Genomic DNA, 288,358 nt, shown 5'->3' on the forward strand with positions numbered 1-288,358 from the left:
TTTCCTTCTTTGGCTTTGCTTTTCTTTTCACCACTTTGTTTCTTTTTCTTTAGCTCAGCTCCAAATATGAAAGCAAACAAGAAATACCAAAACGCGTAAAAAATAACAAAAATAATAAAAAAAATCAAAAAAAAAAATCTATAAACAAGTCGGCGACGCCAAAAATTGATGAAATTTTAGATAGTAGTAAAAAGGTTGTCGTTCACTCGAACTTTGTATTGATTCTAGGCTTAAATATAAAAAATACTAAAAATAAGAAAATACATATACAAAAAAAATGGTCACAGGATGAAGAGATACTGGGACGTAGGATTTCACTACTTTTCATGTTCTTTTGGTTCAGTCATTAACTCTAGATAATATAGCTCAAACAAAAGAAGTTGTGACTCTAATTCTTTGCCAAAAATAAATTTCATAAAACATTAGTTGTAACTTTTAAGCATGACGCATCAAAAGTAATTGAAACTAAGCATGCGACATCAGACAAAATAACAAGTAATTAATATAAATCATAAATCAATTAAATCTATGTAAAAAGTCAAATAAAGAATTAATTAATTTACCACAATCATGAAAAAGTCGCTTCTTCCGTTGTCCTAGTGTTTGGGTTTAGCTCATCATATTGGAAACACACTCAAAATTCATTTTTATTGCTCAAAGGTGGTTTACAAATGATGAAATGGGATAAAAATTGATTAAAACCGGGTTTGTAACAATTATATTTGTTACAAACACAACTGTTACAGAGAAAGATGAATGGAAACTGTCGCTGACACTGCAGCAAAACGACCATCTTTAAGGGTCTTATGTTCTTCGTTCTCTCCTTCAATGACAGCAACAGAGACAAGCTCTGCAACTCTGATTTCTCACCCTATTTCGTCCCCTAACTCTCCATACCTTTCTTTGACTCTAGTAAACTCATTATATAGTCTCAGCAGCACCCAATCTCTCTTGTTTAATGCGCAAATATCCTCTATTTACGCCATTATTCTCCACGAGAATATTTTCCATTATTACCTCTTTCTCGCCTCTGCTCGTGGTTTGCACACTTCAAACTTGCTAGCAACACGTTATGGACAGAGTTAACCATGTTGTTACCTCATGCAACTCCCAGAAATAGTGCAATCAACTTGTGGAAGAATAACAGGAAACCCGATATATCTTTACCTCTGTTTCTTATCTCAGATTATTCATCCCAAATTAGATGAATGAAACGACTATACCAACCCTGTCTAAGCGTAACAGGCCCATACCAATCCATTGGAGTGATTGAATTACTCCAGAAATCTTCACAATCAAAAACAGGAACTCTCGGGTTTTCTCAAGAAAAACCTGTAACTCCCTGTTTCACTAAATCTTGATGATCAGCCAATTCTAATCAAAATAAATAACCATACCACGACTGTTAAGCTTAAACAAGTCTTCCCAATAAATTTCAGCCATTAAGTCTCCTTAAATTGCCTCCAAAATACGAACTCTAATTATTTTTTTTGAAGAACACCTTTTCCCGCCAAAAACCAGTTTCAAACGAAGGGGATGAAGGTGCCCTTATCCAGCTGCTTGAGTGCCAATATCAATTGAGGTGCCCCTTATCCAAACTGGGGGTCCGATTAGCAAATGTCCTTCGAAGGTGCTCCGAGTAATTTTTCGAGCCGATTTTTCCCAAATTTCCTATTTCCCAAAAATACCTACAAACACACAAAAAACCGTAATAAGTACAAAATCGAGTACCAACAATACAAAAAATGGAGGACAACTTATACACAAAAATGTGTCTATTACTAGGTCCCGGGGTTTTTCGGCATTTGCGGTTTCCTCGTTAAGAAATCTTGTTGTGTCTTTTGCTTTTCTATTTCCGCAATTATAATTGTTTTTATTATAATTAGAAGTAAAATACACAAACGTTAATTCCTAATTACTTGATAGCAATCCTATTGTGTTTGGTTAAGTTCGAACTTATTATCAAGTAATCATACTTTGTTGTTGTATTGTCTCGATCTTGTATCCATAGTCAATCACACAAGTTATCTTGTTGTCATATTGTCTCGATCTCGTATCCATAGACGATCACACGAAGTGTGAACCGATTAGTTGTATCGTCTCGACTCAGTCTTTAGACAATCACTTTCGAAGAAAGGACTTATATGAGGAAAAGTTTTAGATTGAGGTATATTTGGGTACCCTCATCTTTTCAATTGGTATCAGAGCAGGAAAACACAAAAAGATCTAACAATCTGTGTTTGGTGCGGTCCAACCTATAAGAAATGAACTCGAGTTCTCATGAATCGACCTCAATTAACGTACTGCCAAGATTTGATGGAACAAACTATCTATGGTGGAAATATGCTATGAGATCTTTTTTTCAATCACGAGACTTTAATACATGGCTATTAGTCTTCGATGGTTATAATCGCCCGAAAGTAGAAAATTCGGAAACTGAGTTTAAACGCTTAGTGGATTTTCAAACGAATAAAAGGCTTTTGCTAAGCAGAATTCAGATGCTTTGAATGCTATTATACATGTTGTAGGTCGTGATCTGCAACATCATGTATCAACATGTCAAACTTCGAAAGAAGCTTGGGATAATCTTCAGATCGTATTCGAAGGAAACACATCAGAGAAAGAAGCTAGACTTCAAACTCTTACGTCTGATTGGGAAACCCTTCGAATGGATGACAACGACACTTTTGAATAGTTTTATATCAAACTCTTTGAGATGGTAAATGCTTCTTTCTCTCTTGGAAAGATTATTTCTGAAAAAGATATAGTGTGCAAAATTCTCAGATCGTTGCCATCTAGATACGATTCTAAGAAGCATGCAATCATAGAAGAAAATGATCTTTCAATACTCTCACGAAGCACACTCGTTGGAAAGTTAAAGATCTTTGATCATGAATCACAGTCTATTCAAACTAAAGGAATCACTTTTAAAGCTGCAAAAATTCTGAAAGCTCCAATAGAGAGGAATAGACAGACAAATGATTCAGATGAACAGATTGCAGAAAATTCTGATGATGAAATTTAACAATCATTATCATTGATTACTAGACAACTTCGAGATCTCTTAAAGAAAAGAAATAAGAGATTCATAAAGGATACTCATCGATCTTCTCGTCCACATGATCGAGTTCCTGTCAAAAAGGATCAGGAAGAAGATGATGAATATCAGCCTCAGTGCTTTAAGTGTAAAGGGTTTGGTCATATAGTTAAAGATTGTCCTAATCTTGAGAAATACACTTGAAGCAAGGCTATGGCTGTAACTCTAAATGAGACCTCTGATTCATATGATTCTGAAGAAGAGGAAACAACTAATATTGCATTAGTTGTCAATCTTATTCCTTCCTCCTCCATTATTAGTGATTTAACCATTTTAAGAATGGACATGTCTTCCGATGTTACTAAATCATCTAATGGTAAAGGGAAAAATAAGACAAGATGCAAAGACTATCTCAAAAACAGAATTGCTAAAAGTTTCATATGCAACCGCAGTCAATCTTAAGATACTTCGTTAGTTCGAGGTAACAAAAAGAGACTTTCTCATACGATACTAGATCAAGGACACTATGGTTGTTCAAAACTCCATAATGAGATAAAATCTCATATTAATACCACCTGATCGGTATTAGAATTCTTTCCTCACTACGTGTGCCAAATTTTTGGGAGGAAGAAGAAAGATCAAGGCACTTATGTGTAGATTATGGAAATAAAATCTAGTACTTGAAAATATTTGAGATATTCGTATCTTTAGGAATATTATATTTTCGGAAGTATGAAAATTGTAAAAACATCCTTCTCTTTTCTTGGTCATTCCTTGTCCGAACTATGAGTCTGGATCCAATGTCGTCTCTTGATAAGATGCTAGATCAGAAAGATCACTTTAAGAATAAGTCTGCATCTTCTCTTGATATAGAGAAATCAAAGAGCAAAATCAAAAAGAGAGATTGGCTTAGCAAGAAGGAAAGAGAGAATATGCTGAAGAAAGATCAGTGTATTGAAGCATTGACACACTTTTGTTTTTAATCAAAGACAGAATTACATGTTCTTGCAGAATCCTTCACAAAAATTTCTCAACTGCAAGAAATTCTGGTCAAACAACAAGGTTATCTACTTGAAGAATTTCACAACCTGAAGACTGAAAGTAATAATCTACCTTTCTCTAGCATTGAGATGAAGGATTAATTCAGGAGAGTAGACATCATTTTTTTGATTTTTTTCAATAATTGTATAAGGTCTATTTTGAATAAAACTATCTATTATTTATGAATAAAATTATTAGTTTATAATTTTTCTTGTGATAGTTTTTCAATTACATAGCCTGTGCTTGAAAGCTTTATATTATTGCTATGTATGTTTATGGGATGTTTGATTTTGGTTTTCATAACCTTGATATTCGATCTCATATGGTGTGAACTCTTATGGTTTGGGTGACTTTTTGGTTTAGCGGGATTAAGTTCTAGCCCATGTTGGTAGGCTTTATCAAAGGATCATAAGGGGTTCCGATTGAAACTAATATGTGAAAAAGTCACAATATGTTGAATCATTTGGTTTAGCATAAAAGCATATGTGTTTCGGGTTATCAACTTTTGCATCGCATTAGTTAAAACCGGTTTTCAACCTTTCTCTGGTAAAGGTTGGTCCTTGTTGTTGGTTTTTTTTTTTTTGGCGAGAGGATGACAACACAACGGGGGAGAGTTCAAATGTGAACTTGCGCTTAATGATATATCTTTTGGGGGTGAAGAGGATGCGTAACTTGAGGTAACGAATTTGTTAGTTAATCGTTTTCCTGTTTAAGAAAAGCCTTATTTTATTCCATATATTTATTGCTTTTGCTTAACAAAATTTCGGTACAATTGATGTTTATTCCATTATTTGTATATGGATGTGTGTGTGATTCAATTGTTTCCGGTTAAGAAAAACTATTGTTATCTTTCTTCATGGTTTGGTATCAATTGTTTAGGTTTACAAAATTACGGTGCAATTGCGATACTTTAATGTTTATGTTTGTTTCAATTGCTTCCGGATGAGGTAAATAATTATGAAAGTTGATTTATTTGGTTTGTATGAATTGTTTATGGCTTAACAAAAAGGTTTTCGGGATGAATTTTTTAGTCCAATTCGATTCCGGATAAGAGAGACTAAGTTATTTCTGATCTTAGTTAGACTTATCAAAGTGGAGGTTTCGGTTATTCAAGTCTAATCGAATGCCTTAACAAGAAATGCTAGTTAACTAACCTAGTACTTGTCTTTTTTAAAAGTGAAAGGTCTAAGTTATTATTTGAATAATTAGAACCTGATGAGAAAAATAAAGTTAATTCTGATCTTTATTTTGGTCTTATCGAACAAGCGATTGTATTTGTACAATCGGTTTAGCAAAATAACTAAGGATCTTAGTCAATTTTTTTATTTGCTAAACTATTAGGGAAATTTGCTTCGGGCAATTGTTTCCTTGGTAACATATCAAAACAAAATTACTTTGTAGTTTCGGTTTTGATATTGGTTATCTAAAATGGTGTGTGGAACCCTCGTGCTTAACTCTTATAGGTTGCAAGTCTTTTGATATTTGTAAGATCCTTTCGGTTTGTCTTTTATTTGCTCGTACCTTTGTAATTTTGTGACAAAAAGGGGGATAAATATATGGAGTAAACAAGTGATTTGGTATCACTAAGGAAAGGACAATGGTGCTTAAACGTTATATCTAACGAAAGAGTAAAGCATAGACTAAGGGGGAGTAACATATCATATTGATACTTGTAGTTATCTTAACTACAAAGGGAATAACAAAGATGTGCGGATTGAAAATCTACCTATCTTACCTTTAGGGGGAGTATTAGCTTTGTTATTATAATGTCAACAACGACATTGATGGATTAAATGTATACAGGTTATTGTGCTATTGAAACTTGGAATCAAGCGTAGGTGTAATGAATTCTTGTAATTTATTTATCCATATGATGTAAGAGTATTGTCACTAAAATTGACAAAGGGGGAGATTGTTAGAGCATAGCTCTGTTGAACCCACCAAGTGTTGGTATGTCAAGTTTGGTTGTCATATTTTAGTGAACCAAAACTCATTTAAAGAGTCGCTTGATTATTTACTAGAGTCAACTTCGTATAGGTTAGCTAAAAAGTTACTAGGATATGAGACTTACAAGTATTACATGAAGACTTGAAGAATGTGAATAAGTAAAGAGCTACAATGACGACATCATCCTTCCTCTTGAGGTTAGTAATATTTGACTTGAACTGTTTCATTCCTAACGTATCTTTCAAGTCGTGCATACAAAACATAACTGCGAAGCTGTGAATGATTATACTCTACTTAGACATAGTATTAAGGAATTGCAATACGAAGTATAACGTCTATCTGCTGAACTTCGTATATAAGACATCGACATAATCGTATGAATGCTATTGTGATTATGTGTATGGGTATGGGTGAAGATTTCGTCCTAGGAAACAATGTTTTACATTTGTTTAAAGGAAGTACAATTCATAAACTTGTTTTATGAATCAAAAGGGAAATCCCTAGGCTTATTGGTATTGTTATTCATTGCAAATCTTGGGATTACCAATATGTGTGTTTAGTATAACCACTCATAACTTGTTTATGTATCTTGGTAAAACTATTCACAATTCCTGACTTTTGTATTGGTATGACTTTTATTAGTGAAACCGATCCTAAGTAATCAAAAGGGAAATCCCTAGGATTATTGGTATTGTTATTCATTGCAAATCTTGGGATTACCAATATGTGTGTTTAGTATAGCCGCTCATAACTTGTTTATGTATCTTGGTAAAACTATTCACAATTCTTGACTTTTGTATTGGTATGACTTTTATTAGTGAAACCGATCCTAAGTAATCACCTGAGATGGTATGATCGATATTTGTAATTGGTGTGACCATTCCTAGTCATTGGATAACCGATCCTAGAACTTGGTTGGGACTAATCACAAGATGTGTGACCGATCCTATAACTTGTGCAACCGATCACAAGTAAGTACCATAAATAAGTGGTAGCCGATCCTGGTACTTAGTTAACGATGTCTTGGAAACTAATGTGACCGATCTTAGTAGCCACTTGGAGGTAGAACCGAAACTTGTTTTGGAAGAACCGTTAAACCCATGAATGGTGATTGAATGTTTTTGATCAATCACATAGTTCTTGGAAATCAGATGAACCAATTCAAAACTCGTTTGGAAGTGTGGTAAATCGGTTCCAAGATTGTAAATATGAAAAAGGATTTACAAAGTAAAGATGTTGACATACTTCGAACACGTGCAGTAATTCTTACCTTTTATTGTTCAAAGATATTCCTTAATAACTAAAGGAGAATCCCGGATCGAAATAAATTGAGAATCTTTTAATTAAGGTTTTTAGTTATATATGCTTTTAATTTCCAGCAATTAAAATGCACATCCTTAGAAAATAAAAATTGGTAATGTGCATTTACTAATTGGAGATTTTCTACTGAGATTTCGGTCAATATTTGGACAGAGCATTTCCAGGAATTATGAAAACCAAATTTGGAAATATATTGCATATCTTGAGAATATTTTCGGTTTTGGAAATTCCTTGGTGTCCAAACTTCCTTGGTCTATAAATATTGAAGTTTGCATTTCGAGCAAACTAATCCTCAGAGCCAGCAAACCTACCTAGTTGTGTTGTTACTGGTGGAGCCGTCTAGTGGAGAGGAAAGTACCATAATTAGGCGAAATCTCATACGACCACTCGTTTTAAAGACGTCTTTGGGATTGGGAAGCTCTACGAGTACCGTTGGTGGAAACTAGATAATTGCAGTTTATTATTAGTTTTCGATTGATTTGATTGACTAACGGTTGTTGAACTTTGATTGCACCTAGTTTGTTTATGCTTGAGAATCTTCTCTTCTGAAATAAGATTCACTCAAACTAGATCGAAGTTTCGACGGGGATCTTTAGACTGTTTGTAGATCTAAAGACATCTTGTGATAATCCATTGTTAACAGACTCCGTTCTGTGTGTGATTGATCACAAGAGATTCAAGTTGATTGTGTGCAGGTGTTTACTGAAGATCTAAGAAGATTTGAAGACAAAGAAGATTTCTTGTTTGAGTTCATAATCTTTGGTGTGCACAAAACTTGATCGGCTGGGGATCCAACTATAATCGGTTTATCTTTGTGATAATCTTGATTGATTAGTTGAGTAGATCGTCATCAATACATTGTCTTTGTGACTAATAGTATTAATTGCAAAATCTAGACAATTACTTTGGTAGTTGTATTTTAGATAGATCAAAGAACCTGACAAAGGAGTTTATTGGGATAAACAGAAGAGCCTTTTGTCAAACTCATATCACTTGTTTGAAAAGAGTTGTTACCAAACAGATTTATTGTTCCTTTACTGTTTGGAATACGAACCAAAGGAATTGTTCCAAGTGTGTGACTTATTGCAAGTTGGAGGCGCAGGGATACAAACGGAACTAGGTGAACTGTAGGTTTAGTTGCTTGGTCTCAAATATACGAAGTTGGTTTAGATTTTATACAACGGCTTAATCCTGAGAGTATTCAATTCTGGACAAGGTCCCGGGGTTTTTCTGCATTTGCGGTTTCCTCGTTAACAAAATCTTGTTGTGTCTTTTACTTTTCTATTTCCGTAATTACAATTGTTTTTATTATAATTAAAAGTGAAATACACAAACGTTAATTCCTAATTACTTGATAGCAATCCTATTGTGTTTGGTTAAGTCCGAACCTATAATCAAGTAATCATACTTCGTTGTTATATTGTCTCGATCTTGTATCCATAGTCAATCACATAAGTTATCTTGTTGTCATATTGTCTCGATCTCGTATCCATAGACGATCACATGAAGTGTGAACTGATTAGTTGTATTGTCGGTTTATAAACAATCACTTTCAGAGAAAGGACTTATAGGTGGAAAAGTTTTAGATCGAGGTATATTTGGGTACCCTCGTCTTTTCAGTGTTCATATGGCTAACTTTGGTTAACTGTAATTGAACCAACTCAATATACACGTTTATGTACGGTTACCCATATCTAAGTGAAAGTATATTTCATTTGTGTGTAACAAGCTAAGGCCATCTAACGGTGGAAACATATTAGCTTGAATCAGGTTTCATATAATGGTGAATATTGATTGCTTTGTTCCAAAGTTATCAAACCCTGATTTGAAGACTATATAAGGGATAACTCTAGCAACTGGGAAACCTAATCCCCACACCTCCTCTATGATACTAGTTGCGACTAGAGTCGATTCTCCTTTAACCTAGGTTTTCCCTAAAACCATTATAAGTTAACGACTTAAAGACTTCATTGGGATTTCGAAGCTAGACACAACTATTTTCTCTGTAGTTGCATGTTCTAATCTTACTTGTTCTATCATATTGAGTACTATCTTCTCTAAGATTTGCTCGAGATTTATCTGATAGGTAAGACATAAAAGGTAATCACAAAGCTCTTTGTCTCATTCTTTGTGATTTCACAATAATTTGTTCTACTACCATATAGTTAAGTTATTATGAGGTGATTGATATTTCTAGGTTGTTCTTTGGGAATATAAGACCGGATTATCAATTGGTTCATATTCACCTTGATTTATTAAAAGACGGAACAAGCTTCGTAGGTATTTCTGTGGGAAACAGATTTATCTATTAAAATGGACTTTTCTGTGGGAAACATATGTGTTTATCAAGTCTTCGACTTTGGGTCGTAGCAACTCTTAGTTGTGGGTGAGATCATCTAAGGGAATCAAGTGTGTAGAGTCCTGCTGGGATTCAGAGGCATAAGGAATGCTACTGTACCTTAATCAGTGTGAGATTGGTTATGGCTCAACTACATTACAGTTCGAGTTAACTTGTATTAGGCTAGAGTTTGTAGCGGCTTAATACAGTGTGGTGTTCAAAATTTAGACTAGGTCCCAGGGTTTTTCTGCATTTGCGTTTCCTCGTTAACAAAACTTTTGGTGCCTATGTTTTTTTCCGCATTATATTTGTTTATATAATTGAAATATCACAGGTTGTGCGTAGTTCAATCAATTGGTAAATCCAACCTTTGGTTGTTGATTGAAATTGATTGACACTTGAACATTGGTCTTTGGTACCGTTCAAGTTGTTTCTCATAATAATCAGGCTCGCGGATTTCTATCTGTTTAATTTGTTGATTACATTGAGAAACAGAGATATAACTCTTGGATATATTTTCCTTGATTGAGTCTGACTATCTAGTTGATTCTCTTGGAATTATATTGGAGTTAGTCCATACAGATTGCCTAAACGAAATATTGGGTGTGGTTGTTAGACCCCCGCTTTTTCAAGTTGTCTTACAACAACTTGTGTAAATCATGGGTTTTTTAGGTACATGATTTTGAAGATTGATTCTTTTCAAAAAGATCTCCAAGATTTGGAAACACATAAGATGAGAAATTATTTTCGAATCTGGTCAGAATTATTTATTTAAGGACGATACTATGTTTGGTATGTGTTGAAATCCTCCGGTATATTTTCTCATCTTTTGAGAAATTATACTAAGAAATGTATATTTGCTGAGATTCTAAAAGTCTTGAGTGAAATGGTTTCCAGTGAAACTGTTAATCTTGTTGATTCCTTCAAGAAATTTGGTGGTGAGGATAAAGGAAAAAGAGAATGAAGATGGGACATCTCATGCAGGAGTTACTAATCTTCTTGTCCAAAGCTGTTTGGATGCTAAGATTGATATTATCAATCTTCTCCAAGTCCTCCTCAGTACTGTTGAAAATCATCATAAATATGCAGCATTACTAAAAATTGTTATCCATAACCAAAGACAGTTGATTAAACTTGGAATCGGTAATAGGGAGTATGATCGGAATATTAATCGAAAGGTTAATGTTTTAGCCTGTGAACATAATCAAGGTACTGTGTGTAGAATCCGAGAAATAAGTCGTGATGTTGTAGATGAAGATCCCGAGAAATTTGAGGATATTGAAAATGATCTTTGAGAGAAACTGTTCATAGATCTGATCCAGAAAATAAACATCGATGTATTGATTTATTTCGATATTTTTCTACAAGGTCTATTTTGAATAAAACTATCAATATTTATTATAAATAAAATTATTATTTTATAATTTTTATTCCATGTGATGGTTTCCAATTGCATAGCATGTGTATGAATGTTTATATTTTTGCTATGTGATTTCGGTTTTTATGAGATATCTGATTTCGGCTTTTATTAACCTTAATATTCGATTTCATATGGTGTAGCCCTTATGATTTGTGTGGATTTTTGATTTAGCGGGATTAAGTTTTATCCCATGTTGGTAGGCTTTATCAAAGGATCATAAGGTGTTCCGATTGAAAATCGTATGTGAAAAGTCACAATATGTTGATATCAATTTATGTTTACATAAGTTGGGTTTAGCAGAACATATGTGTTTCGGGTTTTCAACTTTTGCTATTGGCACGCATTAGTTAAAGCCGATTCAACTTTTCTCTGGTAAAGGTTGCTTTTGTTGTTGTTCTTTTGTTCTTGCGAGAGGATGACAACACACAGGGGGAGAGTTGTTATTTAAACTTGCGCTTAATGATATATCTTTCTGGGGAGAAGTGGCTGCGAAAATTGAGGCAACGATTTTATTGTTAATTAATCGTTTTTCCTGTTTAAGAAAAGCATGTTTATATTGCATATATTTTCTTTTGCTTAACAAAATTTCGGTACAATTGATATGTTCCATTATTGTGTATGGATTGCTTTATATGATTCAATTGTTTCCAGTTAAGAAAAACTGTGTCAATTTATTTGGCTTATGGTTTGGTATCTTCTTTATTGTTGGGTATCAAGTGTTTTTGCTTAATGAAATTCGGTGCAATTGCGGTGCTGTAATGTATATATTTGTTTCAATTTCTTCCGGTTAAGAAAAATAATTGCAAGTCAATTTATTTTGGTTTGTATCTATTGTTTTTGGCTTAACAAAATTACAAGGTCATTTGTTTAGTCCGTTTGATTCCGGATAAGAGAAACTAAGTTAATTAGGATCTTAGTTAGACTTATCAATTGGAATATTCGGTTATTCGAGGCTAATCGAATGCCTTGACAAGAAAATCTAGTTAACTAAACTAGTGTTTGTCTTGTCCAAAGGGAAAGCTCTAAGTCATTGTATGAAAAATTAGAGCCTGATGAGAAAAAAAAGTTAATTCTTATCTTTATTTTGGTGTTATCGAAACAAGCGATTGTACATACGCAATCGGTACAACAATAGAATTAAGTTTCTTAGTCATTTTTTTGGACTATATGGAAAATTGCTTCGGGGAATTGTTTACTTGATAACATATTGAAACTAAATTACTTTTATAGTTTCGGTTTTAATATTGGTTACCTAAAATGGTATGTGAAACCTTCGAGCTTAATCTTATAGGTTGTACAAGTCTTATAGATTTGTAAGATCCTTTCGGTTTGTCCTTTATTTGCTTGAACATTTGTCATTTTGTGACAAAAAGGGGGAGTATATGGAGTAAACAAGTGATTTTAATCACTAGGAAAGAACAATTGTGCTTAAACGTTATATCTAACGAAAGAGTAATGCATTGACTAAGGGGGAGAAACATATCATATTGTTGTGTAGTATTTTATACTACAAAAAGGGAATAACAAAGATGTTCGGATTGAATTTTTACCTAGCTTATCTTTAATGGGAGTAAAATCTTTTGTTATTCAAATGTCAACAACGACATTTATTAATTGAATATATGCAGGTTATTGTGTTGTTGAAACTTGGAATTAAGCGTATGAAGAATGAGTTATTTTGTAATTCGTTTAACTCCATATGTAAATAGAGTTTTGTCACTAAAATTGAAAGGGGGGGGGGGGGGGGGGGATTGTTAGAGCATAGCTAGGTTGAACTCACCAAGCGTTAGTATGTCAAGTTTGGTTGTCATATTTTAGTATCAAAACTCATCTAAAGTTGCTTGATTAAATACTAGAGTCAACTTTGTTTAAGTTAGAATAGAAAGTCTAGGAATGTTGAGACATACAAGTATTACTCTGAAGAATGAAAAGAAGTAACGACTACAAAGACGACGACATCATCCTTCCACTTGAGGTTAGTAATATTGACTTGAACTGGTTTCAATTCCTAACGTATCTTTCAAGTCGCGCTATATTTAAAACATAACATGCGAAGTTGTATATACTATATATATTATATACTATACTCTAGTGATAGACATGATCATAATAATATGGTCATAGTATTAAGGAATTAGATTACGAAGTATAACGCTTATCTTTTGAACTTCGTAGATACGACATCAACATAATCTTGTATATAGTTTTATGATTATGTGTATGAGTTTATGGTGAAGATTTCATCCTTGGAAACAATATTTTACACTTTTTTAAAGGAAGTAAGTTCGTGAACTTGTTTCATGAATTGGAAGGGAATGGGTATATTGGTCCGTTTATTCATCGCATGTTCTTTGGATGGCCAATATGTGTGAATGGTAGAACCGATCTTAACTCAGGTTATGTATCTTGGTATAACCGATCATAAATACCTAGACTTCTGATTTCGTATGATCGGTTCTGGTAATTCTTGTAACCAATCCTAAGTAATCACCATAAGATGGTATAATCGATCATTGTAATTGGTGTGACCGATCATAAGAGGTTATGTGACCAATCCTTGTAATTGGTATGACCGATCCTAGTGACTGGCATGACCGATCACAAGTAGATACCATGATTAGGTAGAACCGATCCATGTGATTGGTTTAACCGATCTGAACCCATGTATGTGACTTGGTAGGACCGATCACAACTAACCATTGTGACTTGGTATGACCAATCACATAGTAGTCTTGGAATTTTGGTAGAACCAATTCTAAACTTGTTTGTAAGTCTGGCAGTTACGATCCAAGATGCAAATCCGATTTTCCATGAATTACATATTTTCTTCATGAACTTGTGTGGTTTCGGGATTAGGGGTTGTTGTATAAATATGTCAACATATTTTGAACATGAGCATTAACTCTTATCATTTATTGTTCAAAGATATTCCTTGTTACTCAAGGTGATCCTGTAACCGAAATAAATTATGAATCTTTTAATTAAGGTTTTTGGTTTTATATGCTTTAATTACCATCAATTAATGCATAGCTCTAGAGAATAAAAATTAATAATGTGCATTTACTAATTGGAGATTCTCTATGAGAGATTCCGGAAAATATTGGACTGCATTTATTGGAATTAGGAAAACCGAATCTGGGCATTCATTGCATATCCTAAGAATATTTTCATCTTTGGAAATTCCTTGGTGCCCAAACAACCTTGGTCTATAAATACCTAAGTTTGCATTTCTAGCAAACCATCCAAAGAGCCAGACAAACTTCATTTCTTGTTGTTTCTGGTGGAGCCGTCTATTCGGAGAGGAAAGTATCCTAATTAGGTGAAATCTATTACGACCGCTTGTTTAAAGACTTTTGTGGCATCAACAAGCTCTACGAGTATCGTTGTTGGGAAACTAGATAATTGCAGAGTTATTAGTTTTCAATTATTTATTTGATTTACTAACTGTTGTTGAAACTTTGATTGCACCTAGTTTGTTTATTCTTCAGAATCTTCTCTTCTGATATAAGATTTACTCAGACTAGATCAAAGTATCGACGAGATCTTTAGAACTGTTGTTAGATTTAAAGACATCTTGTGATAATCCATTGCTAACAGACTTCGTTCTGTGTGTGATTGATAACAAGAGGATTCAAGTGGTGGTGTGCAGGTATTTGAAGGCAATGGAAGATTTGGAGGCGAAGAAGAATTCTTATTAGTTTTCGTATCTTGTGGATTTAGTACACAAACCTTGATTGGTTGGGATCCAACTAGAATCAGTTTATCTTTGATAGATCTGATTGATTAGTTGCTTGAGATCGGAATTCTCTATAGTTTCTCTTTGAGATCTATATCAATTGAGTGTGAATCTAAACTTGACTATTTCGGTAGTTATTAGATAGATTGATCTAACCAGACAAAGGAGTTTATTAGATTAAACATAAGAGCCTTTGTCAACAACTCACATATCTTCTAGCAAGATTGATTAAAGTGGTTAACAAACAGATTCTTCCTTTGCTATTTGGAATACGATCCAAAGGACTTGCTATTCACGTGCGTGACTCTAGAAGTCGAAGGCGCAGGGATACTGCGGGAACTAAGTAGCTAGGGGTAGTCTGCTTAGTCTCAACTTTACGAAGTTGGTATTTGATTTTTTATAGCGGCTTAATTCTGAGAGTATTCAAAACTGGACTAGGTCCCGGGGTTTTTCTGCATTTGCGGTTTCCTCATTAACAAAATATTGATGTGTCTTTTACTTTGTTTCCGCATTATAATTAAGTAAAATACACAAGTACGTTAACTCTGTAATACTTGATATTGATCCCATAGAGTTTCGGTTATTTTCGAACCTATTATCAAGTACACACTTTGTTGTCGTATCGTCTCGATCCTGTATCCGTAGTCAATCACACAAGTGATCTTGTTGTTGTATTGTCTAGATATTGTATCCATAGACGATCACACGAAGTGTGAATCGAGTTGTCGTATTGTCTCGACTCTGTCCATAAACGATCACATTCGGTAGAGGACTTATAGGTGGATAAATAAAAGATTATGGTGTATTTGAGTACTCTCGTCTTTTCAGTTTAATTTTTTAGGGTTCCGGGTTTATGATAAGGGTTTAATTTTTCTTAATTTTTAATCTTTTTTCTTTATGGGTAATTCGGGGCAATTTTTCTTTTAATAAAAGGCGACAAAAGTAATAATAATAAGGAAAAATAAATAAATATATATATAAAAAAACCTAATCAATAAATAAATAATAATAGAATAATCAAAAATAAAATTAAAAAAATTAAAACCTTGAACCTAAAGTTTAGACTAAATTTGTTTTTTAAGTCACATGTGTTATCCCACACATGTGACTTAACTTAGTTGGATGAAAAAGGTAACGAAATGGGCATTTTCCAACCTGTCCACGATGGGGCATTTCTCCAAGGTTACCTTTGATTTTGGGGCATTTTCCCAATTGCCCCAAATACAACTTAGATAGTCATTAAAATCAACGTAACCCATGAAGGTTGGTAAAGTATGTTAGTCTCATCATGATAATCAATACAATTCTATGTTTGACCTTTTGAATATCAAATCAATCTAAGCCTATGCACCACCGAACATATTCATATGACTATATACAGATGGTCGGTTGTCAGTCGACGCAAAAATAATTTAAGTTCTTTCACTTCACAATTATAAATAATAGTATAGTAATAATAGCAAAGAATGAATAAAGAGAATCAATAAGTTGAGAATACTCGTTAAGGGTTCATCAGCAATCATAATACATGCACTTCGACTAATAACTAGTGTTGTCACTCAATCATTCATTATCAAGAGTCCTAAAGTACCCCATCGAGAGCATACTCCTATAAATTCCTTATATCATCACATTTCATAATGATGAATATGTGAATACTACTCAGCGAACAACCTAATGCAACGTGCTAATAGGTTTAATCCTCCAAGAGCCTTAAGTTCTATGAATTAGACTAATCCATGCAATAGAAATACTACGAGTAAAATATTTAACATAGGTCAAGCTTCTACTTGCAATCACACAAAGGTTTTGAATACAATTGGTAATCACAAGATGCTACTTATGACAAGGTTTATCAACAATTACGTATCTCAAAACTCTAGTCTAGCTATAGATATGCATTCATGGTCATTTAGTAGCGCTACTAAACAAACAAGCATACAATCATACGCAATAATAAATCGTAGAACAAGACAATAATAATTTGATTGAGATAACAAAACCAATATATTAATTTAGTATCATGATTATGATATCCGACTATATCCTTAACCAATATGAGGTGTTTAGCTATTCATGGATTTCTCAAAACCCATGAAAAATATAAAAGAGAATAGGTAAAGCAAACCCTAGAATCGTTATAGTCAATCGCAACTCCAAGCCCTCATTCCAGTTCTTCCCTTGCAAAGTATGATAAAAGATATAAGATAATCTCCTCTGTGGCTCTGTTCGAAAAAGGAATATGCTTGTTGAGTAGTTTTTTCTTATAAGATTGTAGGCTTGTATTGATAATCCTTGCATGATTGATGTTCCTTTTAAACCATTGATGCTTCATATAGTTTTCTGTTTAATTGTAATGAGTTCTTCACCTTTGCTTCTCTTATTTCCCTTTTTCTCCATGTAAGTTTCTTTAATTTAGATAGGTTTAAATTTCTTCATGGGAATTATGTGTTTGTTGCCGGTTCTGTTATTTATCTGCTGTGTTATCCTAATTTGTTCAATATTGTTTTAACTGTTGTGAATTCTAGTGGTAGTCTAGTGCCTGTTTGGTTTAGTTGTCTTAATAGTTAGAACCTCTTTTTTCTTGTGGTATGTTTTTTGAGTGATTTTCTTCCTACCGAATTTCTGTGTCCAAATGAAGATTTCATCCTCAGTTCCACCCCTAAGATCTTCTGATCAATCTAAATCCCCAGGTAAGTCAACTTAAACTACTATTTTTTATCATCCTTTCCAAGCTGTTTTGTTTGCTTCATCACTCAGCTAACGACCCTACTATTTTAGTTTGTAGTTTTATTTCTGTGCACAATAGCTTTTCAATTGTGTAATAGGTCTGTCGAATCTGTAATAGTCAGACCATCTTCTGTTTCTTGTATAATCTTACTTGTATGTGCTGCATTATAAATCACACCTTTTCGATTTTAGTTGTTTTGTAATTTTATAAGTGTTGTCTCTCTCGGAGCGGCTAAGACTACGGCTTCTATAACCTCAAAGCAACTACAATTTTATCTCATCTCATTCACAACTCAATTACCCAAAACCTTTATTGGACCTATCTTGAACCATTCTAATAACTAAAAGTCACTAAGCCAATATAAGTTATATTCAATCGACATTTCCAAATTATCACTAAGACTATTTTCTTCTCATAAAAGCCCATTTAAACCTAGGTCTCTCATCTTCTCAAAAAAGCCCATTTAAACCTTATTATTTCAACCCAATTTAAACTTCTCCTATCCATCCGAATGCAAAGCCCATTCAAACTAGTTCCTTCTTTTTCATAATAACTATTCTATCTTGGAATTGTCAAGGCATAAACCTCCCACCCTCAATCCAGCATTTGAAAGGACTAGTTACTCTATACAAGCCTAGCATCTTATTTCTCTCTGAAACTAGCTAAGGATCAACACATAAGAAGATTATCACAATCCCTTCAATTTAATAATTATTTCAACATCCCAAAAATTGGAAGGTGAGGCGGACTATGCTTAATGTGGGAAGATAACCTACATATCCAAATATTATTTCACTCTCAAAATTACATCCACACAAAAGTTACGCCACCACTTCCAGAACAACCATGGTTCTTCACGGGTATCTATGGCCCTCCGCATCCAGATACAAGGAAAAATCTTTGGCAAGAATTTCCAACAATCTTCAACAATATCAATCCATCTACACCATGGCTATTGACAGGAGATTTCAACGATGTCCTAAATCAATCGGAGAAAAAAGGAGGAAGGCAAGTAACATATGCTCAATCTCAACCTCTCCTCACTCTGATGGACCATATGGGTTTTATATATTTAGGATTCCGAGGAGACCCATACACTTGGACAAAAAACCAAATGGGGCAAGATAATATCCTAAAAAGATTAGATAGATCTTTGGAAAACCAACTATGGCGAACGACAAATCCACATGCGGCAGTTACTCATCTTCCAAGAATAACACCTGATCATGCCCCAATACTACTTCAGAAGAAGCAATAGATTGGCAGGGAACAAAAAACTACAAATTCGAACACCTATGGCTCTCTCATCCCCAACTCAAGCAAGTAGTCGAATCAGCTTGGGAACAACAAAAAGATAATGAACCTACACTCGACCTCCAGCTAAAGATCATTACAACAAGACAAACTCTCTTAGAATGGAACAAAGAAACTTTTGGCCACCTACCAACTAAGATCAAGAAATTGACATCCAAGATAAGGCACGCTCAACACCAATGTACATCCCAAACAGGCTCAGATCTGGAACTTTGGCTGATTCAAGAAAAACAACTGAGAATAAAACATGAAGAACTATTACAATGTCAACGACGTACTGGCAACAAAGATCTAGAATTCAATGGCTTCAATCAGGCGACCTCAACACAACATTTTTACATACCAAAGCTACCATTCACAGAGCCTGTAACAATATACAACACCTACAAGACCCACAAAACAACTAGATTAGCAAAAAAGAAGACGTTGTTCAGCTCATTCTCGATCACTATTATAAACAGTATACGACCCCGCCTACAGAAATACATGATGATCTTTTTACAAATATCAGACCTAGGTTGAATCCTAGACAATTGGACCTACTTACGAAGGAAGTAACTACAACAGAAATCAAACAAGCACTGTTCTCCATAAATTCCGAAAGTGCTCCGGGTCCGGATGGCTATACAAGTAAGTTTTTTAAAGTTTTCTGGGAAACAACCCACCCTCAATTGATAGCAATGGTTAAGACTTTCTTTAATAATCTTAATATGCACCCTCTCATGAATCACACAAACATAACACTAATACCTAAAGTCGACCACCCTTCAAAACCTTCACAATTCATACCAAGAGGACTTTGTAACGTCACATATAAAATCATCTCAAAAATATTAGTCAACCGAATTAGACATATTCTCCCCTTTTTAATAAGCCCTTTCCAAAGTGCTTTTGTGCCGCAAAGATCAATACACGACAATATAGCAATTGTTGGGGAACTCTTCCATCATATCAGAACCTCAAAACCCACTAAAGATCCAAAAATAGCTCTCAAACTAGACATCCAAAAAGCCTATGACATCCTAGACTGGGGATTCATCAAAACATCATTTACAAAACTTGGATTCCCATCAGCCTTTATAGACTACATTATGCTATGCGTCACAACAGTTACTTACTCAATCAAAATAAATGGTACACCCCATGGATACAACACCCCAAGTAGAGGTATCCGACAAGGAGACCCACTATCGTCCTATATTTTTTTCATATGTGCTGAAATCCTATCTACAAACCTAGGAAACCTTCAAAACCAAAAATTAGTTCCAGGACTTAACATATCACAAAAATCTCCTCCCATAATTCATCTAATGTATGCAGATGATCTTCTGATCACCTATAAAGCGTCAGATCAGAGTAACCAACACCTTAAAACCCTCCTCCACGCCTATAGCTCCTCTGCAGGACAAGTAATTAATACTACCAAATCAATAATCATCCATCACCCTAATTTAGACCCGGTCAAAATAAATGATCTTCAACAATTATTTAATATGACGGCCACATCAAAACCTCCAACCTATCTAGGCATCCAATTTAAACAAGGAAGAGCATCAAATCGAACTTTCACTCCCCTCCTACAAAGATTAGCCAGAAAAGCAAAAGGATGGATGACAAAATGCCTAACTCCAGCCGGAATACTCGTTCTCATCAAAACTTCCCTAACCCCCACCTCAAATCACATAATGCAAACTCAAAACGTACCCAAAAATATCCACAAACAAATAGATCGTGTCACCAGAAATTTTTTCTGGGGACATGACTCAACAATTAAAAAAACTCCACCCTATAGGATGGGATAAAGCAACAAAACCATTAGCCAAAGGAGGATTAGGAATACGGAAAAGCAGTGATCATAATAAGGCACTTGTCATGAAAAGAATCTGGAATTTGCATGAACAACCTAACTCTATATGCGGAAGTCTCTTCAGTGCAAAATACCTTAACAAACAACCAATTCTACAAGGAAGCATTTTCATTCCCTCTTCTTCCAGTCCTCAATGGAGACAACTTGCGTCAATTATCCCTACCATGCAAAATTTAATTTTCCATCGTATTGGAAATGGGTTATCAACTCCGATAGAGGATAATTTGATTCCACACTCTCCCAATCTAGACCCAACACAATGCTACCCAATCCAAATGGTAGCAGGTATCATCGACCCAATCTCCAACTCCTGGAATCATGAAAAATTGAACACCATTCTCAATCCAATAATTCAAAAGATCATCAACATCCACCTTCCCCAAAATAATACCCCGGATAAAATTATCTGGCCACACTCAAAATCTGGAAACTACAATACATCTTCGGGATACAAATGTCTAACCCATGGTCAACCAACTCACACCCCTCTACTACCTACCAAATTCCTGTGGACTTTATCATGTCCACCAAAAATTCGGCTTTTCTTGTGGAAAGCCATCAATGAAGGATTACCAACCTTCTCTCTCTTACATCGAATCCATTTGACCAACTCAGACATATGCCCAAGATGTACTACTGATACGGAATTAGCAAGCCACCTTTTAATTCATTGTCCGACGGCAGCTACTTCCTGGAACATCTTATTCAATCAACTTACAAATGCACCAAACTCCAACCCCACCCCGACTTTCACCTTAACTCCTCAAACATCCATATCCCAAATCCTACAACAACCAACATCAACATCTGTAATATCCTCGTTCTGTTTTCTATTCTGGACCTTATGGCTATCCAGAAATGATCTATTTTACCAACAAAAACAAACAACTTCGGAAGAAATCCTAGCATGGGCACAAAAACTACAACAAGAATATTCCAGGGCACTGCACGCTTCACCACCAATGATACCAGGAGATACACCAACATTCAACCACCAACAACAGATAAAAGGATAGCAACAATATCGGTAGGTTGGTCCATTCCGAACATCAACTAGATTAAGATTAACACAGATGGAGCAGCCAGAGGCCACACGGGATTTGCAGGGGATGGATTCCTCTGTAGGGACTCTGATGCGCGAACTTTAATAGCAATGGCCCAACCACTGGGAATTACGACTGCACTAACTGCAGAAACCTGGGCTCTGCTATTGGCTTCAAGAACAGCAACAGAGAGACAATGGCCTAGAATTCTCTTTAAAACAGACTCAGAGAACCTCTTGCGTTTCATCACATCAACTACCACTCCACCTTGGCACATAGCAGGAATGATTGAAGAAATAAAAAGTAGGCTTAGGCAGATCTCGCAAGTCGCTATACAACACAACTACAGAGAAGGAAATCAAGCAGCGGGCGGACTAGCAAATCATGCAGCAGATGAAAGCCAAGCAGGAAACTATTCAACCAAAATATGGGACAAGGCAATCCCATTTTTTATCAGTCATATTTTATTTCAAGACTCTGTGGGTACCACATACCCACGACAAGTTGTAATCTAGCCTTTTTTAATAAAATTCATGCTTCAAAAAAAAATCCCCAAGATAATATATACGATCCTCTTTAATAGGTACCCGAGCGTATAGTTGCATGTGCGTAATTCCTGGTCAAGAATAGTTGCCCACTTACCAAAAACGCACCAAAATAAGTCACGACCCTGTCCGCTAAGGTATCGAGAGAGTACTAAGTGGGCTTATGCAATAATCCAGCTCATATTGTTTATTGGCTTGTCAGTTCCGTGGAGCTGACAGCCTTATTCTTCTCGCTCCAATGTCAGGTGTGACAATACATCCATCAGACTTTCCTCTCGGATAGACTCCACTCCGTGAGAAATAAAAAAAAAAATCTGATTTTCACTTTTTTCCCTTGTGACTTCTCGGTGACTCACCCCTCCGTGAGAAATAAAAACATCTGAGTTTGGTTTTAAACGCCATATTTCTCTTTGAAACACAACTGTTCGTGAAAAAACTATCTGCCTGACTTCATCCCCTTTTCAGGTCAGTTCCACGTATACCACGCCCTCCGTGAGAATTCCTTTTCCCTGAGTTTCTTTTATCTCTCACTGCTAGCTCGAATTCAGCCATTCCTCTCTGTTTTCATCTCGAGCAGCAGCCATACGGCTCCAGCACCTTCCCTGTTCTTCTCCAATCACCGATACAACAGTAGCCACGGCGTCCCTGGTGTTCTCCCATCTCCTGGTCTTCTCCCATTATTTCGGCTAAACCCATTCTTTCATCAACAGAATCATCTTCGTATCCATCGCAGATGCAAACACCAACAGACCACCATCAATCATCGATGGCACACATATTCATTCTCATTACCGGAGAGTTCACTTCCAACAGTAAACAGCGACCATCATCCTTCATTAATACTGCGATGACATGCAGACTCGAGTACTTCTCAGTTTCTTCCATTCCAATACTGCCATCAATTATCAGCCTCATAACTTCATCCCGATCAACAATATCATAGCTCTGACCACACAGCAAAATACTCGAGCTCAAACTCAGGTTCTCTCCTCCATCTCCGTTGTCGTTTGGCATCAATACTATCAGGCTTCTCTAATGCTATCCACGAAAACAACACATCCATGTTTGATTCCATCCTCATTCACCATCATATCCATCACCAACGACTTGTCGAACACATCACCACTGCCTTCATATTCTCCAGACATCTGTGTCTCTTTACTATGCATTCTCCGTTCACAGTAACACTCAGTTACTCTCGTCATCACTGCCAACTTCCAGCATGCATTACAACATCATTCTCTCTATCTCGATACCTCCATCTCAGTCACCCTGACTTCCTTGAAGTTACAGCAGCAACATCAACTCGGCTCTCGGAAATGGCAGCAGCTAACTAAGAAAATCAACATCGGGATGTAATCACGATCATCAACAATATAACAGCACACCCAAACTCCAAATCGAGTTCCATATTTTCCTGACTTCCTAAATCTTCACCATCATTCTCTGTAGACAGCAGCGAGAATTCAGTTCCATCCATTGCCGAGCCTCCAGCTCCTTTCCCATCGATCACCAGCATCAACGGACTCATCACCAAACCACCGTAGCAATTCACGTCTATGTTTACAGCTCCACAGCGTCAAACCCTGAACTGGTCATATGGGTTGCATGGGGAAGATGATGACGCCCTGAATAATTCTTGCCTTTATAAAACAATGCCATTGTCAGTCTTGGAGAACTGACAGTCTAACTTTAAATCTTGGTTGCCCCGAGTAAAAACAAGAGTGCCTTTATAAATTATGTACTTCAACACTTTCTGCCAACTTTGACTTGCTTCAACCGCTTCTAGCTTCTTCGTACGAGGTCGGAATGACCTCATTCTTTAGCCGTTGCCTTCGTCTTTTCGTCCACTTCAAGGGGATGCAAAGAAATCTCGGATTTGAGCTAGTTCCACTTCCTTTTGGTCAAGATAGCCTCAAACACCTAAGAAACTCAAAACAAACAAAATCAAAGCATAATGATACAAAAACTATCAAGAAAGCAAAGCATTTGAGTACCTAACTAGTGCAAATATTGCACCTATACTTACTTTTGCTAGTCCTCGAGCAACCTACGAAAATAAAATAAGGTACAACAACTCATTGTCGTCGAAGTCACGGTTGCACTTAGCATGTGCAACAGGCCTTTAAACCCCTAGGTGTCCCTAGTGGACGAGTTATAGTCTCGTGAGGCCTTTAACCCACAAAACCTACTCCAACTTCAAAGCGTTCCAGCTTCCCAAGCATCCAAAGAGCTATGAGGACATAGAGTTTCTGCATGCTAGTAATAAGAAGTTAGAAACACCAAAGAACATATTCTCATTCTTAATGTTGAGCGAGAAATAACCACACCATAATGAGAGAACTCATGTTTGAGAGCGATCAATAAGCATTTTTCCTCGACTTCTACCTCACTTAAAAGGATTTTATGATAATTGCACTCAATAAGATGGCTTTTTTATGGGTCTCACTTGTGTGCAGGTAGGAATGAAGAGAGAATCCTACACACGTTCAATGGTGGGAAGGAAACCTTCCGAATTATTTCTGGAGACCCCACAAGATCGTGGGAAATAAAAGACTTTTTTTCTGATGATCTCTAAGAAAGGAAATCAACCACTATAGCAAGGATGGGAGTACTTACCACCTTCACATCCGATCGGCAGTGACGAAAGCACCACTCTCACAGCATCCAATAGAAACGTAGTCTTCAGCTTGTCTTCTCCATATTCTTAGTCTTCGTCTTCGGTCTTCAACTGTTAATGATAAACTCTTGAACTTCGAAGAAATTCGACAATTTGTAACTCTTTCTCTTCAATTCCTTGTTGCTTGAAACTTCATCATAGATTTTTCTTCTTCCCATGGCTTTATCAAATGAATACAAAAAGAAATACAAACCAAAATAATACAAAGAATTTCTCTTGTTTTTTTTTAATGACAAGAGAAATAACTACAAACTGGATATAAAATAAACAATGAAATTGTTATAGCCATGGGAATAGTACTTTACCGCTTGATTCTTCACAACTTGTTTGTCTTCGTATCATAAACTTCAATATAATTCTCATATTTTGATTTTCTTCGCTCTTGTAAATAAGTCTTCAACTTGTATATAATAATCTGCCCATTGTATGTTGCTTTACTTGGATATGAAATTTGCTCTTCCTTGTACTGTTGCTTGTAAACCTCAAACTTCTTCAACTTTCCTTGTAAATTTTGATGTCGCTCCCTTGTTGATGATAGTTGTGTTTCTATGGACCTGTTTTTGGCGAGAGAGAGAATGGTGCTAACTGCAAATCAAACTACAAGAAGGTGGTTTTGATCTATAGACGTCACCCTCATGATTGATAAAGTTAGTACTCAAGAGATCAAAAATAGTGCTTCTATTGGTGGGAGGTTGGGTAGCTCGCCATTCTACCCGGAATTAACGTACGGTGACGCACACTCAAAAGAAAGCTCTTTAGTCAACTACAAAAAAAAATTGGTTTGGTGCCTCTGTTGATTTGAAAATAGGTAGTCTCCACTAATGATTGATCAGCAGCTCTGATAATGCATTTCTCCCTGCTCCTAATTTGCATGACTGGCATGATTAAATCCATTATTTAACACTCTAACAAGCAAGAAATATGAACGTAGTTCCCTAGCACTTCCAAGTTCAGTTATGTCGGTCAGAATCTCTATGTAAACATACCTAAAAGTATGCTAGTGACTCTAAAATCTCTACAAGTTGGAGGTATTTTTTATTATTATTATTTTTTTATGCAAATATATACAAAAGTTTGAAAAATCAAGGAAAAAAGCTAAAAATTCTATATGCAAAATACTCCCCTCAATGTGCAAAACTGAAAATTCTGAATTCTGACATAGCAGCAGATAAATCACGAAAACTGTATAAATTGGTAAGGAATTTGGAAAAACACCATTTCACAAAAGTTGTTCACCTACGTCTTTTCTACAAAGGGCACAGTGTTTCAACAAATAGTCTGACAGTTATGGTTTCTGGACTGAACTACGTGCAGTGTAACACCCAGTTTTTTTGGTTTTGAATTTCGGGACGAAATGCTTTTAAACGGTTAATAGTGTAAAACCCCGTAATTTTATTAATATGATTTTCGCGCCTAAAACCATCCATATTATTTTATTCTAGTTTTTAATCTAAAAATTAATTTGTGAATATAAATATTTAGTTTTGAGTATATTCATGGTTTCCAAAATAAAATAAAATAATAAAGATGATTTTTAATTGTGGTGAATGTGTGCATTGTGTGGTGTATATATATATCTTTGTTAAATTTTGTGTCACTATTATTTACTAGGATATGACCCGTGTCGTAACGGCACGGGGTTATGAGTTGTTTTTGTGTTGGTTAAGTATTTGTGTTCTTGTGAGACTACCAAGATCTGAGCGTGGGAACCCTGGGGAAACTGTAATCTTTCTCAAACTGAATTCGAAGTGTTGATCGATACTATTAACATTAACCGGATCAGTTTCTTTTTAAACGGCGATTAAGATGTCCACATGGATCTACACTGACATATATACAACAGAAAGTATTTTTTTGGTGATTAAGATATCTAATGTATGTGTGTACACTGGGATCTGCACCCGTTTTCATTTATGGTAATTGAGATAACCATCCATTCATAGTTGTTGCAAATAATACCGACAAACTTGAAAACCTAATGTCCCAGGAGGGAACACGTAGAAATTCCAGGTTTGAATAAAAGTAACTTGTCGATTGCATTCCAAATTACAAATGCAGTTCAGTCATCATTTAAATAGATTGTCATTTTGTGCTAAAAAAAAAGTTTAGTAACTTTTTTTTCGAAATTCAAAAAGTTAAATCTGAGTTGGGAATCCTTCTTTCATATCCTTAAAAAGTGTTATATCTACATTAATTTTTGGAACCGCTAACAGTTTTAAAATACGAATATTGACTTTGTGCTTGAATCAATGTATAATTGGCATGGTTACACATTAGTAATACTTGAACTCAAGGTAAAAAATAAATAATCGGTTGGGATAATATAATTTACGGCCAGTCATTTTACGACCATTAAACGTCATTATTCCCTTGAATATTCTAGCTAGGTTTGAGAGACGTTATAGTGTAATATGAAACCTCTTGATAAAGAATATAACTATACGTTTATGGTTTAAACTAACATATGAAAAACGCCCATCTTACATCGGCACAAAAAAATAAAAAAAATAAAGAAATAAAATGTAAAACATTAAATCCTACAACATTTCCTTGGATATTAGTGATACGAAGCGTCCTTGACTCTTTCTTAGCGGTGAAAAATGACACGCGTGATGATATTGCATATATCATATGCCAAATATGATTTTCCTTGCAAATTAATAATACAATCTTATTGTCTTAACTAAGTAGTGAAAGACTCGCGTTAAATAAAATTGCATATCCAAATTCAAGAAATTTCCCCTTCTTATATGATACATGTATAAGAGAGTTTCTATTTATCAGCATATGCGTTTGAGACCTAGATGTAAATAAGAGACCCAGTCTAAATATGAATGGTATGAAATCTTGCAAATGGAACTGATATTACACCTTAACCTAAGAGATAAGAGACCTAAAACATCCATAATTTTATAATTTGCTAGCATAAAATGAACATGACAATACAATTGAATATTAAGATATATTTAAATCAACTTCTATAAAGTGTAAGATATTTGTACCGACTTTGGTTACTTGGTATCTTCAATAAAATAAAAGAAGCTCAAGTATTAGATGATATCCACATGGTAAAAGATTGGTAATGGATCAATTATTAGTCATGGTATCTTTAGATGAAAAATGTAGATGAGTTCCTATGAACTAAGCTCTCTTAAACCAAGATAATCTTTAAAAAACTCGACAATTTAGTCATCGCAATCACATATGTGCATATGAACCACATCTTCTAGCAAAAATTGGACTTGTACCTTTCTGGAGCACCAAAACTTCTTCATTTTCATCAATGATAAAATTCATACAATCAAAATTTATGTAGTCCCGACACATATAGATATAGTGACGCATTCCACAGAAAAAAATGTACTATTGTATTGCTCCCGAAACCGCTTTCTTCATTGCTTAAAAATAATCTCTTGAAATTAGAAAATGAAAGATTATAGGTGAGTTTCAATAAGCCAGTTCCGCGTTGCTTGTTTTGAGGCTTCTTAAATTTCAGTATTGGCAAGATGGTCGACTATGTATAAACAATTTAAGATGATATAAGAGAATACCTATTTTTAGATGTCAACTGGATATAACCATTATTTGACTATGCATGAAGAATTTAAGATAAAAAAAAAAGATTCACTTTGTAAACCATCAAAAGGTTATAAATACGAAGAAATGTAATTTCAAGTTTCACATGATACAAAAAATTTGAAGAACAACATACACACATAATCAAGAAACTTTAATCCATTTGATTCGAACATGTACACAACTCTAATCCAACAAAGAGTATGAACTCTCTAACAACAGTAGCAATAGAGTTAAAAAATGTTATTTACCGACCCAAGTTAAGTGCATAACAATATAATGATCGTTTTCTTCGTCATTTATTTTCACTCCATGTAAATCCTCTGATTTTGGCCCCAAGAAGTCAAAGTCTAATTAGACAATTTTCTGTCCAGAGAACAATAAAAAATTTAATGTAAAAAAAATAAAAGTAATTGGTATGATATTAAAAATAATCTAACATAAGAATAAAAATGAATAGATAGCAATCATATCTGATCAGTATCTTTTGACTGCAGATGAAAAAAATCAAGATAACAAAATACAATATTAATGAAAAGTAACAAAGAGAAATTAAATTGCATAAATGACACAAATATTAGGCGCGAGACACCCTTAATCCATTGATGTTAAACAAAAAATTAAAGAGAAAAGCTATCAAAAATTATCTCAATCAAACAAAACAACAGAGAATCATACTCTGAAAATAGAGTTGTTGAAAGGATGAAAAGCTAACAAAAATTAACAAAAATTAAAAAGAAAAACTAACAAAAATTATCTAGAGAAATTAAACTACATAAGTGACACAAATATTAGGCGCGAGGCACCATGAATCCATTGATGTTAAACAAAAAATTAAAGAGAAAAGCTAACAAAAATTATCTCAATCAAGAAAAATAACAGAGAATCATACCTTGGAAATATAGTTTTGCAAAGGATGAAAAGCTAACAAAAATTAAAGAGAAAACCTAACAAAAATTATCTCAATCAACCAAAACAAAAGAGAATCATACCTTGAATGGGAGTAATATAGTTGTTGATTTAGAATAAAAGAAATGGTTTGACATTAAATGGGAGGAATAACTCCCAAATAAATGACATTAAAAATCTAAATTCATTGTCTCTTTAATATGTGAATAAATATGCCTAAAATGTGAATTAATCTGGATCCTTCTTTATATGCCTAAAATGTGGATTGGAAATCTTAATATTTAGCTCAATCTGGACCATTCTTTATATGCTAGGAATGTAATTGAATAACTTAAATATGTATCTCAATTTGGGCCATCCTTTATGTGTCCAAACTGTAGATCTCCGTCCATAGGGAAAAACACCATTGTCCCTTATAATATAGATGTGTTTGATTGCATGTACTTTGATAACGGGGTGTGTTTAATAGTGGGGTGCGTTTAAAATAGTGTGACCCTTGAGTGGTAAATAATAATTGACTAGGGTTTTATTTACCAAAACCGTGTATAACAAAAGAAAAAAAAACAAAAGAGGCGTCACTTTCATCTTCTCCAACTTTTCTTCTCTTTTGTCTCCTAACACAAAAACTCAAAACACTTTTACCCATCACTTTCTTCTCTCTTTCCTTCTACTTTATTTCTCTTTACCTCTTTTGGAATAATAAAAAGAAAACAAAAAGAAAGAAAAGAAACCCTAAGCTATTAATCCTTCTTGTTCTTGGAAATTGTGTATGCTTTGTTTGGATTTGGATTGATTTAAGAGTTTGGGGTTTTCCTAAAGATAGGGGGTTTCTACCTAATATCAATCCTATTTTAGCATTAACTTTATATTGATTTGTTTTGATTACAATAATCATCATGTTTGTTTTTAAATTCATTATGCTATTTTTGTGTTATTTAATTTATTTATGAAATTTTATATATTTATAAATCGTTATTGTTAAAGCATTCAAGATTTTTATTTTAAAATTTAACATATTTAGTATTATTTTACTTTATTATTGTAGAAATTATACTAATGCATAGATATTTAGTTTTGATTTTGTGAAAATGAACTTGATGCATTATAGCATTTGTTTTGGTTTGTGATAGTGAATCTAATGTGTTAGATTATTAGTGAGATTGAGTTTAGATTTTCCAAAGTGAGTTTAATTTATTAGTGGATGGCACTGATATGAATTGAGTTATAGGAAAATATGTATATGTCTGCTGCTGAAATGTCAGGCCTTTATGGCATCCCACCACTGGTGGCTACCCTGGGAAGACTGTTCGGGGAACAGTAGTGGTTTGTTTACCGGAATAACTCTGACAATTAGATTAAGAATCCAGAATTTTAGATTTAAGATTTTGAATAAGAAAATATGTCAGGCATTTATAGCATCCCACCACTGGTGGTTACCCTGGGAAGACTATTCGGGGAACAATTGTTAGAGCATAGCTCGGTCAACCTCGCATGCGTTGCTATCTCAAGCATGTTTGTCAATGTTAGTGATCAAAACTATAAGTCTTGATTTCTAGCCTACATAGCTAAGTCTAGGACTAGGATAGAAAACAATATTTGAGCTCAAGGATTTCATGGTGATTCACCATACAACGACGAAGATCTATACAAGGAACCGTGGAACTTCATCAAAAAAAAAATGTATGTGGATACTTGAACTTATCTATCACTCAAAAGTCTATCTCTTCTATCTCCTACTTCTTATGAGACAAAAGTCGTATGCTATATAGACTAATACACATTTGATATTTCGAGCTGAGCATTCATTGCTTATCTTTTATCTCGAAATCGTGTGTTGGTAAAGCATTTCACTTTGATCAAGTTTATCTTTACCTAGTGACGGAAGTCATGAAAAGTTTCAATCACTTTGAGAATTGCTTTGACGTGAATCGGTCTGTGAATAACGGCTACATAGCGTCCTCTGAGAATGTCTCAATGATTGAAATGAGAGTTTAGATTACATAACCATGTATTCCTTGAACCGAAGTTTTCGAACTTTGTTGATTAAGAGAAATCGGAAGGATTGTGGAATTGGCTTGCCAAGTCCGCGAACCCAGTCCGCAGACTCAGTCCGCGAACTGTCGGAAGTTCTCGATCGAGAATTTCTGCTGGATTTTCCAAAACTTGTTTGTGTGCTAAGTCCGCGAACTCAGTCCACGAACCCAGTCCGCGAACTGGCAGAAGTTCTCTTCCCAAGAATTTCTGCTGAGTTTGGAAAACTCAACCGATTAACTTAAGCCCGCGAACTTGTTTGTGAACTTAAGAGGTTATGATCTAAATATGTGTTCTAAACATGAAACATGAAATTACTAAGGAATGCTTTATGCAAACCGTAGATACAATGTTTATGAGACGATTCAATCGAATCGACTCATCTTTATTTCAATTGTGTCTTGTGTAGTTACATAAGATCTCATAGCAATTGAACAACTCTTTAACTAGTTCATTTGATTCAATTGAACTAGTTATGGTGAAGAAGAACAAGGTTAATATGAAATGCTCATATGGTTAACCTTTTGGGTTACTATGTTGAACCAACATACATGTACACATTTGGGCATGGTTTTCACGAACCCAGTAAACGTCTACCCAAGTGTGTGTGACAAGCTAAGTTTTAGATCTCACGGTTGAGAAATATTAGCTTGAATCTAAATCAGGTTTTCATCTAACGGTGAATAAGGATTGCTTTGTACCTAAGGCAAAACCCTGATTTGAAGGATATATAAAGGAGACATCTAGCATTGTGCAAAACTAATCCCCACACGTCTGTGTGCTACTAGTGCGCCCGCTAGAGTCGATCTCCATTAACCTTTGATTTTCTTCTCTAAAATCAGGTTAACTACTTAAAGACTTCATTGAGATTGTGAAGCCAGACCGATACTACTTTATCATAGTTGTGTGATCTGATCTTGCATCTTCTATCGTACGAGTACAATCGATTGATTGGCTTGAGATCGTGATAGTTCTCCGATAGGCAAGATAAAGAAGTCACAAACATCTTCGTCTCACTGTTTGTGATTCCTCGACACTCCGCTTGTGTAGTCAGGAAGGATTTTAGAGAGGTGATTGATTAATCTAGGCTGTTCTTCGGGAATATAAGACCGGATTATCAATTGGTTCCTGTTCATCTTGATTTTATATCAAAAGACGGAACAAAACCTAGGGTTTATCTGTGGGAGACAGATTTATCCTTTGATAGACTTTTCTGTGTGAGACAGATCTATTTACTATCAAGTCTGTGATTTTGGGTTGCAGCAACTTTTGGTTGTGGGTAAGATCAGCTAAGGGAATCAAGTGCGCAGTATCCTGCTGGGATCAGAGGCGTAGGAGTACAACTGCACCTTGGATCGATGGGAGACTGATTGGGGTTCAACTATAGTCCAGTCTGAAGTTAGTTTTCAGTAGGCTAGTGTCTGTAGCGGCTTAATACAATGTGTATTCAATCTGGACTAGGTCCCGGGGTTTTTCTTCATTTGTGGTTTCCTCGTTAACAAAATTTCTGGTGTCTGTGTTATTTCTTTTCCGCATTATATTTATATAATTGAAATAATACAGGTTGTGCGTTCGTGATCATCAATTGGAATTCCAACCCTTGGTTGTTGATTGATATTGATTGATCCTTGGACATTGGTCTTTGTTACCGTCCAAGTATTCCTTTTATTTGATAAAGACTCGATATTGTTTTTAGCTTGAGTAAATATCAAATCAAGAGAGATATTAACTCCTTGAAATACTTTTATCTAGATTGAGTCTGACTGTCTAGTTGATTCTCTAGCAAAGTATTTCGGAGTTAGTCCACACAGATTACTAAGCGAAATATTGGGTGGTGTTGTTAGACCCCCGCTTTTTCAATTGGTATCAGAGAAGGAAAACACGTTCAAGACCTAACAAGTCTGTGTTTGTAGCGATCTGACTCTATGGACAGAGGTGTTATCTCTATTAACGTACCACCTGTCTTCGATGGCTCCAATTATTATGATGGAAAATTGCTATGCGAGCTTTTCTTCAATCGCGTGATTTTCAATCATGGTATATGTGGTGAATGGTTATGATGCGCCCGTTGTTGCAGCTGGAAACGGAACTGTTCCCAAGAATATTGGTGAATATAATGCTGCCGAGATTCTTGCTGCAAAGCAGAATTCTGAAGGGTTAAATGCTATCATACATGCCATTGCCCCAAGTCTTCAACACCATGTGTCTAATTGCACTAGGTCTAAAGATGCTTGGGATATCTTAGAAACCGTATTTGAAGGAAACTCCAGCGAAAAGGAGGCTAGGCTTCAAAACCTTAATTCCGATTGGGAGAACCTTCGTATGGCAGATGAAGAAACATTTGATGAGTTTAATCACAAAGTGTCTGAAATTGTTAATGCATCTTTTGCATTGGATAAGACTATTCCTGTAAAGGACATTGTGATGAAAATTCTCAGATCGTTGCCATCTAGATACGAGTCTAAGAAGCATGCCATCGTTGAGGAGAATAACCTCAATAATCTTTCCAGAAACACCTTGGTTGGGAAGCTAAAGATCTTTGACCATGAGCATACATCCAAAGTCGGTAAGGATGTTGCCTTTAAAGCACATAAGAGCACTAAATTACTTGTTAAAGGTAAAAGTGTTCATGTCTCTGAGGATGCTCAATCTGAGAATGATTTTTCAGATGAAGACCTTGACAAGTCGGTCTCCTTGATCACAAGACAGTTTAGGGATCTTTTGTTGAATAAAAGTAAACGGTTTTCAAGAGACAAACCTAGGTCATCAGACAAACCTCACGGTCGTGTACCTCCTAAAAACAGGGATGCTGACGAGGCTGATGACGAGGACATGCCTCAGTGCTTTAAGTGTAAGGGTTTTGGCCATTTTGCTAAGGAATGCCCAAATCGTAGAAAATATACTGGAAACAAAGGTCTAGCTGTAACACTTGATGAAATGTATGAAACCTATGATTCCGATGAAGATAGGAAATCAAGTGTAGGGCTCCTTGGTGAAAACATCGATTTTGATACTTGTAGCAATACATATATCAACCTCAATGGATTCGGAGAATAAGGAAACCCAATCAAGCTGGAAGATTCTCTAATTGGAAACCCTGTCAGTAATATTTCAGGATCTACTGTATGTCTAGCTGCTTGCACATCTCAGATGCCTGAATACTATCCAAGTTTGACGTGCTCGTTTTGTTCGATGAAGGGACACGAACTATCAAGGTGTTACAAGTACAAGCACCAAGTAAGTCACGCCAGCAAACTTCAACGAAGAGCAGATCGATTATCAAGGAAGCTGAAACTTGCTCAGAAGACCGCCGAGGTATGTAGGATCTTATCTTCGTCTAAGAAGTTGGTTTCCAGGGATAGAGTAAGACCATTTGAAAAGAAAGTATGGTTGAATCGTTTTGATAGACAGAAGTCTGAAGATTCCTCCCTTGAGGAAAAATATGGAAAAATCGTTGTTCATCGCAACACAACTTGATTGTGTTGTTGGGAAAATATTGTCTCATGTGCCTGATAAAAAAGAGACAAGATTGAGTGTTGATTCAGGCTTCAGTAAAGTTTTTCCTTCTTTTCTTAGATTTGTTATATTCTGTCTATCAAATAAAATAAAGGGTTATTATCGACAATTCTACTCTTTATAGGGTTTTAGAGTTGGGCGTACGAACCTGCCAATAGGTTTCGAACCCTACATTCCTTTTTCCTTTTTGACATCCTATATAAGATTGCTTGTTGGGTTAGGTGATTCAATCACACAAATCCAGTTGTTTATAAATGTTCTCAAAGCACCATGTCAGATGGAAAGGATGTCAACATGATTGTTAAATCTTCAATCAAGGAAAAATAAAAATCTCCTGTTTCTAAGTCCCTGAAAAGAAAAATAAGGAATACAAGAAATCCCAGGGCTGTGCCTTCTAACTCTCAGAAGTTTTCCGATGTTCTTGATGAGTTGAAAGAATTAAGAAAGGAGATTCGTGAAATAAAGGCTTTTGTGTCAAAGTCCTTAGAAATTCAGAGAGCCTTAGTACGACATAATCAGCCAAGACAGTTCGTTGATATAAACTCATATCTTCGTGAATCGTATGTTCCAATGGTTGTTGACAACAAGGAGTTCGGGAATGATGCTGAATTTCTCAAAGGGATTGTCGCCTAGGATGTCTTCTTTTTGGATTAGTTGGAAGAATAACTAGTGCTTTGAATAGCGATGATTGTGACTACAAATAGCTATTTTCGTTTTCATCTTCTTATGTTATTTTTTAGGTTTATTGGTATTAGATTCTAAAAATATTTGGAGTATGATGTTTATTGCAGTATTTTAATGGTTTGTGATATTGCAATATTTTTATGGGATCTGTATTGTTTACGTCCGTGAACTTGAAGATCCCATATTGCAGTCAAAAGTAAAGTCGTTCATGAATCGGTATTTGTATTGATGAAAGGACGAATGGACTTTTGACATATACAAAAGTTATGCCTATGCAATCATGTATTTGATGGAAAAAAGGATAAAATATTTTGTTCAACAAGGATAAAGTCTATTATGTCGTTATGATGGAAAATAGAATGGATCCTTGAATTTTATCCACGGTATTGATCTTCATTGATCCATTTTATTATGTTTTACCGTGAAGGCTCCATTATGTGTCTTATGTTGAGCACCTTACAACTAAGTCGATTTACCTTGGCTTTGTTGGTTGTTCCATAAGATGCTATATGTCGAGCAGTAGGAACTAAATTAATCAACTAGTTTGGTTATTTAGTTTGTACTCCATAAGTTTTCTTTCTTATGTTGAGTACATGTACGGTTAAGGCTGTCATATTCTATGATGAACTTAGTGGGGTTCCATAAGTTCTTTTATGTTGAGCCCAAAAATAATTAAATTGATTACTTCGGTGATTAGTTTGGTTATTTGTATTCCAATTAGATTAACTATAGGTTCTCTTGTAATTAATGTAGTTGAGTTTTCATATATTCCACAAGTTCTTGTGTTGAGTATATGAAAGGCTACACTATCATGTTCTTTGGTTAATGTAGTCATATATTCCGTAAGGTTTTCCTTATGTTGAGTATTTGAACGGTTAAGTTAGTCATCTCCGTGTGATTGACTTAGTCGTAGCTCCGTGAGTTTACTTATGTTGAGCACTTTCAATTAAATCACTTTTGTGGTTTAATTTAGTTGCGTATTCCAATTGAATTAATCATGGGTTTACTTGTGGTTAATTTGGTTGAGCTTTGGATATAGAAAATCATTCCTATGGTTTTTGGTGTCCAATAAAAAATCCTTATTTTCTTTCGAAATTAAGGTCGCTCTTGTTGTTCTCTCGGGAATGACATCAAATGGGGGAGAGTTCTTTTGAACTTGTGCTTAATGGTAATATCTTGCGGGGAGTGCGGCTGTGGAATTTTATAGGGGTTATCTTGTATCTTAAAACTCCTTGATGAATGTTGTTAGCTTCGGCTATTAGATTGCATCTAAATTAAGTTGGTATGTATTTTTCTTTTGGTCATGAAATGTCTCTTGTGGAAATTTCATTATGATCCCATTCTTGTACCTTTGCCAATTTTATTGACAAAAAGGGGGAGAAATATTGTAGTTCACACTACAAATACATATGGTTTTCGGATCATTGTGTAAGGGGGAGTGGTTTCCATGATCGAGATGGAGTATTGACTAAGGGGGAGTGATACATATCACCGTAGTATTATTGTTAAAGTCGTGATACAATTGGACTTTGATGTTATATAATAATACTATGACACTGTATAATAATGATCGAGAATCTCGATTTCTCTCATTGTTATAGCTACGGATCTTCAACAACGATGGTGCTAAACTTACAACCTTTGGGATCATTGGAGTACTTGGAAGGACGAAGATTTCAAGGAACGTTGAAGATTAGACTATGGAATAGGAGCCACTAAAGTTTATTTTTTGTATTCCATATGTATTAATAGTTTTGTCACTAAAATTGACAAAGGGGGAGATTGTTAGAGCATAGCTCGGTCAACCTCGCATGCGTTGCTATCTCAAGCATGTTTGTCAATGTTAGTGATCAAAACTATAAGTCTTGATTTCTAGCCTACATAGCTAAGTCTCGGACTAGGATAGAAAAGTGTAGTTGAGCTCAAGGACTTCATGGCGATTCATCATACAACGACGAAGATCTATACAAGGAACCGTGGAACTTCATCAACAAAAAGGTATGTGGAGACTTGAACTTATCTATCACTCAAAAGTCTATCTCTTCTATCTCCTACTTCTTATGAGACAAAAGTCGTATGCTATATAGACTAGATCATACACATTTGACATTTCGAGCTGAGCATTCATTGCTTATCTTTTATCTCGAAATCGTGTGTTGGTAAAGCGTTTCGCTTTGATCAAGTTTATCTTCACCTAGTGACGAAAGTCATGAAAAGTTTAAATCACTTTGAGAATTGCTCTGACGTGAATCGGTCTGTGAATAACGGCTACATAGCGTCCTCTGAGAATTCTCAATGACTGAAATGAGAGTTTAGATTACATAACCATGTATTCCTTGAACCGAAGTTTTCGAACTTTTTTGATCAAGAGAAATCGGGAGGATTGTGGAATTGGCTTTCCAAGTCCGCGAACTGTCGGAAGTTCTCGACCGAGAATTTCTGCTGGATTTTCCAAAACTCGTTTGTGTGCTAAGTCCGCGAACTCAGTCCGCGAACTGGAGGAAGTTCTCTTTCCGAGAATTCCTGCTGAGTTTAGAAAACTCAACCGATTAACTTAAGTCCGCGAACTTGTTTGTGCATTTAAGAGGTTATGATCTAAAGATGTGCTCTAAACATGAAACATTAAATTACTAAGGAATGCTTTATGCAAACCGTGGCTATAATTTTCATGAGCCGATTCAATCGAATCGAATCATCTTTGTTTCAATTGTGTCTTGTGTAGTTACATAAGATCTCATAGCAATTGAACAACTCTTTAACTAGTTCATTTGAGCCAATTGAACTAGTTATGGTGAAGAAGAACAAGGTTAATATAAAATGCTCATATGGTTAACCTTTTGGGTTACTATGTTGAACCAACATACACGTACACGTTTGGGCATGGTTTTCACGACCCCAGTAAACGTCTACCCAAGTGTGTGTGACAAGCTATGTTTTCGATCTAACGGTTGAGAAATATTAGCTTGAATCTAAATCAGGTTTTCATCTAAAGGTGAATAAGGATTGCTTTGTACCTAAGGCAAAACCCTGATTTGAAGGCTATATAAAGGAGACATCTAGCATTGTGCAAAACTAATCCCCACACGTCTGTGTGCTACTAGTGCGCCCGCAAGATCCGATCTCCATTAACCTTTGATTTTCTTCTCTAAAATCAGGTTAACGACTTAAAGACTTCATTGGGATTGTGAAGCCAGACCGATACTTTTTTATCGTAGTTGTGTGATCTGATCTTGCATCTTCTATCGTACGAGTACAATCGATTGATTGGCTTGATATCGTGAGAGTTCTCCGATAGGCAAGATAAAGAAGTCACAAACATCTTCGTCTCACTGTTTGTGATTCCTCGACAATCCGCTTGTGTAGTCAGGAAGGATTTTAGAGAGGTGATTGATTAATCTAGGCTGTTCTTCGGGAATATAAGACCGGATTATCAATTGGTTCCTGTTCATCTTGATTTTATATCAAAAGACGGAACAAAACCTAGGGTTTATCTGTGGGAGACAGATTTATCCTTTGATAGACTTTTCTGTGTGAGACAGATCTATTTACTATCAAGTCTGTGATTTTGGGTTGCAGCAACTCTTGGTTGTGGGTGAGATCAGCTAAGGGAATCAAGTGCGCAGTATCCTGCTGGGATCAGAGGCGTAGGAGTTACAACTGCACCTTGGATCGGTGGGAGACTGATTGGGGTTCAACTATAGTCCAGTCCGAAGTTAGTTTTCAGTAGGCTAGTGTCTGTAGCGGCTTAATACAATGTGTATTCAATCTGGACTAGGTCCCGGGGTTTTTCTGCATTTGCGGTTTCCTCGTTAACAAAATTTCTGGTGTCTGTGTTATTTCTTTTCCGCAATATATTTATATAATTGAAATAATACAGGTTGTGCGTTCGTGATCATCAATTGAAAATCCAACCCTTGGTTGTTGATTGATATTGATTGATCCTTGACATTGGTCTTTGGTACCGTCCAAGTATTCCTTGTATTTGATAAAGACTTGCTATTGTTTTTAGCTTGAGTAAAGATCAAATCAAGAGAGAGATATTAATTCCTTGAGATACTTTTATCTAGAATTAGTCTGACTGTCTAGTTGATTCTCTAGCAAAGTATTTCGGAGTTAGTCCATACAGATTGCTAAGAGAAATATTGGGTGGTGTTGTTAGACCCCCGCTTTTTCAACAGTAGTGGTTTGTTTACCGGAATAACTCTGACAACTAGATTAAGGAGATAGAATTTGAGATTGAAGATTTCGAGTAAAAAAATATTAAGTATTTGTAGTTGAGAATGTCGTAATTATTGTTGTGAATTTTTGAGCACGGTCTTAATTAGTATATATGTTGCATTTGTTTGTTTTTCGATGCACTCTATTATTTTTGGAGACTTCCTACTGGGTTGTGGTTTGCTCACCAATTTTTCCTCCCTTTCCACAGAGAATAAAGAAAGACTAGCCGTAAAAGAAAGTATTTGTACAATGGGGATTGGGTATCGCATTTTTGGTTTCATCGAGGTGTTGGTTTTTCTTAATTTTGTATTTTTGATTTTGTAATTAGTATTTTACTTTTTTGTAATTTAAAATGTTTCATTCTATAAAATTCGGTTGAGTTAAGTTTTGTATTTTATTAAAATCTGTTGGAACGAAGAATCTGGTCCTACACGAGTGGCGGTCCGGAAATTTGGACTTGCTAGCTGGATCGGACCCGACCCACAAGGTCGAATCAGTGTCCGCTGGAAGTCCAAAAATCCGGGCTGTCACATGCAGTTTGAATTTTTCTGACGAAAAGGTATTCGTCAAAATTTTCTTCTAAAATAGATTCCGGACTCAATGAAATTAAACATGGGGATGCAAATTTGATATGAAAACAATAAAAACAAAAAGTAAAATGGTTTTAGATACAAAACCTATGGGTTGCCTCCCATTAGCGCTTGGTTTAACGTCGTCAGCCCGACTGTAGACTCTTTGGACACTCCTTAGCCTACGTCTACGACATTAGCATGAACATCCGAATGAACATCGTTAGGATACCGCATTGCTCCAAAAATATTGAAGCGAATCTTTTCATCATCAAATTCCATAGTGAGAGTTCCTTTGTCAACATTAAAAACGGTTTTGGTCGTTTTCATGAAAGGCCTCCCAATAACAGCGGTATAGATGCATCCGACCCGCTATCCATTTCCAATACAATGAAATCAGCTGGAAATACGAGTTGATTCACCTGCACAAGCACATATTCAATAATACCTCTAGGGTAAATATTAGAACGATCAGTTAGTTCAAGAACAATACGGGTTTCTTTCAAAGGACCTAAAATTCAAAGACTCATAAATAGATGCGGGCATAACATTAACCGATGCTCCGAAATCAAGCATAGCTTTTCCAAACCTTTTATTACCAATCACAATAGGTATATCAAAACTACCGGGATCCTTGCATTTAGGTGGGAGTTTCTTTTGGAGGATAGCAGAAACGTTTTCCTCCACACTCATCGCCTCGTTACCGGTTAATCGTTTCTTCTTGGTGCATAGGTCTTTCAAAACTCTTGCGTACTTAGGAACCTGCCTAATTGCATCTACTAGTGGGATATTCACATGAATCTTTTTGAGTACATCTAAAATCTCTTTGTCTTGTTCCACATTTTTGTTAGCAAACCTGCCAGGAAATGGTAAAGGAGGAACATAAGTTGAAACAAGAGGTTTAGAGTTTGTTTTAGGTACCTCATCGGTTTGGGAAGAGACAGTAATCTCTTTCTCCAAAACCGGCCCCTTTGCTTTTCTCAGCATCTTCTGGTTGCACAGTTCATGTACCACTTCTCAATGTCACAACATTAACAGTTTCTCTAGGATCAATAGGTTGAGAAGGGAGTTTCCCACTATTCTGCGTTTCCAAAAGGTTCAATCTACCTGCCATAGTGCTCATTTGTGTCTGCAACTCCTTGATTGCACCATCAGTCGTTTGCTGATTCTTTTGCACCATTGTGGTTAGATTCTTCATCATAGCAAGCATCTCTGATGATTCTGAGTTATGTGCTGGTTGTGGTTGTTGTTGGAAACCACTAGGGCGATTAAAAACCGGCCCTGGAGATGCTGCTTGCGTATTCGCATAGCTGAAATTGGGGTGATCTCTCCATCCTGGATTGTAAGTGTTGGAATAGGGATCATACCTTTGTCTCTGCTGATTCGGGAATACTGCATTGACTTGTTCAGCTTCTATCTCATAAGAGGGAATGATTACCACGGCCATTTGTTGAATCATCTTCTCCATGTTACCAATCCTATGTTCTAAGTGCGGTGAAGAAGCAACCTCATTAACCCTTCGACTCATTGACACACCTCTTGTGTTGAATTGTTGCGTGTTTGCAGCCATATTCTCGATCAATTCTGTCGCTTCGTGAATGGTTTGGTTTGTCAAAGCACCACCACTAGCTGCATCAATAAAATTTCTCTCGGATTGGAGCAAACCATCGTAAAAATACTGCACTATGAGTTGCTCATAGATTTGAAGATGTGGGCAGCTCGCTAACAACTACTTGTACCGTTCCCAGTAATCGTAAAGAGTCTCACCGGTAATTTGTTCAATCCCGCTAATTGCTTTACGAATAGTTGCTGCTTTAGAAGCGGGAAAGTACTTTTCTAAAAATGCTCTCTGCATCTCATTTCATGTTGTGATACTTCCAGGTGGAAGACCATAAAACCATTCTTCTGCGGAATCAATCAAAGAGAATGGGAAAGTTGTCAGTAAAGCTCTTCCTTGATCGGTTCTAGTTGGCTTCAAACTTGTCAACCTATGTTGAAACAGTAGTAAATGACGATTTGGATCGTCTCCTGGAAGCCCTTTGAACTTCGGTAACCAATGAATCAACTGAGATTTGAGCTCAATTGAATCTTCCAAGTTGACACACAACTTTTGTTGATCAAACGATGGGGATGTCAGATCTTTGAGTGTCCTCTTGGGAGGTGGAGGTGGTGGAGCGCCGCCATTTCCCTGGTTCCCGTGGTTTCCCTGGTTGCTAGTGTTTTGGTTGTTCGTTCCGCCAATCATCTCTTCTTGTTGTGATTTCGAGGTTCTTGTAGTACTGTTCCTCTGCGAGTTGAAATTCCGCACCTTTGGTAGTCCCAACGTTTGGATGCCAGAGGTCAAGTACCTGAAACAAGATTCTCAAAAACAAGATTAAAAACTAAAAATAAGAAATCAATAACAAAGTAACAATCCGCTATGCCTTCCCGGCAACGACGCCAAAATTTGGTCGATTGTCAGCCGACGCAAAAACGATTTAAGTTTTTTCACTTCACAATTATAAATAAATAATAGTATAATAATAAGAACATATTCGTTCCAGAAGGAGATATGGATTGTTATTCGTAATTGAAAACTTAAGTAACCTGAGGGGATTTTTTATTTTGGTCTAAAATAATTAAACTAATAATAATAACAAAGAATAAATAAAGAGAATCAATAAGTTAGGAATACTGGTTAAGGGTTCATCATCAATCATAATACATGCACTTCGACTAATAACTAGTGTTGTCACTCAATCATTCATTATCAAGAGTCCTACAGTACCCCATCGAGAGCATACTGCGGTAAATTCCTTATATCATCACATACCATACGATGAATATGTGAATACTACTCAGCGAACAACCTAATGCAACGTGCTAATAGGTTTAATCCTCCAAGAGCCTTAAGTTCTATGAATTAGACTAATCCATGCAATAGAAATACTACGAGTAAACTATTTAACATAGGTCAAGCTTCTACTTGCAATCACACAAAGGTTTTGAATACAATTGGTAATCACAATATGTTACTTATGACAAGGTTTATCAACAATTACGTATCTCAAAACCCTAGTCTAGCTATAGATATGCACTCATGGTCATTTAGTAGCGCTCCTAAACAAACAATCATACAATCATACGCAATAATAAATCGTAGAACAAGACAATAATAATTTGATTGAGATAATAAAACCAATATATTAGTAACATGATTATGATATCCGACTACATACTTAACCAATATGAGGTGTTTAGTTACCCATGGATTTCTCAAAACCCATGAAAAATATAAAAAAGAATAGGTAAAGCAAACCCTAGAATCGTGATAGTCAATCGCAACTCCAAGCCCTCATTCCAGTTCTTCCCTTCCGAAGTATGATAAAAGATATAAGATAATCCCCAAGATAATATTTGCGATCCTCTTTAATAGGTACCCGAGCGTATAGTTTTGCCTGTGCGTAATTCCTGGTCAAGAATAGTTGCCCACTTACCAAAAACGCTCCAAAATAAGTCACGTCCAATCTGTCCGCTAAGGTATCGAGAGAGCACTAAGTGGGCTTACGCAATAATCCAGCTCATACTGTATATTGGCTTGTCAGCTCCATGGAACTGACAGCCTTATTCTTCTCGCTCAAATGTCAGGTGTGACAATACATCCATCAGACTTTCCTCTCGGATAGACTCCACTCCGTGAGAAATAAAAACATCTGAGTTTGGTATTAAACGCCATATTCTGAAACACAACTGGTCGTGAAAAAACTATCTCCCTGACTTCATCTCCTTTTCCGTTCAGTTCCACCTATACCAGGCCCTCCGTGAGAATTCCTTTTCCCTGAGTTTCTTTTAACTCTCACTGCTAGCTCGAATTCAGCCATTCCTCTCTTTTTTCATCTTGAGCAACAGCCATACGGCTCCAGCACCTTCCCTGTTCTTCTCCAATCACCGATACAACAGTAGCCACGGTGTCCCTGGTGTTCTCCCATCTCCTGGTCTTTTTTCCATTCTTTCGGCTAAACCCATTCTTTCATCAACAAAATCATCTTCGTATCCATCGCAGATGCAAACACCAACAGATCACCATCAATCATCGATGGCACGCATATTCATTCTCATTACCAGAGAGTTCACTTCCAACAGTTAACATCGACCATCATCCATCATTAATACTGCCATGACATGCAGACTCGAGTTCTTCACAGTTTCTTCCATTCCAATACTGCCACTAATCTCGGCCTCATAACTTCATCCCGATCAACAGTATCATAGCTCTGATCACACAGCAAAATGCTCGAGCTCAAATTCAGGTTCTCTCCTCCATCTCCGTGGTCGTTTGGCATCAATACTATCAGGCTTCTCTAATGCTATCCATGGAAACAACACATCCATGTTTGCTTTCATCCTCATTCACCATCATATCCATCACCGGCGACTTGTCGAACACATCACCACTGCCTTCATATTCTCCAGACATATGTGTCTCTTTACTATGCATTCTCCGTTCGCAGTAACACTCAGTTACTCTCGTCATCACTGCCAACTGCCAGCATGCATTACAACATCATTCTCTCTATCTCGATACCTCCATCTCAGTCACCCTGACTTCCTTGAAGTTACAGCAGCAACATCAACTCGGCTCTCGGAAATGGCAGCAGCTAACTAAGAAAATCAACATCGGGATGTAATCACGATCATCAGCAATATAACAACACACCCAAACTCTAACTCGAGTTCCATGTTTTCCTGACTTCCTAAATCTTCACCATCATTCTCTGAAGACAGCAGCGAGAATTCAATTCCATCCATTGTCGAGCCTCCAGCTCCTTTCCCATCGATCACCAGCATCAACGGACTCATCGCCAAACCACGTAGCAATTCCCGTCTCTGTTTACAGCTCCACAGCGTCAAACCCTGAACTGGTCGTATGGGTTGCATGGGGAAGATGATGACGCCCTGAATAATTCTTGCCTTTATAAAACAATGCCATTGTCAGTCTTGGAGAACTGACAGTCTAACTTTGAATCTTGGCTTCCCCGAGTAAAAACAAGAGTGCCTTTATAAATTCTGTTGTTCAACACTTGGCAGGCTTCAACCGCTTCTAACTTCTTCATACGAGGTCGGAATGACCTCATTCTTTAGTTATTGCCTTCGTCTTTTCGTCCTCTTCAAGGTGATGCAAAGAAATCTCGGATTTGAGCTAGTTCCACTTCCTTTTGGTTAAGATAGCCTCAAACACCTAAGAAACTCTAAGCAAACAAAATCAAAGCATAATGATACAAAAACTATCAAGAAAGCAAACCATTTGAGTACCTAAGTAGTGCAAATATTGCACCTATCAATAGACTACTCCTTTTGGCATTGTTTAATAGCCCACCTTTAAAAAGAAAATATATTAAGCATTGTTACTAGGGCTGCACAAGACCCGCCCATCATATCCAAACCGCCCGTACCCGCTAAACCCGTAGGTTGTTTAATCCGAACCCGCCCGTTGTGGGTGCGGGGTTGGTTATGAAAATAAAAACCCGTTGTCTATGGGTGCGAGGTTGGTTTTAGCTAATACCCGCCCAAACCCGCCCGAAAAACCCGCTAAATATACACCATTGATAAAACTAATCCTAGTCGTCCGCTATCAAAACCCTAGTGGTACTAGTAGATTGTAGATAAGATAGATAACCCTCTTTCCCTAGTGGTACTAGTAGATTCAACTGTACACTAGTAGTTACGTTTATGGTTTGTTTTTTTAAGTTATCAAGAACTTAAATAAGTAGTTTATTTAAACTTTAAAACATGTGTGTGCATGATTATTGAATAAAAAGCGGGTTTATGCGGGTTTAAACCCAAATCCGCCCAACTCGTAGCGGGTGGGAAACGAAACGCGCCCGCTATTTGTGGGTATGGGGTTGGTTATGAAAATAAAAACCCGTAGTCTGTGGGTGCGAGGTTGGTTTTAGCTAATATCCCATCAAACCCGCCAATGTGCAGCCCTAATTGTTAGTTTTAGTACTAGATGTGCGCCGTGCGCTGCACTGGATCAATTTAGTTGTCCCAAATTATTCAACTTAGTTGTCCCAGATTATTCGACTTAATAAACCTATGTTGTTGCCGCTTTCTTAAAACATCTATGTGATTCATGCCAGCATTATTGAACTGTTAACAAAAATTAAACTTGGAGAACGCTGAAAACATATATTCAAGATTTAGCTGTTTCAATTGGAGATCATAGTCTCTATCTTAATAGAAAAAGAGTACTTATGACGTCCACCTAAGATATTCAGGAAACCAATAATATTGTACCTGTGGGATAAATTGATACTCCACACCAAATCTATGACAAAAATAAGTACAGATATATTAGTTCTCTAGCAAATCTAACCAAAAAAAAAGCACAATTAGTTCCAAATAAATACATGGGTATTTTTTACTTCAAAAGAATTTTTATTTAGGGTTTAAGTTACAAAAGTAAGAAGAAACGAAAGTGTTTAATTTTGATTTCAGCAAGCCAGCGGCCAACGGCATCAAAAGAGGTTGTATTGTAATCGTTTTTACCTGTTAGGGTTTTCTGTTTGAGTTTTAGTTAGGTTGTTTATCCACACCTTCTTCAATAAAAATTGTAAAATTGTACCTGCGGGATAAATCAAAACAAATCAGTGACAGTATAAAGTTAGTAATCATCATAACTAATATTGTGAGAAAGAAACAAAGAGAATAAGAATAAGGAGAAGAAAAGGGAGAGGAAAAGCTCACGAGAGAAAAAAAAAATATATATATATATATAGCAGGCGGAAGAGATTGAGATTATGGTTGTGAAAAGTACAGTAGGGTTTTGTAAATCAACCGCACCAAAAAATAAAAATTAAGTTATAATATTTTTTTAGGTCTGATATTCGTGGTGCTCATGTAAGAAATATTAGTGGTGTGAAAAATTCTTAGGTTTCTATTGTTCAATATTTTTTTGGTGGGGCCAGAAACTCTAAGAAGAGAGCTTGATTTAGCTTTTAACCACAACAGAGGAAAATCATCTAAAATCATATTATTAATCGAGTGATTATGAAAAATTAAAATTGTATATCATCAGTGTTACCGGAGCTCGGTAACTTCCTAGATCGAGCCAACTTTCTTTTTTTGTTCGTTCGAATTCGACACGAGGGTCACACGGCTGTTGAGTGGATGCATAGAATAAAACTGTTTATTTTCTGTTTTGTTTGTCAGCAATCCACTTTGGGTAGAATGGCTTGGTTTTCAATATGGCCATTCCATAGACTCTTTTCTCACGGGCTTTTATAAATCTACGGTGTTGTTCCCATTGTTGTAGTAGTTGTTGTTGCTGCCGTTGCAATTGACTTTATTGTTGTGTCTTTGCAAACAAATTTTGTTCACTTGTTGGTTGTCAGAGCCTATCCCCGGCCATCCTCCTTTCTTGTCCAAATGTTTTTTATTGCATATTTCTTAACATGTACCAACACCTATGAATCCTATAACCAAAAAATAAGATAACATTCACTTATTCAATTTCTATTATGGAAGCCGATAATAAAGGGTATAATGTATATTTAAGATTAGGAAATCTATTTGAGTTAGGAAATCGATCATGGTTATAAGTAACTCGGTAATCAAGGCAGGCTAATATTTAATTTTATTTAGGTTGGGCCAGGGCATAATCTTTATCGTCCTTGTATTTTGAGGGACATAATGAACGCTCTGATCTGTCCCAAAGACAAACTCACAGAACGATTGATCAGAACTATCTACGACCTATTTCAAGGGTCAGATCGAGACAGACACCACTTCTTTTTATATTAGAGATATATATACCTCTTGCCATCCTTATGGATCCATCCTAAATGCTCTGGGACTCGGCCATTGGGGTTTGACGCCTATTATGAAATCTAATTAGTAATCCGCAGATACTAGAAATGCATGGTGAATGATACAAGACCGACTCAAAGTCACATTATTTATTTCCTAGACACTAAACTACTTAACTTTCCGAATTATCCTAAAATTACAAATTATTGACTACATAGTACACCCCTTTGTAAGCTTTCCTCCCGTATGCCCGCTAACTAAGCTTTGAATTTGGAGAAGAAGATGGGGCGTTGGATTGGTACCACGAGGAAAGACAGAATTTGTTGGTGACATCAAGTACAAACATCAACAGATATAAACTCTGGCATGCCTTCATTTCCTCCATCATTTGAGACCTGCAGAAATTTTTTTGGGGTCTATCATTTTCTTCACCCATCTACATTAAAGGGATAAGCGGTGTCTAAACTAGGTAAAAGTACTAAGTTGCCCTCACTATTAAAATTCAGTCCTAAGCATTATCCTTCTAGGTTTTAAACTTATCCAATCTTTTCAAAATCAAAACTCATTAAATCATTTCTCTCACAAATTAAAATTACAACCTAACTTCATCCATCTATTTTAATTACATCGATCGTTTTAAAGATAATTTCTCCTTCCATTTAAAAAAAAAAAAAACTAAACATCGTGAATTGCAACATATTACTCTTAATTATACTTGCGGTACATGACCACGTCAACCGATTATTCTGTATGTATTTTCTGGTTGAAGAACATTTAACCAGAATCAGATGATGTTCATGCCCATATCGCCTGATTCTGGTATGGAATAAATACCAAGTTTTTTGTATGTTTTTTTGTTGCTAAAATCGGATTATGTGAATGTTCATTTTTTTATTAAACCCATCTTTTCCAGTTAATACTCGATTACATAATGAGTATAAATCATACTCATTCTAAAGCTGAGTGATATACACTCGATTTTAGTTCGAGTATACATTTTGTGACCCAAAATGAACACAATTTCATACCCGATTTGAGAATGAATATGCGTATTACATCCAATTTTAAAACGGGTATGACTTTATATTCTCAAATAGAATATGATTTCATATTCGATATAATGAGTATGTAATCATACTCTTTGAAAATGAGTATGAATTTAAATTATGTTTGATCACCAACAAATAATAGGTCGATGTGAAGGTTCATATCGATTGATTCTGGGTAAAAGAAAATTTTATTTTATTTCCGTTTGTTTTTGAAGCTAATCGGTTTATGTAGTAATTAATATTAACCAGAATCATCCTACAAGAGCATGAACATCGACCAATTCTTGGTTTGTGATTTTACAAAAAAAAAACAAAAACAAAATCATGTTTGGTAATCATTAACATAAATTGATTTCTGAATTAAAAAAATTAAACGTTTGTTAATCAATCGAATTAACACTAATTAATCAGAAGCGAATTATCCATTAACTAAAATAGTTGGATAAAGGATTTTTTATTTTACTTCAATATATCCCCTTTTATATCTTATAGTGATAGGTCTCAAATAAACCAATAAACCTCAAACTACGGACATCACATCAGTTTTTGCTTGCTTCTCAACGTCTCAATCACTTTTATGCTAGTTCTTCTTTTCACTATGTAAATCGCAAATGTAGTGGTCTTGCTGATGGGTTAGCTAAGTTACTTCTTAAGAGTCCCCCTGTGTCTCTTAGCTCTATAGATATGGGTCTTGCTTACAAACAAGACTGGTTAGCTAAGATTTGTGATATAAATAACAGTCGTTGTGTAAACTTCTGCGAGTGTAAATACAAGTTTGTTTATCCAAAAAGAATTTACCTATGATTTATTTCTCTTTAAAAGTGCATTAATTAATTAGGACAAAAAGATTAGAAAAAAAAAAAGAATAAGGGTCATCAATTCATGTGGCACCTGATGGAACCAAATATCAAAGATCGTGGTCCCTTTCTCATCTATCTATCTATCTAATTTAATCTATCTATCTAACTAGATGATAATTGAAACTCAATACTCAATTCTTATTCATTCTACCCTACCGAAATCTGATTTGGACAATTCTGGTGAGTTTATTCACAAATAGAGCTCTCTCCTTGATTCCGGTCCCATCTTAGAGTTACAGTATTCACCGTTCCTCCACCTTCTGTATCCAAACAACTACCCCACTTCTTACCTTCCAAACTTCTATTAAGAAAACTACCCACTTCTGTTATCACTGGAGAACTATCCCACTTCGTTCATGACCAGATATATGCTTACTTTTCTTTCTCACATTCTACCCGAATTAAGTATCCTGTATTACGATTTACATATCATAATTACTCTCTCCCGCTCCAAAATCTAAGAAAATTGAAGACGAAATCTAACTGATTTGGAACAATTTTTAGGTTTAGGTAATGTTCCTTCTTTGTGATTTATGATTTTAGTTTCTTATATGTGATTTATGTTTTTATGCATGTTTATCTCTACCTGTTCATTTCTTTTTTTCGATTTCTTCTCTCAGCTGATTTATGATATTCGAGAAATGGGTATTTGCAGTTACATGTCGCTTTAGTAATAGGGTTCATATATAAATATGTTACTAATTGTTCCTCAGTATTAATCTCTCAATTTTTGCTTTCTACAATTTTGATGTGTTCAATTGAGTTTTTCTCTATCCAAGAAGAATGAAAATATGGAATGGAGTGAAAACTAAAAGAAGGAAAACGAAAAGAGTTATTTGGTTTTTGGTACTCAGGTTTTGACCAAAACATGGGTTTGGTCTAACATTTTTCCAGCCTTTGCATTTTGTACTTGGATTAAACGTTGACCCTCGTTGACTAGTTATGTGATGACGTGTCTAACTATTTGACTTGGTTTATTTTTTATGCGTACACTGATCAATTATGCATTCACTATTAGGGTCCCCAAAAATAATAACTTTTTTTTGTAGCCCCGTGTCTAAAATTATATCCCCCTCTTCTTCCCCGAAAATGATATCCCCTTCTTTTCCAAAATTAACCGAACAAAATTGAAGTTAGGGTTCTGCTGAAATCGATTTGATTTTAGGGGTTGATTCGAATAGATGGAAGAAATTCAAGTTCTGTGTGAAATTGTTACTGTGTTTGTTGTCTTATGAAGAATGATAATAGATTGGTGATTGAGTGTCTCTGTCTGACCAGAAATGATGGGTTTGTTGTGGCTCTATTTGAAGAATCAGAAGTTGGAACTTAACTGAAGATGAATGAAAGAAAAATTAGATCTCGAATAACAACATGAATGGGTTCGATTGAGCTTTGGGGTACGAATTTCACGGATTTAATGGTGGTTGTACTGATTTTGGAATCGAATGGAAGATGGTTGCAGTGGTTATTGTTCCCTAATATCTGGAGTGGGTTCAACTGGTTGGTCTCGAACTCTCGATTGAGAATTAATCAACAACTACAAAGAGATGGTGTTGGATGATTGTAGCAACAAATTCGTGATGGTTTTGGATGCTCGTAGAGAAATAGAGTTTCAGTTATTATTGATGAAAGAGATAATCATATAGACAAAAGGATCAGAGGTCTTTATAGCAGCAGACATGATCAGAGTGACAGCTAGACACAGCTGTAATGTACAGACACACAAGACAGTTACATTTAAAGATAACGGAAAATCAAGATAACGGTCAGATCTAATAGTTAGTTTTTTTGTGTGTTATTAGCCCCCCTCAAGTTGAGAGGAGCATCTAAGTGAACACTCAACTTGTCTCTGAGAAAATCAAAACGAGCAGCAGATAAACCTTTAATAAAAATGTCTGCAACTTGACTGCTAGTGGAAATGTAGTAAAGCTTGATACTCTGTGAGTTGACTAGCTCCCTTATAAAGTGAAAATCAATAGCAACATGTTTCATGCGACTGTGATTGACAGGATTGGCAGCTAAAGAGAGAGAGCCAACATTATCTCCACCAATAATAGGTGTAAGAGGGAGAAAAATATGCATGTCTTTGAGAAGTTGACACACAAAAATAACTTCAGCAGCAGTGTGAGCAAGAGATCTGTATTCTGCTTCTGTAGAAGATCTGGAAACAGTGGCTTGCTTTTTAGAGCACCAAGTAATGGGATTTGTACCAAAAAATATGCAGAAACCTGTAGTGATGCGCTTGTCATCTGGTTTCCAGCCCAATCTGCATCTGAGAATGCATTAACAGCAACAAGACTCTTTTGGAGGACAATCCCATAGTCAAGAGTAGATTTAAGATACCTGAGGATCCTCTTAGCTGCCATTAAGTGTATGTCTGTTGGAGCCTGCATATGCTGACACACTTGGTTAACGGAGTAAGCAATTTTTGGTCTGGTCCAAGTGATGTATTGAAGGGCACCAACCAGTGACCTATACTTAGAGGGATCATCCAAAAGTAGTCCATCATGTTTACTCATTTTGACATCAGCAATGACTGGTGTAGAACAAAGCTTGGCTCCAATCATGTTTGTCTTTTGAAGAAGATCAAGTATGTACTTGGTTTGAGACAGAAACATACTATGAAAATTCCTTTTTATTTCTAGACCAAGAAAATAGTGTACTGCACTCATATCCTTAATAGGAAAATGTTTTTGAATATCTGCTATTACACTTTTACAGAATGCTTCAGAATTACCAGTCAATAAAATGTCATCCACATATACTAATAAGATTGTGAGTTGAGTACCAACCTTATGAACAAATAGAGAAGTATCGGCATGTGAAAGATAAAATCCCAGAGAGAGAACCACTTCAACCAGTTTTTGGTACCATGCCCTAGGGGCTTGTTTCAAGCCATAGATTGATTTGTGCAGTTTACACACATAGTCTGGATGTTCAAGATCAACAAACCCAGGTGGTTGAACCATATAAACCTCTTTTTGTAAATTTCCATGAAGGAAGGGATTACTCACATCCAGTTGAGTGACTTTCCAATCAAACTGAACAGCTAAAGACAGAACAAGCCTAATGGTTGTTGGTTTTGCAACTGGACTAAAGGTCTCAGAATAATCTATTCCCTCCATTTGATGAAAACCCCTAGCTACAAGTCTTGCCTTGAACTTATCCAGAGAACCATCTGCATTTTGTTTGATTTTAAATACCCATTTGCAACCTACTGGATTCTGAGAAGGATGTGGAGGAACTTTAGACCATGTACCAGCTAGAATGTGAGCATTGTATTCTTCATGAAGAGCAATTCTCCATTTTGGATTTTTATTGGCTTGAGTAAAACATGTTGGAGGTGTAGAATTGTTGACATGAGCAATGTAAGCTGTAGGAAGAACATATTTGGTGGCCAGTTGAGCTTTTGGTTTGTAAATATTATTTTTGGCTCTAGTGATCATGTCATGAGTGTTTGAAGATGGAACAGTGGAAGAACTAGTTTCAGATGAAACTACTGAGGAAACATTGTTAGAAACATGTGTAGTGACATTGTGTGTAAGGAAGGATGAGGTTGCAGTGATAGATGATAAAGTAGTAGGTATGGCATTATGAGTAGGTAAAGGAGTGAGAGTATTAATAACAATAGGAGTTAAAAAAGTTGGATCAATAGTAGCAGGTTTAGAATTAGAAATAGTCAGCTTGTACTGCATTGCAGGAAACATTGTCTCATTGAAAGAGACATGTCCTGAGATGTAAACTCTCCCAGTGATAGGGTCAAGACATCTGTAACCTTTGTGGTTATAAGAATAACCAATAAAAATGCATATTTGACTTCTTGGATCAAGCTTATTGGAGGTGTAAGGTCTTAACCAAGGGAAGCAAGCACATCCAAATACTCTAAGAAAAGAATAATCTGGTTTAGAATGAAAAATTTTCTCAAAAGGATAAGAAAAGGATAGAGCAGCAGTTGGCAATCTATTTATGAGAAAGTTAGTTTTTTGAAAAGTTTCAACCCAAAAGGAGTGAGACAAATTGGACTGAAGTAAAAGAGTTCTACCTAGATCCACAAGATGTATACGTTTAGATTCAGCAACTCCATTTTGCTCAGGAGTATGAGGGAAGCTGAATTGATGCAAGATTCCAGATGAGGATAGTAAAGATTCAAGTTCATTGTGAATGAACTCACCGCCACCATTTGATCTAATACACTTGATGGTAAGAGCAAAAAAGTTTTCTACCATAAGTTTGAAGGAATTGAAAATGAGTTTAAAATCAGACTTTTTATTCATAGGATATATCCAACAATATTTGGTACAATCATCAATGATGTTACAATAATAGTTGTACCCACCGGCAAAAAACTTCAGGCGCGCACCCATTTCCTCTGTGAGAATTTCTCCCACACCCATAATTTCTAAAATTGTTTCTTTCCTTATTCTTCTTCGTTTTTTCTTTCATGACTCCCCTTTATCAAGAGAAAAAGGGGATCTGAGTTGATGGAAAAAGATGAGTATGAATGCTGATCCGGGGGGTTGAATCGGTGAAGATTTTGAGTTGAATTTTATTCCGTCAGTGGACATCTTGATGGACTGAGAATGGGTTTTGATTGAGACTTCTGGTAACACAAAATTAAGGGATTTTGGCATCTGCCATCGACTGAAATTGGGTTTTTGTATGTGGTCTGAAATTTGGGTTGAGGTGCAATCTTGAATGAAGAATACACAACAATATCAAGGGATTTCTGGGTTCTTGTTGGCGTTGATGAAGGAAATAAAGAAGTTATTGTCGGATCTGGTATAGTTGGTGATGCTTTAGTAATTGATGGGTTTGGATTTGTGAAGAGAATTGCAGTTGGTAATGGTGAAAGGCTGAATTGGTGTTGTTGGGTTAATCAACAGCTGGTGATGATTTAGTTTGGTGTCGGATCAAACTCAAGTTCAGTTAATGAGAGAAGCGAAGAGATGAGAATGAAGACGAGACAACTTATTTTTGATTTGGTATGAACTGAAGTTGAAGATTACAACAGCAACATCAATTGAATTTTGTGGGTTTTGAAATTAAATGAAGGAGCAACAGACTGTTGGGTTTGGATTCAATTTGTGTTGGTCGGTTGAAGGCAAGCAATGATGTTTTGAGTGATTGGTGGAGTCGGAGAATAGCTGAAGTAAACTAGTGTTGCAGTCATGGTTTCTTGCGGTGGCTGTGACCGCGAACTATAGAAGTTTGTTGTGATCCATTTTGGGGGTTTTATCTGTAATCCAAGATTGAGTTTATTGGTAGTTTTTCTTGAGATAGTGAGGACTTCGTGGTTCTGTGCCTTGGTTGCTGGAATTTGAATTTAGAAGATCAGGTGGGAGAAATAAATAGAAGGGTTTCTGTTAATGGAGATGATGATTATGGTGCCGATTGGTGTCCTTCAAATTGATAAGAAAGATGGGGATTACAGAAGCAACTCTTGTAGATGTTCATGGCAGCAGCTCTCTGCTAGATGGTGCTATATGTGATTAAATGTGATATGGTGTTTGTGTTGTCAACAACATGGAGGTGCAACCAGCTGTGGCCGAGATAATGTATGGAGATATTGTTATGACTGCATAACATGTTATAAAGTCTAGCAACAAAACACTCAAGCATGTCCTCTCCTCAGTTCATGAAGTGATTGATTCTCATTTGACATCAACAATTTGCTCCTCTTGTCAGACAACTAAAAGTCATGCACCGCCTTATCCTAGTGGTACAAGCTCTAATAATGTGTATGGTCCTCTAGATGTAGTCTATTCAGATGTATGGGTATTACTATTGTGTTCCATTAATGGTTATAAATACTATGTTTCTTTCATAGATTCCTTCAGTAGGTTCACCTGGTTGTATCCTCTAGCTTATAAATCTGAGGTTCTTGAAACTTTTATCAAATTTAAAACTCTTGTTGAAAATCAGCTAAATAGAAGGATCAAGTTCATTCAATCTGATTGGGGTGATGAATACAGAAATGTGTCTACTTTTTTGAATTCTTGTGGAATAGGACATAGAGTTTCTTGTCCTCATGCTCATGCTCAAAATGGTAAGCTGAAAGAAAACACAGACATATTGTAGAAACTGGTCTGGATCTATTACATCATGCTTCATTACCTATCTCATTTTGGTCTTATGCCTTTGAGACTGCCAATTACCTAATTAACAGATTACCCACACCCAATTTGGATCAATTGTCACCTCTGGAGTGTTTATTTAATGTGAAACCTGACTATCGATTCTTACACACATTTGGTTCTGCTTGTTATCCCTGTTTAAGAAAGTTCAATCATCACAAGTTAGAACCAAGATCTGTTCAATGCATTTTTCTTGGTTACAGTCTCATGCACAAAGGCTACATTTGCTTCAATCCAAGTACAAACAAGATAATTATTTCCAGGGATGTTAAGTTTGATGATAATACATTTCCATATGCTACACTATTTTCTACTTCTGATGATTCTACAGCAGTGTCTGTCACACAATCTGTCATACCTGTCACTGATGCTTCCACTCCACCAACGCATATCTCCAATGTAGCTGATATGTCATCTTATCCTACTGCACCTACATCAAGTGATTCTGCTCTACAGCCTACTTCTACTCCAACATCTACTACTGCACCTTCATTTGTCACCAATGCTCATCCAATGCAAACCAAAGGGAAAATGGGTATTTCTAAACCTAAACCAAGAATATTTGCTTCTGAAGTTCAGAGTGTGTGTGAAGATATCACAGTGCCTCCTTGCTATGCTGAGGCTTGTAAGGACCCAAAATGGAGAGCTGCAATGGATGAAGAGATTACAACATTACTTCAAAATGGTACTTGGAGATTAGTCCTTACTACAGATGGTCAAAATGTTATAGGTTGCAAATGGATTTTTAGAATCAAAAGAAGAGCAGATGGATCTATAGAGAGATATAAAGCCAGACTAGTGGCTAAAGGCTACAATCAAGTGGAAGGTATTGATTATCAAGACACATTCAGTCCTGTAGTTAAACCCACTACTGTCAGAATCATTCTCTCTATTTCTCTCTACAAGAATTGGAAGGTGAGGCAATTAGATGTTAAGAATGCATTTATATGGAAATCTAACTGAGGAGGTATTTATGATTCAACCACCTGGCTATAAAGATAATTTTTTTCCCAATCATGTATGTAAGCTTCAGAGGTCCTTATATGGTTTAAAACAGGCTCCTAGAGCTTGGTTTGAGAGGTTGAGTAAGTTCTTATGTTCTCATGGTTTTCTACCATCAAAAACATATACTTCTCTCTTCTACAAGGTAACCAATCATTCTGCACTTTACATTCTCATCTATTTAGATGATATCTTGGTGACTGGGAGCTCATCCAAGGATATTGACACTCTCATTAATGCTATGAGTCAAGAATTTGGTATTAAAGATTTCGGATTACTTCATTTTTTCTTGGGAATTCAGGCCATCCACAACTCAGCAGGTATTTTACTTTCTCAAGAGCAGTACATTACAAATTTACTTATCAAAACCAAGATGAATGCTGCCAAACCTACATCCACTCCAATATTGCATCCTAAATCCGATAGTGATACAACACTCTTTGAGGATCCAGTTCTTTACAGAAGTACAATAGGTATATTACAATATGCCACAATTACTATGCCTGACATTGCATTTGCAGTCAATAAGGCCTGTCAGCATATGCAGAATCCTACTAATGAACACTGGTCAGCTGTCAAAAGAATTTTAAGGTAATTAAATGGGATTGTTTCATTTGGTTTGCAATTTAAAAGAGCTACAACATTACAATTACAGGCATACTTTGATGTTGACTGGGCTGGAGATATGTCTGATAGAAGATCCACTGGTGGTATGGCGCTTTTCCTTGGTCCTAATTTGATTTCTTGGAGCTCTAGAAAGCAGAAAACTGTATCTAGATCAAGCACAGAGGCTGAGTACCGTGATTTAGCTGATGCTACCTCTGAGATTGTGTGGGTTCAATCACTACTTACTGAGTTGCACTTCTCTCTGCCAAGAGTGCCTGTCTTGTGGTGTGATAACATGGGTGCTACATACTTAACTGCAAATCCTATCTTTCACAATAAGATGAAACATATTGAAATTGCATTTCATTATGTGCGTGAGCTTGTTACTGCCAAGGCTTTGGATGTTCAAGTTATATCTACCCAGGATCAAACAACGGATATCTTCACTAAGGCACTGTCCACTACACGTTTCTTTGTATTGCGGCTCAAGCTCAGTGTCCTTGGTTTCTCCAGACCCTAATCTTGCGGGGAGGTGTTAGAGTATTAGTTTCTATTTGTGATTTGAGTGTGTGCAAGTGTGTGAGCGTCTGTGTGTCTTGAGCATGTGAGGTAACTGTCAGGTGACAGTTGTAGATTAGTTGTGTACCGTCCATTCCTGTAACGTCTGGAAAAGATCGTTAAATATCTCTCAGTTGTTCTTCTGAGATTGTTCTGAAGAATATCAAAAATTCTGTAAAACCATACGAAGTTTGTCTAACGACTTTAATCTTCTCAATAAAATCAAAATGAATAAAGTACTGCGATTAGCCATCAATGGCGGACAGTCATAACAAGTAGCGGAACTGGAAGAAAAAACGAGTAAAAAGATGAATAGAAGGTTCGTTTGGCTATGATGTTAAACGTGATCTCAATCTCCCTTAGGTTACAATTTTTAATTACTGTTCAAACACTAATGGCAAAAGAGAATTATTTTTACTGCAAAGGAAAAAGACTTCAAATATTTTTGTTTGTTTCAGTGACGTGGAAAAATAGAAATGTTTTCTTTCTACCACATATATGGCCACGTCAAAAAACGTTGTTATTCAGCTGTTAATCAGCTGGCCATATAGCATTTTCGCATCAAAAAGGGCAAATAAAACTTAATTTCCATGGTTCTCATCTTTACAGCAAACATTTCTTTTCTGTATCTCTTTCTTTGTTACCAAGAAATTGAATTCTGTAAACCAATCTCCACCTAACCTGGTAATTATTCTTGTTAATAGTAAAACAAAAACAAAAAATGTTTTCTGTTTCCCATCTCTATTGGGGACTGCTTGATTTATTTATTCTTTTAATTTGTCAAGTGACCTTTTTTTTTAATTTGCTAAATCTCTTTTCAAGATGTAACCCCGGGAAATATTTCTCCAAAAAAAAATTGAAAATGGTAGCAAATTGTTTTCTAGATGAGCACTTTGTTGTCTTTTTTACGTGTCACCTTCGCCCACGTTGTTTTTTGCCCGGCTAGTTTGGACTAGGTGAATTATGTGGGGCCTATCATTGCATGACAAAATAAGACATTTTGAAGTAAAATGAAAATACTTTAGCCAACTTTTTTTTTAATGGTTTATTTACTCCTGATTAATTAGTGATCATCCAGGTGATTAATAGATGTTTAATCGCATTAATCTTGAAATTCAACTAACATTAATTTATCATCAAAACATGAAAAATTTTGATTTTTTTTGTTGAAAAAAATCAACCCAAAATCGGGGGATATTCATGCACTCGTAGACCAATTCTGGATTGATGTTTTAATTCACGAAGAACACCAAGAATTGGTGCATATTACTTGCTACATAGCCCGATTGTAAGAATCAGTGAGCACTATACACGCACATAGACCGATTCCAGACAATGCACAGAAAGAATCGGCTTATATGAGTGCTCATGTAATCCGATTCCGGATTAAAAAGTACACAGACAAGTTGGGCATTTCTCCACTAAGAATAGGTTTATGTAGATATTTACATGAGCCAATTCTAGCTGAAAAAAACTGAATATTAGGTATAAAACCCAATTCAAATCCATACTCTGGTTAAGAGTGAGTGTGAAATATATTCTATTTGAAAATGGGTATGAAGTCAGGCATATTTTCAGTTCGAGTATAAATCATACTCATTTTCAATATGCTCGTTTTCAGTTAGGGTATAAAATTTTCTTTCTCATTCAATCATACTTCACCGATTGTAGCTTAAAAAATTAGCAAAACAAAAGGGTATTTTCTATAACCAGAATCCGTCGGTGCGGGCATGAACATCGACCGATTATGGTTAGATGTTCTTCAACCAGATAATACATGTAGAATAAATCAGTTGATTGTGGTCGCGTACATCGACCGATTGTCATAGGAATCGGTAAATATAGACATGAACGTCGACCGGTTATGGTTAAACACGGTAACTCATGGTTGTTTGTGATTTTAAATTTTGAAATGGATAAATCAACCAAAGGTATAGTTAAGAGTTAACGGGTTGCAATCGACGATGTTTACTTTGATTCTTTTTTCTTTTTCAAAATGGATGATCAAATTTTCTTTAATTTGATCGATGTTGCTAGAATCATTTGATAAATTTGAGTTTTAATTTATAAGGGAAATGATTTAAAAAAGTTTTGGTTTTGAAAGGTTTCAAATTTAGAAGGATAAGACTTAGACTTGAATTTTAATAGTGAGGTAAATTTGTACTTTTACCTTGTTTAGACACCCCTTATCCCTTTCTCTAGGTTGGGTGAGGAAATTGATAGTCCCCAAACTAGACAGGTTTTATTTGTTTTTTACTTTAATATTTGACCAAAATGTTATTACAAATGATAAAAATAAATAATCAAAATTCAAGCCATTGATCTTCTCTTGATCGCTAAATTAAATTTTAGTCTTTGTGCTTTATAAGAGTTAAGTTATTTTAAATTTGCACAAATTAAAATTTTACTCTTTGTGTTATTTTAAATTTGCACAATTCTTAAGTATACAAGAAGCTGAGCCACCATATATGGAACGTTCAGTTCACTTTTACTCTTGTACAATTGGCGCCTTGGAGATCTTTTGTAATATTGGGATGAATTATGTCATGAGATTGTTTGTGTCCGCCGAGCTTTGCTAAACATGACTTGGCAGTTGACATGCCTGCTTACAACTGGATTGTTTGGTATGCTAGTGAACTCAACTGTAGAATATAACTAAATTTCACCTATTAAATTTTCAAAAAAAGCAAGGAAAGGAAACAATTTTCATAATGTTTTTTTTTTCTTCATAATGTTTTTTTTTTCCTTTCTTTTTTAAGAAGAAAGGCGTATAAAAAAGGTGTGTGAAAATGCGGTGGGACCAAAATACACCACCACTTTTTTCTTCGGCAATCTGCATGGACAAACTCAATATAACTCCGAGAGGTAAACTCAATCAAGGAATAATATCTAAAGTTGTATGTCTCTCTCTTACGGTTAGAACGTTTACAAAAAAAAGTCTGTGAACCTAATCACAAAAAGATCACTTGGACGGTACCAAAGACATATTGTCCAAGAAATCGTATCCAAAAAACTAGGTCGGATGTATCTACTAAAATTTATCAACGTACAACCTGTGATATTTCAATTATAAAGATAAACAATATAATGCGGAAAAAGAAATAACACAGGTACCAGAAGTTTTGTTAACGAGGAAACCGCAAATGCAGAGAAACCCCGGGACCTAGTCCATATTGAACTCCAAACTATATTAAGCCGCTACAGATACTAGCCTACTACCAATTAACTTCGGACTGGAATATAGTTGATCCCTAAAGGTATCCCACAGATTAAGGTACAATCGCGCCCTTACGCCTCTTGATTCCCAGCAGGACTCCGTGCAAATGATTCCCTTAGATGACGTCACACCAACTAAGAGTTGCTTCAAATCAATTGAAGACTAGAAACCAAATCTGCCTCTCACAAATTAAGCCTATATATTGATTTCATTTTACAATCAAATAACTTGATCAAAGGTGTGGAAATCGATAGCAATAGACAAAGTCTAGCTAACCTCAACATCCGGACTTATGTAACCCGAAGTGGAGTCTAGATTATTATTCACCTCACAAGAATAAAACTTGTGGAATCAACAAAGTTTGAGACGAAGAGAAATTTGATCATTTTTATCAATCTTGATCGATGAAGCAAGCTCTACAAACAATCAAGATCAGGATACTCAATTTATAAAGGAAAGATAACTGGACCTGGATTCACGAATACCTATGAAGACTTTGTAGTCGCTAAACTCTAAAAGGGTTAAGAAGAGGACGACTCTATATACAACTAGGACGCACCAAAAAGTAGTGTCGGGATTCAAAGATCCCAGTTGCTTGAAGTTACCTTTTTATAGACATTCAAAGTACAGGTCGCTTTAGATTTGAGCTAAGATAGCTTTGGAACCAAGCAAACAATCCTTAGATGAATCTTTGAATCTGATTTACATAATCAAGATATACACTCTGGTTAGGTGAAACCGTAACTGAACCGTGTACAAAGACTATGTTCAACATGGTTAGCCGAAACTAGCCGGTTTGAACTTAAAATCTTAACCTTCATTTTCGTGAACATATAAGACATTAACTTTGAGTCACAAACATGTGACCAAATAAGTATAGTGTTTTTAGAGAATTAATCAAATGCAAATTATCTCATAAAAACAATTTAAACACACTTGAAAATATAATCGATATGGTTAGTAGGTGTACAAGGTACAAATACCATTGTCATTCGTGAGCCGGTTCAGTCACAGTATGCATACCGGTTTGGAAACTTTAAACCTAAACCAAATTTGCGGATTTCACGGAACTTTTTAGGTTTGCGTACCGGTTTGTAAACTTTCCACCAAACCAAAGTTCCGGAGTTCACAGAACTTTTTAGGTTTGCGTATCGGTTTGAAACCTTAATATTGTCGCCGAATCCGGAGTGCACAAAACTAAATCAGTTTCCGTACCGGTTTGGAAACGCTACCGAGTTCAGAAAAACAAAACTTTTTTAGTTAGGTACCGGCTTGGATACTCACCCCAGTTCCGTAACCATAATTCAATAATGGTTTGTATACGAGTATGCATACCGATCCGGTTCACGAGTTAAACAGATTTTCATATAATGTGCATAAGAATACGCGTATCACAAATCTGTAAGTCGATATATGTATATATAGATACTCCGCTACATGTACGAGCACATGTAATACGGGTTCAGACTATTCGTGGGTGAAAACTGTTTCTGCTGATTTTAGTAATTTTGGGTGTGTGGATGAGAAACGAATCTAAACCCTAAACAATACACTGCACAGGAGTACTTTTGATTCGAGAGATCAATCTGTACAATCCCCCAGTTTGTGACATGTTTGATGTCTCGAGTGTTTTCGTGGAAAACATGTAGCACTTTGTTACGTGTGGTATGTCAAAGTCAAGGGACTTACCGCAGGAAAATATCATGTAATGCTATTAGGCTCGTTTTGGCTGGTCGCCTAAAACTTTCCACAGGTTTGTCAGTTCGGTGGTGAACTTGGATGGTTGAGATCGCATCTCATGAAGGAGGGTAGCCATTGATTATGGCTATCTTGTATTGGCGCCTGATAATGGAGCGGTGGTGTTTTGGTGTACGTCAGTGGCAATGTGGCATGGATGGCATGGCTCGTGCATGCCAGTGGCACGGTGATGCAAGTGGCGCCTAGCGTCGCCATGGCCACTAAATTAGGCAGCTGGTCGCTTGAAACTTGCCACAAGTCTGTCAGTTCGGTGGCGAACCTGGATGGCTGAGATTGCATCTCATGAGGAAGGATGACCATTGATTATGGCCGCATCTTGTTGTATAGCAAAGTGGCGCCATTGGCGTAGTGGCGCCTGGCGGAGCCGTGGCATAACGGCATGCCAGTGGCGTAGCCGTGGCAGCTGTTTTGGCATATTGGTGTTAGACCTAAAATGGCTTCTGGCAACATTGGCCATGTTGCTAAGTTAATCTTGAGGCCTTAGGAGAGTCACTGGACTCAGTTGGCATGACAACTTTTAGCCAAATTAGGGTTTGGCGCATCGCAACTCTATTTGGCACGTGCGGTATGACTGTGGCATGGCAGCGTGGCTGGCATAGTTAGCACATGCCAGTGGCACGAAGTAGCGTCTGGCATAGAAATGGCTGCTAGACTTTGGCACCTCGGTGTTGGACCCACATGTGGCGTGGCAACATTGGCCTTGTTGCCACATCAATCCCAACACTCTGGGAAACTTTTACTTGGTTTGGTTGGCGTATCAACTTTTCCCAAATTAGGGTTTGGCATGTCGAAACCCTAATTGGTGTGTGTGGCATGCGGTCGCGGCATGACGCACTTTTTTGTGCAAACGGTGCCATAGCGATGCTTATGGCAAGGCCGTAGTGTGGAAACGGCCACAGGAGTAAGGATTGACGTGGGTGGCTATGATATGGCGTCATTCCTAGGGCTTCCTGGGTCCCACACAGCTCGTGGCATGTTGTGGAAGGTTTGGCATGCCGTTAGCATGTTGACGCGGTAAGTGGCATGTTTGGCACGTGCACTTGGCATGCCCGTTTGGCGTGTGCGATTGGCATGCAATTGGCATGCCGTTAGCATGTTGGCGCGGTTTTTGGGAAGCCAACATGGTATGGCGACATCTTGACACCTCTTTTAAAGCTGTGGTAGGTTTAGAGCAACCTAAGTGGTCGAAAAAGGGAAGGTCGGCTAAACATGGTGTAGCCACACTTCCAGCGTGAGTGTGGCGGCTTTAGAGCGACCTGATTGGTCGATGGGAACTGGGGTCGGCAGGTATGGGCCCAACCACAACTGGTGTGAGCGTGGCGGTTTTAAGGTGACCTGATTGGTCGAGGGAAGTAGGGACGGTTTAGGATGGGGGCGTGGCCAATGGAAAGTGGCGCCGGCTGGCCTAAAGAATGGCCACGCCTCCCTTTGCTGTCCTGTAGCTCCTTGTTTTCTGATTATGGGAAAGGTTTTGCACCTACTACTCCATGGCGGATTAATTACCTAGTTTTCCTAGGCTTGAATTTCGACAAGCAAGGTCTGATATACTGCTCAAGGCGCAAAATCCTAACTTTTGAAAATTAGTCAGGGTAATCGATTGAATTCTATGTGTTGACACAGAGTTCTTTTAAGTTCATTGCCAGAGAGCAGCATGCTTTCTGATTGAATACCTTATGCAAAGACCTTATCCTTAATATTTGGAAATTCGTGCTACTCTGCTGCGAGTGAACACAAATTGTCATGCCATATCAACATAGCACAGAAAGTATTCAAAGAAACTTATACTAAGTGAATATAGGCAAGGCGTCGACATTTACAGAACATCTGGGATGGTTGCTACATGCGCCAGTATGGATAAATTTCAAGTAAATATATTGAACGACTCAATATGTCAGTGGAGAGGTTAACACTCACGGCTCTGTTTCCTTACGTCACATCAGATGCAAGTGTTTACAATTTTAACCCTAAGCTAAAAACCACCATCAACACAGACATATAACAGTTTTCCCAGTTTGTAAGACTGATACCATTGTCTTGTATCCGAATCTATAGTAGTTTTATATTTCTCTCTAAATCGATTCGAAACATTCCTGAATAACATCAATGACACATATCACTGTTCGAGGCTATTTTCGAATGATAAAACTTGAATCATGATTTTGATTTCAAACAATAATTGTCCTTAACCGAAATTCATCAAGCATGAAAAAATATTCATTAAGCTTAGTCATTATATTTCGAGAAATTATCAAGATAAACTTGACTCGAAATTCTTTTCTATGCATACTAGTCTAATTAGTTACGCGACATCATCTCAAATGATAGAAAAGTGAATATAATTTGAAATATAGGTGGTTCAGTCTTCACTTACCTTTTATTGATGAAATTCTCCAAAAGCTTTGGTTGATCTTCGTCTTCAAACGGTAGAACACAATGATGACTGCCGTGATCCACTGTTTCTCAACTACATTTCTATCCTAGACCGAGACTTAACTAATTATAGACTAGAAATCAAGATATAGTTTTGACAACTAAGTTTTATAACAAGCTTGAGATAAAAACACTTGTGAGTTCGATCGAGCAATATGTTAGAGCACTGCTCGGTCGAACTCGCAAGCGTTGCTATATCAAGATTGTTTGTCAATGTTAGTGATCAAAACTATAAGTCTTGATTTCTAGTCTACTTATAGTGATGTCTCGGACTAGGATAGATTGTGTAGTTGGGCATTAGACTTCACGGCGTTCATCAATTGAAGACGAAGAACTACTAAGGAGAGCTTGTGCAACTTCATCAACAAAAGGTATATGGAGACTAAAACTCATCTATCACTTAGAAAGTCTATTTCTACTCTATCTCCTATATTGAGACATAAGTTGTATTACTATATGGTTTTAGATTATGCACATTTGAGATTTTGAGCTGAGTTTATCTCGCTTACATATTTCTCAAAATATGTGTTGGTAAGCTTTCGCTTCAACCAAGTTCATCTTATATTCTTGACGAAAGTCAAAAGATGATCATGTGAAAATCGCCGAGTAACATCTTACATGGTTTGTGTGATACAATCATTTGGTCTAGACTTGGAATGTTTCGTTATGATTATTTCAATATCTTAAAAATTGCTTTGATGCTAATAGTGTGTGAAAACGGCTATTGTCATCCTGTAAGAAAGTTTCAATGATTGAAATAGAGTTTAGAACACTTAAACAATATTTGATAATAGACATGTTATGCACTATTGCGTATATATGATCCATGTCCGGGAACCATAGTATGCATACCCGTACGCGTACCTGTTGGTTTGAGAAGTCCGGGAACCTAAGTACGTGTACCCGTACGCATACTGGCGTAAGGTTCATGTCCGGAAAATTCTGCTGGGTTTGGAGGTATGCGTGCCCGTTCGCATACTGGCGAAAACCAAACTTGGTCCGGCTATTCAAGTATGCGTACCCGTTTGCATACTTGAGTGGTTAAAGTTCTAAAATCGGTTCTGACATGAACAAATACATTTATATAATAAGGAATGCATTCTTTGCAAATCATGGCTATAATGTTCATGAATTGATTCGAGTGAATCAAACCGATTTTGCTTCAATTGTGTTCTTGTATACTTCTATGAGAATATAATAATTGAACAACTCTTTAACTAGTTTCATTTGAGTCATTTGAACTAGTTATGGTTAAGATGAATAAGGTTGATATGAGAGTGTTCATATAGCTAACCTCGGTTAACTACTGTTGATACAACATGGTGTACATGTTTAGGTACGGTTACATAAACCTAAATGAGGGTACATTTCATTTGTGTATAACAAGCTGTTAGAGCACTGCTCGGTCGAACTCGCAAGCGTTGCTATCTCAATCTTGTTGTCAAGTTTAGTTGCCAAAACTATAAGTCATGATTCCTAGTCTACTCATAGCTAAGTCTCGGACTAGGATAGAAAGTGTAGTTGAGCTCTAGACTCCATGGAGATCATCATACAAATACGAAGAACTACTCAAGGAACTGGTGGAACTTCATCGACTAAAAGGTATGTGGAGACTTGAACTTATCTATCACTCAAAAGTATATCTACTCTATCTCCTATCTTGAGACAAAAGTCGTATTGCTATATAGACTACGATTATACTCATTTGTTATTTCGAGCCAAGTTTATCTCGCGCTATCTATTTCTAGAAATATGTGTTGGTAAGCTTTCGCTTTGGCCAAGTTCATCTTTACTAGTGACGGAACTCATATTAGTTTCAATTACTTGAAAATCGCTTTGACGAAAAAATAGCTTGTGAACAACAACTATATAACGTCCTCTAAGAATGTTTCAATGATTGAAATGAGAGTTTAAAATATAACCTTGAAAGGATATAAACATTGTGTGATAACTCATACGTGTGTAAGTCCTTATTCCTTGAACCAAAGTATGTGTACTATGCTGCTCAGGAAAACCAGAACTGAAGTCGCGTACCAGTACGCGCACTGTCGGAAGTTCACATCCCGTGAATTTCTGTTGGAGTTTGTGAACTGAAAACAGACTTATTCTGGGTACTTAAGTCTGCGTAACAGTATGCGTACTTAAGTTGGTTAGTTTCTAAAAAAATATTATTGGTGAACTTAAACTTATATAAACTACGGAATGCATACTTGCAAACCGTGGCTATAAAGTTCGTGAATTGATTCGAGTGAATCAAATCGTTTTTGCTTAGATTGTGTCTTGTATAATTCTATGAGATCTAAGCAATTGAACAACTCTCTAACTAGTTCTCTTGAGTCATTTGAACTAGTTATGGTTAAGATGAATATGGTTAATGTGAAAGTGCTCATATGGCTAACCATTTTGTTAACTACTGTTGAACCAACTAAGTGTACATGTTTGGGTACGGTTACACAAACCTAAATAAACGTGCATTTCATTTGTGTGTAACAAGCTAAGTTCGATCTAATGGTTGAAAGATATTAGCTTGAATCTAATCAGGTTTTCATCTAACGGTGAATATTGAATGCTTTGTTACCAAGGTAACTTAGATTGCAAACCCTGATCTGAAAGACTATATAAAGGAGAACTCTAGCAACTAGGAAACCTAATCCCCACACCTTCTGTGTGATACTAGTTGTATTAGCTAGAGTCGATTCTCCTTTAACATTAGGTTTCTATCGAGACCCTGTAGGTTAATGACTTGAAGACTTTATTGGGATTGTGAAGCCAGACCCAGCTATTTTCTCTGTAGTTGCGTGATCTGATCTTGTTGTTTCTATCGTCTTTGAGTACAATCGTAAGATTGGCTTGAGATTGATTTCTCCGATAGGAAAGATATAAAAGAAGTCACAAAGAACTTCGTCTCATCGTTTGTGATTCCGCAATATCTTCTTTCGCTATTCGATTAAGATTATTGTGAGGTGACTGATAATTCTAGGATGTTATTCGGGAATATAAGTCCGGGTTATCAATTGGTTCATGTTCACCTTGATTTATCAAAAGACGGAACAAAAACTCGTAGGTATTTCTGTGGGAAACAAATTAATTTATTATCGTAGACTTTTCTGTGTGATACATATTTGTTTATTAAAGTCTTCGACATTGGGTCGTAGCAACTCTTAGTTGTGGGTGAGATCAGCTAAGGGAATCAAGTGCGTAGTATTCTGTTGGGATCAGAGACGTAAGAAGCGCAACTGTACCTTGGATCAGTGTGAGATTTATTGGGGTTCAACTACAGTCCAAACCGAAGTTAGTTTGTAGTAGGCTAGTGTTTGTAGAGGCTTAATACAGTGTGTGTTCAATCTGGAATAGGTCCCGGGGTTTTTCTGCATTTGCGGTTTCCTCATTAACAAAACTTCTGGTGTCTGTGTTATTTCTTTTCCGCCTTATATTTGGTTATATAATTGAAATATCACAGGTTGTGCGTTGAATCGATCAATTGGAAAATCTAACCTTTGGTTGTTGATTAAAATTGATTGATCCTTGAACATTGGTCTTTGGTACCATTCAAGCGATTTCTCTTGTATTCAATTAGACTTGCAGATTGCTATTTGCTTGAGTAAGTATTGAATCGAGAAAGTGAGATATAACTCTTTGATGTACTTTCATTAAGATTGAGTTTGAATGTCTAGTTGATTCTCTTAAAAGTATATTGGAGTTTGTCCATACATATTGCTAAGTGAAATATTAGGTGTGGTTGTTAGACCCCCGCTTTTTCACAAGCTAAGTTCGATCTAATGGTTGAAATATATTAGCTTGAATCTAATCAGTTTTTCATCTAACGGTGAGTATTGAATGCTTTGCTACCAAGGTAACTTAGATTGCAAACCCTGATTTGAAAACTATATAAGGGAGAACTCTAGCAACTAGGAAACCACATCCCCACACCTCTTGTGTGATACTAGTTGCGACTAGAGTCGATTCTTATTTAACATCAGGTTTTTCACGTAACCCTGTAGGTTAACGACTTGTAGACTTCATTGGGATTGTGAAGCCATGCCTAACTATTTTCTCTGTATTTGCATGTTCTGATCTTACTTTTACTATCGTCATTGACTATTATCTTTACTAAGATTTGTTTGAAATTTATCTTCGATAGGTAAGATTAAAAGTAGTCATAAACATCTTCGTCTCATCGTTTGTGATTCCACAATATCTTGTTTCGCTACCATGCGATTCAGATTATTGTGAGGTGATTGATAATACTAGGCTGTTCTTCGGGAATATAAGTCCGGTTTATCAATTGGTTCCTGTGCACCCTGATTTATCAAAAGACGGAACAAAACTCGTAGATATTTCTGTGGGAGACAGATTTATCTATTCCAATTGACTTTTCTGTGTGAGACAGATTTGTTTATCAAGTTTTCGACTTTGGGTCGTAATAACTCTTGGTTGTGGGTGAGATCAGCTAAGGGAATCTAGTGCATAGAATCCTGCTGGGGTTCAGAGATGTAAGGAGCGCAACTGTACCTTGATCAGTGTGAGATTGATTAGGCTCTCAACTACATTCCAGTCTGAAGTTCATTGGTAGTAGACTAGTGTCTGTAGCGGCTTAATACAGTGTGGTGTTCAAAGATGGACTAGGTCCAGGGGTTTTTCTGCATTTGCGGTTTTCCTCCTTAACAAAATTCTGGTGTCTATGTTATTCTTTTCCGTATTATATTTTGTTATATAATTGAAATATCACGGGTTGTGCATTGAATCGATCAATTGGTAAATCCAACCTTTGGTTGTTGACTGAAATTGATTGATCGTTGAACAGTGGTCTTTGGTACCGTTCAAGTTATTTCTCTTATATTCAATCGGGCTCGCAAATTCCTATTTCTGATTGCGGATTGAATTAAGAGAAAGAGATATAAACTCTTTGATATAATTTTCTATAGGTTGAGTCTGATTGTCTAGTTGATTCTCTTAAAAGTATATTGGAGTTTGTCTATTCAGATTTCCAAACGAAATATTTGGTGTGGTTGTTAGACCCCCGCTTTTTCAATTGGTATCAGAGCAGGCAAACACATTTAAGACCTCATAAGTCTGTGTTTGTAGCGATCTGAATATGGACAGAAGTGTTATCTCTGATAATTGCATTACCAGAAATAAAAGATTTGTTTCTATAAAGTCTATTAAAGAGAAAGATTTTTCAATATCGAATATAGACGAACCTAGTGTTCCAACGAAACAAACTTCCATTAACAAGTGTTACCCGGATTACCTTACTGACGAGTCTGACTCTGAAGTTGAAAGGGAAGCATCCAAAGAGAGTGCAGTGATTCTAAAACTCGTTAGAATTCAAGTTGATGTCAACCGGTTGAAACACAAATTCAATGCTCTTGTTGGTATGGTAAATGAGCGTGTCTCTCTTCTAAAATTCCTTCGATAAGAAAACGCCTCAGTATATTCGTCACGAACTCTGATTGAGGAAAATCTCAAAGAGGACGCTTTAGAGATTGAACTTCCTTTGAGTAAACTTTCTATTCAAGGATGTTCCAGGGAGTCCACTATATCCACTGCTTCTGATTTAACTAGAAAAATTTCTGTTCGAGAAGCAAAATCGAAATCCCTTCCTGTTAAAAAGGATGTGCTTGTGTCTGCCTCTAATCAAGGAATATCCACATCACATGGAAGAAAGACATCTCCCAACAATGGCATCAATACTGTTCTGTCTAATCACTCAGGTGATCAGAAAGTGTGTCTCTTTTGTGATTCAAAAGGATATGTTGAACAAAAGAGGAAATCGAGGTTGAATGACAATTCTATTGTTCGTCTTCAACACACCTTAAATTTAATTATCAAAGGTGTAACTGACATTCGTATGTTTAGACCAATTGGTTTTAGTACTCACCCTGTGTACCCTACCAGGAAAGTCAGTTCGATGTGTTCCTCAAATGTTCAATTGCGAAACAGTCTTGCGAAACCATTTCGTCCAAGAAGACCTCAAAGATCTTCTTCTATTAAAAAGGGAGATAATATTTTTCATGATGTGATAAAGGTACCAGAAGAAGGAAGCAAAAAAGGAGATGCGGAAGACAACCTAAAAATAATAATTGAAGGTTATAAATAAATCATTAACATGCTGTCAATTCCTTCTAGTCAACATTCTTCCGGTAAGAATACATATTATGCGTCATATATTGATGATAGTAAGTTTTATGATAACTTTTCGCATCAAAAGGGTTTTCCTCCGAAGATCAGGAGAAAGAGGATTAACCGAAAACAACATTCAGTTGATGAGATCAAGGCTCATACTTGAGCTAAATAATCACAAGATTGAAATCTCACTCACAAAAATTCCTGGTTGGGTGAGATATAATCAGGTATACTTGATGGGCCGGTGTTTTCTGATTCTCTGGCTATTTTCGTATCGTTTCTAGACGGACTATCATTCACAAACATGTTTGCATAAGTATTTGTATTATGATAAAAAAAAATCGGTTTGAATTTTTTTTTTGTGTCAAAATTTGCTACTCTTATGCTCTAAATTTTTCTCTTGTGAATGTAAAATTTATCGAGCTAAGACTTGTGAAAGGTTTCACTCAGCAAAATATTGCTTTACGAACAACCTTTTTGGATTGCATCCTTCGTTGCTTTGGTTCTTTCCTCATGTGGGCCAAGCTTTCGTTCGTACGAGTACCCATGGTACATATCACGAACCAACTTTGGAAACCCTAAAATCTGTTTTCCTGAGAACCATTTAAATAACAACGTTTGAAGAGTACGTGTACTCCATGTTATTTTTCTTGTCAAGAATGGCATCTCCTTCGGGATCTTGTAACTTTGCAAAAGGTTTTCTTGATAAGGGTTTTGGTTTCGAAGAAGAGGAGGAGAAAAGGTATCTTGTGGAAGTCAATGACACCTCTACTAAATCTCCTGATAATCTTTCAGACTTTGAGGATGTTGAAGAGATTTTTGCTGAAGTTGTTCAAGATTTTATTGGTCAGTTTAACGATGCAAAAAATGCTTCTTGTTGATACCTTAAAAAACTTTGATATGTTAAGAACTGAGTTGAAAAAGGTTAACTATGACCTTGCTCTCATGAAGACACGTGTTAAGGATCATCTCAAGAAGTGTATCGTGTGCGAAGATGCAGTCGATACCATCTGTCACAAGCCTGAAGGTCTTGAAGCCCATGAAGCTTCTGTTCATGAACTCTGATTTAAGCTTGTGATACTAATTTTTTTAGTTGTTTGTGTTCTTTTTTCTAGGAAACTTCTTATGAGAATTTATTTTTATGTTTTTAAGAAGGATAACTAGACTTTGGAATAGCCATTTTTGTGAGTACACATAGCTATTGCCGACGATTTTCATCTTGCAATATTTTTGATTTATTTGTTTAAATTCTAAAGTTTATTTGGAAGATGATTTTTGCAGTATTAATCTTTATGGTTTGATATATTGGAAATTGTTATGGGATATGTTGTTTACGTCCGTGAACCTTGACTGTCCCATATTTGTCCAAAAGTTAACTCTATTATATGTCGATATGAAAATATTGATAGAAGATATAATGAACTTTTGACTACAAAAGTTAAGCCTTTTATGTCATTATACAAATATTGATGGAAGAAAGTATGAGATTTTGTTTTCGAAGATTAAGTCTATTATATGTCATTGTGCAAATAGTGATGAGGAATAGAATGAATCTTTGATTATTCAGCAGTATTGGTCTTTCCCTGATCCACATCTTTGTGTATGTATTGTGTTGATCCGCAAGTTCTCTTATGTTGAGCATGGCCAATTGAATTGATCATCTTCCCTATGGTTAATTCAATTGTGATTTTTTGATACAAATTCATGTTTCATGTGATTTGTTAATGTCCAAAGAAATCCTTCTTTTCTTGTGAAAGTAAGGTCGCTCTTGTTGTTCTTTCGGGAATGACATTTTATGGGGGAGTTCTTATTTGAACTTGTGCTTAATTGCCAAATCTTTGTGGGGAGTGCGGCTGTGGAATATTGTAGGGGTTATCTTGTATCTTTATAAACTCCTTGATGAATGCATGTAGTTTCGGATATATGATGGCATCTAAAAAAGTTGATATGTCGATCTTTTTTGGTCATGAATTATCTCTATGAAAATTTCATGAGGATCCCACTAGTTTTCGTACCCTTGCCAATTTATATTGACAAAAAGGGGGAGAAATAATGTGTAGTTCACACTACAAATACATATGGTTTACGGATCATTATGTAAGGGGGAGTGGTTTTCATTGTGAGATGAAGTATTGACTAAGGGGAAGTGATGTATTGTTGTCAAAGTTGTGATGCGATTGGACTTTGATACTGTATAATGATACTATGACACTGTATAACAATGATTGATAACAATTGTTTTCTCATTGTTATAGCTACGGATCTTCAAGAACTATGATGCTGAGTTGAACACATTTAGAATCATTGGAGTACTTGGAAGTGACAAAGATTTCGAGTAATGTTGAAGATCCAAGGAGATCAAGCATTTGGATGAGAAGCTACAAAGTTTATTTATTTTGTAATCCATATGTATTGATAGTTTTGTCACTAAAATTGACAAAGGGGGAGATTGTTAGAGCACTGCTCGGTCGAACTCGCAACCGTTGCTATCTCAAGCTTGTTTGTCAATATTAGTGATCAAAACTATAAGTCTTGATTTCTAATCTACTTATAGTGATGTCTCGGACTAGGATATATTGTCTAGTTGAGCATTAGACTTCACGGCGTTCATCAATTGAAGACGAAGAACTACTAAGGACAGCTTGTGAAACATCATCAACAAAAGGTATTTGGAGACTAAAACTCATCTATCACTTGGAAAGTCTATTTTCTACTCTATCTCCTATTTTGAGACATAAGTCGTATTACTATATAGTTTTCGATTATGCACATTTGAGATTTCGAGCTGAGTTTAACTCGCTTACATATTTCTCGAAATATGTGTTGGTAAGCTTTCGCTTCAACCAAGTTCATCTTATATTCTGTTAGGGTTCTAAACCTGTACACTGAATATAAACTGCAAAAAGAACTCAAAAACAAGGATAAATCCCTTTGATTTGGGGCGAGCAACCTATGCCTTTGAGAATTAACTTAAACAAACTTCTTAATATTGATAACTGTCTCGTACAAGCTTAAACTAGAGCTATTTATAGCTTAATAGACTTGATAAGCAAGCAACTAACTAAGGAAACCTGTAAAACTAGGAAACTAAATACTAATTACGTAAAGAACCCAAATACTAGGAATTGGCATCGCAAAATCCCACCCTGCCTGAGACAAGGCTTGTCCTCAAGCCTCTAATTCTGGAAAACGCGCAATGAGATCATAAGCATCTTCCCAAGTTGCATCATCTTTGGAGTGACCCTCCCATTTGATCAACCACTTTGTAGCAGCTCGGTTTCCTTTCTTTTACATTTGTCTGTCTAAAAATTCTTCTGGCTCCCATTTATCATAGTCAATAACAGTACGCACTGTAGCTTCAACAGCAGTAGTAGGACCTATCTTCAGTTTTAACTGTGAGACATGGAATACCGGATGTATTCTGCTAGTGACAGGCAAGTCCAGTTTATATGCCACCGTTCCAATTTTCTCAAGAACTTTAAAAGGGCCATAAAAACGAGGTGATAGCTTTGAAAAAGATTGATTAGAAACTGCTATCTGTCTGTAAGGATGGAGACGTAGATAAACAAAATCATCAACTGAAAACTCTCGTTCAGTTATATGAGAATCAACATATTTCTTCATTCGATCCTGTGCATTAGACAAGTGAGACTTTAACAGCTTAAGTGTACGATCTCTGGCACGTAAGTTCAAATCCACATCATGCACAAGGGTTGATCCGGATAAATAAGCCAATATTGCTGGTGGAGGACGGCTGTATAGAGCTTCATATGGAGTCATTTTAATGGCAGAGTGGTAGATGGTGTTATACCACCATTCGTCCCATGCTAACCATTTGAACCAATCTTTTGGTTTCATTCCTGCAAAGCATCGAAGATAACATTCTAGTGTCCGATTTGTTACTTCTGTTTGACCATCACTTTGCGGGTGATAAGATGAACTCTTGCACAACTGTGTTTCTTCCATTGTAAAGTAGGCTTCCCAGAAATTACTCATGAATACAGGATCTCTGTCACTTGTAATGGTCTTTGGCATTCCATGAAGTCGTACAACCTCTCGTACAAACAGATCAGCTATTGTACTAGCCGAATATGGATGATATAGTGCAACAAAATGCGCATATTTTGTCATCCGATCAAATATTACTAAGATAGAACTCTTACCATTAGAAAGTGGAAATCCTTCTATGAAATCCATAGAGATGTCGAGCCAAACATATGAAGGAATTGGCATTGGACTTAAAAGGCCAGTAGGAGCTACAGCTTCAGTCTTATTGTGTTGGCAAGTATCACACTGTGAAATAAATTCCTTTATGGAATGCTTCATACCAGACCAATAAAAGTTTTGTTGTATTCTCTTAAAAGTGCGTAAATAACCCGAATGACCACCCAATGGAGTAGAATGAAAGTCATGCATAAGTTTGCGACACCATTATGAAGATGAAACCACCACAATTCTCCCCTTATAGCGCAACACTCCATTAACGTATGAGTAGTGACGTTTACTGGTAGGATCTTGCTGTAACTGATCAATTAACGCACGAAGTTTTAGATCAATATGACATTCTGCAACAATGGCAGTAACACCAGAGAAGATTGGTGCACTTATTGCCAATAATTGGGGTTTAATAAGTCGAGACAAAGCATCTGCAGCTGTGTTTGTCAATCCACTGCGATATATGATTTCATAATCATAACCTAGTAATTTGGAAACCCGTTTCTACTGCTCAATTGAAGAAATACGTTGCTCCAAAAAATACTTCAAACTTCTGTGGTCTGTATAAATCTTAAAATGTCGACCAAGCAAATAGGGTCTCCATTTATTTACTGCAGATACAATGGCAAGCATTTCCTTGTCATAAACAGATAAGTTAAGATTCTTACCAGATAAAGGTATACTATAAAAAGCTACAGGTCTCGCAGATTTCATTAACACAGCACCAATGCTGCCACCAGACATATCAAACTCCAAATAGAACTCCTTGGATAAATCCGGAAGTATCAAAACAGGCGTAGAAGTTAAAGCCTGTTGAAGCAATCTGAAAGCAACAGTTGCTTCTTCAGTCAATGCATCCTTTTTAAGCAGCTGAGTTAAAGGAGCACTGATTTTGCCAAAATCTTTTACGAACTTTCGATAATAGCCAGCCAAGCCTAGAAAGCCTCTAAATTCTTTGACTGTTGAAGGAATCTTCCAAGAAAAAATGCATTCTATTTTCTCTGGTTCAACGGAAACTCCATCAGATGAAATCAAATGACCAAGGTAACCAACAGACTTTTGTGCAAAAGTACATTTAGATTCCTTAACAAACAATTTGTGATTTCGTAGTATATCAAATACCAGTTCTAGATGTTTAAGATGATCATCAAAATTCTCACTGTAGATCAGTACATCATCGAAGAAAACCAGTACAAACTTGCGTAAGTAAGGCCGGAATATATGATTCATTAAACTCTGTAATGTTGCCGGAGCATTTGATAATCCAAAAGGCATGACCAAAAACTCGTAGTGGCCATCATGTGTACGGAAAGCTGTCTTTGGAATGTCAGCTTTATGTACACGAATCTGGTGATACCCATATCGTAAATCTAACTTGGTAAAGACTTTATTACCATGTAATTAATCCAATAATTCATCCACTACCGGAATTGGGTAACGATCTTTTATGGTTATCTTGTTAAGAGCACAGTAGTCTACGCACATACGCAATGAGCCGCCCTTCTTTCGAACCAAAAGAATAGGTGAAGAAAAAGGGATAGAACTAGGCCTTATGAACCCAGCTTGTTGCAGCTCTCCCACAATCTTCTCAATTTCATCTTTTTGAAAATGTGGGTATCTATAAGGGCGTACATTCACAGGTCCAGATTCAGGCAATAATGAAATTTTATGATCTTGTAATCTTTCTGGAGGCAGTGCTGTTGGAGTAGAAAAAATATCACTGAAATTTAAAAGTGGTTGTTGAATTTCAGGAAACAACACTGAATGTTTAGCGGCAGAAGTATTGAATGCAACTAGTTCCAATAAAATTCCATGGTTTTCTGTAGATAATAAACGCTGCATGGGAGAAACATCCATAATCATTACAGCTGATGATTGGTTACCATGTAATATGACGGTTGTGCCATTAATGCTAAACTGCATGGTCAATTTTTCAAAATCCCAAATAATTTCTCCCAACGTGCGTAGCCATTGAATTCCAATACTGCATCACAACCACTAATGTCCAACAGGTGAAATTCAATCTGAAAAATCGTACCTTGTAATTGGATAGGAACAGTGCAAGAACCTTTAGTGTTTAGATGACACCATTACCCACAGTCACACGTAAAACAAGATCAGAAGAAGACACTACAAAGCCACATTGCTTGGCTATGTTGGGATGCAAGAAGTTATGTGTAGACCCTGAATCTATAAGAAGTGTGAGAGGTCGAGCCTTAGAATAACCATCGATACGCTTAGTATTTGGAAACGTAGAACCCAAAAGTGAGTTAAAAGAAATAGTTGGGGTCGATTCCTGAGCAGCAATATCGTCACTAACTTGTTGATCTTCGATGATATGCTCAATTTCAGAGACACCCTCAACGAATTAGGATCCATCTCTAATAGTAAGTAACCAGGCTTATTGGGAGAAACATGTCCAAACTTAAATGGCTCATCACAATTAAAACAAAGACCCTGCTCACGTTTTTCTTTCATCTCTTCCCATGATAACTTCTTATAACCAGTAGGAAGTGTAAGTTTCTTTATTGGAGCATGAGTAGAAGGTGTTGCAACTCGAAGTGGAGGAGGACGATAAGGTTGTCGGGCAGGAACCTTATTAACAGACGCATAAGCCTCTTCCTGATGAATTGCCTTTGTAAAGGCGTCATTCAAAGTTTTAGGTGCAAGAAGTTTTACTACCGTACCAATGTGAGGTTTGAGAGATCGAATAAAGCAACTGATCAAGTAATCTTCCAGAAAGTCCACAAAATTTAATAACTTCTCAAAAGCAGGAATGTGTTCTCTTACCGTGCCTACCTGATTAATGGTACTAATAGCCAGACGAGCATCAATAAATTTTCAGGCGCAAAACGTGCACGAATATGAGCACAGAATTCCAACCAGGTCACAATTGTTGTTTTAGTTTGCTTCCATCTATACCACACATTAGCATCACCTTTCAAACTAGAAGCAACAATAGTTATTTTCAGGGCATCATCAGCTTGATGTACACTGAAGTACTGATCAACATTAAAAATCCATCCATCAGGATCCTCTCCATCAAAGGTAGGAAATTTTAGATTTATTGCATTGGCTCTGGCATTAGGTGGAGGTGGTGGTGGGGGTGGAGGAGGAGGTGGTGTCTGATGACCATTGCCACCGCCATTATTAGTGTTCAACTGAGGCAGATATTCAGCAAAAACAGCATGAAGCGAAGCATTTAATTGAGTGTTAATAGTTGTTGTAGTGCGTGAGAGCTGAGCGTTGAGAGCTATCGTTAAAGCCGTAGTCATGCTAGTGGTTATAACATCTGTTCAAGCTGTGTTGTTCTCAGTTATTTCCTGCTGACGAGCAACTCGTTCTTCTTCCCATTGTTGACGTTTTTCAACAACTTTGGTCTTGTTCTTCTCTTCTTCCTCAAGGTGTTGTTTTGCCAAAGCAGCAAATAGGGTATCAATGCTTTTAGACATATTAGTAATGTCATCATTTACTAGTTTCAGAATCTCTGTATAATTCTGTCCCATTAGAATATTTTTTTTGATGAATTTAGGGTTTGATCTAAACCTGATCTGATCCAGGTGTTAGGGTTTTAAACCTGTACACTGAATATAAACTGCAAAAAGAACTCAAAAACAAGGATAAAGCCCTTTGATCTGGGGCGAGCAGCCTCTGCCTTTGAGAATCAACTTAAACAAACTTCTTAATATTGATAACTGTCTCGTACAAGCTTAAACTAGAGCTATTTATAGCTTAATAGACTTGATAAGCAAGCAACTAACTAAGGAAACCTGTAAAACTAGGAAACTAAATACTAATTACGTAAAGAACTCAAACACTAGGAATTGGCATCACAACATATTCTTGACAAAAGTCAAAAGATGATCATGTGAAAATCGCTGAGTAACATCTTACCTGGTTTGTATGATACAATTATTTGGTGTAGACTTGGAATGTTTCATTATGATTATTTCAATATCTTGTTTGATGCTAACAGTGTGTCAAAACGGCTATTGTCATCCTCTAAGAAAGTTTCAATGATTGAAATAAAGTTTAGAACACTTAACCAACATTGGATTATAGACATGTTATGCACTCTTGCATATATGTGATCCATGTCCGGGAACCATAGTATGCATACCCGTATGCATACCTATTGGTTTGAGAAGTCCGGGAACCTAAGTACGTGTACCCGTGCGCATACTGGCGTAAGGTTCATGTCCGGAAAATTCTGCTGGGTTTGGAGGTATGCGTACCCGTTCGCATACTGGCGAAAACCGAACTTGGTCCGGCTATTCAAGTATGCGTACCCGTTTGCATACTTGAGTGGTTAAATTTCTAAAATCGGTTGTGACATGAACAAATACATTTATATAATAAGGAATGCATTCTTTGAAAACCGTGGCTATAATGTTCATGAATTGATACGAGTGAATCAAACCGATTTTGCTTCAATTGTGTTCTTGTATACTTCTATGAGAATATAACAATTGAACAACTCCTTAACTAGTTTCATTTGAGTCATTTGAACTAGTTATGGTTAAGATGGATAGGGTTGATATGAGGGTGTTTGTATTGCTAACCTCGGTTAACTACTGTTGAGCCAACATGGTGTACACATTTAGGTACGGTTACATAAACCTAAATGAGGGTACATTTCATTTGTGTATAACAAGCTAAGTTCGATCTAACGGTTGAAAGATCTTAGCTTGAATCTAATCAGGTTTTCATCTAACGGTGAATATTGAATATTTTGTTACCAAGGTAACTTCAATTGCAAACCCTGATTTGAAAACTATATAAGGGAGAACTCTACCAACTAGGAAGCCAAATCCCCACACCTGCTATGTGATACTAGTTGCGGCTAGAGTCGATTCTCCTTTAATCTTAGGTTTTTCACGAAACCCTGTAAGTTAACGACTTGAAGACTTCATTGGGATTGTGAAGCCAGACCCAACTATTTTCTCTGTAGTTGTGTGTTATGATCTTACTTTTACTATCGTGATTGACTATTATCTTTGCTAAGATTTGCTGGAGATTTATCTCCGATAGATAAGATTAAAAGTAGTCACAAACATCTTCGTCCCATCGTTTGTGATTCCACAATATCTTGTTTCGCTACTATATAATTAAGATTATTGTGAGGTGATTGATAATATTAGGCTATTCTTCGGGAATATAAGTCTAGTTTATCAATTGGTTCATGTGCACCTTGATTTATCAAAAGACTGAACAAAACTCGTAGGTATTTCTGTGGGAGACAGATTTATCTATTCCAGTAGACTTTTCTGTATGAGACAGATTTGTTTATCAAGTCTTCGACTTTGGGTCGTAGCAACTCTTGGTTGTGGGTGAGATCAGCTAAGGGAATCAAGTGCGTGGAATCTTTCTGGGGTTCAGAGACGTAAGGAGCGTAACTGTAACTTGATCAGTGTGATATTGATTAGGCTCAACTACATTCCAGTCCGAAGTTCATTGGTAGTAGGCTAGTGTCTGTAGCAGCTTAATACAGTGCGGTGTTCAAAGCTGGACTAGGTCCCGGGGGTTTTCTGCATTTGCGGTTTTCCTTGTTAACAAAATTGTGGTGTCTGTGGTATTTCTTTTCCGCGTTATATTTTGTAAATATAATTGAAATATCACATGTTGTGCGTTGAATCGATCAATTGGTAAATCCAACCTTTGGTTGTTGATTGAAATTGATTGATCCTTGAACATTGGTCTTTGGTACCGTTCAAGTTATTTCTCTTATATCCAATCGGGCTCGCAAATTCCTATTTGCAGATTGCGGATTGAATTAAGAGATAGAGATATAAAATTTTTGATATACTTTTCTATAGATTAAGTCTGACTGTCTAGTTGATTCTCTTGAAAGTATATTGGAGTTTGTCTATTCAGATTGCCAAACGAAATTTAATGACAAAACTATCAATACACATGGATAAAAAATGAAGCTTCGACAACTTCTTGAACCCAACATGTCTTGATTTCCTTGGCATCTTCAACTCCTTGAACTCTTCATAATTTCAAGTTGCAATGATTCTGAACGTGTTCAACTCAGCATCCTTGTTGTTGAAGAACCGGTTCCATAGCGACAACAACTTTTGAAAACAAATATTCTCAATCGTCGTTGTATAGAAACATAGTATTATTCATTTCTCCAAAGTTCAATTATATCCCAACTCATTTCTCCACCTTAATCAATACTTATATCTTTTGCATAATAGGCGAAACCTATAGATTATTGATTCACTCCCCCTTACATAGTTATTCTTAAACCATATGTATGTAGTATGAAACTACTAAATAATTCTTCCCTGTTTTTGTCAATAAGATTTACAAAGGTACGAAAATTGCGGGATCGTAATGAATACAATCAAAAGAGATGTCAAGTCTTAAGGAAGTCTTGAGATTCCATATTATAACATAGTTAAATGCAACTCCTCATATCAACATTTTTAGATGATATCACATAGTAATTGAAAAGACGAGGGTACCCAAATACACCACAATCTTTTATTTTGATAACAACCTATACAAGACCCACTATGTATAAACCTCTTGGAGATACAATCACTCAAGGAATATTTCAACACAGATATAAGGTTAGTCTGAACTGGCCTAACTCGTGAATTAAATATCAAAGGCAAGTGGAGAAAACCAATACACTTTGTGTGATTGTCTATGGATATAGAATCGAGACAATACAAAAACAAAGTGATCACTTGATAAAAGGTACAGAAATAACCGAAACCAATGGGATTAATATCAAGTGCCATGTTAACGTACAAAGTGAAATTTACTTTAATTATAATAAGACAATTATAATGCGGAAATTAAAAGTAAATTGCACAACAAAATTTTGTTAACGAGGAAACCGCAAATGCAGAAAAACCCCAGGACCTTGTCCAGAATTGAATACTCTCAGGATTAAGCCGTTATACAAAATCTAAACCAACTTCGTATAGTTGAGACCAAGCAACTAAACCTATATTTCACCTAATTCCGTCTGTATCTCTGCGCCTCCAACTTGTAATAAGTCACGTACTTGGAATAATTCCTTTGGTTCATATTCTAAACAATGAAGGAACAAAAAATTTGTTCGGTAACAACTCTTTTCAAACAAGTGATATGAGTTTGACAAAAGACTCTTCCGTTTATCTCAATAAACTCCTTTGTCAGGTTCTTAGATCTATCTCAATACAACTACCAAAGTAATTGTCTTGATTTTGCAATCAATACTTCTTAGTCACAAAGACAATATATTGATGCCGATCTACTCAACTAATCAATCAAGATTATCACAAAGATAAACCAATTATAGTTGGATCCCAGCCGATCAAGTTTTGTGCACACCAAAGATTATGAACTCGAACAAGCAATCTTCTTTGTCTTTAAATCTTCTTAGATCTTCAATAAACACCTGCACACAATCAACTTGAATCTCTTGTGATAAATCACACACAGAACAGAGTCTGTTAACAATGGATTATCACAAGACGTATTTAGATCTACAAACAGTTTAAAAATCCCCGTCGAAACTTCGATCTAGTTTGAGTGAATCTTATATCAGAAGAGAAGATTCTTAATCATAAATAAACTAGGTGAAATCAAAGTTCAACCACAGTTAGTCAATCAAATCAATCGAAAACTAATAATAAACTGCAATTATCTAGTTTCCCACCAACGGTACTCGTAGAGCTTCCCAATCCCAAAGAAGTCTTTAAAACGAGTGGTCGTAAGAGATTTCGCCTAATTAGGGTAATTTCCTCTCCGAATAGACGGCTCCAGCAGTAACAACACAACTAGGTAGTTTTGCTGGCTCTGAGGATTAGTTTGCTTGAAATACAAACTTCAATATTTATAGACCAAGGAAGTTTGGACACCAAGGAATTTCCAAAACCGAAAATATTCTCAAGATATGCAATAAATTTCCAAATTCGGTTTTCATAATTCCTGGAAATGCTCTGTCCAAATATTGACCGAAATCTTAATAGAAAATCTCCAATTAGTAAATGCACATTATCAATTTTTATTTTCTAAAGATATGCATTTTAATTGCTGGAAATTAAATGCATATAAAACTAAAAACCTTAATTAAAATATTGTCAATTTATTTCGATCCGGGATTATTTCCTTTAGCTATTAAGGAATATCTTTGAACAATAAAAGATAAGAGTTACTGCACATGTTCAAAGTATGTCGACATCTTTACTTTGTAAATCCTTTTTCATATTTACAATCTTGGAACCGATTTGCCACACTTCCAAACGAGTTTAGAATTTGTTCATCTCATTTCCAAGAACTACGTGATTGATCGAAAACATTCAATCACCATTCATGGGTTTAACGGTCCTACAATACAAAAATGGTTTCGTGGTGTAGTTCGACCAAACAGTGCATAGCCCAGTGGTTGGAGAGTAGCTTAGGAAGGCAGAGGTCGTGCTCTAACAATCTCCCCCTTTGTCAATTTTAGTGACAAAACTCTTACATCATATGGATAAACAAATTACAAGAATTCATTACACATACGCTTGATTTAGAGTTTCAACAACACAATAACCTGTTATACATTCAATCCATAAATGTCGTTGTTGACATTATAATAACAAAGCTAATACTCCCCCTAAAGGTAAGATAGGTAGATTTTCAATCTACACGTCTTTGTTATTCCCTTTTTAGTCCATATAACTACAAGTATCAATATGATATGTTACTCCCCCTTAATCTATGCTTTACTCTTTCGTTAGATATAACGTTTAAGCACCATTGTCCTTTCCTTAGTGATACCAAATCACTTGTTTACTCCATATATTTCTCACCCTTTTTGTGACAAAATGACAAAGGTACGAGAAAATAAAAGACAAACCGAAAGGATCTTACAAATCTTAAAAGACTTGCAACCTATAAGAGTTAAGCACGAGGGTTCCACACATCATTTTAGATAACCAATATCAAAACCGAAGCTACAAAGTTTTTTTTTTTTTTGATATGTTACCAAGTAAACAATTGTCTGAAGCAATTTTCCCTAATAGTTTAGCAAATCAAAAATTGACTAAGCACCTTAGTTCTTTTGCTAAACCGATTGTGCAAATACAATCGCTTGTTCGAGTATACCAAAATAAAGATCAGAATTAACTCTATTTTTCTCATCAGTTTCTAATTATTCAAATAATAACTTAGACCTTTCACCTTTAAACAAGACAAATACTAAGTTAGTTAACTAGCATTTCTTGTTAAGGCATTCAACTAGACTTGGATAACCGAAACCTCCACTTTGAAAAGTCTAACTAAGATCAGAAATAACTTAGTTTCTCTTATCCGGAATCGAATTGGACTAAACAATTCATCCCGAAAATCCTTTTGTTAAGCCATAAACAATTCATTCAAACTAAATAAATCAACTTGCATAATTATTTACCTCAACCAGAAGCAATTGAAACAAACATAGACATTAGAGTACCGCAATTGCACCGTAATTTTGTAAGCCTAAACAATTGATACCAAACAATAAAGCAAGATGACAATAGTTTTTCTTAACCGGAAACAATTGAATCACACGCTCTTCCATACACAAATAATAGAATAAACATCAATTGTACCGAAATTTTGTTAAGCAAAAGCAATAAATATATGCAATAAAATCAGGCTTTTGTTAAACAGGAAAACGATTAACTAACAAATTCGTTACCTAAAGTTCCGCATCCTCTTCTCCCCAGAAAGATATGTCATTAAGCGCAAGTTCACATTAGAATTCTCCCCCGTTGTGTTGTCATCCTCTCGCCAAAACAAAATAACAACAACAAGGACCAACCTTTACCACAGAAAGGTTGAAAACCGATTTTAACTAATGCAATGCAAAAGTTGAAACCCCGAAACTCATATGATTTTATGCTAAACCAAAACGATTCAATATGTTGTGACTTTTCACATATTAGTTTCAATCGGAACCCCTTATGATCCTTTGATAAAGCCTACAAACATGGGCTAGAATTTAATCCTGCTAAACCAAAAATTCACCCAAACCATAAGGTTTCACACCATATGAGATCGAATATTAAGGTTGTTGATGGTGGTTTTTAGTTTAGGGTCAAAGTTGTAAAACCCTATATTTAGCGTTGTCATCATGCAAAGGAATAAAGGCCGTTTGAAGGTAACGAGTGCTCAAACCTCTTTACTTATACATGTATTGAACAACTCAGTATATATATATGAAATTCATTCGGAGTGATGCGCGTAATAGTTATCCCAAATATTATGTGAATTCTACTTTATGCCAACATTATTAACTAATGCATGACTCACCTGGTATTTTCCATGCTATGTTCCCAGCCGAACTCTCAATACTGACATGACATGACGATCAATGTTCACTCTCAGGAGAGTAGCATGGATCTCCCGAAGTGCTAGTATTGGGATCTGCATAAAAGTATTTATACATGCTACATCTCTCCAACAAAGAGATCAATGCGTTCACATACTTTTTAATTAAAGTTAGCGTGATTGAACACACATTTACTCCTTAAAAGAAAATCTAGACTGTTAATGTCAGTCTCAGAAAACGATCACGGCCACACAATTTAACAGCGTAATTTAAAAAGCTTAGACTACTCCTAGTAGGACTAGGCGATCACCGTAGAAATCACCGACGGGCCCACTAGTCCTCTAGTTGATCGAATCCTATGTTGACCATGCAGAAGCGCTTCAAACGTGGACCCAAACATGGGTGTTTATGCTCGTAAAAACAAAGCTCGAACGAGCTAAAACCATAAAAAACGGTCTCAAAAGCCATCATATCCATCCAACTTCGCCATCCTAGTTGGACGACTTAGATCTTCCTACAAACGATTAAAGAAGTGTCAGCGTGATCATTGGCAGTCCCACTTTCCCCTTGGACAATCGACTTGCATGTGACAAGCCTATAGGGTGATCGACCACTTACACAAACTCGAACAGACACGTTGTGTTCAAAAACCCTAAATTAGGTCACGGCAGTATACAACTGTCGCAAATCGATCGTGTCCGTCCAACTTGGACAGCCTAATTGGACGGCGTAGATCGTGTTTTAGGCGATTGAGAAGGTATACACGAGTTCACCAACGGCTCAACACTATGCCTGCTCGATCGACTTACCCATGAGAAGTCGATGATGCATTGAATTGCTCGATCGAATTAGAGAATCCGCGGCTATTTCAAAACCCTAATTGGGTTTGCGGCAACCTACTTCTGTCGTAAATTGATCACAACCATCCATCTTGGCCAGCATAAATGGACGGTGTAGATCTAGATTCAAGTGGTCCCAAAGGTAATAACATGACCATCATCGACCCACTTTTACACGTGACCGGCGGCCTATGCAAATCAGGGCTCGATGCCTCGAAACCTACGCCCAAAGAGGGTGGGCCACACGGTTTCCAAACCACTGAATTGCATCAACGACAATATGAAACTGCCGTAAATCATCTCGTCCATCCAACTTTGCCAGCCTAGTTGAATGATGTAGATTAGTTTCCAGCAAACCAATAGACCAACATGACGATCACCGACCATCTCTCTTTCATGGGGAGCGATCGACTAAGTGATGGATCGCTCAGGCGGCCTCCAAACGATCGCCCGAAGATGACCGTTCATGCTACATTTTTAAGACGCTTATTCACGACTTATTCAATCAGGCTCTAAAACAATGATGCTTCATACACATCGATTAGTTTGAGCTACTTAAATGCGATGCTTCACATGCATCGAATACATACAATATTTTATTGGCCTCATAAACAACTTAGTTGTTTCACCTAATAGCACCATGCTATTCTCCGTGGCGGGTCCCACTTGAACCACTTATTCGAGACATCCAACATGTCACAAACTGGGGGATGCTTACTGGGGTATTGGTCTGGTGGTTTACAACGTGCGGCGTGCAACGCTCCCATTACGAGAACGTGTTAGGAAAAGACGGACGGTTAACAATGATGGAGTAGTGGGTGAAGGTGTAATCACGCAATGATCACCACCTCTTACACAACTCCATTACTTTACCACTTAACTTCCTCCACTTCCTACGAGATCAGGGTTGCGCTCAAATGACTTGTATAAATAGATTTTAAATCTATTTCGAAACAAGGACACAAGTGTTATCAACACAAGTAGCCAGAAACCATTTTTCTGATACGCAAGTCATAAACAACCACACTTTCAACACTCTGATTTCAAACACCTTCTCCGCTTCCCTCCCTAAGATCAACCCTTCTCCTTCACCTTGTGACCGAATTGAATCTGGAACGGCCATTTCTTGGTTTAGGCCAGAGTCTTGTTTAGGGTTTGAACTCGTTTCTCATCAACACACCCCAAATTACCAAAAACAGCAAAATCGGTTTTTACCCATAAACAACTGGCGACCACAGTGGGAGATTAATCTCTCAGTTGCAAGATCGATTTTCAAATCCAAATCAATCTTCTCGAATTCGAGAAGGTGGATTTTAGGTCTAAATACATTCATTAACCCAATTCCATTTCAATCACAAATCTCAACTTCCACTCTGTAACACATCCTCGTCAGCCGGGCTCTCCAAAAGTCATGAATGATCGAAGCGCAATCACCGTGGAAGACATAGCCGGGGTGTTAAAAGATATCCTCGCGAGTCAGGCTGATATCTCAAAGCATCAAAATGAGACGCTTTGTCTTTTAAGAGGTATGGTAAGCCGGTTGTGGAAGGAGACATCTAACACTCTCTCGGAGAACACCATTAACGATAAAGATGATGTTGGGTCTTTATCTGAGATCCGTACTTTTAACGGTGGTACAGACAGGATACGTAACCACGTCGGATACGAGCCGAAAGGAAACAATCAACAAAACTTAGCCAACTATGAGGGGCCGAAGCAGTTTCACAGGGAGACAGACTCGCCAGGAATGTCCCAATACCCGCAGAATAAGAACGAAGGCCCGACTTATGAAACTCTGTTGGAGAGTATATATCTCAAGACGCTTGCAGAAGTTCGGAGAGTTGTTCAACAATCCACAACCCCAACCACCATGACTTTACCGAACATAGAAGCACCAGAAGAAGGGGAAATTTGTCAAGACCGCCACAAAGACAAAAGCTTCACTAATGAACGGCACTCAGTTCAACCGCGTCGCAATACCATTGATGTGGGACCCTCGGGAGGAGTTACACTTCGGAAAAACCGCCAAACTAAACGGTCCGCGTCTATGTCAACACACATCTCAGCCACATCCTCGAAACGAGCCTTGTATCAAAACCCGCAAGAATTCTCACGACAACAGCTGCAAACACAAGAAAAGCTGGACTCAGAATACCCGCACTTCATGTTTTCAAAGAGAAAGGTTCTGGAGCTGTTGGAGGCTTGGGTGCAAGATGGAGTAGTTTAATTACCTCCTGTATGGCGTTCAACAACTGATCAAGAGATGATTGATCCGCGATATTGCCATTACCACAGATTCATCCATCACCCCACCAGTGAATGAAACGGCCTGAAACACATTGTCTGGGAGAAAATAAACTCGAGGGAGTTGTGCCTATGAATTGAGAATATTTCCTCTCTCCACAAGCCGACGTGTGCAGTTTCACAAGAGAGATCGAATTAGCTAGGGACTTTTCACTAGCAGAAGTCATTAGCAGAAGCGTGTTACAACAACTCAGGTCGCAACTTGGATTTTAAGCAATTATCTGGGAAATCCCAATTTCATTTCGTTGGAACCTCGTCAACAAGTAAGTCTCGTTAAAACAATTATTTGTGCGAGAAATCTTCGGAAATTTACTGGGGGCTCACAGGCGTCTCATTTTTGAGAATGAAGTCATTATCGTTCCCAATCTCCATCTTATGTTTCGCTTTACATGTTTTCCTTTCGTGTGATGTTTGCAATTTTCATGCAACATGCATAATTTTCTAAGGTACATTACTTGCATTCAAAAATGAGAATTTCTAGAATTTCTATTGACCCAGTCATAATTCCTCTCAGAGGAAAACTACTCATAAATTATCCCAAAATCGAATTCAAATATCTTCATAAAAGCAATCACTTGCTAGTTCAAAACCAAAAACAAATCATAAAACCATGAAAGAAGTTCCTCACGTCACTCAAAGACGCCTAAAATAAAAGGAAAAGCATAAATTGTTCAAGGGAAGTCGTCCAACAACAACTCGTTCTTCTTGGCAAAAACATCTTTCATGTTCTGGAGAGCAGTCTGCTTCAGCTTCAGCTCCTGGGACAACCTCTCGACTTCTGCCTCTTGTTGAGTAATGAAGTCCATGGATGGAACGTCCTTCATTTCGCCTTGCAAATTCTGGATTTCAGAAAATCCTTCACATAACCAGGAAGCGTTAAACTCATACTTCACGAACACATCTCGGTGGAATTCCCAGTTCGAAAATACCTCCTCAGAAACGGTATGCCCAATCATGATGCTCATGCCATAAATGGAGGATAAAGCTTCTTCAACACATTTGACTAACGCAAAGCGACTTTTAATCTTCTTGGAAGTGGCAATATGACCATGATTCTTCCATATCTTGGTGTATATCTCTTCATACTTAGCTGGCACAATGAATCCTCCAACTAGCACGTGATCTATGAAAAGAGCGTCGAAAGGAGGGTCAAAAATGGCCCCCGCAGCGGTGGAGTGCACAACTAATGCCTTGTTGGTCGCAAAAGGTTCTTTAAAGGGAAGCACATCTACAACCGTAGATGTAATCTCTCCAGTGGTCCTTGCATCATCATTTCCCTCAGCCTCAAGGTTGGTATCCGCCGCAGTCTTGTCTCCCGACTCACTGGAATGATCAGGCTCTCTGCTACACTTGGAGATGCTCCCTTCGCCGTCCGAGCCTTCGTCGTCCTTATCCTCACCTTCAAGAATATCAGTATCGCCGGACTTCTCTAAAGCAGGTCTAGTATCGCCAGACTTCTCTAAAGCAGGTCCAGTATCGCCAGACTTCTCTAAAGCAGGTACAGCATTATCAGACTTCTCTAAACCAGGTTCAATATTGCCGGATTTCTCTAAAGTTCCGCCAGGTCTACGTGCCAGCCTCGTAAAAGCATTTTCCTTCTTGAGACACTGAGTATAAGAAGCACATTCAGCGAGGATTTATCGTGATGACTAAAATCAGTAAAAAAAAACACTTAAAGTACCTGCATATGGGAAAAATTGAAAACCACATGTCCACCTGCCTGCTTCTTAGACCTCGCTCTTACATCCTGGGGACTATGATCATCAAAATCGTCAGCCCTAGTTCGCTTGCCCGGAAGCGGCTTCAACAATTTATGCTACTTCAAAATTTTGAGAGTAGGCCTGCCACGAGAAACTGTTACAACTTCTTCCGAGAACTTTTGAAAAGCTAGCAGCTCTTCCCTCTAGAAATCCTTATACCTACTGGTCTCCACTGGTTTTCTTCCGAGGAGAAGAAACGGAAGGCTCTGCTTTGTTGCAAAGAGGCTAGCATCGAGAACACACGACACAAACTCCTTTGAAGGCCTTGGCGGACGATCAAACGGGATGCCTTGATCAAATCCCATCTGACGGGCGGCTCTGTCAATATTATAAGGAACCGAAGTAAGGAATTCATCAAAATAAGATGGAACATATCCCGGGATACAGCTTCGCAGAAATATGATCTCTCCAGACCTAATATCCTTTCCATCGGTGTGCAACACAGTGTCAGGAGCAGCGGCACAAGTTTTCATTTGAATGGCAGAAGAATGAACTGGTTCCCACGGACGAAAATCTATGGCGTGCACGTTGTCAAAAAATTCGATGAGCTTCAACCCAGGTTTTGGACGCCTGTTTTGCCAACGGAGTATTCTTGAACCTCCATACAAACTGGAAAACGAAGTTGCGGGAGCAGGGGCATAACCTTTGAAGTGTTCCCATAAACAGGCTTGAAGAAATGCGATGTGAATGTGCGACTCCACTTTCATGTAACCGTTGGAAACATACATGTCTGCTGCCAAGGAATCCAGATGAGAGTACAATGACCCAAGGAATAAGCTGCCTAAGGGGAGGACCACGCCTTTCGCCAACTTAATAGAAAACATGATAAGGTCTCGTCTTATGGTCTTCTTACCGAAGCCATCATCAAAGAGGTCTCTAGACAGCCACAAAGAAAGAAATGTGACGACGCTGAGTTCATCATCTAGTGCTTGGACCGGCTTCGGTTTTGTAGGAAACTATTCAGACACCCACCCTTTGTCTGTTGGTTATATTCTTCTGCCTTCTGAACTAAAGCGTCGAGCATGACGCCTTCTGCGGTCGATAGCTCATAGTGGAAACTTCTCGCAATTGGAAGACTTAGCAACGCCGCTACACTTTCCAAAGTGATGGTTATTTTTCCCCATCTACATATGTTTGTGTGCGTGGAAGGACACCACCGAGAAATAAAAGTGATCAAACCTGCAGCGTCCTTCTTAATGTGAAGTGTTGCGGATGCCATGATAGGCTCGACGATTTGTGCCTTAGTCAAGTTATTCTTGATACGCTCATTTCCCAACATGTGCCTCATCCATCCTTCATAAGAGCGTAGTGGAGTATGGAAAACCCTGAAGTCAATGGGAGAAGCTGGATATTCTTTTTTTTGGAGACAAAACCTCATCACACTGTTTATGGGTGAAAACTATTTCTGTTGTTTTTGGTAATTTTGGGTGTGTGTGGATGAGAAATGAATCCAAACCCTAAACAAATGCACTGCACGGGAGAAGGAGATAGTGTTGATCTTAGGGAGGGAAGCGAAGAAGGTGTTGAGATTGTGAAAGTGTTGGCTGTTTATGACTTGTATCAGAAAGCTGAACTAGCTTGCAAAATATAAGCTATCAGTTCTGGTGTTTTCTGGATACGAATGACAACACTAGGTTTTCTGTGCTTGTCTCTTTTTCGTGTTGTTTGGAAAATAGGTGAAGGACCTATTTATATAAGTCATTGAGCGCAACCCTCATCTCGTAGGAAGTGGAGTGATGGAGTAGTGGGGTCGTGTAGAAGTGGTAATTGTTACACGATCACGTCTTTGCCCATTTCTTCCATCACCGCTAACCGTCCATGCCTCCTGACATGTTCTTGTAATGGCGCCTTGCACGCTGCACGTTGTAAACCGCCAGACCAATACCCCAGTAAGTATCCCCCAGTTTGTGACATGCTTGATGTCTCGAATGAGTGGATCGTGGGACCCACAGGAAGTAGCATACGATGCTAGGTTAAATAACTGAGTTATTTAGGGAATCGATATTTATGAAATATCGTGTATACTCTATGCATGTAATCATCGAATGCAATCAATATGTATGAAGCATCGCTTTTTAAAGCTTAACGGAGTAACTCGCGGATTAAGCGTCTTAAAAATAGCTGCATACCCAACCATCTTCGAGTGATTGTTTGGAGGCCGCATTGGCGGGTCATCCCTTGGCCGATCAGTCTTTGTGTTAGAGTGACAAACGATGACCACCAAGGTGCCTCATTGGCCGTTTAACCTTTAGCCTAGGCTCGACCAAGCTTGCAAAGTTGGACGAACAAGATGGTTTGTGGCACTTATTTGCGACCGTTTGATGAAATCTTAGGGTTTAAGAGGTGCGCAGGCATCCCTCTTCGGCTTGACCGAATCCACACATGGGCGCCAATTTTGGTGGGACCGATTGGTCACGCATGAAGCAGCCTGTTTTTTTGCAGGTCTATACCTCTTCGCCCCATGAAGGCTTGATCTAGGCCACTTAAGTTGACTGGAAAAGATGAGTGGTCGTGATCTATTTGCAAATAGAAATCCTTTGTCGCAAAGGATTTTGGAACTGCGTGACAGGTATCTTGCGTGTGCTTAGAGGCGCTCGGCCATGGTTGGTCTAGGCCGATCTGTCACACGCATAGGTGGGACCACGGTGATCACGTTGATACTCTTGGTACCTCGTTAGTCTATATCTACACCCTCCATCCAAGCTTGCGAAGATGGATAGTCATGATCGAACTACGGCAGTTATGCAGCGCCGCAAACCCTAATTAGGGTTTTGAAGCAGTCACGCGTACATGACTTTGGCCAAACGGTTTGGCAGGCCATGCTCCTCCTTTGGGGAGACCGACCATGTGGGGCCACGTTGGGATGGCGATGAACATATGTGCACCTCCCTGACGGTCCTAGGCGCATCTAAGCCATCTAAGTATGCTTGCGAAGTTGGATGGTTGTGATAGATTTAAGACGCTAGTAGAATTTCTGCAACCCTTTAAGCATCACGCCAGCCTCTCTTCGAGCAAACGTTTCTTGCTCTATGGCTAGGCTGTGAGAGAGTCGGTCAGGTAGTTGAGAAGTGGGCCTGCCAATTTGCATGCCAGAACTTCACCGATCGATCACGGGACGATCCAAGTCGTCCAACTAGGCCCGCGAAGTTGGACGGTCGCGACCTCTTTTAAGACCGTCTTTGACAGTCTTGCTCGTACGAGCTCTTCCGAGCCTCTCCATACCAGCTCAACCATCCTACTTCAGGCTGGCGTTCGGTGGTTGTTTTGGGGCAGAGCATGTGTTCGACCGGCCAGGGTATAAACAGGCCCGCTGGTGGTCATTACGGTGATCGCCTGCTCTTGCTTGGGTTCTTCTAGGCTAGTTAAATTATGTGGCCAACTTGCGTGGCCATGATCGTTTCTGAGACTGACACGGACAGTCCAGATTTCCTTTAAGGGATCAAACTTGCTCGATCAGGCTAATATAAGCATGCTGATACGAGATTCTATTTGTCAGGGAATGGTATGGCCTGTATGGGTATTTCGTGCATGCCTCATTATTGACACTTGGAGATTCGTGTTACTCTGCTGAGAGTAAACACTCAGTCGTCATGCCGTGCCAATAATGAGAGTTCTGCTGAGAACAACACAGGAAATACAAGGCAACTCATGCATTAATTGATAATGCTATAAATTCACAGAATATTTGGGATGGTTGCTACATGCACCATTTTGGGTGAATTTTGTATATTTATTGTATTGCTTCGAATAAAGCGAAGAGGTACTCATCACTTATCAAGCGGCTTTACCCTTTGCAGGATGTCAGCGCATTAGATTTGGTTTTAAAATTTTAGCCCTGAACTAAAATCCACCATCAACATTAAGTCCCCTGCCTAGCACATAATGGTTGCATTATTGTGGGGTAGGCATGAGATGGTGACAAAAAAGAAATTCACGGGAAAGGTTTCAGCGCGTGTTACCAAGATGGAGTCTGGATCGTTCCTTGGGCAAGATGCGTTCCTTCTTGTTGCACGGCAGCTGCCCTCCAATATCGATAAACATCCACTGATTGCTATCCCGCATCTGTAGCCTTTGCAGACGACAAGTGGAGACTCCTTTTCTTCCCGGGATCTTGTTAACTTGTGAAATATAAAGAAGACCCTGAGTCTTCTCTCCTTGCAGAATTGTTTCTTTCTTTACTTCAGGTGTCGCTACATGTTCATTACACAACTTGATCTTCTGATTGATCATGATTTTTTCTTTTATGGCGTTAATATAATCATGACCTCTTCTCGCAGAATCTCATGGAGGCTGCTGGTAAGGATTACTCTGGTACTTCTCCAGAAAGAAGTTTCGAAGTCAATAACCCTGAGGCTGATGATGTGTTCGAGGAGGTGATGGCTAAAATTGATCTTCCGCTTCGCGAGGCTGATCGTGCTATACATGGTATGTCTATTCTGCACTTGCGCATCGCCCGAGAACGTATTCAAGCCCTCTTAGCTTCGATCGACAGGGAGGAGAAATGGCGGCATGATGAAGCGTCGCTGCTACCGGTGAGCGCAAGAGCTGAGAGGTTTGCAGCACGGCTGAAAAGGCGAAGGGTTGAACACAAACGTCCTTCAAGGGAATATATGTGTGATTATATGATCCGTGACAGTGTGATAATCCTCGATTCTGACACGGATGAACCCGAGCACCCAAAGGTTGTTAGCACAATCTCCGCAGTGGCTCTTGAAGAAGATATGGAAGTGTCCCTACTAAGGATGTTGTTGAAGCGGAGAACATTGCTGCAGGAATATCCGAAGGGGAAGCTGAGGTAGATCCAAAGGAAGAAGTAGCGTCTCACGATGATAATGTTGAAGCAGATTCCAGCGGTGGCGAAGACACGGTTGATCTTCTTGATGACTAAATCTTCCTGTTCCGTTTTCTTCTATTATTATTATTATTTTTTTTTTGAGCGAGTATTTTCCGTAATTTGTGAACACTTTTCTCCTTGCACTCAGTGACGGCTGAGTTTAAGGTCTTCCTCTTCTTGTTTGCTTGTTTTGAATAAGGGTTTCATATTTTTTTAAGATAAACCTTCCAATATGGGTATATCTCTTCTCAGGTTCATGTGACTGTTTATTCTTGTGATAAAAAATAGTGCTATAACGAAACACCACGAACCTGTCTGTGCTCCTGACATGAGGTCTACCTGATCCTGTTGGAGTAGACTGCTCAGAGTGTTTTCCCTCTCTTTCTCTGCACGTAATGTTTTATTTAGGGTTTTCTTTCTGGTTTACTCTGGTGGGTAATGATGATTTAGGCTGACTCAGAATTTTATGTCATCTTTAAGAGGTAAAGAAATTCCTAAAAGGAAACAATACTTTGATTAATTCGAAAATTGAAACCCTAATTATGAATGCAAGCAATGCAATCATTTTGGAGGAATTAGAAATATTGCATGAAAAGGAAATTGTTGGAAGAAATGAAGAGAACGCTGGAGGAAAAGATAACACATCGTTTCAGGAAGAACGCTGGAGGAAATGGTAGCACAACGTCTCAAGTATTGTAGGGTTTGAGCCATCGTGAGTGAATCGTCACGCCTTCAAGCTTGTCGGCGTTGATGATCTTGCAATAACCGCCTAGGATGACGTCTGCCACCAAATACGGTTCATCCTCCTTTGTTGTTGGCAAATCAGACTGGGTATTCATCTTTACTGCCACGTTTCCAACTTGAAACGTGGTTATCTTTGTCACCATATCTCCAATTTGAAACGGATTGGACTTGGCACAACATCTCGTGTCTGGGACATGTTGCCTCTGATTGCCTCCAAGTTCTTAGGGAAACGTTTGAAAGGACCGGCATCCCACTCACATCTCTTAGTGGCATCTAGGTTGTTGATCGAAACAAGTCTTCGGGCCTCAGTAGGAAGAGAATTTATTGTTTGTAAAAAAGGCTGTTCAATGAGACTTACTTGGGCTCGGAAGCTTTTAAGATATGATGGAAAACTTTCTCCGGGAAGCTTCGTTACATTTGCAAGTTGTTGATGCGGCAATAAGTAATCTTCGGGATCAGATGGTTTATTGGAGATTCTTTCAGGTATTGAAATCGGCAAAGGACATACTCCCAGTATTGCTTTGTTATCGTGTATCCACGGGCGTCCCAGGACCATGTCGTGATTCAGATGCTCTTTTTACTATGTAAAATTTAGCCTGTGTTAGAGCATCACCGATTTTGACTTCAAGGTCAATGCATCCATAAGCGTATCTGAATTCTCCTTCCGAATCCCTGATCACGGTTGGGCTGCCAATAGCTTCCTGTTTTGAAATCTTTGCGGTTCTCAGAGTCTTGACGGTGATGATGTTGAATTCGGAGGCTGCATCAATTAATGTGTTGTCGAACTTGACATCCTTCAAACGAGTGACGGTCAAAAGTCCCCAGTTCCCCTTGCTGGTGGCATCTTCCAGGAAAGTCTGAGGTTCTGAGACTATTTCCTTTTCTGAATACAAACGCCTGCCTGACACAACCCGGTTGAGGGCTGTAAATATATCTTGACGTTGCGCCTTGGAGAAGTACAAAATTTCACATAAATGCTCCATCGTAGACTGCACTGTCTTGCGAACAGAATCTCCGTAAATCATGCAACTCCTAATAGGAAGAGGATCCCTATGAACGCCTTCGTTTCCTAACTGGAGTTCTCCTGCCTCTACCTTTTCCCTGAACATTTGCTTCAGTTTGTTGCAATCCTTAGTTGGGTGATGGACAAACCTATGATAACGACATATTTGGGGTTGCATGCCTCATTATTGACACTTGGAGATTCGTGTTACTCTGCTGAGAGTAAACACTCAGTCGTCATGCCGTGCCAATAATGAGAGTTTTGCTGAGAACAACACAGGAAATACAAGGCAACTCATGCATTAATTGATAATGCTATAAATTCACAGAATATTTGGGATGGTTGCTACATGCACCATTCTGGGTGAATTTTGTATATTTATTGTATTTCTTCGAATAAAGCGAAGAGGTACTCATCACTTATCAAGCGGCTTTACCCTTTGCAGGATGTCAGCGCATTAGATTTGGTTTTATAATATTAGCCCTAAACTAAAATCCACCATCATCACACACGTGCTGGAGAAACTGACGGAAGCAAGGTTATCTTATGACCAGGATTGGTTCTAACGTTTGGATAAGGCACGACGAAGATCTCATCGTCTATATTCGACATGTCGTTGGAGTTATTAAAACACTTCAGTCTAGCAGCAACATTATTTCCAGGTGACATCTCAACAAGAGCTTCTTAGTTTACTTCCGTGCAACTGCAATGAAGCACAATAAAAGAAAGTTATTATTTCATGCTAAGAGGGTATCATATGCACAACCTGTTAATTCAACGCGATCACTGATAGTCGAAGTACATGGAAGAAGAAACGGCCACTGCTCGATCGACCTATTGGCCTCGATATGCTCGATCACCCTCGTGGCCGCTATATGCTTGATTGCCCTCTTGGTCATTGTACGCTCGATCACCCTTTTTAGTCACTACATGCTCGAACGCCCCATTGACCTCGAGGCAAGTACGTACAACTGGTCCCAATCGGATCCTCACCACTCGGACGTAAAAATGATTAAGTGTTATCGCTCACACGAAAGCCGCGTGGACCATGGGATGCATGCCCGTCGCCTAGTCGAATGCACTGTTGAACACAACGGGTTTGACGTGGGTATTATGTCCATTACTGAAACCTAAGCTAAGTTCTATATCGATCGCAACCTAAAGCTAGGCTTTACATGCAAAGAGGGTAAGGAACAAACATCACAGGGTTCTTTGCTCGTTTTACTAGTGATTATAGCAATGTTAACTACTCTGCTATTGATTTTACTGGTGGAATTCATTATAATATGGCCAACAAAAGGGTTTCGCTCATAACAAGATGGTTTTCTCAAGATCAAGGTGTAGATGGTGGATTTTCGAAAAAGGGTATAAGTGTAAAACTATACTCCAGATTTGGCAACAAGATGAGTATTGAGGCTCATGTCTCTCATTAAAGCATGAAATCTCATGTCAAAAAATCTCTAACTGAGAAGGTTGTCTCTCAGAGTACGTGTAGATGTGTTGTCTGTCAGCTGAGGCCACGACACATCTCATGAATACTGAGCAATATCAGTAATTACTCCGGATCCGGCAATCGGATGAGTATCGAGACTCATGTCTCTATGCATGAAAGCTCATGCAACCTCTGATGGAGAAAGTCTCTCAGAGAAGATGAAGATGTGCAGTCTCTCAGCTGAGGCCATGGCACATCTCATACTGTATAGAATCGAAAGATTGGGCGGCTCCTAGACAGCATGTCTGTTAGTATAGAGCGACAACGTCTTCGGGATGTAACCAGATTTTCCCCGACTATGCAAGAGGAATATGACACTCCAACAAGTTCATATTGCTCAACCCTCAGATAATTGATGCTCCCAGACAGGAAGCCCTTCTAGTATAGAGCCAGCAATTAATTATCTTAAATCGTCTGAATATCCAGCAATATTCTACGAGCCATCGTCTGAATATCCAACAATATTCTACGAGTCGTCAATTAATCGCCTGAATATTCAGCAATATTCTACGATTCCTCGTTACTTCAATCTGTGGTTCTTCCCAGCAGAATTCCACAGGTTAGTAATAAATATTCAACGAAACAGGCATCTGAGCATCGAATAAGCCCTGACAAAAATGGTGCAAGTGTAATTAGCAGATAATGCACAGACCAGCATTTTGAATGCACGAACGAGCATTTCAAAAATACGAACGAACGAGGAACCTATGCAAAATAGGAAGTAAAATAATAATAATAAAATATTAAACAAAAGCGCCAGGGACTAGGCTCACCAGCCGGCCAGTCATGCCGTGACTAGTCCCGCGCCCAATTTTATATTTTACCATATTTTTACTATTTTCACGATCTCATGAAAATCCTCTTGTTCGAGCAAATTTCCTTTATTTCAAAGAAATTATCTAAATCACATGATTTTACCAAAAAATAATAAAATTAGGGAAAGGTGTCGCGGGACCGAGCACCAGCCGGCCATGCCTTTGTCGTGTCCGGTCCCACACCTCACGTCTCCATTATCTTATTATTTCTCTCAAATTATGAAAATTCCTTGATTTTATGAATTTTCCCTGAAATCATGAAAATTACCTAATTTCATGTACTTTTATCTAAATCACATGATTTTATCAAAAAATAATAAAATGAGGGAAAGGTGTCTCGGGACCGAGCACTAGCCGGCCATGCCTTGGTCCTGGCCGGTCCCACACCTCATGTCTCCATTATTTTATTATTTCTCTCAAATTATGAAAATTCCTTGATTTTATGAATTTTCCCTGAAATCATGAAAATTACCTAATTTCATGTACTTTTATCTAAATAACATGATTTTATCAAAAAATAATAAAATTAGGGAAAGGTGTCGCGGGACCGAGCACCAGCCGGCCATGCCTTGGCCGTGGCCGGTCCCACACCTCACGTCTCCATTATTTTATTATTTCTCTCCAATTATGAAAATTCCTTGATTTTATGAATTTTCCCTAAAATCATGAAAATTACCTAATTTCATGTACTTTTATCTAAATCACATGATTTTATCAAAAATAATAAAATTAGGGAAAGGTGTCGCGGGATCGAGCACCAGCCGGCCATGCCTTGGCCGTGGCCGGTCTCACACCTCACGTCTCCATTATTTTATTATTCCTTCTCAAATTATGAAAATTCCTTGATTTTATGATTTTTCTCTAAAATTACCTAATTTCATGTATTTTCTCTAAAATCATGGAAAATATTTAAAAAATTAGGAAAAACTTGTGGGACGGGGCTCTAGCCGGCCGGCCATGCCCTAGCCGGTCCCACACGCCCGTTATTTTATTAGTATTTGGTGTTTTGTTTCCTGATTTCATGTAAACTCCCTGATTTCAACAAAATATCTTGGTTTTCAACAAATCCCTTTGATTTTATGAAAATTATCTAAAATCATCAAAATTACATAAAATTGAGAAGAGTGCCTTGGGACCCGCGCCCATTGGCCGGCCGACCATGTCACGGCCATTGCCGGTCCCACACTCCCATTCCCTATTTTATATTTTAATTTATGTCTCTCATCTCATGGAAGTTCCCTAATTTCGCCAAACTCTCCAGTTTCATGGAATTTCCCTTAAATCAGAGAAAAATACATAAAATCACATAAAACTGGGAAAAGCATGTGGGACCGCGTGTCAGCCGGCCGGCCATTCCCTATCCGTGGCCGGTCCCACACCTTGTGATTCCTTGTTTATTTATTATTTTCATCATCTCATGTATTTTTCCCAGCTTCAGCAAAACCATGGATTTTTCATATTTTCTCCAAATGTTGCTCAAACGTGCATCAAAAAATATCAAAATTCTCAGGACTGAAGCACGGACACTATGGTGACACGGGAACATCCCCTTGACCGACCATGGGTGACCCTGAGGCTTGCAAACAGCTGGTCCCGCATGTTTTAATGATTTTAACCTAATTTGCTCAGTTGCTCATATTAGGTTCGAACTCTTTCCAAACAATTGGAAGTTTGCTCAAACGACCATCTACTGGTCGCACGACCATCAAGAGCCGGTCTCATGATCTCTTGGTCGACTCCTCATATTTTCTACATCAGGTTTTATGATTTGTTGCTCATACGAGAATTATTTCAGTAAATGATTAAATCAACATTTAATCATTCTTTCACCAACTGGTCCTCAAGAGACTTTGGTATTTTTGCTCATTCGAGCATTTGGGCGTTATATGGTGAACCCGTCATCCCATGTAGCCGGTCCCATGTTGATTTGCAATAAATCATCATTTTGGTAAAATTAGGGTTTTGAATCCAGAGCTCTGCAGAAACGTGATTCTTTGCAGATTCGAACACTCTGATAATTTTATGTTGATTCCATGATTGATATTCATATTTATTGTGCTCGACTCAGCAGTCAGTCACTTTAATTAACATTTTGTTTGGTCCAGCTACCAACAATTCATCAAAAGAACAATATTTGTTCAAACTAGCAATATTTGCTCGAACTAGCAATTTTCGCTCGACCCGGCAATATTTACTCAATTAGCAATATTCGCTCAGACTAGCAATATTTGCTCAAATCAAAGAATATTAGTTCAACTATCAATATTCAACAATTTAGCAACACAGTTTTGCTCGTCTTAGGTTATGGTGATACCTCGTCTCAGCAGACACATTAAATTCATGAGTTTCGAAACATTTGCTAATCATGTTCAACTCAGCAATACATGGACTCATCGTCCCATAAAGTCAGCAACTGACTCCACAGCTTGAGATTTCAATCGTGTCACATGGGGGGATACTAACTAGGGTTTTGGTCTGGCGGTCTACGGCACGTGTGTTCACCCACGATGAGAATGTGAGCAAGTCGTGCAATCAGTTGGAAGAGTCAGCAAAGTAGTTGGTGAAAGGTTAACCAAGTCTCCGCACGATGAGTAATTGGTTTTAACATGATTTCTCCATTTCTCATTCTCTGATTCCAGCAACTGTCGCACTTCATGGGATCATGGTGTTTTCAACTCCGACATTATAAAATGTCCCTGAATCCTGATTGAAAAGACAGAAGTTTTCGAACACTCGAACAACATTCGCCAAGACGAGCAATTTCTTATCAAAGTTCATACATACAATCTTCCGTCTACACGAACTCACATAAATTACTCTCAATTGAGAAAAATTCGATCATTCAGAGCATTTTCACGCTGAGTTCACAACACACCTACAATCTCAGATCACTATTGATCTCACGTATTTCTCAGCTTCCCTCCTACAGATCAACCCATCCTCTCTTGTGACCGAATTGACTTTGAAACGGCCATTGTTCTTGGTTTAGGCCGGTGTCTTACAGATTGATCTATCAAACTTAAAGCACCCCCTTATTGCAGTGCATCTGTGTGAGGTTCAACATTTCACTCGGTTTAAGGAGTCTCCACACGGTCGACTCTTCAATTCCGTCAAAACCAGCAAACCATTTTTCCCCACTCACAGATTGGCGACCACAGTGGGAGGTTAATCTCTTAGTTGCAATCTCACGATTTCACAAGATGGATGGTCTTAGGTCTGGGTTAGTTACAGGTTCCAACACAAACGATGCTAGTACTTGCAACAACAACAATCACAATCAGAATATCCCGGAAACGATTCCGGCCTCCAACACTGATGGTGGTGACATTACTCCTCCTCACGCTGAAGGTCATCCCCTGTTCGGTCGACACCCTGAAGAAGTCAGAGGAAATCCACCACCTACCATTGCTGATCTTATCAAAGTGCAGGAGACTCTCGCAAAGAATCAGACTGACATGGCTGCTACACAGAAGGAGTTGTGTAATTATCTCAAAACTCTTACTGATAAGATGACAGAGAAGACTCAATAAAAGGGAAAAGAGAAGGAGAAATCCTCATATGCTGTTGATCTTGAAGTAATCCCAATCCATACAGTGGATGATGATGAAACTGGAAAAGTTGCAGATTCGTCAGCAAAGGAACCATCAAATTTCATTACTCGGGAAGACGTGGAGAGCCTTCTGGAGAACCTTGGAAAAGACAAGACATCACATGTCCATCGTCACCAACCTCCTTATCCTGCCGCTACGCAGAGGATTCCCCTTCCAAAAGGTTACATTTATCCAACTTTTACTCTATATGACGGAACTGACGATACTCGAGAACATGTCTCTCGTTTCCTAGCATGAACATAACCATGTTGTTCTTCTCAAGGAGTTTTCAAAATCCTTGAAAGGCAGAGCATACACCTGGTACAACAACATCGCACCGGGGACTATCAACAATTGGGGAGAAATGATCAACGCCTTCTACAGGAGGTACTTTTTCTTGTCAGAGCAAGTCACTCTCTCTGATCTTGGAAGAATGTTCCAGAGGGTCAGTAAAAATCCCAATGATTACGTGAAAAGATTCAGAGTCCAGGCCCTGGACTGTCAGGACCCAAATGTCACAGAGCAGCAGCTGGTAGATTTGTGTATCAAAGACATGCTCCTGGTTTACAGAGCTCTATTGGAGAATCTTCGATTCCAGACTTTCTCAGAGCTTCACGAAGCCGCGAAGAGATCAGCAACCACTGCACCTGCCCTGTTAGAAATAGCAAAGTCCACAAAGACTGAGGAATCACGTGACACTCGAGGAAGCAGACGCCTGATCAACAAGTAGTACAACCTGCAACCCTCTGCAAACGCTGCTGAAGGGAGCAAGCGCAAGGCAGAACCCACGAACAAGCATACTGCAACTCCTCCAAAGACACAAAAGAAGGACAAGCCAGAGACACGGGCTCCTGGCCATCGCACAGAAGCTCCTGATGATGCACCAGATTTTCCTCTCCCCATTGGAGAAGTGCTCGAACTATTAGACGCCTGGATCCAAGATGGTGCAATCAAATTTCCATATGTCAGGAGAGACCCAACTGAGGAAGACATAGAAAATCCTCGTTGCTGCCGATTCTACAGGTTCGTCAATCACCCCACAAGTAGCTGCAAAGTTTTGAAACGCATATTCAGAGAAAAATTTAAGTCAGGAGAACTTAACCTTGGAACCGAAGGAGTACACAGAGATTCTCTTCCTGTCAGGACTTTCTCCATTTCTGAAGCACCATTCGAGGAAGCGGTTCAGTCATTGATATAGCATGTCTGTGAATTGCTCTATCTATCAAAAGCACAAAGGAGACATGTTCACAGCTTTGAACCACATAGTGTCTGGGAAACGCCTACTGATTCCAGAAGTACCTCCTGAACCATCAGCCACCGACAAAGAAATGTATGACTGGGGACTGCTCACCACCGTGCATATTAAAGGAAATGATTCAAAAGAGCATTCGTTGATGTCGGCACCGCCGTCAACATCATCCCTTTGAAAACTCTCAGAGCTGCTGGCATTACTCGACAAGAGGCTACTCATGCTCCCATAGCAATCAGGGACCACGAAGGAATCTCCAGAGATGCATACGGCTTCATCATTCTCAAAGTCACAGAGAATTTGGTCTGCACTGAGACCAAGTTTTACATAATTCGAGAAGATCCTGGATATGATGATCCTTGGAAGAACTTGGATTCATGCTGGAAGGGTAATTTCAAAGCTTTCAACACGCTCTGTCGTCGACAAAGACTCCAAGTTGGAAGAGGAAACAGAGGACACCCCACCGTTCGAGCATCTGGAGGAAGTAAAAACCTTGATGGGACTTACGCAAGAACCTGGGGAAAATCCACATACCTTTGTCAAAAGGTTTCGAGCTCAGGAAAGTCTTATTCCTTTCGTGCTCCAATATTACCAATATTCAAATATGATGCTTTGATTCAAGGACTTCTCCCTACAAACGATTTAGCAATTACCAAAAGTTATGAATGGAAACTTCACCCCCCAATATTATACCCAATGGTTGGGTTCAGAGCTTCTCCAAGTCGGTCATTCTATCAAGAGGTTTATTGCTGAAGACCTGGCTAAGCACGACAGACAGTATGCTAGGTACTCTCCTCTACATGAGTGCCCATACGTGCCACAACCATGGAATCAACAAAAGATATTCAAGGCGCGAACTACTAAGCCGAAAAAATTCGAGGAAGGGAATATGGTTCTCAAGGCGGCTAAACGATATCTCCACTCTGCAAGGAGCTCCAATTGGGAAGGACCATTTATGGTTGCTAAGTCCATAACTGGAGGATGCTACAAATTGGTCAACACGGATGGCAGAATCCTTCCAGTAATTCACGAGAATTGGCTTAAGGCGTTTGTCTGAAATTATTGGGTATTTGAGGTACTGAGCGTTTGAGCACTCATGATGTCTGGATTTGGCATTTAGGATTTTCTTTCATTGTATTTCAATTCCTCCAAAACGTTTGCAATACTTGCAATCAGTATTTGAATTCAGCAATTTATCAAAAATTCAGTTCACTTTACTTAAAGGAAAATCTCAATCAAATCCAAAAGAAAATCCTTAACCATCTAGCAATCCAAAACCAGCTAATATCAAAACCCAAATGAAAACCTCACATCTCTCATAAGTTCAGAAATTCATGGTATTATGGAAAGGAAACTAAAGAAAACCATCGAAAAAAGATTTCTGCTCCTCTGCCTCCTCCAAGACTTTCAGAGCCGCCTTTTCCACCTCCAGCTTCCTGGTTAGATTAGCAACTTCATTCATCTTCTTCAACACGGCATCACTGGTAGGGAAGAGAACATCGCCCTTTACTGCTTTCCTGATAACTTCAAGTCTTTGATGGAGCCATTTCAGATTGAAACCAAGATCTTCAGCATTCTTCAAGTTGTATTCCCAATCAAAGAGTACATCTTGAGTAACAACATTTCTGGCAGTACTCCGGATATCATCTATGACACGCAAGATAGCCTCTACTTGTTTCGTCAGAAAATAACTGCGTTCTGGATCCCGAGTGACAACAATGTGTCCATACATTTCCCACAGTTCCTTGTACATAACAGCATATCCGATAGGAACGCTAAATCCTCCAACAAGCTGGTGATACGGGAGTAACTCACCAAATTGAGGATCAAAGGAAATCCCTGCAGTCGGATACTCATGCACTATCATCTGGTTCTCAACTACTGGAGCATCATCGGTGATCATAGAGACAATTTCAGAAGAAGTAGCTTCCGCTATTTCGGGTTCGGGTTCCACCGTCTGAAGCACAATTAGAGTTTATTCTACCTCCACGGCATCAACGACCAGATATGGAAGTCTTGTCACCGACAACTCCTGGATTTCCCAAACCATCATTACTGGATTCATAATTCCCAACTTCGTTATTCGGCACCTAATGCGAAGATTACATGGGATTAGAATGATTCAAGAATGGAAATCCAATACGATTATAAAATTAAGAAATTAAGTGAACTAACATCATCTAAGTTCCTTATCATGCATCTAAGACGTGTACAAGTAGCATCAAAGTCATGAAACACGTTTTCAAAGAAACTCAGCTGAAGAAATTTTACACTGCCCTGTTTTCATTGACAAACTGGGAGCAATTGGTATGGAGTCTAGAGTTGGGTCATATACCATTCTCTTCGTATGGAAATCCTCTACAACATGTCAAAATTTCATGGTAATTGGGAGACCTATCTAGGAGGTGTGATCAAAACATCGGGCAACATACAATTTGAAAAAGTTCTGAAAGTCTCCTGGAAGTTTACTATTTCGTCTTTTTCAGACCCTAAACGTGCTCAAAACTTAAAAAGCTTCTTCACTAAAGCTTGGAAATTTTCCGGGCTTGAATATACATATGCAGATCATGAAAATCCGACTCCAGATGAAGATTTTACGGCGTTTTTGGTAAAAAACTGGGTTCTGAATTTTCTGACGACGAAGTTCGACCAAGTTTTTCGTATATACACATGGATTCTCATTCATTCATTCACAAATCATCACTTCCATACTTCTATGAAGAGGATGCAGGGTATATACTCACTTTGGGGGTCTCCGAAGTACTCAAGGAATTATGATTGTCCGTATTAACGACAAGGGGCTCATTACTTCTATTTGGCTCCGAATCTTTGGAAGTGCCTTTCATCTATATTCTCAGAGGAAGGTCGAACATCAGCACTTTCCGCATCCATGATGACATCCTCCTGGACATATTATCAAGTAATTAGCATCTTCACATGAAACCTTTATGTCCGATGGTAAAGGAAATTACTCACAACGACTTCTTCTTCAACGCTCAAATCAGAAGTCGTCTGCCCAGCAGCAGAGAATCGAAGACCGTCAATACTATACGGAGCGAAGTCATGTAACCAAATAACAAATATTGGTTTTGAGATCCTGATAATGCGGATGGAAGAAGTCACAGTGAAAAAATATCATCAACTCACCAAAAAGGCGACTGGGGGCTTTATGGTGTTGGGCAACAACTTGCAATTCTTGCTCCTGCCTTCTCCACCGTGGGAAATTGCCTCCGTTTCTGAGAAATTCACTTCAATTCGAGGTCTCAAATCACGACCCTCCTGCAAAAGAAATTGATGTAGTAATTAAAGACGATTATACGAGTTGTACGAGGAATATGCAAAAGAATACATACCGGTGAACCTCCTGGAGATGTCTTTCTTTTGTCACCACCAGAAATATTCCTTAGTCTGGGACGAGAGGCACTCATCTCAGAAGAAGGGGGATCCTTCACTAAAGGTTGGGAGGCCGTCACATAATCATTAAGACGCTCAAGCTGCTGATCCCAGAATTCCATGTAACCTGGAGTCACGTACGTGGTTCGACCAATACAAGGGAACCAATAGGATCTCCCTTCATCATGTGTGTGATCTAAACAAGTCTTAAGTTGTTCCACTAATGGTCTTCTCCTTCTGAAGGTTGTAACACATTGGTCCATACCCATCTGACGGGCGGTTCTGTCAATATTATACTCTTCCACCGAAAAATCTCCGTACGCTGCTGATATTATGTGGCCGGGAGTACAACTCAGCATGAAAGATCTTTCTCCATCACTCAAATCATCACCGGATTTGAAATACTTACTTTCTCCAGCATTGAAAGTCTTCAATTGAGAAACGTGAGGAGGAACCGCCACCCAAGGACGGAAGTTGAACTCAGACTCGTCATCTAATACGTCAATGAAGCGTGTCTTGGACTGAATTTGCTTCGTAGACCAGCGCATAATCCTATCATTGTATTCCTCATGGAAGATACGTCGAGCATCAGCAGAGTTCAGACTTTGTAAGACACTACAGGGAATGGGTGCATAGTTTCCGAAACGCTCCCACATTAGAGCTTGGAGGAACATCGTATTGGCATAGCATTCAATCTTCATGAAGCCGTTCGAAGCACTGGAGTCTACGACTAAAGAGTCCAGGTTAGAATATAAAGAACCCAAGAATAAGCTACCGAGCGGAAGTTGTTCACCTTGAGCCAGTTTAATAGCGAAAGGAATTACAAACGGCTTCAACAAGGTACCAACATCTTCAAACACATCTCTAGACATCCATAGGCACAAGAAAGCAGCAATACACAACATACCGTCGGGTTCATCGAGAGGGGCGTCTCGTGGACACAAATGTGTCAACCAATGAGCGTAACAACCTTTACCAAAAACCTTGTTGATTCTCTCCATCTCAGCTGTTAAAGTTTTGGAAACTGTTTTCTCTTCCGCCGTCCAAAGTTTTTCAGGAAAGTTACCTGTAATTGGAAGATGCAACAAAGCAACTACATCTTCCAAGGTAATAGTGAACTCTCCCCAGCTGCAAGTATGAGTCGGGATGCACCAGCGAGCAAGAATAGCTACAATACCTCGTGCGTCATGAAAGATGTACAAATCTCCAGATGTTTGAACGGCCCTGGTAATTTGTGCCCTGTACAACATATCTCTAACACGAGGAAATCCCAGCATGTGTCTAGACCATCCAGAAAACTTCTCTAAAGAACGTCGAGAAAGCTTGAATTCAATCATTGAAGCCTGGAATAGTCCTCGTTCAAGACAGAATCGAATAGCAGAACGAGGAGTCACCTGTATCTTTTGAGTAACCGTCCTGGGATTGATCAGAAGGCGATATACCGGGGACTTGAGACGATTTTCAGTCTCCCGAACCTCAAAGAATGCGTCATCTATGTTTGGGACATTCTTGACTCGGGAGTTTCGTCTTCTTCACCAACGGAAGTCTCATCCATACACGTTTCCTATGTGGAGATATAATCATCTACGCACATTTCATCTCTAGAAGCATCGTTGGCTAGAGAATCAGACATCCTTGCAAAGCAGCTGTGAAAATCCACACAATGTTTCAGTCGTCTGAATGCAAATTCGATAATGTGGTGGAATCATGCAAATGGAAAATGCCACTATCTATAAAATGGTAACTCTTACCTTTTTCAATTTCACTAAAGTAGTGATTGCGCTGCAGAGGTTAGCACACAAAATTAGTTCGTTCCTTGGAATCTGCATAACAAACAAAACTTCATTAGTTCATGAAAAATGATTTTCGCATAAAATCATAGACATAATTTTCATAATGTGAACATTCACACAACTGACCTCATGAAATTTACAACAAGACACTATTTCATCGTAAATAAATTGTCTAGTTTGAAGGTTACTCAAAACCCACGTCTTGATTTTACAAAGCAACAATTAATGCAATTTGTTCACGTAAATTTTCAGAATTTATCTATTAATAACAAGTCCATATGAATAAGATACGTCATCATGTTTCACGTGAAATATGTCACGGCTACATATATAAAAAATCTATTTTCCTTCGTATTAGTGTTTTATTAAAAAAAACGAAGATTTATGCTATTTTGTGGAAGATCACACCTCTTGTGATAAAATACTAGTTCACATGAAAGCTCATAAACAAAGTTTTATCACTTGACATAAATTTACATACATAAAATTACATGTATCTATTTTCCTCGAATGAGCATAATTTTCTAAAACGAGGTTTATTTCGGTTTTGTGAAAGCTCACATCTATTAAGGTAAAATCTTGGTTCACATGAAATCTCATACACTAAGTTTTATCACTGGACCTATGTCCACATACATATAAAATATTCCTTCTAAATCAGGGATTATTATTAGTTTTCAAAACTAACGATCGAACGAACATACGTTTAATAAATAAGGGTTTTTCCACAAAACTCACATCAACATATACCCATGTATATAATTTTAACATGATGGAAGCATGAACATCTCATGAAATCAGCAAACTTTGAAAAAAAAATTGCACGTACCTGGTCGGCGCCGGCCAGAATTTGGCCGGACAGCGAGCTAACGGCGCCGACGGGTGGAAGACCGGCGAATTTTCTCCTGCTGCTCTTGCTCGGCGTGAAGATGAGAGGGAGGTGAAGGTTGTGGTCGGTTGTGGGAGAAATAAAAAATAAAAGAGGAATTAATTCCTTTTATACCTAATCTTATTTCCAAAACCTAATTCCATAAGGAATTCCTTTTTGGGCCCGGCCCGTGAATCCTAAAGCAACCAAGATTTCACCATCGAATCAGCGGTTCTACATCAATTTTTGTTCACTGGGTGATATTCTATTATGCCACAGAGGTTTTCGCTCAAACCATGGTTTTCTCATTCAGTCGAAATCCGGTAACATCTTATCTTATGAGTAAGTTCAATTACTTATTTTTGTCTGTACCTGGAAAATCACCATTCAATGTTGACTGAGGAACATGACTGTTCCTCACTAAGCAGGGGACTTAATGTAGATGGTGGATTTTCGACAAAGGGTAGAATTGTAAAACTATACTCCAGATTTGGCAATAGGATGAGTATTGAGACTCGTGTCTCTCATTAAAGCATGAAAGCTCATGTCATAAAATCTCTGACTGAGAAGGACGTCTCTCAGAGTACGTGTAGATGTGTTGTCTCTCAGCTGAGTCCACGGCATATCTCATGAATACTGAGCAATTTCAGTAATTACTCCGGATCCGGCAATCGGATGAGTATCGAGACTCATGTCTCTATGCATGAAAGCTCATGCCACCTATGATGGAGAAAGTCTCTCAGAGAAGATGAAGATGTGCAGTATCTCAGCTGAGGCCATGACACATCTCATACTGTATAGAATCGAAAGATTGGGAAGCTCCTAGACAACATGTCTGTTAGTATAGAGCGACAACGTCTTCGGGATGTAACCAGATTTTCCCCGACTATGCAAAAGGAATATGGCACTCCAGCAAGTTCATATTGCTCAACCCTCAGATAATTAATGCTCCTAGACAGGAAGCCCTTCTAGTATAGACTCAACAATTAATTATCTTAAATCGTCTGAATATCCAACAATATTCTACGAGCCATCGTCTGAATATCGAGCAATATTCTACGAGTCGTCAATTAATCGCCTGAATATTCAGCAATATTCTACGATTCCTCGTTATATTTCGTTACTTCAATCTGTGGTTCTTCCCAGCAGAATTCCACAGGTTAGTAATAAATATTCAACGGAACAGGCATCTGAGCATCGAATAAGCCATGACAAAAATGGTGCAAGTGTAATTAGCAGATAATGCACAGACCGACATTTTGAATGCACGAACGAGCATTTCAAAAATACGAACGAACGAGGAACCTATGCAAAATAGGAAGGGAAAATAATAATAATAATAAAATATTAAACAAAAGCGCCAGGGGACTAAGCTCACCAGCCGGCCAGTCATGCCGTGACTACCCTTGCGCCCAATTTTATATTTTACCATATTTTTACTATTTTCACAATCTCATGAAAATCCTCTTGTTCGAGCAAATTTCCTTTATTTCAAAGAAATTATCTAAATCACATGATTTTATCAAAAAATAATAAAATTAGGGAAAGTTGTCGCGGGACCGAGCACCAGCCGACCATGCCTTGGTCGTGGCCGGTCCCACACCTCAGGTCTCCATTATTTTATTATTTCTCTCAAATTATGAAAATTCCTTGATTTTATGAATTTTCCCTGAAATCATGAAAATTACCTAATTTCATGTATTTTTATCCAAATCACATGATTTTATCAAAAAATAATAAAATTAGGGAAAGGTGTCGCGGGACCGAGCACGAGCCGGCCATGCCTTGGCCGTGGCCGGTCCCACACCTCACGTCTCCATTATTTTATTATTTCTCTCCAATTATGAAAATTCCTTGATTTTATGAATTTTCCCTAAAATCATGAAAATTACCTAATTTCATGTACTTTTATCTAAATCATATGATTTTATCAAAAATAATAAAATTAGGGAAAGGTGTCGCGGGACCGAGCCCCAGTCGGCCATGCCATGGCCATGGCCGGTCCCACACCTCACGTCTCCATTATTTTATTATTCCTTCTCAAATTATGAAAATTCCTTGATTTTATGAATTTTCTCTAAAATTACCTAATTTCATGTATTTTCTCTAAAATCATGGAAAATATTTAAAACATTAGGAAAAACTTGTGGGACGGGGCTCTAGCCGACCGGCCATGCCCTAGCCGGTCCCACACGCCCGTTATTTTATGAGTATTTGGTGTTTTGTTTCTCATGTAAACTCCCTTATTTCAACAAAATATCTTGGTTTTCAACAAATCTTTTTGATTTTATGAAAATTATCTAAAATCATGAAAATTACATAAAATTGAGAAGAGTGCCTTGGGACCCGCGCCCATTGGCCGGCCGACCATGCCACGGCCATTGCCGGTCCCACACTCCCTTTCCCTATTTTATATTTTAATTTATGTCTCTCATCTCATGGAAGTTCCCTAATTTCGCCAAACTCTCCAGCTTCATGGAATTTTCCTTAAATCAGAGAAAAATACACAAAATCACATAAAACTGGGAAAAGCATGTGGGACCGCGTGTCAGCCGGCCGGCCATTCCCTAGCCGTGGCCGGTCCCATACCTTGTGAGTCCTTGTTTATTTATTATTTTCATCACCTCACGTATTTTTCCCAACTTCAACAAAACCATGGATTTTTCATATTTTCTCCAAATGTTGCTCAAACGTGCATCAAAAAATATCAAAATTCTCAGGACTGAAGCACGAACACTATGGTGACACGGGCACATCCCCTTGACCGACCAAGGGTGACCCTGAGGCTTGCAAACAGCTGGTCCCGCATGTTTTAATGATTTTAACCTAATTTGCTCAGTTGCTCATATTAGGTTCGAACTCTTTCCAAATAATTGGGAGTTCGCTCAAACGACCATCTACTGGTCGCACGACCATCAAGAGCCGGTCCCATGACCTCTTGGTCGGCCCCTCATATTTTCTACATCAGGTTTTATGATTTGTTGCTCACACAAACATTATTTCAGTAAATGATTAAATCAACATTTAATCATTCTTTCACCAACTGGTCCTCAAGAGACTTTGGTATTTTTGTTCATTCGAGCATTTGGGCGTTATATGGTGAACCCGTCATCCCATGTAGCCGGTCCCGTGTTGATTTGCAATAAATCATCATTTCGTTAAAATTAGGGTTTTGAATCCAGAGCTCTGCACAAACGTGATTCTGTGCAGATTCGAACACTCTGATAATTTTATGTTGATTCCATGATTGATATTCATATCTATTGTGCTCGACTCAGCAGTCAGTAACTTAAATTAACATTTTATTTGGTCCAGCTACCAACAATTCATCAAAAAAACAATATTTGTTCAAACTAGCAATATTTGCTCGAACTAGCAATATTCGCTCGAACCGGCAATATTTACTCAATTAGCAATATTCGGTCAGACTAGAAATATTTGCTCAAATCAAAGAATATTGGCTCAACTATCAATATTCAACAATTTAGCAACACAGTTTTGCTCGTCTTAGGTTATGGTGATACCTCGTCTCAGCAGACACATTAAATTCATGAGTTTCGAAACATTTGATAATCATGTTCAACTCAGCAATACATGGACTCATCGTGCCATAAAGTCACCAACTGACTCCACAATCACGAGATTTCAATCGTGTCACATGGGGGGATACTAACTAGGATTTTGGTCTGGCGGTCTACGGCACGTGTGTTCACCCACGATGAGAATGTGAGCAAGTCGTGCAATCAGTTGGAAGAGTCAGCAAAGTAGTGGGTGAAAAGTTAACCAAGTCTCCGCACGATGAGTAATTGGTTTTAACATGATTTCTCCATTTCTCATTCTCTGATTCCAGCAACTGTCACACTTCATGGGATCATGGTGTTTTCAACTCCGGCATTATAAAATGTCCCTGAATCCTGATTGAAAAGACAGAAGTTTTCGAACACTCGAACAACATTCGCCAAGACGAGCAATTTCTTATCAAAGTTCATACAGACAATCTTTCGTCTACACGAACTCACAGAAATTACTCTCAATTGAGCAAAATTCGATCATTCAAAGTATTTTCACGCTGAAATCACAACACACCTACAATCTCAGATCATTATTGATCTCAAGTATTTCTCAGCTACCCTCATACAGATCAACCCATCCTCTCTTGTGACCGAATTGACTCTGGAACGGCCATTGTTCTTGGTTTAGGTCGGGGTCTTACAGATTGATCTCTCGAACTTAAAGCACTCCCTTCTTGCAGTGCATCTATGTGAGGTTCAATATTTCGCTCGGTTCAAGGAGTCTCCACACGGTCGACTCTTCAATTCCGTAAAAACCAGCAAATCGTTTTTCCCTACTCACACAAGGATGTTACACCTAAGAGCTAGGTTTTATATTCACAAAAAGTAGGAAGGGGGAATGAGCAACAACAAAGAACGAAGAAGAGACGAAGCGCTTACCTTGTTGTTGGTGGACGTGCGAGCGATGGATGTTGAGGACGAAGCTGGAGCAGACGATATATAAAAAAAAAAGGTCAGCTCCCTTTATATACGAGAACACATAATTATACGAAGCTCTGATCCAACAATCAGACGTGAGTATTGAGACACGGGTCTCTCATCGAATTCTCAACGAAGAGCACTTTCTCTCAGAGTACATGTAGATATGTAGTCTCACGACTGGACAACGGCATATCTCATGAACACTGAATACTTTCAGTGATTATTTCTATATAGTATCACGAGATGGACGGCTCCTAGACAGCTTGCTCTGCTAGTATAGAGCGATAACGTCTTCAGGAACAAACAACGAGTTTATCCTGACTATATAACGGATATGACTTACCGACAAGCTCATATCGGGATAATTAATGCTCTTAGACAGCCTGCTCTGCTAGTATAGATCCACAAAGTTAATTATTCCTAATTAAGATTAATTCTGCCGTGACATTCACTAATGAATTCCCAGAATAATCTATTATTGCTCCTATTCCATGGTCGAATCCACGACTGGTCCCATGGAATGGCAATAACAATTGCTCCTATTCCATGGTCGAATCCACGACTGGTCCCATGGAATGGCAATAAACAATTGTTCTGATTCTATGATCGAATCCACGGCTTGATCTCATAGAATAGCAATAACTATATTATCTCATTACTCTGATTTCATGATCGAATCCACAACTGGTCTCATAAATGGTCACAGATAAAACTTAATATTCCGATTCTATGGTCGAATCTACGATCCCATGGAATGTTAATGCTCACTTTTTTATTCTGAATTCGTAGTCGAATCCTCAGCTGATCTTATGAATTAATAATAAATATCCTATTACTCAGCTTTGTGAATTATTCTCCACTGAATTCTACAATTAGTAATAAATAATCAACAACCGGGCGTCTGAGCTACCTCTAAGTAAGCCCCGATTTATATGGTGAAAGTGTATTCAACGACAATGCACTAACAGTCACCGCACGAACGAGTATTTCAAAATACAACGAAACGATGAACCTATGCAAAATAGGGAAGAAAATAATAAATAATTAAAAATATTGACCAGGGTGCTGGGAGCACGGACACACGACCAACTGACCGCGTCGTGGTCAATCCCACGCCAGTTTTATATTTTTAATGCGTTTTTATTATTTTCCATGATTTGATGAAAATTCTCTCGTTTTATCAAATCTCCTTCGTCTCGAGGAAACTCCTCGACTTCATGGTGTTTTCATAAACCCATGAAAATAATATAAAATTAAGGAAAAATAGTGTGGGGCGTGACCATTGGCCAACCGACCATGCCTTGGTCCCAGCCGGCCCCACACCTTATGGTTCCTCATTATTTTATTATTATTATTATTATTATTATTTCCCTGATTTCATGAAAATTCCTTCAAATCATGGTATTTTCAAAATACATAAAAAATAATAATATAAAATTAGGGAAACACGTGGGACCGGGCCCCAGCCGGCCGGACATGCCTCAACCGGTCCCACACGCCCATGTATTTTATTATTATTATTTTTAGGATTTCCTTCACCATGAAACACCTTGATTTCATGGTATTTCTCTCAAATTAGGAAAATCCCTTCAAATCATGGAAAAACACATTAAAAATATAATAATATAAAATTAGGGAAACACGTGGGAACGGGCCTCAGCCGGCCGGCCATGCCTCAGCCGGTCCCACACGTCCATGTATTTTATTATTATTATTTTTAGGATTTCCTTCATCCCATGAAACTCCTTGATTTCATGGTATTTCTCTCAAATTAGGAAAATCTCTTCAAATCATGGAAAAAATACATTAAAAATACATAAAAATTAGGGAAACTCGTGGGACCCGGCCCTAGCTGGCCGGCCATGCCTTCCACGACCCCACATGCCCTTGTTTTTATTATTTTAATAATTTTGCTTCCTTGAACTCATGAAACTCCTTCACTTCAGGGAAACTCCCTAAATTCATCAAAACTCTTTAAATCCACGATATTTTTCATAAAATCATCAAAATATTATAAAATTAAGGAAAAGGCACCACGAGATCGTGGCCACGACCGGCCGACCATGCCTTGGCCTCGGCGGTCCCACGCCTCCTCATTTCTTATTTTATAATTATTTTCCATCATCTCATGGTGTTTTCCTCAGTTTCGTCGAAACCCTAATTTTGGCATATTTTCTCGAATAGATGCTCAATTGCACGCCAGAAAATATCAAAATTCTCAGGACTGAGACGCGGACGCCTTGAGGACACGAGCACGCTATCTTGACCGACCAAGATTGGCTCTTTGGCTTACAGAAGCCGGTCCCGTCAAGTTTTACAGTTTTGACCTAATTTGCACAATTGCATGTATTAGGTCCAAGACTCTTCCAAACACTTTGGATTTTCATGAAGTGATCATCGGGCGGTCATGTGACTACCCAGGGCCGGTTTCATGACCCATGGTCGGTCCCTCACTCCGTCATAATTAATTAGGTTTTCTCACCTAAGGCTCGGACGGGCATTTTCGAATAAATGATTAAACCAGCATTTAATCATTCTTTCACTAACAAATCGTCAACTCTTCAGGAGTTCTTTGTATTTGCTCACGTGAGCATATGGACACTACATGGTTGATCCATGGTCCCATGTAGTCGCTCCCTCCTTCGTCCCATGGTTAAACTTCTGACAAACCATGAATTAATCATGAATTGATCAAATTAGGGTTTCTGAATCCAAGGATCATCATTCCAGATTCAAACCTTAATAATTTTACGACGACCTCATGGTCATTAATTTTATTAATTATGCTCGGTTCAACGACCAATATTCTAATTAATATTTTTGGTACGCTGCCAATAATCCATCAGATGAGCAACACATGCTCAGACGATCAAATATTTAACAATTCATCACATGAGCAAAACTTGCTTAAATGATAAATATTTTCTCAAACCAAGGAATATTGGTTCAACAATCAATATTAAATGATCCATCGAATGAGCAATACTTCCTCACTTCATCGTAAGAACTATACCTCTGTCTCATGACATGTTCAATTCATGAGTTTCAGAACATCATGTTCAACTCAGCAACTACATGGAATCATCGTCCCATCAAACCACGAAGTCATCAATTGACTAACATTCCACGAGACGTCAATCGTGTCACTTTGGGGGGATATCACTTAGGGTTTTGGTCTAGAGGTCTACGGCACGTGTGTTCAAACACACGATGAAATGCGAGCAAGTCGTGCAATCAGTTGAAGGAATTCACGAGGTAGTGGGTGGAAAATCGACCAAGTCTCCACACGTTGAGCAACTGGTTTCAAAAACGATCTCCACTTCCCCACTCCTTGATTCTATCAACTATCACACTTCATGGGATCATGGTGTCTAAAATTCCAGCAATATAAATAAGTCTCTGAATCATGATTGAATCATCAGCATCAACAGTATCATCAATCTCACATCTCATCGACAACACGAGATCATCAACTCATCAATTGAGCAACTACTCTCAATTGAGCAATTTCAATCATTCAGAGCTTATCATATTCAGAATTCACACACCCACAATCTCGATCACCATTGATCTCACACATTTCTCAGCTTCCCTTCACAGATCAACCCATCCTCTCTTGTGACCGAATTTACTGTGGAACGGCCATTGTCTTGATTTAGGCCGGAGTACTACAGATTGATATCTCGAATCTAAAGCACCCACTTTGCAGCGGTGCATCTGTGTGAGGTTTAACATTTCGCTTGGTTCGAGGAGTCTCCTCCGTACGGTCGTCTCCTCAATTCCTTAAAAACCAGCAAATCATTTTTCCCCATCTACAGATTGGCGACCACAGTGGGAGATTAATCTCTCGGTTGCAATATAACAATCTCACAAGATGGTTGGTCTTAGGACTAATTCAACTAATTCAGATCAGAATATTTCAAACGGCAACATTCCTCATGTTACACCTGGTGGCATGGAAGGCAGAGGGATCCCGACTTTGGCAGAGTTGGCTCAAATCCTAGAGGTCCATACCAGGAGCATGGACCTGATGAAGGATATGATAAACCACATCCTCGACTTTCTCATCAGATTAACATCCGAGTTAGGCGGTATCTCTGCTCCAGAAGCCTCAACACCGGGTACTGAAGCATCACCTGACCCTCAAATCAACAGCTTCACCACGTACGAGAAGCCGGTGGAACAAGAGGTCACACATTTGATTGAAAATCTATGTGAACTCCTGCACTTCTCCAGGGATCAGCGCACAAACACATTTTCAGCACTCAACCAGATATCATCCAGCGTGCAAATAACACCACCAACACTATCAGTTGAAGAAGTCTCCCTAGTGCATGGGCATTCGATCGACAACATCTCTTTTGGAGAAGAAGATCGCATGAAGGATGAAGGACACAACCGAGCATTGTATGTCACTGGTTTCATCAAAGGCACCGAATTTAGAAGAGCTCTTGTCGACACCGGTGCTTCCACCAACATTGTCACTATGAAGACTCTCAAGATGGCCAGATTTCCACAAGGTAAAATCGCTCGCTATCCCATCCTAATGACAGGATTTGAAGGAAGTCAAAGCCATACATATGGATATGCATACATAGATTTGAGGGTGGGGCCGAATCGATCAAAAGCAAAGTTTCATGTGATCGAGCAAGAACCTGACTACCACATAATACTGGGACGCCCATGGCTCCATGATAACAAGGTGGTTCCTTCAACATATCATCAATGCATGAAGGCTCTGCTCGACAACAAGATCGTTCGCATTTCGGCTTCATCATCTCCTTATGCTCCCGTCCATGATACTGAGTTCCTTGAATCTCAAAAAGGCGTCCCGGAACCTCCAAGCAGGATTCGCAGTACTCCACTTTCAAGCTGTAAGACTATCGAGAAGGCTGATAACGATCCGTCATCCTCAGCTGATAAAATGATCAAGTCACCTACTACATCGACTAAACGCCATAATGATCAAGTCTCAACTCCAGGGTCAAACTTCACGACCGATCGAGACGTAGAAGGGAGAGTCATTTATCGCCGACGGAAATATTAGCAATTAATCGGGGAGAACGGTGAAAAGTCTCCCCACCATGAAGAATCGTGTCAGAGTGAGCTATCACTTGAAGAAGAAGTCCAGGATGCCCCACGACAACTACAGGACGGCACTGACTCTACCACTGACGATCTTGAAACAATCAACATTGGGACTGAAGATGATCCAAGGCCAATCCTGATCAGTTCAGCACTATCACCAGAGGAGCGGACCGAGCTGATAAAATTATTGAAATAATATCAAGATGTCTTCGCCTGGACGTACGAAGAAATGCCGGGTCTGGATGACAAACTCGTCAAATCACCTGCACATCGTCCCTGGTTCCAAAGCTGTCAAACAACCGCCAGAAAATTTAGACACAAAGTCGAGGAGCAAATCAAGGTCAAAATCCAGAAATTGTTGGCGGCAGGGTTCATCAAGCCTATTCTTCATCCAACGTGGCTAGCAAATATGGTACCCGTTAAGAAGAAAAATGGTCAAATAAGATGTTGTGTCGACTTCAGGAACTTGAATAAATGTTGTCCAAAGGATAATTTTCCTCTACCCAACAGTGACATGCGCGTCGATGCAACCAGTGGTCACGGTATGTTCTTATTCATGGACGACTATAGTGGGTACAACCAGATCAAGATGTATGAACATGACGCCAACAAGACTGCGTTCCGTACTCCCATTGGGAATTTTCACTATACTGTGATGCCCTTTGGATTAAAGAATGCTGGTGCTACCTATCAACGAGCCATGACTGCCATATTCCACGACATGATGCACAAGCAAGTAGAAGACTATGTTGATGATGTGGTGGTAAAATCGAAGACTCGAGCATCTCATCTCGAAGTTCTAAGGCAGGTGTTTGAAAGATGCAGGGAATACAAATTAAAAATGAATCCTTTAAAGTGCGCATTCGGAGTTTCTTCCGGAAAATTCTCAGGATTCCTGGTCACGGCTGAAGGGATCAAATTCGACCCAGACAAGGAAAAAGCTATTACCACCATGCCTCCTCCACATACCATAAAGGAACTACAGAGCTTTATGGGCAAGGTAAATTATATTCGACCCTTCATTCCTGGATTAGCTCAACTCATTGCTTCGTTCACACCTCTGCTGAAGAAAGGAGCAAGCTTCGCGTGGATAGCTGTTCAACAAGAAGCTTTCCATAAAATACAACAGATATTATTGTCACCAGACGTCATGAGGTCTCCAGTGCAGGGATGACCTCTGATTCTTTACAAAGCCTCCAGTGACGTTTCCATCGGCGCACTCCTCGCTCAGGAAGACGACGAAGGCGTCAAACGACCGATTTACTACTTCAGCCGCACAATGAGAGATGCTCAACTAGGATATCCAAAGGCCGAAAGGGCATGCCTGGCATTGGTACATGCAATCTAGAAGTTCAGACATTACTTACTATCTAACAGGGTCGTACACATCTCCAAAGCTGATCACATAAAGTTCTTGCTAACAAAGCCAGCCTTGATAGGGAGACCAGCGAGGTGGCTACTCCATATGTCAGAATTTGACATAGCTTGCACGCCACCTAAAGCCATCAAAGGTCAAGCGGTCGCAGACTTGCTCGCTGCTTTTCCAGGGGAAGACACAACAACATTACATGAAGAAGTGCCCGGCGAATTCCCAGACATCTTGGTCATCAAGGAAGAAACATAGCTTCTATACTTTGATGGATCTTCCACCCATAGTAGTGACACCGGAGGAGTGGGCATAGTACTGGTGTCTCCATCTGGTGAAGTTTTCTCACATTCGTTCAAGTTAGATTTCTACTGCACCAACAACCCAGCAGAATATGAAGCCTTCCTATTAGGATTATCCTTGGCCAAGCAAGCAGGAGAAACACACCTTGAGATAAGGGGGGATTCAAAATTATTGGTCAACCATATGAATGGAACGTATTCTCTCAAGGAAATCACACTTTCTCCATTCAGAACCGAAGCTCAGCGACTGTTGACCTATTTTGCTGACGCAACGATCGTCCATACTGGACGGACTAACAATAGGCATGCTGATTTCCTAGCAACTCTCGCCTCCAAGCTGCAATTTGAAGGAGTAGAGAAAAAGATCACTGTACAGAGGCGTACTGTATATTCAACTTGGCTCACTCACATAGAAGACATTCCAGCAAACGATTGGCGAGCACCCATCATTAATGAATTGAGCAACTCTGTTTCAGAAGGCCAAGTCATCCTCAAGCGGAAGAACAACTCAAGCGCATACATGAAAAAATCTGCGGGCAAACGTTAGTGGTAACACTTTACAGAAAGCTTCAAAGAATGGGATACTACTGCCCATCCATGGAAACTCAGTCAAGAGCTTTACAAGGATCTTGTTCTGATTTCCAAACACCTCCTCATCACCTGGAGGTTTTGACAGTCCACCACACTGGGGACTGGAAGGAGCCTTACATCAAATACCTCCGGGATAACGAACTACCACTGGAAACGAAGCAAGCAGTCAAACTCATTCAGAAATCTAAGAGATTCGTCTATCTCGATGGGATCTTATACTTCAAAAGCTTTGGTGGGAATTTACTGAGGTGCTTAACCGAACATGAAATCCCTACAATCCTGAAGGAAGTACATGATGGAGAACATCAAGGAAAGAGGAAACTATTTCTTCAAATTCATGAGAAATATTAGTGGCCAACCATGGAAGATGATGCAGCCGCACACGTTCAGAGGTGTCACTAATGCCAAACCCATGGTAATCTCATCCACACTCCTTATATCCCGTTGAATTCCGTGAATAGTCCATGGCATTTCTACAGCTGGGGACTAGATATCATTGGGAAGATCAATCCAGCATCTTCAAAACAATATGAATACATCATCACTGCGACAGAGTACTTCACCAAGTGGGTCCTCTTCGAAGCACCACTGGAGTTACGATTGCCGCCTTCATCAAAGAGCACATAATATGCAGATTCGGAGTTCCTAAGCATATCATCACAGATAGCGGAACTCCTTTTGACAATCAAGATGTTGAGAAGCTGCTCAATAAATATGGGATCAAACAAATCTTCTCCACGCCTTACTATCCACAAGGAAATGGTCAAGCAGAAAGTACCAACAAGACTTTGGTCAGGATTATCAGTCGGACGATTCATGACAATCCTCGATCATGGCATGAGCAATTACCCATGGCTCTATGGGCTTACAGAACTGCACCAAGGAGCTCGATCGGTACTTCGCCATATTCCCTTGTCTATGGAGCCGACGCCATACTTCCAGGAGAAATCAAAGTTCCCTCAGCCAGGATTGCAGCATCCAGTGGTGTACAATGGGATGAGGCCGAAATCTCCAGATCAAGAATCGCTGAGCTAGATATGCTGGAATCAAGGAGAACCAAGGTGGAAGAATATGTGGAAGCTTACAAACAGAGTATCTCCAGAGCCTATAACAAAATGGTAAGACCTCGAACATTTCAAGTAGGAGATTTGGTATTAAAGACGACAAAGCACATTCAACAAGACATGTCTGCTCCTAAGTTCTCTCCTAAATGGGAAGGGCCATATGTTGTTATCAAAGTAATGTCTAGCAGATACTACAAAATTTTATCAATCAATGGAGGAAAGGAAGGAAACATCATCAATGGCAAATGGCTCAAAGCTTATTATGCCTGATCCATGAAACAAACTACCTCTTCATCATTACAAGCATTTTCAAAAATGTAATTTCATTCCTCCAAAGATCATGCGAATGCTCCTTTGTTCATTAAACATTTCATAAATGAGCAAAATTCGTTCATACCATGATCAACTGTTTCACCTAACTAGAAACTTAGATTTACTCAAAAAACAACAACCACAAATACTCACTCAGAGCAAACCATCCAGCAACGGATAATCCCTGTAAGAAGCCTCGTCAAGTTTCTTCTGAAAAATCTTGGTCTTTGCCTTCAAGTCTTCGACCGCTTTCTCAACCCTTGCTGACTCCAGAGCCAGTATCCTCTCCTCATCCAGTAAAGTGGCATTCATGGAAATTGCATCGGCAGCCTCTTCCGCCTTATGAACCTTGATTATCTCAAGACGACGACGGAGCCAGCTTACATTGAATCGCAATATTTCACAATTCGAGATCATTTCATCCCATTTGTGCAGTTCATGGTTTTTGACGTCTCGCAAATGCATCTGGTTCATTTCCTCGATGATCGGCAATAGCCCCACTACCGTGGTTAAAAGAGTTGGAAGAAAACCTTTCCACACTTCTGTGATAGCAATGTGACCATACATCTTCCAAATCTTGGTGTACAGAGGCGCATGACATTTGGGAATCACGAATCCACCGACCACTTCATTATCTGGGAAGGTATTAATCAATGGAGCTTCGAATAAGAGTCCATCGGTTGGGTATTCACGAACATGGACACTGTCTCCAGTCTCCACGGATCCTGCAGAATCTTCACATGCCTGGTTACTGCTTTCCTCAACCTCAACCACAGTCACGGAATTTCCACTCTTTCTTCGTCTAGCATCGACGAAGACACGGACATCCGCCTACGATAAAACAAAGGAGTGTTAATACCGGGACTCAGTACAATCTCAAGAGTCATAAGTTTACTTACAGACGATCCAGCTTCAGCACGAGCCGATCCATACCGGGTAGGAGCTCTAACAGTCCGCTTAGGCCTTGCATTATGAGGAGTAACATTCTTCTTACAGTCCTACGACAAATCATTCTCTTGTGAATCTCGATCGAACAGAGACAAGAAAGGAGAAGAAGAAGAAGTGTACGACTTACTGAGATAGACATTGCTATTTCACGCTTCGACTGAAGATCATCTTGAGAAGAAATGCTATTTCTCGACATGACGGCAAGGAGGTAGGATCAAAACTTCTCTGCACGATTAAACTGACTCAGGAATGGAAGAAATATTTGTGTGGATCATAGATTTGGAGTCTTGAAGATATATATATCAGGCGATAGCCATTACTCGCGAATAGTCAACTCAGTTACGAGTTTCACTGAAACCCTGCGCTTCAAAGATCGATACTGAAGACGCGGAGGAAAATAACACACTGGGGACTGAACATCACGGGTCAAAGGATAGGCCACGCGGCCTTGTACACGTCATGAATTCTCAGCCGTGTATTATGTTACTTCTCATGAAAATCGACAAGTCATGATGAATTTGGATGTATGGACATTGGTCCATGTCATGGATTAGAAGAAATCGAAGTTAACAAAATGTTCATCATTCAGAAGAAAAGTCTAATTGAAGTAAAGTCATTTAAACAGTCAAAAGAAATATATCCACTATGAATACTAAAAAGGGAATGCTCTAACGTCTAAAGAAGATGGAAGAAAAACTACTCGTCGGACTCATCCGAATTGTCAGATTCATCACTGTCCTTCTCGGAATCATCTTCTTCAGAGTCACTGTCAGAATCATTGGTGAAGTCCGGTGGACGAAAGATAACATCATCATCATCTGAATCCGAGTTATCTTCTGCTGCAACTTCAGCTTCAATTTTCTTCATCATCCTCTGATGCTCTCTTTCATATCGATCAGGCTTAATGTAACGCTCAGATGGTTCCCATGTGATCTCTTTTTCAGAAGCATCAGAATCAGAAGGCACTCCATCCAAGAATCGACGCTTCTCCTCAACCCTCTGTCTCTTACGCCGGGTGCGATCATTCTCACGTTGACGGGCATCCTCCTTTTTGTCTTCAACTCCTCTTTTTTTGAGTTCATCAAAAGAGACTCTTCTCTCACCCAAGGGAACATTAGGCTTCGCACCTTCATGGGTAACCCTAGCCTTTGATTTCGCTACAGGAGCGTCGGAATCCTCATCAGAAGAGTCGGAGGAAGAAGAGGAATACCAGTAATCATAATTGCTGTTATTGTTGGTCAACATTTTCTGGAACCGGAAGATCAAAGATTACTACTATGTAAATGAACCAGCATCAGCAAAAAAGGTAACTTTGAACTCTTACCTCTTTACAATTCTACTAATGATAGTAGTTATGCCGTAAGAGTTAACACCTCAAAATCGTTCGTCTCTTCGAAAACTGCAAAAACGAACGAAACTTTATTTAATTTCCGAAACCGATTTTCATGAAATCACGGACACAATTTTCATAATGTGAGAATTCACACAACTGACCTATGAAGTTTATAGCAATAAAATATTTCATCATAAATATATCGTCTATCTTCGAAGGTTCCTCAAAACACACGCTTTGATTTTTCGAAAAAAGCAGCAATTAATGCAACTTGCATACATGAACTCTCAAGGATTTTATTTAATGAAAACAAACTCATGAAAATAAAATATATCATCATATTTTGCACAATATATGTCACGGCTGCATATATATATAAAAAAAAAACTATTTTTCCTTCGTATCGTCGTTATTTGTCTTTAAAACGAAGGTTTATTTCGAAATACTGTGAAAGATCACAATTTATATATATGATAAAGCTTTGTATTTACATGAAAGATCATAAACAAAATTTTATCACTGGACACATGTTCATAATATATATTTTCCTTCGTGTCGTTGTTATTTGTCTTTAAAACGAAGGTTTATGTCGATTTCGTGAAAATTCACTTCTTTTACGATAAAACCTTGGTACACATGAAAGCTCATAAACTAAGTTTTATCACTGGACCTAGGTTCATATAAAAAAAAATCTCTTCTAAATCAGGGATTTTTGTTAGTTTTCAAAACTAACGATCAAACGAACATACGTTTCCAAAAACAAGGGTTTTCGACAAAAATCCTACTCACATACACTAATATATGCACATGTATGTATAACCCAAACATGATCAATTAATGAAACTCATAACATCGGGAAAAATAAAAAAATAAAAAAATACGGCGCTTACCTGGTCGGCGCCGGCTGAAATCTGGCCGGTCGGTGATCGGACGGCGGCGGACGGTGGAGCGCCGACGAAATTTTTCTTCTTCCTCCTGTTGCTAGCGTAAAGGTGGTGGAGAGGTGATGAAGCACTGGTCGGTTGTGGGAAAATGAAAAAAAAAAAGAAAAAGATTGATTCCTTTTATATCAAACTTTATTTCCAAAACCTAATGTTACAAGGATTTCCTTATTGGGCCCGGCCCGCAAATCCTAAACGACCAAGGTTCCATCGTCCAAACCAGGGGTTCACACCAATTTATGCTCATCAAATGATGCTCTAATCATGACACTGAAGCCTTCATCAAGTCATGGTTTGCTCATATTCTCGAAATTCGGTAATGTCCTAACTTACGACTAAGTTCAATTACTTGTATAATTTATGGCCGGAAAATCACCATTTAATGCTGACTGAGGAACATGGCTTTCCTCCGTAAGCAGGGGACTTAATGTATATGGTGGATTTTCGACAAGGGCTAAAATCGTGAACTCATAATTATACGAAGCTCTGATCCAGCAATCAGACGTGAGTATTGAGAAACGGGTCTCTCATCGAATTCTCAACGGAGAGCACTTTCTCTCAAAATACATGTAGATATGTAGTCTCACGACTGGACAACGACATATCTCATGAACACTGAACACTTTCAGTGATTATTTCTATATAGTATCACGAGATGGACGGCTCTTAGACAGCTTGCTCTGCTAGTATAGAGCGATAACGTCTTCAAGAACAAACAACGAGTTTACCCTGACTATATAAAGGATATGACTTACCGACAAGATCATATCGGGATAATTAATGCTCCTAGACAGCCTGCTCTGCTAGTATAGAGCCACAAAGTTAATTATTCCTAATTAAGATTAATTCTGTCGTGGCATTCACTACTGAATTCCCAGAATAATCTATTATTGCTCCTATTCCATGGTCGAATCCAGGACTGGTCCCATGGAATGGCAATAACAATTGCTACTATTCCATAGTCGAATCTACGACTGGTCCCATGGAATGGCAATAAGCAATTGTTCTGATTCTATGATCGAATCCACGACTTGATCTCATAGAATAGCAATAACTATATTATCTCATTACTCCGATTTCATGATCGAATCCACAACTGGTCTCATAAATGGTAACAGATAAAAATTAATTACTCAGATTTTATGGTCGAATCCACGATCCCATGGAATGGAAATGCTCACTTTATTATTCTGAATTCGTAGTCGAATCCTCAGCTGATCCTATGAATTAATAATAAACATCCTATTACTCAGCTTTGTGAATTATTCTCCACTGAATTCCACAATTAGTAATAAATAATCAACAACCGGGGGTCTGAGCTACCTCTAAGTAAGCCCCGATTTATATGGTGAAAGTGTATTCAACGACAATGCACTAACAGTCACCGCACGAACGAGTATTTCAAAATACAACGAAACGATGAACCTATGCAAAATAGGGAAGAAAATAATAAATAATTAAAAATATTGACCAGGGTGCTGGGAGCACGGACACACGACCAACCGACCGGGTCGTGGTCAATCCCACGCCAGTTTTATATTTTTAATGCGTCTTTATTATTTTCCGTGATTTGATGAAAATTCTCTCGTTTTATCAAATCTCCTTCGTCTCGAGGAAACTCCTCGGCTTCATGGTGTTTTCATAAACCCATGAAAATAATATAAAATTAAGGAAAAATAGTGTGGGGCGTGACCATTGGCCGACCGGCCATGCCTTGGTCCCAGCAGGCCCCACACCTTATGGTTCCTCATTATTTTATTATTATTATTATTATTTCCCTGATTTCATGAAAATTCCTTCAAATCATGGTATTTTCAAAATACATAAAAAATATTAATATAAAATTAGGGAAACACGTGGGACCGGGCCCCAGTCGGCCGGCCATGCCTCAGCCGGTCCCACACGCCCATGTATTTTATTATTATTATTATTTTTAAGATTTCCTTCATCCCATGAAACTCCTTGATGTCATGGTATTTTTCTCAAATTAGGAAAATCCCTTCAAATCATGGAAAAACACATTAAAAAATAATAATATAAAATTAGGGAAACACGTGGGAACTGGCCCCAGCCGGCCGGCCATATCTCAGTCGGTCCCACACGTCCATGTATTTTATTATTATTATTTTTAGGATTCCCTTCATCCCATGAAACTCCTTGATTTCATGGTATTTCTCTCAAATTAGGAAAATCCCTTCAAATCATGGAAAAAATACATTAAAAATACATAAAAATTAGGGAAACTCGTGGGACCGGGCTTTAGCCGGCCGGCCATGCCTCTCACTGCCCCACACGCCCTTGTTTTTATTATTTTAATATTTTTGCTTCCTTGAACTCATGAAACTCCTTCACTTCAGGGAAACTCCCTAAATTCATCAAAACTTTTTAAATCCACGATATTTTTCATAAAATCATCAAAATATTATAAAATAAGGAAAAGGCACCACGTGACTGTGGCCACGACCGACCGACCATGCCTTGGCCTCGGCGGTCCCACACCTCCTCATTCCTTATTTTATAATTATTTTCTATCATCTCATGGTGTTTTTCTCAGTTTCGTCGAAACCCTAATTTTGGCATATTTTCTCGAATGGATGCTCAATTGCACGCCAGAAAATATCAAAATTCTCAGGACTGAGAAGCGGACGCCTTGGGGACACGAGCACGCTATCTTGACCGACCAAGATTGGCTCTTTGGCTTACATAAGCCGGTCCCATCAAGTTTTACAGTTTTGACCTAATTTGCACAATTGCACGTATTAGGTCCTAGACTCTTCCAAACACTTTGGATTTTCATGAAGTGATCATCAGGCGGTCACGTGACTACCCAGGGCCGGTTTCATGACCCATGGTCGGTCCCTCACTCCGTCATAATTAATTAGGTTTTCTCACCTAAGGCTCAGACGGGCATTTTCGAATAAATGATTAAACCAGCATTTAATCATTCTTTCACCAACAAATCGTCAACTCTTCAGGAGTTCTTTGTATTTGCTCACGTGAGAATATGGACACTACATGGTTGATCCACGGTCCCATGTAGTCGCTCCCTCCTTCGTCCCATGGTTAAACTTCTGACGAACCATGAATTGATCATCAATTGATCAAATTAGGGTTTCTGAATCCAAGGATCATCATTCCAGATTCCAACCTTAATAATTTTACGACGACCTTATGGTCATTAATTTTATTAATTATGCTCGGTTCAACGACCAGTATTCTAATTAATATTTTTGGTACGCTGCCAATAATCCATCAGATAAGCAACACATGCTCAGACGATCAAATATTTAACAATTCATCACAGGAGAAACACTTGCTCAGATGATAAATATTTGCTCAAACCAAGGAATATTGGTTCAAGAATCAATATTCAACGATCCATCGAATGAGCAATACTTGTTCACTTCATCGTAAGAACTATACCTATGTCTCATGACATGTTCAATTCATGAGTTTCAGAACATCATGTTCAACTCAGCAACTACATGGACTCATCGTCCCATCAAACCACGAAGTTATCAATTGACTAACATTCCACGAGACGTCAATCGTGTCACTTTGGGGGGATATCACTTAGAGTTTTGGTCTGGCGGTCTACGACACGTGTGTTCAAACACACGATGAAATGTGAGCAAGTCGTGCAATCAGTTGAAGGAATTCACGAGGTAGTGGGTGGAAAATCGACCAAGTCTCCACACGTTGAGCAACTGGTTTCAAACACGATCTCCACTTCCCCACTCCTTGATTCCATCAACTGTCAAACTTCATGGAATCATGGTATATAAAATTCCAGCAATATAAATAAGTCTTTGAATCATGATTGAATCATCAGCATCAACAGTATCATCAATATCACGTCTCATCGACAACACGAGATCATCAACTCATCAATTGAGCAACTACTCTCAATTGAGCAATTTCAATCATTTAGAGCTTATCATATTCAGAATTCACACACCCACAATATCGATCACCATTGATCTCACACATTTCTCAGCTTCCCTCCTACAGATCAACCCATCCTCTCTTGTGACCGAATTTACTCTGGAACGCTCATTGTCTTAATCTAGGCCGGAGTACTACAGATTGATCTCTCGAATCTAAAGCACCCCCTTTGCAGCGGTGCATCTGTGTGAGGTTTAAAATTTCGCTCGGTTCGAGGAGTCTCCTCCGTACGGTCGTCTCCTCAATTCCTTAAAAACCAGCAAATCGTTTTTCCCCATCTACAAATTGATTCGTTGCTCAATTCCTGATACTTCATATCAAGATAGTAGTATTGCCTTCTTTTATGAGGAAGCTAGGATGTCTCTGTTTATCAAAAGAGTTTCCCCTCACAGTACTAAAAACTATCTGCAGAAACTGTTTTTTATAAGTTGGAAAACAAGAAATCAGAAACACAAATCCTTTTGGGTTCTCTTGAAGTTCTTTGATAGAATTATAAAAACAACTCCTTGGGTGTTTCTAAACACTACAAGATGTAAGAGTTGCTGGAAAGAAACTCTCTCTTGGTGCCACAGTGAGCAAGACAATGTTCATCTCAACACAACTTGTTTGTGTTGAAAGTGCATCCTCACCAAGGAATGCCATGTTACGATAAAGGAAGCACGAGAACTGGGGCACACGGATTGTGTGCAGTAAGGCTGTAGAATTCGATTGAATTCTTATAAAAAGGTATGTCTATAAACTTGAGAAATATTTTTGTTTTTACTTGCTTAAGTACTTATTATGATCCACGTACCTTGCTTATCGTTCATTTCTACCTAACTTGATCCGTGTTTAAGGTTCTTATATGTTTAGGTTTGAAAATAGTTGTTCGGGATGTTTGGACTTCATGGTACACATTCCAAGGATGCATACCATCATTTAAAATCAAAATCCATGGGTTTAAGTTCGCAAACCCAGTCTGGAAACTTTTTTTGTCATGAAAATTCGTTTGCAAACCCGTATGCATACTTGACGTCGATATTCGGTAAACTTGTCTTGGCCGTAACTTCTTCGTCCAAACTCGGAATGAACTCATTCTTTTTGCATTCTATTCCTCTTTGAATTCTCTTCAAAATGGAGATGAGAATTATTGATTTTGGATGAGTTAAGATTGGTATTTGTTCTGTCTCTTGTTTTTGAGTGTTTTGCTCCATTTCGCCGCACTTGTTCCACTTCTCTTGGACTTGGGCACTTGGATTCTTGGAGTAATACTCTTCTAAGCTAATTTGTAGATTTTACTAGAATGTTGTTGGTGAATCACAAAGAAGGAAGTTCAAGAATGGAAATTAGTCGCACTGCTATGGGATTCTTGAATGTTCACAATCATCCTTTGTGAACTATGGTGCATGGTCGTTCGTGACTTTGTATGTTCTTCTTTGTGAAAATCTTTTTATACGCCTTTGGTAGCTATTCTTGGTGTAAATCCGGGCGGAAAAGATTGATTCTACCCTCTAAAGACAAATCATCTTATATGTGCATTACGAGTTTGTCTTGATGCCTAAGAAACTTCTTATGAGAATTTATTCTTGTTTTTGAGAAGGATTACCAGAGTTTGAAATAGCCATTATTATGATTACACATAGCTATGTCCAACTTTTTCATCTTCATGTTTTTTTAGATTTATTGGTATTAAATTCTAAAAATATTTGGAGGATGATGTTATTGCAGTATTGATCTTTATGATTTTGTGATATTGCAATATTTTTATGGGATATGTATTGTTTGCGTCTGTGAACTTGAAGGTCCCATATGTGATCAAAAGTAAAGTCGTTCATGAATTAGTATTCGTATTGATGAAAGGACGAATGGACTTTTGACAATTACAAAAGTTATGCCTATGCAATCATGTATTTGATGGAAAATAGGATAAAATATTTTGTTTGACAAGGATAAAGCCTACTATATCGTTATGATGGAAAATAGAATAGATCCTTGTATGTTATCCACGGTATTGATCTTCATTGATCCATCTTGTTATGTTTTACCGTGAAGGCTCCATTGTGTGTCTTATGTAGAGCACGATACAACTAAGTCGATTATTCTTATTGGCTTTTTGGTTGTTCCATAAGATGTTATATGTCGAGCATTAGAAACTAAATTAATCAACCAGTTTGGTTATTTAGTTCGTACTCCATAAGTTTTCTTTCTTATGTCGAGTACATGTACGGTTAAGGTAGTCATATTCTATGATGAACTTAGTCGGGGTTCCATAAGTTCTCTTATGTTGAGCCCAAAATAATTAAATTGATTACTTTGGTGATTAGTTTGGTTGTTTGTATTCCAATTAGATTAATTATAGGTTCTCTTGTAGTTAATCTAGTTGAGTTTTCATATATTCCACAAGTTCTTGTGTTGAGTATATGAAAGGCTACACTATCATGTCTATTGGTTAATGTAGTCGTATATTCCGTAAGGTTTTCCTCATGTTGAGTATGTGAACGATTAAGTTAGTCATCTCCGTATGATTACCTTAGTCGTAGCTCCGTAAGTTTACTTATGTTCAACACTTTATATTAAATTGATCACTTTTGTAGTTTGATTTAATTGCGTATTCCAATTAAATTAATCATGGGATTTCTTGTGATTAATTTGGTTGAGTTTTGGATATCGAAAATCATTTTTATGGTTTTTGGTATCCAATTTAAAAATCCTTCTTTTCTTTCGAAATTAAGGTCGCTCTTGTTGTTCTTTCGGGAATGACATCAAATGGGGGAGAGTTTTTTTGAACTTGTGCTTAATGGTAATATCTTGCGGGGTGTGCGGCTGTGGAGCTTTATAGGGGTTATCTTGTATCTTAAAACTCCTTGATGAATGCATTTAGCTTCGGCTTTATGATTGCATCTAAATTAAGTTGGTATGTATTTTTCTTTTAGTCTATGAGATGTCTCTTGTGGAAATTTCATTATGATATCGTTCTTGTACCTTTGCGAATTTTATTGACAAAAAGGGGGAGAAATAATGTAGTTCACACTACAAATACATATGGTTTTCGGACCATTGAATAAGGGGGAGTGGTTTCCATGATCGAGATAGAGTATTGACTAAGGGGGGGTGATACATATCATCGTAGTATTATTGTTAAAGTCGTGATACAATTGGACTTTGATATTACATAATAATACTATGACATTGTATAATAATGATCTTGAATCTCGATTTCTCTCATTATTATAGCTACGGATCTTCAACAACGGTGATGCTAAACTTACAACCTTTGGGATCATTGGAGTACTTGGAAGGACCGAGATTTCAGGGAACGTTGAAGATTAGACTATGCAATAGGAGCCCCTAAAGTTTATCTTTTTTGTATTCCATATGTATTAATAGTTTTGTCACTAAAATTGACAAAGGGGGAGATTGTTAGAGCATAGCTCGGTCGACCTCGCATGCGTTGCTATCTCAAGCATGTTTGTCAATGTTAGTGATCAAAACTATGAGTATTGATTTCTAGCCTACATAGCTAAGTCTCGGACTAGGATAGAAAAGTGTAGTTGAGCTCAAGGACTTCATGGCGATTCATTATACAACGACGAAGATCTATACAAGGAACCGTGGAACTTCATCAACAAAAAGGTATGTGGAGACTTGAACTTATCTATCACTCAAAAGTCTATCTATTATATCTCCTACTTCTTATGAGACAAAATTTGTATGCTATATAGACTAGATCCTACATATTTGACATTTCGAGATGAGCATTCATTGCTTATCTTTTATCTCGAAATCGTGTGTTGGTAAAGCGTTTCGCTTTGATCAAGTTTATCTTCACCTAGTGACGAAAGTCATGAAAAGTTTCAATCACTTTGAGAATTGCTCTGACGTGAATAGGTCTGTGGATAACGGCTACATAACCTCCTCTGAGAATGTCTCAATGATTGAAATGAGAGTTTAGATTATATAAGCATGTATTCCTTGAACCGAAGTTTCCGAACTTTGTTGATCAAGAGAAATCGGGAGGATTGTGGAATTGGCTTGCCAAGTCCGCGAACCCAGTCGGCAGACTCAGTCCGCGAACCCAGTCCGCAGACTCAGTCCGCGAACTGTTGGAAGTTCTCGACCGAGAATTTCTGCTGGATTTTCCAAAACTCGTTTCTGTGCTAAGTCCGCGAACCCAGTCCGCGAACTTGCGGAAGTTCTCTTTCCGAGAATTTCTGCTGAGTTTGGAAAACTCAACCGATTAACTTAAGTCCGCGAACTTGTTTGTGAACTTAAGAGGTTATGATCTAAAGATGTGCTCTGAACATGAAACATTAAATTACTAAGGAATGCTTTATGCAAACCGTGGCTATAATGTTCATGAGCTGATTCAATGGAATCGAATCATCTTTGTTTCAATTGTGTCTTGTGTAGTTACATAAGATCTCATAGCAATTGAACAACTCTTTAACTAGTTTATTTGAGTCAATTGAACTAGTTATGGTGAAGAAGAACAAGGTTAATATGAAATGCTCATATGGTTAACCTTTTGGGTAGTAATGTTGAACCAACATACACGTACACGTTTTGGGAATGGTTTTCACAAACCCAGTAAACGTCTACCCAAGTGTGTGTGACAAGCTAAGTTTTCGATCTAACGGTTGAGAAATATTAACTTGAATCTAAATCAGGTTTTTATCTAACAATGAATAAGGATTGCTTTGTACCTAAGGAAAAACCCTGATTTGAAGGCTATATAAAGGAGACATCTAGCTTTGAGCAAAACTAATCCCCACACGTCTGTGTGATACTAGTGCGCTTTCCAGAGTCGATTCTCCTTTAACCTTTGGTTTTCTTCTCTAAAACCAGGTTAACGACTTAAAGACTTCATTGGAATTGTGAAGCCAGACCGATACTACTTTTATCATAGTTGTCTGATCTGATCTTGCATCTTCTATCGTACGAGTACAATCGATTGATTGTCTTGAGATCGTGAGAGTTCTCCGATAGGCAAGATAAAGAAGTCACAAACATCTTTGTCTCACTGTTTGTGATTCCTCGACAAATCGCCTGTGTAGTCAGGAAGGATTGTAGAGAGGTGATTGACTAATCTAGGGTGTTCTTCGGGAATATAATACCGAATTATCAATTGGTTCATGTTCACCTGATTTTATATCTTAAGCCGGAAAGAAAACCTAGGGTTTATCTGTGGGAGATAGATTTATCCTTTGATAGACTTTTCTGTGTGAGACGGATCTGTTTATTATCAAGTCTGTGATTTTTGGTTGCGGCAACTCTTAGTTGTGGGTGAGATCAGCTAAGGGAATCAAGTGTTCAGTATCTTGCTGGGATCAGAGGCGTAGGAGTACAACTGTACCTTGGATCGGTGGGAGACTGATTGAGGTTCAACTATAGTCCAGTCCGAAGTTAGCTTGGAGTAGGCTAGTGTCTGTAGCGGCTTAATACAATGTGTATTCAATCTGGACTAGGTCCCGGGGTTTTTCTGCATTTGCGGTTTCCTCGTTAACAAAATTTCCGGTGTCTGTGTTATTTCTTTTCCGCATTATATTTTATATAATTGAAAGAATACAGGTTGTGCATTCGTGATCATCAATTGGAAATCCAAACTTTGGTTGTTGATTGATATTGATTGATCCTTGGACATTGGTCTTTGGTACCGTCCAAGTTATTCCTTGTATTTGATAAAGACTCGCTATTTTTTTTAGGTTGAGTAAAAATCAAATCAAGAGAGAGATATTAACTCCTTGAGATACTTTTATCTAGATTGAGTCTGATTGTCTAGTTGATTCTCTAGCAAAGTATTTCGGAGTTAGTGCATTGTTAATCGAAATATTGGGTAGTGTTGTTAGACCCCCGCTTTTTCAGCATAGATCGTGTTTTAGGAGATTGAGAAGGTATACACGTGTTCACCACCAGCTGAACACTATGCCTGCTCGATCGACTTACCCATGAGAAGTCGATGATGCATTGAATTGCTCGATCGAATTAAAGAATCCGCGGCTATTTCAAAACCTTAATTGGGTTTGCGGCAACCTACTTATGTCGTAAATTGATCACAACCATCCATCTTCGCCAGCATAAATGGACGGTGTAGATCTAGATTCAAGTGGTCCTAAAGGTAATAACATGACCATCATCGACCCACCTTTACACATGACCGGCCAACATATGCAAATCAGGGCTCGATGCCTCGAAACGCACGCCCAAAGAGGGTGGGCCACACGGTTTCCAAACCACTGAATTGCATCAACGGCAATATGAAACTGCCGAAAATCATCTCGTCCATCCAACTTTGCCAGCCTAGTTGAACGATGTAGATTTGTTTCCAGCAAACCAATAAACCAACATGACGATCACCGGCCATCTCTCTTTCATGGGGAGCGATCGACTAAGTGATGGCTCGCTCATGCGGCCTTCAAAAAATCGCCCGAAGATGACCGGTCATGCTACATTTTTAAGACGCCTATTCGCGACTTATTCAATCAGGCTTTAAAACAATGATGCTTCATACACATCGATTAGTTTGAGCTGCTTAAATGCGATGTTTCACATGCATAAAATACATATAATATTTTATTATCATCATAAACAACTTAGTTGTTTCACCTAATAGCACCATGTTATTCTCCGTGGCGGGTCCCACTTGACCCACTAATTCGAGACATCAAACATGTCACAAATTGGGGGATGATTATTGGGGTATTGGTCTGGCGGTTTACAGCGTGCAGCATGCAACGCGCCCATTACGAGAACGAGTTAGGAAAAGACGGACGGTTAACAATGATGGAGTAGTGGGTCAAGGTGTAATCACGTTGTTTATGGGTGAAAACTGTTTCTGCTGTTTTTGGTAAATTTGGGTGTGTGTGGATGAGAAACGAATCTAAACCCTAAACAAATGCACTGCACGGGAGTACTTTAGATTCGAGAGATCAATCTGTACAATTCTGGCCTAAACCAAGAAATGGCCATTCAAGACTTACTTCGGTCATAAAGTGAAGGAGATGGGGTTGATCTTAGGGAGGGAAGCGAAGAAGGTTTGAGATTATGAAGGTGTTGGTTGTTTATGACTTGTATCAGAATGTTGAACTGGCTTGCATAATGTAACCTATCAGTTCTGGGTGTTTTCTGGATACTGATGACAACACTTGGTTTTTTCTGTGTTGTTTGAAGATAATTCGAAGAACCCATTTATACAAGTCATTTGAGCGCCATCCTCATCTCGTAGGAAGTGTAGGAAGTTGAGTGATGGAGTAGTGGGGTCATGTAGGTGATTGTCACACGATCACGCTTTTTCCCACTTCCCTCATCACCGATAACCTTCCATGCCTCCTGACACGTTCTCGTAATGGGAGCGTTGCACGCCGCACGCTGTAAACCACCAGACCAATACCCCAGTAAGTATCCCCCAGTTTGTGACATGTTTGATGTCTCGAATGAGGGGGTCAGGTCGTGGGACCCGCCGCAGGAAATAGCATACGGTGCTATTAGGTTAAATAACTGAGTTATTTATGGAATTGATGTTCATGAAATATCGTGCATGTTCGATGCATGTAATGCATCACTTTAAATCAAGCAGCTCAAAACAATCGATATGCATAAAGTATCGTTGTTTTGGCTCGATCGAGTAAGTCGCGAATTAAGCGTCTTAAATTGGCAGCACGTCCAACCATCTTCGAGTGACCGTTTGGAGGCCGCATGGGCGGGCCATCATCTGGTCGATCACTCCCTGTGGAATAGTGGCAGACGGTAATCATTGAGGCACTTCATTGATCGCCTAATTTTTAATCCAAGCCATCCGACCAAGCTGGCAAAGTTGGACGAACGAGATGATTTACGGCACATGTTTGCTGTCGTTGATGGATTTAGGGTTTTTTAGAGGTGCGCAAGCATCCCTCTTTGGCTTGATAGAATCCAAGCATTGGCACTATTTTTGAATGGGTCGACCGGGCATGCATGAAGACGACTCACCGGCGTGCATGCCTACACCTCTCGGTCCCACAAAGATTCGATCTAGGCCACTCAACTTGACCAGCAAAGATGAGTGGTCGTGATCGATTTACGGCAGTAATGTATTGTCGTAAAGTAATTTTAGGTTTTTTGAAACAGCGTGTTCACGCTTCTTTGGGCTGGAGTTTTGATGCGCTTTAACCTTGCTGTGGGCAAGTCGATCGACCATATTTGGAGTTGGTTCGATGTTGAACGCGTTGGCATCTCCTTGATCATTTGAAACACGATCTAAGCCGTCCAATTAGGCTGGCGAAGTTGGACGGATATGATTGATTAGCGGCAGTTGTCTAACGCTGCTTATTCAATTTAGTGTTTAAAAGGTTGCACGATCACCCTCCTTGGGGTCGGCGTTTTAACATGCTTTGGTCCCGTTGGGGACAGGTCGATCAACCAAGGGAGAGCTTGGGCCGATGGTGAACACATCAGCATCTCTTTGATTGCTCGAAATGCGACCCAAGCCGTCCAACTAGGCCGGCTAAGTTGGACGGACGTGATGCGTCTTGAAACCGTTTTTGCCGGTCTCAATTCGTTTGAGTTATGTTATGCAGCGTGAACGCCCATGTTTGGGTCGATGTTCGAAGCATTTGTGAACGAGCTTCATAGGGCTCGATCAACTAGGGCATTAGTGGGCCCGTCGGTGGTCATTAGGGTGATTACCTAGTTCTGCTAGGAGTAATCCAAGCTTGTTAAATCGCGCGGCCAAATTGTGTGGCCGTGATTGTTTCTGAGACCGACATTAACAATCTAGATTTTCTTTAATGAGTAAATACGTGTTCGATCATGCTAACTTTAAAAAAATGTGTGTGAACGCATTGATCTCTTTGTCAGAGAGATGTAGCCGGTGTGAGTCTTTTTGTGCAGATCCCAATACTAGCACTTCGGGAGATTCATGCTACTCTGCTGAGAGTGAGCATTGATCGTCATGTCATGTCAGTATTGAAAGTTCGGCTGAGAATATTGCACGGAAAAATATCAGGCGAGTCATGCATTAGTTAATAATGCTGGCAGAAAATAGAATTCACAGAATATTTTGGATTGCTACTACGAGCACCATTCTGAGTGAATTTCATATATATATATTGATTTGCTCAATGAGTGAAGAGGTTTTTTGCACTCATCACTTCTTAAATGGCTTTATACCCTTGCAGGGCGTCAGCGCATTAAATACAGGGTTTTACAATTTTAGCCCTAATCGAAAAACCACCATCAACATTAAGTCCCATGCTTAGCACGTAACAGTGACATTGTTGCGGGGTAAGCAATGGATAGTGACGGTTAAATATAAAACTTATGAGGCAAGGTAGACAGATGTTACCAGGATAGAGGCCGGCTAGGTCTTTGAGCAAGATAAGCTTAACGAAGTATCAAGGCTTGAAGTGATCGTCCTCCCATCATACGTCAATTGCCTTCAGGTAGATTTCGAAATTTGCAAAACTCCATTGCGCTCGATTGCGAGAGGCTTTGACTTAAGTTTCTTGGAGTTCGGACTGTTGTGTCACAACGAAAATCTTCTTTAAACTCCTGAACATTGACTGGAATGGAATTGCGTTCATTCTGACCTTTTATCTCATAGGCTCATTCTTGCCCTTCTGATTTCTATGGTGAAATGCTTGGAATGCTTGTATCGGAAAAATCTTCCGGAATTTTTGAGTGAAGTAAACGAGTTGAGAGGCGTTCTGTTGCCGACGTGCTGCTATCAAGTCTTCAAGGACTTTGTTCTAAGCGACATCCTTTGAACCATCCTCTGAATCTTGGATGGTTGTATGGAATGGGATGCGATGAGCAGTCCCCGGTTACACTTCATATTCGATGGCGTGGCTGGATACGTGAAACCATCTCCGATTTGCACTTGTGGAGTTTTTAATGCACATGTACGGCTTCATGTTGAGAATTTTCTGCGGCTCGTAATGCACATGCACATGGCGGAAGTTCTCGACCCGAGAAAATCTGCTGGAGTTTGAGAACTCCTTCCGGGAACTTAAGTCCACGAACTAAGTCTGCGAACTTAAGCTGGTTATATCTAAAGACGATTGTTTGTGAACTTATCTATATTAACTAAGGAATGCGAATTGTAAACCGTGGCTATAAAGTTCATGAACCGATTCAAGTGAATCAAATCGTTTTTGCTTCGATTGTGTCTTATGTAGTTACATAATATTTCCTTGCAATTGAAAAACTCTCTAACTAGTTCATTTGAGTCATTTGAACTAGTTATGGTGAAGAAGAATATGGTTGATATGAAAGTGCTCATATGGCTAACTATTTGGTTAACCATTGTTGAACCAACAAATGTATAAGTTTGGGTACGGTTACACAAACCTAAAACGTGCATTTCATTTGTGTGTAACAAGCTAAGTTTTCGATCTAACGGTTGAAAGATATTAACTTGAATCTAATCAGGTTTTCATCTAACAATGAATATTGAATGTTTTGTTACCAAGCTAACATTGATTGCAAACCCTGATTTGAAAGACTATATAAGGGAGAACTCTAGCAACTGGGAAACCTAATCCCCACACCTCCTGTGTGATACTAGTTGTATTAGCTAGAGTCGATTCTCCTTTAACATTTGGTTTCTTCTTAAAAACCAGGTTAACGACTTAAAGACTTCATTGGGATTGTGAAGCCAGACCGATACTACTTTCTTGTAGTTGTGTGATCTGATCTTGATGATACTATCGTTTTGACTACAATCATAATGATTGGCTTGAGATTTATATCTCTGATACGCAATATAGAAAAGTAGTCACAAACATCTTCGTATCATCGTTTGTGATTCCACAATATCTTCTTTCGCCGCGTCGATTAAGATTATTGTGAGGTGATTGATAATACTAGGCTGTTCTTCGGGAATATAAGTCTGGGTTATCAGTTGGTTTCTGTTCACCTTGATTTATCAAAATACGGAACAAAACTTGTAGGTTTATCTGTGGGAGACAGATTTATCTTTTCTATAAACTTTTTTGTGTGATATAGATTTGTTTATTAAAGTCTTCAACTTTGGGTCGTAGCAACTCTTAGTTGTGGGTGAGATCAGCTAAGGGAATCAAGTGCGTAGTATCCTGCTGGGATCAGAGACATAAGGAGCGCAACTGTACCTTGAATCAGTGTGAGATTGATTGGGGTTCAACTACAGTCCAGACCAAAGTTAGTTTGTAGTAGGCTAGTGTCTGTAGCGGCTTAATACAGTGTGGCGTTCAATCTGGACTAGGTCCCGAGGTTTTTCTGTATTTGCGGTTTCCTCGTTAACAAAATTCCGGTGTCTGTGTTATTTCTATTCCGCATTATATTTTGTTATGTAATTGAAATATCACAAGTTGTATGTTTGAATCAGTCAATTGGAAATCCGACCTTTGGTTGTTGATTGAAATTGATTGGTCCTTGAACATTGGTCTTTGGTACCGTTCAAGTGATTTCTCTTGTATTCAATTAGACTCGCAGATTTCTATTTGCTTGAGAAAAAAATGAATCAAGAAAGAAAGATATAACTCTTTGATATACTTTATTAAGATTGAGTCTAGTTGATTCTCATGAAAGTATATTGGAGTTTGTCCATACAGATTTCTAATCGAAATATTGGGTGAGGTTGTTAGACCCTCGCTTTTTCAAACTTGCTGAGATGCTTAGCTGAGCATGAAATCCCAACAATTTTAAAAGAAATGCATGATGAAGAGCATCAAGGAAAGAGGAAATTATTTCTCCAAATTCATGAGAAATATTATTGGCCGACCATGGGAGACGGCGCAGCTGCACACGTTCAGAGGTGTCATCAATGCCAAGTCCATGGTAATCTCATCTACACTCCTTGTCTCCCATTGAATTCTGTGAATAGTTCGTGGCCTTTCTATAGCTGGGGACTGGATATCATCGGTAAAATCAATCCAGCATCTTCGAAGCAGCACAAATACATCATCGCCGCAACTGAGTATTTTACCAAATGGGTTGAAGCTATTCCTCTTCGAAGCACCACTGGAGTCACGATTGCAGCCTTCATCAAAGAATACATAATATGTAGATTCGGTGTTCCTAAACACATTGTCACCAATAATGGAACTACTTTTTCCAACAAGCATGTGACAGAATTGCTTGAGGAATATGGCATCAAACAAGTTTTCTCCACACCGTATTATCCCCAAGGGAACGAACAAGCAGAGAGCACCAACAAAATTTTGATATGAATCCTCAGCCGAACGTTTCATGATAATCCTCGAACGTGGCATGAACAATTGCCTATGGATTTATGGGCCTACCAAAACGCACCGAGGAGCTCGATCGGAACTTCACCATACTCCCTCGTCTATGGAGCCGACGCCATACTCCCAGCAGAAATCAAAATTCCTTCAGCAAGGATTGCAACAGCCAGTTGAGTACAATGGGATGAAGCCGAAGTTTCCAACTCAAGAATCGTTGAACTGGACATGCTCGAGACAAGGAGGGCTAAGGTAGAAAAATACGTGGAAGCATACAAACAAAGGATCTCCAGAGCTTACAACAAAATGTAAGACCCTGAACATTCCAAGTAGGAGATTTGATATTAAAGACAGCAAAGCACATTCAACAAGATATGTCTGCTCCCAAGTTCTCTCCGAAATGGGAAAGACCATATGTAGTCATCAAGGCAGTATCCAGTGGATATTACAAGATCTTGGCTATTGATGGAGGAGTAGAAGGAAATATAATCAACGGTAAATGGCTCAAAGCATATTATGCCTGACCAACAGAAAGCAATTACTTTTTTTTTTATCATTGAAGCATATTTCAAAATGTAATTTATATTCCTCCAAAAGAGCGTGCAAAATGCTCATTTGTTCATTAGACATTCATCAATTGAACAAAATTCCTTCATTTAGTCAATTATTCTACCTTACGCAAAAGAAAATCTTAAAACCTACAGCCGTCTCAAGTGATCACTCAGGAAAACCGTCCAACAACAAATAATTTTTACTAAAGGCCATCCCGAGCGACTTTTGGAAATTTTCAGTCTTCACCTTCAAGTCCTGGACATCTTTCTCAACCCTTGACGACTCCAGAGCAAGTGCTCTCTCCTCTTCCATGATGGCAGTGGTAGCAAAAATCATATTAGCAGCAGCCTCCGCTCTATCAATCTTGATGACCTCGAGCCGACGACGAAGCCAACCTACGTTGAACCGCAAAGTCTCACAATTCGAGATCATGTCATCCCATCTGTGCAATTCATGGTTCTTGACATCTCGCAGATTTATCTTTATCATTTCATCGATGATAGGAAATAATCCAGCAACGGTAGTCAGAAGGGTCGGCAGGAAACCTCTCCATACTTCAGTAGTAGAAATGTGCTCGTACCTCCTCCAAATCTTGGTATGCAAGGATGCATAACATTTGGGTACGATGAAACCACCGACTAGCTGATTGTCTGGGCAAGAATTAACCATGGGAGTGTCGAACGGAAGTCCAGCTGCTGGATACTCACAACCAGGAACCCTAGAATCAACATTTGCAGAGTTGGTAGAGTTTTCCTCAGCACGGTCGCCATCATCAACTACAACTACGGACTTCTCGTTCTTTCTTTTCCTGGCGTCAACAACAACATGAACATCGACCTGCGACAACAAAATATTCAATTTTCAGAAAAAATTGGATAAGTACTTGTTTGGAGAGAGCCTCTGGTCCGAAACTCACGGATGTTCCAGTCTCAGCACGAGCAGACCTATAACGAGCGGGAGCCTTGACAGTCTGCTTAGGACTTAAACAGTAAGAGGAAGAAGAAGGTCGATTTCTCTGATTGTCCTACGACAAATAACTTTATTCAATCAATTATTCTTATTACATGAAGATAAAAGAAAAGCATGCAACTTACCGAAATGGACGCTCCAACCTTGAGCTTCACCAGAGATTCATTTTGGGAAGAAGTGCTACTACCAGACATGATGATGAGAGGTATGATCGTGATCAAAATTTATTATGATAATATGCAAAAGCGGAAGGAGATATGTCGTACAAATAAGGAACCCTAAGTCTTGAAGATATTGAAAAAGCGGGGGTACAACAACCACACCCAACAATTCGATTAGCAATATGTATGGACAAACTCCAATGTACTTTCTAGAGAATCAACTAGATAGTCAGACTCAATCTAGATAAAAAGTATATCAAAGATTTATATCTCAATTTCTCGATTTGATATATACTCAAGCAAATAGAAATCTGCGAGTCTTTATAAAATACTAGAGAGATAACTTGGATGGTACCAAAGACCAATATCCAAGTGTCAATCAATCTAAATCAACAACCAAAAGGTCGGATATTCTAATTGATTGAACAAACCTGTGATATTTCAACTATATAAACAAATATAATGCGGAATAGAAATAACACAGACACAAGAATTTTGTTAACGAGGAAACCGCAAATGCAGAAAAACCCCGGGACCTAGTCCAGATTGAACACACACTGTATTAAGCCGCTACAGACACTAGCCTACTCCCAATTAACTTCGGTCTGGACTGTAGTTGAACCCCGATCAATCTCACACTAATCCAAGGTACAGTTATGCTCTTGTTGATGGTGGTTTTTAGCTTAGGGTTAAAATCGTAAACCTTACATCTGGCATGACGTCACTTTGACCACTAGTGCAAATGGAAAACCATGCTAGCCACGTCTCCGCGCCAAGGCATGCCAACCATGCCAGCCGCACCACCGTGCCAATGGAAAACCATGCCAGCCACGTCTCCGCGCCAAGGCATGCCAACCATGCCAGCCGCACCACCGTGCCAATGGCAAACCATGCCAACCACGTCTCCGCGCCAAGGCATGCCAACCATGCCAGCCGCACCACCGTGCCAATGGCAAACCATGCCAGCCACGTATTCACGCCAAGGCATGCCAACCATGCCAGCCGAACCACCGTGCCAATGGCAAACCATGCCAGCCACGTCTCCGCGCCAAGGCATGCAAACCATGCCAGCCGCACCACCGTGCCAATGGCAAACCATGCCTGCCACGTCTCCACGCCAAGGCATGCCAACCATGCCAGCCGCACCAACGTGCCAATGGGAAACCATGCCATCCACGTCTCCGCGCCAAGGCATGCAAACCATGCCAGCCGCACCGTCGTGCCAATGGCAAACCATGCCAGCCCCGCCTCCATGCCAAAGCCATGCCGGACCTAAACCATGCCGCTGGCTTCCAAACGAAGGGTTGCAACAATCAACGGTTGCTCTTCCTTCTGAGATACAAATCTCAACCGTCCAAGTTCCCCACCCAACGCATGGAAACTTCTAGCCCAAGGCCAAACATCACGGTTTGCACCAAACCCTAATTTTGGTCGCGCCTAAACTATGCCAAAGCCATGTCGGCCCTACCATATGCCGCTGGCTGCAAAAACGAAGGGTTGCAATAATCAACGACTACCCTTCTATCAGAGATGCATATCTCAGCTGTCCAAGTTCTCCACCCAACGCATGGCAACTTCCGGCCTAAGGCCAAACATCACGGTTTGCACCAAACCCTAATTTGGTCGTGCCTAACACATGCCAAAGCCATGCACGACGCTGGTTGCCAAAACGAAGAGTTGCAATAATCAATGACTACCCTTCCATCTGAGATGCATATCTCAGCCGTCCAAGTTCGCCACCCAATGCATGGCAACTTCCATCCCAAGGCCAAACGTCACGATTTATGCAAACCCTAATTTGGACGCCTCTAACACATGCCAAATCCATGCACGACGCTGGCTGCCAAAATGAAGGGTTGCAATAATCAACGACTACCCTTCCATCCGAGATGCATATCTCGGTCGTCCAAGTTCGCCACCCAAGGCATGCCAACCATGCCGCATGTGCTAATGGCATGTTGTGCCAGCCGCATCTCCGCGCCAAGGCATGCCAACCATACCACATGTGCCAATGGCATGTCGTGCCAGCCGCATCTCCGCGCCAAGGCATGCCAACCATACCACATGTGCCAGTGGCATACCGTGCCAGCCACATCTCCGCGCCAAGGCATGCCAATCATACTGCATGTGCCAATGGCATGCCGCACCGCATCTCCGCGCCAATGCATGCCAACCATGCCACATGTGACAATGGCATGCCGTGCCAACCTCATCTCCGCGCCAAAGCGCGCATGTCAACCATGCCAGCCTTTCCTTCACACCGTTGGCTGCCAAAACGAGGGTTTGCAACAATCAACGGCCGCCCTTCCATCTAAGATGCAGATCTTAGCCGTCCAAGGTCACCAGCTAACGCATAGCAACCTTTGGCCCAACGCCAAGCCATAATTTTGGTCGCGCCCAAACTTTGCCAAAATCCTAGCTTGTCCATGTCAAAGCCATGACGGCCATGCTTTCATGCCGCTGGCTGCCAAACGAAGGGTTGCAATAATCAACGGCTACCCTTCCTCTCAAGATGCAAAATCTCGACCGTCGAGGGTCACCACCGAGCTGGAAAGTCTCCCAAGCTCAACTTTCCAAACAGCAGCAACATGCTACATGTTTTCCACGAAAACACTCGAGACATCAATACATGTCACAAACTGAGGGATGCTCATTAGGGTATTGGTTTGGCGGTTTACATCGTGTGGCGTACACTATGCCCGTTACAAGACAGTGTTATAAGGATGAGGCGGTTAGTAAATACAGGGAGTAATGGTGAAACGCTTTCCTTCATTATGGAACATAAATTCTAGGCGTTACCGGTTACCACCTCCTCCCATTTACTCACCCGTTTCTATTTCTTACGGGACCAGAGTACGTTTCACTTCGACTTGTATAAATAGGTCTTACCTATTTCCACCGAACAACAAGTTTTGGTCAGGGGCATACAACACTCAGAAATCACTTGTTAGCTTTCCCATCTGTTAGCTTTCACTTTCTGATACAAGTCAAACAACTACTCTTCCAGAATCAACTATTCTGGTCTTAACACTCTCTTCGCTTCCCTCCCCAAAACCAACCCTTCTCCTTCACTTTGTGACCGAAGCAAGTCTGGAACGACCATTTCTTGGTTTAGGCCGTATTTGTACAGATTGATCTCTCGAATCTAAAGTACTCCCTTGCAGTACATTTTTTAGGGTTTAAGCTCGTTTCTCACCCACAACACACGAAATTACCGAAACCAGCAGAAACTGTTTTCACCCTCAAACAATTGGCGACGGAGATTAATCTCTCGGTTGCAATACTAATTTCAGATTACGCCTTTTTAGCTCCAACTCAGGAAGATGGTTGGTTTTAGGGTGCCCCCAAGTTCCACTCAGGCGAATGGCAATATTTTCTCTCCTGGTGCAACATCCGACAACGCAATCTACGGAGAAGTTCCAAGGCTAGCCGATCTGGCACGGGTTCAGGAGATCCACACCAGGAATATAGATCTGGTGAAAGAGGCGATTAACAGCATACTCGACTTTCTGATAGAGGTCATAAACACCTAGATTTATTATCTATTGATTATGATTTCTTTGTTATTTTTCGTGTGAATTGTGTATTTTACGTTTGTTTTGAGCTTTTAGGCGTTTTGGAGACATATGGAGCAAACGAAGAAGAAATCACTCAATTTGAGAGAAAGGGGCAAAATTATCATTTCATGAGCGAACACTATCTGAAGCCCAGTCAAGGTTAAGGGGCAGCTCTATTTGGAGGAGTACTAAACACAGACCAGCTGAGGATAAGGGGGCTGTCAATAATTGGGTCGTATCCAGCAGTGGGGTGTACCATCCAAACCCAAACCACCTAACCCTAAAATCGAGAGTTTATTCTCTCTTTCTTCATTTTCTCAATCATCAGTACACTTGAAAGGTGCAGCCATGGAGAGATCGAGAGTTGTGGATGACTGTTGTCGTTGATAGTCGAGAGATGAAAAGGGGATCTGTGTTGAATTGAGAACGAATAGAAGATGGGTTCAGGGTGATTGTGAAGGAATTGGAAGAAGAAGTAATGCTGTTGCTAACAAGGGTTTGAGGAATTTGACAGAGAGAAGGAGATGATAAATCTGAGCTGTGTTTCTGTCAAGACGAAGACAATTGATGAAGATGAATTAGATCCAAAAATTAGGGTATGAGGTTGTTTCTGAATCGAAGAAGAAAAGGGTTTGTTTGATTCTGAGAATTACTGAAGATGGTGATGAACTTGCTATTGAATCGAAGATGGTAGTCTCTGTTGAAGTTTCGGTGGAATGGGTATGAAGCCGAGAAGGGCTAGGAGAAGATGAGTCTGCTACTGCCATTGATTGAAGTTGTTGTCGATCTCAGAGAGGATTGAGATACAGGGAAGAGGAATTGCTACTGGCGATCCCAAACATGGGTTCTGCTGAAATACTTAAAATCAAATGGGTGTAGTTGTAACTTGGAGAGAAGATAAAATTTGAGAAACTGCAAGATAGAAGAAGGTTCTGCTGCTACGAACTGGTATGTAGGAATTACTGGCTAGTCCAGTTCTAGCAGACCCAGTTAATGGCTAGTCCACCCGTGGAAAAGATTTAATCTCTAGTCCAAAAACTTCGTGGAGACTATAAAGTGTATTTTATAAATTCCTAAAACACCCTTCCAGGTCTAATTAGTATCAACACATGTAAATGTTACTAGTAGTATGTTACTACATACTAGTAGTATCAATACGGTGATACCACATATTAATATGTACTGTACTAGTAGTAACAAAAATATCTTATTGTTACTAGTAAATTATGTAACTACTTTACTATACTAAACTAGTATACTAGTATACTAAAGTAGTCACTAGTACTAGTAGTAAAATATGTAGTATCAATACATAACAAATTTTTTTTGATATGTAGTATCAATACATAACATACTACATATCAATATGTAGTATCAATATATAACATACTACATGTCAATAGTATCACTACATAACATATTACATATCAATATGTAGTATCAATATATAACATATTACTACTAGTATACTACATACTACATATGTTATTACTACATATTAGATACTAGTTACTACTAGTATATTACATACTACATATGTTATTACTACATACTACATACTAGTTACTACTAATTACTACTAGTATACTAGTTACTACTAGTATATACTATTAGTATACTATACTACATATCAATATATAACATACTACATGTCCATATGTAGTATCAATACATATCAATATGTAGTATCAATACATAACATATTACTACTAGTATACTAGTTACTACTAGTATACTACATATGTTATTACTACATACTACATACTAGTTACTACTAATTACTACTAGTATACAAGTATACTACATATGTAATATGTAGTAACATATGTATTATTATACGTAATGTTATATACTAGGGTTAGTAGAGTAAATTTACTCTTTTCAAAACTTTTTTGGATTAGGGAGTAAATATTTTTTGGCGCTGGACTAGCCAGTAACCCGGGTCGGATTTTCGGGACTAAACAGTAAATCCCTCAACTGGTATTACAGAGAAATGGGTTCGATTGGAAGATGGGTCTGTATAATTGAATCTGGTGGGAGGTATGAAGACTAGGTTAGTACTGCAGCTGAAGCCTGAAATGAGTGAATGATGTTTGAAACTAGATGAATGTTAGGCTTCTTAGTAGGTGAAGAAATAGGCCTGAAATTTGGCCTGGGAATACACCTGAAACAGAGGAAACTCTGTCCAGTTTTATGCACCGGCGAGTCAACTCAGCGATGACCGATCCAGCCTAACTCAGCCGAGTAAGCCAACACAGCCTGACCAAGACAAGCTGACTAAGTAGCTGACTTCCCTTCCTTTGACCCAGTAGACTAACAAAGACCGTTATTTTGACCGTTAACTTTGACGACTTAGTGACGGAATATTCCGTCGAAGGAGAAGAACTTTCAGGTGGCCGGCGGCAGTGATATTCAGGTAGCCGACGGTGTCTTTTCCGGCCAGATTCCGGTGATGACGTCATCAACTCCGACGACCAGTTTTGGACCCGAAATTCCAGAGACATATTTCTCATACATGGGCCTAGTGGACCACTTGGAGATGAGTTTTGAGAAGACCTAATATTGGAAAGAGTATCCTTTGGATTGGGAGAAGCATATAAATAGAAAAGTTTTTCTCTAAACCTATATATCTTATTATATCTTCTTCTCTACTTTTAGCCTAGGGTTTCGAAACATGGGTTTTCTTTTTCTCCTTGTTATGAACTCCTATGCCATGAGTACCTAGATTTTATTATTGGTTAAGGAATAAGTTGGATTTCCAAATATGGGTTTTCATTCAATAAATTAGTTTTGTCTCCATGTTTTGTCGATTATGATTCGCTAGAAATATCGCCATGTATGATTGATTGTTAGTTTTGTCAAGTTGCAAATTGGTAGAACTCGTAATCATATCTATTGCTAGTTTAGGGTTTATTATACGTAAACGTGATACACCTTGAATACACGTAGCATAATTGTGATTATTGCTTGTAGTGATACATCCTAGTAGTGACATGTGGATCATAACCTTTGTTAAAACGGATTAGTGCTTTTACACGTTCGTTTGCATTGATTAGTCTTATTTCATAGAACTTAGTGCTCTTAGGGAGTTAAACTTAATTGTGCTTTTACACTTTAGGTTGCTTTTTAAGAAGAATTCACTTTCGCATCTTTTAATGTGTTTGTTGATGATAAGAGGAAATTAGCAGGATATTCTTGCGATCAAGGTATCCTAGGACTTTTGATAAAAGTTGAGATTAAATATCAATTCTAGTTATTGTTACAAATTCATGTTTGTGAATGAAAACTAATCCTTGACCAATATCTTCATCTTATTGATTTGCTTCTTTATTTTATTATTTGCTTTTAGTTTATTTTCCTTTACATAAAAATCAGATTTCCCCCTTGTTTGTATAGGAAACCGAAACAATTTGACAACCTAGATCCTCTCCGTGGGAACGATCCTTTCTTACTCTTTCTATATTATATATTTTGAGTAGTGAGAAAGTAATTTATTTTTGACGCATACGGCAGCGATCAAATTTTGGCGCCGTTGCCGGGGAGGCAGCGGTTGTCACTTATTTTTGGTTTCTTATTTTCTTGTTTTTAGTTTTATTTTATTTTCTGGTTTTTAACCTTGTTTTGAGAATCGTGTTTCAGGTACTTATTTCTCATGGATGGAGCATATTGGAACAATGGATACGGTTTCCAACAATCTCAGCAACATGACAACTACCAATTCCAAGGGTATAATCAAAACCAATTCATTGGCTATGACCATTATTCCATGGATTCTTATGGTTTTCCTCAACAACCTTATGGCGGGTATGTGTTTGAACAACCACAAGGATGAGAGGATTCTTATGCTCGTGAACAAAAAGTCTTTGACTTTCTAGAAAAAGTTTCCAACTTTTTACAAGAAGGGTTTCAAAAAGCTAAAGAGACTACAGACGAGCAACTCCAAGAACTTCGTGAAGGTATTGCTAACTTACAAAGAGATATTGATCAATACAAAGAAGAAAGGTATGAAGAAGAACTTTGTTTTCAAAACAATAACTATTCTAATGTGCATGTGGTTTGTGATGAATATTTGATTGATACTAATGTTGAAAAGGTCCAACCTTTGGGGTCTTTCGTTGATAATTGTGTAGCTACGTCAACTCTTGATCTTAATAATGATCATTTGCCTATTCAAAAGGATGAGTTTGAGGTTAGCAACACTAAATTCAGCGACAACCAATCTTATGTTAGCTATGAAATTGACGATGATTATGAAGATATGTTGTTTGAAGCAACTCATGGTGACATTACCCAAAGGTGTACAATGGAATTCTGGGATCAAGATGAAGATGAAAAGGACTATGATGACACTTGTGTAGATTACTCAAGCATTGATCTTAATAATGATCAAGAGCCTATTCAAAGGGTGGAGCTTGAGGATGCTGCATTTTTGAGTGTTCTAAAAAAGTTTCTTATAATAAAATTTGGATCCGCAAAAGAGTATGTTCCTTACAACGAAGAGGAGTGTGTTGAGAATGAAACCGATATGACCAATATTGTGGAAGACCCAATTGAGCTTGCAAAGGATTGTAATGAAGATGTTGATGCCGAGATTTTGGTTAAGGCAGAAACAGATGAAGAATGGTTGCAAGGTTTGATAGAGGACCATGATATGCAAGAGGTGAATAGTTCACTTGAATTTTTCAAGGATGAAGAGGATTCCGTGCTACAAGAGATTGTGCAAGGTTTGTCTAACCCTTTGCCTATTGTTTCTTCTCCTTTACCTCTTATTGGTTTGAACGTATGTGCTTCGAGAATATTTTTGAATGACTTTGTTTCTCGATTTCCGCCATTAGAGATACTTGATTCTCATACTATGCAGGTTTTGGAACAAGAACCATGGGAGTACCCGACTTCTACATTCTTTATACACTTCCAAGTGTGGACAAGAATAAGTGTGGGGGAAACTTTTATCGGTTAATAGCTTCGTTTCTATTTTCTTGTGCTAATATTTGTATGGAGTTATTGTGTGCAAAACAGGTTCTATGGGTGGATCCCCAAATTTTCCGATTGTTAGTATATGGGGAGTGAATCTTACAAGAGTCAAGTCAGGCCGTCGACTTTAAAACAAGCGCTTAATGGGAGGCAACCCATAGGTTTTGTATTTCTTATCCTTTTGCTTTTTCTTTTGTTATTTACATATCATGTTAAAATTTCTCACCTTGACTTTACTAGGACGATTCAATTACATTGAGAACAATGTAAAGTTTATGTGTGGGGGAGTGGTTAAGCATGTATTTTATAAAAAAAAATTCTAAAAAAAAAAAAGGTATTGCATAAAACCTCCAACTTTTAGAGATTTTAGAGTCACTAGCATACTTCTAGGTATGTTTACATAGAGAATTCTGACCGACATAACTGAATTTGGAAGTGTTAGGGATCTGTGTTCGGATTCTTACTTGTTAGAGTGTTAAATAATGGATTTAATCATGTCGGTGATGCAAATTAGGAGCAGGGAGAAATGCATTATTAGAGTTGCTGATCAATCATTAGTGGAGACTACCCTATTTATATCATGTGAGGCGCCGACCAGAATTTCCATCTAACTAAAGAGCTTTCTTTTGAGTGTGTGTCACCGTACGTTAATTCCGAGTAGAATGGTGAGCTACCCAACTTCACACCAATTTTCAGCACTATTTTTGATCTCTTGAGTGCTAATTTTGTCAATCATGAGGGTGACGTCTATGGATGAAAGCCTCCTTCTTGTAGTTCGATTTGCAGTTAGCACCATTCTCTCTCTCGACAACAACGGATCCATAGAAACACTACCATCATCAACAACAAGGAGCAACATCAAAATCTACAAGGAAAGTTGAAGACGTTCAAGGTTTACAAGCAACGGAACGAGAAAAAAGAGCAAATTTTATATCCAAGTAAAGCAACATACAATGAGCAGATTTTTACATATACGTTGAAGACTTATTTACAAGAGCAAAGAAAAGCAAAGGGTGAGAATTATTGAAGTTTATGATTTCGAGACGATACAAGTTGTGAAGAATCAAGCGGTAAAGTACTTTTCCCACGGCCATGGTTTGTTTTATTTTGTTTTGTATTTTATTTCTCTTATTGAAAAAAAAAACGATGATAAGAGAAATTTTGGTGTTTTGGGTTTTTATTTATTTAATAAGCCGTGGGGAAGGAAAGTCTATAAGGAAGTCTCAAGCGACAAGGATTTAAGATAAAGAGTTACAAATTGTCAAGGAATTACGAAGTTCAAGTGTTTATCATCAATAGTTGAAGCCGAAGACGAAGATGAAGAAGATGAAAATGAGGAGCGAAGACGTTTCTATTGGATGCCGTGAGAGTAGTGTTATCATAATTGGCAATCGGATGTGAATGTGAGTAAGTAATCTCATCCTCGATAATAATGGTTGATTTCCTTTCTTAGAGATCGTCAGAAAAAATGGTTTTTCAAAATGTTAAAAGATGTTGGTTTTTAAAATATTTCGGAAGTTATCCTTCCCACCATTCAACGTGTTGCAGGATTTCTCTCTTCATTCCTACCTGCACTCATGTGAGACCCATAAAAAAGCCGTCTTTTTGAGTGCAATTTTCATGAAATCCTTTTTGGAGAGGCAGAAGTCGAGGCGAAATGCTTATTGATCGTTCTCAAACACGCATTCTCTCATTATGGTGCGGTTTTTTCTCACTCAACATTTAAGAATGATAATATGTTCTTTAGTATTCTAACTTCTTATTACTAGCATGCAGAAACTCTATGTCCTCATATCTCTATGGATGCTTGGGACGCTGGAACGCTTTGAAGTTGTAAGTTTTTGTTTGATTTGCTCGAGGACTAGCAAAGTCTAAGTGTGGGGGAATCTGATAGGGGTCATAAACACCTAGATTTATTATCTATCGATTATGCTTTCTTTGCTATTTTTCGTGTGAATTGTGTATTTTACGTTTGTTTTGAGCTTTTAGGCGTTTTGGAGACATATGGAGCAAAAGAAGAAGAAATCACTCAATTTGAGAGAAAAGGGCAAAATTATCATTTAATGAGCGAACACTATCTGAAACCCAGTCAAGGTTAAGGGGCAGCTCTATTTGGAGGAGTACTAAACACAGACCAGTTGAGGATAAGGGGGTTGTCAATAAGTGGGTCGTATCCAGCAGTGGGGTGTACCATCCAAACCCAAACCACCTAACCCTAAAACCGAGAGTTTATTCTCTCGTTCTTCATTTTATCAATCATCAGTACACCTGAAAGGCGCAGCCATGGAGAGATCGAGAGTTGTGGGTGACTGTTGTCGTTGATAGTCGAGAGACGAAAAAGGGATCTGTGTTGAATTGAGAACGAATAGAAGATGGGTTCAGGGTGATTGTGAAGGAATTGGAAGAAGAAGTAATGTTGTTGCTAACAAGGGTTTGAGGAATTTGACAGAGAGAAGGAGATGATAAATCTGAGCTGTGTTTCTGTCAAGACGAAGACAATTGATGAAGATGAATTAGATCCAAAAATTAGGGTTCGAGGTTGTTTCTGAATCGAAGAAGAAAAGGGTTTGTTTGATTCTGAGAATTATTGAAGATGGTGATGAACTTGCTATTGAATCGAAGATGGTAGTCTCTGTTGAAGTTTCGGTGGAATGGGTATGAAGCCGAGAAGGGCTAGGAGAAGATGAGTCTGCTACTGCCATTGATTGAAGTTGTTGTCGATCTCAGAGAGAATTGAGATATAGGGAAGAGGAATTGCTACTGGCGATCCCAAACATGGGTTCTGCTGAAATACTTAAAATCAAATGGGTGTAGTTGTAACTTGGAGAGAAGATAAAATTTGAGAAACTACAAGATAGAAGAAGGTTCTGCTGCTACGAACTGGTATTACAGAGAAATGGGTTCGATTTGAAGATGGATCTGTGTAATTGAATCTGGTGGGAGGTATGAAGACTAGGTTAGTACTGCAGCTGAAGCCTGAAATGAGTGAATGATGTTTGAAACTAGATGAATGTTACGCTTCTTAGCAGGTGAAGAAATAGGCCTGAAATTTGGCCTGGGAATACACCTGAAACAGAGGAAACTCTGTCCAGTTTTATGCACCGGCGAGTCAACTCAGCAATGAACGATCCAGCCTAACTGAGCCGAGTAAGCCAACACATCCTGACCAAGACAAGCAAACTAAGTAGCTGACTTCCCTTCCTTTCACCCAGTAGACTAACAAAGACCGTTATTTTGACCGTTAACTTTGACGGCTTAGTGACGGAATATTCCGTCGACGGAGAAGAACTTTCAGGTGGCCGGCGGCAGTGATATTCAGGTAGCCGACGGTATCTTTTCCGGTCAGATTCCGGTGATGATGTCATCAAATCCGGTGACCAGTTTTGGACCCGAAATTCCAGAGACATATTTCTCATACATGGGCCTAGTGGACCATTTGGAGATGGGTTTTGAGAAGACCTAATATTGGAAAGAGTATCCTTTGAATTGGGAGAAGCATATAAATAGAAATTTTTTTCTCTAAACCTATATATCTTATTATATCTTCTTCTCTACTTTTAGCCTAGGGTTTCGAAACATGGGTTTTCTTTTTCTCCTTGTTATGAACCCTATGCCATGAGTACCTAGATTTTATTATTGGTTAAGGAATAAGTTGGATTTCCAAATATGGGTTTTCATTCAATAAATTAGTTGTGTCTCCATGTTTTGTCGATTATGATTCGCTAGAAATATCGCCATGTATGATTGATTGTTAGTTTTGTCAAGTTGCAAATTGGTAGAACTCGTAATAATATCTATTGCTAGTTTAGGGTTTATTATACGTAAACGTGATACACCTTGAATACACGTAGCATAATTGTGATTATTGCTTGTAGTGATACATCCTAGTAGTCACATGTGGATCATAACATTTGTTAAAACGGATTAGTGCTTTTACACGTTCGTTTGCATTGATTAGTCTTATTTCATAGAACTTAGTGCTCTTATGGAGTTAAACTTAATTGTGATTTTACACTTTAGGTTGCTTTTTAAGAAGAATTCACTTTCGCATCTTTTAATGTGTTTGTTGATGATAAGAGAAAATTAGCGGGATATTCTTGCGATCAAGGTATCCTAGGACTTTTGATAAAAATTGAGATTAAATATCAATTCTAGTTATTGTTACAAATTCATGTTTGTGAATGAAAACTAATCCTTGACCAATATCTTCATCTTATTGACTTGGTTGTTTATTTTATTATTTGCTATTAGTTTATTTTCCTTTACATAAAAATCAGAATTCCCCTTGTTTGTATAGGAAACCGAAACAATTTGAAAACCTAGATCCTCTTTGTGGGAACGATCATTTCTTACCATTGCTATATTATATATTTTGAGTAGTGAGAAAGTAATTTATTTTTGACGCATACGACAACGATCACTTCCTTATCAGCTTAACCTCGGAGTTGAGTGACCCACCTGTCCCAGAAACCCCGGGACTGGGGACTAGCGTCCCAGACGATCACTCCCAAGTCAACAGCTTCACTAACAATCAGAAACCAGTAGGCCAGGAAGCGGCCTCATTGGTGGAATGTTTATGTGAACTCCTACATCTTTTAAAGGATCAACGGATGGAGACGTTCACTGCCATCAATCGAATAGCATTAAACGCATCCCTGGTTCCTTCGCGTTTGGAAACTTCAAGAATGCCGGAGATGTCCATCAACAATGTCACATTTACCGACGATGACATGATGGCAGAAGAAGGACATAACCGGACCATACACGTCACCGCTCGTATCAAGGATGTGGAATTCAAAAGGGCCCTCATCGACACAGGAGCATACTCCAACGTCGTTACCCTCAGGACGCTCAGAACGGCCAGGGTACGGCCAAGCAAAGTCGTGCGACAGTCCACTACGATGAACAATTTCGCAGGCAACCAAACCAGCACGTATGGATACATCAACCTGAATCTCTCAGTAGGACCGGTCCAGTCAAAGGTGAGGTTCGAAGTATCAAAAAGGAGCCCGATTACCACATGATACTGGGAAGGACATGGCTCCATGACAACAGAATCATTCCTTCGACATATCACCAGTGTTTGAAAACCATGCTAAACGGAGAAGTCATCCGCATCGCTGCATCGTTATCTCCCTATGCGCCGATTTGTGGCATGGAGATGTTTGAGCCAAGAAAGAGCCCGCGGGGCGCAGCCATCAAAACTCACCACACTCCACTGCCAAAGTGGGCGTCAATTGAAGGAAGCAATGGGCTTGCACCGTTTCACGGAGAAACCCGGTCTCACATTACCTCTTTGGCAGAGAGGCGCGCCAGCCTCCACCCGCCGAACCAGAGTTTGGATCGCTCTTGTACCAAGCGAGAACGGGCTTCTATCATGAGTCATGATGAAAAAGGGAAAACCGTATATCAGTGCCGTTGTTAGCAATCAATAGGGGAGACTACCACACAGTCTCTCCGCCCAACAAAATGCAAACATAGTAACGAGCCGTAAGAGGAGGTACCGGATGCACCACGACAGCTACAGGACGGAACCAACTCTACCATGGACGAACTTGAGGTTGTTAATGTCGAAAGTGAGGAATCTCCGCGACCCATCTTAATCAGCTCGACACTGTGTACAGACGAACGCGCAAAATTGGTAGACCTTCTCAAAGAATATCAAGACGTATTCGCATGGACATACGAGGAAATGCCTGGCTTGGACGAGAAGCTGGTCACTTACCATCTACACATAATACCCGGATCAAAACCGGTCAAAAAAAACCTGAGACAATTCAGGCACGATGTGGAAGAACAGATTAAGATAGAGATTCAAAAGTTACTGGCTGCTGGTTTCATCAAACCGATTTACCATCCCACTTGGATGGTTAATGTAGTTCCGGTAAAAAAGAAGAACGACCAAATCAGGTGATGTGTCGATTTTAGAGATCTGAAAAAATGTTGCCCTAATAATGATTTTCCACTTCCCAACATTGACATGTTGGTAGACTCCACCAACGGACACGGTATGTTCTCTTTCATGGACGGGTACAACAATTACAATCAAATAAATATGTACGAACACAACGCAAGTAAGACGGCTTTTCGAACTCCTCTCGGAAACTTTTACTACACTGTGATGCCCTTCGGTTTAAAAAACGCTGGCGCCACCTACCAACGCGCCATGACTACCATTTTTCACGACATGATGCACAAGTAAGTCGAAGATTATGTAGATGACATAGTGGTTAAATCAAAAACTCGGGCGGCCCATGCGGAGATTCTACGGAAGGTGTTTGAAAGGTGTCGTGAGTACAAACTGAAGATGAATCCATTGAATTGTGCTTTTGGTGTCTCTTCGGGCAAGTTCCTAGGTTTCCAGGTAATCACCGAGGGAATCAAAGTCGACCCAATCAAAACCCAAGCCATCCTCACAATGCCACCACCGCGAACTGTGAAAAAAACTCTAGAGTTTCATGGGTAAAATAAACTACATTCGCCGCTTTATACCAGGATTGTCTCAACTCGTTGCTTCGTTTACCCCCTTGTTGAAGAAATGAGCGAGCTTTCTCTGGACCGCGCTACAACAGGAGGCATATCGGAAGATTCAGCAAACATTGTCTTCCCCAGCCATCATTAAGTCTCCCATACAAGGAAGACCATTACACCTCTACACTGCTTTTAGTGACACTGCCGTCGGAGCTCTCCTCGCCCAAGAAGATGACGAAGGGATTGAGCATCCCATATACTACTTCAGTCAAACTTTAAGAGATGCCGAACTCAGATATCCCAAAGCAATAAAGGCATACTTGGCCCTGATCCACTCCATCCAGAAATTCAGACATTACATGCTTTCCAACAAAGTGGTGCTGATATCTAAGTCCGATCCTGTGAAGTTCCTCCTCTCAAAACCGGCCCTGATAGGAAGACCAGCCAAATGGATCCTCCAGATGTCAGAATTCGATATAACATGCGCTTCCCCGAGAGCTATCAAAGGACAAGCAGTTGCGGACTTACTAGCAGCGTTCCCGGGAGAGAATACCACGACACTACACGAGGACCTCCCTGGAGATTTTCCGTAAATCTCTTTCATCCAGGAAGAAACATTGTTACTATTTTTCGACGGTTCTTCCACCCTTAGCAACTGTACCGGAGGAGAAGGTGTGGTCCTAGTATCCCCATCCGGTGCAGTCTCCTCGCACTCCTTCAAACTAGACTTCCCTTGCACTAACAATTCAGCAGAATATGAAGCCTTTCTCATCGGGCTGTCACTGGCTAAACAAGCTGGAGCCACGCGTATAGAAATAAGAGGAGATTCTAAATTACTTGTCAACCAGGTGAATGGGGTATACACACTGAAGGAAGTAACCTTGGCCCCGTATAGAGCCGAGGCACAAAAGCTACTAAATTACTTCGCCGACGCGACCATAACGCATTTTGGGCGCAGCGACAACCAACATGTTGATTGCCTAGCTGCACTAGCATCAAAACTGCAATTCGAAGGCTTTGAGGAAACCCTGACAGTGAAGAGACGAGCCGTGGCTTCAACATGGCTTTCGCAACCCGAAGAGACTGAAGCCGGCGACTGGAGAACACCGATTATGCAAGAGATTAATAGCTCGCTTTCCCAGGGAAAGGTCAGCCTCAAAACTTTACAAAATTTCTTCATGCTACGAGGAGTGTTGTACCACCGAAACCCATACGGTTCCTTTTCAAGATGCCTCGGAGAGGAAGAGGCACAACAACAACTCAACCGCATCCATGGTGAAGTTTGCGGGCTAACATTAGTAGTAACACTCTATCTTCGTTTGCAACGCCTCGGCTACTACTGGCCAGAAATGGAGGCTCAATCTCGGTTACTTCAAAGAACCTGTTCCAATTGTCAAGCACCACGGCATCAATTGGAAATCTTCAATATTGGCCACGCCGGGGACTGGCAGGAGCCATACATCAGTTACCTTCGCAAAGGCGTACTCCCCGCCAGCAAGAAAGACGCAGCCAAGATAAAACAAAGGTCCAAGAGATTCGTATTCCACGAAGGAATCTTATATCGTAAAAGCTTTGGAGGAAGTTTGCTATGGTGTTTGAAGGAGGCAGAATTCCCAATCATGCTGAAAGAAATGTATGAAGGCGAACACCAAGGAAAACGAAAGTTGTTTCTTCAGATACACGAGAAGTACTACTGGAAAACCATGGAGGATGATGCAGCTGTTTTTGTTCAGAGATGCCAAAAATGTCAAATCCACGGAAACCTTATCCATGTACCGTCGACTCCTCTGCATTCAATAAGCAGTCCGTGGCCCTTTTACATTTGGGGACTCGACATTATTGGAAAGATCAACCCGTCGTCTTCAAAACATCACGAGTACGTAATAACGACAACTGAATATTTCACCAAATGGGTCGAAGCCATACCTTTACGAGGGACTACTGGAGTCACAATCGCGGCATTCATTAAGGAGTACATTATCTGCCGATTTGGCGTGCCTAAACATATCATCACCGACAACGACACTCCTTTCGCCAACAAGCAAGTACGTGAATTACTCGAAGAATATGGAATTAATCAAATCTTCTCCACCGCGTACTATCCCCAAGGAAACAGACAGGTCGAAAGCACTAACAAGACTTTGATATGAATCCTCAGTCGGACAGTGCACGGCAATCCTAGAACATGGCACGAGCAATTGTCGATGGCTCTTTGGGCATACCGGACATCACCAAGGAGCTCCATAGGCGCCTCCCCATATTCTCTCGTATACGGCGCGGACACAATACTTCCAGCAAAAATCAAAATCCCATCAGCTAGGGTCGCCGAAGCAAGCGGAGTGCAATGGGATGAAGCTGGGGCATTGAAGGCCAGGGTAGTAGAGTTGAACACTGTGGAATCCAGAAGATCCAGAGCGGATGAACACGCGCAAGCATACAGAAATAGAGTTTCCAGAGCATATAACAAAGCTGTGAAGCCGCGGGTTTTTCAAGTAGGAGATTTGGTACTGAAGACTGCCAAACACATCCAGCAAGACGCGTCCGCACCAAAATTCTCCCCGAAATGGGAAGGGCCTTTCATAGTCACAAAAGCGTATAACAGTGGGTACTACAAGGTCATTAAAGAAGACGGAGGAAAACTGGAAGCAGCCATTAACGGAAAGTGGCTCAAGGCATACTACGCCTGACCGTCGCCTCACACCTCACCATATCATAGTACGGCTAGCCAGGCATCTTTCCGCTTCCTTTCACATCTCTGTTATCAAGTTTCTTCTCTTTTGTTCATTTGAAGCAAATCAATAAAATTCTCTTATTTCTTCAAAAAACCGATACAAAAAAAAAAAAAAAATACACGCTCGAGACCCAGAAAGAAACCAAACATCACGCAACTACATAACTCAGAAAAGCCCATCCAACAGATTGTAGTTCCTCAAAAGCATCATTTTCAGCCGGCTTTGATACCTTTCGGTCCTGGTCTTCAAGTTCTGGATTGACTCTTCCACCTTCTGTGACTCCATGGCTAGATCCTTCTCCTCTTACAAAATAGCCTCTGTAGCAGGAACGACATCAGCAAGAATACCGGCTCTGTCAACCTTCACAATGTCAAGGCGATGCCGTAACCAACTCACGTTGAACTTCAGGGACTCACAGGTAGACACCATGTTCTCCCACTTTTGAATAGTTGGTTCCACGATGGCACGGATGGATATACTTTCCATTTCAACGACCATAGGCAAGAGACAGTTCACTGTGGAAACCAAGGCAGACGAGCAATGTTGCACCACACTGCTGGTAGCAATGTGGCCGTATCTTTTCCATATCTTTGTATAAAGAGTCACGAATTCCTTCCACACCAGAAATCCATCAACGTTCAGGTAGTTAGAAGATAAACACTTCATGTGGATTCCGAACGACAAACCCGCATTGGGATACTCATGACAAGAAATTCCTAAATCGGCGTTTTCCAGATCTGCAGCGGTTGGAAAGATCAGGCTTGAAGGAAAGGGGGCAACCAAGTCATCCTCATCAACGACAGTCACGCATGCCCCCACAGGATATCTCTGCACAGAAGAAAATATTTTATCATTAGTAAGCAAACAATGAAGCATCTATTGATCAATGGAAACATACCGGTATAATCTTCTTGACTCGGATGATCCGGATAGGAGAATTGTTGCGAGAGTCAGGCCTCATACGCTTGACTGAAGAATCTGGCTGGCTCGAGGATGATTCACTTCTGATTGACATTATGAAGAAATATGGACTCGACAAGAGGGAACCTTTGTCTTGAAAGGGGAAAGACGATGCAGCTTCACCATCATAAATATTGTGGAGACCCTAAAGGAAAAGAAAAAGAAAAACGAAAGTCGAGCAGATGAGATGGGACTATGTAACGTCCGTAAAATCATCCTCAAACGAAACCTCTAGTCAAAACCATAATGAAAGATAAACAAAAGAAACACGAGGACGTAACACTCTGGAATTTGGATGAGGATTGTCTATCTGATCCACGCATGGAAGGAAGCAACCAGGCTGCGCTACCAAGAGCTTCACAACGCCAAACAGTTCGTGCCATGCAAAGCCAACAGCCAGCACCAAGCCAACATCCACGCCCAGCCGACGTACAAGCCCAGCCAATGTCCATGCACAGCCGGCGTCAGAGCCCAAGCCAGTGCCCACGCCAAGCTTACGCTAACGGCTCCATTGCAAGCCGACCAACGCTAATGGCTCCATCGCAAGCCGACCAATGCTAGCGGCTCCATTCCAAGTCGCGCAATACATGCGGCTCCCATTCCAAGCTGACGCTAACATTCTTCATCTCAACCAACAACCGCCTCTACCATTTCAGGTCTAGCCAATAACACCACGAGTAGAATTTACGCAAGGCCGCCAACACGAGAATCACGAACTCTCCTTACCTCTCGAAAAAGGTTAGCCAGGTCTTCTTGACCATCTTTTCACGACTTGTCATTTCGATTTTGTCCTCGCCTGTCACCATCTTATGCTTAGCTCGCAACAATGATCTTGTTCCGAGCTAAGTAGGGGACTTAATATTGATGGTGGTTTTTAGCTTAGGTTAAAATCGTAAAACCTTACATCTGGCATGACGTCACTATGACCTCTAGTGCATTTATTGAATCATTTAACATGCCTACGTAAGAATTACCAGGGTACCTTTTTTTTATATATACGTGTGTCATGTTCCACGGCAGAACCCTTAGTATTGACCGAAATCACCTTCGTATATGCCAAACCCTAATTCTCACGCCACAGTGCCAATGGCAAACCATGCCATCCACGTATCCGCGCCAAGGCATGCCAACCATGCCAGCCGCACCACCGTGCCAATGGAAAAACATGCCATCCACGTATCCGCGCCAAGGCATGCCAACCATGCCAGCCGCACCACCGTGCCAATGGAAAACCATGCCAGCCACGTCTCCGCGCCAAGGCATGCCAACCATGCCAGCCGCACCACCGTGCCAATGGCAAACCATGCCAGCCACGTCTTCGCGCCAAGGCATGCCAACCATGCCAGCCGCACCACCGTGCCAATGGAAAACCATGCCATCCACGTCTCCGCGCCAAGGCATGCCAACCATGCCAGCCGCACCATCGTGCCAATGGCAAACCATGCTAGCCACGTCTCCGCGCCAAGGCATGCCAACCATGCCAGCCGCACCAACGTGCCAATGTCAAACCATGCCATCCACGTCTCCGCGCTAAGGCATTCCAACCATGCCAGCCGCACCTTCTTGCCAAAGGCAAACCATGCCAGCCACGCCTCCATGCCAAAGCCATGCCGGACCTAAACCATGCCGCTGGCTTCCAAAAAAAGGGTTGCAACAATCAACGGTTTCCCTTCCTTCTGAGATACAAATATCAACCGTCCAAGTTCGCCACCCAACGCATGGCAACTTCTGGCCGAAGGCCAAACATCACAGTTTGCACCAAACCCTAATTTTGGTCGCGCCTAAACTATGCCAAATCCATGTCGGCCCTACCATATGCCGCTGGCTGCCAAAACGGAGGGTTGCTATAATCAACGGATACTCTTCCATCTGAGATGCATATCTCGGCCGTCCAAGTTCGCCACCCAACACATGGAAACTTCCGGACCAAGGAAAAACATCACGGTTTGCACCAAACCCCAATTTGGCCGCGCCTAACACATGCCAAAGCCATGCACGACACTGGCTGCGAAAACTAAGGGTTGCAATAATCAACGACTACCCTTCCATCTAAGATGCATATCTCAGCCGTCCAAGTTCGCCACCCAACGCATGGCAACTTCCAGCCCAAGGAAAAACGTCACGGTTTATGCAAACCCTAATTTGGCCGCGCCTAACACATGCCAAAGCCATGCACGATGCTGGCTGCCAAAACGAAGGGTTGCAATAATCAACGGCTACCCTTCCATCTGAGATGCATATCTCGGCCGTCCAAGTTCGCCACCCAAGACATGCCAACCATGCCATTTGCACCACGTGTGCCTATGGCATGCCGTGCAACCTTTCCGCGCCAAGGCATGCCAACCATACCACATGTGCCAATGGCATGCCGTGCCAGCCGCATCTCCGCGCCAAGGCATGCGGACCATACCACATGTGCCAATGGCATATCGTGTCAGCCACATCTCCGCGCCAAGGAATGCCAATCATACCGCATGTGCCAATGGCATGCCGCGCCGCATCTCCGCGCCAAGGCATGCCAACCATGCCACATGTGCCAATGGCAGGCCGTGCCAACCTCATCTCCGCGCCAAAGCATGTCAACCATGCCAGCCTTTCCTTCACGCCGTTAGCTGCCAAAACGAGGGGTTGCAACAATAAACGGCCAACATGCCATCTAAGATGCAAATCTTAGCCGTCCAAGGTCACCAGCTAACGCGTGGAAACCTTTGTCCCAACTCCAAGCCCTAATTTTGGCCGCGCCCAAACTATGCCAAAATCCTAGCTTGTCCAAGCCTAACCATGTCAAAGCCATGTCGGCCATGCTTTCATTCCGCTAGCTACCAAACGAAGGGTTGCAATAATCAACGGCTACCCTTCCTCTCAAGATGCAAAATTTCGACCGTCGAGGGTCACCACCGAGCTGGCAAGTCTCCCAAGCTCAACTTTCCAAACAGCAGAAACATGCTACATGTTTTCCACGAAAATACTCGAGACATGAACACATGTCACAAACTGGGGGATGCTCATTAGGGTAATGGTTTGGCGTTTTACAGCGTGCGGCGTACACTACGCCCGTTACAAGACAGTGTCATAAGGATGAGGCGGTTAGTAAATACAGGGAGTAATAGTGAAACGCTTTCCTTCATTATGGAACATCAATTCTAGGCGTTACTGGTTACCACCTCCTCCCATTTACTCATTCGTTTCTATTTCTTACGGGACCAGAGTATGTTTCACTTCGACTTGTATAAATAGGTCTAACCTATTTCCACCGAACAACAAGTTTTGGTCAGGGGCATACAACACTCAGAAATCAATTGTTAGCTTTCCCATCTGTTAGCTTTCACTTTTTGATACAAGTCAAAAACCTACTCTTCCAGAATCAACTATTCTGGTCTTAACACTCTCTTCGCTTCCCTCCCCAAAACCAACCCTTCTCCTTCACTTTGTGACCGAAGCAAGTCTGGAACGACCATTTCTTGGTTTAGGCCGTATTTGTACAGATTGATCTCTCGAATCTAAAGTACTCCCTTGCAGTACATTGTTTAGGGTTTAAGCTCGTTTCTCACCCACAACACACGGAATTACCGAAACCAGCTGAAATTGTTTTCACCCTCAAACAGCTCCTACGCCTCTGATCCCAGCAGGATGCTACGTACTTGATTCCCTTAGCTGATCTCACCCACAACTAAGAGTTGTTATGACCCAAAGTCGAAGACTTTAATAAACAAATCTGTATCACACAGAAAAGTCTACGGTAATAGATAAATCCGTCTCCCACGAATATACTTACGAGTTTTGTTCCGTATTTTGATAAATCAAGGTGAACATGAACCAATCAATAAACCGGTCGTATATTCCCGAAGAACAGCCTAGTATTATTGATCACCTCACAATAATCTTAATCGACGCAGCGAAAAAAGATATTGTGGAATCACAAACGATGAGACGAAGTGTTTGTGATTACTTTTCTATCTTCCCTATCGGAGATATAAAATCTCAAGCCAATTATTTCAAATGTAATCGTACGATAGAAACAGCAAGATCAGATCACACAACTACAAGAAAAGTAGTATCGGTATGGCTTCACAATCCCAATGAAGTCTTTAAGTCGTTAACCTGGTTTAGAAGAAGAAACCAAAGGTTAAAGGAGAATCGACTCTAGCTATGCAACTAAGGTGTGGGGATTAGGTTTCCCAGTTGCTAGAGTTCTCCCTTATATAGTTTTCAAATCAGGGTTTGCAATTAATGTTAGCTTGGTAACAATGCTTATATCCTACCAATGGTTATGTAATCTAAACTCTCATTTCAATCATTGAAACATTCTCAGAGGACGGATATAGCCGTTATTCACAGACCATTTTCGTCAGAGCAATTTTCAAAGTTATTGAAACATAACATGACTTTCGTTACTAGGTAAAGATGAATTGGGCTAAAGCGAAAGCTTACCAACACATATTTCGAGAAATAGATAGGCGAGATAAACTCGGCTCGGACTAGCAAATGTGCATAATGAAAGTCTATATATCAAAACGACTTTTGTCTCAAGAGTAGGAGATAAAATAGATATACTTTTGAGTGACAGATAAGTTAAGTCTCCATATACCTTTTAGTCGATAAAGATCGACCAGTTCCTTGAGTAATCCTTCGTCTTGTATGATGATTGCCATGGAGTTCTTGAGCTCAACTACACTTTCTATCCTAGTCCGAGACCTTTAGCTATGTAGGCTAGAAATCAAGACTTATAATTTTGATCACTAAAATTGAAAAATATGCTTGAGATAGAAACGCATGCAAGTTCGACCGAGCAATGCTCTAACAATCTCCCCCTTTGTCAATTTTAGTGGCAAAACTATTAATACATATGGAATACAAAAAATAAATAAATTAACTTTTGTAGCTCCTATTCCACATGCATAATCTTCAACATTACTCGAAATCTTCGTCACTTCCAAGTACTCCAATGATCCCAAAGGTTGTAAGTTTAGCATCATCGTTGTTGAAAATCCGTAGCTATAACAATAAGAAAACAATAGTTCTCAATCATTGTTATACAATGTCATATTATCATTACACAGCGTCGAAGTTCAGTTGTATCACAACTTCAACAACAATACTATGGTGATATGTATCACTCCCCCTTAGTCAATACTCCATCTCACATGGAAACCACTCCCCCTTACATAATGATCCGAAAACCATATGTATTTGTAGTGTGAACTACATATTAATTCTCTCCCGTTTTGTCAATAAAATTGGCAAAGGTATAAGAACGGGATCCTAATGAAATTTCCAAAAGAGACATTTCTTGACCAAAAGAAAGCAAAAATATCAACTTGTTCTTTAGATGCAATCATAAAGCCGAAGCTAAATGCATTCATCAAGGAGTTTATAAAGATACAAGATAACCCCTATAATATTCCATAGTTGCACTCCCCACAAAGATTTGGCAATTAAGCGCAAGTTCAAAAGAACTCTCCCCCATTAAATGTCATTCCCGAAAGAACAAAAAGAGCGACCTTAATTTCGAAAGAAAAGAAGGATTTCTTTGGACATAACAAATCACATACAAGTATGAATTTGAATACAAAAAGTTCAATTAAATTAACCACAAGAGAACTCGTGATTAATTTAATCGACAAATGCTCAAACATAAGTGAACTTATGGAGACTTAAAAAATACAATTAGATTAATCACAAGAGAACCCATAATTAATCTAATTGAAATACACAACCAAATTAATCACAAAAGTAATTAATTTAATTGGTCATGCTCGACATAAGAAAACTTATGGAGCAACAACTAAATAACCAAACAAGATGATTAACTTAGTTGAAAATGCTCGACATAAAGTACCTTACGGAACAACAACATAGCTAATAAAAAATAATCAACTTGGTTGTTTAATGCTCAACATAAGACACTTTACGGAGCCTCACAGTAATACATAAAATATGGATCAGGGAAGATCAATTACTATGGAATGCACAAGGATTCATTCTATTTTCCATCACTATTTGCACAATGACATACAATAGACATAATCCTTACAAACAAAAGATTTTAACCTATCTTCCATCAATAATTGACAATATAGGATTAACTTTTGTGTTTGTCAAAAGTCTATTCATTCTTTTATCAATACATGCATACGAAAGACTTTACTTTTGACATGGTATGGGACGGTCAAGTTCACGGACGTAAACACACAAATCCCATAATAATATTGCAATATATAAAACCATACAGATTAATACTGCAAAAATCATCTTTCAAAACAAGTTTAGAATTTAAACCAATAAATCTAAAAACATGAAGATGAAAACGTTGGACATAGCTATGTGTAATCACAATAATGGATATTCCAAACTCTAGTTATTCTTCTAATAAAAAACAAGAAAAATAGAAGATTTACTAGACAAACAGAAGAGAATCAAAGTTCGTTGAGAACCTCATATGTTTCAATGAATCCATCAAAGAAGGTATCATTGATTTCCTTTATTCTCTTGATTGTAGACACACCATGTTCATGAGTTAGAACACTAACTTTGCAATCAACATCCCGAGCAAGCTGTCTAGCCTTGGTGCAGTCCATGATGAGCTTCTTTTGATCCCGTATCAGAATATTCTGATTAGCAAGGATTCTGGTCTGACCATCCAAGAGTTGGTTTATTTGCAGTTGAAGATTTGCAAACTCGACCTTTGAATCGTTCTGAACACGAATCAAATCCTTGACAGAATGATCAATCCAGGAGTTGTGATCCTTTCTTTCAAGCATCTTCTTTAGGACCAGCTCTTGAATTGACTCACGTCCTTGAGCGTCTTCCTCCATATCAAGATGCACAATCTCTTGATATTTTGCAGAGTTCTCCATGTAATTTTTTGTTAGGGATGGAGAGACACAATATAGAGTAATATATATGTGTATGTAAACAGGAGAAAGAAACCCTTGTTTATGGAAACCCTAAGAACTCTCAAGAGGAGGACGCAGACGTTTGTGTACTGTTAGCACACAAAAAAAAGCTTGCACAAAAACCGAAACTGAAATAATATACAACATACTTGAGCATTTCTCAATAAATTTCCTTGCACCTCTCAAGTTAGAAACAAGGAAAAGAATACCTGAAATCAGGTGGTAGAGTGGAATTTAGTTCCACTGTGGTCATCGAGAAAGGAGTTGTATATATCATCTGAAAGTTTGATCTTCTTGTTCTTCGCCTTTCTTCGGTTGTCTTTCATCCCAGAAGAGTAACACACGGTGTGTTTAACATATCCGTCAGAAGGCTTTTTCTGAGGACTAAATCTAGGACCTCTTGCAACTGGTTCAAGAGGATCAGAATGGATAGGAATCCATTTTCTAGACTTGGATTTACCAGAACCAGTCTTATAAACACATGGAATGCTTTTATCGGCAGCATAAGAATTTATACCACTAGAATGCATTTGAACTCTACGATGATTTCTAGGAAAGATATCATATTTATAAAACTTCTGGTTTTCTGTGGGCATGCGATTCACTGCAGTAGTCAACTGACTATATGTTCCATTGACAGTGGAAAGAAGCAAATTATGAAGTTTAGAAATTTGTTTCCTTCTGGCAAAACAATGGATAACATAGTGATTCTTTCTCCCACAGAAAGTACAGGTTCGTGAAGGAGAAGCAACAAACGGCACCTGTTTTGACTTCATAGCTATATGAGAAGATTGTAAGTTATACAAACCTTTCTTGACACAAACTTCTACTGGAAGATCCTTCATGTACTGAAATCCATGAGAATTAGTTTGTACAGAAGAATTCCTCCTTAAGATAGAGTTTTCCTTTTCCAAGGAACTGCACTGTTCATTGGCTAGAGTAAGGGACGCTTCTAGTTTCTCTTTTTTGACACGAAGCCTGTTAAGTTCTGATGAATGCATCTCGATCAAACGTTTCTCCCTAATTGAGTCTTCCTTAATTATATCTTCAAGAGCACTAATCTTTTCACGTTGTAGAGTAGTTTCTTGGAGTAGTTTATCAATATTCTTAGAGAAAGACTCAATGATGATGTCGAGTACATGTTCTCGATCAAGAGACTTTTCAAATTCATCAATCAGCTGATCATGATCCTGAAAATCAATAATCTCAGCAGAGTTTTTTTAGATTCTGGTGAGCTTCATTTCAGCTTTTTCCATAGTGCTCAATGTCTCATCGGAGAGGGATATGTCATCACAGGATGAAACAATCTTCTTACCTCGGGATTCAGAAGAATCAGCTAAGGAGTAATCCTTTGAGGTATTCCCAAGACATTTGGCATAGTTAAAAGCTTTAGAATACATCTTGGTATGCGTAGAAGAGATTCTGTCCTCAGACTCAGATTGCCACAAACACAGACTTGTAAGGTTTTAAACGTGTTTGCCTGCTCTGATACCAATTGAAAAAGCGGGGGTATAACAACCACACCCAACAATTCGATTAGCAATCTGTATGGACAAACTCCAATATACTTTCTAGAGAATCAACTAGACAGTCAGACTCAATCTAGATAAAAAGTATATCAAAGAGTTTATATCTCAATCTCTCGATTTGATATATTCTCAAGCAAATAGAAATCTGCGAGTCTTTATCAAATACTAGAGAGATAACTTGGATGGTACCAAAGACCAATATCCAAGTGTCAATCAATTTAAATCAACAACCAAAAGGTCGGATATTCTAATTGATATAACAACGCACAACCTGTGATATTTCAATTATATAAAAATATAATGCGGAATAAAAATAACACAGACACCAGAATTCTGTTAACGAGGAAACTGCAAATGCAGAAAAACCCCGGGACCTAGTCCAGATTGAACACATACTGTATTAAGTCGCTACAGACACTAGCCTACTCCAAATTAACTTCGGTATGGACTTTAGTTGAACCCCAATCAATCTCACACTGATCCAAGGTACAGTTATGCTACTACGCCTCTGATCCCAGCAGGATGCTATGTACTTGATTCCCTTAGCTGATCTCACCCACAACTAAGAGTTGCTACGACCCAAAGTCGAAGACTTTAATAAACAAATCTGTATCACACAGAAAAGTCTACGGTAATAGATAAATCCGTCTCCCACGAATATGCCTACGAGTTTTGTTTTGTCTTTTGATAAATCAAGGTGACCATGAACCAATCAATAAACCGGTCTTATATTCCCGAAGAACAACCTAGTATTATTGATCACCTCACAATAATCTTAATCGACGCAGCGAAAAAAGATATTATGGAATCACAAACGATGAGACGAAGTGTTTGTGATTACTTTTCTATCTCGCCTATCAGAGATATAAAATCTCAAGCCAATTATTTCAATTATACTCGTACGATAGAAACAGCAAGACCAGATCACACAACTACAAGAAAAGTAGTATCGGTCTGGCTTCACAATCCCAGTGAAGTCTTTAAGTCGTTAACCTGGTTTAGAAGAAAAAACCAAAGCTTAAAGGAGAATCGACTCTAGCTATGCAACTAAGGTGTGGGGATTAGGCTTCCCGGTTGCTAGAGTTTTCCCTTATATAGTTTTCAAATCAGGGTTTGCAATCAATGTTAGCTTGGTAAAAATGCTTATATCCTACCAATGTTTATGTAATCTAAACTCTCATTTCAATCATTGAAACATTCTCAGAGGACGGATATAACCGTTATTCACATACCATTTTTCGTCAGAGCAATTTTCAAAGTGATTGAAACATAACATCACTTTCGTCACTAGGTAAAGATGAATTCGGCTAAAGCGAAAGCTTACCAACACATATTTCGAGAAATAGATAGGCGAGATAAACTCGGATCGAAATAACAAATGTGCATAATGAAAGTCCATATATCAAAACGACTTTTGTCTCAAGAGTAGGAGATATAATAGATAGACTTTTGAGTGACAGATAAGTTCAAGTCTCCACATACCTTTTAGTCGATGAAGATCCACCAGTTCCTTGAGTATACCTTCGTCTTGTATAATGATTGCCATGGAGTTCTTGAACCCAACTACACTTTCTATCCTAGTCCGAGACCTTTAGCTATGTAGGCTAGAAATCAAGACTTATAGTTTTGATCACTAACATTGACAAACATGCTTGAGATAGCAACGCATGCGAGTTCGACCGAGAAATGCTCTAACAGATATATACAAGATACAGTGGATACTTATCTTCTGCGGATAGTCAACTCAGTTGCGAGTTTTACTGAAACTCTAAGTTTCAAACAAGATCAATACTGGAGACGTGGAGGAAAATAACGTACTTGGGACTGGCAATGACCAAGACTGGAAATGGTCAGAAAATAGCCCTACGGCTTTGTACATGTCACATGTCTTCCCTACTTATGCGGCACATCCTAGTATTTTTCAAAGGCGGAAATCACTGGAGCATGCCGAAAGGGATTATGATGGATTTTGGCACATGAACATTGGTTTATTTCATTTAATTCAATCAGAAGGGTAAGACAAAGGAATCAATATTAATAAAAGGGTTTCTCATTCAAAAAAGAAAATCCTAATTCTGAAGTGAAGTTGTTCAAATAATCAAAGAGATGTCTACTATGAAGACTAAAAAGACATTCAAATGTTCAAAGAAGATTACGAGCAAGACTAATCGTTAGATTCATCGGATTCGTTGTCATCATCATCATCCTCTGTAGAATCCTCTTCAAACTCTTCCTCGGAGTTGCTGTCAGAATCCTCACTAGAGACTTCTCTCTCCTCGGGATCATCGTACATTGCATCCCAATACTCTTCTTCCTCGCGTTCGGCTTGGAGATCAGCCTCGACCAATCGCTCAATCTCCCAGACAGGAGGATATGGCCTAATTTTGCATTCTTTCGGCTCCCATATGGGTTCGACTTCCTCAGCATCTGAGTCCGAAGCTACGCCATCGGCACGATATCGAAGTTTCTCCTCGGCTGCTAGCCTTTTCTGCTGAAGTCGATGTCTTTTTTGCCGATAATCAGCTAATATCTCATCCTCGGTTTTTCTCTTCAAGAATCCATCACGAACAGCCTTCAGACGATCAAGGGACATACCATTTATAATTTCCTTAGTATCCTTCAGTGATCGTTCCATTTTGGAACGTGTTTCTGCTGCAGAAGTTTTCATCTCTGGCCTAGGAATTTTGGAATCCTCTTCAGAAGAGCTAGAAGAATAATCACTGCTGGAAGTCACCATTATCCGGAACCAGAAACACAGAATCACGGATATGCAAATGTCAATTTCACAACGAAATTGTAATCCTTAACTCTTACATGTTTATGATTTCACTAATAGTAGTGATTATGATATAAGAGTTAACACTTCAAAACTTGCTCGTTTCTTCGAATCTACAAAAGACGAGCAAAACTCAGATTTTCATAAAAATCATGAACACTTCCACCGTGTGAACATTCACTATTGATTACGAAAACTAAATAATATTTCATTATAAATAATTGTCTACTTTTAAATATTACTCAAAATCAGACTTTGATTTTTAACGACAAACAATATATATTTATATATATAAACCGTGAATTACTCACGTAATAATAAAAAAAAATGACGTGAGCAAAATCGTGGATATTTCACGGTTTTGTCAAAAAAAAAACAACTTTCTCCTTCGTACGACCGTCCGTCTTTGAAACGAAGGTTTATTCCGATTTTGTGAAAATTCACACCTTTTAAGATAAAGTTTTGGCTTTCAACAAAGCTCATAAACAAAATTTTATCACTAGACACAGGTCTATATATAAAATCTCTCCTAAGTCAGGGATTATTGCTAGTTTCTTGAACTAACGATCGAACGAACGTATGTTTCTAAAACAAGGGTTTTCTACAAAACTCAGGCCTATATATATGCACATGTATATATAAATTTAACATGAACAAAGCATGAACAACTCATGAAACAAAAAAATAAAAATAATAATTACCTGGTCGGCGGCCGGAATATAGCCGGACGGTGGCAGCGACAGTCGGCAGCAACAGTCGATGATGGCAAGCTCTGGCAAAAAATTTCCTCCCTGCTGCTGACGTGAAGGTGATGAAGAGATGAAGGTGATGGTCGTGTGGAAGAGAAATAAAAAAAAGAAGGTATTTATTCCCTTTTATATCAAATTTTATTTCCAAAACCTAATTCCACAAGGATTTCCTTTTTGGGCCCGGACCCGTGAATCCTAACCGACCAAGGTTCTATCACCAAATCAGCGGTGATACACCAATTTATGCTCATTAGACAATGTTCTATTATGCCACTGGAATATTCATTCAAGCCATGGCTCGCTCATGCAATCGAAAACCCGGTAACATTCTTCTACTAAGTTCAATTACTTATTTCGTCTGTAACTAAAAAAATCACCATCCAGTGCTGACTGAGGAACATGACCGTCCCTCACTAAGCAGGGGACTTAATGTAGATGGTGGATTTTCGACAAAGCCTAAAATCGTAAAACCATAATTGTGCATACTACTGATTCAGCAATCAGATGAGTATTGAGGCTCATGTCTCTCTCATTGAAGCATGAAAGCTCATGCCGCAAGAACCTCTGACTGAGAATACTGTCTCTCAGAGCATATGTAGATGTGCAGTCTCTCAACTGAGGCAACAACATATCTCATGAATACTGAGCAATTTCAGTAATTACTTCTATATAGAATCTAACGATTGGACGACTCCTAGACAGCTTGCCTGCTAGTATAGAGCAATAACGTCTTCAGGATGTAACAATGTTTTCCCTGACTATATAAAAGAAATATGATGCTTCAACAAGCTCATATCACTCAATTCTCAAATAATTAATGTTCCTAGACAGCATGCCTGCTAGTATAGAGCCATCAATTAATCATTCTAATCATTAAATTCATTAACTGAATATTCAGAAATATTCTACGTTCTTCATAATATTTCATTACTTCACTTCAATTTATGGTTCTTCCTAGCAGAATTCCATGGGTTAGTAATAAATATTCAACGTACGGGCATCTGAGCCGCTATCGAGTAAGCCCCGACCAAAATGGTGCAGGTGTACTCAGCAACAATGTACTAACGAGCACTTGAATGCACGAACGAGCATTCAAAAATACGAAGGAACGATGAACCTATGCAAAATAGGAAGAAAAATAATAATAATAAAATATTAGCTAAGGCGTTAGGGGACTGGGCCCACATGTCGTGGCCAGTCCCACGCCTAATTCTTTATTTTATCATATTTTTATTATTTTTCGTTGATCTCATGAAAATCCATTCATTTGAACAAAACTCCTTCGTTTGAGGAAACTCCTCAGTTTCATGGTGTTTACTTCACACCAAGGAAATAATATAAAATTGGGAAAGGTGTCATGGTCTACTAGCCGACCGGCTATGCCCTAGTTGTGGCCGGTCCCACACCTCATGATTCCTTATTATTTTATTATTATTATTTCCTTCATCTTATGAAACTCCTTAATTTCATGATATTTCCTTCAAATCATGAAAATAATATAAAATTAGTAAAGGTTCACGGGACCGGGCCACTAGCCGGCCGACCATGCCCTAGGCCTGGCCGGTCCCACACGTCCCTTATTTTTTTTTTATTATTATTATTATTGTTTCCTTCATCTCATGGAAACTCCTTCACTTCATGGAAACTCCTTAGTTTCAACAAACTCCTTGATTTCATGATATTTCTTTAAAATTATGAAAATAATATAAAATTAGTAAAAGTGCCATGGGACCGGGATTATTGGCCGGCCGGCCATGCCTTAGCCATAGTCGGTCCCACACTTTATAATTTCTTATTTTATTATTATTATTTCCTTCATCTTATGAAATTTCCTCAGTTTTGAGCAAAACCCTGATTTCTTCTTATTTTCTCAATATGTTGCTCAAACGCGCATCAGAAAATATCAAAATTCTCAGAACTGAGGCACGAACACTATGGTCACATGAGCATATTACCTTGACCGACCAAGGTTGGCTCTTTGGCTTGAAAGAGGTCGGTCCCACACATTTTCATCATTTGACCTAATTTGTTCACATTAGGTTTAAAACTCTTCCAAACAACTTGGAATTCCATCAAATGATCGTTAGTCGATCCCATGGCCAAACAGGGATGGTTCCACGACCCCTTCAACAAATGCTGTCACAGAAGGGAGTAAGCGAAAAGCAGAACCACAGCACAAGCAGACTTCCTCCACCCCTTCAAAGGCACACAAGAAGGAGAATTCGAAAATCCCTCCTCAGCATACGGAAGATCCAGAAGCACCTGATTTTCCCTGTTCAATGGAAGAAGTTAATTAACTGCTCGATGCCTAGATCCAAGATGGTGCAATCAAATTGCCTTATGTCAAGAAGGAACCAACTGAAGAAGCCATGGAAAATCCTCGGTATTGCCGCTTCCATAGATATGTCATCCATCCCATAAGTGATTGCAAAATTTTGAAGCGCATATTCAAAGAAAAGGTCGAATCAGGAGAGCTCAACCTGGGGGAGTACACAAAAAACCCCTCCCACTCAGAACTTTTACCATCTCTGAACCTCCTGTCAAGGAAGCGGTCCAATCTCTGATCGAACATGTCTGCGAGTTGTTGTATCTTTCGAAAGATCAAAGGAAAGACATGTTTGCTGTACTGAACCACATCGTGTCCGGAAAACGTCCGCTGATCCAAGAGACCACCATCGAACCTTCAGCCACCGACAAAGAAATGTATGATTGGGGACTGCTCACCACAGTGCACATTAAAGGAAATGAGTTCAAGAGGGCGTTCGTCGATGTTGGTACCGCTGTCAACATCATCCCTTAGAAAACTCTCAGAGCTGCTGGTATTACTCGACAGGAAGCCACCCACGCTCCCATAGCAATCAGGGACCACGAAGGAATCTCCAGAGACGCATACGGCTTCATCACTCTCAAAGTTACGGAAAGATTGATCTGCACTGAGGCCAAGTTTTTCATAATCCAGGAAGACCCTGGATACGACATTGTCCTTGGAAGAGCTTGGATTCATGCTGGAAGGATAATGATGCCTTCAACACATCCTGACATCGACAAGGATTCCGAGTCAGAAGATGAAGCAGAGGACGCACCACCGTTTGAGCATATGGAAGAAGTAAAAACTCTAATGGGACTTACACAGGAACTTGGAGATAATCCGCCCACCTTTGTCAGAAGGTTTCGAGCTCAGGAAAGTCTTATTCCTCCTCATGCTCCAATATTACCAATATTCAGATATGCTACTATGGTCCAGGGACTTCTCCCCATGAATAATTTAGCAGTCATCAAAAGCTACGAGTGGGTGACTTCACCGCAGCAATATTACACCCAATGGTTGGGTTCAGAACTTCTTCAAATCGGTCACTCCATCGAGAGGTTTATTGTTGAAGACCTGGATAAGCATGATCAACACTATGTTGGATACTCTCTTCCGCACGAGTGTCCATATGTGCCACAATCGTGGAATTCCATCAAACAGGGAATTCCGAATCAGCGGAAGATATTCAATGCATGATCGACCAATCCTAACAAGTTTCATGAAGGAGACCTGGTTCTCAAGGCAGTTCAGTGCGGTCTTCATTCTACAAGGAACTCCAATTGGGAAGGATCATTCATGGTCGCTAAGTCTGTGGCCGGAGGATACTACAAATTGATCAACACAGATGACAGAACCCTTCCAGTAATTTACGAAAATTGGCTCAAGGCGTTTATCTGAAATTATTGGACATTTGAGGTATTGGGCGTTCGAAGCATTCATGGCGTTGGATTTAACATTTAGGATTTTCTTTAATTTTATTTCAATTCCTCCAAAACTTTTGCAATACTTGCAATTAGTATTTGAATTCAGCAATTTATCAAAATTCAGTTCATATTTCTTAAAAGAAAATCTCTATCAAATCTACAAGAAAATCCTTAACCATCAGCCAATCCAAAACCATCTAAATATCAAAACCCAAGTATAAACCTCACATCTCTCAGAAGTTCAGAAGTTCAAGAGATAATCAAAGGAAATCAACAAGAAAAGGTTTTCGCTCATCAGCATCCTTCAAGATCTGCAAAGCCGCCCTCTCCTTGTTCAACTCCTCGGTCAGCTTGGAAATCTTGTCCTCCTTCTCATTCACAGCATCATTGGGAAAGGGTATGTTCTTCTCACATGAATCCTTGATAACGTTTATTTTCTTGCGAAGCCATTTCACGTTGAGGCCAAGTCTCCCTGAATTCTCCAAGTTAAACTCCCAATCAAAGAGTATATCTGGAGTCACAGTATTCCTAGGTTTAGCACGCATATCACTCACGACACGCAAGATAATGCCTACTTGCATGGTTAAAGCATAAGCACGCCCAGGATTCCTGTCAACGATCATGTGGCCAAACTTCTTCCATATTGTCTTGTACAAGCGTGCATATCCAACGGGAACGTTGAATCCACCTATCAGTTCATGATATGGGAGTGAAGTGTCAAATGGAGGATCAAAAGCAACTCCTGCAGTTGTATATTCATACACTATTATACGGTTCTCAGTCACTGGAGCGGCTTTCACAACCAAAGCAATAATTCCTTCGGTATTCTCCGCTACTATCTCGGTTTCTTCTATCACTGAGGAAATAACCATCTGGGTTTCCATAACATCAGTAGAGACATTCTCATGGCCTTGAAGTGCAGGGATGGTTGTATCTTCATCAATAACTCCAGAATGGTTAGAGTTATCATCGTTGGCTCCAGTATCCTCAACTTCGGTATTTAGCACCTAATACGAAGATTACATGAGGTTAGGGTCACAAATCCAAATGATATTATGAAACACAGTATACCAGCAAGGCAACATCATCAAGGTTCATCATAATACATTCAAGGCACGATCAAATAACATAAAAGTCATGAAAACACGTTTTACGATGAGTCCGTCTGAAGAAACTGAACTCTGCTCTGTACTAAGAGACGAACTGGGAGCAATCTACAAGTAATTTGAGGATGGACATATACCATTCTCTTCGTATGGATGTCCTCTACGACATGTCAAAATTTCATGACAATCCGATGAACGAGTAAGTAGATGTGGCCAAAATATCAAGTGATGCGCAATCTGAAAAAAGTCCTGGAAGTCTCCTGGAAGTTTACTATTTCGCCTTTTTCAAGCTCTGAACGTGCTCAAAACCTTAAAAAGCGTTTATTTAAAAGCTTGGAAATTTTCCGGGCTTGAATTTGCACATGCAGATCATCAAAATCCGATTCCGGACGAAGATTCTACGGCATTTTTACTAAAAAGCTGGGTTCCGAATTTTCTGACGACGAAATTTGACTAAGTTTTCATATACGCACATGGATTCACATTCATTCATTCAAAAATCGGCACTTTTATACTTCTATGGAGAAGGTACAGGTATATGCTTACTTGAGGTATCCAAAGCGTTCAAGGAGTTGGGATTGTCCGTGTCAACGATGGGAGGATCATTACTTTCATTCGGCTCCAAATCCTTGGCACGCCTGTGTCTCTATTCTCAAGAGACGGTCGAGTAGCAGCACTCTCCATTTCCATAACGACATCCTCCTGGACATATTCTCAAACAATTAGCGTTTCATCAATAAAGCATCATAATCGAACATGTGAAGAGATACTTACAGCTTCTTCTTCATCGCTCAAGTCAGGAATTGCTTGCTCAAAGGCGGAGAACCGAAGACCATCAATACTTGATGGAGCAAAATCTGCAACGGAATAACAATATCGGTTTCAGATCCTAATAATATGGGCGAGAAAGAGTCACAAAGAAAATATTGGAAACTCACCAAAGCACCAACTGGGGACTTTACGGTATTGGGTAACAGCTTATAACCTTTATGCCTGCCTTCTCCGCCATGAATAACCGCCTCAGTCTCTGAGAAATCTACACCGATTCGAGGTCGTATATTACGACCGTCCTGTGGTGAAATCCAGTAATATAATCAGAATACAGTTCTTATAATTTCGTGAAGATTATATGAAGAAACATACCTGAGAGCATCCTGGAGACGACTTTCGTTTATCACCAGAAAGATACTTCAATCTTGGTCGACTGGAAATCATCTCAGCCGAAGGAAGATCCTTGAATGGAGGTCTGGGAAATCTTACAAAGCCACGCAAACCCAAGTTGCTGATCCCAGAATTCTACATAACCTGGGGTTACATAGGCGAATCTATCAGAACCAGGAAACCAGTAGCTACTCCCTTCCACGTGAGTATGATCCAAATGAGTCCTGAGTTGCTCAACTGATGGCTTCCTTCTCCGTATGGTTGGAACACACTGATCCATACCCATTTGTCGAGCTGCTCTATCAATATTATACTCCTCCACTGAAAGCTCTCCAAACGTGGCTGATAGCAAATGACCAGGGGTGCAACTCAACATGAAAGATCTTTCGCCATCACTCAGATGCGCACCAGACGTCAAACTCGTGCTTTCTCCAGTATTGAAAGTCATCGGCTGAAAACATAATCAGGGACTGACACCCACGGGCGAAAATTGAACTCAGATTCTTCATCTAACACATCAATGAAGCGTATTTTAGAACGAGGCTGCTTTGTGGACCAACGCATGATCCTAGCATTATCTTTCTCAGGGAAAGTATGGCGCGCATCAGTATTCGGTCCTTGCAGAACATTACGTGGATAGGTGCATAATTCTTAAAGTGCTCCCACATCAAAGCTTGAAGAAACATCGTGTTGGCATAACACTCAATCTTCATAGAGCCGTTCGACACACTGGAGTCTATAATCAAGGAGTCCAGGTTGTAATACAAGGAGCCTAAGAATAAACTACCTATCGGAAGTTGCTCACCTTGAGCCATCTTAATAGCAAAGGGAATCACAAAAGGCTTCAACAAGTTTCCACTGTCTTCAAAAACGTCTCTGGACAACCATAAACATAAGAAAGCAGCAATGGGTAACATACCGTCGATGGGTTTATCAGAAACCTCGTCTTTGGGCCACCAGTGTGTCAACCAGGAAGCATAGCATCCTTTACTACCAGCCTTATTCGCTTTCTCCATTGCAGCTGTCAAGACATGAGAAACGCGGTCTCCTCATCTGAAAGATCCCCAGGAAGATTGCCCGTGATTGGGAGATGCATCAGAGCCGCCACGTCTTCCAAGGTAATGGTAAACTCTCCCCATCTACATATGAAAGTGTGAGTGGGAATGCACCAGCGAGCAAACAGAGCCACAATACCACTTGCGTCATGATAAATGAACAACTCTCCAGAAGCTTGAATAGCTCTCGTCACCTGCGCCTGGTCGAGCATAGTCCTCACATGAGGAAAACCCAACATATGCCTCGCCCAGCCGGCAAATTTCTCCAAAGGTCGTCGAGAAAGCTTAAACTCTATGATTGATGAGGTGAAGATCCCTCGTTCAAGACAAAATCGAATCACTGTCTTAGGAGTCACCAATTTCTTCTGAGTAACAGTTCTGGGATTTATCAAAAGACGATACACTGGGGATTTCAAATGTTGCTCAGCTCCTGGAATATCTTTTTCAAAGAATGCATCATCTATGTTCGGGACATTCTTAATCCCAGGGATTTCGTCTTCGTCTCCCCCAACGGAAGTTTCATCCATGCATGTCTCATCTCTGGATATACCATCATCAACGCACATCTCTTCCCTCGAGGCGTCGTCAGCTTGGGAATTGGTCATCTTTGCTGAGTAGCTGAAAAGGTTCACACTACATTCTACTTCAGTATGCCGTCCAGATATAAATCAAGGAAATACAAGCAAAAATGGTAACTCTTAACTCTTACCTTTTATACTTCCACTAACAATAGATTAATGCTAGAGTTAACACCTCAAAATCGTTCGTCTCTTCGAAAACTGCAAAAACGAACGAAACTTTATTTAATTTCCGAAACTGATTTTTCATGAAATCACGGACACAATTTTCATAATGTGCATTCACACAACTGACCTATGAAGTTTATAACAATAAAATATTTCATCATAAATATATTGTCTATCTTCGAAGGTTCCTCAAAACCACGCTTTGATTTTTCGAAAAAACAGCAATTAATGCAACTTGCATACATAAATTCTCAAGGATTTTATTAATGAAAACAAACTCATGCAAATAAAATATATCATCATATTTTGCACAATATATGTCACGGCTGCATATATATAAAAAAAAACTATTTTTCCTTCGTATCGTCGTTATTTGTCTTTAAAACGAAGGTTTATTTCAAAATACTGTGAAAGCTCACATCTCATACATATGATAAAGTTTTGTATTTACATGAAAGATCATAAGCAAAATTTTATCACTGGACACAGTTCATATATATTTTCCTTCGAGTCGTCGTAATTTGTCTTTAAAACGAAGGATTATTTCGATTTCGTGAAAATTTACTCCTTTTATGATAAAACCGTGGTACACATGAAAGCTCATACACTAAGTTTTATCACTGGACCTAAGTTCATATAAAAAAAAATCTCTCCTAAATCAGGGATTATAGTTAGTTTTCAAAACTAACGATCGAACGAACATACGTTTTCAAAAACGAGGGTTTTTCATAAAACTCAACCAATATACACACATGTATATGGTTTCATCATGATCATGAAAATCATGCACACATCAGCAAACATCAAAAAAAAAAACGCACACCTGGTCGGCCGGAAGTTGGCCGCGGCAACGGCGACTGGCGGCGGCGATCAGGTGGCGGCGAACTTCAACTGCTGGCGTGAAGGAGGAGAGGTGATGGAGAGCTGGACGTGAAAATTAAAAAAAAAAAAGGATTAATTCCTTTTATACAATTTTTTATTTCCAAAACCTAATTTTCCAAGGATTTCCTTATTGGGCCCGGCCCGCGAATCCTAACGATCGTCGTCCAAACCAGCGGTTCAACACCAATTTATGCTCATCAAACGACGCTAATCATGACATTGAAGCCTTCATCAAGTCGTGGTTCTTGCTCTCTAAATCCGGTAACGTCTCAACTTACGACTAAGTTACTGGTATTATTTATGGCCGGAAAATCACCATTTAATGCTGACTGAGGAACACAGCTTTCCTCAGTAAGCAGGGGACTTAATGTAGATGGTGGATTTTCGACAAGGGCTAAAATCGTAAACTCATAATTATACGAAGCTCTGATCCAGCAATCAGACGTGAGTATTGAGACACGGGTCTCTCATCGAATTCTCAACGGAGAGTACTTTCTCTCAGAGTACATGTAGATATGTAGTCTCACGACTGGACAACGACATATCTCATGAACTGAACACTTTCAGTGATTATTTCTATATAGTATCACGAGATGGACGGCTCCTAGACAGCTTGCTCTGCTAGTATAGAGCGATAACGTCTTCAGGAACAAACAACGAGTTTACCCTGACTATATAAAGGATATGACTTACCGACAAGCTCATATCGGGATAATTAATGCTCCTAGACAGCTTGCTCTGCTAGTATAGAGCCACAAAGTTAATTATTCCTAATTAAGATTAATTCTGCCGTGACATTCACTACTGAATTCCCAGAATAATCTATTATTGCTCCTATTCCATGGTCGAATCCACGACTGGTCCCATGGAATGGCAATAACAATTGCTCCTATTCCATGGTCGAATCCACGACTGGTCCCATGGAATCGCAATAAACAATTGTTCTGATTCTATGATTGAATCCACGGCTTGATCTCATAGAATATCAATAACTATATTATCTCATTACTCTGATTTCATGATCGAATCCACAACTGGTCTCATAAATGGTAATAGATAATCTTAATTACTCCGATTCTATGGTCGAATCTACGATCCCATGGAATGGTAATGCTCACTTTATTATTCTGAATTCGTAGTCGAATCCTCAGCTGATCCTATGAATTAATAATAAACATCTTATTACTCAGTTTTGTGAATTATTCTCCACTGAATTCCACAAGTAATAAATAATCAACAACCGGGCGTCTGAGCTACCTCTAAGTAAGCCCTGATTCAAATGGTGAAAGTGTGTTCGACGACGATACACTAACAGTCACCGCACGAACGAGTATTTCAAAATGCAACGAAACGATGAACCTATGCAAAATAGGGAAGAAAATAATAAATAATTAAAAATATTGACCAAGGTGCTGGGAACACGGACACACGACCTACCGACCTTGTCGTGGTCAGTTCCACGCCAGTTTTATATTTTTAATACATTTTTATTATTTTCCATGATTTGATGAAAATTCTCTCATCTGATCAAATCTCCTTCATCTCGAGGAAGCTCCTCGGTTTCATGGTACTTCCATAAATCCATAAAAAATAATATAAAATTAAGGAAAGGAGTGTGGGGCGTGACCATTGGCCAACCGTCCATGCCTTGGTCCCATCCGGCCCCACACCCCACGGTTCCTTATTATTATTATTATTATTATTATTATTATTATAAAAAAAATTCCATTAATGGGAGAACGATGATTACATGAAACTAGTTGGAAGCCTAACAAGCTAGGCTCCAACGACATACTACTACATTAATTGAACAGGTTGCTGTGCTATCCTACCAGCGGGCCTCATGGGTAACCTTTCCAAGGGGAGCCGAAACGACGGACTGGGGGGCGAGATTGTGGCACAAGGGGGGCAAGCTAACAACACCTTCCATGTTAATTCCTGCAATGTTACGCCATCGAAGACTCGAACCTGGGACCTCCTGGAACGCATCACCTTTGGAGAACGAGGTTGACCAGCTGATCTAGGGCCCGTTAAATTAGGGTTTGGCGCATTGCAACTCTATTTAGCACGTGAGGCATGACTATGGCATGGCACCGTGGCTGGCATAGTTGGCACATGCCAGTGGCACGAAGTAGCGCCTGGCATAGCCATGGCCGCTAGACTTTGGCACATCGATGTTAGACCCAAATGTGGCGTGGCAACGTTGTCCTTTTTGCCACATCAATCCCAACGCTCCGGGAAACGTTACTTGGCTTGGTTGGCGTAGCAACTTTTCCCAAATTATGGTTTGGCATGTCGAAACCCTAATTGGTGCGTGTGGCATGAGGTCGCGGCATGGCGACACTTTTTGTACAAACGGTGACATAGCTATGCCAAAGGAACTATGGTGAGGCCACAGAGTGGAAACGTCCGCAGGAGTAAGGATTGTCGCTGGTGGCTATGATATGGCGCCATTCCTAGGGCCTTCTGGGTCCCACACGGCTTCTGGCATGTTGTGGGGCCGAAGTGGCATAATTTGTGTTGCAACCGGAAATTAGGGTTTTGGTTAATGCAGGGCCGTGCTTCTGACTAGAAAACTCTAATTTGAGCTTATCATGGCGTTGGCCTTGAACATGAGGTAGGTTAGCACGTAGGGCGCTATTTATGGCGCGTTGGCATGTTACTGCGGCATGTTGGCATGCTGATTAATATGTTGTTGTGGCAGGGCGCATTTGGCTTGCCAATTAGTATGGTGGCGCGGCAGGGTGCGTTTGTCCTTTAATGTATGGTGACGAGTTTAGAACGACTTGATTGGTCAAGAAAAGGGGTCGACCAAACATAAGGTGCGGCCACACCTCTAGTGCTCGTGGCGCATTTTAAAGTGTCCTGATTGGTCGGTAGGAAGGAGAGGGGCCGGCAAGTAAGGGCCCATCCATAACTTATGTGCGCGTGGCGAGTTTGAGGCGACCTGATTGGTCGAGGGAAATAAGGCCGGTTTAGGATGAGGGCGTGGCCAATGGCAAATGGCGCCAGCTGGCCTAAGGCATGGCCACGCCTCTCTTTGCCGATGCTCTTATCTTTCGGTCCCGTGTTTTCTGATTCTGGGCAATATTTTGCATCTACTAATCCATGGCGAATTAATTACCTAGTTTGCCTAGGCTTGATTTCGACAAGCAAAGTCTGATATACTGCGCAAGGCGCAAAATCCTAACTTTTGTAAATTAGTCAGGGTAATCGATTGAATTTTATGTGTTGACACAGAGTTCTTTTAAGTTCATTGCCAGAGAGTAGCATGCTTTTTGATTGAATACCTTATGCAAAGACCTTATCCTTGGTATTTGGAAATTCGTGCTACTCTGCTGCGAGTGAACACAAATTGTCATGCCATACCAACATTAAGGGTTCAGTCGGGGACCATAGGATAGAAAGCATTCAAAGAAACTTACATTAAGTGAATATAGGTAAGGCGCCGAAATTTACAGAACATCTGGGATGGTTGCTACATGCGCCAGTCTGGATAAATTTCATGTAAATATATTGAATGGCTCAATAAATATGCCAGTGGAGAGGTTAACACTCATGGCTTTGTTTCCTTGCAGAGTGACGTCACATCAGATGCAAGGTTTTACAATTTTAACCCTAAGCTAAAAACCACTATCAACATTAAGTCCCCTGCTTAGCACGTAACAGTGGCATTGTTGCGGGGTAAGCATAATATGGTGACAGACAAGAGTAAAATCGAAGGGGCAAGACGTGAAGAGATTGCCAGGGAAGTTAGACTAACCTTTGGCGGAAGGCATGAAGAATCCGTGATCCTTGTATTGGCGGCTCTACGTAATTCCGGTTTGGCCATGGGATGCTGGAGTTGGCGTTGGAAATTTGGCTACTGATCGGCAGAGATAGCGCTGCGACTGGGTCCGCGAATCGGTGGATGGCGCAAGCTGGCTAGGTCACGGAACGTATGGAGATGACGCTTGGCTTCTGTCCATGGAATGATGGAAACTGGATGCAGTCCGTGGAATGGCGGGAACAACGCTTGGAACTTCGGCTACCAAACAGTGAAGATGAAGCTGGCTAGGTCCAAGAATGGGCAGAGATAGTGCGGCTTTGATCACGGAGTGCTGGAGTCATGGCGCTGCTTGCTAGGCTGTGGAGCGAGCGGAGATGGCATTGCTTGTATAGTCGAGACAAAAAAATTATGAACTTAATGGATTAAAGGTCATGGTCGAAACTTTCTCAACTGATGGAACTAGTCGAGACTCGAACAAAACTAGAGGTTCTAGTTTGGATTTCCATTTATTAGTGTCTATGGAACTAACTTTTTCAATCCATGCATTGTCAGGATATGTAAATCATTCACACAAAGAGGTATAAATTTTTCAATAGCTTCTAGTTGAGGTGCACGCCCTAAATCAGGTTCCAAATCAGCGGAAATAACTTTTATGGCTGATATTGGTTCCAGTTGAGCAAAATAGGGCACACGAACATATGTTGGCTCAAATGGAGCAATAATATCATGACTCATAGACTCGTTATCATCTAAAGCAGTTTCATTATCAATATCATCAAGACAAAAAAATTCTGAACTTAATGGCTTAAAGGTCATGGTCAAAACTTTCTCAACTGATGGAACTAGTCGAGACTCGAACAAAACTAGAGGTTCTAGTTTGGATTTCCATTTATTAGTATCTAACAGCGGTGTGGAGTCTAACAAGGCATTGACTTCACAAATAACATTATCGTCATCAAAATCATACCCAAAATGAGCTAAGCAAACCTCTAATGGATCTCCCAAGTGGCTCTTGCAAATATCTTGCGAGTGCATACTTTCTTTTCGCCCGCACTTCAGACTAAAGTACCTAAAAAATCAAACAAACTGCGTAAAAAAGAACTAAAATAACAATAAAAATAAATTATTTACAAAAATTAAAAATAAGGTATATACAATGATATCAACTAGCGAGTATTTTGCTACCACTCCCCGGCAGCGGCGCCAAAAACTTGGTAGGTTCGGAAACCTACAATAAAATACTGCAAGTGCACAGTGTCTCACTAGTAGAACAATGGAAAATACAGGTCGTTCCCACGAGGAGTGTGAAAATACTACTTATAACTAATACCAAGACCAAATAATCAAATAGATAATGTTTAATGAGTTTTCAGAAATTTAAAACAAAATGAAACAATAAATAATTTTAACAAAAAACAGAATGATAGAAGGTTTTTAGGATTTTCGGTTTCCACCAATTAATTATGCAAACTCTACTAATCTTTAAAAATCTATTCCATGCATTTTCAAATATTGTTTCTCCGCTCTAGTTTTCTTCGCTTCATGAGTAGTGATTCTAAAGCATTACCTATCTATCCTTGCATACCACGTCTAGGGATTTAACCGAAGCACGAAATATCAATTCAAAAGCATAAATAATCAAGAAAATCACATGAACAATAAAATACCAAGCTATATGAAGAAAAACTACTAGTCATTTAAATCATTATTGAGCATATAAATGTAGAGTTTACACAATTAAATTGGTTTCTACCCAAACCCTAACATAACTCTAGCTAGACATGGCTTTCTCAAAAACCATAAACATATTAAAATCAAACTTTAGCTAAAGAAAAACGAAGAATCGAAAACAAAACTCCAAAATCCTTCTCCTGTTTCTCTTCCATCTCTGTGGCCGGGCGCCCCCCCAGTATATTTTGAAACAACACATAAATATAGCTCACAAATGAATTCACGTTTTTCTTCTTCGTCGCCACATCACCTCCCAATAGAAGTCTGCCACATGTCATGAAAATATAAATTCACCCAATGATGTTGTGTCGCGTGTCATAATATGACAAGACATTGTAAAGTATCACCGAATCTCCACTTTCCATAGTATATGAATTTCATTTAGAAAGCATGATATTTTCTTGCATGTGTTGGGTCCCACCTTAACTGTATTTGCAAAATGACGTCAGTTGGCTTCAAATATTCCTTCAGATTCTTTATATAAATATAGCAAGAGAACTTATGTAAGGACAAGATATATTAATCTTTCTTTTTTCTTCATTTGCACGTGGTCATGGAGGTGATATTCTTCCATTCTTATGCTAACAATAATAAAGTCACTCTTGACCAATCTTAGGTGGCATTAGTGTGCTGACATCAACTCGCTTCACCATTAAGTCTCACATTTTGATGTTTATTCGCTGGATGATTGAATTCACTTGTACTTTCTGCAAAAGCACTAAAATAGTGTCATTAGTCAAACTATTGAGTCCTAGCTAATATAAATATGGTTATAAAATGTAGCACTTGCGTGCTTATCACATACCTCTGACTCTTCGGAGAAATTTTTTGAAGTCGACGAGCCCAGGTTTTCTTCACATGAGGAGATATTAAACCAAATCAACCCTTTGTTCCATGCAGCCGGCTGGATTATACAAGGCATGTCTCTCACCCATCTATGCATCGTGCGGGCGCTTGCTCAGGCTTTCATGGCTTTAATGGACATGGAGGAGAAGTGGAGACATGATGAAGCATCCTAGAAAGTCGGGAAATATCAACGCGACGAAGCTTCTCCATATCCCAATATCAGAGCTGAGCGATTCGCTTCTCGGTTGAAACGGCGAAGGATTGAGCCTGTGAAACTTCTGGGCGAGAGCCAGTTTGATTACTCTGTCCATAATGGCATCGTAATCCTTGATTCTGACGTGAATGAACTGGAGCATCCTCAAGAGGTTGTTGGAAAAGTTCCGGAGGAAGATGTTGACACGCCTTGCGAGACTGAGGCAGCTTCCAGAGTGGGTGTCGTAACTGCTGGTGGGGAAGTTGGAGCGATCACTGAGGATGTTGTCAAGGTAGATGGTGAGGCGGTGGAAGCATATGTTGGAATCATTGGAGAAGTTGTGGGGACATATGCTGGAACTGCTGTTGAAACGGATTCCGGATGGGATGTTGAAGCTGCTGGCGAAACGGATTCTGGATGGAATGTTGAAGCTGAAACAGCTTCTGGATGGGATGTTGAAGCTGCTGCTGAGATAGCTTCTGGATGGAATGTTTGTTGTCGGAGGAGGTGCTGGAGCAAGTATTTGAAAAATCTCTGATGGAGGCGTCATTGACCAAGGTGTTTTTCATTGACAACTGGTTTTCTCATTTGGCGATTTTCTTCCGTAGAGAAAAACAATCTTTTCGTAGCTTGTAGATGTTTTTGATACTTCAGTTTTTCTTTTTGTTCGTGCGACTGAAGCCATGTTTCACCAAGTAATATTCTTTCACTTATGCTGCTTTGATAATTTCACATCTTTGATTGAATGAATAAAATATCCCGGAAGAGACCTAAAACCCCTTTTGCGAAAAACAAGTTCTTCCACCCTTCCAAAGCGATTCAGCGGATGGGAAGCCAAATCACATAAATGACGCAGCAATAATGCTAGTAGACGTGTCACATTCTCTCCGTTTAGCTACTTCCATGGGAACGCCTCGCATGACGTTGGCATCAGTAACTCAAAACAGGGAAAAACAGTAGCAATGATTAAGGATCTTGACCAAACTTTTATTGGATTTTCCCTCGCAAATTAAACAGGACGTCTGTGACATGCCGCATGGGTATGTAGAAGTGTGAGACGTCACAATCTAGGAAGCATATCGTGAGAAGTAGAGAATCCTCGTCGGGCAAAAGTTGAAGCCAGATGTTCTTGAAGGAAGGTGTCTGTGCCGTCACTCGATGATCTTCTTCCTTGTACATTCCCTTCTTCAGTATTTTCTTTCTTTTTCGAATAAGATATTTCTTGTAGGGTTTGATTTTTTCTAGTTTTTAATTGATGGGTAATGACTTTGTGGGTTTGCTGGATACTTTTCCCTTGATATGATTTATGAAAACTTATTTTGAAATAAAAATGCTTTTAATTAAAATCGAAACCATAATAATGAATGCAAGCAGTGCAATCATTTTGGAGGGATTACAAATATTGCAGGGAAAAGGGAAATTACTGAAGGAAATACTTAAAAGGAAAACGCTGGAGGAAAAGGTATCACAACGTTTTAGGTATTGAAGGGATTGAGCCATCGTGAATGAATTGTCACGCCTTCCAATTTGTAGGCATTGATGAGTTTGCAGTAACCACCCAAGATAACATCTGCCACCAGGTATGGCCCGTCTTCCCTTTCTTTAGGCGAATCAGGTTGAGCGGCTAGCTTCACTGTTACATATCCAACTTGAAACGCGGTCGCCTTGATTACCATATCTCCAATTTGAAACGGGTTTGGGCATTGTGCAACCACTTGATTTATGAGCTCGTTATCTTTGACTGAGGAAGCTTCTAAATTTTTGACAAAGCATTTGAAAGGCCCAGCATCCCATTCACATCTCTTAATGACGCCTGGGTTGATAACTGGACCGAGTCCCCATGCCTGACCGAGAGGAGAAGTGACTGGGTGCAAAAAGTGTTGTTCAATAAGACTTACTTATGTTCGGAATCTTCGGATGAACGTCGACGGGCTTTCTCCAGGTAATTGAGTTACCTTGGTAAGTTGTTGATACGGCAACATGTGATCTTCAGGGTTGGATGGCTTGTTGGAAATTCTTTCGGGTATCGACACCGGCAGAGGGGATACTCCTAATTTCGCTTTATTGTGATGTACCCATGAGCGCCCCAGAATCATGTCGTAATTTGAGAGTTCTTTGACAATGTGGAGTTTTCCATGTGTTAGAGCATCTCCCACCTTAATTTCAGGGTTGATGTAGCCATATGCGTCTATTGCTTCTCCTTCCAAGTTTTTGACCACAATTGGGAAAAGAGTAGCCTCCTGCTTCGAAATTCTCGCAGCTCTCAGAGTCTTGATGGTAACGATGTTGAAGTCAGAGGCCGCGTCGATCAATGTTCTATCAAGCTCGGCTCCCCTCAGATAAGCCGTGGTAAGCAGTCCCCAGTTGCATTTTCCAACACCGCTTCCTGAGAGAGCTTGGGATTCTGGTGTGGTTTCTTCAATAAGAAAAGGTCGCTTGCCCGACACAACGTGATTAAGGGATGCGAATATATCTTGATGCTGCGCCTTCAATAAGAATTTCGCATACATGTTGCATCATGGATTGCACGATTTTGTGAATAGAGTCCCCAGAGAGCATGCAACTCCTGACTGGAAGAGGATCTCTGTGAACTCCCTCATTGCCCAGTTGAAGTTCCCCTGCCTCCATCTTTTCTTTGAAGATACGCTTTATTCTGTTGCAGTCACTGGTCGGGTGATGGATAAACCTATGGTAGCGGCAATACTTAGGGTTTGCCATTTCCTCTTCAGTTGATGGGCGCCTGATAGGAGGCAGCTTGATGGCGCCATCTTGGATCCATGCTTCCAAGAGTTCAATTACTTCTTCGATTGGGAACGGGAAATCTAAGGCATTTTCTCCGGCTTCTTGATGCTGCGCAGGAGCCTTAGCTGCGGTCTTTCGCGGTGGAGCCGCCTGATGTACTGGCATTGCGCGCTTGGATTGTTGTTCTGCCGCTGGAGCCTTCCTTTTTCCTCTTTCACTTACCACGCTCACAGAGGGGCCAGTGTTATATTGCTTGTTGATGAGACGTTTATTTCCTCGATTTTTGCGTGCGTCTTCAACCTTGGCTGGCCTGGTTCTTTCCAACAATGCTGGTGCTGTTGTGGCCAACCGTTTAGCAGCCTCATGAAGTTCAGAGGATGTCTGGAATCGCAGATTCTCCAATAAAGCACGGTAGATGGGAACCATGCTATTGATGCATGAATCCACTAATTGTTGTTCGGTCACATTTGGGTCTTGACAATCCAACGCTTGAATTTTGAATCTTTTGACATAATCATTTGGATATCATTGTTTCGTTGAAACATCCTTCCTAAATCTGAGAACGTAATTTGCTCAGACACAAAGAAGTACTTTTTGTAGAAAGTCGTGACCATGTCACCCCAGTTGGATATGCTATTTGGTGCAATGATGTTGTACCATGTGTATGCTCTTCCGGTAAGTGACTTCGAAAACTCTTTCAAACGGAGAACATGATTGTATTCGTGCTCGCCCAAGGATTCCAAAAATCAAGAGACATGTTCACGCGCATTTTTGGTGCCGTCATACAGGGAGAATTGAGGAGAAGAGTATCCTCTCGGAAGAGGAATTCTTTGTACTTCAGGAGGATACGGGGGTTGATGCTGATGCATGTACGCATAATCGCTTTTGTCTCGGTTTCGAAGAAGTCGTTCCAAATCTTCCCGTGTGACAAAATTGGATGTTTGATTCCTCTCCGCTGGATCTCCTGAACGAGTCTCTTCATTTACAAAGGTGCGCCCTGCTGAGTTATCGGAGCCATGACTATTTTGATGGTGTTCCTCGTTGGCTCTGGTTGGCGTGATGCCTGTGGCAGCCGCTCCGTTAGTGTCTTGAGGAAAATAAGCACTTCTTTCTGAATCGAAGCCATGTCCGTCTAAGCTATAGCGAGAACCTCCTGTCTTTCCATCAAATCATCAATGGTAATATGGGATCGGCTTCCTCTGGCTCCCCCAGTTTCTCGTCATGATGGTGGAGTAGCAGCGGTTCTGGTGACGGTTGGAGGTGTCACACTTGAAGAAACGTTGGGGGTGGCGGCAGCGGCCCAGGCTCTGGTGACCGGAGGTGTAGCGCCTTAAGGAACACTTTCCACGCCGTTGGTGTTAATAGGTGGCGTATTAATACCGAGTGTATTTTCAGCGCTAGTGTTTTCAGGGTTTGTTGCTGATACGGACCTGAGTTCTACCATCTTGAGATCGGGACTGAAAAATGAAATTGAAAATTAGAAACTGATATTGCAATCGAGAGATTAATCTCCCACCGTGGTCGCCAATTGTTTGTGGGTGAAAACTGTTTCTGGCGGTTTTGGTAAATTCGTGTGTGTGGATGAAACGAGTCTAGACCCTAAACAATGCACTACACAGGAGTACTTTGATTCGAGAGATCAATCTGTACAATCCTGGACTAAACCAAGAAATGGTCGTTCCAGGCTTTCTTCGGTCACAAAGTGAAGGAGAAGGGTTGGTCTTAGGGAGGGAAGCGAAGAAAGTGTTGAGACCAGAATCGTTGATTCTGAAGGTGTGGTTGTTTACAACTTGTATCAGAAAGTAGAAATTGTTAGCGGAATGGAAAGCTATCAGGTGATTTCTGGATACTGTGTTGTTCTCTGACCAAAACTTGTTGTCTGGTGGAAATAGGTGAAACCTATTTATACAAGTCATAATAAAACGTACCCTGATCTCGTAGGAAGTGGAAACGATTGAGTGGTGGAAGAGTGGAGTAACGTGTAACGTTAGAATTTATGCTTCCATAATGAAGGAAACGTTTACACCATTACTTCTTTCCATTACTAACCGCCCTTCTTCATGACACTTTCTTGTAACGGGCATATTGCACGCCGCACGCTGTAAACCGCCAGACCAATACCCTGATGAGTATCCCCCAGTTTGTAACATGTTTGATGTCTCGAGTGTTTTCGTGGAAAACCTGTAGTAGGTTTCTATATGTGGCAAGTCAAAGTCAAGAGTCTTTCCGCAGGAAAATAGCATGTGATGTTATTAGGCACGTCTTGGCTGGTCTCCTAAAACTTGCCACAAGTATGTCAGTTCAGTGGCGAACTTGGATGGCTAAGATTGCATCTCATGAGGAAAGGTAGCCGTTGATTATGGCTACCTTGTGTTGGCGCCTGATAATGGCGCAGTGGCGTTTTGGTGTACGCCAGTGGCAATGTGGCATGGCTGGCATGGCTCGTGCATGACAGTGGCATGGTAGTCTAAGTGGTGCCTGGCATATCCATGGCCACTATATTTAGGCAGTTGGTCGCCTGTAGCGTGCCACAAGTCTGTCAGTTCAGTGGCGAACTTGGACGGCTGAGATTGCATCTCACGAGGAAGGATGACCAATGATTATGGCCATATCTTGTCGTATAACAAAGTGGCGCCATTTGCATAGTGGCGCCTGGCGTAGCCATGGCATAGCGGCATGTCAGTGGCATAGCCGTGGCAGCTGTTTTGGCATATTGGTGTTAGACCCAAATATGGCTCTGGCAACATTGGCCATGTTGTTAAGTTAATCTTGAGGTCTTAGGAGAGTCACTGGACCCAGTTGGCATGGCAACTTTTATCTGAATTAGGGTTGGCGCATCGCAACTCTATTTAGCACGTGCGGCATGACTGTGGCATGGTGGCGTGGCTGGCATAGTTGGACATGCCAGTGGCACGAAGTAGCTCCTGGCGTAGCCATGACCCCTAGACTTTGGCACATCGGTGTTAGACCCAAATGTGGCGTGACAACATTGGCCCTGTTGCCACATCAATCCCAACGCTCCGAGAAACGTTACTTGGCTTGGTTGGCGTAGCAACTTTTCCCAAATTAAGGTTTGGCATGTCGAAACCCTAATTGGTGCGTGTGGCATGCGGCCCGGCATGGTGACACTTTTTGTGCAAACGGTGCCATAGCTATGCCAAAGGAACTATGGCGAGGCCATAGAGTGGAAACGGCCACAGGAGTAAGGATTGTCGTGGGTGGCTATGATATGGCGCCATTCCTAGGCCTTTCTGGGTCCCACATGGCTCGTGGCATGTTGTGGGGCCGAAGTGGCATAATTTGTGCTGCAACCGGAAATTAGGGTTTTGGCTAATGCAGGGTCATGCTTCTGACTAGAAAACCCTAATCTGAGCTTATCATGGCGTTGGCCCCGAACAGGAGGTAGGTTAGCACGTAGGGCGCTATTTATGGCGCTTTTGCATGTTACTGCGGCATGTTGGCATGCCGATTAATATGTTGTTGTGGCAGGGCGCGATTGGCTTGCCAATTAGTATGGTGGCGCGACAGGGTGTGTTTGGCCTTTAATGTATGGTGACGAGTTTAGAGCGACTTGATTGGTCAAGAAAAGGGGCCGGCCAAACATAAGGCGCAACCACACCTCTAGTGCTCGTGGCGCATTTTAAAGTGACCTGATTGGTCGGTAGGAAGGAGAGGGGCCGTCCAAGCATGGGTGTGGATACACTTCTGGTGTGAGTGTGACGGCTTTAGAGCGACCTGATTGGTCAATGGGAAGTGGGGCCGGCAAGTAACGGCCCAACCATAACTTATGTGTACGTGGCGAGTTTTAGGCGACCTGATTGGTCGAGGGAAATAGGGTCGGCTTAGGATGGGGGTGTGGCCAATGGCAAATGGCGCCAGTTGGCCTAAGGCATGGCCACGCCTCTCTTTGTCGATGCTCTTATCTTGCGGTCCCGTGTTTTCTGATTATGGGAAATATTTTGCATCTACTAATCCATGGCGAATTAATTACCTAGTTTTCCTAGGCTTGATTTTGACAAGCAAAGTCTGATATACTGCGCAAGGCGCAAAATCCTAACTTTTGTAAATTAGTCAGGGTAATCGATTGAATTCTATGTGTTGACACAAAGTTTTTTTAAGTTCATTGCCAGAGAGCAGTATGCTTTCTGATTGAATACCTTATGCAAAGACATTATCCTTGATATTTGGAAATTCGTGCTACTCTGCTGCGAGTGAACACAAATTGTCATGTCATACCAACATTAAGGGTTCAGCCAGGGAACATAGCATAGAAAGCATTCAAATAAACTTATATTAAGTGAATATAGGCAAGGCGCTGAAATTTACAGAACATCTGGGATGGTTGCTACATGCGCCAGTTTGGATAAATTTCATGTAAATATATTGAATGGCTCAATAAATATGCCAGTGGAGAGGTTAACACTCGTGGCTTCGTTTCCTTGCAGAGTGACGTCATATCAGATGCAAGGTTTTACAATTTTAGCCCTAAGCTAAAAACCACCATCAGCAATTGCCAAACGAATTATTGGGTGTGGTTGTTATACCCACGCTTTTTCAAGCTTGTGTAATCACAATTTTTGTTATACCAAACCTTAGTTATCCTTCTCAAAATAAGAATAAATTTTACAAAAAGTTTCCTTGATAAAATAAAAACGAAATAAACTGGATTTTTCCAGACTCTTCATTGGTTTTGAGACCCTTGAATTTGTTATCAACTGTATCCACGAGCTCTTCAGAGAAATGATCCTCATTCAGAAGTTCACGAACATGAGATTTCATGAGAACAAGGTCAGCAAATAACTTTTTCAACTCAGTTTTCAACATATCTAGACCTTTGAGCGTTTCAACAAGTTCTAGTTTCGCTTCCTCAAATTGTTTAAGAAAATCATAAACAACATCAGCAGATATCATCTCTTCCCATTCAATATCTTGATGATCATATGCAAAATAGCAATTCACATCAGCAGAATCAACAACTTCATCATCGACCAGAGTTCTTTTCATTCCTCTTATTTCAATATCATCGCGATTAAGAGCTTTCTCCATGCTTTCAAGAATTCAAGACATATGAGACATGCTTGGGTGCGGAACCTTGGATGATAATTTCTCAATCACAAGTTAAGGTAAATAAAGGAGTTTGTAAAAGATATTCTCTGGGATGCACGTCGGTTCGTGACCTGATTTATATATTAAGGTTTCCCACGGTCAAGACGGAAAGGTACGTTTACCTTTCGATGGTGCGAGACCGGTTGATCCTAACATGTTTTGAACACAAATTTTTGAGGGTAGAAAACAGTTTTTGTTATTAAAGAGCACACAATAATTTTTCAATATTGCAACTATCCTTCTTATTTATGACAAATATTCTTCCTTGAATATTAATGTACTCTTAGCTCAAAAAACGTGAGTTTAGAGCACAAGAGAATTAATATTTATGAAAGATTTTAATCAGAGAACGTTAGCTCAAGAATTCATTACATTCGAATCTGATTGAACTTATCATGGAAGGGTTACATTATGAAAAAGATTATTTCTCATCATATACAAGTACTACTTGAGACAAATAGTACACCTTTCATGCAGTAATCCTTATCTAGCAGGATTTTTCATGGATAAAGTTCCAAGAACTGTGCCTAGTTTTCAAAGGGTGAGTTGTACACTCACCACATGAATTATGCTGTTGTTTTCTTTTGCTTTTCCTTTTGAAACGTGAAAAATGATCATAGAAATTACTGTCATCAAAATAAGAGATATGATTAGAACTTTTACTTGTATTCCCTTGACTAGAAATAGACAATTTATCGATAAGATCCTTATATCTTGTAATTATCAGATTCAGGTTAGCTTGTTGAGTTGTTTCAAAAGTTTCTACCCTTTTAGGAGGTAAATAAGAATTCTTTCGAATCCATATTTGAGAAGGTGTCACAAAGTTCTTCTTAAACCGATTTTGCATACTACCCTTTTGACTTGTTCGGATATTCATGGACCATGAAGTACTAAACATTTCTAGAAGCAGATTTGCTTGAATGTGGTTTCACCTAAAGAGGTTTAGATATCTGAATATCAGTTACACCCTTTAGAATTAAATTCAAGGTGCCTTAAAGACGGTCAAACTAAAAAAAATTTAACCTCAGTTTAACTTTATTTGAACATGTCCTTTTGTGTTGCAGTAAAAGCACACTTTCTGAGTTTTAATAAAATCAGAATAGGTAGTTTTATCTTCTTCTTTTTTAAATAAAAAAAAGAACAACAAAAAACAACTTTATTAAACTCATAACACAGTACTAAGAGTGCAAAGACACACCATTACTCAAATCTATAATAAGGCCTATCTGGGAATTCCATTTGAGTAGGGAAGATGGTCTCTCTCTGTAGTTTTGGATAATACCCTTTGGAAGATAAACACCCTTTTTAGCAAAGTGATCAGCTGAAAAGTTTGCTTCCCTGTAAGCATGTCTGACAGAAATATTGTGAAAACTCTCTGCCATCTAGCCATCAAAAACCATGGTATCTTCTTATTCAATAAGGTTGTAGCACAAGCCTTAGAATCAGTTTGCAGAATGATCTTAAACTTCTGATTTTCCAGAGCCCATTCAAGAGCTCTTATACTGGCTATAAATTCTGCAATATAATTAGATAGAACTCCCAAACAACCTGATTCGGCATACACAAAGTTACCAATATTATTTCTGACAATAAATCCATAACCAGCCTGCCCTGTATTACCTCTAGAAGCACCATCACAGCACAAAAGGGTTTCATCCATGTTAGGTAAATAAAAGAAGACTTCAATGATTCTCAATCTCTGGAATTTGCTCTATTGTATTTGAAAGTGATTGAGAACCTGGTCTTCATATGGAGATCCCCATCTACAACCTTTCAATCTTCTTGTGCACTCATGTACAGTCCTTGAAATTCTGATTTTAATTTTGTGTAAATAAGGCTTCTCATCTTCAAAACAGATTTTATTCCTTATGAACCGAAGTTTAGCCATCAGAGTGTGAGAACAAATGTACCATAACTCTTTTACCATTGGGCTGGTGTACTTACACCTTTTAAGAACTTCTTCAAAGGATAAATGGGAAAGAAAATGGAAAATACCTCCCAGCCAATTCCAAAGTTGTTTACTAAAGTTGCAGTTCCACAATATGTGATTTAAGGAATCAATATCATTATGACAGATGTAACATCTTGAAGCTATATTGAAACCTTTTTTTTTCAAATTCTCATCAGTTGCACAAGCTTCCCTTGTAATTTTCCATATATTAGCAGAAGTAGAAGGCAAAACTGCACGATTCCATATTTTTTTTATACCAATGTAGCTTAGGCAGAGGATTCTTGATATTCTTCACTGCATCAGCAACAGAAAAAATGCCAGTATGATTACTGCTCCATACTAAAGTATCTGCACCAGTTCCAATAACAGGTAATTGCTCAATTTGGAAAAATTGGAGAAGATCTTCAGGGATTCTCCATTGACCATTCATAATCAGGCTGCTAATTTTTAAATTTGGATATTGAGTCATAAGAGAATCGTTTGGAAACATATTACTTAAAGACTCTTCAAAGATCCATTTATCATACCAAAAAGAAATTTGAGAACCATATCCAACAGTCCATCTAGTAAGACTTTTGAAACTTGGTATTATCCACTTGATTCCAGGCCAAATTGAAGATCTTTTATAGTAAGTAATCCAGTTGCCATTTTAGTCAATGTATTTAGCTAAGAAGAAAAGGGCCCATTCTTCCTTAGATTGTAGCATTTTCTAAAGGAATTTCATTAATAAAGCTCTATTGAAATCTTCAAGTCTCCTTATTCCTAGACCTCCTTCTTTAAGAGAAGTACAGACTTTATTCCACTTTAAAATCACACGTTTTTTCTCTTCAGCATTACCTGACCACAGATAGTTCCTTATAATTCTTTCACAAGCTTTAATCACCTTCTTAGGCCATTTGTAGATAGATATATTATACACTGGAATACTACAAAGGACAGACTTAACCAGAGTAAGTCTAGCTTGAAATATTAACAATTTACCACTTCAAGAAGACAATCTGTGTTGCATATATTCCACTAAATGCCATAAATGAGTGGATTTAATCTTCCCTTGAACCAGATTAACCCCTAGATATTTATCAGGGAACTGAGAGATTTCCATATTAAAAAAATTAGCAATTTGTCTTTGCCTCACAGAAGAAGTCCCTCCCAAAAAACATCTACTTTTAGAAGTATTGATAATTTGACCAGTTGCAACTTGATATTCCATTAAGAGATTTCTTAGATTAGTTATACTCCTCATATTTCCATTGCAGAATAAGAATATATCATCAGCAAAGAATAAGTGTGTAGGGTGTATACCATTTCTAATTTTTGAGCAGCACCATAATCCAAACACAGAATTTGCCAGAGAAACCAAAACTGGTTAGAGCTTTATAAATAAAATCCCAACTCATAGTGTCATAAGCTTGAGAAATGTCCAATTTAAGCCCCAAATTACCACCTCTTCTTTTAACAGACAATTCATTGACAAGCTCAGAAGCAAGAAGCACCTGTTAATGTATGTTTCTATTTTTAATAAATGCACATTGCTGAGGGGAGACAATCTTTCGAAGGAATATACTAATCCTCATGGCATAATTTAGTGATTATTTTAAAGCAGAAGTTGCTAAGGCCAATAGGTCTAAATTGCTTTGCATTCTTAGCACCTTGCACTTTAGGAATCAAAGTCAGGAAATTAGAATTCAAACCACTAGGGATGATACTATGTTGCCAACAATACTGGGTTGCAGCAATGAGATCATTTTTAATTACCTCCCAAGAAAATCTGTAAAAAGAGCCAGTGAATCCATTTGGACCAGGAGCACCATCTGGGTTTTAATCAAAAGTAGCATTCTTGATATCATCTTCAGTGGGCAAGTTTTCTAAGAAGGAGTTATCTTCATCATTAATAACTTTTGGAGCAGCTTCAAAGAAGGAATCACTTACAGTGATATCTTGATGAGCAAATTTAGTGCTAAATTAATCAATGAGAACATTTGAGATACCATTATGATCAGTGATAATGTTACCTGATGAGTCTTCGATTTCAGAGATGGAATTTTGAGCTTGTCTTAGCTTTATACTTATATGGAAGAATTTAGAATTAACATCACCATCTTTAATCCAGTTGATTCTAGCTTTTTCTCTTAGGGAAGTGTTATAATTTTGAGCAACAAGATCACATTTCCCTCTAGCAGTAACCAAATTGTTCAAAAGACTAATATTAGAAGGATCATTATCTGATTTCAAAGTTTCTTCTAGCACCTTTTCTTCAGATTTCCTGAGAGTTCAGGTAGTTTTATCGTACTCGTTTTGTAAATAACTTTTCCTCCTCGGAGACACAGTTTTTTCTTGGTCAGAAAATTTTAACTGATCATCTCTTATCAAAGTAATAGTACTTTGTTTATTAGTTTCTGACTGCGATTTTGTTAGCATGTCATGAAGAACAGGTGTTTTTACTTTTGCCAACTCATTGCTTTGCACAGAAACTGTATTCACGGTAGTTTCTTTAGATTCACTATAGCAACGTGGAGTAGTGTTCTTACTCGGAAAACGCTCGATCTCCAAGGCATTATCTTTAAGTTCAGTTTCAAGTCAAAGAGTTTTCGGTTTCACATTGGCATAATCTTCAAGAACCATCCTTGTTTCGAAATCAGGTTCAGAAATAATACCGATGAGAGTATTGACTTTGTATTTCATCCGAATGATCTCAGAAGCCTGAAATTCAATACGTTTGAAAATCTCAAAACTATCTCTAGCTGATTCCCGTTCTACTTCTAAGTCAGACTCATCAGTGAGAATACATGAACTATACTTATCAATATCTAACTATTTTATGGAGTCACACTGTTCGTATCTAAGAGAGTTTAAAAAATCAGACTCATCTACAGAATCCATAAAAACAGTTTCTTTTAAACTGGTACAATGTTTATCAGAGATTTTACTCATGCCCATATAGTCAGACTGCTTCAAACACAGACTTGTTAGGTCTTTGCCTGCTCTGATACATATTGAAAACGCGGGGGTACCAAAATACACCACCATTTTTTTCTTAGGCAATTTGTATGGACTAACTCAATACAAATCTGAGAGTTCAACTCAATCAAGGAATAATATCTAGAGTTATATATATCTCTCTCTTGCGACTAGAACGTTTACAAAAACAAGTCCACGAACCTAATAACAAAGAGATCACTTGGACGGTACCAAAGACCAATTGCCCAAGAATCAATCTAATCGTATCCAACAAACTAGGTCGGATGTATCTACTAAGATTGATCAACAGACAATATAATGCGGAAAAAGAAATAACACAGACACCAGAAGTTTTGTTAACAAGGAAACCGTAAATGCAGAAAAACCTCGGGACCTAGTCTATATTGAACACCAAACTGTATTAAGCTTCTACAGATACTAGCCTACTACCAATTAATTTTGGACTGGAATTTAGTTGATCCCTAAAAGGTATCCCACCGATTAAGGTACAGTCGCGCTCCTTACGCCTCTTGAATCCTAGCAGGACTTCGCGCAATTGATTCCCTTAGATGACGTCACACCAACAAAGAGTTGCTTCAACTCAATTGAAGACTTTAACCAAATGTTCCCCCACATATTAAGCCTATATATTGATTTCCTTTTACAGTCATATAACTTGATCAAAGGTGTGGAAATCGATAGCAAAATACAAAGTCTAGCTAACCTCAAAATCCGGACTTATGCAACCCGAAGTGCAGCCTAGATTATTATTCACCTCACAAGTATAAAACTTGTTGAATCAACAAAGTTTGAGACGAAAAGAACTTTGATGATTTCTATCAATATTGATCGATTGAGAAAGCTCTACAAACAATCCAGATCAGGATACTCAAGTTATCAAGGAAAGATAAATGGACTTGGCTTCAAGAATCCCTATAAAGACTTTGTAGTCGCTAAACCCTAAAAGGGTTAGGAAGAGGACGACTCTAGATACAACTAAGGCACACCAAAAAGTACTTTCGGGATTCAAAGATCCCAGTTGCTTGAAGTTCCCCTCTTATAGACATTCAACGCATAGGTTGCTTTAGGTTTAAGCTAAGATAGTTTTGGGACCAAGCAAACAATATCTACCATTAGATGAATGTTTGAATCTGATTTACATAAAAAAAAAAGATATACACTCTGGTTAGGTGAAACCGTAACCGAACCGTGTAGAAAAACTATCAATGGTTAGACGAAACTAGCCGGTTTTAACTTAAAGGTTTAACCTTCATTTTCATGAACACATAAGACATTAACTTTGAGTCACAAACATGTGATCAAATAAGTCTAGTGTTTTTAGAGAATTAATCAAATGCTAATTATCTCATCGGAATAATTTAAACACACTTGAAAATATAATCGACATGGGTAGTAGGTGTACAAGGTATAAATACCATTGTCGTTCGTGAGTCAGTTCAGTCACAGTATGCATACCAGTTTGGAAACTTTAAACCAATACCAAAGATCCGGAGTTCAAATAAATTTTTAGGTTTGCGTACCGGTTTGTAAACTTTCCACCAAACCAAAGTTTCGGAGCTTAAAGAACTTTTTGAGTTTGCGTACCGGTTTGGAAACCTTAAGACTGTCGCCGGTTCCGGAGTTCAGAGAACTAAATCGGTTTGCGTACCGGTTTGGAAATGCTACCGAGTTCAGGAACACTGTTAAGCATTGCTTTGTGGGACTCACAAGTGTTGTTTTATCAAGCTTGTTGTCAAATTTAGTTGTCAAAACTATATCTTGATTTCTAGTCTACAATTAGTTAACTCTCGGTCTAGGATAGAGGTAGTTAAGAAACGAACCTGACATCATTTGATTTCTACCGTTTGAAGGAAAAAATCAACCGAAGTTTTTGGAGAAATTCATCAACAAAAGGTAAGTGAAGACTGAACCACCTATTTATCAAGTTATATTCACCTTTCTATCCTTGAAACGGTTGTCGCTTAACTAATTAGACTAGCTTGCATAGACAAGAATTTCGAGTCGCGAACTAATTATCTAGTGTAAGAATTTCTGGAAATATAATGACTAAGCTTAATAAATATTTGTTCATACTTGAGCAATTTCGGTGGAGAACAATTTATCGTTTGGAACCAAATCATGATTCAAGTTTATCATTCAAAAATATCCTGGAAGAGTGATAAGTGTCATTGATGTTATTCGGGAATGTTTTGAATTGATTTAAAGAAATATAGAACTACCATATTTGGAATACAAGATAGTGTTATCATTCTTACAAACTAAGGTAACTGTTATATGTCTGAAGTCGTATTACATGTACTCATACACGTAGCGGAGTAGCTATATCGACTTACAGATTTGTGTGAAACGCATACTCGTATGCACGTCATGGGATAATCTGTTTGTTTCGTGATCCAGATAGGTATGTATATTCGTATACAGACCATTTTGGAACTGTGGTAAGGAACCAGGGTTTAAGTATCCAAACCGGTATGCGAACCAATACAGTTATATGTTCTTGAACTAGTTTAGCACCCAAACCGGTACGCAAACTGAAAAAGGTTCTGTGAACTCCGGAACCAGTAAAGTCTTAACGTTTCCAAACTGGTTCGCAAACTGAAAATGTTTTGTGAACTCCGGAACTCAGTTTTGCACCTAAATTTGCAAACTGGTACGTGAGCTGAAAAAGTTCTGTCAACTCGGAACTCAGTTTTGCTCATAAGTTTGCAAACCGGTTCGCGTACCATAACTCAGCCGATTAACGAACGACTCATGTATTTGTACTTTGTGCATTCACAAACTATGTCGATTGTGTTCAAATGCATTTAAATTATTTCTACGAGTACGAGTATCTATATATCGACTTACATATTTGTGTGAAACGCATACTCGTATGCACGTCATGGGATAATCTGTCTGTTTCGTGATCTGGATAGGTATGTACATTCGTATACAAACCATTCTGGAACTGTGGTAAATAAATCGGGTTTAAGTATCCAAACCGGTATGCGAACCAATACAGTTATATGTTCTTGAACCAGTTTGAAAATACGAGGGTACCCAAATATACCTCAGTCTAAAACTTTTCCACCTATAAGTCCTTTCTCCGAAAGTGATTGTCTATGGACTGAGTCGAGACAATACAACTAATCGGTTCACACTTCGTATGATCGTCTATGGATACGAGATCGAGATAATACGACAACAAGATAACTTGCGTGATTGACTATAGATACAAGATCGAGACAATACAACAACGAAGTATGTTTACTTGATAAAAGGTTCGACCTTAACCAAACACAATAGGACTGCTATCAAGTAAATAGGAATTAACGTTTGTGTATTTTACTTCTAGTTATAATAAAACAATTATAATTACGGAAATGGAAAAGTAAAATACACAACAAGATTTTGTTAACGAGGAAACCGCAAATGCAGAAAAACCCCGGGACCTTGTCCAGAATTGAATACTCTAAGGATTAAGCCACTATACAAAATCTAAACCAACTTCGTATAGTTGAAACTAAGCAACTAAACCTATAATTCACCTAGTTCCGTCTGTATCCTTGCGCCTCCAACTTGTTAATAAGTCACGCACTTGGAACAATTCCTTTGGTTCGTATTTCAAACAGTAAAGGAACAACAAATCTGTTCGTTAACCACTCTTTTCAATCAAGTGATATGAGTTCGACAAAAGGCTCTTCCGTTTAATCCAATAAACTCCTTTGCCAGGTCCTTAGATCTATCCAATAACAATTACCAAAGTAATTGTCAAGATTTTGCATACATTTCATCACAAAGAATTGTATTGATGTTGATCTACTCAACTAATCAATCCAATCCATCACAAAGATAGACCGAGCATGGTTCGATCCTTTTCAGCCGAAACAAATATTATGTACACCAAAGATTATGAACCCAAATCAGAAATCTTCTTCGTCTTCAAATCTTCTTAGATCTTCAATAAACACCTGCACACAATCAACTTGAATCTCTTATGGTCAATCACACACAGAAAGGAGTCTGTTAGCAATGGATTATCACAAGACGTCTTTAGAACTACAAACAGTCTAAAGATCCCCGTCGAAACTTTGATCTAGTTTGAGTGAATCTTATATCAGAAGAGAAGATTCTCAAGCATAAATAAACTAGGTGCAATCAAATTTCAACAACTGCTAGTCAATCAAATCAATCGAAAATTAATAATAAACTGCAATTATCTAGTTTCCAACCAACGGTACTAATAAAGCTTCTCAATCCCAAATAACTCTTTAAACCGAGTGGTCGTAAGAGATTTCGCCTAATTAGGTTACTTTCCTCTCCGAATAAGCGGCTCCACCAGTAACAACAACTAGGTAGTTTTACTGGCTCTGAGGATTAGTTTGCTTGAAATGCAAACTTCAATATTTATAGACCAAGTAAGTTTGGACACCAAGGAATTTCCAAAACCGAAAATATTCTCAAGATATGCAATATATTTCCAAACTCGGTTTCCATAATTCTTGGAAATGCTTTGTCCAAATATTGACTGAAAATCTCTTAGAAAATCTCCAACTAGTAAATGCACATTACTAATTTTTATTTTCTAAAGATATGCAAAATTAAAAACCTTAATTAAAAGATTCTTAATTTATTTCGATATGGGATTCTCCTTTAGCTATTAAGGAATATCTTTGAACAATAAAAAATAAGCGTTATTGCACATGTTCAAAGTATGTCGACATCTTTACTTTGTAAGTCCTTTTTCATACTTACAATCTTGGAACCGATTTTCCACACTTCCAAACAAGTTTAGAATTGATTCATCTGACTTCCAAGAACTATGTGATTGATTATCCTATCAAATCACCAAACATGGGTTTCAAGGTTCTACCAAAATAAGTTTCGGTTCTACCTCCATGTGGGTACTAGAATTAGTCACGCTAGTTACCAAAACTTGGTGTACTAGGTACTAGGATCGGTTCCCACATATATATGGTATCTAACTTGTATTTGGTGCACATGTCGATCGGTTCCCAATAACTAAAAACGTGTTGCACATGTTCATAGGATCGGTTCCCAATAACTAGAAACTTGATGCACCTCTTACAAGGATTGATTCCCCTTTTGTGATCGGTTGCACCTCTTACTAGGATCGGTCCCCAATGTCTAGAGTTGGTCATACAAATTACAACAAATCGATCATACCATCTCAGTTGATTACTGAAGATCGGTTTCACTTATAAAGGTCATACCAATAAAAAAGTCGGGTGTTAGAGCATAGCTCGGTTGAACCCACCAAGCGTTGGTATGTCAAGTTTGGTTGTCATATTTTAGTGAGCCAAAACTCATTTAAGAGTCGCTTGATTATGTACTAGAGTCAACTTCGTATAGATCAGCTTGAAAGTATTAGGATATGAGACACTACAAGTATTGCGAAGACTTGAAAAAGTGAAGAAGTAAGGAGCTACAACGACAACATCACCCTTCCACTTGAGGTTAGTGATATTTGACTTGAAATATTTCATTCCCTAACTTATCTTTCAAGTCGTGCATATTGAAAACAAAACTGCGAAGCATGAATTACTATACTCTAGTTAGACATAGTATTAAGGAATACAATACAAGGTTTATTGCTTAACCATTAAACTTTGTAGATAAGACATCGACATAATCGTTTGAATGCTATTGTGATTATGTATGGGTATAAGTAGAAGATTTCATCCTAGGAAACAATGTTTTACATTTATTTTAAGGAAGTAAATTTATGAACTTGTTTTTTGAATCGAAAGAGAAATCGCCAGGCATTATTGGTATTGTTATTCATTGCATATCTTTTGAACTAACAATATGTGTGATTAGTATAACCGCTCATGACTTGTTTATGTTTTTGGTAAAACTATTCATAAAGGCCTGACTTTTGTATTGGTATGACTTTTATTAGTGAAACCGGTCTTAAGTAATCACCTGAGATGGTATGATCGATTTTGTGTTATTGGCATGACCTACTCTGGGTAAAGGGAAACTGATCCTAGTAAGAGGTGCAACCTATCACAGAGGAGAATCGATCCTTGTATGAGGTGCAGCAAGTTTTTAGCAGAAAGCGGAACCGATCCTATGGACATGTGCAACACGTTTTTAGGCAAAGGGGAACCGATCCTATGAACATGTGCATCAAGTACAAGTTAGATACCATATATATGTGGGGAACCGATCCTAGTACCTAGTCAACTGAATTTTGGAAAGCTAGTGTGACTTTGCACAGCACTCACATGGAGGTAGAACCGAAACTTGTTTTGGTAGAACTGTGAAACCCATGATTTGTGATTGAGTGTTCTTGATCAAACACATAGTTCTTGAAAGTCAGATGAACCAATTCTAAACTTGTTTGGAAGTGTGGAAAATCGGTTTCAAGATTGTAAGTATGAAAGAGGACTTACGAAGTAAGGATGTCGACATACTTTGACATGTGCAGTAACGCTTATCTTTAATTGTTCAAAGTTATTCCTTCATAGCTAAAGGAAGAAAATCCCAGATCGAATAAAATAAATTGAGAATCTTTGATTTAAGGTTTTTAATTTTATTTTTGGAAAATGAAAATTAGTAATGTGCATTTACTAGTAGGAGATTTTCTAAGAGAATTTCGGTCATTATTTTGGACAAAGCATTTCCAGGAATTATGGAAACCGAACCTGGAATATATTGCATATCTTGAGAATATTTTCGGTTTTGGAAATTCCTTGGTGTCTAAACTTCCTTGGTCTATAAATATGAAAGTTTGCATTTCGAGCAAACTAATCCTCGTACATCAAGAACTATCTCAGTTGTGCTGCTACTGGTGAAGCCTCCTTTTCGGAGAGGAGAGTAACCTAATTAGGCGAAATCTCTTACGGCCGTCAGTTTAAAGTCTTCTTTGGGATTGAGAAGCTCTATTAGTACAATTGGTGGGAAACTAGATAATTGTGGTTTATATTTTGTTTTCGATTGATTTGATTGACTAATGGTGGTTGAACTTTGATTGTACCTAGTTTTTTTATGCTTGAGAATCTTCTCTTCTGATATAAGATTTATTAGAGCATTGCTCGGTCGAACTCGCATGCATTTCTATCTCAAGCATGTTTGTCAATGTTAGTGATCAAAACTATAAGTCTTGATTTCTAGCCTACATAGCTAAAGGTATCGGACTAGGATTGAAAGTGTAGTTGAGCTCAAGAACTCCATGGCAATCATCATACAAGAAGAAGGACTACTCAAGGAACTGGCGGATCTTCATCGACTAAAAGGTATGTGGAGACTTGAACTTATCTGTCACTCTCGCCTATCTATTTCTCGAAATATGTGTTGGTAAGATTTCGCTTTAGCCGAATTCATCTTTACCTAGTGACGAAAGTCATGTTATGTTTCAATCACTTTGAAAATTGCTCTAACGAAAAATGGTCTGTGAATAACGGTTATATCCGTCCTCTGAGAATGTTTCAATGATTGAAATGGGAGTTTAGATTACATAACCATTGGTAGGATATAAGCATTGTTATGGAAACACATATATGTATAAGTCCTTATTCCTTGAACCAAAGTTTGCGAACATTGTTGATCAAGAGAGATGGAAGTGGTGTGAGCCAAGTCCGCGAACTGGCGGAAGTTCTCGACCCGAGAATTTCTGCTGGAGTTTGTGAACTCCTTCCATGAGCTTAAGTCCGCAAACCCAGTCCGCGAACTTGAGCAGGTTATATATAAAACGGGTTGTTCTTGAACTCATGTTTATTTAAACTAAGGAATGCTTTTGCAAACCGTGGCTATAAAATTCATGAACCGATTCGAGTGAATCAAACCGTTTTTGCTTCGATTGTGTCTTGTGTAGTTACATAAGATCTAAGCAATTGAACAACTCTCTAACTAGTTCATTTGAGTCATTTGAACTAGTTATGGTGAAGAATAATATGGATGATATGAAAGTAATCATATGGCTAACCATTTGGTTAACTATTTTTGAACCAACAAATGTTAATGTTTGGGAACGGTTCGTAAACCCAAAATTGGACATTTCATTTGTGTGTAACAAGCTAATTTTTCGACCCAACGGTTGAGAAATATTAGCTTGAATCCAATCAGGTTTTCATCTAACGGTGAATATTGAATGCTTTGTTACCAAGCTAACATTAATTGCACACCCTGATTTGAAAACTATATAAGGGAGAACTCTAGCAACTGGGAAACCTAATACCCACACCTTACGTGTGATACTAGTTGCATAGCTAGAGTCGATTCTCCTTTAACCTTTGGTTTCTTCTTCTAAACCAGGTTAACGACTTAAAGACTTCATTGGGATTGTGAAGCCAGACCGATACTACTTTTCTTGTAGTTGTGTGATCTGATTTTGTTGTTTCTATCGTACGAGTAAAATTGAAATAATTGGCTTGAGATTTTATATCCCGATAGGCAAGATAGAAAAGTAATCACAAACACTTCGTCTCTTCATTTGTGATTCCACAATATCTTTTTTCGTTGCGTCGATTAAGATTATTGTGAGGTGATCAATAATACTAGGATGTTCTTAGGGAATATAAGACCGGTTTATTGAGTGGTTCATGTTCACCTTAATTTATCAAAAGACGGAACAAAACTCGTAGGTATATTCGTGGGAGACGGATTTATCTATTACCGTAGATTTTTCTGTGTGATACAGATTTGATTATTAAAGTCTTCGACTTTGGGTCGTAGCAACTCTTAGTTGTGGGTGAGATCAGCTAAGGGAATCAAGTACGTAGCATCCTGCTGGGATCAGAGGTGTAGGAGCATAATTGTACCTTGGATCAGTGTGAGATTGATTAGGGTTCAACTACAGTCTAGACCGAAATTAATTTGGAGTAGGCTAGTGTCTGTAGCGGCCTAATACAGTGTGTGTTCAACTTGGACTAGGTCCCGAGGTTTTTCTGCATTTGCGGTTTCCTCGTTAACAAAATTTTGGCGTCTATGTTATTTCTATTCCGCATTATATTTTGTTATATAATTGAAATATCACATGTTGTGCGTTGTTCAATCAATTAGAATATCCGACCTTTTGGTTGTTGATTTAAATTGATTGACACTTGGATATTGGTCTTTGGTACCATCCAAGTTATCTCTCTTTGATAAAGACTCGCAGATTTCTATTTGCTTGAGTAAAGATCAAATCGAGAGATTGAGATATAAACTCTTTGATATACTTTTTATCTAGATTGAGTCTGACTGTCTAGTTGATTCTCTAGAAAGTATATTAGAGTTTGTCCATACAGATTTCTAATCGAATTGTTGGGTGTGGTTGTTGTACCCCGGCTTTTTCAATTGGTATCAGAGCAGGCAAACACGTTTGAGACCTTACAAGTCTGTTTTTGTAGCGATCTGACTCTATGGACAGAGGTGTTATCTCTATTAACGTACCACCAGTCTTCGATGGCTCAAATTACTTATGGTGGAAAATTGCTATGCGAGCTTTTCTTCAAGCGCGTAATTTTTAATCATGGGTATATGTTGTTAATGGCTATAATCCTCCCGTTGTGGCAGTTGGAGATGTAAACGTTCCCAAACCTATTGGTGAATACACCCCTGCCGAGATAAATGTTGCAAAGCAAAACTCCGACGGTTTGAATGTCATTATACATGCCATTACCCCAAATCTTCAGCACCATGTGACTAATTGCACTAAGTCACAAGAAGCTTGGGATATCTTGGAAACCGTATTCGATGGTAACTCCAGTGAAAAGGAAGCTAGGCTTCAAAACCTTAATTCCGATTGGGAAAACCTTCGTATGGCATATGAAGAAACATTTGATGAATTTAATCACAAAGTGTATGAAATTGTTAATGCATCCTTCGCATTGGGTAAGACTATTCCTAAAAAGGACATTGTGATGAAAATTCTCAGATCGCTGCCATCTATATACGAAGCATGCCATCGTTGAGGGAAATAACCTTGATAATCTTTCCAGAAATATGCTGGTTGGGAAGCTTAAGATCTTTGATCACGAACATTCATCCAAAATCAAGGATGTTGCATTCAAAGCACACAAGGACACTAAATTACTTGATAAGAGTAAAAAAGTGTATATCTCTAAAGACGATCACTCTGAGACAGATTCATCAGATGAAGATCTTGACAAGTCAGTCTCGATGATCACAAGACAGTTTAGGGATCTTATGTTGAAGAAAAGTAAACGGTTCTCCAGAGATACGCCTAAGGCATCAGTTAAACCTCATAATCGTATTCCTCCTAAAAACAGGGAAACATATGAGACTGGTGATGAGGATATGCCTCAGTGCTTTAAGTGTAAAGGATTTGGTCATTTTGCAAACGAGTGTCCAAATCGTAGAAAATACACTGGGAACAAAGGTCTTGTAGCAACTCTTGATGAAATGTCTGACAACTATGATTCTAATGAAGCCGAGAAATCAAGTGTTGCACTTATTGGTGAAAATATTAATTTTGATAATTGTAGCAATACATACATCAATCTTGATATTCTTTCAGAAGAGAACCCAACTAATCTGGAAGAAAAAATTGACCTAATTCTTGGAAACTCCATTGGTAATGTTTCAGGTTCCACCATGTGTCTAGTTGCGTGCACATCTCAGAAACCTGACTTTTATCCTAGTTTGACGTGCTCGTGTTGATCTTTAAAGAGTCATGAACTTTCAAGGTGTTACAAGTACAAACACCAATTGAGGCACGTCAGCAAACTTCAACGAAGAGAAAATCATTTAGCAAGGAAGCTTAAACTTGCTCAGAAGACCGCTGAGGTATGTAGGATCTTATCTTCATCTAAGAAGTTAGTTTCCAAGAACAAACCAAGACCATTAGAGGAGAAGGTATGGTCAAATCGGTTTGATAGACAGAAGTATGAGGACTCCTCTCAAGAGGAAAATGGTGGACAAATTGTTGTTCACCGCAATGCAACTTGATTGTGTTGTTTTGGAAACCTTGTCTCATGTGCCTGATCAAAAGAGACAATGATTTTGTACCTCTCAGGCTTTAAGAAAAAAAATCGTTCTTTTTCTTAGTTTTTTTGTTCTTTCCTGTCTATCAACAAAGGAGGGTTATTATCGACAATTCGACTCTTTATAGGGTTGTGAGTTGGACGTGTACGAACCTTTTTAAAGATTTTGAAACCCTAGATTCATTTTTCCTTCCTCAAAACCTCTTTTTATCTCAAGACTACTTGTTGATTTCAATTTGTGATTTCCTCTCACAAACCCATACGTTATGGATACTCCAAGCATGATGTCTTCTGATGGAAAAGATGTTAATGTGATTGTTAAGCCATCAATCATGAAGGAAAAATAAAAATCTCCCTTATCTCCTACCTTGAAAAGAAAAAGAAGGAATGTGAGGAAGCCAAGAGTCGTTCCTTCAAACTCTCAGAAGTTTTCTGGTGTTCTTGAAGAGTTGAAGGAGATACCAAAGGAGATTCAACAAATAAAGGATTTTGTGTATAAGACTCATGAGATTCAGAAGGCCTTGGTTCAACAACATTAGCCGAGAAGGTTTATTGATATAAACCCCTACCTTAATGTACCTTATGTCCCAATGGTTGTTGACGACAAGGAGTTCGGGGATGATAAAGAATTCTTCAAAGGTCTTATTGCATAGTAAATCTTCTATTTTCTGTTTTTATTATAAGAATAACTAGACTTTAGAATAGCCATTATTGTGATTACACATAGCTATGTCCAACGTTTTCATCTTCATGTTTTTAGATTTATTGGTTTAAATTCTAAATTTATTTGGGAGATGACTTTTTCAGTATTAATCTTTATGGTTTTACATATTGCAATATTGTTATGGGATGTGTGTGTTTATGTCCGTGAACTTGACCGTCCCATATCTTGTCAAAAGAAAAGTCTTTGGTAAGTCGATATGCATGTATTGATAAAAGAATGAATGGATTTTTGACAAATACAAAAGTTAAGCCTATATTAACATTCTTTAATGGAAGATAGGTTAAAATATTTTGTTTGCAAGGATTATGTCTATTGTACGTCATTGTGCAAATAGTGATGGAAAATAGAATGAATCCTTGTGTATTCCGCAGTAATTGACCTTCGCTGATCCATATTTTATGTATTACTGTGAGGCTCCGTAAAGTGTCTTATGTTGAGCATTAAACAACCAAGTTGATTATTTTTGATTAGCTATGTTGTTGTTCCGTAAGGTACTTTATGTCGAGCATTTTTCAACTAAGTTAATCATCTTGTCTGGTTATTTAGTTGTTGCTCCGTAAGTTTTCTTATTTTCGAGCATGACCAATTAAATTGATTACTTTTGTGATTAATTTGGTTGTGTATTTCAATTAGATTAGTTATGGGTTCTCTTGTGATTAATCTAATTGTATTTTTTAAGTCTCCATAAGTTCACTTATGTTTGAGCATTTGTCGATTAAATTAATCATGGGTTCTCTTGTGGTTAATTTAATTGAACTTTTTGGATTCAAATTTATACTTGTATGTGATTTGTTATGTCCAAAGAAATTTTCTTTTCTTTCGAAATCAAGGTCGCTCTTGTTGTTCTTTCGGGAATGACATTTAATGGGGGAGAGTTCTTTTGAACTTGCGCTTAATTTCCATATCTTTGTGGGGAGTACGGCTGTGGAATATTATAGGGGTTATCTTGTATCTTTATAAACTTCTTGATGAATGCATTTAGCTTCGGCTTTATGATTGCATCTAAAGAACAAGTTGATATTTTTGCTTTCTTTTGGTCAAGAAATGTCTCTTTCAGAAATTTCATTAGGATCCCGTTCTTGTACCTTTGCCAATTTTATTGACAAAAAGGGGAGAATTAACATGTAGTTCACACTACAAATACATATGGTTTCCGGAACATTATGTAAGGGGGAGTGGTTTCCATGTGAGATGGAGTATTGACTAAGGGGGAGTGATACATATCACCATAGTATTGTTATTGAAGTTGTGATACAATTGAACTTTGACGTTGTGTAATGATACTATGACACTGTATAACAATGATTGAGAACTATTGTTTTCTCGTTGTTATAGCTACGAAATTTTCAACAACGATGATGCTAAACTTACAACCTTTGGGATCATTGGAGTACTTGGAAGTGACGAAGATTTCGAGTAATGTTGAAGATTAGGCATGTGGAATAGGAGCTACAAAAGTTAATTTATTTATTTTTTGTATTCCATATGTATTAATAGTTTTTCCAGTAAAATTGACAAAGGGGGAGATTGTTAAAGCATTGCTCGGTCGAACTCGCATGCGTTGCTATCTCAAGCATGTTTGTCTATGTTAGTGATCAAAATTATAAGTCTTGATTTCTAGCCTACATAGCTAAAGGTCTCGGACTAGGATAGAAAGTGTAGTTGAGCTCAAGAACTCCATGGAAATCATCATACAAGACGAAGAACTACTCAAGGAACTGGCGGATCTTCATCGACTAAAAGGTATGTGGAGACTTGAACTTATTTGTCACTCAAAAGTCTATCTATTCTATCTCCTACTCTTGAGACAAAAGTCGTTTTGATATATAGACTTTCATTATGCACATTTGCTATTTCGAGACGAGTTTATCTCGCCTATCTATTTCTCAAAATATGTGTTGGTAAGCTTTCGCTTTAGCCGAATTCATATTTACCTAGTGACGAAAGTCATGTTATGTTTCAATCACTTTGAAAATTGCTCTGACGAAAAATGGTCTGTGAATAATGGCTATATCCGTCCTCTGAGAATGTTTCAATGATTGAAATGAGAGTTTAGATTACATAACCATTGGTAGGATATAAGCATTGTTGTGGAAACACATATATGTGTAAGTCCTTATTCCTTGAACCAAAGTTTGCGAACTTTGTTGATCAAGAGAAATGGAAGTGGCGTGAGCCAAGTCGGCGAACTCAGTTCGCGAAATGGCGGAAGTTCTCGACCCGAGAATTTCTGCTGGAGTTTGTGAACTCCTTCCATGAGCTTAAGTCCGCAAACCCAATCCGCGAACTTGAGCAGGTTATATCTAAAACCGGTTGTTCTTGAAATCATGTTTATTTAAACTAAGGAATGCTTTTGCAAACCGTGGCTATAAAGTTCATGAACCGATTCGAGTGAATCAAACCGTTTTTTCTTCGATTGTGGCTTGTGTAGTTACATAAGATCTAAGCAATTGAACAACTCTCTAACTAGTTCATTTGAGTCATTTGAACTAGTTATGGTGAAGAAGAATATGGTTGATATGAAAGTAATCATATGGCTAACCATTTGGTTAACTATTTTTGAACCAAAAAATGTTAATGTTTGGGAACGGTTCATAAACCCAAAATTGGACATTTCATTAATGTGTAACAAGCTAAGTTTTCGATCCAACGGTTGAGAAATATTAGCTTGAATCTAATCAGGTTTTCATCTAACGGTGAATATTGAATGCTTTTTTACCAAGCTAACGTTGATTGCAAACCCTGATTTGAAAACTATATAAGGGAGAACTCTAACAACTGGGAAACCTAATCCCCACACCCTACGTGTGATACTAGTTGCATAGCTAGAGTCGATTCTCCTTTAACCTTTGGTTTCTTCTTCTAAACCAGGTTAACGACTTAAAGACTTCATTGGGATTGTGAAGCCAGACCGATACTACTTTTCTTGTTGTTGTGTGATCTGATCTTGTTGTTTCTGTCGTTACGAGTACGATTGTAATAGTTGGCTCGAGAATTATATCTCCGATAGGCAAGATAGAAAAGTAATCACAAACACTTCGTCTCATCGTTTGTGATTCCACAAAAAAAAAATTCGCTGCGTCGATTAAGATTATTGTGAGGTGATCAATAATACTAGGCTGTTCTTCGGGAATATAAAACCGGTTTATTGATTGGTTCATGTTCACCTTGATTTATCAAAAGACGTAACAAAACTCATAGGTATATTCGTGGGAGACGGATTTATATATTACCGTAGACTTTTCTGTGTGATACAGATTTGTTTATTAAAGTCTTCGACTTTGGGTCGTAGCAACCTTTAGTTGTGGGTGAGATCAGCTAAGGGAATCAAGTACGTAGCATCCTGCTGGGATCAGAGGCGTAGGAGCATAATTGTACCTTGGATCAGTGTGAGATTCATTGGGGTTCAACTACAGTCCAGACCGAAGTTAATTTGGAGTAGGTTATTGTCTGTAGCGGTTTAATACAGTGTGTGTTCAATCTGGGCTAGCTCCCGGGGTTTTTATGCATTTGCGGTTTCCTCGTTAACAAAATTCTGGTATGTGTGTTATTTCTTTTCCGCATTATATTTTGTTATATAATTGAAATATCACAGGTTGTGAGTTGTTCAATCAATTAGAATATCCGACCTTTTGGTTGTTGATTTAAATTGATTGACACTTGGATATTGGTCTTTGGTACCATCCAAGTTATCTCTCTTTGATAAAGACTCGCAGATTTCTATTTGCTTGAGTAAAGATCAAATCGAGAGATTGAGATATAAACTCTTTTATATACTTTTTATCTAGATTGAGTCTGACTGTCTAGTTGATTCTCTAGAAAGTATATTGGAGTTTGTCCATACAGATTGCTAATCGAATTGTTGGGGGTGGTTGTTGTACCCCAGCTTTTTCAAGATTCACTCAAACTAGATCGAAGTTTCGACGGGGATCTTTTGACTGTTTGTAGATCTAAAGACGTCTTGTGATAATTCATTGTTAACAGACTCCGTTATGTGCGTGATTGATGACAAGAGATTCAAGTTGATTGTTTGCAGGTGTTTATTGAAGATCTAAGAAGATTTGAAGACAAAGAAGACTTTGAAGATTTCTGATTTGGGATTCATAATCTTTGGTGTGCACAATACTTGTTTCGGTAAAAGAGGATCCAACTATAACGGTTTATCCTTGTGGTAGATTAGATTGATTAGTTGTGTAGATTGGCATCAATACAATTCTTTGTGATTAAACGTGTTGATTGCAAAATCTTAACAATTACTTCGGTAGTTGATAATAAGATAGATCTAAGAACCTGACGAAGGAGTTTATTGAAAAAAACAGAAGAGCCTTTGTCGAACTCATATCACTTGGTTGAAAAGAGTTGATACCAAACAGATTTGTTGTTCCTTTACTATTTGGAATACGAACCAAAGGAATTGTTCCAAGTACGTGACTTATTACAGGTCGGAGGCGTGGGAATACAGACGGAACTAGGTGAACTATAGGTTTAGTTGCTTGGTCTCAACTATACGAAGTTGGTTTGATTTTGTATAGCGGCTTAATCCTGAGAGTATTCAATTCTGGACAAGGTCCCTGGTTTTTTCTGTATTTGTGGTTTCCTCGCTAACAAAATCTTGTTGTGTCATTTACTTTTATTTTCCGCAATAATAATTGTTGTTATTATAACTTAAAGTAAATTACACAAACGTCAATTCCTATTTACTTGATAAGTAATCCTATTGTGTTTGGTTAAGTACGCACCTTTTTATCAAGTAAACATACTTCGTTGTTGTATTATCTCGATCTCGTATCCATAGACGGTCACACGAAGTGTGAACCGATTCGTTGTATTGTCTCTACTCAGTCCATAGACAATCACTTTCGGAGAAAGGACTTATAGGTGGAAAAGTTTTAGTTTGAGGTATATTTGGGTACCCTCGTCTTTTCATCAGGCCTTGTAAATAGTTTTACCAAGAACATAAACAAGTCATGAGAGGTTATACTAAACGCACATATTGGTAATTCAAAAGATATGCAATGAATAACAATACCAATAAGCCTAGCGATTTCCCTTTCGGTTCACAAAACAAGTTTATGAATGTACTTCATTTAAACGAATGTAAAACATTGTTTCCTAGGACAAAATCTTCACCTCATACCCATACATAATCACAGTAGCATTCAAACGATTATGTCGATGTCTTATATACGAAGTTCAAAAGATAAGCGTTATACTTCGTATTGTATTCCTTAATACTACGTCTAACTAGAGTATAATCATTCATAGCTTCGCAGTTATGTTTTCAATATGCACGACTTGAAAGATACGTTAGGGAATGAAACAGTTCAAGTCAAATATTACTAACCTCAAGTGGAAGGATGATGTTGTCGTTGTAGCTCCTTACTTCTTCACATTCTTCAAGTCTTCACGTAATACTTGTAATGTCTCATATCCTAATACTTTCAAGCTAACCTATACGAAGTTGACTCTAGCATATAATCAAGCGACTCTTTAAATGAGTTTTGGTTCACTAAAATATGACAACTAAACTTGACATACCAACGCTTGGTGGGTTCAACCGAGCTATGATCTAACAATCTCCCCCTTTGTCAATTTTAGTGACAAAACTCTTACATCATATGGATAAACAAATTACAAGAATTCATTAAACATACGCTTGATTCCCAAATTCAACAGAACAATAACCTGTATACATTCAATCCTTTAAATGTCGTTGTTGACATTATAATAACAAAGCTAATACTCCCCCTAAAGGTAAGATAGGTAGATTTTCAATCCGCACGTCTTTGCTATTTCCATCATCACATGATATGTTACTCCCCCTTAGTCTATGCTTTACTCTTTCGTTAGATATAACGTTTAAGCACCATTGACCTTTCCCTTAGTGATACCAAATCAATATAAATCAATATCAATATCACTTGTTTACTCCATATATTTCTCCCCCTTTTTGTCACGAAATGACAAAGGTACGAACAAATAAAAGAACAAATGGAAAGGATCTTATAAATCTTACAAAGAGACTTGCAACACCTATAAGAGTTAAGCACGAGGGTTCCAAACAACATTTTTGATAACCAATATCAAAACCGAAACTACAAAGTAATTTTGTTTTGATATGTTACCAAGGAAACAATTGCCCGAAGAAATTTTCCCTAATAGTTTGGCAAACCAAAAATCGACTAAGCACCTTAGTTCCTTTGCTAAACCGATTGCACAAGTACAATCGCTTGTTCGATAAGACCAAAATAAAGATCAGAATTAACTTTATTTTTCTCATCAGGTTTAATTATCCATATAACTTAGACCTTTCACTTTTAAACAAGACAAGTACTAGGTTAGTTAACTAGCATTTCTTGTTAAGGCATTCGATTAGACTTGAATAACCGAAACCTTCACTTTGATAAGTCTAGCTAAGATCAGAATTACCTTAGTTTCTCTTATCCGGAATCGAGTTGGACTAAACAATTCATCCCGAAAACCTTTTCTTTTGTTAATCCATAAACAATTCATACAAACCAAATAAATCAACTTGCATAATTATTTACCTCAGCCGGAAGCAATTGAAACAACATAAACATTAAAGCTCCGCAATTGCACCGAAATTTTGTAAGCCTAAACGATTGATACCAAATAATAAAGCAAGATAACAATAGTTTTTCTTAAACGGAAACAATTGAATCACACACATCCATACATAAACAATGGAATAAACATCAATTGTACCGAAATTTTGTTAAGCAAAAGCAATAAATATATGCAATAAAATCAGGCTTTTCTTAAACAGGAAAACGATTAACTAACGAAGTCGTTACCTCAAATTTCGCATCCTCTTCTCCAATAATGTTTGCATTTTCCCAGGGAGAATTGATACCAAAATATCACTACGTTGTCATCCTCTTGCAAAAAAAAAAAGAACAACAACAACCAACCTTTACCAGAGAAAGGTTGAAAACCGGTTTTAACTTATGCAATGCAAAATTTGAAACCCCAAAACACATATGCTTTTATGCTAAACCAAAAACGATTGTACATATTGTGACTTTTTCACATATCGTTTCAAACAGAACCCCTCATGATCCTTTGATAAAGTCAACCAACATGGGCTAGAACTTAATCCTTCTAAACCAAAAAGTCACCCAAACCATAAGGGTTCACACATCATATGAGATCGAATATTAAGGTTATGAAAACCGAAATCAAAATATCCCATAAACATACATAGCAATAATATAAAGCATTCAAGCACAGGCTATGTAATCAAAAACTATCACAAGAAGAATTATAAACTAATAATTTTATTCATAAATAGGATAGTTTTATTCATAATAGACCTAATACAATTATTGAAAGAAATCAAAAACTGATGTCTATTTTTCTTTTGAATAAGTATTACAGCAAATAACTTAATCCTTAGAAGTGCTCTTATTATTCACAGAAGGTTCCTCAGTGATCTGATCTTTTAGTCTTCTCTTTTCTTTCAGATGGTTGAGTCTCTTTTTCAAGAGATTTACTTCCACGATCAACTTTAAGAGTTCTGACTCAAGCAGCTTTTCATTCAAAACTGCAGTTTCCATAAGTTCACAAGCAACTTCAAAGTCTCCCATTAACATAAGCATAAGTTCAAAAGAAATATGATTTTTTTTATGTTCTTTTGAGAAATAGCATTTGAGCTCAACTTGAAAGATTTCAAGTTTTCGAAGTTGAGATTCAATATCAATAGTATTTTCACCCATCTTTGACCGCAGACAACATATAGGGAAGTATCGGTCCTATAGATGGTTTATATAACGAATCAAACTTGGTTTCCAAGATTGAGATACCTAATCAAGGTATATTATTTGTGAAAATATACACTTTCGGAAACATCATAAGAATTTTTCAGAACCAGTATGATTGAGATGATCTGAAAATATTCTCCAAAATTTTCTCAAGGACTTTCCAAAGATCGAAAGTATTTTTCTAAAAATAGAAAAGGTATTCCATGCATAGAAAAACACTTTAGATATTTGTGAGTATAATATTATACTTCATTCATGTTCTCGTGCTCCTTTTAAGAACTTCCCTTTTATTTGAATTGAGCACATCTAGGGAAATTCCGAATACCAACATCAGTTGTTGGAGTGAGCTTGTAATAGCTCAGAATTTGTGGAACATGATCCATCATGATATTTTCGAATATCTTTACTTTTGGGATTCTTCCAAGAATAAACTTGTTTTACTGTGCCACGGCTGGAATGATCTGATTTAACAGAATGATCAGTTCAATGAACAGGATCATAAGTGTGACTTGAAGTTTTTTTAGTTGAAATAACCAGAACTCTTATAGCGATGCAGGAATTCATTGGAATATGACAACATCTTTTGATGAGATTGTTTCCTGGATTCTATTTTAGACAGTTGATCAACAACAAAACAACATGATCTGAAATCATTTGTTTTTGTGTACTTGGGTTGATCTTTCTCTCTATTTAGGAGATAATCATTGTCAGATAATCTTGATTGGATACTAGTCAAAGGATTACCCCTTAACTCACATCTATTTTGATTCTTGTAGGTGGTTAGGCTATTAGAATCATGATGTTTTATATTAGTTAAGATATTCTAGAGATTAGAATCACATATTCTTGTTTTAACTAATATACCCTTTTTGGCTTGAACAAATTCAAGTTCTTTAGATTCAGCATCTTCATGAATCAAAGATTCTCTGACGATCTTCTCGGCAGATGGATAAAATATATTATCCTTTAGATTATATTTTTCATCAAGCTTTCTTAAAAATTTAATCTCATTACTGTCATCAGAATCTGACTTGTTTGTCATAAGTATTTGTTTTCGTATTAAATCATCATGGTTAATATTTCCTGAGTTGTGTTCCACTAGTGATCTAACATTGCTGAGTTATTTATCAAGTTTCGAAAACAAATATCATTTCTGAAGTATATCATCTTCTTGCTCTACGTTAACTGAATCAGACATAGATTCAATTTCTTATAGGTTGGATCGCACCAAACACAGATTGTTAGATCTTTCGTGTTTGCCTGCTCTGATACCAATTGAAAAGACGAGGGTACCTAAATATACCTCAATCTAAAACTTTTCCACCTATAAGTCCTTTCTCCGAAAGTGATTGTTTATGGACTGAGTCGAGACAATACAACTAATCGGTTCACACTTTGTGTGATCGTATATGGATACGAGATCGAGACAATACGACAACTAGATAACTTGTGTGATTGACTATGGATACAAGATCGAGACAATACAACAACAAAGTATGTTTACTTGATAAAATTTTCGGACTTAACCAAACACAATTGGATTGCTATCAAGTAAATATGAATTAACATTTGTGTATTTTACTTCTAATTATAATAAAACAATTATAATTGCGGAAATAGAAAAGTAAAAGACACAGCAAGATTTTGTTAACGAGGAAACCGAAAATGCAGAATAACTCCGAGACCTTGTGCAGAATTGAATACTCTCAGGATTAAGCCGCTGTAAAAATCTAAACCAACTTCGTATAGTTGAGCCCAAGCAACTAAACTTATAGTTCACCTAGTTCCGTTTGTATCCCTGCGCCTCCAACTTGTTAATAAGTCACGCACTTGGAACAATTCCTTTGGTTCGTATTCCAAAGAGTAAAGGAACAACAAATCTGTTCGGTAACAACTCTTTTCAATCAAGTGATATGAGTTCGACAAAAGACTCTTCCGTTTGTACACCAAAGATTATGAACTCAAATCAGAATTCTTCTTCGTCTTCAAATCTTCCTAGATCTTCAATAAACACTTGCACACAATCAACTTTAATCTCTTGTGATCAATCACACACATAACGGTGTATGTTAACAATGGATTATTACAAGAAGTCTTTAGAACTACAAACAGTCTAAATATCCCCGTCGAAACTTCGATCTAGTTTGAGTGAATCTTATATCAGAAGAGAAGATTCTCAAGCATAAACAAACTAGGTGCAATCAAAGTTTAACAACCTTTAGTCAATCAGATCAATCTAAAACTAATAACAAACTGAAATTATCTAGTTTCCCACCGACGGTACTAATAGAGCTTCTCAATCCCAAAGAAGTCTTTAAACCGAGCGGACGCAAGAGATTTTGCCTAATTAAGTTACTTTCCTCTCCGAATAGGCGGCTCCACCAGTAACAACGCAACTAGGTAGTTTTACTGGATCTGAGGATTAGTTTGCTTGAAATGCAAACTTCAATATTTATAGACCAAGGAATTTCCAAAACCAAAAATATTCTCAAGATATGCAATATATTTCCAATTTCGGTTTCGATAATTCCTGGAAATGCTTTGTCCAAATATTGACCGAAAATCTCTTAGAAAATCTCCAACTAGTAAATGCACATTACTAATTTTTATTTTTTAAAGATATGCAAAACTAAAAATCTTAATTAAAAGATTCTTAATTTATTTCGATCTGGGATTCTCCTTCAACTATTAAGGAATATCTTTGAACAATAAAAGATAAGCGTTACTGCACATGTTCAAAGTATGTCGACATCTTTACTTTGTAAGTCATTTTTCATACTTACAATCTTGGAACCGATTTGCCACACTTCCAAACAAATTTAGAATTGGTTCATCTGACTTCCAAGATCTATGTGATTGATTATCCTATCAAATTACCAAACATGGGTTTCACGGTTCTACCAAAACAAGTTTCAGTTCTACCTCCATGTGGGTACTAGAATTAGTCACGCTAGTTACCAAAACTTGGTTGACTTGGTACTAGGATCGGTTCCCACATATATATGGTATCTAACTTTTATTTGGTGCACATGTCGATCGGTTCCCAATAACTAAAAACGTGTTGCACATGTTCATAGGATCGGTTCCCAATAACAAGAAACTTGTTGCACCTATTATAAGGATTGATTCCCCTTTTGTGATCGGTTGCACCTCTTACTAGGATCGGTCCCCCAATGTCTAGAATTGGTCATACCAATTGCAACAAATCGATCATACCATCTCATGTGATTACTTAAGATCGGTTTAACTAATAAAAGTCATACCAATACAAAAGTCAGTCCTTGTGAATAGTTTTACCAAGAACTTAAAAAAGTCATGAGCGGTTATACTAAACACACATATTGGTAATTCAAAAGATATGCAATGAATAACAATACCAATAAGCCTAGCGATTTCCCTTTCGATTCACAAAACAAGTTTATGAATGTACTTCCTTTAAACTAATGTAAAACATTGTTTCCTAGGACGAATTCTTCACCTCATACCCATACATAATCACAATAGCATTCAAACGATTATGTCGATGTCTTATATACGAAGTTCAAAAGATAAGCGTTATACTTCGTATTGTATTCCTTGATACTACGTCTAACTAGAGTATAATCATTCATAGCTTCGCAGTTATGTTTTCAATATGCATGACTTGAAAGATACGTTAGGGAATGAAACAGTTCAAGTCAAATATTACTAACCTCAAGTGGAAGAATGATGTCATCGTTGTAGCTCCTTACTTCTTCACATTCTTCAAGTCTTCACATAATACTTGTAATGTCTCATATCCTAATACTTTCAAGCTAACCTATACGAATTTGACTCTAGCATATAATCAAGCGACTCTTTAAATGAGTTTTGGTTATGTTAGAGCATTGCTCGGTCGAACTCGCATGTGTTGCTATCTCAAGCATGTTTGTCTATGTTAGTGATCAAAACTATAAGTCTTGATTTCTAGCCTACATAGCTAAAGGTCTCGGACTAGGATAGAAAGTGTAGTTGAGCTCAAGAACTCCATGGAAATCATCATACAAGACGAAGAACTACTCAAAGAACTGGCGGATATTCATCGACTAAAAGGTATGTGGAGACTTGAACTTATTTGTCACTCAAAAGTATACCTATTCTATCTCCTACTCTTGAGACAAAAGTCGTTTTGATATATAGACTTTCACTATGCACATTTGCTATTTCGAGCCGAGTTTATCTCGCCTATCTATTTCTTGAAATATGTGTTGGTAAGCTTTCGCTTTAGCCGAATTCATCTTTACCTAGTGACGAAAGTCATGTTATATTTCAATCACTTTGAAAATTGCTCTGATGAAAAATGGTCTGTGAATAACGGCTATATCCGTCCTCTGAGAATGTTTCAATGATTGAAATGAGAGTTTAGATTACATAACCATTGGTAGGATATAAGCATTGTTGTGGAAACACATATATGTATAAGTCCTTATTCCTTGAACCAAAGTTTGCGAACTTTGTTGATCAAGAGAAATGGAAGTGGCGTGAGCCAAGTCCACGAACTGGCGGAAGTTCTCGACCCGAGAATTTCTGCTGGAGTTTGTGAACTCCTTCCATGAGCTTAAGTCCGCGAACTTGAGCAGGTTATATCTAAAACCGGTTGTTCTTGAACTCATGCTTATTTAAGCTAAGGAATGCTTTTGCAAATCGTGGCTATAAAGTTCATGAACCAATTCGAGTGAATCAAACCGTTTTTGCTTCGATTGTGTCTTTTGTAGTTACATAAGATCTAAGCAATTGAACAACTCTCTAACTAGTTCATTTGAGTCATTTGAACTAGTTATGGTGAAGAAGAATATGGTTGATATGAAAGTAATCATATGGCTAACCATTTGGTTAACTATTGTTGAACCAACAAATGTTAATGTTTGGGAACGGTTCGTAAACCGAAAATTGGACATTTCATTTGTGTGTAACAAGCTAAGTTTTCGATCCAACGGTTGAGAAATATTAACTTGAATCTAATCAGGTTTTCATCTAACGTTGAATATTGAATGCTTTGTTACCAAGCTAACATTGATTGCAAACCCTGATTTGAAAACTATATAAGGGAGAACTCTAGCAACTGGGAAACCTAATCCCCACACCTTACGTGTGATACTAGTTGCATAGCTAGAGTCAATTCTCCTTTAACCTTTGGTTTCTTCTTCTAAACCAGGTTAACGACTTAAATACTTCATTGGGATTGTGAAGCTAGACCGATACTACTTTTATTGTAGTTGTGTGATCTGATCTTGTTGTTTCTATCGTACGAGTGTAATTGAAAAAAATTGGCTTGAGATTTTATATCTCCGATAGGCAAGATAGAAAAGTAATCACAAACACTTCGTCTCATCGTTTGTGATTCCACAATATTTTTTTCGCTGCGTCGATTAAGATTATTGTGAGGTGATCAATAATACTAGGATGTTCTTCGGGAATATAAAACCGGTTTATTGATTGGTTCCTGTTCACCTTGATTTATCAAAAGACGTAACAAAACTCGTAGGTATATTCGTGGGAGACGGATTTATCTATTACCGTAGACTTTTCAGTGTGATACAGATTAGTTTATTAAAGTCTTCGACTTTGGGTCGTAGCAACCCTTAGTTGTGGGTGGCATCAGCTAAGGGAATCAAGTACGTAGCATCCTGCTGGGATCAGAGGCGTAGGAGCATAACTGTACCTTGGATCAGTGTGAGATTGATTTGGGTTCAACTATAGTCCAGACCGAAGTTAATTTGGAGTAGGCTATTGTCTGTAGCGGCTTAATACAGTGTGTGTTCAATCTGGGCTAACTCCCGGGGTTTTTATGCATTTGCGGTTTCCTCGTTAAAAAAATTCTGGTATTTGTGTTATTTCTTTTTCGCATTATATTTTGTTATATAATTGAAATATCACAGGTTCTGCGTTGTTCAATCAATTAGAATATCCGACCTTTTGGTTGTTGATTTAAATTGATTGACACTTGGATATTGGTCTTTGGTACCATCCAAGTTATCTCTCTTTGATAAAGACTCGCAGATTTCTATTTGCTTGAGTAAAAGATCAAATCGAGAGATTGAGATATAAACTCTTTGATATACTTTTATCTAGATTGAGTCTGACTGTCTGGTTGATTCTCTAGAAAGTATATTGGAGTTTGTCTATACAGATTGGTAATCGAATTGTTGGGTGTGGTTTATGATGAGTGCCAAATATTGTATATATTTATCCCTTTTTGTTGGCATTTAACTCATCTTTTGCGCATTAATTCTACATTTTATCCCATATTCTGTATTTTCATTGTTTTCAAGAATAAATATTTTTCTTACTTAATTTTGCATTTTTAGGTAATAAATAAAGTCTGGATGACTTGCGGAGCAAAAAGAGCAGAAAAGTAGTGAAAAGCCGGGAGAAATCACGCAAGGAAGCCGCGAAGAATGGTGCGCACAACCTCATTTTCTACACACAAAAACGCCTCCGTTCTCAGCCATCAGATCAGTTCTCAGAAGCATCCGATGGTCGCTCCTTCATAGAGCATCAAAATCGGAAGTCTCTGCCAAGCACCACAGCGCTGAAATTCCAAGCCTTCAGATTAGATGGTAGTTGAATCCAACGGTTTCTCCCTTGCTGTTCATCAAAGTTTGATATCTCCGCCTTACACTACAGCACCTAACCCCATCTGGAGCCGTCAGATTCGTTGTATCACCTAATCCAACGGTCGCTCAGAGCTTGTTTACATCGTGCCGTTCGATTCAATTAGTAACTGATTATCCAACGGATCTCCTCGCTGTGCATCAACTTCAGATGATCCCGCCTCACACCCTAGCGACCGAACACCTACACCCTAAACAAACGCATCCCTTCTCCCAAAATCAACTGAGCTCCTTCTTCCCCGACATTTTCAGAGCCACCTCTCTGCCACCACCTTCCCCGACCATTTCCAGCCACCACCTCACCTCTGCAACACCATCACTTCTTCACCAACATCATCAGTACCTCCCCAGTCCGTTCCTTTATCTCTCTAGCCATCTATTTTAGTGACTTCTCACCATTCTAAACCCTAGGTTGGAAATCACTAAAATAGATGAGGCTCTAGACATCAATCGAACACAGGAGAGGAAGCAGGAAGATCAGAGGAGGAATGGGTCGAAGATAAGAGAGTCAATTCCTCGATTTTGGGTAATGAAAGTTAAACCCTAATTTTTGGGATTTGGGGGAAACCCTAATTTTAATGTTTGGGTATAAATTGAGGGTTGGGTATCACTGTTAAAACTTGTTCTTGGGCTAGCCAAGATTCCCCCAAATTTGGGTTAGTGTATGTTTAATTTTAATGTTCAATTTCAGTTACAAATCAATCCCTGTTCATGTTTATCTCACTGCTAGAATCACTGTTAATGTTTATATTTGTTGTTTAAATGTCTGTTAGTATACTGTTTAGGTTTAATTCCATGTTAGTTCACTGTTGTTGCTCACTAGTTAGTTAAATGCTCACTGTTAGTTAAATGTTCACTGTTAGGTTAATGTTTAGTTCACTGCTGTTAGTTTAATGGAATGCTAGGCTAGAAACCTTTGAAGCACTGAATTGATTGAGTAATGGAAGAAATCAGTGCTCATAGCAAGCTGATTATCTTGCCATTCCTTTTGTATGCTTAGGATGCAATGTGTTGATTGAGCATTGGGAGAAATTAGTGCTCATAGCAAGCTAATTCTCTTCCCATTCTTTTTGTATGCCTGTATTCATGCCTTAGCTTTGCTCTGTTAGCTTCTCCACCTCCCTGCCCTTGGCCTTAGGCCTTGGTTTGTTTTGTCATCTTTCTTTGCTGTCTAGTATTTGCTTTGTTTAGTTCTTGCATTGTTCTCTGCTTGTTTTCTCTATTGTCTTCACTGTTTTGTTCACTGCCATCTTTTCTTTCTCACTTGCCTTGCACTGCTGCATTGCTTTTCTTCCTTGCTTGTGCTGCTGTCTTCTTGGCCTTGTGCTGCTGTGCACTGCTTGTGCAGCTGCTGCTGCAACCCATCTGCCCTGCAACTCTCCTGTTGCCTTTTCCTTCCACTGCTGCTGCTGCATTGAGCCCAAAAGCCTCAGAAGCCCATAAGTCCAAAGCCTGGGTTTTTAACCATTGGCCCTTTACAAACCAAAGCCCAGGTCTAATCAAAAGACCACAGTCCACTGTTAGCTCAATCCCATTGAGCCCAAAAGCCCAAAACAAGGTTTAAGACCTAAAGCCCATAGTCCACATTTCTGAGCCCAAGCTCAGTTCAATCCATTTCAAAATCATTCAAAGGCCCAAAACAGTTCTCATCATTAAAAACAAACTCAAAGGCCCAAAGCACAATCATAACCCATTGGTTACCAAAATCCATTGGTACCCAAAGCCCAACAATAGCAAATTTAGAACCCAAAATAGCTAGAACACTTCAAACACACCCAGTCTCTGTGGATCGACCCGTACTTGCACGAGCTACAACCGACGACCGTGCACTTGCGGTATTACTGTAGGCCCGCGTTTTATTGCGCTTAATTTTACACTTCCCCGGGCCCACCAAGTTTTTGGCCGGGGATAATTTTTAGGACCTTTTAGAAGCCTACCAAGTTTTTGGCGCCGCTGCCGGGGATTGGTGCTGTGTTTTTCTTGTTGTTTCATTAGCTATTTTTGCATTTCACTGCATAGCATTTGCATCTGCATCTGCTTCACTTCATTTGCTGTTGGACCTGCTGTTCTGAACCTGTTTTTCCTCTGCTGGGACGCCACCAAGGAAAAGAACCAAAGCCCAACTGGGTTTTTGCAACAATATCAGAGCAGCTGGGTTGTGCTTTAAAGGTAACCCATTTAAGAGAACCCGAATTGTGGGCTTCCAATTTTTAATTGTGGGCATGTAATATTAAAGCCAATTTTTGGGCTTCTTTTATTTTCTGTTGGGTTTGTAATAATTTATTTTTGGGCTTGTTGTTTAATTTGTGGGCTTGTATTTAATTTTTGTGAGCTTGTTTAATTTGGACTTGTATTCTGTATTCTGGGTTTTTAAACCCAGCTGAGCTTGTAACCGATCACGCTAGTTGAACTCGTTAGTGGGCAGAGTACCCAAATTCTAGGCCGAGATTTTGGACTCAGTTCCACCAAAAGTTTTCAACCAAGCGGAGCCAAAGCAAACACAGGACCAACAGTGGGCGTGCTCCCAATTCAAAAACCAAATTTTATTTTCTTTTAAAAAAAAAAAAAAAAAAAAACCAAAATTTTCTTTTGCTCCCAATTTTAAAACCAAATTTTTCTTTTGCTCCCAATTTTAAAACCAAATTTTTCTTTTGCTCCCAATTTTAAAACCAAATTTTCTCTTGCTCCCATTTTTAAACCAAATTTTCTTTTATATCCCATCAAAACCAAAATTTTCCCAAAAATCCAAACCCATTAAAACCAAATAGTGGGCTTTGCGTCTTTTCAAAATGGGCCAACCTCATGCTCTCCATGAATACATGTATCCATCACTAAAAATTCCATTATCATGTATTGTATTACCTCAAACCAATAACCCTTTTAAAATAAATGCAAGCATGATACAAATACTTCCTATATTTCGAGGGTTCGATTCTGAGAACCCCTATACTCATGTAAGAGAATTTGAACAAATTTGTCGGACTATGCAACCTGATCATATGTCCGAAGACTCTCTGAAATTGCGTTTGTTTACATTTTCTTTAAAAGAAAGGGCCAAAACATGGTTTTACGGTTTGAGACCACAATCAATCAACACTTGGGACCAACTCACAGATCTATTTTTCAAAAAATTCTTTCCACACCATAGGACCATCGCTATTCGTCAAAGTATCAATTGTTTTTTCCAATTGGATGAGGAAACTGTTTTTCACTATTTTGAACGTTTTAATGATTTGTTGAGCGAATGTCCGCACCATGGAATTGAGAAGTGGAGACTTGTCGTCATCCTCTATGAGGGACTAGACTTTAAATCTCGAACCATGGTTGAGTCCATGTGTAATGGTGAGTTTATTGATAAATCTGTGGATGATGCATGGAATTTTTTAGCCGAGATTGCAGATAAAACCCATCAATGGGAATCCGTTAGGGAAACAGGAACAACACCACATGATATGAGTCACCCCCATGAATTAGAGTTTTATTCTTGTAATAGCTCCGACCTTAGGATTGAAAATTATCCTAGATTGCAAAATGCCTATCATGATGATGATGATTATGATGTTATGTTAGAAGAACATGTCTATACTAAAAATGTTATGGAACCTTTGGGTTCAAATACATTAGGCTTCTCTGCCCCGACCTTAATGCATGATATTTCTTCTAGTATTCCATGTGATGTTTCCCCTGATGTGCCGATACACGAGAATAAATCTGTTGATGATGTTGATGATTCTGAGTGTGAACTTGCTAAACTGATTGATGATTGTGAGCATGATGTGACATGTGTAGATGATTTAGGAGATTTTGATTTGATTGATAATGATGTGCCTATTCTTCTACCTAAGTCACAATCTGATGGCCTTCCACCCAACCTAGATTTGGTTTGTACCAATATTGTCAAACCAATTTTTCTGAAAATTCCTAATCTAGGATTGGAACTGTGTGCTTCCCAAGTCCTCTTGGACTATTTTGCTTCAAAATATAACACTTTTAAAGAGCCACAGTTGGAATGCATTTCTTTGCCCATCCCGAAAACAGTCCATTATGAGTTAGACCTTTTGAATCCTGAACCCCTAAAATTGTTAGATTTTGTGCTTAAAAGTAAACCTGTTGAAAAATTTTGGTTTAGGGGTGATTCATTCGGTTTTTCACTCTCACTCCCATTTAAGTCCAATTTTAGTGTTTTGAAACTTTCTATGTCTCTACACTTTTTCTTTTGGGTTGATCCTCAACTCTTTAGATTGTTAGTGTATGGTGAATTTTTTGTATATAATCAAGTAGATAAATTTTAAAAACTTTTTTTCCTTTTGTATATATTTTGATAATCCAATATGATCTCGGTTGAAATATGTTGGATTATTTTTGCCTTGAATAACGGAGTTCTAATCGAGCTTTCGCCGTACAATCGGGTATTCTCTCTCCTTTTACTCTACTCAGCATGTTCCTCTTCATATATTGTTTTATAATTCTTTCCATATTTTGAAACATTGAGGACAATGTTTAGTTTAGGTTTGGGGGTATAGAGTAGATACCATGATAATTTGCTATAATTGAAAACGAACTCCTTCTTCTTTTTGAAAAAATTGAAAAATTCCAAAAAAAAAAAAAAATTTGAAAAATCAAAATAAAAAATTGAAAAATCATAAAAATGGAGCTCATTTACCTTGAAATGTTGACTCTTGTGCAAATATGTATTTTTTTTAGGAGTCTTAGTCTAGATATTTAGGCACCCTGATTCTAGCACAATTCACATAGTGATAAGAAATTTGCACGCGCACGATCTACCAATACATGTATGGCCTCGATCTTCAAGGTGTTTGATAGGAAGTTACGATTGCCAATCACTTTAGAATACTGAACGAAACTTGACTAGCTTGTTCTTTGGTTGGTTGGGATAGAAGGTGGAGGTTACATTAAGAAAGACAACCATCGAATTTAACTGGGTGCATCAAAAAGGGCTACCTCTTGCAAAGTGTCATGTAATTTTTTGTTTCTTTTTGTTATGTATCAAAAGATCTACCTTATGTAAAAAAATCAATTTCAAGTTCTTGTGCAAAAAAAAAAAAAAAAAAAAAAAAAAAAAAAAAAAAAAAAAAAAAAAAAAAAAAAAAAAAAAAAAAACGATGTATATATTCAGAAAAAAAAAATATATCAGAAAAATACAAAAAAATCAAGTATTTATCAATTCCATCATCTCTTGTTCCAAAAATAAAAAGAGAGTAGTCAATGTAAATAAGAGTCATGTAAAGAGTTTATTTTGTTGTTTCATTGTAATAAGCAAGGAGGGTGTATGCCATTGATGTACAACGCGAGTAATTGTGAAATACCTCCAACTCATTCACAATTCTCGTAAAGTCCGGACAGCTAGCTAGATTTCGACCTTGGTTCTTAACCTGAGAAACTATCTCTTGGTGATTAGTAGTCATAACTTCAGATCTTTCTTTACACATGTGTAGATACACTTTACACTCTTATCACATGTCTTTTTTTTGTTATCAGTGCTAGGATTGTGCCTTTGATAGCTAGATTGACATCTCCATTTTGCTGTGAGCTTAACTGTTTTGCACATGTCACATTTGATGGAATCTGAGCTTATATTTTGACCTAGGTTTTGTAGGTACACCTCTGGTAAACCTTCACGAGACTTCAACTCGTCCACTAGGGACACTTAGTGGTTTAAAAGGCTTAGTGCATACGCTAAATGCATTCGAGAGACCAGCGACAATGGTATAGTTAGGATTTCCTTAGTTTTGTTTTACTTGAGGACAAGTAAAATTCAGGTTTGGGGGTATTTGATGAGTGCCAAATATTGTATATATTTATCCCTTTTTGTTGGCATTTAACTCATCTTTTGCGCATTAATTCTACATTTTATCCCATATTCTGTATTTTCATTGTTTTCAAGAATAAATATTTTTCTTACTTAATTTTGCATTTTTAGGTAATAAATAAAGTCTGGATGACTTGCGGAGCAAAAAGAGCAGAAAAGTAGTGAAAAGCCGGGAGAAATCACGCAAGGAAGCCGCGAAGAATGGTGCGCACAACCTCATTTTCTACACACAAAAACGCCTCCGTTCTCAGCCATCAGATCAGTTCTCAGAAGCATCCGATGGTCGCTCCTTCATAGAGCATCAAAATCGGAAGTCTCTGCCAAGCACCACAGCGCTGAAATTCCAAGCCTTCAGATTAGATGGTAGTTGAATCCAACGGTTTCTCCCTTGCTGTTCATCAAAGTTTGATATCTCCGCCTTACACTACAGCACCTAACCCCATCTGGAGCCGTCAGATTCGTTGTATCACCTAATCCAACGGTCGCTCAGAGCTTGTTTACATCGTGCCGTTCGATTCAATTAGTAACTGATTATCCAACGGATCTCCTCGCTGCGCATCAACTTCAGATGATCCCGCCTCACACCCTAGCGACCGAACACCTACACCCTAAACAAACGCATCCCTTCTCCCAAAATCAACTGAGCACCTTCTTCCCCGACATTTGCAGAGCCACCTCTCTGCCACCACCTTCCCCGACCATTTCCAGCCACCACCTCACCTCTGCAACACCATCACTTCTTCACCAACATCATCAGTACCTCCCCAGTCCGTTCCTTTATCTCTCTAGCCATCTATTTTAGTGACTTCTCACCATTCTAAACCCTAGGTTGGAAATCACTAAAATAGATGAGGCTCTAGACATCAATCGAACACAGGAGAGGAAGCAGGAAGATCAGAGGAGGAATGGGTCGAAGATAAGAGAGTCAATTCCTCGATTTTGGGTAATGAAAGTTAAACCCTAATTTTTGGGATTTGGGGGAAACCCTAATTTTAATGTTTGGGTATAAATTGAGGGTTGGGTATCACTGTTAAAACTTGTTCTTGGGCTAGCCAAGATTCCCCCAAATTTGGGTTAGTGTATGTTTAATTTTAATGTTCAATTTCAGTTACAAATTAATCCCTGTTCATGTTTATCTCACTGCTAGAATCACTGTTAATGTTTATATTTGTTGTTTAAATGTCTGTTAGTATACTGTTTAGGTTTAATTCCATGTTAGTTCACTGTTGTTGCTCACTAGTTAGTTAAATGCTCACTGTTAGTTAAATGCTCACTGTTAGGTTAATGTTTAGTTCACTGCTGTTAGTTTAATGGAATGCTAGGCTAGAAACCTTTGAAGCACTGAATTGATTGAGTAATGGAAGAAATCAGTGCTCATAGCAAGCTGATTATCTTGCCATTCCTTTTGTATGCTTAGGATGCAATGTGTTGATTGAGCATTGGGAGAAATTAGTGCTCATAGCAAGCTAATTCTCTTCCCATTCTTTTTGTATGCCTGTATTCATGCCTTAGCTTTGCTCTGTTAGCTTCTCCACCTCCCTGCCCTTGGCCTTAGGCCTTGGTTTGTTTTGTCATCTTTCTTTGCTGTCTAGTATTTGCTTTGTTTAGTTCTTGCATTGTTCTCTGCTTGTTTTCTCTATTGTCTTCACTGTTTTGTTCACTGCCATCTTTTCTTTCTCACTTGCCTTGCACTGCTGCATTGCTTTTCTTCCTTGCTTGTGCTGCTGTCTTCTTGGCCTTGTGCTGCTGTGCACTGCTTGTGCAGCTGCTGCTGCAACCCATCTGCCCTGCAACTCTCCTGTTGCCTTTTCCTTCCACTGCTGCTGCTGCATTGAGCCCAAAAGCCTCAGAAGCCCATAAGTCCAAAGCCTGGGTTTTTAACCATTGGCCCTTTACAAACCAAAGCCCAGGTCTAATCAAAAGACCACAGTCCACTGTTAGCTCAATCCCATTGAGCCCAAAAGCCCAAAACAAGGTTTAAGACCTAAAGCCCATAGTCCACATTTCTGAGCCCAAGCTCAGTTCAATCCATTTCAAAATCATTCAAAGGCCCAAAACAGTTCTCATCATTACAAACAAACTCAAAGGCCCAAAGCACAATCATAACCCATTGGTTACCAAAATCCATTGGTACCCAAAGCCCAACAATAGCAAATTTAGAACCCAAAATAGCTAGAACACTTCAAACACACCCAGTCTCTGTGGATCGACCCGTACTTGCACGAGCTACAACCGACGACCGTGCACTTGCGGTATTACTGTAGGCCCGCGTTTTATTGCGCTTAATTTTACACTTCCCCGGGCCCACCAAGTTTTTGGCCGGGGATAATTTTTAGGACCTTTTAGAAGCCTACCAGTTTATGTACCCCCGCTTTTTCAATTGGTATCAAAGCAGGCAAACATATTAAAGCCCTTACAAGTTTGTGTTTGTAGCGATTTAATTATGGACGAGTCTATCTCTAATAACGTACCTGTTCAGAAATTACCAGTTGATTCTAAAAGCTTGGATTTACATGAGAGAACTGTCACGTCTAAGTCAATATCTAAACATTCTCTTGATATAAAAACTGTTGATTGGGAAACTCTCCTAGAAGAACAGTTGGATGAACTTTCTGATGAAGGTGATTCAGATATTGATAGAGATGTTGATGAGGAAGTCTCAGAGTATGTTAAGTTTTTGGATTCGTGGAATATGAAGAAGATTATAACTTCTCATGTCTCACCTCTTCTGACTCCTCTCTGTCGAGAAAACAAGAAATTTAGAAGATGATACGCAGGTGTTTATTTTTCGAATCGTTCTAACGAATCGATCCTCAAGGATTCTGAGAAAAACCTACGTATGAAGTCACTTGAATGTGATAATCTTTATCAAAATTACTTTTTGTTGGAAGAGAAACTTGCAGAATCTGAAGCAAGGTTTAACTCTCAACAAATTAGTTTTGATGACAGAGAAAGTGCTTGTCTCGCTCGAGAAAAACGCCTTGAGGTTGATGATCGCTGTTGTAGGCGTCAAAAATAATTACACTTTCTTACTACTCAAAATATATAATATAGCAAGGGCAAGAAAGGATCGTTCCCACAGAGAGGTCTTAGGTTGTCAATATGTTTCGGTTTCTTATGGTAACACTTGGGGGGTTTTCTGATTTTATAACTAAACCAAAACTAAAAGCAAACAAAGCAATAAAGCGAGCAATTCAGAAATATGTGAAATTATTGGATAAATGTTTCATCTTCATTAGCAAACAAGTTTTGAATGTATGATTAGAATTCGTATTTAATCTCGTTATCATCCAAAGCCAAAGAATACCTCATTGCAAGAATACTCCGTAAATTTCCTAAGTCATAAACACACACATTAGAATTGCGTATGTGAATTCTACCTAAAGAATAACCTAACGCCTTGCGCTAATTAAGTTCAATTCCTAGGAGCATTAAGTCTAAGAAATAGGCTAATCAATGCAATTGTCATACATTGCGCATGACAATTCGGACAAAGGTCAATTTCTACATATGATTACGAGAGTGTGTCACTACAAACCGTAATCATATCATGCTACTCGTATTCAAGGTTATCGCTCGATGATGAACCCTAAATTAGCTACAGATATGGATGTGAGTTCAATCAATTCTAGACTCAACCAAACAAACATTCAATCATATTGCAATAAATAAATCATGCAATTATTATATGCAGTAGAAATCAAGCGATAATATTGCGAGAAAACTAATTCATAAAAATCATAACTTGGTTGCAAAATCCAACTACATCTTCAACCAATAAAAATAAATCAACTACTTGGGTTTTTGGAAATCATCACAAAGATTTTAGAAGAATCTATCATGTGAAATCCTAGAAAGCAAGTAGAAGTCTCCCTCATGGAGATATCTAGGTTTAGAGAAAGAGTTTTCCATTTATATGTTTCTCCCATTCCAAAAGGATACTTCCAATATTAGGTCTTCTCAAAACCCATCTCCAATTAGTCCACCAAGCCCATGTGTCAGAAATATGTCTCTGGAATTTTGGGTCCAAAACTGGTCGCCGGAATTGCTGACGACATCGCCGGAATACGGTAGCCGTCGCCGGAATCAGGTTGTCGGAAAACCGTCTCTGGCCGCTTTGCCATCGTAAACTGTCACTAGCAAGTGCATACTCCCAGCAGCTCAACTTTACTTCTCCTCAGTTCAAACATTCAAAAGAAAACCCATTTCAACCCATTCCTTGTTCTTGCGAAAACGTACCAAAAAGCGCGATCGGTGGCTCATATTTCCAGCGGCCAACTCTTGCATCCGACTCATACCCCCTTCACGATTCAATGAAATATTATGATCCATGCTTCAAGTTTCAAAATCCGACAACCGGAACTAGTACCACCGGCTCGCCATTTTAGCTGCATTTTCGCACTGTTTCTGCAGAAACTCAAAACTGCTAAGGCTTCACTGGCACTTTCTTTCACTCACAATCATGCCCATTCAATAACGCAATTCCATGGCAGAGCCATTCCTTGTATCACTCAAACTCTTGTCTATATCTTCTCAGCTCAAGGATGAGCTCTTAACCCTTCTTGCTCACCACCATATGTTCTCAGACTCAAACCCATTCAATTACAGCAGCTCATTCCCTGTAACATCTCAATTCACTAAATCCTGCCATTCTCTATAGCAACCAACCAATGCTTCACCTGAATTCATCCACAAGACCCATTCAATCTCAGAACTCAAAACCCTGGTAACACATTCCTTGCAGCATCTCAGATGCTCAACTGCAGCTGCAATACATCAGCATTACTGGCTAGTCATTTTATCTTGTCTGCATTTCCCATTTAAGTTCTCACTGCAATACAGCATCACCAGCTCAAATCAGTACCAACTGCATTCTCATTCACTAACACTGCCTTAAGCTCACTCCCTCCAATTCAGTTCAGAGCACCAATGCACCTGTTATGCCAGTTGTCTCAGTGCCAATCTCTTAACTAGACCCTAATTCTCAATTAACCTTCACCAATTCCTCCATCCACTGAGTTGTAACCCAACTAGTTCATTGCAGCAACTCCACTACAGATCTATCTCGAGCAATAAACCACCACATGAACACAAGAACAAACCCCAAAACCCTTTCCTGATTCTTACACTAAAGTTCAGCTTGAAACTCATTCAAAGCACCTGCAATTCACCAATTGGCACCAGCAGCAACTCAATCTCCATCCATCCCTGCAGATACAACTCTGCAATTCCAGCTCCTTCTCATACATTCAGCTTCTCAAAGCCATAACAAGACAGCATTGCACCATCATTTAGCCATTTTCCCAGACACCCTGTGTGCATAACTGATATTGGCAGAAGTCAGCTTGTTGTGTTGTTCTAACCCATCATCTCTGCTTCCCAGCATCTCATTCGCTCACTGCTTCCCTGTAACTTGTAATAGCAAACACCAATTCAGCTTCCATGTTAATTCCAGCATCCTCCATTCAACCTGCACCAGCTACTACCAATTGCACCGTCCATTGCCACAACAGAAACCCATTTTCGGACCCCCAATTCCTTCTCAGTTCAAAACCCCTTTTGTATCATCTGTTCTTCAATGTTTCAACCAATAGCAGTTTTATCTTTTCTCAGATCCATCTTAGATTCCTTCATTCTCGATTTACAGCAATATCACACAAATCTAAGCCCATCAATTCTCCTTGTTTGTTCATCAATCGACAGATCCATAGCAGCAGGAACGAGCTCTTCTCAGATTCAAATCAAAACCCTTCTTCTCAAATCTTCTTCTCTCGGCTGTCTGCAACTCAACCTAGCCTCGTACCCATGAAAATCATCAGCTTCCTCAATTTCCACTCTCAACTGCATCTCAATTTCTCTGAATCTCGATCCAATCTCTAGCAGCAGCTTTTCTCTCTTGGTTTCGGTAGCAACTGTTGTTATCTCTCAATTTCAGGTGAATGAGAGGAAAGTAAAATGACAAGAGAAGAAAATATCTTCTCGATTTGACGTAGGGTTGGGATTTGGGTGCTAACACCACACCCATGATAGCGGATAGGGGCCATCCCAAAGTGACATCCCCTTAACTTCAGTTGGGCCTGTCTTTAGTGCTTCTATAGAACTGGTCGACCCTTAACCTTGGCCCAACTACCTTTAGTACTCGCTTGTGAATTGATCTTTGTGCCCTTTACGCTCCAAATAGATAGTTTCTCCATCTTTTGCTCCAAATGACTCCAAAGTACCTAAACACTCAAAAGCAAATATAAGACCCAAAATTTACAAGAAAACTCGCAAAGAAAGCATAAACAATATATAGATATTACGGTGTTTTACAACACCTATCAAATTCCCCCACAGTTAGACTTTGCTAGTCCTCGAGCAAATCAAACAAAACAAATCCTAAACATACATACAACTCCGTGTCGCCGAGGATACGGTTACTCTTAGCATGAATAACATGCCTTTAAACCCCTAGGTGTCCCTAGTGGACGAGTTATAGTCTCGTGAAGGTTTACAAGAGGTGTACCTACAAAATATTTATTCCCAAAATCCAGCTACCTGGGATAAATTTACGGCACTAAACATTTTTTATTCGATGGCATACAATCAATGATTGCAAGAGGAAGTACCTACTTTCGAATCCAATTCATTCATAAATTAGTAATATAGCTTTATCAGAAAGTTGAACACAACCACAATACTCGGAATCTAATCAACCACAATCACATGAAAAGATTAAGAAGATGGATATAGAAAGTAGATGGTGCCGAACTGTTGACTAAGGTGAACGGTGTTTCCCATATCTATCTGAAGGTCACTGCCAAAATAATCCTAAAAATCCTATTGGATTGAGCTACTGGTCCGAATACTAATATCAACACAGCTGGCATATACAAGGGAACCAGCGGTCGACAAACTTAATTCTAAATCAATTCACTAGCATATACAAGGGAACCATTGATCGATTTTATTCAACACAATAATAATATTATTTTTTCTTTCTTTTCTTTTTTTTCAATTTTTTTTCATTGACATCATGATTGGTTCTTGTGGATCCAAGTGATGGGTTTTATAAACAACCTACAAATTGACCTGCAAGTATACAGGGTCAATTGTAGCTAGAATGGGAAGAAAGGGAAAGTCCATAGGGACAAGGGGGAGCAAATGTTGTTTTCTAGCTTCTCTAGCTGCTTCCTAAGCTAACATGGAGCTGAATGGACTGATGTATGAGAGCTGAATGGGGGCAGTAAACAGTGAGTGAAACAAGTAAAGATTGTGGTGCTAAGACACCACTGTGAGCATGAGGGGAAGACAAACAGTGAGCAATGAAGGTAAAAAAAATGAAAGAAAACAGAAAACAAGCAAAACAGTTGAAGATGGAAGTGTATGAAGATGGATGAGAATTCTCCTTCACCTAGCTAGTTCACCTTGGTTACATCCCTGTCATGTGGCTAGTTAACTACCTAAAGTCCTTGGATAACCCCTAGCATTGCTTGTGTGATTAAAGCATAGGCAATCACAGGTCATTTAGGGTCTAGGTCTCTAACTAATATGGCTTTGTGAATCCCTTAGATTATCACTAACTCCTAGCATTAATGGTCTGTTTAAAGCACCACTAATCACAAGCCAGTGAACCTTTGGAATGTTACTAACCTAAATGTTTTGAGCTCAACAGGGTCTAACCCAAATGGCTAACCAACAAAGTTCAGTTGTCTTCTCACCCTACTGGTGAATTAGAACATAACAAACATGGTGATTTACATGAACATTAATATACACAAGAACATGAACATAACATCAGAACAGAGTTTAACAGTGAAGAACAAGTACTGACAGTATAATTGAAATTGAAATTAAACATGAAATTGAAATTGAAATTAAACATGAAATTGAAATTAAAATTAACCCAATTAGGGGGTATCTCGGCTAACCCAGGAACACCTATTACAACACCCCAAAGCATCTATTTATAGTTTATACGCACTCTCTCCAAAATCCCCAAAAAAAACAGAAAAATTAGGGTTTGATAAAAATTGAAATTAATGCATACCTAATATCTGAAAACACTTGAGAGCTTCGACCCATGCTTTTATTTCCTCTATTGCGTCTCCTGCTACTCTCAATTGCTTCTCTAACCTAACTTATTTCATCATCCCTTAATCCTAGGGTTTCAGAGAAAAAGGGTTGAGAAATGATGAAATAAGTTGATAGAGGGGTAGGGTAGTGATGGGTTTACGTATGGAAGAGATTTGAGGGCTCGTGTGGAGTTGGTGGTGGTGGAAGCGAGTTGGTGGAGCAGGTGGAAGGGGAAGGCTCTGCTGTGCAGAAGAAGAAAGGGGGAGAAGAAGGAGAACCCGATGGAAATTTGTTAGGGTCTTGTTGGGTGTGGGTATTAGGTATTTGGGTATTAAGGTGTGAGGCAGGGATAAAGATTTTGATGTTTCGCGAAGCTGAGCCGTGGGATGATAACTTCTGAAACGAATCTAACGGCGAGATGGAGACAGATTATGAGCGACCGTTGGATGCAAAAATACAACGAAACTAACGGCTCAAGATGGAGTTAGGTGTTGTAGTGTTGGTCAGGTGCATCGAAATCTAATGAATGATGACGCAGCGACCGTTGGATGATGGAATGGATCCAATCTTACGGTTAAGAAGGAAAACGGGTTTGGGTATTAAATTTTGGGTTTAGGATATGGGTTTGGGTTTAGGAATTGGATTTGGGCTTAGGTAATCTTGAGCCCACTTCTTCTAAGAACAATTTCTTCCTTTTTAAGCCCATTTTCATCCTTGAGTCTTCCATACCGCGTTCTGCACTTCTTTTCCGCTAGAGTTTCCTCCGGCTTTTTTTCGTGTCTTTGCTCTTTTCGCTCCGCAACTCATCTAGTATTTATTTATTACCTAAAAATGCAAAATTAATTAATAAAAATATTTATTCTTGAAAACAATGAAAATACAGAATATGGGATAAAATGTAGAATTAATTCACAAATGATGAATTAAATGCCAAGAAAAATATATATAAATATGCACTTTTTAGCACTCATCAAATACCACCAAACCTGAATTTTACTTGTCCTCAAGTAAAACAAAACTAAGGAAATCCTACCTATACCACTGTCGCTGGTCTCTCGAATGCATTTAGCGTATGCACTAAGCCTTTTAAACCACTAAGTGTCCCTAGTGGACGAGTGAAGTCCCGTGAAGGTTTGCTTAGAACGTACCTACAAAGTTCTAGGTCAAAATATAAGCTCAGATTCCATCAAATAAGACATGTGCAAGTCAGTTTAAGCTCAAAGCAAAATGGAGATGTCAATCTAGCTATCAAAGGCACAATCCTACCACTGATAACAAATAAAGACATGTGATAAGAGTGTAAAGTGTGTCTACACATGTGTAAAGAAAGATCGGATGTTATGACTACTAATCACCAAGAGATAGTTTCTCAGGCTAAGAACCAAGGTCGAAATCTAGATAGCTGTCCGGACTTTACAAAAAATTACATGACACTTTGCAAGAGGTATCCCTTTTTGATGCACCCAGTTAAATTCGATGGTTGTTTTTCTTAATGTAACCTCCACCTTCTATCCCAACCAACCAAAGAACAAGCTAGTCAAGTTTCGTTCAGTATCTAAAGTGATTGGCAACTAAAACTTCCGATAGAACACCTCAAGGATGAGGCTATACATGTATTGGTAGATCGTGCACGTGCAAGTTTCTTATCACTATGTGAATTGTGCTAGAATCAGGGTGCCTAAATATCTAGACTAAGACTCCTAATAAAAATACATATTTGCAAAAGAGTCAACATTTCAAGGTAAATGAGCTTCATTTTTATGATTTTTTTAATTTTTTTTTTTTTTTTGGATTTTTTGAATTTTTTCAAAAAGAAGTTCTGTTTTTTTTTTTTTTTTTCAATTATGGCATATTATCAAAGTATCTACTTTTCACCCCCAAACCTAAACTAAACATTGTCCTCAATGTTTCAAAATATGAACAATATTATAATACAACATATGAAGAGGATCATGCTGAGTAGAGAAAAAGGAAAGAGAATACCCGATTTCGGCGAAAGCAAGATTAGAACTCCGTTATTCAAGGCAAGAATCCAACATATGTCAGCCGAGATCATATTGGATTAGCAAAATATATACAAAAGGAACAAAAGGTTTTTTTTTTTTTTTTTTCTTTTTTAAAAAAAAATTATCTACTGGATTATGTACAAAAAATTCACCATACACCAATAATCTAAAGAGTTGAGGATCAACCCAAAAGACGAAGTGTAGAGGTTTCAACAGCTTCACTTAAATATAACAGGAAAGAAACGCAAGTGAAACTGTGAAACAAAATGAGCTACCCCCAAACCTGGATTTTTCAACGGACAAAATTTTGGAAACAAAATCTCGCAGTTTTGGGGGTTCATCATGCACAAGGTCTAGCTCGAAATGAACTGTGCTAGGGACGGGCAAACATGCTAATTCCAACTGTGGCTCCTCAAAGATATTATACTTAGATGCAAAATAGTCCAAAAGGACTTGGGAAACACACAGTTCCAAACCTAGGTTGGGCATTCTCAGAAAAATTGGTTTGACAATATCGGTACAAACCAAATCTAGGTTGGGTGGAAGGCCATCAGATTGTGACTTATGTAGGACGATAGGCACATCATTATTAATCACATCAACATCTCTTAAGTCTTCTACACGTGTCACAACATGCTCACAATCATCAAACAAATTGGCAAGATCACAATCAGAATCATCAACATCATCAACAGATTTATTCTCATGCATCGGTAAATCAGGAGAAATATCACAATGTGACCTAGGTAGAGAATCAGACACATCAAATATATTTTCATGCATATTAACATTAGTGTCTACAGAAGATTCAACTATTCCTATGTCATGCTCATCTTCACAGAATAATTGTACGAATCCCATGTCAATATCAAAATCATATGAATTACAATGAGTATTAGAAAGAACAACATTCATGAAGGTCGAGGGCGAGAAGCCATATGTTTTTGAACCAACAGGTTCCACAATATTTTCATGTTCTTCTAACATATCATCATAATCATCATAATCATCATCATGGTAGCATGCATATTGGTCCTCATTAACAGTGGTGGTGTCATTAGTCGATTCATGTTCCTCTAACTTAGGTTCATATTCAACATCATTTACAAGAATGGGACTAGACACTTCATTAGGGACAACATACATTTCCTCGTGAATTTCCTCCTTTTGTAGGTGAAGCAAAATCTGATCTAAACATGCCTGAATTCGTGATGTAGATCTATCAAAGTTTTGCTCACTGAGTCTGAAAGCTTCTGTGGTGGAGTCTAAATTCATGGGAGTACAAAATTCTTCATGTTCAAATTGTGGTGAATGGTACATGTGTGCATGGTCATTAGGGTTTACAAAATATTGATCGCAACCCTCAAAGGATTGATTATGGTCCCAATGACTACCATTCTCATAATTTATGGGCATTTCATACCTTGGATTTTCTCTAGATTGCCTAAAATTATGCAAAATATGACAATTCTCAACAGGGTGGTCTAAACTACCACATGCGGGACATGCATAGATTTCAGGTTGCCTAAGAAAATTAGATGTGACAGATTCCTCATGTGATTGCATTTCTAAAGATGCGATTCGAGCTTCTAATTGATCGATCAGTGATGATTGTGTGAGTGAGGCACTAGCAAAATGTTCATTTTCACGTTGTGATGAATGATGCATGTGTGAATAGTTATTAGGGTTCATGGATTGAGGCTCGGGACTTTGAAAATGTCCATAATAATTCCTATAACTATTGACATCATGGTCTATGGGAGGTTCATAACGTGGAGTATGTCCATACGCAAGTTCTCTAAGGGATTTGTTGTATTCCCAAACTGTAGACCAAGATCTAGACATGATTTGGCTCAAAAGCTAAGTAACTATGTTACAAAGCCCAAAATTTGGCTTTTAATGGGTTTGAATTTTTGGGAAAAATTTGGTTTTTCTAATTGGGAGCAAAAAATTTGGTTTTAGTATTGGGAGCAAGCCCACATTGGTGGGAGAAATTGCTTTGCCAAGGGAAGGTGAACAAGCCCACAATGTGTATGCAAACTGAAGCCCAATGTAGCTTTTGAGATAGCCCAATTGTTGCTTGTTTGGTCTGCGGCCCAGTTGGGCTTTTAAAAGTTCAGTTTTTCTAATTTAAAACTACAGGCCCAAATCAATCTAACACCACAAGCCCACAAGCAATTAAACAAACAAGCCCACAAGAAATTAATTACAAACCCAACAGAAAAATGGAAAAAATTATTACAAGCCCACAAATTAAAAATGGAAGCCCACAGGTTGGGTTCTCTTAATGGGTTTAGGCTTACTTGCTTAAGCACAGCCCAGCTGCTCAGTTTGGTTGCAAAAGCCCAGTTGGGCTTTGGATCATCCTAAGCTTTTGTCTTTGTTGAGGCCCAGTTGGGCTTGGCTCAACTTGTTAAGCTTGGCAGCAACTTCAGCAGGCCCAGTTGGGCTTGTGATTTTCTCCTCAGCAGCACAGTCCTGTTGGGCTTGGTCTTCAGCAGGCTCACCAGCTCAGGGCTTTGCAGCAGGAGCAGATCAACAGCAACAGGTGCAGAAGGAAGCAGCAGGCAGCAACAGGGAGAGTAACAGCCTCAGTTCCACCAGTTCACCAGCAACATCAGAGGCAGTGCAAATGGGCTAAGCAGTTCACAGCAGTGCACTAATGCAACATGCAAGAAGATGCTCTGATGTTGTGCAAGAACAACAAGCCAACAACTAGATGAAGATGTAAACAGCAAGAATGCCCTGTAAACAGCAAATGATGCAAGTGCAGCTGCAAGTTAAGAGAAGCAGCAAGCAAATGAGCAAGGAAAGAAAAACAACATATGCGCCGCAACCGAGTCCCTGGCAGCGGCGCCAAAAACATGATGGGTTTTATAAACAACCTACAAATTGACCTGCAAGTATACAGGGTCAATTGTGGCTAGAATGGGAAGAAAGGGAAAGTCCATAGGGACAAGGGGGAGCAAATGTTGTTTTCTAGCTTCTCTAGCTGCTTCCTAAGCTAACATGGAGCTGAATGGACTGATGTATGAGAGCTGAATGGGGGCAGTAAACAGTGAGTGAAACAAGTAAAGATTGTGGTGCTAAGACACCACTGTGAGCATGAGGGGAAGAAAAACAGTGAGCAATGAAGGTAAAAAAAATGAAAGAAAACAGAAAACAAGCAAAACAGTTGAAGATGGAAGTGTATGAAGATGGATGAGAATTCTCCTTCACCTAGCTAGTTCACCTTGGTTACATCCCTGTCATGTGGCTAGTTAACTACCTAAAGTCCTTGGATAACCCCTAGCATTGCCTATGTGATTAAAGCATAGGCAATCACAGGTCATTTAGGGTCTAGGTCTCTAACTAATATGGCTTTGTGAATCCCTTAGATTATCACTAACTCCTAGCATTAATGGTCTGTTTAAAGCACCACTAATCACAAGCTAGTGAACCTTTGGAATGTTACTAACCTAAATGTTTTGAGCTCAACAGGGTCTAACCCAAATGGCTAACCAACAAAGTTCAGTTGTCTTCTCACCCTAGTGGTGAATTAGAACATAACAAACATGGTGATTTACATGAACATTAACATACACAAGAACATGAACATAACATCAGAACAGAGTTTAACAGTGAAGAACAAGTACTGACAGTATAATTGAAATTGAAATTAAACATGAAATTGAAATTGAAATTAAACATGAAATTGAAATTAAAATTAACCCAATTAGGGGGTATCTCGGCTAACCCAAGAACACCTATTACAACACCCCAAAGCATCTATTTATAGTTTATACACACTCTCTCCAAAATCCCAAAAAAAAACAGAAAAATTAGGGTTTGATAAAAATTGAAATTAATGCATACCTAATATCTGAAAACACTTGAGAGCTTCGACCCATGCTTCTATTTCCTCTATTGCGTCTCCTGCTACTCTCAATTGCTTCTCTAACCTAACTTATTTCATCATCCCTTAATCATAGGGTTTCACAGAAAAAGGGTTGAGAAATGATGAAATAAGTTGATAGAGGGGTAGGGTAGTGATGGGTTTACGTATGGAAGAGATTTGAGGGCTCGTGTGGAGTTGGTGGTGGTGGCAGCGAGTTGGTGGAGCAGGTGGAAGGGGAAGGCTCTGCTGTGGAGAAGAAGAAAGGGGGAGAAGAAGGAGAACCCGATGGAAATTTGTTAGGGTCTTGTTTGGGTGTGGGTATTAGGTATTTGGGTATTAAGGTGTGAGACAGGGATAAAGATTTTGATGTTTCGCGAAGCTGAGCCGTGGGATGATAACTTCTGAAACGAATCTAACGGCGAGATGGAGACAGATTATGAGCGACCGTTGGATGCAAAAATACAACGAAACTAACGGCTCAAGATGGAGTTAGGTGTTGTAGTGTTGGTCAGGTGCATCGAAATCTGATGAATGATGACGCAGCGACCGTTGGATGATGGAATGGATCCAATCTTACGGTTAAGAAGGAAAACGGGTTTGGGTATTGAATTTTGGGTTTAGGATATGGGTTTGGGTTTAGGAATTGGATTTGGGCTTAGGTAATCTTGAGCCCACTTCTTCTTTAAGAACAATTTCTTCCTTTTTAAGCCCATTTTCATCCTTGAGTCTTCCATACCGCGTTCTGCACTTCTTTTCCGCTAGAGTTTCCTCCGGCTTTTTTTCGTGTCTTTGCTCTTTTCGCTCCGCAACTCATCTAGTCTTTATTTATTACCTAAAAATGCAAAATTAATTAATAAAAATATTTATTCTTGAAAACAATGAAAATACAGAATATGGGATAAAATGTAGAATTAATGCACAAAGGATGAGTTAAATGCCAAGAAAAATATATAGAAATATGCACTTTTTAGCACTCATCACCAAGCGCATGTTTCTTGTCAGCAGATTACATGATAGTTCCCTTGGATCCTGCACTCCACGCTTGCTTAGGCGACGTAGACAGGGAGAACACACACATATTGCTTTATCCAAGTGTCAAATTTATTCCTTTTGGTCAATTGATCAATCTCTCTCTCTTTTTTTTTTTTTAGTAACTCAATCACTCTATTTCATCCTAGCAGTGATAACAATTCGATGTTCGTGCCCCACCAATTCACCTAGAGAAACAATAGATAAATATGGAAAAATAAAAATAGAACGTGATATGGTGACGACTCCGAGATATGGTGACAACTAACATGTTATTTTATATTTGTTCGTTTTCACATGAATAGACTCTACTAATGGGTTCATCAACTCCTACAACCACAATGTTTCCATTAGTGTCAGACACAAGTTGCTAGACTTTCTCTTCTTTTCTTTTTAGTTTTTCTACTTTTTTTTTTTAATAAACACAAGGCAAAACTAACAAGGCTAAAAACTCTATATGAGAACACTCCCCCACACTTAAAATTTACATTGTCCTCAATGTAAATTGAATCGTCCAAAGAAAGTCAAGGTGGGAAATGCATAACATGATATAAATACACAAAAAGAAAATAAAATGCATAATAAAAACTCATACTCCAACTCATAGCTAATTCTGAACAATAGAGGATAAACACTAAACAAGCTATTTAGTTGGCATCTAATCTCAACTCAACCAATATATATACCTCATTGTCAAGAAAAAAATTCCATCTACTTAGAAAGGCTAGTGTTTATTCTAAATTGTTCAAAAATCTCTAAAAGGTGGAGTTTTGATATGCAAATGTCCAAAATAAGAAAATAAAGATAAAAGACTTTAAAAATAAAAAGATAGAGAAGATACACAAAACCAGTGGGTTGCCTCCCATTTAGCGCTTGGTTTAAAGTCGTCAGCCCGACTTGCAAGACGGATTCTCCATAGACCAATAATCTGAAAAGTTGGGGATCCTCCCATAGAACCTGTTTTGCAAACATTAACTTCACACAAATATTAGTACAATAAAGCATAAGTGGAGCTATCAACCAATAAAAGTTTCCCCCACACTTATTCTTGTCCACACTTGGAAGTGTATAAAGAATATAGAGGTCGGATACTTCCACGGTTTTTTGTTCCAAAACCTGCATAGTATGAGAATCAAGTATCTCTAATGGAGGAAATCGAGAAACAAAGTCATTCAACAATATTCTCGAAGCACATACATTCAAACCAATAAGAGGTAAAGGAGAAGAATCAATATGCAAAGGGTTAGAAAAACCTCGCACAATCTCTTGTAGCACGGAATCCTCTTCATCCTTGAAAAATTCAAGTGAACTATTCACCTCTTGTATATCATGGTCCACTATCAAACCTAGCAACCATTCTTCGTCCGTTTCTGCCTTAACCAAAATCTCGGCATCAACATCTTCATTACAATTCTTTGCAATCTCAATTGGGTCTTCCACAATATTGGTCATAACGGTCTCATTCTCAACATACTCCTCTTTGTTGTAAGGTACATACTCCACTGCGGATTCAAGTCTCACCATAAGGAACTTTTTTAGAACACTCATTGCATCATCCTCAAGCTCTACCTTTTGAATAGGTTCTTGATCGTTATAAAGATCAATGCTCGAGTAAGCTATACTAGTGTCATCATATTCCTTTTCATCTTCACCTTGATCGCAAAAAGACTCCATTGTACACTCCTCAGGGATGTCACCATAAATTGGTTCAAGCGATGTACTTTCATAGTCGTCATCACTATCATAGTTAACATATGATTGGCTACCACTTCCCAAAGATTGGTCTTTCGCAGAATTTTGCATGTCCTCTTTGTATTCTTCAGTGCCTTGTCTTAAAATGGAAACACCTTTTTTAAGCTCTTGGAGTGATCCATACAAATTTTGAAAATAGTGTTCCATTTGTTGGAAAAGCTCGCTCGACAAGGATAAAGTAGAATCACTTACTTCAGTATTGTTAGGCCAATTATCTTCCCTTTGAATGGGTGAATGATCATAAATATGATCAGAAATTGGGCCAAACATACTATGAGCATACTCGGTCGACGAAACTGGTTCCATGCTCGGTTGTCTACAAACTGACTCCATGTTGACCATAAATTATTGCATCTCATCTACCAAACTCGAAGAAATATGAATAGGAGTACAACTAGTCTCCCCTCCTTGTGGTTGCTCACTTACATACCTACCGTAAGAAGGTTGGTATGTATGAGAATAACTCAAAGGGTACGTAGAATATTGACCATAACCAAAGGATTGGTTGTGATTGTATTTCCCCGCAAGGGTGATAGTTGTCATAATTTTGTTGAGGTTGATAATCGTACCCATTGTTCCAATATGCTCCTTCCATAGTAATTGGTACCTGAAACAAGAGTTCTCAAAACAAGGTTAAAAACCGGAAAATAAAAACAAAAACAAAATACAAAACAAGACTAAAAACAAAAATAAGAAACCAAAAACAAATGACAACCGTTGCCTCCCCGATAGCGGCACCAAAATTTGATCGCTGTCGTAGGCGTCAAAAACAATTATACTTTCTTACTACTCAAAATATATAATATAGCAAGGGCAAGAAAGGATCGTTCCCACAGAGAGGTCTTAGGTTGTCAATATGTTTCGGTTTCTTATGGTAACACTTGGGGGTTTTTCTGAATTTTATAACTAAACAAAACTAAAAGCAAACAAAGTAATAAAGCAAGCAATTCAGAAATATGTGAAATTATTGGATAAAGGTTTCATCTTCATTAGCAAACAAGTTTTGAATGTATGATTAGAATTCGTATTTAATCTCGTTATCATCAAAAGCCAAAGAATACCTTATTGCAAGAATACTCCGTAAATTTCCTAAGTCATCAACACACACATTAGACCTGTGTATGTGAATTCTACCTAAAGAATAACCTAACGCCTTGCGCTAATTAAGTTCAATTCCTATGAGCATTAAGTTTAAGAAATAGGCTAATCAATGCAATTGTCATACATTGCGCATGACAATTCGGACAAAGGTCAATTTCTACATATGATTACGAGAGTGTATCACTACAAACTGTAATCATATCATGCTACTCGTATTCAAGGTTATCGCTCGATGATGAACCTTAAATTAGCTATAGATATGGATGTGAGTTCAATCAATTCTAGACTCAACCAAACAAACATTCAATCATATTGCAATACATCAATCATGCAATTATTATATGCAGTAGAAATCAAACGATAATATTGAGAGAAAACTAATTTATAAAAATCATAACTTGGTTGCAAAATCCAACTACATCTTCAACCAATAAAAATAAATCAACTACTTGGGTTTTTGGAAATCATCACAAAGAGTTTAGAAGAATCTATCATGTGAAACCCTAGAAAGCAAGTAGAAGTCTCACTCATGGAGATATCTAGATTTAGAGAAAGAGTTTTCTATTTATATGCTTCTCCCATTCCAAAAGAATACTTCCAATATTAGGTGTTCTCAAAACCCATCTCCAATTAGTCCACCAAGCCCATCTGTGAGAAATATGTGTCTGGAATTTTGGGTCCAAAACTTGTCGCCGGAATTGCTGACGTCGTCGCCGGAATCAGGTCGTCGGAAAACCGTCCCTGGCCGCTTTGCCATCGGAAACTGTCACTAGCAAGTGCATGCTCCCAGCAGCTCAACTTTACTTCTCCTCAGTTCAAACATTCAAAAGAAAAACCATTTCAACCCATTCCTTGTTCTTGCGAAAACGTACCAAAAAGCGCGACTGGTGGCTCATATTTCCAGCGGCCAACTCTTGCATCCGACTCATACCCCCTTCACGATTCAATGAAATATTATGATCCATGCTTCAAGTTTCAAAATCCAACAACCGGAACTAGTACCACCGGCTCGCCATTTTAGCTGCATTTTCGCACTGTTTCTGCAGAAACTCAAAACTGCTCAGGCCTTCACTGGCACTTTCTTTCACTCACAATCATGCCCATTCAATAACGCAATTCCATGGCAGAGCCATTCCTTGTATCACTGAAACTCTTGCCTATATCTTCTCAGCTCAAGGATGAGCTCTTAACCCTTCTTGCTCACCACCATATATTCTCAGACTCAAACCATTCAATTACAGCAGCTCATTCCCTGTGACATCTCAATTCACTAAATCCTGCCATTCTTCATAGCAACCAACCAATGCTTCACCTGAATTCATCCACAAGACCCATTCAATCTCAGAACTCAAAACCCTGGTAACACATTCCTTGCAGCATCTCAGATGCTCAACTGCAGCTGCAATACATCGGCATTATTGCCTAGTCATTTTATCTTGTCTGCATTTCCCATTTAAGTTCTCACTGCAATACAGCATCACCAGCTCAAATCAGTACCAACTGCATTCTCATTCACCAACACTGCCTTAAGCTCACTCCCTCCAATTCAGTTCAGAGCACCAATGCACCTGTTATGCCAGTTGTCTCAGTGCCAATCTCTTAACTAGACCCTAATTCTCAATTAACCTTCACCAATTCCTCCATCCACTGAGTTGTAACCCAACTAGTTCATTGCAGCAACTCCACTACAGATCTATCTCGAGCAACAAACCACCACATGAACACAAAAACAAACCCCAAAACCCTTTCCTGATTCTTACACTACAGTTCAGCTTGAAACTCATTCAAAGCACCTGCAATTCACCAATTGGCACCAGCAGCAACTCAATCTCCATCCATCCCTACAGATACAGCTCTGCAATTCCAGCTCCTTCTCATACATTCAGCTTCTGAAAGCCATAACAAGACAGCATTGCACCATCATTTAGCCATTTGCCTAGACACCCTGTGTGCATAACTGATATTGGCAGAAGTCAGCTTGTTGTGTTGTTCTAACCCATCATCTCTGCTTCCCAGCATCTCATTCGCTCACTGCTTCCCTGTAACTTGTAATAGCAAACACCAATTCAGCTTCCATGTTAATTCCAGCATCCTCCATTCAACCTGCACCAGCTACTACCAATTGCACCGTCCATTGCCACAACAGAAACCCATTTTCGGACCCCCCAATTCCTTCTCAGTTCAAAAACCCTTTTGTATCATCTGTTCTTCAATGTTTCAACCAATAGCAGCTTTATCTTTTCTCAGATCCATCTTAGATTCCTTCATTCTCGATTTACAGCAATATCACACAAATCTAAGCCCATCAATTCTCCTTGTTTTTTCATCAATCGACAGATCCATAGCAGCAGGAACGAGCTCTTCTCAGATTCAAATCAAAACCCTTCTTCTCAAATCTTCTTCTCTCGGCTGTCTGCAACTCAACCTAGCCTCATACCCATGAAAATCATCAGCTTCCTCAATTTCCACTCTCGACTGCATCTCAATTTCTCTGAATCTCGATCCAATCTCTAGCAGCAGCTTTTCTCTCTTGGTTTCGGTAGCAACTGTTGTTATCTCTCAATTTCAGGTGAATGAGAGGAAAGTAAAATGACAAGAGAAGAAAATATCTTCTCGATTGGACGTATGGTTGGGATTTGGGTGCTAACACCACACCCATGATAGCGGATAGGGGCCATCCCAAAGTGACATCCCCTTAACTTCAGTTGGGCCTGTCTTTAGTGCTTCTATAGAACTGGTCGACCCTTAACCTTGGCCCAACTGCCTTTAGTACTCGCTTGTGAATTGATCTTTCTGCCTTTTACGCTCCAAATAGATAGTTTCTCCATCTTTTGCTCCAAATGACTCCAAAGTACCTAAACACTTAAAAGCAAACATAAAACACATAATTTACAAGAAAACCCGCAAAGAAAGCATAAACAATAGATAAATATTACGGTGTTTTACAACACCTATCAGCTGATTTAGCTACTACTCTTGATAAAATCAATATGTTGGAAAATGACTTGAAAAAGTTCAATACTAGTTCAAGCAAATTAACCATTATGCTAGGAGCAAGTAAATATCATCGTGATACACGAGGATTGGGCTATAAGGGAATATATGCTCCAAGTATTAGCAAAGAGGTAAAATTTGTCAAGGCTAGTGAGTCTTCTCAACAAAAAGTTTCCACTGATGGCAAAAGTGAAATACCTTCACCGGTAGTTAAGGTTCGAAAGAGCAAAGTATATCAACCTTCAAAGTCAGCACATACAGATCGAGGTAATAATATTCCTTATGTTTTCCACTATTGCGGAAATAAAGGTCACCTGGAAAGGAGATGTCGTTTCCATATAAGGAATAAGAATCTTCATGATGTTCTTGTTCGGGCATCACAAGAAGTTGTGAAACCAAGATCATACGTCAAGACCAATCCTCTTAACGTTACAGGTTGTAACTGTCCAACCTTAAGGCAAAGGAATCAGTGTTGTGATAAGCCTAGATTGGCCTATAAACGTCATATGAATCCTTTTCACAATCGTAATGGTTATCAAAAGGATAACTTCGTAAAGACGAAGACAAGATCTGATGTTCCCAATTGGAGAAAGACTAACTTGCAAAAGAATAGTCAATCAAATTCTCTTCTGGAAAATCTTGAAGAGAGTAATGGGAAGAAGGTTTCAGTCGTTCCTAAATGCACTCAAAAGTGGATACCAAAGAAAGTCAATGATGTTTTGAGCGTGAAAAGGAATGATCTCCCAGAAAGTTCCATGACTATGGAGAAAGCAATATCCATGATGCTGGAACTTAAAGAGTTCTTTGGGAAGATGGATTTGGATGTGAAAGGTACTAAAAGCGATCTCTTTCATGATAATCCAAAAGTCACTTATGGTGAGCAAGACATTGTTCACCTCAACACAACTTGAGTGTGTTGTAAGTGTATCCTCACCAAGGAATGCGTTGTTATGTATACGCTGAGGGAAGCACGAAAATTGGGGCGCACAAATTATGTTTTGTAAGGCTGTAGAATTCAACTGGATTCATCTCAAAAGGTATGTCTATAAACTTGAGAAAGATTTGTTCTTTTATTTTCTTAGAGAACTTATAATGATTCACATACCTTTCTTATCGTTCTTTTCTATCTAACTTGATCTGTGTTTAAGGTTCTTAAATGTTTAGGTTTGAAAATAATAGTTCGGGATGTTTGGACTTCATGGTACACATACCAAGTATGCATACCATCATTTAAAATCAAAATCCAGGGGTTTAAGTTCGCATACCCAGTTTGCAAACTGTTCCAAGTCATGAAAATTTGTTTGCAAACCCGTATGCATACTTCCTGTAGACGTCGATATTCGGTAAATTTGTTTTGGCCGTAACTTCTTCGTCCGAACTCGGAATGACCTCATTCTTTTTGGATTCTCTTCCTATTTGAATTCTCTTAAAAATGGATATGAGAATTCTTGTATTTGGATGAGTTAAGATTGGTTTTTGTCCCTTCTCTTGTTTTTGAGTGCTTTGCTCCGTTTCGTTGCACTTTTTCCACTTCTTGGACTTGGCCACTTGTTATTCATGGAGTACTACTCTTCTAAGCTCATTTGTAGCTTTTATAAGAATGTTGTTGGTGAATCACAAAAAAGGAAGTTCAAGAATGGGCAGTAACACGCATTATTATGGGATTTTTGAATGTTCACAATCATTTTATGTGAACTATGGTGCATGGTCGTTAATGACTTTGTGTGTTCTTCTTTGTTAAGAAATATTTTTATACGCCTTTGGTAGTTATTCTTAGTGTAAATCCAGGCGAAAAAGATTGATTCTACCCTCTATGGACAAATCATCTTATATGTGCATTACGAATTTGTCTTGATGCCTAAGAAGCTTCTTATGAGAATTTATTTTTGTTTTTGAGAAGGAGTACTAAAGTTTGGAATAGCCATTATTGTGATTACACATTGCTATGTCCAACGGTTTCATCTTCGTGTTTTAGATTTATTGGTTTAAATTCTAAAATTGTTTGGAAGATGATTTTTGCAGTATTAATCTTTATGGTTTTATATATTGCAATATTGTTATGGGATTTGTGTGTTTACGTCTGTGAACTTGACCGTTCCTTTTCTTGTCAAAAATAAAGTCTTTCGTAAGTCGATATGCATGTATTGATAAAACAATGAATGGACTTTTGATAAATACAAAAGTTAATCTTATATTGTCAATTGTTGATGGAAGATAGGTTAAAATCTTTTGTTTGCAAGGATTATGTCTATTGTATGTCATTGTGCAAATAGTGATGCAAAATAGAATGAATCCTTGTGTATTCCGCAGTAATTGGTCTTCCCTGATCCATATTTTATGTATTACTGTGAGGCTCCGTAAAGTGTCTTATGTTGAGCATTAAACAACCAAGTTGAATATTTTTGATTATCCATGTTGTTGTTCCGTAAGGTACTTTATGTCGAGCATTTTCAACTAAGTTAATCATCTTGTTTGATTATTTAGTTGTTGCTCCGTAAGTTTTCTTATGTCGAGCATGACCAATTAAATTGATCACTTTTGTGATTTATTTGGTTGTGTATTTCGATTAGATTAATTATGGGTTCTCTTGTGATTAATCTAATTGTATTTTTTAAGTCTCCATAAGTTCACTTATGTTTGATCATTTGTCGATTAAATTAATCATGGGTTCTCTTGTGGTTAATTTAATTGAACTTTTTGGATTCAAATTCATACTTGTATGTGATTTGTTATGTCCAAAGAAATCCTTCTTTTATTTCGAAATTAACGTCGCTCTTGTTGTTCTTTCGGGAATGACATTTAATGGGGAAGAGTTCTTTTGAACTTGCGCTTAATTGTCATTTCTTTGTGGGGAGTGCGGCTGTGGAATATTATAGGGGTTATCTTGTATCTTTATAAACTCCTTGATGAATGCATTCAGCTTCGGCTTTATGATTGCATCTAAAGAACAAGTTGATATTTTGCTTTCTTTTGGTCAAGAAATGTCTCTTTCAGAAATTTCATTAGGATCTCGTTCTTGTACCTTTACCAATTTTATTGACAAAAAGGGGGAGAATTAATATGTAATTCACACTACAAATACATATGGTTTTCGGGTCATTATGTAAGGGGGAGTGGTTTCCATGTGAGATGGAGTATTGACTAAGGGGGAGTGATACATATCACCATAGTATTGTTGTTGAAGTTGTGATACAATTGAACTTTGACGCTATGTAATGATACTATGAAACTGTATAACAATGATTTAGAACTATTGTTTTCTTGTTGTTATACCTACGGATTTTCAACAACGATGATGCTAAACTTACAACCTTTGGGATCATTGGAGTACTTGGAAGTGACGAAAATTTCGAGTAATGTTGAAGATTAGGCATGTGGAATAGGAGCTACAAAAGTTAATTTATTTATTTTTTGTATTCCGTATGTATTAATAGTTTTGCCACTAAAATTGACAAATGGGGGAGATTGTTAGACCATTGCTCAGTCGAACTTGCATGCGTTGCTATCTCAAGCATGTTTGTCAATGTTAGTGATCAAAACTATAAGTCTTGATTTCTAGCCTACATAGCTAAAGATCTCGTACTAGGATAGAAAGTGTAGTTGAGCTCAAGAACTCCATGGCAATCATCATACAAGACGAAGGACTACTCAAGGAACTGGTGGATCTTCATCGACTAAAAGGTATGTGGAGACTTGAACTTATTTGTCACTCAAAATTCTATTTATTCTATCTCCTACTCTTGAGACAAAAGTCGTTTTGATATATAGACTTTCATTATGCACATTTGCTATTTCGAGCCGAGTTTATCTCGCCTATCTATTTCTCGAAATATGTGTTGGTAAGCTTTCTCTTTAGCCGAATTCATCTTTAGCTAGTGACGAAAGTCATGTTATGTTTCAATCACTTTGAAAATTGCTCTGACCAAAAATGGTCTGTGAATAGCGGCTATATCCGTCCTCTGAGAATGTTTCAATGATTGAAATAAGAGTTTAGAATAGATAACCATTGGTAGGATATAAGCATTGTTGTGGAAACACATATATGTATAAGTCCTTATTCCTTGAACCAAAGTTTGCGAACTTTGTTGATCAAGAGAAATGGAAGTGGCGTGAGCCAAGTCCGCGAACTCAGTCTGCGAACTGGCGGAAGTTCTCGACCCAAGAATTTCTGCTGGAGTTTGTGAACTCCTTCCATGAGCTTAAGTCCGCGAACCTAGTCCGCGAACTTGAGCAGGTTATATCTAAAACCGGTTATTCTTGAACTCATGTTTATTTAAACTAAGGAATGTTTTTGCTTCGAGTGAATCAAACTGTTTTTGCTTCGATTGTGTCTTATGTAGTTACATAAGATCTAAGCAATTTAATAACTCTCTAACTAGTTCATTTGAGTCATTTGAACTAGTTATGGTGAAGAAGAATATGGTTGATATGAAAGCATTCAATTGGACATTTCTTTTGTGTGTAACAAGCTAAGTTTTCGATCCAACGGTTGAGAAATATTAGCTTGAATCTAATCAGATTTTCATCTAACGGTGAATATTGAATGCTTTGTTACCAAGCTAACATTGATTGCAAACCATGATTTGAAAACTATATAAGGGAGAACTCTAGCAACTGGGAAACCTAATACCCACACCTTACGTGTGATACTAGTTGCATAGCTAGAGTCGGTTCTCCTTTAACATTTGGTTTCTTCTTCTAAACCATGTTAACAACTTAGAAACTTCATTGGGATTGTGAAGCCAGACCGATACTACTTTTCTTGTAGTTGTGTGACTTGATCTTGTTGTTTCTATCGTACGAGTACAATTGAAATAATTGGCTTGAGAATTTATATCTCCGATAGGCAAGATAGAAAAGTAAACACAAACACTTCGTCTCATCGTTTGTGATTCCACAATATCTTTTTTCGCTGCGTCGATTAAGATTATTGTGAGGTGTATGGGATTCCGTAGGCACAACAAATTAATAAATATATTTCCCAGTAATTAACTGATAATATAGCGGTAGTAAGAGATCGTTCCCACAGAGAGCTGTGTAATTGATAGGTTATTTGAAATAGCAAGATAAAGTAAATAACAAAGGGGGTTTTGGTTGTAGAATAAATTGAAAGACAATAAAGAAAAGAGATGATTAAGGAATCCTTCGCCGTTACCAAGCGTTAACAGGATTAGAATACTTATATATTGTTCGTAAGAACCATTCATCACCGAACGTAGAATAGCAGCTAGCTCAGTGCTATCCCCAAAACTCCTTATACCACGAATACAGAATCTCTCCAATATCTGATTCTATTCAACCGAACCACCAAGTAGTAGCTCACTCAAGGTGTAATCCAATGAATGCTTTAAGCTTTGTGAATTAGGTTAATCCCAGTAGTTAAACTCTTAGCTCAAGGTTTACTTGCTGGTGTTGTTTTCACACACGATGCCTCCACAAAATCCCTCTGTGAGGTCTCGTGATTTCTACTTGTGTAGAGAGTTATTCGACGATTACTTATCTCCTAACTTCCACTAGCAATAGAACAATTAATAGATCAATCTAGTGTGCACTCCAAATCAATCCAATAATCATTCATAAACCCTAGATATGGTAAAAACAAACGATGATGATAAAAACTCTCAATAGGTTTTGTATTATTAATAAAACTTCACGCTTAGAACATTGAATTCATCCTTAATCAACAAAGGATTTAGCTACTCATATTACAAAGAAGATGAAGAATGGTGGTTTAACCCTCTAGGTTTTGATGTAGAACTTGTGATATGAGATTAGATGATATTTTTACATAACCTAATACCTTTTTATAGGTTTACATTGCTTGGTCTCCAAGTATTTAGTTAGGTTTAGGAACCCAAACCGAAAATATGACTTAACGACTCCAAACGTGCCCTTAGGCCTTCCAAGGTGTGAATACACGTTTCCCATTTGATAAGTTTACGTACCCAGTCCGCAAACTTCAAATTCCAGCAGATATTTTCGGAAATAAGTCTGCGATCTCGGTTCGCAAACCCAGTTCGCGGACTTCACTGTCTTCGGTATTCAATGAAAACTGTTTTGGCCACAACTTCTTCATACGAACTCGGAATGATCTCATTCTTTTTGAATTCTTTTTATCTTTAAATTATCTTAAAGATGATGATGAGAAATCCTTAACTTGAATGAGTTAATATCGGTATTTGTCCTGAGTCTTGATTATGAGCGTTTTGCTCTTTTTCGTCGCACTTCTTCCACTTCTCTTGGACTTGGGCGCTTGGATACTTAGAATACTTCTCTTCATAGCTCTTTTCAGCACTTTGTAGCTCCTTTTTGGATGATTCATCTATTGGAGGCAAATAAGAGAAAACAATAGTAATAATACGAATACATGCAAGAATAATAGCTAAAACAAGTATGAAATGGACACTAAAATCATATTATGCACTTATCAAATTCCCCCACACTTAGCTTTTGCTAGTCATCGAGAAAACTAAATAACACTAATCCTAAATACAACAACTCTATGTCGTGAGGATACAGTTACTCTTAGCATGAATAAAATGCCTTTAAACCCCTAGGTGTCCCTAGTGGACGAGTTATAGTCTCGTGAGGGTTTACAAGAGGTATACCCACAAAACCTACTCTGATTCTGATTGGCGACTTTTTCTTTAGGGTTTTCATATTCTTCACGTGTTTTTTTCATCTTTGATCATCTTTTTTGATGATTAAAGATGGGGGAAACTTCTGATTCATCTATAAATCCTCATGGATTTAAAACTATGTCTTTTGCTGATTTAGTTAAGGGTAAAAAAACCTATGTGTTAACGGATTCAGATTTATTATCCCTCCCTGAAGCTTCTTTTTATCTTGATGAAACAGTGCTTGATTTACGAATAGAACTTACTCAAGAGGGTCGTCAGATTTTTCAGTTTAGTCTTATTGGAAGGCTGAATTTTAAAGGGTTGAAACTCAGTGATGTACAAAAAAGTTTGGAAGAACAATGGGGTTTCGGTAATGGTAGATGCAAACTTGTTCCTATGACTAAAGGGTTTTTCATCATCAAGTTGATTTCTTCGGAGGATAAGGAGCGTGTCTGGCATGGGGATTCATGGAAGGTTCAACAACAAACGCTTAGGGTTATGAATTTTTACCCTAATTTTGATCCGGAAAGGCAGAATACTTCTCATGCTTCAGTTTGGGTGAGTTTTCCTGGCTTATTCATTGAACTATGGACAAAAAAAATTTATTATCTATTGCAAGAGTTCTGGGTAAGCCTATTTATATAGACCAGAAAACTTTGGATCATGATGTTGGTAATTATGCCGCGGTATTGATTGATATTGATTTTGCAAAGGCTATTCCTAAGAGAATTCGTTTGAAAGAAAACGGTAAGGAATTATGGCAGCATGTTGAAATACAAGACTTAGAGAACCTCAAGTTTTGTACTCACTGTAAGTTTATGGGTCATAAGTTTGAGAATTGTCTTGCTGCTCGTAAGATTTTAGGAGGTGCTAATGCTGAAAAGAAATCTTCTGATGAAAATGTTAAGAATGGAAAAGTGGATAAAACTATCAAATATGTTTGTAAAGAGGTTCCTAAGAATCCCCATGCAAATCATGCAAATAAAGTTAAACCTATTGCTACTGATTCAAATAGTATAGATGTTATTTCAGCAAGGGAAGGTGTTCAATCCGGGAAGGGGAATGTGACAGAAGTAGCAACAAATAGTAACTTTGTTTCTAAGGATACTCCAGTTCAAGAGTGTGACGAGGATAAACTGTTGGAGGAAGAGCTTAATAACTCTTTTGTAGAATATAGGGAAGCACAGCTCAAACTGATCAAGTGTAAGAATGCTATTGCTGCGAGAAAAGATATTGTTGCACGAACTAAATCTGCTACTGAAGTTAATGTAGCTGTTACGCAAGTTCAAACCGGGATAAGGCAAGAGTCAGGAAATAACGTGGAATATGGCTTGGAGATTCAGCCAACTTCCGTTCCCAAAAAGAACACTGAGACCGTATCCAAGCATAATCAGGTAAGTTCTGTATCCAACTTGGTTTTGGAAACTCAGCAACAACCCATGTCCAATGAAAACTCTGAGGTTATGTCCGTGAAATGTCATACTCAGGCCGTGAATATCTCTCATGGTCTGAATACAAAGCCAGGGTCCGTAGAAGACTCGGTTTTAGAATCTTCTACAAAACAAGAGTCTGTGAATAAGAATATTCAGGCCAAGCAAGTTGATAATCAGGTCGTGAATAATTCTCAAGGCTTGATTACTAAATCAGGGTCATCGAAAGAGGATTGGACAAAATTAAAGGGTAAGAGCTCCCTAAACAAAGGTACTCCGTTTAAATTTAAATCTTTTGAAACTCCTTTTGTGGATGCGCTTTTTCAAACAGAATTAGTGGTGAATAACAAATATGGTGCCCTGGCATCTGAGTTAGGCCTTGCTAATGATTCTAGTAAGGCTTTGGTGGAGGAGGAACAAGATGATTCTAGTGACTCGGATAATAGTATGGGTTGAAAAGATTGGGGTGAAGTTGATGCAGATATTCTAGCAAGGAAACAAGCTAGAAAAGTGGCCAAACAAGCTGCGAAAATCATGGCTACGAATTCTAGGTCCAATGAAGAAAATCCTAGCCTAATCGGGTTGGACGAATGTGTTTTTGATATGAATAATATTTTGACAAATGAGGAACTAGAGGAGGCAAGCACCATTCAGATTGATGAAGTGCGTGCTAATTTCATTAGAGATTCAGCCTTTAGAAAAGAGTATTTCAAGGAAAAAAGGAGCAAATGGATAGAATGTCAACTAAGAAGAAAGCACAATCTCCTATTAAGCTTGTTCTGGGTGGTAATTATGCTTCAGATGAAAATGGAGAGGATTATGACTATGATGAAACCTATGATGATTATGAGGATGTTTACAAGGAGTCTTATGGAGACTATGATTTGACTCAAATTATTGCTGGTCTCATTCCCAAGAAGAAGAAATTTAGAGTTGGAAATAAGGGACGAAAACGTTTTTAATTTTCTAGTTTTCTTCTTTTTGCATGTTTTTTCGTGTTTAGGAGCTTATTTTATGAGTTTTTAGAGTTTTTTGCCCCTTTGATTTATGGGGGTGGGGAGGCCTAGAGACTCCAATTTTGTAATTCTTGTAATTACATTTTTTTGCTTTAATAAACCATTTTGACCTAGCAAAAAAAAAAAAACCACAAAACCTACTCCAATCTCTCGCCTTGGAAGAACCACTAAGGATAGACACAAAGTAGAAAGCCAAATAATTATCTTGCATATGTTCTTTAGCTGCAAACATCCCACATACATTCCAATCATCACACATTAGCAACTACTTATGTGTGACATTCAACCTGTTTGCAAAACTCCACTAAGATAGTCATTGTACTTGTTGCAACGTTTTTCACAACACTCGCATACTGAAATCACATGGATAGATAAGAAAATGGAAATAGAAAAGTGAAGTGTGCAAATGTTGACTTAAGTGAAAGATGTTACCCACAATACTTGTATGAATGTCGTCAAAGGATATATATTTATAGCGCACTAGTTGAGAGAAGCACCCATTTAACTCGACCACATGATTAAATACTCTAAGCGCGTGTTCCTTTTCAGCAAGTACATGATAGTTGCCTTGGATCCTGCACTCCATTCTTGCTTAGGCGACGGAGACAGGGACAACGTTTTACACATACTGCTATCAAAGTGTCAAGAACCTCATCAATAGTCTTTTTGACTTGCTATATAATGATGATATGGTTTTTGTTTCATCGACTATGATTATCCGCGATTCCGGACCTATCATTTATTAGAGTCGATAAATGAAGAGGAGCCTTATTTTTTTTTTATTTTTTTTTATTTTTTTATTTTATTTTTCGGCTCACTCTTTATGAGTGTTAGACAATTGTCTACGGGGCTTTCAAATACTCAACCAATGATTACCTTGTTACAACATCCACGGCAGTATCAGGATCCCACCAAATCACTTTAGAGAAATATATAACTGCAAAAATAAAAAGAAAGTGATTCAGTAATGATTAATTGCGAGGATAAATCTTTCAAATGACTACAATAGCTTAGTTTCGCATTCAATTATGAATGTATATATATTTAAGGATTTTAGAACGATAAGGTGGAACTCAATCCATAGATGTAAGAACTGTTTCAACCTTACTAGGTTTAGAGTGTCATCCTAATTAGCTCATAATTAACTCCAAAAGATGAAGTCTCAAGAATGAAAGAAATCAAAGAGTATTAGTTTTTATTTTGTATGCAAACCAAACATTGCTTAACTACTCCCCCACACTTAAATTCAACATTGTCCTCAATGTTCAAAACCGAAAATTCTGATTTCTGACATAATATCCCTAAAAACCTCAAAAACTATACAAATGGGTAGGGAACTAGGAAAAACATCATATACAAAAGTTGTTCGCCTATGTCTTTTATATAACGTTTCAAAAGGTCACAATGTTTCGATAAACGGTCTGACTTTTATGGCCTCCAAACTGACTGACATGCAATCTGAAAAAGTTCTGGAAAAATTCCGAAACTCAAATGTCCAGGCCTATCACTCCAACTTAACAGACTCCAAATTCATATTTTCTTTTTGTAAAATAAAGGTATGTCTGTCCTATTTAAAAGTTGGGGTCAACCACTCAAATCGGACTTCGTATGAAGTCTCGAGAGTTATTTTGGTAACAACTGCGCAGTCAGAATTTTCTGACGAGAATTCATCAAAACTATCATTATAGATATTGGACTTTGTAAAATCTAATATGGGAATGCAAGATATGATATGAAAAACTAAGAAAATGAAAAACAAAAGGGATAAAGATACAAAACCGATGGGTTTCCTCCCACACAGCGCTTGGTTTAACGTCGTCAGCCCGACATTATTGTTATCGTCTGTACACCAACAATCTGAAAATTTGGCAATCCTTCCAAATAACAATCTGCAATTCCATTAATAACTTCACAAAAACATTAGCACAAAATATAAATATTGAAGCTATCACTTTATTGAAGTTTCCCCCACACTTAGTCCTTTCTACACTAGAAAGTGGATAAAGAACATAGAATTCGGGAACTTCAAAAGGTTCCTCAGCTTGGTGAACCTGCACAATACTCGAATCAAACACATCAAGTGGTGGATACTTAGAAGAAAAATAATCCGTTAAAATTTTAGAAACACACAACTCCAATCCTAAGTGATGTCGATCAAAATATTTAGAAAAAATGCAAAGGATTAGACAAACCTTCCACAATCTCTTGTATTACAGAATCCTCATCATTCTTACAGAATTGCAATGAGTTATTTACCTCATTAGTATCGTGGTCCTCTATCAAACTATTTAGCCATTCTTCGTTAGTTTCTGCTTCAATAAAAATCTCAACATCATTATAATCCTTGGCTAGCTCAATTGGGTCTTCCACAACTTCAACCAATTTGGTTTCATTCTCAATCTCTATTTCTTCAACAACCCCGTCATCGAAATCAGAATCATCTCCTAGAAAGTCTAGTTCATTGGTGCAAATCCTAAAATCATTGTTTGAGTACGTTACACCATTTATAACAACGGTTATGCCTCTCCTCCTTTTGAATAGACGAGTGATCATTATAATGATCCAGAGTTGGAATAACATTACCATTATTGCAAGGACTTTCCAAAGGTTGCTCATCTTCAAGATACTCATGATCGTATATCCATTAGTGATCGTGGAAACGTCAGAATTGATTTTGCTTTGAGGATGATGAGTGCCAAATATTGTATATATTTATCCCTTTTTGTTGGCATTTTAACTCATCTTTTATGCATTAATTCTACATTTTATCCCATATTCTGTATTTTTATTGTTTTCAAGAATAAATATTTTTATTAATTAATTTTGCATTTTTAGGTAATAAATAGAGTCTGGATGACTTGCGGAGCAAAAAGAGCAGAAAAGTAGTGAAAAGCCGGGAGAAATCACGCAAGGAAGCCGCGAAGAATGGTGCGCACAACCTCATTTTCTATAACCAAAACCGCCTCCATCTTCAGCCGTCGGATTGGATCCATCTCATCATCCGATGGTCGCTCCTTCATCGCGCATCAAAATCTGAAGCTCCTGCAAAACACCATAGTGCCTAAATTCCAAGCCTTCAGATTAGATCATATTTAGATCCTACGGTCGCTTCTCTGCCTGTTCATCAAATATCGATACTTCCGGTTAACACTACAACACCTAACCTCGATCTTCACCGTTGATTTTGTTGTATCAAAGCATCCGACGGTCGCTACCAGACTCTTCAGGGATCACCGTCCGATTCACCTACCAGCTTCGCATCCAGTGACTCAGATTCGCCAACATCGAAATTTGATATCCCGCCTCACACACTAGCAACCTATACCTATACCCTAAACTCGACCCATTCTTCTCCTCTTTCTTTCTTCTTCTTCCCCACTCCTCTGCAGAAACCACCGTACACCACCACCTTCTCCCCCTCTGTCACCACCTGCTCCGCCACCAACTCTCTGTCACCACGTCCATCAAAGTAACCAATACCATCAGTTTCCCTTCTCCTTAGCCACCTATTTTCTCAATTTCTGCACGTTCTCTATCAGAAACCCTAGCGTGCAAAATTGGTAAATTAGGTCGAAAGTGAGGAGCAATTGAAGACATGGAGAGGTAGAGGAGGACAAATAGAAGGATGGGTCGACGTGATGGAGCTGTTATTTCAAGGAATTAGGTGAGTTTCACCAAACCCTAGTTCTACTGTTTTGGGGGAAAATTGGGGGAAAACCCTAAATGTGTCTGTGGGTATAAATTGGGACTGTGGGTGTGTGTGAGAGGGTATGCTTGGAATAGCCAGCATCCAGGACTTTCATGTCCTGTTAATGTTTTTAATTTCAGTTCAATTTCATTTATGTTCATGATTGTGATGTTCCTGTTGATATGCATACTTTTAATTTCCTGTTATGTTCCTGTTAATGTTAATCCTGTTAAGTGTTTACTCTGTTTAATGTGCCTTTGTTAGTTTAAATGCTCACTGTGTTTCAATTCATTATCATGAAGTGATGGTATGCTAGGTTAGAGCTTTCAGTACACTGTTTTGATTGAGCAGTGGGGAGAAACTAGTGCTCACTAGTGACAATGAGCAAGCTAGTTTTCTTCCCACTCCATTTGTATGCTTAACTCTCTTGCATTGTTGTGATTGAGCAATGGGGGAAATTAGTGCTCATAGCAAGCTAATTCTCCTCCCATTCCATTGGTATGCCTAGAGCCACTGCTACTATCTCCTCCCATCTCCCTTGCCCTTGGCCTTAGGCCTAGGTTCATTTATCTTGTTCACACTGTTTTCTTCATTGTCATCTTTCTTTGCTGTCTAGTATTTCCATTGTTGTTGTTTACTGCATTGCCTTTGCTTTATTGCCTTCTTCTCCCACTGTTTTCTTCCCTGCCTTGCACTGCTGCAACCCTGTTGCTGCTGCTGCTTCCATCTTGGCCTTGTGCTGCTGTGCACTGCTTGTGCAGCTGCTGCTGCAACCCATCTGCCCTGCAACCCTGTTGTTGCTGCCTTTTCCTTCCACTGCCTTGCTTGCTGCCAGCTTCTCCACTGACCTGTCACTCCTTGCTGGACTGCTGCTGCAACTGCTTCCTCTCCTGCTGCCATTCCTTTCCCTATTGTTTTCCCTTGTTGCAGCACTGTTGTTAGCCCCAGCTGCTACTGCTTGCATCTGCTCTGCTGTGCACTCAAGCCCATAGCTCAATCCCATTGAGCCCAAAAGCCCAAAACAAAGTTTAAGACCTAAAGCCCATAGTCCACATTTCTGAGCCCAAGCTCAGTTCAGCCCAACAGTTCCAAAGGGTATTCAAAGCCCATTGATATTCAAGACCCCTTTGGTATTCAAAGCCCATTAGCAAATTTAGAACCCAAAATAGCTAGAAACTCCAAAACACACCCAGTCTCTGTGGATCGACCCGTACTTGCACATTTGCCACTTTCGACACCGTGCACTTGCGGTTATAATTTGTAGGACCTTTTAGAAGCCTACCAAGTTTTTGGCGCCGCTGCCGGGGACTTGGTTGTGTTGTGTTGATTTTTTCTTGGCTGTTTTTGCATGTTAGTTCATTTGCATCATTGCATACTCTTTTGCATATTGTTTCATTCTAGCATACTCGTCATGCATTGCATTCTTGCATTTTAGTGTAACTTGCTGTTTTAGTAGCTGCTGTGTAGTGCAGCTGAATTTCTTAGCTTCTAGCAAGAAACTTACTTCTCTTTTTGAGCCAACAGGTGTTGTGGTGCTGCTGTTGCAGCCTGTTGCTGCTGAATTGCTCCTGTTGCTGAAGCTGTTGCCCCTGCTGTTGTGGCTGTGACCTTGCTGTGAGGCTGAGAACAAACCTCTGGTGCTGATGTGCTGCTGTGAAGCCCAAATAGAGCTGAGCTGCTTCTCCTGCTGCTTTTCCTGATCCTGCTGCTGCTCCTGATCCTGCTGCTGCTATTGCTGCTGCGCTCCTGTTGCTATTCCCTGCTGCTGCTGCCTGCTGAAGCTGGTGTAAGATAAAGCCCAACTGGGCTGTAAGCTGCAGAAGGAGAAAAAATTGAACCAAGCCCAACTGGGCTGTAAGCTGCAGAAGGAGAAGAAATTGAACCAAGCCCAACTGGGCCTTGAGTGTTGAAGCCAAAGCTTAGGATGATCCAAAGCCCAACTGGGCTTTTGCAACCTAACTGAGCAGCTGGGCTGTGCTTAAGCAAGTAAGCCTAAACCCATTAAGAGAACCCAACCTGTGGGCTTCCATTTTTAATTTGTGGGCTTGTAATAATTTTTGTTTTTCTTTATTTTTTATTTTGGGCTTGTAATAATTTTTATTTTTCTTCTTTTTCTTTCTTTTATGGGTTTGTAATTATTATTGTTGTTTTTATTTTCTTTTATGGGTTGTGCTAATTTATGATAGGATAATTTAAAAAAAAAAAAAAAAAAATTCTTGCTCCCATATTTTAAAACCAAATTTTATTTTGCTCCCACATTAACAACCAAAATTTTTTCTTTTTCCCATCAAAACTAAATGTCTCCCGCCAAAACCAAATTTTTCCCAACAAAACCAAATTTTTCCAAAAAGTCCAATCCCTTAAAAACCAAATTTTGAGCTTTGTAAACTCTTTACTTAGCCTTTGAGCCCAATCATGTCTAGATCTTGGTCTACAGTTGGGGAATACAACAAATCCCTTAGAGTACTTGCGTGTGGACATACTTCACGTTATGAACCTCCCATAGACCATGATGTCAATAGTCATAGGAATTATTATGGACATTTTCAAAGTCCCGAGCTTCAATACATGAACCCTACTGACTATTCGCACATGCATCGTTTGCCACAACGTGAAAATGAACATTTTGCTAGTGCCTCACTCACACAATCATCTCTTGTGGATCAATTAGAAGCTCGAATCGCAGCTTTAGAAATGCAATCACATGAGGAATCTGTCACATCTAATTTTCTTAGGCAACCTGAAATCTATGCATGTCCCGCATGTGGTAGTTTAGACCACCCTGTTGAGAATTGTCATATTTTGCATAATTTTAGGCAATCTAGAGAAAATCCAAGGTATGAAATGCCCATAAATTGTGAGAATGGTAGTCATTGGGAACATAATCAATCCTTTGAGGGTTGCGATCAATCTTTTATAAACCCTAATGACCATGCACACATGTACCAATCACCACAATTTGAACATGAAGAATTTTGTACTCCCATGAATTTAGACTCCACCACAGAAGCTTTCAGACTCAGTGAGCAAAACTTCGATAGATCTACATCACGAATTCAGGCATATTTAGATCAGATTTTGCTTCACCTACAAAAGGAGGAAATTCATGAGGAAATGTATGTTGTCCCTAATGAAGTGTCTAGTCCCATTCATGTAAATGATGTTGAATATGAACCTAATTTAGAGGAACATGAATCGACTAACGACACCACCACTTTTAATGAGGACCAATATGCATGCTACCATGATGATTGATGATTATGATGATGTGTTAGAAGAACATGAAAATATTGTGGAACCTGTTGGTTCAATAACATATGGCTTCTCGCCCTCGACCTTCATGAATGTTGTTTTTTCTAATACTCATTGTAATTCATATGATTTTGATATTGACATGGGATTCGTACAATTATTCTGTGAAGATGAACATGACATAGGAATAGTTGAATCTTCTGTAGACACTAATATGCATGAAAATATATTTGATGTGTCTGATTCTCTACCTAGGTCACATTGTGATATTTCTCCTGATTTGCCAATGCATGAGAATGAATCTGTTGATGATGTTGATGACTCTGATTGTGATCTTGCCAATTTGTTTGATGATTGTGAGCATGTTGTGACACTTGTAGAAGACTTAGGAGATGTTGATGTGATTAGTAATGATGTGCCTATCCTCCTACATGAGTCACAATCTGTTGGCCTTCCACCCAACCTAGATTTGGTTTGTACCAATATTGTAAAACCAATTTTTCTGAAAATTCCTAATCTAGGTTTGGAACTGTGTGCTTCCCAAGTCCTCTTGGACTATTTTGCTTCTAAGTATAATACATTTGAGGAACCACAGTTGGAATTAGCATGTTTGCCCGTCCCTAGCACAGTTCACTTTGAGCTAGACCTTGTACATGATGAACCCCCAAACTGCGAGATTTTGTTTCCAAAATTTTATCCGTTGAAAAATCCAGGTTTGGGGGTAGCTCATTTTGTTTCACAGTTTCACTTGCGTTTCTATCATATTATTATTGTGTGAAGTGTTTGAAACCGCTACACTTTGTCTTTTGGGTTGATCCTCAACTCTTTAGATTGTTAGTGTATGGTGAATTTTTTGTATATAATCCAGTAGATAAAATTTCTTAAAAACCCTTTTGTTCATTTTGTATATATTTTGCTAATCCAATATGATCTCGGCTGAAATATGTTGGATTTTTGCCTTGAATAACGGAGTTTTAATTCTGCTTTCGCCGAAATCGGGTATTCTCTCTCCTTTTACTCTACTCAGCATGTCCCTTTCCATATGTTGCATTTTAATTCTTTCCATATTTTGAAACATTGAGGACAATGTTTAGTTTAGGTTTGGGGGTAAAGTAGATACTGATAATATGCCATAATTGAAAACAAAACTCCTTCTTCTTTTTGAAAAAATTGAAAAATTCCAAAAAAATTGACAAATCAAAATTCAAAAAAAAAATTAAAAAATTGAAAAAAAAATCATAAAAATGGAGCTCATTTACCTTGAAATGTTGACTCTTGTGCAAAATGTATTTTTATTAGGAGTCTTAGTCTAGATATTTAGGCACCCTGATTCTAGCACAATTCACATAGTGATAAGAAATTTGCACGCGCACGATCTACCAATACATGTATGGCCTCGATCTTCAAGGTGTTTGATAGGAAGTTACGATTGCCAATCACTTTAGAATACTGAACGAAACTTGACTAGCTTGTTCTTTGGTTGGTTGGGATAGAAGGTGGAGGTTACATTAAGAAAGACAACCATCGAATTTAACTGGGTGCATCAAAAAGGGCTACCTCTTGCAAAGTGTCATGTAATCTTTTGTTTCCTTTTGTATGTATCAAAAGTGTTTCACAAAAAAAAAAAAAAAAAAAAAATTCAAAAAAAAAAATACAGAAAAAACAAAAAAATCAAGTATCACCATCATCTCTTGTTCCAAAAATAAAAAGAGAATAGTCAATGTAAATAAGAGTCATGTAAAGAGTCAGTTGTTTCATTGTAATAGCAAGGAGGGTGTATGCCATTGATGTACAACGCGAGTAATTGTGAAATACCTCCAACTCATTCACAATTCTCGTAAAGTCCGGACAGCTAGCTAGATTTCGACCTCAGTTCTTAGCCTGAGAAACTATCTCTTGGTGATTAGTAGTCATAACTTCAGATCTTTCTTTACACATGTGTAGATACACTTTACACTCTTATCACATGTCTTTTTTTGTTATCAGTGCTAGGATTGTGCCTTCGATAGCTAGATTGACATCTCCATTTTGCTGTGAGCTTAAACTGTTTTGCACATGTCACATTTGATGGAATCTGAGCTTATATTTTGACCTAGAACTTTGTAGGTACGTTCTAAGCAAACCTTCACGAGACTTCAACTCGTCCACTAGGGACACTTAGTGGTTTAAAAGGCTTAGTGCATACGCTAAATGCATTCGAGAGACCAGCGACAGTGGTATAGTTAGGATTTCCTTAGTTTTGTTTTACTTGAGGACAAGTAAAATTCAGGTTTGGGGGTATTTGATGAGTGCCAAATTGTATATATTTATCCCTTTTTTGGCATTTAACTCATCTTTTTGCATTAATTCTACATTTTATCCCATATTCTGTATTTTCATTGTTTTCAAGAATAAATATTTTTATTAATTTTGCATTTTTAGGTAATAAATAAAGTCTGGATGACTTGCGGAGCAAAAAGAGCAGAAAAGTAGTGAAAAGCCGGGAGAAATCACGCAAGGAAGCCGCGAAGAATGGTGCGCACAACCTCATTTCTATAACCAAAACCTCATTTATAACCAAAAACCCCGCCTCCATCTTCAGCCGTCGGATTGGATCCATCTCATCATCCGATGGTCGCTCCTTCATCGCGCATCAAAATCTGAAGCTCCTACAAACACCATAGTGCTAAATTCAAGCCTTCAGATTAGATCATATTTAGATCCTACGGTCGCTTTCTCTGCCTGTTCATCAAATATCGATACTTCCGGTTAACACTACAACACCTAACCCGCGATCTTCACCGTTGATTTTTGTATCAAATCCGACGGTCGCTACCGAGACTCTTCAGGGATCACCGTCCGATTCACCTACCAGCTTCGCATCCAGTGACTCAGATTCGCCAACATCGAAATTTGATATCCCGCCTCACACACTAGCAACCTATACCTATACCCTAAACTCGACCCATTCTTCTCCTCTTTCTTTCTTCTTCTTCCCCACTCATCTGCAGAAACCACCGTACACCACCACCTTCTCCACCTCTGTCACCACCTGCTCCGCCACCAACTCTCTGTCACCACGTCCATCAAAGTAACCAATACCATCAGTTTCCCTTCTCCTTAGCCACCTATTTTCTCAATTTCTGCACGTTCTCTATCAGAAACCCTAGCGTGCAAAATTGGTAAATTAGGTCGAAAGTGAGGAGCAATTGAAGACATGGAGAGGTAGAGGAGGACAAATAGAAGGATGGGTCGACGTGATGGAGCTGTTATTTCAAGGAATTAGGTGAGTTTCACCAAACCCTAGTTCTACTGTTTTGGGGGAAAATTGGGGGAAAACCCTAAATGTGTCTGTGGGTATAAATAGAGAATGGGTGTGGTGTAGAAAGGTATGCTTGGAATAGCCAGCATCCAGGACTTTCATGTCCTGTTAATGTTTTTAATTTCAGTTCAATTTCATTTATGTTCATGATTGTGATGTTCCTGTTGATATGCATACTTTTAATTTCCTGTTATGTTCCTGTTAATGTTAATCCTGTTAAGTGTTTACTCTGTTTAATGTGCCTTTGTTAGTTTAAATGCTCACTGTGTTTCAATTCATTATCATGAAGTGATGGTATGCTAGGTTAGAGCTTTCAGTACACTGTTTTGATTGAGCAGTGGGGAGAAACTAGTGCTCACTAGTGACAATGAGCAAGCTAGTTTTCTTCCCACTCCATTTGTATGCTTAACTCTCTTGCATTGTTGTGATTGAGCAATGGGGGAAATTAGTGCTCATAGCAAGCTAATTCTCCTCCCATTCCATTGGTATGCCTAGAGCCACTGCTACTATCTCCTCCCATCTCCCTTGCCCTTGGCCTTAGGCCTAGGTTCATTTATCTTGTTCACACTGTTTTCTTCATTGTCATCTTTCTTTGCTGTCTAGTATTTCCATTGTTGTTGTTTACTGCATTGCCTTTGCTTTATTGCCTTGTTCTCCCACTGTTTTCTTCCCTGCCTTGCACTGCTGCAACCCTGTTGCTGCTGCTGCTTCCATCTTGGCCTTGTGCTGCTGTGCACTGCTTGTGCAGCTGCTGCTGCAACCCATCTGCCCTGCAACCCTGCTGTTGCTGCCTTTTCCTTCCACTGCCTTGCTTGCTGCCAGCTTCTCCACTGACCTGTCACTCCTTGCTGGACTGCTGCTGCAACTGCTTCCTCTCTTGCTGCCATTCCTTTCCCTATTGTTTTCCCTTGTTGCAGCACTGTTGTTAGCCCCAGCTGCTACTGCTTGCATCTGCTCTGCTGTGCACTCAAGCCCATAGCTCAATCCCATTGAGCCCAAAAGCCCAAAACAAAGTTTAAGACCTAAAGCCCATAGTCCACATTTCTGAGCCCAAGCTCAGTTCAGCCCAACAGTTCCAAAGGGTATTCAAAGCCCATTGATATTCAAGACCCCTTTGGTATTCAAAGCCCATTAGCAAATTTAGAACCCAAAATAGCTAGAAACTCCAAAACACACCCAGTCTCTGTGGATCGACCCGTACTTGCACATTTGCCACTTTCGACACCGTGCACTTGCGGTTATAATTTGTAGGACCTTTTAGAAGCCTACCAGAGGACAAACTTCTTCCTTAGTTATTCCCTTCTTGATTTGATCCATTTATCTTCTTAGGTTGTCAATAACCTCTTGAAGTTCTTGAAATGTATCTTCGGTCTTTTTGTTGTGTTCATCCAGCTGTTGGTTTTCCCGATCCAAACTATTCATAAATTGGTTCATTAGATCTTCGAGAGTAGAAGAACTATCTTTAGGAGCATAACTTTCCATAGTCTGGTCGCGTTCATCCATCATTTGAATGTGCTGGTCCAACTTTTGATTTTCCCGATCCATATTATCCATAAATCGGTGCATTAGATCTGTAAGACTAGAAGAATCATGATTAGAAGCATAACTATCCCCCCATCCTTGTGGTTTTTCACTTACATACCCGTCATAAGGTTGTTGATATGCATGAGAATAACCATAAGGTTCCGTAGGATATTGATCACAGCCAAAAGATTGGTTTTGATTATACCCATAGGATGGTTGGTAATTTTCATATGAATGAGATTGAAAACCATATTGATTACCACTGTTGTATTTGTAATTTTGTGCTCCGTACATGTTATTTCCGTAAGGAAACATGACCACTCACAAGAACAAAAGACAATATTAATACAAAGACCTAAAAAAAATAAAATAAGCTATACAAATAACAAATCAATTAGCAACTGCTCCCCGGCAGCGGCGCCAAAATTTGTATGGGATGTCGTAAGCACAACAAATTAATAAATATATTTCCCACTAATTAACTGATAATATAGCGGTCGTAAGATATCGTTTCCACAGAGAACTGTGTAATTGATAGGTTATTTGAAATAGCAAGATAAAGTAAATAACAAAGGGGGTTTTAGTTGTAGAATAAACTGAAAGACAATAAAGAAAAGAGATGATTAAGGAATCCTTCGTCGTTACCAAGCGTTAACAGGATTAGAATACTTATCTATTGTTCGTAAGAACCATTCATCACCAACCGTAAAATAGCAGCTAGCTCAGTGTTATCCCAAAAACTCCTTATACCACGGATACGGAAGCTCTCCAATATCAGATTCTATTCAACCAAACCACCAAGTAGTAGCTCACTCAAGGTGTAATCCAATGAATGCTTTAAGCTTTGTGAATTAGGTTAAATCCAGTAGTTAAACTCTTAGCTCAAGATTTACTTGTTGGTGTTGTTTTCACACACGATTCCTCCACAGAATCCCTCTGTAAGGTCTCATGATTTCTGCTTGTGTAGAGAGTTATTCGACGATTACTTATCTCCTAACTTCCACTAGCAATAGAACAATTAATAGATCAATCTAGCGTGCACTCCAAATCAATCCAATAATAACTCACAAACCCTAAATATGGTAAAAACAAACGATGATGATAAAAACTCTCAATAGGTTTGTATTATTAATAAAGCTTCACGCTTAGAACATTGAATTCATCCTTAATCAACAAAGGATTTAGCTACTCATATTACAAAGAAGATGAAGAATGGTGGTTTCCCCCTAAAGGGGTAAACCCTAGGTTTTGATGTAGAACTTGTGATATGAGATTCGATGATATTTTTACATAACCTAATACCTTTTTATAGGTTTACATTGCTTGGTCTCCAAGTATTTAGTTAGGTTTAGGAACCCGACCCGAAAATATGACCTAACGACTCCAAACGTGCCCTTAGGCCTTCCAAGGTGTGAATACACGTTTCCCATTTGATAAGTTCGCGTACCCAGTCCGCAAACTTCAAATTCCAGCAGATATTTTCGGAAATAAGTCTGCGAACTCGGTTCGCAAACCCAGTTCACGGACTTCACTGTCTTCGGTATTCAATGAAAACTATTTTGGCCACAACTTCTTCATCCGAACTCGGAATGATCTCATTCTTTTTGCATTATTTTTATCTTAAAATTCTCTTCAAGATGATGATGAGAAATCCTTAAGTTGAATGAGTTAAGATCGGTATTTGTCCTGAGTCTTGATTATGAGCGTTTTGCTCCTTTTCGTCGCACTTCTTCCACTTCTCTTGGACTTGGGTGCTTGGATACTTGGAATACTTCTCTTAATAGATCTTTTCAGCACTTTGTAGATCCTTTTTGGATGATTCACCTATTGGAGGTAAATAAGGGAAAACAATAGTAATAATACGAATACATGCAAGAATAATAGCTAAAACAAATATGGAATGGACACTAAAATCATATGAATTATGCACTTATCATGAGGTGACCAATAATACTAGGCTGTTCTTCGGGAATATAAGACCGATTTATTGATTGGTTCCTGTTCACCTTGATTTATCAAAAGACGGAACAAAACTCATAGGTATATTCGTGGGAGACGGGTTTATCTATTACTGTAGACTTTTCTGTGTGATACAGATTTGTTTATTAAAGTCTTCGACTTTGGGTCGTAGCAACTCTTAGTTGTGGGTGAGATCAGCTAAGGGAATCAAGTACGTAGCATCCTGTTGGGATCAGAGGCGTAGGAGCATAATTGTACCTTGGATCACTGTGAGATTAATTGGGTTTCAACTACAGTCCAGACCGAAGTTAATTTGGAGTAGGCTAGTGTCTGTAGCGGTTTAATACAGTGTGTGTTCAATCTGGGCTAGCTCCCGGGGTTTTTATGCATTTGCGGTTTCCTCGTTAAAAAAATTCTGGTATTTGTGTTATTTCTTTTTCGCATTATATTTTGTTATATAATTGAAATATCACAGGTTGTGCGTTGTTCAATCAATTAGAATATCCGACCTTTTGGTTGTTGATTTAAATTGATTGACACTTGGATATTGGTCTTTGGTACCCTCCAATTTATCTCTCTTTGATAAAGACTCGCAGATTTCTATTTGCTTGAGTAAAGATCAAATCGAGAGATTGAGATATAAACTCTTTGATATACTTTTATCTAGATTGAGTCTGAATGTCTAGTTGATTCTCTAGAAAGTATATTGGAGTTTGTCCATACAAATTGCTAATCGAATTTTTGGGTGTGGTTTGTGTACCCCCGCTTTTTCAGGTTCACTAAAATATGACAACCAAACTTGACATACCAACGCTTGGTGGGTTCAACCGAGCTATGCTCTAACACAGTTTAGTACCCAAACTGGTACGTAAACTAAAAATGTTCTGTGAACTCCGGATCCGGTAAAGTCTTAAGGTTTCCAAACTGGTTCGCAAACTGAAAATGTTTTGTGAACTCCGTAACTCAGTTTTGCACCTAAATTTGCAAACCGGTACGTGAGATGAAAATTTTTGTAACTCGGAACTCGGTTTTGCTCATAAGTTTGCAAATCGGTCCGTGTACCATGACTCAGCCGATTCACGAACGACTCATGTATTTGTACTTTGTGCATTCAAAAACTATGTCAATTGTGTACAAATGAATTTAAATTATTTCTAAGAGTACGTGTAGCTATATATCGACTTACAGATTTGTGTGAAACGCGTACTTGTGTGTACGTCATGGGATAATCTGTTTGTTTCGTGATCCGGATAGGTATGTATATTCGTATACAAACCGTTTTGGAACTGTGATAAGGAAACTGGGTTTAAGTATCCAAAACCGGTATGTGAACCAATACAGTTATATGTTCTTGAACCAGTTTAGTACCCAAACCGGTACGTAAACTGAAAAGGTTTTGTGAACTCCGGAACCCGTAAAGTCTTAAGGTTTCCAAACTGGTTCGCAAACTGAAAATGTTTTGTGAACTCTGGAACTCAGTTTGGCACCTAAATTTACGAACCGGTACGTGAGCTAAAAAAGTTCTGTCAACTCAGAACTCGGTTTTGCTCACAAGTTTGCAAACCGGTCCGCGTACCATGACTCAGCCGATTCACGAACGACTCATGTATTTGTACTTTGTGCATTCACAAACCATGTCGATTGTGTTCAAATGCATTTAAATTATTTCTACGAGATGATTTGCATTTGATAAATTATCTAATTAACACTAAACTTATTTTATTACATGATTGTGACTCAAGATCAATGTCGTTGTATCCATGAAAATGAGTGTTAAGCTTTTAAGTTCAAACCAGCTAGTTTCGGCTAACCATGTTGAACATAGTCTTTGTACACGGTTCGGTTATGGTTTACCTAACCAGAGTGTATATTTTGTTTATGTGAATAAGATTCAAAGCTTTCATATAACGGTGGATATTGTTTGCTTGGTTCCGGGCTTACACCTAAAGCAACCTATGCTTTGAAGTCTATATAAGGAAACTCTTGGCAAATGGGATCTTTGAATCATGACACTACTTTTTTGTTTCCTAGTTGTATCTAGAGTCGTTCTCTCCAGAAACACTTTTAGGGTTTAGCGACTATCAAAGACTTCATTGGGATTTGTGAAGCCAGGTCCATTTATCGTTTATCTTGATAACTTGTGTATCATGATCTTGTTTGATTGTTTATTTATCACTTGAACAAGATAGATAGAAATCCCAAAGTTTTCTGCATCTCAACTTTGTGATTCCGCAAGTTTTATACTTGTGAGGTGAATAATAATCTAGGCTGCACTTCGGGCTGCATAAGTCCAGAATTTGAGGATGCCAGACTTTTGTCAAGTTGCTATCGATTTCCATCACATGGATCTTACATTTGATCTAATCATCTGTTTCGATTGTAAATCAGGAAAACAATTATATAGGCTTAATCTGTGGGAGGAAGATTTGGTTTAAAGTCTTCAATTGAGTTGAATCAACTCTTAGTTGGTGTGACATCATCTAATGGAATCAATTGCGCGGAGTCCTGATGGGATTCAAGAGGAGTAAGGAGCACGACTGTACCTGAATCAGTGGGAGACTGAGTTCTGGCTCCATTACTTCCAGACCGAAGTTAATTGGTATTAGGCTAGTGTCTGTAGCGGATTAATACATTTTGGTGTTCAATCTGGACTAGGTCCTGGGATATTTCTGCATTTGCGGTTTCCTCGTTAATAAAATTTCTGGTGTCTGTGTTATTTCTTTTTCCGCATTATATTGTTTATCTTTGTAATTGAAATATTACAGGTTGTGCATTGATCAATCAAAGTAAATACGTCCAACCTAGTTTATTGGATACGACTTTATTGATCCTTGAACATTGGTCGTTGGTACCGCCCAAGAACTCTCTTTGTGATTAGGTTCACGGATTCAGTTCTGTAAATGTTCTAATCACAAGAGAGATAGAGATATAACTCTAGATACTTTCCTTGATTGAGTTTTAACTCTCGGAGTTGTGTTGAGTTTGTCCATACAAATTGCCTACGAAAAAGTTGGTGGTGTATTTTGGAACCCCCAGTGTTTTCATTTTGTATCAGAGCAGGCAAACACGTTAAGACCTAATAAGTCTTAGTTTGAAGCAGTCCGACTATATGGACACGAGTAAAATCTCTGATAAACGCTGCACTAGTTTAAAAGAAATTGTTTCTATGGATTCGGGAGGAGATTCTGAATTGACAAACTCCCTTAGAAACGAACATTGTGTCTACATAAAACAGTTGGATATTGATAAGTGGCATCCCTATTATTTTACAGATGAGTCTGACTCAGAAGTAGAACGGGAAGCAGCTAAGGAAAGCTTTGAAATTTTCAAGCGAATAGAATTTCATACTTCTGAGATCATTCGGCTGAGACATAAAGTCAATACTCTCATCGGTATTATTTCTAAATATGATTCCAAAAAAAGACTGTCTCGTGAAGATGATGCATTGGAGATCGCGAGTAAGAACACTGCTCTACGTTGCGATAGTGAATCCAAAGAAACTACCAAGATGACAGTTTCTGAACTAGGCGATGAACTAGAAAAAGTAAGAATAAATTCTGTTCATGATATACTAACAAAATCACAGTCAGAAACTAATAATCAAAGTACTGCTTTGATAGGAGACGATCAGTTGAAATTTTCTCACCAAGATAAAATTGTGTCTCCGAGGATGAAAAGTTCTTTACAAACAAAATTCCTAAGACTACCTGTTCTGATTTCATTGAAATTAAGAAAGTGTACTTCTATTGAAACATTAAAGGACATTTTCAAAGAAAGTGTAAATTGAGGTCGGAAAACTATCAGTTTGATCGTCTTCAAAACACCTTGGATTTAATTCTGAAAGGTGTTATTGATATTCGAATGTCTAAACCTCTTGAGGTGAGACCACATTCAAGCAAATCTGCTTCCAGGAATGTCAACACTTCATGGTCCACGAATATTCGAACAAACCAAAAAGGTAGTATGCATTAACTGTTTAAGAAGAACTTTGTGAAACCTTCACAAATATGGGTCGAAAGGATACCTATATACCTTCAAAAAGGGTGGAAACTTTTGACAACTCAACAAGCTAACCTGAATTTGATCATTACAGGATATAAGGATCTTATATGTTAGAGCACAGCTCGGTCAAACTCGCATGCGTTGCTATCTCAAGCATGTTTGTCAATGTTAGTGATCAAAACTATAAGTCTTGATTTCTAGCCTATTTATAGATTCTCGGACTAGGACATAGATTTTGTAGTTGAGATTAGTGTTCACTGCGTTCAACATTTGAAGACGAAGAACTACTAAGGGGGGCTTGTGGAACTTCATCGACATAAGATATGTGGAGACTTAAACTCATCTATCACTTGGGAAGTCTATTTCTACTCTATCTCCTATATTGAGACATAAGTCATACTACGATATAGTTTTCTATATACACATTTGAGATCTCGAAATATGTGTTGACAAGCTTTCACTTCGACCAAGTTCATCTTATATCATGTTAAAATTTCCAAGTAACATCTTACATGGTTTCTTTGATACAATCATTTGGTGTTGTCTTGGAATGTTTCATAATGATTATTTCAATAACTTGAAAATTGCTTTGATGCTAATAGTGTGTGAAATCGTCTATTTTCCTCCTCTAAGAAAGTTTCAATGATTGAAATAAGAGTTTAGAACACTTAACCATTATTGGATAATTCATGTTGTGCACTCTTGGACATATGTAATCCATGTCCGGGAACCATAGTATGCGCACCCGTTTGCGTACCTGTTGGTTTGAGAAATATGGGAACCTAAGTATGCGTACACGTTTGCGTACTGGCGTACAGGTTCATGGCCGAGAATTTTTGTTGGGATTTGAAGTTCGCGTACCCGTTTGCGTACTGGCGCAACTCAATCTTAGTCTGGGTATTTCAAGTATGCATACCAGTTTGCATACTTGAATATTAAAGTTCTAAAATCGGTTTTAAACATGAACATAAACATTTATATAATAAGGAATACAATCTTTGCAAACCGTGGCTATAATGTTCATGACTGATTCGAGTGAATCAAACCGATTTTGCTTCAATTGTGTTCTTCTATAATTCTATGAGAATATAGCAATTGAACAACTCTTTAACTAGTTTCATTTGAACTACTTATGGTTTAGATGAATAAGGTTGATATGAGAGTAATCATATGGCTAATCTCGGTTAACTATTTGTGAACCAACATGGTGTACACGTTTAGGTACGGCTACATAAACCTAAATGAGGGTACATTTCATTTGTGTGTAACAAGCTAAGTTCGATCTAACATTTGAAAGATATTATCTGGTTGAATCAGGTTTTTCATCTAACGGTGAATATTGAATGCTTTGTTACCAAGGTAACTTGGATTGCAAAACCTGATTTGAAAACTATATAAAGGAGAACTCTAGCAACTAGGAAACCTAATCCCCACACCTATTGTGTGTTACTATTTGCATAACTAGAGTTGATTCTCCTTTAACCCTAGGTTTCTACCGAGGCCCCGTAGGTTAACGACTTCAAAGACTTCATTGGGATTGTGAAGCCAGACCCAACTATTTTCATTGTAGTTGCATGTTATGATCTTGCCCGATTCTATCGTATTGAGTACAACATAAATAATTGACTCGAGATTAATTTTTCCGATAGGCAAGATAAAAGTAATCACATACATCTTCGTCTCATCGTTTGTGATTCCACAATATCTTGTTTCGCTAGTCGATTAAGATTATTGTGAGGTGATTGATAATATTAGGCTGTTCTTCGGGAATATAAGTCCGGTTTATCAATTGGTTCTTGTTCACCTTGATTTATCAAAAGACGAAACAAAAACTCTTGGGTATTTCTGTGGGAGAAAGATGTTAGAGCACTGCTCGGTTGAACCCACTAGCGTTGGTATGTCAAGTTAGTTGTCAATTTTAGTTGCCAAAATGCATTCTTGATTTAGCATACTAAAGATAGTTTCATACTAGATTAGGTCTAAGAAGTTGAATTGAAGCTATCCTTAAAGGGTGAAGATTGAAGACTACAGGAAGACATCAACAAAGGTATATGATTGATTTCAGTTGGATTCTTGTTCAATTCTACCTTTCTAATCTATCAAGATAAATGCTCACTCCATGGAACAATTCCAATGACGGTAAATGTACATTTATGTATATATACTTGAGGTTATTTAATTCATGACCTTGGATACAATAACCTTTATCCTTATAAAGAATCTCATGTTATAGTGAATGAGCTTATGAATCCAACGAGCCAACAATCACTCAATTCCGAGTTATAACGATGAAGTTATGAGTGATTTCTTAAAGTAACAATTATAAATGTTGTTGTAATTGTTACAGTTCGTTAGTAGGAAACAATCCATGGGTTGTTTGCAACAGTTCATGGACTTGGGCCCAATTACGTGACTAAAAGGCATTTTTGGTCAAATTGGTGATGTTTCCTTATCTAGGAAAGATGGCTATTGATCCAAACATTTTTGATTGCCATATTAAAGTGTTTGTGATTCCTTCCTAATTTAATTTGTGATTTATTCACAAAAATAGAATTTTCTAAATTAATTATTTATTTAATTATTTTGGCAAGAGTTGTAACTTAGGAAAGACTCCCTTATTTAGGAGAGTCTTGAAAAAGGAAAATAGCTTTGCTAAGCTTCCAAGCTATTGTTCATTATAAATAAGGAGTTCGTGAGTTTACACGTTTTTTATCCCTTTGGAAGATTGGCGTAAGCTCTGCAGGTTGTTTTTAAGCTCTGCAGGTTGTTTTCCACGTCTTCCGTTCTTCGTGAACGAGAGTGAGATAAAAGTATTTGTATTAGGGATCACAAAGCCAAGTTGGATTTAATCTTCGTGATTGATCATACAACTTGTAATCTAGGTTTTTCACATCTTATCTATTCTAAGGTTTTCTCTTCTGATATAAAACCATTCAAGAGTTGTTGATCATAAACCCTAAGTTTTGATAGATTTCAGTTTCTTGATCGTATACCAACACTTGTTAGTCGAAATCGGAGACTATAAAGAAAAACTTCTATCGAGGCATCTCGTAAAAATCCTTGAGAAGTTTGAAACAAGATATCTCTAGATTTATTCTAGTTGTTCTTGTTGTAGAATTATTAGGGTTTTCTTAACTTGGAAATTGATCTTTGGAATCACCCAAGTTTACTTACGGAAATCAGGTTCACGAACTCCTTGTGTGTACGCATACTGATTGTAATTTAAAACCCTAATCTACAAGTTTGTTTTGATATTACTTTTACCTAGTAATTGATTTTATCAAAATAAACACAAGATTTCCAAAACCTTGATTTACATCTAAAGGGAAATCAAACCGGTGTTTTGTGCAAACAAAATATCGCATATTAATCGTGGTGGTGTATCTTCTAAAGAGAACCTTGGGTTCTGCTAGAATATTTGTGTGAAGAATTTCTAAAGAGAATCGGTATTCTTCTAGGAGTTCTACAAGTGTTGAAGAAGGTATTACATCTAGTCCGAATAGGTAGTAGGAAATTGGTGTAACAACTTATTATCAGTGTGTGTTTATTCTGGACTAGGTCCCGGGGTGTTTCTGCATTTGCGGTTTCCTCGTTAACAAAATTCTGATGTCTGTGTTATTTCTTTTCCGCATTATATTTTATTTATATAATAGAAATATCACAGGTTGTACGTTAAGATCAATCAGTTCTTGTATCCGGCCTTAGGGTTGTTGAGTGAATTGATTGACACTTGAACATTGGTCTTTGGTACCATTCAAGTTAATCCTCTTATATTCAATCGGGCTCGCAAATCCCTATTTGCTGATTGCAGATTGAATCAAGAGATAGAGATATAAAACTCTTTGATATACTTTTTATAGATTGAGTCTAACTGACTAGTTGATTCTCTTGAAAGTATATTGAAGTTTGTCTATTCAAATTGCCAAACGAAATATTGGGTGGTGTTGTTAGACCCCCGCTTTTTCAATTGGTATCAGAGCACGCTAAGACCTCATAAGTCTGTGTTTGTAGCAATCTGATTCTATGGACAGAGGTGTTATCTCTACAAACGTACCACCAGCCTTCGATGACACAAACTACCTATGGTGGAAAATTGTTATGCGAGCTTTTCTTCAAGCACGTGATTTTCAAACATGTGTATATATAGTTAATGGTTATGATGCTCCCGTTGTGGTAGTTGGAGATGTAAACGTTCCCAAGAACATTGGTGAATACAGTCCTTCCGAGATACTGGCTGCAAAGCAAAATTCTGACGGTTTGAATGCCATCATACATGCCATTACCCCAGATCTTCAGCACCACGTGACTACGTGCAATAAGTCTAAAGATGCTTGGGATATCTTAGAAACCGTGTTCGAAGGGAATGCCGCAGAGAAAGAAGCAAGGCTTTCAAATCTAGCTTCTGACTGGGAAAACCTTCGCATGTCTGATGATGAAACCTTTTATGAGTTTAACCAAAGACTTTCTCAAATAGTTAACTCCTCATTTGCGTTAGCAAGAACTATTCCGGAGAAAGATATTGTGTGCAAAATTCCCAGGTCTCTACCATCAAGATACGAGTTTAAGAAACATGCCATTGAAGAAGGAAACGATCTGTCGACACTCTCTAGAAATACTCTTGCTGGAAAGCTAAAGATCTTTGATAATGAACACGCAAGAAAAGAGGTGATTTCTCTTAAAGCTGCAAACAATTCTGAATCCTCCAAGGATAAATCTGGTTCGCC

The sequence above is a fragment of the Papaver somniferum genome, chromosome 3 (assembly GCF_003573695.1).
Source record: "Papaver somniferum cultivar HN1 chromosome 3, ASM357369v1, whole genome shotgun sequence".
Taxonomy (NCBI): Eukaryota; Viridiplantae; Streptophyta; class Magnoliopsida; order Ranunculales; family Papaveraceae; genus Papaver; species Papaver somniferum.